General features: G+C 48.4%; 3 protein-coding genes across 18 annotated transcripts; all 3 read left to right on the top strand.

Moving 5' to 3' along the window:
• The first annotated feature begins 29,780 nt into the window (after window positions 1–29,780).
• On the top strand, window positions 29,781–164,759 carry LOC116947509 (uncharacterized). 15 transcript variants are annotated; one of them, XM_076070643.1, is made up of 32 exons: window positions 29,781–30,259; window positions 33,856–34,982; window positions 58,358–58,530; window positions 85,380–85,600; window positions 89,284–89,441; window positions 93,427–93,515; window positions 109,139–109,232; window positions 110,486–110,611; window positions 114,139–114,772; window positions 115,624–115,784; window positions 122,687–122,815; window positions 123,743–123,781; window positions 124,870–124,983; window positions 132,252–133,628; window positions 134,311–134,384; window positions 137,613–137,790; window positions 139,689–139,805; window positions 140,341–140,466; window positions 141,663–141,723; window positions 142,177–142,299; window positions 143,937–145,966; window positions 146,486–146,587; window positions 147,951–148,040; window positions 148,366–148,456; window positions 149,241–149,329; window positions 149,761–150,782; window positions 151,288–151,499; window positions 152,572–152,829; window positions 154,639–154,737; window positions 155,833–155,862; window positions 157,479–157,765; window positions 157,973–164,759. In XM_076070643.1, the coding sequence occupies exons 2-32, from the start codon at window positions 33,999–34,001 to the stop codon at window positions 158,489–158,491; spliced, it is 9,807 nt and encodes a 3,268-aa protein (XP_075926758.1). In that variant the 5' UTR covers window positions 29,781–30,259; window positions 33,856–33,998; the 3' UTR covers window positions 158,492–164,759. The 15 variants fall into 15 exon arrangements, with proteins under 15 accessions (XP_075926758.1, XP_075926756.1, XP_075926757.1 ...); XM_076070641.1 differs by having other exon boundaries at window positions 115,624–115,715; window positions 140,341–140,544; XM_076070642.1 differs by having other exon boundaries at window positions 115,627–115,715; window positions 140,341–140,544.
• Window positions 164,760–167,699: 2,940 nt separating this feature from the next.
• LOC116947510 (structural maintenance of chromosomes protein 1A-like) lies at window positions 167,700–201,307 on the top strand. The gene is made up of 25 exons (XM_032963330.2): window positions 167,700–168,140; window positions 173,634–173,822; window positions 174,622–174,734; window positions 175,148–175,351; window positions 176,343–176,581; window positions 177,451–177,703; window positions 178,138–178,278; window positions 179,008–179,090; window positions 179,570–179,777; window positions 183,121–183,306; window positions 184,762–184,941; window positions 186,373–186,519; window positions 186,852–186,986; window positions 187,772–187,888; window positions 188,415–188,521; window positions 189,081–189,222; window positions 190,070–190,215; window positions 190,777–190,927; window positions 192,094–192,207; window positions 192,634–192,790; window positions 193,949–194,103; window positions 194,805–194,956; window positions 195,158–195,227; window positions 196,747–196,857; window positions 198,787–201,307. The coding sequence occupies exons 1-25, from the start codon at window positions 168,032–168,034 to the stop codon at window positions 198,946–198,948; spliced, it is 3,771 nt and encodes a 1,256-aa protein (XP_032819221.2). The 5' UTR covers window positions 167,700–168,031; the 3' UTR covers window positions 198,949–201,307.
• A 107-nt stretch (window positions 201,308–201,414) lies between these two features.
• Window positions 201,415–238,182, top strand: LOC116947511 (fibulin-1-like). 2 transcript variants are annotated; one of them, XM_032963332.2, is made up of 17 exons: window positions 201,415–204,652; window positions 206,297–206,358; window positions 210,124–211,294; window positions 222,216–222,330; window positions 223,196–223,322; window positions 225,824–225,962; window positions 227,307–227,390; window positions 228,298–228,402; window positions 228,960–229,097; window positions 230,351–230,488; window positions 231,260–231,403; window positions 232,245–232,373; window positions 233,035–233,160; window positions 235,198–235,317; window positions 236,331–236,465; window positions 236,836–236,959; window positions 237,804–238,182. In XM_032963332.2, the coding sequence occupies exons 3-17, from the start codon at window positions 210,178–210,180 to the stop codon at window positions 238,159–238,161; spliced, it is 3,099 nt and encodes a 1,032-aa protein (XP_032819223.2). In that variant the 5' UTR covers window positions 201,415–204,652; window positions 206,297–206,358; window positions 210,124–210,177; the 3' UTR covers window positions 238,162–238,182. The 2 variants fall into 2 exon arrangements, with proteins under 2 accessions (XP_032819223.2, XP_032819222.2); XM_032963331.2 differs by having other exon boundaries at window positions 210,127–211,294.
• Window positions 238,183–288,358: the final 50,176 nt, after the last annotated feature.

Below are 288,358 nucleotides of genomic sequence, written 5' to 3' on the forward strand. Positions count from 1 at the left end.
GCGTCATGAGAACCGAAATTGACTCCGGTGGTGGAGACCGGATGGAGGGGTTAAAGAGAAGCAGAGCAGAGACAGCGGAAGAGACGGCAGCGACTAAACTAAACTACTTTAAACAACAACAAAAAAACCCCGAATTTTTTTTTACTAAACAATTGTTTTATTGACTTGTTTTTGTTATTTTACCCCAGGTAAGGCCCGTTGAGCTCTTTTCTTGCAGAAGCGACCTGGCCATCACGCACGACGGCTCTGCGAAGCGGCTTGACTGAACAGGAGCAACTTGGGGGGGGGGGGGAGGAATGGATGGAAGAAAATGTGGCAGGCCCTTTGTATGTATGTGCGGCATGCTGGAACCTATTGCGCATCTTGCGATGCCCAGCAGTTTCAAGTTAGAGACTGAGAGCACACAAGAGCAATGTAAGAATAGAGATAGAAACACATCATCTAAAGTATTTTTCCTACGGCTGAGCAGGTCTGTGGGATACTTTAGGGAAGTCATATTCTTGGTTCTTTCGGTAAAGTCACGTCGAAAGAAAATAAACACATATTTTTTTACAATATTTTTTTTTCTATCTACTTGACTTTGCCGAAAGAACCAATAATATGAATTCCTACAGTCACGAAAGTTTTAAGTCTAAATTTAACTTGAGGGAAGGTCAAAGTAACCACTGTTCCAGTGTAACGTTTCCAAGAGATGAGATCTCTATGGGGGTGGGGGGCTGATGATGACAAACTGGAAAGCCAGACAGGCACACACAGAACCACGTAGAAAGTCACCTTGGTTAAAGGCAGAGGAAACTTTTCGTTCCAAGATCGGTCGAATTTTGACAACGTGTTCAACTTGTTGCCAACAGCAGCAATGTCCCAAACGTGGCGTCTCGTCGCGAGACGAGAAATCTCGCAGAGCTCTGCCTAGCCACCGTACGTGCCGGAGAAACGATCGTGGAATTACAATTGCACCACTTTGGAAGGATCAAAAAACAACATCATCAGTGTAGCTATGTGCGTTGAACAATAAAGGTAAAACCAGCGATTCGCGAAGTGTACAAGGTGGTCCAGATGTCTGGTGACACCCATTTAATGATCTAAAAATACATTTTGTTAAAAGTAAAGTTTATTTAAAACATAAATAAATATGCAAATGTAAAAAAAATATGTTAGGAGTCAATTAATTGGGGGGGCGGGGGGCGGGTGTCACAAGACATCTGGACCACCCTGTACATCAGCGTTCTTTATTGCAAGGTCCGCGGGCCACTGACGGCCCCTGGTGGCCTTTTGTGCGGTCCCCGACAATGCACAGCGAGTGACAAAACACCCCCACATCATCATCATCATCGTCGTGGTGCTGCTGCTGCTGTCAAACCCCAATGGTTGCAAATGTGGCGGCCTCTCACGCTGACGATGTCTTATGGGAGAAAGTGCCCCTCCTCTGAAAAAAATATTGACCCACCCCTACTGGACAAGCTTTATGGCTCACCGGATTCCTCCAGTGTCCATAAATATTCTGATTCTGACAGCAAGTAACACTGCTGTACGTGGATACAATGTAGCGAATGCCCTTGTGGAGAAGGCTTTGCCACTGCACGTCAACATCCTGCAAGCAAACAACAACATCAACATGTCTCAAGGCCTCCGCAGAGACACTTCGTGACCCAGACCCTAAAGTTTCGACTGCGGCGGCCCCAGCAGCAGCTGCAGCTGCGTGCGAGGCGTTGTCCTTGCAGGCGCGCTGAGATGTCTCCTCTGGAACGCCGAGCCTCGACTGCTGCCCCCCCCCCGAGACGGACTGGAACGCCGTGCGGTCCGCGAGTCTCCTCCCTCCGCCCGGGCTCTGAACGTGGTGGGCTTCACGTGGCCAGCGGGGGTGGACAGGGGGTGGGGAGTGGGGCAGGGGGGAGGAGTTGGGGTGGAGGGGGGAGGAGTGGGGGTGGAGGGGTGGAGGGTGGGAATGGAGGGGTGGAGGGTGGGGGTGGAGGGGGGAGGAGTGGGGGTGGAGGGGTGGAGGGTGGGGGTGGAGGGGTGGAGGGTGGGGGTGGAGGGGGGAGGAGTGGTGGTGGAGGGGTGGAGGGTGGAGGTGTGGGGTGGGAGGAATGGGGTGAGGAGTGGGGGTGGAGGAGTGGGGTGGGGGTGAGGAGTGGGGGTGGAGGAGGAGTGGAGGGGGTGAGGAGTGGGGGTGGAGGGGTGGAGGGTGGGGGTGGAGGGGTGGGGGTGTGGGGTGGGAGGAATGGGGGGAGGAGTGGGGGTGGAGGAGGAGTGGAGGGGGTGAGGAGTGAGGGTGGAGGGGGGTTTGGTGACCGCCCCGGGTCGAGCCAGCAGGATCACGCAGTGCTTGTGGGTAGTGAGGTTTAAACTATGAAATATTTTTTTAACAAAACATATTTTAGCAGGTAAGGCCCACTTAGCTGTATTAGCTTGTTTAAAAAAAAAATGGCCAAAAATTAGGGCCTAATGAAGTGGGTTATCATGTGGAAATGTATAGCAGCCAAATATTCTAAACACGTTTCTAAATGTGGAGGGAAATACCGCAGGAACCGGAGGAAAATCTACGCGACCACGGGGAGAGAGAGAGACAAGCAAACGGTAAATATACAGCAGCAGCAGGCATCCGGGTCGGGATCGAACCCACGACCTCCTGCGTACCAATCGAGGTAGTTAACATCGACTTGGTTGGTGGCGCCTGGCCCCATTATTAGCTGGATTCAAGTCTTAAATTAGTACGGTACCTGGTGCGGGTGCGGGGTGTATAAACATTGCCACTAGAGAGACAAAGGCGGCCCGGCGTGAAGATGCCCCCCCTCGTGTGTGCCGGTGCCGTCCGTCAAAGGTACTACTCGCTGACTGCACTTCCCCCAACAGTCTATTGAGGCTATACGGGGGATCTTTGTCTTTTTTTCTCTTTCTGGCCCATGGAGGGGCCCAAAGCATGAAATTATTTGGGGCAGAGTGGGCGTGGGCCCCCCCTCCCCCTGCCTTTCTATGTACAATCTCCAGGTGATGTGAGAGGAGAGAGAGATGCCGTGCAATGCGACAGATGTCGACGAGAGATAGAGCTGGAGCAAGATGAGAGAGATGCGGGCCACAAACGAAAATGTAGTGAGATGATGGGAGAGCTGTACCGACGACATTCGTGTGATTTATCAGCGCTTAAGTTAATTGCCTTGCTATGCTTCTTCTGAATTTAATTCGATCTGATAATATGATTTAACCTCATGGCAGGATCCCGGGGTCCCATAAGCCCCCGGCTATTCGCATAAACATTGTAATAATGTAAACATTATATATAATGTAAACAAAAACTTTGCTCTTCACTAATGGGTTTGAAGGATGGTGGCAAGTGTTGTCTTGTTAAACTTTGCCTTTAAAACAGAAAACTACTTACCCTGCAGTACCTCTATTTAAACACACTATCTAAAAAAATATTTACACCCCTCTGTCAATCATCGTGTTTCTCAGTGTGGATTTGTAAACACACTTTGTAAACAGTACATAAAATAGTGCGCGTTTTCAATGCGCTGTTTATAATGTAACAAGCGTTTATACCAATGTTACTCTACAGAGTAGTGGGTCGCCGCTCCTCTTATCCGCATTGATACGAGCGGTATGTGGGGACTATGGCTTAACCGCAAAGATAAACCTATCTGCACAGATGCATACGGACAAGAGAAGTATTATCAAACAGGAGGAATTAACGGTGCAACGCATCTCATCTGTTAAATATCTGCAGGGAATAGGATTGTCATCGATTGAACCTGGCTGCAGACATTGGTAGGCCACAAATAATAATGAAGAGAAGAGAGCAGTTTCACTGTATTATTATGCATACCGTTATGACAAATAAAGGACTTGAGTCGTGTCGGCAGTTTGAGCAGCTTTGGATAAGACTTGTTATGATCCTGCCCATACCCGAGCATGGAGGGCATTCGCTTGTTGAGCTCTTCTGCGCATTCGTCCTCGCTGCGTTTGAACGACATGACAACAGAATGATCCGCGCCAGGTGGCGTTTGTGTGCGCTGTGGGACGGAGTCGCCAAAAATACATTAATTACGATTTTGACTTCCGTTCAGTTGATGTATCCCTATTCTTTTTATGAATCTGGCCCCCACCCCATCCCTCCCCCATATTCTTCTTGCTGAGTTCACTTTTGCTAGCGCCACCACTGCCTACAGTAGAAGGAAACATTGCCCGAAACGTCAACTATAACGAATGTTTTTTTCTCCTTTTCAGGCCACAGTGCTATTGACGAACGTGTTGAGGTGGTTGTGTGTCTCCAAGAAAGCAGGGGTCGCCTGCACAACAGCTGTCGAAAAACTATAAACAATTTTTTTTATTTACCAGGTAAGACCCACTGAGCTCTGTCGCTCTTTTTCAGAAGCGACCTGTCCACAAATTATAGCTCAACTAAGTGGCTTTTAACGTGGACGTTTATAGCAGCCAATTACCCTAAAAACGCAATTTGTTTTTTTTAATGCGGAGGGAAAATCCGGAGGACCCAGATAAAAATCCACGCGACTACAGAGAGAGAGACAAACTCCAAATATACAGCAGGCGTCTCGGTCCGGATCTAACCCACGAATTCCTGCATACCAAGTGAGGGAATTAACATTTCCCAACCACCACGGTGCTGTTAATAGTGCAAGCGGCCCAGTGCCAGTCCGCTGGGCTGGGTAAGGTCATGAATAGCACTGTACACGTACGGTAATTATCATAATTAATATTCCCACGCAACAACAAGTCAACAATGTGTATTTTAATGATAGCGGTGGTGCAGCGGTTAGCGCGCTGTGCTACAAACATGCCGAGCAGAGCTTGAATCCCGGCCAAGGGATAACATCAGTGGTGAGTTCAGAATATATTTACATATTTATACTGGAGTTGATATCTCTCGTAACCGATCCTGGATTCCTCCCCACCCCGGCCCCCCCAAGCGCCCCCCCCCACCGCACCCCCAAACCGCACCCCCCAACCGCACCCCTACCGCCCCCCCCCCTCACGTGAGCTCTTGGAACCACCCCACCCGATGCGATCAGCGGACTTTCGTCTCCAACTGGCAAAAAAATGTAAATGAATAAAAAAAACACCACAAATGTGCCCCAAAACAGATGTTATCTCTGCTGCAGAGGGGGGGAAGGAGAAGGATCGGTTCATGAGGCTGCCAAAAGGGGCGCTCGGAGCGGTGGCGCAGCGGTTAGCACGCTGCGCGCAATGCACCTGCCGACCCGAGTTCGATTCTCACGGCTAACGTTGAGCGGTGAGCGATACCCGAAGCGGTCCTGGCTGGACCTTTATTCCCATTTCATAAACCCGCAGTGAGCAGAGTGGAGAAGTTATTGCAAGGTACGGTGAGCTGCATATCATGCATGTCCATCTAGGTATATCTGCGTGTGTATGTGTGTGCCTATGTGTGGGTAGTGTAGCGGTTAGCGCGCTGCGCTATGAACCCGGCGACCCGGGTTCGATTCCCGCGCACGGCCAACACCAGCGACGATTATCTGAACCGGTCCTGGGCCTCCCCTAGATCGACTCAGCCTCAAACGAGCACCTGGTGCGATGCGTAAAGATCGCCGCTTGGGGAGACAAAGGCGGCCGCGCGTGATGCTGGCCAATTCACCTCCCTCGCGTGCTGTGCGCCAAAGCCCTCGAAACACGGCAACAGCAACGCGAAACGCATTGCGCACGCAAGGTCAACTGTATTGTGGGTTTTTTTTATTTGCTATATTATTATTTTTAAATGAGAACAGCTGCCACGTACTACAAATCCCCAGGCGGGGAAGGAAGTGCATGGGAAGCTGGCCTTGGGATGACCACGTGCTCTCGATGCTCTCTAAATAAGGGCTGGGTGCACTGTGTGTTTCTCGTGGCCCTCTATGCATTAAAGCCAGTGCTCTTCACGAAGTTTTCAAGAGGGGGCCCACTTTCGCCGATAAGACATCATCAGTGTGTGAGGGGGTGGGGGGGTCGCCACACACATTTGAAACCATTGGGGGTTTGACAGCACGATGATAATGATGGGGATGGTGGCGTTTTCACTCTTTGTCTATTGTCGCGGGACCTCACACGTCAGGGGGCAGCACTAAAGGCCACCAAGGACCCACAGTGGCCCGCGCCTTCTTGCAATGAAGAACGCTGCATGGGTGGATCCACGTGTTTATCTCCATAGGCTCTGCGCAGAAGCATTCGTTTGAACGCTGTGCAGTGTGTCGCAGATGTCGCGGGTGCAGCCTGTTCAACTGCACCGGAGCCGTGAGATGCGTGCACGTACGTATGTATGTTGAACTTCTTTCGCCCCGTACCTAAGCAATCATGGCAATCGGAGGTGCGGGGGATGGACGAAAAAATAAACACAAAAAGTGGTCGGAAAGAAATTAATTTTCAATCTAGAGGATCGGTGGGGGGGGGGGGGGCACAATTCCATTGGAGGAGGCCTCTTATGAGCAACGATTAGCAACAAGACAGCAAGCCCGTTATTGTAAGGTCGCACTCATTACACGCAAAGTGCTTGCCACCAATGAACCACAATACCTCGTGTGGAGGGGAGTGGAGTGAGGTGAGAGGGGTAGGGGAGTGCGTGGTGGGGAGTGGAGTGAGGTGAGAGGGGTAGGGGAGAGCGTGGAGGGGAGTGGAGTGAGGTGAGAGGGGTAGGAGAGTGCGTGGAAGGGGAGTGGGTTGAAAATGACAAAGAGATTGTCGTCGCTAATTGTAGCTATCCATTGCGTTCACACACGGATCTTGATAGCAAGATAAATGTCTACCCTACATTTTATGGGCTTGCAACTGGGCTCTTCATCGGCAGTGCCACACGTGAACGAACACATCCATTCAATCCCCGCGACCTTTAAAGGTTCTGATGCAACACCGCCTGCCGTGAGCTCACGGCGCGTGAGACTCCAGCAGACTTTGCCACGGCAATTGGCTGACGCGTTTGAAGCTTTCAAACGGACCATTAAAATATAATGGTGCAGGCCTGCAATTACCAGCTGCTACTACGACTACTACTACGACTACTTATTTTACCGGGTAAAGCCCACTGAGCAACACAGCTATTTTTCAGACGCGACCCGCCTACCACGAATGCTCACGCCGCTGTTGGCAGAAAGGCCTCCAGGACTGGAAGATCGATGAGAGCTCCGCCTCTTGACGGTATTTGGCCTATTCTTTCCACGCTGCCCAGCCAGCTGTCCTCGGAGGAGGTGGGGGTATACCCACGCTTTACCCCACCGCCCGCCACGATAGTGTCGACATTTAACACCGCAGGGTGGACAGAGGCGGTCGAGGAGGGATTTAAGAAACTTGCCCACATTGGTGCAGCGGGGGGGGGGCCTGCTCCCCTTCATTCCATCCCTTTCGTGTGGTTCCACCGCACCGGAATGGATGTTTTGCGGATGTATTTCCCGCATCGTGTTGTTGGCCACCTCTCGGTGTGGCTTTGTCGCTGGGGCCTCGCATGTTGTTGCAAAAAAAAGAAGAACTAAATATTGATTTAAAGCTTTCGTGACTGCAGGGATTCATATTATTGGTTCTTTCGGTAAAGTCACGTAGAAGGGAAACAATAAAATAATAAAAATATAAAACAATAAAATTCTCACGACAGCTTTCACACCTGATGGGAATTTTATTTTGATTTAAAGCTTTCGTGACTACAGGGATTCATATTCTTGGTTCTTTCGGTAAAGTCACGTAGAAGGGGAGAATTTTATTGTTTTATATTTTTATTATTTTATTGATCCCCTTCTACGTGACTTTACCGAAAGAACCAAGAATATGGGAATTTTATTGCTTATATTTTTATTATTTTATTGCTTCCCTTCCTACGTGACTTTACCGAAAGAACCAAGAATAAGAAATAAATAGTTTTTTTTTTTTTTAAACTATCTAAATATTTTTTTTCCTTTAACAAAAAAAAAAATTGCCCCATTGTTTCAAATGCCGCGCCGGGGAGATTGGAGTCGAAGCGGCGACCTCTGCGTTGCGAGTTGCCAGCCCGGTGCGCTGCCAGCCGTCACGCCAAGGGGGCCTCCTCCCAAGACGACCTCGGCAGCGTCGCAAAGCCAAACGGCGAAGCGGATTTGCAGGCCTCTGTCCGTGCAGTGGTGGATGAAGGCCTCGCCACTCCGTGTCACTCACGAGGGTTTTTCCACCATACTTCACCGCGCTGGTCAGTGCGGGTTGGGTCAAGTCGCAGAAGAAGTCAGTAATCGATTTCTGTTTAACGATCGGAGCTTATGCACATAAAGGATACCTTTAAACAGCTCGACTTTAATGTAGTTTATTGCGTTGTCAAGAGGACACTTATTTTCCATGTACACTGCACGTATGTGTGTCCACGCTTCTGATGTGTACGGCGGGATGTTGATCAGCAATGTTTCTAAGTATCATGTCCAGGTGTGCGGGTGAGCCAATGGAGGTCTTCGGTAGTCGCCTGGTGAATATCTCTGAAACGCTACCGGCGAATGTGTGTATGTTGAACTTCTTTCTCACCATAGGTAGCAAAACCGTGCGAATTGAATGATGGAAGTGAGCGGTGGCTTTGCTATGTGGCCTACGTTTTGAGATACAGACTCACATGGCGATGCATAGACTTACACAGAGGCCCATAGACTAACATAGACACGGGTTAGGGAGTAGCCTGGTGAACATCTGAAACACTGTCGGCGAATGGTCGATGCAGGGAGTGGCATTACTGTGTGAGCCACGGTTTGAGATGGGTGACCGTAGCGGCACCGTGTGCTCCTCTATTATTAATTGTACATTGGTGTAGGAGATAGAAGCTTCTGATTTGCCGTGTTATTAGCAACGAATTAATTAAGTAATTCGAATGATATCCGGTGAACGTCACCGTTAATTTGTATCGGCCGCTATAATTTTAAAAATTCACACGTGCGTCATATCGTCAGCTGGCTGGGATGACAAAGCTATGAATAGAAGCTTTCTCCATATGACACTGCATGCCTCCCCCGTGTTTAACTTCGCAGTGTTTCCGGTTGGGCCAAATCCACACACACACATCGATTAAGCACACTGCTTCATTGAAAAAAATATATAAACGGGTAATTATATCAACGCATATATTTATAATGATGTAACCTATATATTTTTTTCGTGAGCATGTCAACCAACAAACGAATACCATCGCAAAGGTATCTTTGAGGCTCAGTAAGGCTCTTGAAGATAAAGGAAGGGCGTTATCGTTATTATCGTGATTGGTCTGACTCCGAGCTGCTGTATGCGGGACACCACGCTGGTTTAAATACATATTTAAACATACAATCACTGCAGCTTCTTTGTCAACCTATGCGCATTGTTTGACCAGAATTTTTCACTGCGCTGCGCGGTGCGGTTTGGTGAGTGAAGGTGGAGGAGAAGGCACAGGGCTGGTTCAGATGTCACCGGTTTGCAGCAAGCAAGTAAACCAAACCACTGCACGACCACCGGCTGCACTTCATCCGATGAATTGAACTCAACTAAAACTATGGTTTATTTGATCAGGTAAAGCCCACTGAGCTACAGTGAGGGAAAGAAGTATTTGATCCCCTGCTGATTTTGTACGTTTGCCCACTGACAAAGAAATTATCAGTCTATCATTTTAATGGTAGGTTTATTTGAACAGTGAGAGACAGAATAACAACAAGAAAATCCAGAAAAACGCATGTCAAAAATGTTATAAATTGATTTGCACACTCATAAAGGGAGTGCTCCTAATCTCAGCTTGTTACCTGTATAAAAGACACCTGTCCACAGAAGCAATCAATCAGATTCCAAACTCTCCACCATGGCCAAGACCAAAGAGCTCTCCAAGGATGTCAGGGACAAGATTGTAGACCTACACAAGGCTGGAATGGGCTACAACACCATTGCCAAGCAGCTTGGTGAGAAGGTGACAACAGTTGGTGCGATTATTCGCAAATGGAAGAAACACAAAACAACTGTCAATCTCCCTCGGTCTGGGGCTCCATGCAAGATCTCACCTCGTGTAGTTGCAATGATCATGAGAACGGTGAGGAATCAGCCCAGAACTACACGGGAGGATCTTGTCAATGATCTCAAGGCAGCTTGGACCATAGTCACCAAGAAAACAATTGGTAACACACTATGCCGTAAAGGACTGAAATCCTGCAGCACCCGCAAGGTCCCCCTGCTCAAGAAAGCACATATACATGTCCGTATGAAGTTTGCCAATGAACATCTGAATTATTCAGAGGACAACTGGGTGAAAGTGTTGTGGTCAGATGAGAGCAAAATGGAGCTCTTTGGCATCAACTCAACTCGCCATGTTTGAAGGAGGAGGAATACTGCCTATGACCCAAGAACACCATCCCCACCGTCAAACATGGAGGTGGAAACATTATGCTTTGGGGGTGTTTTTCTGCTAAGGGGACAGGACAACTTCACCGCATCAAAGGGACGATGGACGGGGCCATGTACCGTCAAATCTTGGGTGAGAACCTCCTTCCCTCAGCCAGGGCATTGAAAATGGGTCGTGGATGGGTATTCCACCATGACAATGACCCAAAACACACGGCCAAGGCAACAAAGGAGTTGCTCAAGAAGAAGCACATTACGGTCCTGAGTGGCCTAGCCAGCCTCCAGACCTTAATCCCATATAAAATATGTCGAGGGAGCTGAAGGTTCGAGTTGCCAAACGTCAGCCTCGAAACCTTAATGACTTGGAGAAGATCTGCAAAGAGGAGTGGGACAAAATCCCTCCTGAGATGTGTGCAAACCTGGTGGCCAACTACAAGAAACGTCTGACCTCTGTGATTGCCAACAAGGGTTTTGCCACCAAGTACTGTCATGTTTTGCAGAGGGGTAAAATACTTATTTCCCTCATTAAAATGCAAATCAATTTATAACATTTTTGACATGCGTTTTTCTGGCTTTTGTTGTTATTCTGTCTCTTACTGTTCGAATAAATATTTGCTGTTTAGTTATGTCCGTACAACTGACAGCATGTCTGATATCAACGTCATAAATTGTGATGATTTGATAGGTGTACGGCTGGTAGAACTAAAAATTTCTAAATATATTTACGAAGTTACCGGAAACTGATATCACGGTGATTGTAATATACAATTTCCAGGTGGTTCTGAGGTTGAGCAAGTAGCTCGCAATTGTACGTTTGCGGGTTTAAAACCAGGTCCGGGTTATTAACTCAACTAGTCATCCCTCCGGGGTCGATACAGTTGGTACCGTATTCTTTGGGTACCATATTCTTTGGTGAAGCCAACAGTTGCCCCTGCCATAGAAATGTGAAATTTCCATCATGCTAATTTTTTTGTTAAACAAAGTTGAGAAATTCGATGATTTTCTCGTAAAACAAATGACCCTCAGGAAAACCCAACTCCCAAAGCCACCAAGCCGTCGGGGCTGTTATGACTCACGCTTTGGCAAGTGGCCAAGAGCCATAGCTCCCCACTCCTCGGCTCACCGTCTCGCCTCCCTGCAGTGATGGCGAAGGGTAGCTCCTGTGCAGCAGCCCGTGTGGCATCCCTCCGGTGGTCTCGATAATGATGGAAAGGAAGGGCAAGCTGTGACTTTGCGGTGTCACCCGGGTGCGTGGGTCCCAAGTGAGTCATGGGTGTGGGCAGAGCACAAATGAACGCCAGCGACCCTTTAGGGGCTACAGGCCACGACCTCGAATATTTAGGCTCTCCCCCCTCCCCCCCCCCCCAGTAAATATCATCATACTATTCAGTACAGTATAAAAAAAAATCTGACTCGATGACCTTGGTGGATTCCTGTCTGTCTGCGTGCGCGGTGGTAGCGTCACCGTGAGATGTTAACTCCCTCGCCTGGCGTGCAGGATGTCGTGGGTTACATCTCGACCCTGACGCCTCTACATTTGGAGCTGCATGTTCCCTCCGTGGTCGCGTGGTTTTTTTTTATTTCTGGTCCTCCGGGTTTTCCCTCCACGTTTAGAATCAACATGCGTTTAGGGTATTGGGCTGCTATACATTTTCACGAGATAGTCCTCTTCGTTGAGTTACCATCTGTGGCCAGGTCGCTTCTCGAAACGAGCTATATAGCTATCTTAGTGGGCTTTGCCTGGTAAAATAACAAAAAAATATATAGGTTTAGTTTATTCTATATTTGAAGCTTTCGTGACTGCAAGGATCCATACTCTTTGGTTCTATTCGGTAACGTCACGTAGGTAAAAAAATAACAAAAATCACGACGTTTCGGCCACAACACAAGCGGCCTTCATCAGGTGAAGGGACCAGACTGTCTCGAGGACAGCGCTGGAGTGAACACAGCCAAGCTCAGACCGCGACCTTTAGGCTGTGTGAGAGTAATTTAGTTTATCTTGCGTGAGAAAGAGTGAGGTGGGAAAAGAAGAGTGTGTTTGAGAGGTGAGAGAGAAAGAGATATTGGTGAGCGATAGAGGGAGCGAAGTGGGTGAGATGAAGTGGAGGGGAGGAGACGAGATGGAGGAATTGAGAAACAGAGACAAAGCGAGAAATCGAGATACATTGCGATGTACAGTAAAGAGAAGGCAAGACAAAGGTGGAGAGAGACGAGGCTCCATATAACAGTAAAAGTTTTGCTGGCTGTCTGGTGGATGAGCACAGGCGAGAAGCGCCAAGCGGCCAGCAACTAACAGCACCGTTGAATGGAAAATGAATAAGAGTCAACGCTTTGCTTGATTTGAGTAGGCTTATACGAACTCGGGAGAAGAGATGATGGGAGGGGATTGTAAAGGCGAGCAGTGCGAGGGAAAGAAGCGAGAACATGAGGAGTGTCTTGCGTAGATTTGAAGTTTTCGTGACTGCAAGGATCCGTACTCTTTGGTTCTTTCGGTAAAGTCACGTAGGTGAAAAAATAAAATAAAACTAAGAATAAAAATAAAAAATTGAAATAACCAAATTAATAATCAGAAATAATAAAAAATAATGAGATTTGTATTCTTAGTTTTATTTTATTTTTTCACCTACGTGACTTTACCGAAAGAGCCAAAGAGTATGCGTGTCTTGTCCTTCACTCCTCTGGAAGATCCCTTTATATATACAGGGACTCCTCTACTTACGAATGAGTTAGGTTCCAGAGGTCTGTTCGCATGTCGATTTGTTCATAAGTCCAACTTTACTCCTGTCGATTGAAAACATGTTGTACGCAATTTATACTAAACAAGGGGAGTGGCTTTAAAGTTATATAATCACCTGCAGATGATTGGTTCTTCATGTTCTGCAGATGTAGATGTCACTGGTTCTTTATGTGGCATCTACTTAACATACGGACAGGTTTGTTCGTATCTCTCAAAGTTCGTAAGTCGAATGTTCGTAGGTAGAGGAGTCCCTGTAATGGTTGAAACGCAATATATTTGCATCAATATTGTTATTCGCTCCAAGTCGTGTGCCAAAATGTAAAATAGTGTTGTTCGCCTTCACGGAATAACATACGTGTTGCTTTACAATTCGTGAATGTTTTTTTTTTGTTAAACCAGAACTGAAATAAGCGAGGTGAAAACGGGGAGAGTGAGAGAGAGAGTTTTGGCGCCAGGTATGAGGGGTTGGTATGAGGGGTTGGTATGAGGGGTTGGTATGAGGGTTTGGTATGAGGGGTTGGTATGATGGGTTGGTATGAGGGGTTGGTATGAGGGGTTGGTATGAGGGGTTGGTATGAGGGGTTGGTATGAGGGGTTGGTATGAGGGGTTGGTATGAGGGGTTGGTATGAGGGGTTAGTATGAGAGGTTGGTATGAGGGTTTGGCATGAGGGGTTGGCATGAGGGGTTGGTATGAGGGGTTGGTATGAGGGGTTGGTATGAGGGGTTGGTATGAGGGGTTGGTATGAGGGGTTGGTATGAGGGGTTGGTATGAGGGGTTGGTATCAGGGGTTGGTATGAGGGGTTGGTATGAGGGTTTGGTATGAGGGGTTGGTATCAGGGGTTGGTATGAGGGGTTGGTATGAGGGGTTGGTATGAGGGGTTGGTATCAAGGGTTGGTATGAGGGGTTGGTATGAGGGGTTGGTATGAGGGTTTGGTATGAGCACCGCTCTGACGTCTCTTTGGTCCCAGATTTTATGCTCACCACCTGCTCCACACACTCCTAATTGGACTCGCGCGGCGATTTCGCTTTTAATTAACTTATTAATGAATTACTTTACACGCCCCATTGCCTCGGTGTCGATTTAATGACGGTGACGTATTGCATCCTCGCGTGTTGTCCACAAACCCGTATGCGGCGTACGGGCGGGCGGGAGCGGTGGCGCAGCGGTTAGGTCACCGCGTTTTGAATTCGTTGACTCAGGTTTGATTCCTGGGGCATGGCTAACATCAGTGACGCGTGATATCTGAACCGGTCCTGGGTCCCCCGACTGTTGTAACTTGCTGACCCGCCCATACCGGACATCTGTGAAAAAAGAGCTTCATGGCTCATCGGATTCCTCCAGTATAAATAAAGATTCTGATTTTGACTAACCTACACTGACCAGCGAGGTGAAGTATGGCCAAACAATCACCATGACTGACAAGACGTGGATGGTCTTCATTTAACAGTGGATTGACAAAGGCCTGTACATTATTACGTATACAGTAGTCTGAGTGTTGTATACACAGGGTGGCCCAAAAGTCAGGACACACAGGGTTATTTCATTTATTTTAACACTGGCATTAAAAAACACATTTTAATTGTTTATTATTTCAGTTAATATTTATCTATTATCCTTAATATCTATTTGTATTTTTTCCTTTTCAGATGACGTTTAAAAATGGAAAATGTACTAAAGACAAACGAGTTAAATTATTTTTATGTATGCTATAGAAGGCAGCTCTTTAAAAAAAAAATTCGAAATTAATTTCAAAAGAGAATTCATGCGTGCATTCATCTTAATGGAAGTCAGTTTGAACATGCGTTAAAATGAATACAAAAATATCCTCTGTCATTTGTTAAAATAAATATAATAACCCTATGTGTCGTGACTTTTGGGCCACCCTGGACACTGCATACTGCGTCTGAATTTGTATACGGGAGTAGATTACAGTCCCGCCATATCTCAAGGTCATTGCGATATAACGACAAACCACCTAGCAGTGATCCCTGCAGACGGGCTGGTTTCTGAGAACCATATCCGTGGTTGAATGTCCTCTCAGACCTGCTCCCTCCTTTGACTGCCAGGCTGTGGTGAGTCTCCACTGCTGAAGGAAGGCCTCCCCACGACATGTCGGTCATGGAGGCTCTTTGACCATACTTCACCATGCTGCTTCGCGAGGCTTGGTAAAGGGGAAATGGTGGCAGGTTCCAAGACCAAGTTCATATATCGCTCGCTACTTGTGTTAGCCATGACCTGGAATTGTCGGTGGCGGTACGCAAGTAAACTTTTTTTTTTTATTTTGGCTAGCCATCGAACAAAGACGGTCACTGCATCGCGCGATTTCAGATGCGCTGCTGTGGTCGTCTGGAACGCTTTTCCTTCCGATATAAGGAAGCCACTGGACCTATGCACTTTTAAATCTAGATTGAAAACGAATTTCTTGAGAACTGCTTTTTGTGAAGTTCAACATACACACATACATACAAGTCTCTATACAATCTCACCGACTCATAACCGACTTTTACTTGGGCTATAAATAATGAAGGTCACCCACCTTACCAATACAATTGAGCTGAGGCAATTGTTATAACTTGTTTTATTAAAAAAAAATTAACATGTTAAGTCTTGTAAAATGTTTCCAAAGTCCCACGGCACGTGTTATGGTGGCGTTGCCATGGCTTTGTTCAACTGTTGCCATTGTGAGTTAGGTGAGGCGGGTGTCATTTGATGTAACCTCTTTTGGCACATTCCATTTCTCCCCCCACTCGTATAATCGCCCCTCCATGCATTCGCCTCGTCCGCCACAGGGAGGGGTCAATAACCATTTTAAAAACCACCAGCGGGTTTCCGCCACGCTCTGAATTTGGCGACAGAATCTGACTTTATTTATATATTCATGGAGGAATCCGATGAGCGATGAACCTTTCTCACTTTTTTTCAACAGACGTCTCTTTGGGCCCAAAATTGCCATTTGAAATGCAGTTCGTCTCGAAAATCCTGCGCAGTCCTCCCTCCCTTGAACGTTGGTGGCTCACACCTGTAATCCAGCAACAGGCGTGGGGTTGGTGGATTACAGAAACGTCGTCTAACTCCCTTGCCGTGGGCGTCAAGGAAGTGCCGTGCCCTCGTCTCGCCAGGAGAAGGTGGTCACGGCACGTGTGGACCTATCTCCATCTGTTCCATTTTTTATGGACTAAAGCGTTGCTGTGCTTTCATTGCCATGCGTATAAAGAAAGGCTCATTAATTGTCTCAAAACAAATTCACGTATGTGTGCCTCCGTGCGCTGTGGATTGCGCAGTATTAGGGGCCATCCATTTAGTACGGACGCATGGAGGGGGGGTTAACCCAAATGCGTACGCTTGCGTATGGGGTGGTCTACTGACAATGTAAAAATAGGAAACGGGGGGGGGGGGGTGAAGCCTCGATAATAATTTATCTACATTGGCCTTCAAAAGAGCCACAGTTCAGTTTCTTCAGCTGTCAGACAAGAAGTGTGACTGTGGGAGAGTTGTCACTTGTGTGCCACCGTGCCCCTGACTTCGAGCTATCACGCAGCTCAGAAAAATGAGTGGCCAAGTTACGCCACTTAATTATTTAATGCAGCCGGCGGTGGACTATCTGTTTGCTTAAACACGTTAATAGTATTAATCTTTGATCGTTTCTGCGTGGATTAAATATCGGCCTTTCTAAAGAATTCGGGGGGGGGGTCAAGCGTATGTACGCAGGTGGGGGGGGGGGCGTAAAAAGTACGTACAGGGAGGGGGATAGGGGTCAAGTTTTGACAGATTTTTGCGTACCTACTAAATGGATGGCCCCTTATGAGATGCACTTTGCACAAATTACGCTAAATATACAAATACTCATTGTTTATTAGTGTTATTCCACCATCAGTACCGATCTTCTATTCTTACTAATTGCCATATCGTTGCTACGTGCACTGTAATATGAATTGAAAGTTTGGATATACAGTATAGGGCGTCTCACTGCAACTGCATCTCGTGATGATTTGAATGTACCGTATATACCTCCCGCGGAAAAGGTAGGTAGTATATATACAGTTTTAACCCATAGTGAGTGATAACAATTATTCACCCATATTAGTTTTTGTCAAAGGTCCCGCATTGGGATGTTCGTCCAGTTCTACGAATGAGTGTTTGGCTTTGTGACTGAACGAAACTGGACAAGCCAGAGAAAAAAAAACCTGGAGAAAACCTAGCATCCGTACGAGGGGTGGGTGACGGTGGTGTGGGGGTGACACTCCACACTGCCAACTATGCTGGCCACACCAATGCCTGTAGCGCCCTGGCGAGCCTCGTTAGCGTGGCTTGACGATGCTTCATGGGGAATGATTGGAGAATATTGGTGCGCGTTGGGCGGGGGGGTGGTGAAACGCGGTTAAACGATGTAAAACGTTTGGAAAATCCGGTCCAGCCTTTGGAATGGCCATGTACGTGGACTGCCCCTCTTTGGCGATCCACTGATGAATGAATCGCCTCCCCGCGCCGTGGGTCACGGGGCTTATTTGGCCATACTTCGCCACGCTGGTCCTGTGCCGGTTGGTTGATGACGGGGAGCATAGAAGTCGATAGTGCAATACAACAGATTTTATTGCATCGTCCTTTGCTGGCTGCGTAGCCACACTGCAGCCTATAACACCTGTGATTTCTCTTTTGTACGCATGCTGGTCACCCTCGTAAGGGCTATCCAGGCTCAAAACCCATGCTTCGCTCATGCGAACTGACAAGATGCGGTGCACTGGTATAAGCCATACATCAAAATGCCGAGCGGTCCCAGCGTCTTTAAACATTTTTCACCGCTGGCCAATTCTTCCAGCGAAGTCATTCAGCCTCTCCTCGGCGCTTTGTTGTTGCAACAACAACAACAAAGCGTCAATCACCGTCCCCGCCTCGTGTCAGTCCGCAATTCACCCTCAAACGTTGTGCGCCGTGGCCCTCTTTAGACCTTGCCCCTTTAACAATGGGCTCTGTCTCTTTGACCAGAGATAAAGCCATTTAGCTCGTCGTTTCAAGCACACACACACGAATATCTTGACGCGTGCGGTACATGCTGGAAATCCCACCTTAGGTGTCACGTGAAAGGATTCACTACAAAGCCTGAACAGACTGTAGGGGTGGGTGGCCAGCACCACGCCCGGCCGCCTTTGTCTCCCCCCAGTGGCGATGTTTACACACCGCACCCAGGTACTCATTTTAGGCTGAGTCGACCTAGGGGAGGTTCAGATAATCGCCACTGGTGATGGCCGCGAGCGGGAATCGAACTCGGGTAGCCAGGTTCGTAGCGCAGCGCGCTAACCACTGCACTACCGCGCGCACACACACACCTACACACACAACTACACACACAGACACACAACTACACACACAGACACACAACTACACAGACACACACAACTACACACACATACACACAACTACACACTCAGACACACAACTACACACACACAACTACACAGACACACAAACACACAGAATTAAACAGACACACACAACACACACAGACACACACAACTGCACACACAGACACACACAACTACACAGACATACAACTACACACACAGACACACAACTACACACACAGACACACACAAATACACACACACACAACTACACAGACACACACAGACACACAACTACACAGACACACACAACTACACACACAGACACACACAACTACACACACAGACACACGAGCGTCGTCTTGGCACGACCACATCAACCCGGAATGCACCCTCCCACCTCCCCGTCTCCTCAATTCTCAGAAGCTGAGCATTGGGGATGTTAATCCTGAACAGTTGCGTGGATAATAAAGCGATCACCAGCCGTAAATGGAACAGGTGTGTAGTAGGCTGCTGCTGCTGCTAGGGGTACATTTGCGGAACGGCGGACAGGGAAAATGCAGCAGAAAACGAATTGTTGTTTCTGCTGGTTCGCCTTGTGGCGTCTGGGACTGGTTCGACAAGGCCATAAAGAAGACTGTCTCTTTGGTGTAGGTCAATCAGTTTAAAAGACAATGCGTATAATATAATCAGAGTTTTAATTGCGTGTTCACCACGAGTACGTGTGGTTAATGCAGACTTGATTCCTTGCAAAAGGAGTATTTATTTGGTGTTTGAAAACCTCAACACCTGTTTTATTGCTGGAAAGGGTAAAACCTATTATTTTTCATACTTTGATAATGGTAAACACGTCCCATAGATATTAATTGTTGTATTATACTGTTATGCTTCCACATCTATACCCCCCCCCACCTCTGCGTTCCCAATCTGCACTGACCAACGTGGTGCACTACAGCCGAATAACCACCCCACGACCTACACGAACTTTGAGAGGCCCTCACGCGGCAGCTGACTGACCAAAGGGCTTGCTGTGTACGCGTACATGATGTGGATGTACATGTACACGGTTAGAAACATTTAGGCTGGCCCTGCCTACGATCCATCCCGGGTTTAACCAGACTGGATTGTGTGAGGAGCTCACAAATCCTTGAAAGATCTGGACAAAGTCCCATCGGTGAGCTCCTCCGGCAGGCAAAGGCTGCGTTGGCTGGGCCATGTAGCCCGCATGCCCAGCCACCGCATGCCTAAACAGCTTTTGTTCGGCCGGATAGAGGGGGCTGAACGGGTGCGGCACAGGCTAGAGAAGAGATGGAGTGATGTGGTACAGGAGGACGTGGAGCAGAGTGGACTTGCCGATGACTGGTACCAGCGGTGTCAAGATCTGCCTCTGTGGAGGAGCCTCGTGAAGGACGCTGCTGCTGGGCAGTTGGAGGCAGTCGCCCTCCAACAACAACGGCGGGCGGAGGAGCGACGCTCACAACAACGAGCGGAGCGCCGGGTGGCTAAAACACGACAAGTTGGCACAGTAGGGGGCCACAGGTGGTGCATCGGCCAGTCATCTCGGTCAGTCGACTCATGGAACCTGCCCCGTGACCTCCCGCCGGCGGGCGTTCGACACCGCACGTGGCATTAACGTGCACATAGCCTGGCACAAGCGCCGTGGTGACGTCTCCCCCACTTAGTGGCGAATGGCGGTTGTTGTAGTGAAAGGTGCTGTCGGCGAGGGTAGGCGGTCGACTTTGAACGTCTGATAGAAACTTCAGAAATTGCTTGGCCAGTGCTGCTGTTGCACTTGTGGCCTGCCAGCGCTGCGCCAGTGACAGGCCACTGCTTTAGCCTGCAGTCATCATTTCCAGATGCTCAACAATGCAGCTATACTGTATATCTTGGATGCTGGCCAAATGCGAGAAAACGCCTGCGAGTTGACAATAATGTATGGATTTGGTAACACATTAATTGGAATAATATGCGTGCTTATAATAATCTGCGTGCTTATCTCCGCGAGGATTTTTTTTCTTTCTCATGAAGTCACTTCAAAGGTTGCGATTGTTAACGGCGGTGCTACATAACTTCATGGCACGTTGGTTGTGTAATTAAGTGAAACAGCATTGGTCCTTACTTGGAAAGAACCAAAGCTTTATTTTACTTAAAATAGGAATGATTGTTCACAGCTCATTTGTCAACTCACTGCTGCATTGAAAGCCTCTCGAAACCGTATCAAACTTTGGATCATTGGGTTGTTTGACCATACTTTGCAATGCTGGTCAGCGTGGGTGTGTGGACATGGAGTCGTCCCAGGTCCGGTTCAGAAATCACTTACCACTGCTGTCAACAGTGGCCAGGAATTGAACACAGGTCACCCGAGCTCATAGCGTGGTGCGCTCACTTACTATACTATTGAGGTGTATGCCTATCGTGCAATGGGTATTTGTTGTGTAACAACATGCAAAATACACGAGGGACTAGCAAAGAGAATTTAATGAGATTCTAAAAAAAAAAGGAAAACCACGAACTAATTTTACGTTCCTTTAAATTCCCAACGTCATTCAAGGATTGCGTGCGGACACTACATCAGGTTCATGCTGCTCATAGCATCACGTTTGTCGCAGATTACGTGAACCCGTGAGAATATGCAGCAATGAGATGTTATGAAAAATGATGAAGTGGAAATTAACGTGGGAGAACAATATTACATTGGGAGGCGTAGATGCAGTGACATGGAGACAGAGAAGCAGGCAGACAAAGACAGAGAGAGATGGAGAGGGATATCGAACTAGAGAAAGGCATGGAAAGACAGACACGAAAACACAAGTCATGGAAGGGAGAAGTACACTAACAAATATGTGAAGACAGACACACACAGATACACATGGAGAGACACATCGACAAGGAGAGGGGGAATCAAAGAGAATGCAAGAGACAAGAACTGTCATGATAACAGATTTAGTTGTGCTTACTGTCATCAATGTTATTGCCTGAGTTTTATGAGCGGCAGTACCAGGGCTAAAATATTTAAGGGGGGCGCTTGCCTCGGCATCAGTGTGGTCTTTGCCACACAAGGGTGTGAGAGTTCACGGACACAAATATTTTTTTTTATCTGGGGCTGTGGCCGTTGATGTTGACGTGAGACGGTGGGGCAAGATTAAGGTGCCGGGAGCCGAGTTGATCAAAGATTAAATTTGGGAAAGTCTCCTCGCATTCGAAGGCAGCTCGCCCTGAAATTTGGCAGAAGACGAAGTGCGGGGAAAATATATAACAAATGGTGCATTGGTGTTTTGGCGAGAAGCACAAACATAGTATACTACTGCACTAACTCTTTACTCTTCATTCTCCGAACAATTTGTATGCACGTATGTTGAGCTTCTTTCGCACCGTGCGTGGCCAACCGTGCTCATCGGAGGTGCGGGGGAAGGACAACAAACTAAACAAAAGCAGTTCTAAAAAAAAAAATGTGTTTTCAATCGAGATTATTTAAAAGTGCATAGCTCCTGTGACTTCCAAATATAGGAAGGAAGAGAGCCTTCCAGACGGCCGCAGAAGTGCACCAGAAAAGCGTGCGATGCAGTGACCGTCTTTGTTCGATGGCTTGCTAAAATAAATAAAAAAAAGTTTACCTGTGTGCCACCACCGACAATTCCAGGCCATGGCTAACATAAGTAGCGAGCGATATATGAACTTGGTCCTGGTACCTGCCACCAACTCCCCTTCACCAACCCTCGCGAAGCAGCACGGTGAAGTATGGTCCAAGAGCCTCCATAACCTAAATGTCGTGGGGAGGCCTTCATTCAGCAGAAGGTCGACAAAGGCCATTATTGTATCGCTGTATATGTATACAGTACAATATATGTTATTTAATTATGTATGCTGAAGTTGTTTTTTTTGTAAACCAGAAATACCAGATTGTTACTTCTAAACACCGCCGCACTACAAAGGAAAAGCTTCACAAAGGCTGCATTTACAAACTTAGTTCAACCTCCAGTACGCCTTTTAAATTATGCCAAAGGAAATTTGGAAATACAGCAGAACGCATTCAACACTTTACCTGATTGTGCCTGTTTGCTCAGAACAAAAACCTCTTTGAATGAAACAAGAGACAACAATTCTGGATTCATATTTCGGCAAGATTTTTGTTTGTGTTGGGGGGTGAGGGGCGCGTGTTGTCACATTCGAGATCCACCTTAGCGAATCAAAATGTTTCCAATGTCACCTTTCATTCTCAAATCGGAGAGTTTCCATGACATCCCAAAATGAAGAATGATGAACGGCTTTCTTGAATGCGTTGACCAGACACAACGTCAAGCGAGTTTGAGTGATGGCTGAACGAATCCTGCCTGCATGACTATGCTGGTCACCATACGTCAATGTAGATTACCTGTGAAGAGACAATAGCGGGTACTGATATTTTACTGCACACATACGACAGGAGGGTACAAGAACAATCAATGGGCATGCATAAAGTGCATGCATAATGTGTGTCGGTAGTGCATACCCATTTTAATTGTTATGCATTTATTAACCCCTCCCCTCCCTTCGCACGTGAAGGGCTTAGAAGAGACGTCATCTCGTTTATCCCTCTATTTAAGGAACGAAACAGAATATCTCCACAAATCTGGCTGTCCGCCTGATGATGCTAGTTGTAATTACTGGCGAAGCGCCGCACAATAATTGTAAATGTTGTGGATTTACTCTCCAACACACCGGCGTGCTGAACTAGTCACTAATTGGCATGTTTTGTTTATGTGACAGACCTTACTAATTGGCTGTGTTGAGTGGTGGCGGCTTTAACGGCATATTTATATTTACACGATCTAACCCCAAAAAACTGCATTATGGAATCCTGGCTCTTCCCCATTTTACCAACCCTCACTCATCAGTGTTTATGTGCTATTGAGAATGGTTAAATTGCCCCGAAACGACACCTTTAATCTTTTCCAATGTTAATGCAGTGTTTTTAACGAATATGTTGAGTTACTTTTAATAATTGTGCTTGTAGCATCACTGTCAACACGGCAGTACCGTATCACAAAATAATTAATAACAATACATAGCGTGGAAAGAGTCCACCCAGCAATGGATTAAAAAACGTCTGTAAATTATTACTACAAACACTGTGTACAGAGTATATAAATGTCTATATAATGCTTGCAGCTCTTTGTCAACCCACTGCTGTATTAATGTTTTCACATGCCTTTCCATCAAGGAACATTCAGGCCTGTTCCTCAATACAGTATAGTAATCACAATCCGATTATGTATATACACTGGAGGAATCCGATGAGCTATAAAGCTCTTTTTGACAGATGTCCAGTAGAGGCGGGTCAGAACGCTACAACAACAAACAATACATAAACACGACGGGAGTGCACAGTCTAGGAAAGGTAAACAAATCACTTTAAAATGTACACAAATAATACTTTACTTTTTTTGTATCTTACCAGGTAAAGCCCGCTGAGCTATTTTTAAAAATAATATTTTGCGTGAGGTCTACCCACATTTTAGCCTACCACCAACGGCTTTACGAATCGACTTACTTCGCCATGGTCAATTTTGTACGGGGCTCTATCGTTAAGACACTTTCCCCCCTGTATTTGACGGTAAAAACTGTAGATGCCTTATAAAGTGCCGAAATCCATTAACTGTGTCTGTGTATGGATTTGTATAAACATTTTTTTGTTGCAAGATTTGAATGCGTCTTACTTATGGTAAGACTCTGGTTTAACTTTTAAGGTTTTATTTCTTGTTTGTTTTCATGGTGACGAAATGTTTGTGGACATTTTATTAATACAAACAACATCTTTGTAACAAAGGCCCGGCTTTGCCAGGGACCGCTAGAGGGCATGTGCATCACACAGGGAATTATGTGGATTCGTCACGTTGCATTACGTCAACATTACTTTACAGTTGGCTCAGATTGCGACCACCATTCGGGTTTTTTTTTCCAGCAAGCCTTTTGTAATGCACACCTTTTTTGTCAGCGAGAAAGACCCCCCCCCGCCTTCCCATGGCTAGAGACAAGAAAAAAAGCCACATACAGGATCTAAGAGCCCCAGCCTATTTATACACTTTTTCTTTAGAGCCAGTGGAGGCATCGTATATTTATTTATTTTGTTTTAAAATGAATGGGAATTCACCCTCAAGGTCCTGGGAATAAAATAGGGGATTGGTGCCTGTTAACAAAACAGATTGGCAAGCCTTGCAGTTAAACCCCCACAAAACAGGCAGTTCCACAGATCCACAAGCCATTGTGGGGTGCCACGGTGGTGAGATGTTAACTCCCTTGCCTAGTACATAGCAGGGCATGGGTTCGATCCTGACCCTGACGCCCGTATATTTGGAGTTGGCGCGTCCGCCCCGTGGTCGTGTGGATTTTTCCGTCCGGTTTTTTTCCCTTTACATTTAGAAACGTGCATTTATAGTATTTGGTTGCTATACATTTCCACGTAATAGTTGAGCTATCATTTGTGGTCAGGTCCCTTCTGAAAAAGAGCTACATAGCTCAGTGGGGCTTACCTGGTAAAATACAAAAATAGTTTTAGTTTGTATGTACGTTGAACTTATGTTGCTAATTGGAGGTGCTGGGGGAAGGATAACAGTGATTGCCACAAATGAGCCACAATACATTGTGGAAACACTACAGTCTGGTCCATATTTCTTGTAATCCCTATTTAATTATCTAAAAACTAAATACAGTATGTTAAAGTGTGGTTTATATAACAAAGAAGAAATGAAGAAGCAAAGGGCACAAAAAAACCCGTTCGGGGTCATTTGGAGTCACAAAACAATGTTCACACTTTTGAACACGGAGAGAATATAATAACTCTACGGTATAAGCCTGTAACTCCCTACTGCTGGGAAATAACCTCCCACCCATGTTCTTCCATTAACTCAATGCATGTGTTTATGGTAGCCGAGTTAATGAAGGTAGTTAAACAAGAAGACGAATCACCGACGCATTTATTTTAAAACCCCAATGCATGACAGTTATGAAAGGTCACACGACTGTACGCTTCTCCTGGATAAGTAAATTATTAACGAGTTGTCGGGGTTTGCGGTGGCACTTTGCACGTACAAAAAAATGTCATTGAGGAGTTATTGATCACATTGATGGCAACCGAATCACAACATTTTGATGTTGCAATTAACTGCGTAATTTCCACGTATTTCCATGCATTTTCTTTGAAAGCTACTTTTTTTTCAAGTGCAGCCCTGCATTGTTAAATCTAATGTAAATATCACGAAAGGCCACGAAACAGGATATAATGTACAAGAGAACGTAACGAATGGAGTCATTAGTGGTTGCTGATGTACAGTCGAATAAAAATTGAATCAACCGGATGTCAGAATTTTAAGGGACACAAACTCCCATCAAAATGTTAGAATGGGAAAATGAATGTTGGTCACGTTAACAAAACGTGCCCGGTTAGTTGCTGCGTGTCGAATGGTGGCGGCGGTTTTTAACGACGCACATTTTACGCGAACTAACCCCCAGCCGCAAAAAAAACCCTTTTACTATGGATAATAATTGGTCGCGAAAGCCTTTATACTACGTGTTAAAGCAAAATGGAAAATGAATTCCTAGTTCGTATAAGCATAGGGGGTTTCAACGTTGTGGGTTGCCGTGGGGGGAGCCAATCGCGCGCGCGCGTTGCGAGTGGGGGGCGGTGCTTATTCGTTGTGGGAAATACAATCGCAGGGGGTGGGTCGCCATATTGCGTCGCCATATGCGACGGTTTTTTGCCGGTTGGCGTTTCAAATTTTTAAATTTAAAAAAATTATAATAACGTTTTATTGCCGGAAAATTTTAAACAACGATTAAATAATCCCACTTAAGCTTACACGCAGACACATACTTTTAAACTTGTTAAAATGTATTTAAGTGCAAACCACGAGCCGCGATCGATCCACCGCTGGATGAAGAGAAAAAAAACACAACCCAAGATAACTAAAAAGACATTGACAATAATTAAAATTACATTATTATAGTTCGGGTACTGAAATAGTGGTTCCAGAAAAATCTACAAAGAGGGTCGTGGAAAATCCCATCGGTCCGTATACGGGAGCGCTGAAAGATATGCAAATGAGGGCGGCCATGTTGGTCAGGGGATAAAGTCGCAGCGGCGAAGGGCAAGCGTGGTTCAACGTTGAGTCGCTTTTTATTTTTTTATTTAAAGCTTTCGTGACTGCAGGGATTCATATTGGTTCTTTCGGTAAAGTCAAATAGAAGGGAAACAATAAAATAATAAAAATATAAAACAATAAAATTCTCACGACGTTTCGACTGCAACACCATCACACCTGATGATGATTGCTTGTGTTGCAGTCGAAACGTCGTGATAATAAAATAAATAATCTTATTGTTTTATATTTTTATTATTTTATTGTTTCCCTTCTACGTGACTTTACCGAAAGAAACCAAGATTATGTGACAAACGTTACTTATTAGTGGTGGCGGGTTTAACGACACATTTATATTCACCCGGTCGAATAAAAAAAAACTCTTACAGTTTTAAATAATTAGCCGGTAGAGCGTGACAGACTTGGCTAAAATATGGAGAAAAAGAACCAAGAATATGAATCGCTGCAGTCACGAAAGCTTTAAATACAAATTTTAACGAGGTTAAGGTTAACATAAAGGGGGGGGGGGTGGTTACATTGTATGATAAGAGATGCTGGCGCGAGGTAATGGTATCACACATTGGACTGAAATTGTGTAATGGTGATTGAAATGTGACGATACAAATGACCGCAGTCTCGGAAGCCTAAGCAGATGATGAACAAAGAATGTGTCCCGCGTGTGACGTCACTCCATATGAGGCCCACCCCCCTCCGCGTGACGTCACACCACATGAGGCCCACCCCTCCGCGTGACGTGCCGCCACATAAGGCCCACCCCCCCACCCTCATTAATATTAATGAGTAGGTGGATTTTGACACTAATAATTTTTAATAATAGATTACGCAAAGTCGCTTCAAATATGACGACGTTTTTTTTACAGAAAGTGGTGGTCAAAAATATATCTACGCAGCACAGTGCTACATCTGTGTGTGACGTCACTGTAAGAAAGCCCCCCCCTCCCCACCATTAATATTCATGCACGCGTGGAAATTTACAGAACGCACAAGGTCGTGCACCCCACATGCCGCACTCCTCCCCTCATTAATAATCATGAGCGGGTGACGTCACTCCACATGCCGCACCCCTCCACAATAACCATTAGCGGGTGACGTCACTCCACATGGGGCACCCCCCCCCATCATTAATAATCATGATCTGAACAATATTTCTATTGAATATTTCAGATTTACTGCAATATACACCAGTCCATGGACGGACAAAAAAATAGCAAGTATAAGTTAACGGCTCAGTGGGCTTTACTTTGTAAGATAGAAAATAGTTTAGTGCTGTAACTTTCTGAGCCGCCTGTACTGGACATCTGTGAAAAAGAGCTTTTTAGCTCATCGGATTCCTCCAGTAAAAAAATACATATTCTGATCAGGTGTTATAGGCTGACTGCGGAGTCACTCGTTAGCAGAGGGCAGTGTAGCAAGATGCAATGTAATAATAGGGTTTTTCCCCCTTTGCAACAAAACTGAAACTTTTTTTTACAAGGATTCATGTCTGCATTAACCACTACCTGCAGTCAAAATGAAAACAAAAAAACTTTCAGTTTTGTTGCCAGAAAAAAGGAGAAACCCCCCTATTATTACATTGTGGCACTGGCAAAGGAGGTCTAATGATGAAGATGCATTGTACTTTACTCTAAGGGTCGAAGTCTTATGCACCCCTTCCATCAACACATTGAGGTCTCCATTACAAAAAAAAACATGTTACTCTCCATGGACTCTGGCTATAAGTAAAATGGGTTTGTGTTACTGCATTAGCTGGTGTCGTGTATTTATGTAAGTTATTTAAAATGCATATTTATGTTTTGTTTGTGGTTATATGAACATTCTCTTGAACATTCTCTTTAAAGTGCCTTGATATTACTTTTTTATTCAGACCGATATTATTTAATATAAAAATTATTTTACAAAAATCTCGAATTGAAGTTTTTTATTGTATTATTAATATTACTCCCACTTTATTTTATTTTCAAAGTAGCCATTGATGACTTACTGTCAAATAATGAGGTCAGTTTGTATGGAGTGGTCTGATCAATGACATCTGGTATTAAAGCAGGATTTGTTGAACAAGCCTCACTGCCGATGAGACGCAGTAAGATATAAACGTGTGCACAGTTTCCTTGCTTAAAACAAATGCTTGATAAAACAAAAATTGGTCTGGAAAGCGAATAGGTTGATGGACTAAGACGCGTTAATTGTATATTATGTCAAGAAACAAAGCTGATGTAAATCTATAATTTATGTTCTAGAATTTTCACTAAAGTATTGTTAAATATAATCTACTTCAAATGTAACGAAAGACTTTAAAACTTAACAAATCTAGACGATATTTCATCTGACGACACAGTCTAGATGTGTTCCATTTAAAATCCTCTCCTAAATTCCGAAGTAAAGGATATGCTTACAGAATGGTCCAGATGTCCTGTGACCACCCCATTTAATTCCCTAAAACTTTTTTAAAAGTAATATTTGTTTAAAACAGAAATGAATACCATCACAAGACAATCTGGACCACCCTGTACAGGTACTGTACTGTTATAGCATACATCTAAACTATTCATAAGAGGTGTTTGGGTTCGGTCGCGTAAATATAAATGTCGTTAAACCCGCCACAGCTAATTAGTAATGTTTGCCACGTAACGGGCCGTCCATATATGACGTCACGCACCTAGGGGGGGGGGGGGGTCAGACATTTGTGACGATGTGTGACGAGGGGGGGGGGGTGAGAAATCTGACGTCACATCAAAATACGCAACTTTAAATAAACATAGAATTGTTATAACACTATTGTTATAACAACACTCCTACATCAGAGTGCAGCGCCACATTAAATACGCACTACAATGACAATAGTTTAAAGCGATTTGAAGCATGTTTTATTTTCAAAATGGAAATATGGTATTGGAGGGGGGGGGGGGGGCAGAGCTTTGTGACGTCGTATTTGAGGGAGGGGGGGTCTGACTTTTTGTGACGCCGTGTGGCGAGGGGGGTGGGTCAAAAATCGTCCAAAATCGAGTGACGTCATTTATGGACGGCCCCTAAACAGAACGTGGCAATTCGTTACCAGTACAACACACACACACACCGGTGTGTTGGAGAATAAACCCACTACAAGATTTACACTCCGAGCGCACGACGTTTCGCCGGCAATTTAACAACAACATCAACCAGCATCATCAGGCGACAGCCAAGATCCCTTCTGACCACCGGCGCGGACGGTGTGACGCGCTTCCCCCCCCACCTAAGATGGCGGCGGTGATGTCACCGCGCTGTGACGTCACCACGTGGGCCGGCCCCCCCCCACCTCCACAACCACCACGGGGTTCGACGTTAAATGAGCAGCGAGGAGGCGGGCGGACCGAGACGCGAGCTCGGAAGGGAGAAAGCGAGAAGACGAAAACGAACGAACGAACAAAAACGCCAGTGGGACCAGTCGTGAACGCGTCGTGTAATTATTATTATTGTTGTCCTCGTCGTCATCGTCGTCGTTAGGCTAAGAAGGAACAAAATTTAAAAAAAAACCGAGGAGGAGGAGGAGCGCCTTGACTGAACGTTTGAGCGGCCGACACGGAATCCGCACAAGGGGGGTTGAGCAAAGGGGGAGGAGAGAGACGACCGCCACCGATCAACCCGAGCCACCACCACCACCAACCACCAACAACCACCAACAACAACAACCAACAACAACCACCACCATGCTGCGGGGAAGGCGATGATGACGGCCGCGGTCAACGGCAGAGGCGCATCGGCCCTGACTGACGTGAGAGCGCGACGTCGCCCGTTAACGTGGAACGAGATGTCGTGTGTATGTGTGGTGTGTGTGTGGTGTGTGTTAACAAGGCGGTAACATTACGACAAGGTGTTTGTGTGTGTTTTTTTTACGCGCGTGAATGTGAATCGTCGCGACGCGGGTCTGGTTTGTAATGGTGGTGTGTGTGGTGTTTCTCTTCGTTTCGGGCACCCAGTGAACGTTGGTGGTCAATACGGGGGATGGTTGGGATTGGTCGGTGGTGGTGGTGGCTGCGTTGGTATTGCATTCATGTAATTCGTAGAATGTCGACACGTATTGTTGTTATGTTGTGTGGATTCGTGTATGGCGTCCAAATGTCGACCTGTATGCAGCGCGCGTGTGTGGTGTGTGTGGTATGAGTGTGTGTGGTGTGTGTGTGGTATGAGTGTGTGTGTGGTATGAGTGTGTGTGTGTGTGGTATGAGTGTGTGGTATGAGTGTGTGTGAGTGTGTGGTATGAGTGTGTGTGTGAGTGTGTGGTATGAGTGTGTGTGAGTGTGTGGTGTGAGTGTGTGGTATGAGTGTGTGGTATGAGTGTGTGGTATGAGTGTGTGGTATGAGTGTGTGGTATGAGTGTGTGGTATGAGTGTGTGGTATGAGTGTGGTAGGAGTGTGTGTGGTAGGAGTGTGTGTGGTAGGAGTGTGTGTGGTGTAAGTGTGAGTGTGTGTGGTGTGAGTGTGTGTGTGTGGTGTGATATGAGTGTGATATGAGTGTGAGTGTGTATGTATGTGTGGTATGAGTGTGTTGTGGTATGAGTGTGTGTGTGATCGAGTCACCCTCACGCCTCGCACGGCGTGGGGAGGCCCTCATCCAGCAGTGGATTGACAGGGCCGTATGGTTATCAGACGTGAAGGATTTGTATGTTGGTGTCATTAAGGTACAGTCTGCATACGTGTGTATGTTTGTGTGTAATGTATTTGGTATGCATTGTAACGTGTGTCTCAGTAATTGTGCTGTGTCCGATATGTGTGTAATGTATGTACTATGTAGGCATACGCCGTGTGGGTATTGTGCAGTTGTTTGGTTGCAGTATATCTGTGTATGTGTATTACGTAGTTAGGAAACGTATGGGCTATCGATGTGATGCGTACAATGTTTCTGTAATGTGTGGGTGATGTGCGTGTACAACCTGAATGGCCCATGATATGTGCATGCAAAGGTATTTTTTTTTAGATATGTTCCACTGATGTGTCTAATATGGTGTGCGTATGTCAACTGTAGTGTACTTGATCTTATATGTACAGTATCACCTACATGTGTGCACTTTCTTAAACAGCCGTGATCTGCTCACTGCTGGATGTTGGGGTTGTAGGGGGGGACATTGCGATGCCATAGCAAGTCTCGCTCTCCTGCACATGAGCTGATCTCATCGGACATCTGGGAAGGGCTTTATAGCTCAGCGGATTCCTCCAGGAAAATGCATAATTCTGATCGCTCCATCAATGCTGTTTGTTGGCGTGATCCCTATTTTGGCTGCCACTATCGCCAGTACGGTCCATGACTGACTGACAACCCACCTTCCCAAGCCACCCCCCCCCCCCACTTACTTTTGATAGTGCCTATAAATTGTATTTGTTCTTTGATCCCACGTGTTTTATCTTAATTTTATTGTCATTCCCAGCGATGTGAATATCTCCTCGCTCCTACTTGTGCACTTTTCAGTTTTTTTGCGCAGTCTTTCTGGGTCTGTATCCCAGAAATGTCGCGGCAGGCAATTGCAAACTTTCCTAATCCTAAGCACAATTGTTCCGTGCATTGTTAACACATTAAAATCCTCCCGAAAAGAAAGACACTTCCAGCCTGCTCTCGCTAGCCTCTTTATTTCAACGTTAGTGATTCTTGTCCAGCTTTAAACAATATATGTTCACCGAACATTTGCATTTTCCAGTTGTCTCCCTCCAATTATTTTCCTTTTTTTGTGTGTGTGCGTGAAATAAATGTACGTGACATTTGTTTCACTCTGCTCTATATTTAACTCCATTTTTACAGCCGGCCTTTGTTTACTTCTGAAATCATTTCCTGAAGTTCGTGTGGGTAGGTACAGTACAGTTAAAACTAAACTATTCTGGCGGTATATGTACAGCAAAGTTACGTGTAATGCGGCGTAAATGTGTGCATGATGTATAACCGTGATGTATCATGTCGATGATGTTACACTCTCAATGCTTTTGTCTGTATACATCACATTCCGGCGTGATGATGTATGGTTGAATAAACCTGCAACCCTTAAAGTGCGGGGGAGCCCTCAACCAATCGTAGATTTGGCCAAGCGTTATACAGGGTGACCCAAAAGTGATGACACCTGGTTATTATATTTATTTGAACAAATGTTCAATCTGATTTCCATAAATAGTAATGCACGCGTGAATTTTAATTTTGTACAGATTACAGGTGTAATCTCTGAGCAGTCATCAATGACGTTTTTTCACAGTTCATTCAGAGTTAGTGGTGGATTTTTGGACATGACGGATGTGAGGTGACCCCACATGAAGAAATAACAAATATATATTAACGTTGATAATAGATAAATATTAACTTTAGGAATAAATAAACAAAAATTCATGCCAGTGTTAAAATAAATGAAATAACCCCATGTGCCTTGAATTTTGGGCCGGCCCTCGTATGTATACATGTATTATGTGCTTACTATGCATTTTTGTATGTGTGTATGTAATTATGTATTAATATGTTCACAGTGTGTGTTTGTATATTCGTGTACAATTTTATAATCCGCATGGATCATTGTGTTGCCGTGCATTTAAAATACTGTAACTTGTGAGTATTTGTGCACGTGTTTGCATGTATATATTATAACGTGCATATTTGGTGCGCATATAACTATTTGTGAATGTATATTCTCTGGGTCTTTCGGTAAAGCCACGTAGGTAGAAAAATGTCACGACGTTTCGATCGCAACACAAGCAATCGTCTTCACCTGAAGCAATCGTCTGAAGACGTCTGAAGATGATTGCTTGTGTTGCGATCGAAACGTCATAATATTTTTCTTTTCTTTATATCTACGTGGCTTTACCGAAGGATCCATAGAATATGTATTCCTGCAGTCACGAAAGCTTTAAGTGAATATTTATTTGTGAATGTATTTGTATGCGGCGCTGTATGCGAATTTCTATGCACCTTCTCAATTCCTTTGTGTGTGTGTGTGAACGGGTGGCATGTGTATTGTGGGCTGAGGCTACTACTGCATGTTTGATCTGAGGTGAACGCCATCAGGGCTATGCGCATGCTTGGCAGCCACACGAATACTGTACCTTCAGAGACACAGGATTATGCTGCGTATGTCATGTATTGTACACGGCGCCTATTGCTTTACACAGTCAAGGTATGTCGTGTGTGTATGTATGTTGTGTAGAAATAGTGGCTTGTTTATACAGGAGGTACTCAATGGCTGCGGCTGTGTGTGTAAATAATAAAGTCAGAAACGGGCTTCTGTTATTAATCATGGGGCTCACTGCATTTCTCTGTTCCGTGGTTTTCCTTTCACTCATTTTCACATCCCTTTTTGTTCACTGTTTGTTCACTGTTTTATTGTGTGTGTGTATCCGCAGCGTTCTCTCCACCTGACCACCGCTACGACTCTCGGGGCCCCACATCCGCTTCCCGAATCCAAGGGCAGGTGGACTTGTCGCTTTAATCTCTTCCTCCACCACCTCCTCCTCTTCATATCCCATCGCTTCTTCAATCTCGGGCTATGACCGTGGAGGGAAACGCACTGGGAAATGAGCTGAGAGGCATGTCGACAGCCGAAAGCAAGGCTGCTGGGGCGGCTGCGCCGGCGCGTTCCTCGTCCTCCCCGTCTTCGTCGTCCTCGTTGACTCGACCGGTGCCGGATGGCGATCTGGGCCGGGGTGCGGACGGCGGCGGCGACGTCGCCGGTGGCGAGAGGAGTGAGCCGAGCCCATCCTTGCCCACTCTCCTGCCGCCGATGAGAGGCCGCGCCTCTTCGGACGCCGTCATGAGGCCCAAGCTCAGGCCCAAGGCCGCCGGCCACGACGCCAACCGGGATTCGCTGACCGGTGGCAGCTATGCCCTCGCCAGCGGAGGTTTTGGCGCCGGCGGGGGCCGCTTCATCCGGCGGAGCGTGATCTGCGAGAGCACCAACATGACGCTGCCCGCTGAAGACCTGCGCTCTCTTGCCAGCCTGCCCAACGCCTTCGATGTGACGACCGCGGAGCCACAAGAAGGGGGCCTCGTTTGCGAACTCGGCGAGGAGCTGGCTGCCGGCCCCCACTTCAAGGACGTGTTGGATGCTGAGCTGATGGTGCTCGAAGGCAGGACTCCTCAGCTTCAGGCTGTGTGCATCCAGCTTCAGCAGCCACAGCCACAGCAGCAGCAGCAGCAGCAGCAAAGTCAACCGCAGCAACTGGAGGAGGTTGACTCGGTGGACGTGAACAAGGAAAAGCTGAGCGAAGGCGCTGCTGCTGCTGCTGTCGAAAAATTGGATGCGGCCACGGACGCCGAGCGGACAGAGAAAGAAGTGGGGCCAACTGCTGTGGCCTCTCCCAGTATCCCTGAGGAAGAGGAGGAGGAGGAAGACGGCATGAAAGCTGTGGCCACCTCGACGGATGGCCGGTTTCTGAAGTTTGACATAGAGTTGGGAAGGGGCTCCTTCAAGACTGTTTACAAAGGGCTGGATACAGAGACAGGAGTTGAAGTAGCTTGGTGTGAGCTCCAGGTAATATCCCCACCATCCTTTGGTGACATTTTTCCTATTATATTTATTAACTCTTGAGTCCTGAGTGTGCAGCCTTTATGCACACGTTGTGCAAATTTCCATTTATATCTTTAATAGTTTTCCCCACTTCATCTTTAGGCCATTTGAAAGTGGGGGGGTGTGGGGTGGGGGTATGGAAAAAGAGTGCACCAGCCCATTTGAGGCTAAAGTTTCATTCATGGATCGCTGGATGTAAAGATTTCATTGTGACTATAGAAAGGATACGTTTCACTCCTGCGTCGCAATGGATTAACCATCTCGGAAACTTGAGAGCTGGGGGTAATGGTTCAGTGTTTTATCATGTGGTTGCTGATACTTTGCCAGTATCTGGCACATTGCATGTGCACACCTATGTGTAATGCATTAAAAAAAGTAAGATCCAAAGTAATATTAAATACGTCTATGCACATCAATGTTTGTCAATGTTTGTGTTGAAAACAGAGGTAAGGATGCGTCTGTTTTGCATTATACTTTGGCATTTAAGTGCAAGTTAATAATAGCAGATTAAAGAATTTGCCAAACATTAATGTTTGCTGCTGTTTCCTGTAAATAAGTCTTAAAGCATAATATTTTTAACCTCCATGAATACTAGAGATGCTTTGTTTGGCCATGCCTTCGGCACATTTGCTAAATTCAAATAATCTTAAGAACGTTTAATAACCACAAACATTTTGCAAAGTAATTTGCAGATCCCTCATACCAACATTTAAATAACGTGCTTTATTCGCATTATGCCTACTTACATTTCTCAATGAACGAGGCACCTTTTTCGAAATGGGCAAGGGACAGGCACATTGATGTTAGTCATAACTTCACATTCTCACAGCCTGGGGATATGCGATTGTATCTACATGCTCGGAGGAAACTTCTCTTGTGAGGCCATTTTATAATCACAATGGGTGGTCTTTCCTGGTAGCCATCCTGAAAGATTAGTGGGGGGGGGGCAATGGAATGAGACAGAAAGGTTACATTCCTTGCTTAAAGAGGAGCCCACAGATTATGTCATGGTGTGCAAGGATATGCAATTCCTTAACTTAAACACACACTTGGTCGGTGCCTGAAATTCAAATAGGGGTAACAAAAAAATCCCTCCAATTCACACATACCTCCTAAAGGTGACGGCACACTAGTTGGCTTGGGCAGCTTTTGGGTATGATTAAGCACGATATGGGAAAATGTATTCCATTGTATGTATGACGGTTATGGGATGTGACAGGATGCCAATTGTCTGCAATAGCGCAGGCAGTATGCCGTTCAATTATGAACAAAATATGGAGCTGCCTCCTGCACTTGACTTCCCAATATGCAAGATTCCATTTGGAAAATCGCACATGTCCGCTCACACCTTTGCAGACATGTAGTCATGTCTGTTGTGTGAAAAAGAGACGTTTTTTTGTGATATGTTGTCAGAATGGCATGCATTTCTAAAACCCAAAGATCTGCTAATGTTAATTTCGTGCGGATTAAGTATACGACCGAGGAGCCAAAGTTGAATTGACAATTGGATTTCATCTTTGACAAAGGCTGGTCTACAAGGGCAAGGCGGCACAGTGTGTGCGAAGAAGGTAAAGAAAAAACAATCCGAAGGCTCTGGGTCTTAAATATTCCTTGTTAAGCGAGCGATTCTCACGTCGAGTTCGTGTTGACTGATCACATTCTATCGTGCCTATGGGGGTTGTCATCTGACGTGAATTATTGTGGAGTAGATAGTATTGGTGATTTTTTTCCAAATTTAGATTCCGGTCAAGATGAACTTGTAAGGCAAGTCTCTCTTCTAAAGTGGTGCTTCGTCTTGAAAATAATCGGGGGCATCATATACTTTATTGGTGCAGGAACAAAAAATATATGAACCAAAATAAATTGATAGCCTCTGGAACTTACCGAGGAATGCGCGTAATTTCCTGGCACTTTGCGAAATAAAAAAGCGAGTATCTTTAAAGGGAGCTTTTAAGAATAAATTAGTGCTGGAAAAATACAAGCGCCTATTTAACGACGGGGGGGGGGGACATCTAAAGAGGAGGATCCTTGTGTGCCGCAGTCCGTGGTACAGTAAATCGGCAGCGGCAAGGGGCCGATTTCACCAGGGAGGAAAAAGTTCTAAACCTGGCAGCGATCGGCGATCACAAATTTATATTTGCAGGCGATGCCATGGTAGCCCAGTCGTATTGACGCACTGGAAATTTCTGCCTCAGTTCCTGAGCACGCTTCATCCGTTTAAAATGCTTATTCGACTTGAAAGTGTTGATTATTTTTTTAGAATATATATTTGGCCAAAATTCTGGTTCTTGATCGAGGAGCGAGTTTGTGCTCCGTGTCGGCCCTGCCAGCCTGACCTCGTTTGAAATTATTTCACGTGCAAATTTCTGTTCTTATCGTTGTATTTCTGTGAAGGTTGAAGGTGAAAGTGTGCAAAGACAAGCTCTGTGGGTGTTCGGTGTGCTTGCAACCGCCCAAACCTCGCACTGAAAAGAGCGGGTGAAATTTGAATGCGCTATTAAACCGAGCGGTCCTCTCTTTTTTGGACAAAGATGATCTTCATTTCCAAGTGCATGGCGGTTTTGGGCCGTCGGTGCAAGGCCTCTATTGGCGAGCTGTAATAGATGAGATATTGTCGTGAGGAATTCCACGCACGCTGATTTGTGTATGTCCTCTTTTGATAATTCGAATTTCACAGTTGAACCATTTAGCCATGCTGAAAGGCGGTAATTGTCCAGGAATTAGGGTCTGGAATGTTAATGTGTCCAGTTGATGTTTATTAAGCTGGGCCCCTACCCACAATGCAAGAAGACTTGCATGGAATGGCGAGGCATTTTTTAAGACTTTATTTGAATCCAGACTTTAAAGAAATAAAGTCGGTCATTATTTCCAGTCGTAAAGCAGGCTTGGGGAAGTAAGCGAGCTGCTTAAAACATTTGCATGCGCGTGTAGCGATTTATGTTTACGCGTTTTGCCACGCGGCGTTGCTTAGTATATCCTTGGATACTCTGAATCAACAGTGGTGCTGAAGCTTAAAATAAATGTGTGCCAGGCTTGCTTGATTGGCAGAACGTCTGTTCCTCACAAGCAGTTTAGGCAAAGGATAGCCGGGGACTTTTAGACCCTGATGGTTTAAGTTGAGTGAATGTGAAATTGGTTTATAATTAGCCCATGCCTGTCAGCCGAGCGGCAGTGACATACGATACAGCGTCGTGCGGTGATGCAGTTATTGCCGAGATGTTGGAGGGCACGGGGAGAATGCTTCGGCTTACACTGTGCTAACTGTTAGAAATGTAGAACATTTTCGCAACATTCTCCCAGTTAACTCTAAAAGTGTGTCGTTGCCAATTTAACAATGATACGCTCCTTGGGTTATTTAATTGACACCCATTCTGAAAATGAAGTGCGTGTAGCTTGATATATTTTTCGTAATTCTGTCTCCAAATTTATTTTTCAATTGTTTTTATAAATATTTTTAGAATTTGATGTTATACTGGAAGTGTGAGTGTTCAGAGGCAATTGAAATATTAACCTGTTTGGCATATCCTGGATCCGTCTTGGAATAGAATGATTGCCTGGTTTGGTGTGTCAACATCAGTAATAGGGAGACAAAGGTGACCAGGCATGCGTGATGCTGGCCTTCTCAACCCACTCTTGCACTGTGCTTTCGAACAACAACAATTGCCCCGACAGTATACACAGGCAGTTTTACGCGGTCAGTATACACAGGTGGCTAAAAAAAAAGGAGGAGTGTGTCACATACATGCTCGTTTAGTGTTTTTGTGGTAATTAAGGAAATTGGAATGTCACAAATATTGTAATGCGCGTAATGTTGTCATTATCTTGGCATGTGTTAACGGAAATAGCTGGGAGTGTTGGGGATTATGCAGCTCGGATACCTGGTCTTAATTGTTGTAACTTGCGTTTGGTCTAAACGCGTAGCTGGTTGGCTCCGTTACCAACTGTGGAGCTTGTTAACTTTATAATTTAATATTCTTTTGCATCCTTTAACAACAACAACCCAAAAAAAGCCCTTTCAAACAAATATGGAAATGTTCATGCCGGGACTGCTAAATAATGTCGGAATATTTTCACGACCACATTACCCAACACCCGCCATTCGCCACTAAGTGACGGCGATGTCATCGCAGCGCCTGTGCCAGGCCACTACCACCACCACCACGTGCAAGATGTGATTATGCCAGTTAATACTCTGTTTCATAAAGTAATGAGCACGCTCATAAGAACGGCATTGGAATGTTTGACCCAAGTCCCGTCGGAGTATTTTGCGTTTTGTTTCTGTTCAGCGTGGCATTGTTGGTCCATTTGCAGGAATTTAAATGCGAGTGCATTTGTCCACAAATATGACAAATGCCTTCATAGTCAAAGCAGTCTCTAAACTTACCATGTAGCAGCATTAAACATTATGCCGTGGCTTTAAACGTCCGACAATCTTTGCAGTTGTTTAAAAGGGCAGCTGTAGAGAATAGTCAACACATGGAAAGGTATTTCCTCTGTCCCAGGAAGACTGGTCTCATTCCTTGCTCATATTTAGCACGCAGGCAGGATGTTGAATAATGTAGTAAACACATGCCCTTATCAAGTGTTGGCATTCACACGGTTATGGGCACTCCATTGTGCGCGGCTCTTTCGTAGGAATCCACATTGGTTGTATGGCCTAATTGTGCTTTCAAAACATCCGTGGCATGTCCTTGTGCAGCTGCTGCACATTTGTGGGAGATTTCCTTTATGCCTAGAAAATGAAAAATGTACAACGTGACACGTCCTGTTTCAGTACTATGCGGATTACTTCCCGTGCCGTTTGAAACGTGACCATTTTTCTACTTTCTGATACGTTTAAATAGGCAAAGGGCTCTCTTTGTGTCCTTCCACTCCTCCAAGTTAGCCCGTAGTTAAATACGAAGTGAGTTGTACAAAGTGTGTTTGTGTGTGCGCGCGATTTTATTAATGAGCAATAATTTACAGTACTCTTGTCTAAATCCGCTTCTGGATGAAGGCCTCCCCATGCCGTCTTGGTCATGTGGGGGGGGGGGTGGGGGTCGTTTTCCGGTACGTCAGCATGCTAGTTTGTACGAGTTTGGGAAAGATTGGATTTGAGGCCGGTTTGGATATTACGGTAATTGTCATTTACTGTTAGCTGCCGGTTGGGAATGGAATTCAGGTTTTGCACTGCGTCACCTCTTTCCCCCTCTTTTTTATGCTCACCAATTGTATGTGTTGGATGTAGTTTAAAAAAAATGATTTTTCACTTGGGGAAGAAAAACGTGCAACTGCAGAGAAGGTCGTACAGAATAACCCCTCAAGCCGCAGGTTAGAATGTTTTATACTCGAAGAAAAAAATACATTTTGGAGAGAGTTTTCATAGCAATTATACGTCTTGTCCTTGAGGACGTTGTGCGAGGAATAACTCTTCCAGGTGAAAGAAAAATGGTCGTACGCATGATTATGTACTGTTACCGGGAGAGAAACGGCAAAGTTTTGATCTCTCTAAACAGGATGTCACCAAACATCAATCATTTCTCGTTGTGCACGCTTGGGTATTACTGTATTGTCTCCGAAGTCTACAGTTATTATTTCAGCCACTTGGGCATGGGCTGGGCCCATTGAAGTGAGATGCGAGCGTTATTGTGTGTGTAAAGAATGTTTGCCGCCTGTTGTATTTCACATGGACTGCTATTGTCATTGGGCCCATTTCCTTCATTGTTTTACTGGCTTTGTTGGAAGTGCCTGAGGCTCGTAAGGGCCAGGCGGGAATCTGAAAACAAAACAAAAACAGGACACGTACTGCCGTTAACATGAAGCTGCACATTACAATAAGTCGGCTCAAGGTGTCGGTCCTGCAAAATTGTTTCTCGTAATTTGTTAGTTTACTTTTGGTTGGGTTTGAATGGCGGTAGATGGCACCATTTTCATCCTCTCAATTCTTTCCCTTGGACATTCTAACCTGTGGATTATATCGGGCTGTGTTAATGTTTAACTTTCGAGATTATTTAGACGTCCCCAAATTATGTGACCTCAAGTTTGGACCAGGATATTGGTCTCGTCGATCATGTATCATAAAGCCAGCTAGCCCCAGTCAATTTAGAACATCGACAAATCCGCTAGAAATGGCCTGTTAATACTTTACTGGAAAGAAGAAAAAAAACTCAAATGCGTTTAACCATGGTAGCTGCCAATTCAACCACTCTTCCAGATGCATGAACTGCCGTGGGTTCAATGGAGGAGAGGCAGAATGTGTGGCAAAGTTGACTCGTAATCAGTAGGTTGTGTCGCAAGAGTGACGTTTTGAAATGTTTTACACTGGGCATTTTCATGACGTGGACAGGGCTTACATGCTGCTGATAAACCCGTGCGCTTTGGAGGATTTTTTTTAAGAAAAGCGGTTTGTTGCCTAATACTATTTTTTTTACCACTTCCAGCTGCAGTCCATGAAATTAAATATTTGCACTGGAAGATGTTGGGCCAAGTTTTTCAGGTTCTCCAGCCGCGGAGGCTACTGATGTGTGTGCAAGCACGCGTTTGTGTGTCTGTGGCTGTGAGCCCCTGCTTTTGTCAACACACCCATGCCAATTGGGCCTCCATTCTTAACAGTCAACAGTCACTCGTTGGAGATCAAAAGGGGGTACAAAGTGCACAGGAAGCTGAAGTGGCAGACTCCGAAGCTGTGTTTGTGTGTCATGCTCTACTGCCTTGCCTTTTGCTTTTCGAGTCCAGGTGATTCCTGTAAAATTTATGAGAAGGCAGAAGTCAACACCCTGGATGATTGGGAATTAGGGGGCAGTTCCACAATTTACACTATCACCTGGTTACAAATTTAAAAAAAAACAATCCTAACGCAAATATGTATGTTGGACTTCTTTTGCAACGTACGTAGCCGACCATGCAAATCGGAGGGTGCGGGAAATAATAGATATTGATCTTGTCATCCACCACCGGTTGAAGGCCACCGTGCGAGTCGGGGGGGTTTCTTGACCAGACGTCAACATGCTCCGTTGTTCGTTTGTGCAGGTTGGTAAAAAGGTAGCGGGGGGGGGGGACATAAATACAATGCTGCTATGATGGATTTTGCAGGAGACTGCCATCTGCTGCCCCCACCACACCACAGTTTATGAAAATGCGGCCTGCTTAATGTACGAGTCAATGCTGTGACAAGTGCACAAAATGGCACCATCGCCATCCCAGTGTGAATGAAAAGTCAGTTTGTCTGGTTACATCTGCCATTGGTATCTTACGAGCATTTCTCCCCAGTTCAGAACGGTGGAGATTATTTCTATTAAAATGTCAGTCCTATTTGCTTGACATGCTATGCCAAGTTAAAAGCTGCTTCATGATTATAGTAATGATTACCCACACCTTCAAAGTGTCTCATGTGCATCCAAAATCATGGATCTGGCCTTATTTTTGTAGCAGCCGTTTTTATAAAGTTTGCAAGTAATTTTTTTAAAAAAATTTCTATCTACGCGACTTTACCGAAAGACCCAGAGAGTGCATTCCTGCAGTCACGAAAGCTTTAAGTCAAGATTTCATTAATAAAATCCGATTTTTTTTTTGCGAAAGCGCTACGGCGACGCAGCTCATTTAAGTTTACAGCCTGGCTATCGCGAGGTTGTGTGTTGCCGGCCACATGGATGCAGTAAATGAAATTCAAATGTTCTCTCTCCTCCCTCGTTGTGTTCCGTTCGCATTGTTTAACCACAAGCTGATGCAGATGCCGTAATCCGTTTCGGTGGAAACGGGTTCCTTAAGCCTCGGAGTTAATTTATTCCGGAAGAGAGTGGTGAAGTGAAGATTGAAGAGATGAAAATGGTCCGGTGGGTGGGTGGGGGGTTGAGATAAGAGTGGGGAAATACAAAAAAAAAGTCTTGGAATCTGCAGCGAAGAGCATGAGCCTTCATGCCTGCTGTTACGTGAAAGCAAATTATGGCTTGTGAGCCCTTCTCTGAAATGGCTGCGGCTCCTGAAGGACTGTTAATGGGTTTGCCTTTATTCACCCTGTAAATTTCCGGTGATAAGAGTGCGTTGAGATTGGCAACGTTTTCGGATCTAAGGGTTGGGTTATTCTTTCCAGTGTAGCTTTCTTAGGATTTTCCATTTGCTTCCAACCCGCACCGCTCTTAGAATGCAAATTACTGTGTGTGTTCTCCATGCAAAGTTGTTACGTATTTTTTTTTGACAACACCTTCCTTTTCCTGTGGTGTAGGGTTCTTGGAACAGGAAGCCTTGGGTCTTGATTTGTACATAATGTTTCGGAAGTATGCACAGGCGGTAAATTGTGCAACCTCTCTCGGCTAAAAGGATACGAGAAGTTTCTTGCAATCGTATTGTGCTCGGGCTTGGAAAAGAGAGCAAATATTCCTTATTTCAGCCTTTTCGGCGTACAATCGCCCGTTTGTTCGGAACCCCCCTTTGCAGTCGCCCGTTCATCTGCAGCAGGCAGCACAGGTGTGGATTCTGAACGAGCAAAGGCTGCCCTCTTGGACGCATCATGTGACTTTTAAGTAAATGGAGCTGTGACGTTTACCCGGGGGTGGTGGGGCAATAGGCGGGCGGGGGGGGGGGAGAAGGCGGGCAGGGGTGGAGAAGTTAACAGCGGCCACACATAGGTGCGAAGCGTGCACATGTGATGGCACTACTCGAGTCGGACTTCGTGGAACACACAAGTGGGGCTTCGCAGAGCAAACTTGAGAAACGTGTGATGTCATGGAATATTTCCTGCAGGTGCATGGATCCAGGAGTGTATGACCCCGAGCACTGAGGGCACTTGTCCCGTGTTAAATGCTTAAGTTGTGGTTTTTTGTTCTTTCTCTCGATGCCCGGCTTTAGTGTTATGGCATCATCGTCGTGGACGTAATTGGCCTGTTGTGCTCCGTGAAGTCCCTCCCAACTTGGTGCCGTTTTGTGGGCTCTTGGGCAGCAGTAGCAGCAGCGGCGATCCTTCTACGGATGGCCTGGTTTCCTCTTGCTCTTTTCTTTCTCATCACCCTGAGACTGAAAGGCTTTCCCAAGCTTTGCTACCTTTCCTTCCGCTATCGTGGGTGCAGTGCTGCCTTGATCTTGAAACGCCGTCCCCTTCGCAGTGTGTAAACCGCACTTTGGTACAGCAAGGAATGTAATTTATTATTTTTAATTGCATAATAGAGGGGGGGGGGGTACCCTGTTATCATAAGCATTGCGTCGCTTGTAGTGTTGTTTATTCAACCTGCATCCACCTCGTAAAATGTAGGTGCTGTTAAATATTTCGAGTCGTCTCCCTGCCCATTTCCAGGGAGGCCTTGGGATAGTTTAAGAAAAAGATAACGTTTGGTGTTTTTTTTCAATTTGGTAAGAAGAGAGATGGGTCATTCATTATTTTAAAGTACTCACACGCAGAGAAAGATGGTTTATCTGATCTGATTAAAAACAGGTAAATAATTGCCTGCATAAACATACAAACTGTGTCACACCATCAACCACAGCTATGACCAAACGTGAGAGTGGGGGGGGGGACATTTAGTGCGGGGTCGTCTGTGAAGAGTGGCTGTGTCCACGGGAGGTGGCATGCGTTATTTTTTCTCCAAGTGGAGTCTTTTTTTGTTTCAACGTGGTTTTTCCCAATTCGATCAGCCAGTTTGACGAATTTGAGAAAAATGAGAGAAACACACACAGGCGACATCCAGATATGGGGTGTAAGATATGCGCTTGCTTGTGTGGTTCGTCCCAATTCGATCAGCCTTTTGATGAATTTGAGAAAAAATTAGAGAGAAAAAACACAAGCGATGTCCGGATATAGGGACCGAATGATAGTTTTTTTATTTCCGTGAGTAATCCTCTCCCCCAGCCCACCCTTGTAAGACACGCGCTCGTATGCGTTTGGCCATTTTGCAGCCGGCACGTGTCTTTTTTTTAATTCGCGGTGAGGATCTAGACTCGATTTGGAGCTAAAGCCCCCTTAATCGAGTTTTTTGCTCATTACATATTTCTTCTCTGTTGCCTTGGGAAATACGATGTCTAGCTCTTATCGCCTTTGCCCCCCCCCCCCACGCAGATCGAGCCATCGGCACCCCCTTAATCGCGCCTATTTAGTGGCTGCATTTGGTAAATATTGACGGCGACTTGAGATGACAGTTACGTAACCTGAAATGTCCTATAAAATTGCTCGGGCAGGAAGCCACGATAAAAAACGTAAAAATACTGACACGGCAGGTCTTGCAGTGGTTTTATATATTTAGCAGTTTCGTGCCCTAAATTGCCACGCTGTATTCGCGAAAGGTTGGGTTGGTCCAGAATCTAAAATAAAGTCTCGTAAATGCTTATATTGAGCTCCTTTAAGTAATATCGCTGACCCCCCCCCCCCCCCCAATTTTTTAAGGAAGATTCGCGGTTCATGGGCTTGTTTTCTTGTAGTTTATAGCCATGCAGCGCTGAATCTTATGACCTCGTAACATCCCAACTATCTCGCATTCAAACTCCCGCTTTGCTTAGTTTTCTGCTACACCCACCAAAGAAACGTAATTCATTAGCGCAGCCCAGGACGTCCAGTTTGCCTGGGAGGGCAACCTTCCTTGGAAGCGTGTGCAAATATGACTGCTGTGCTGCAGGGTTCTGTGCAGTTAAAAGAGGATTTGGTTTTTCCTTTGGGTCAAATCTGCCCCACGAAGCCGAGAACATTTTAGGGGGCGCCCACTTACTGGCAGTAAAGGTCCGTTTAACGACCGTTGGAAGCCACAACAGGGTGTGCGGCAAAAACAATTATCTGTTTTGGCGCAGCGAACGCTTTTCTTGGTGGGTCAAACGGCTCTGCAGCGTGGTACTGCTTTCCTTCCTTCTCTTCTCAGCTTATTGTGCCGCTTTTAGGAAATGAGCACTGTGGCTTTGTGTGACTCTACGGCGAAGAGGATGACCAGTACAAGGAAATAAGATTTCTGCCGAAATGTCACCTTGCCCGCATGTTGGCCACTTGGGATGGAGGCAGGGCTATGGAGTACTTGCTGCCTTTTCCCGTTTGGTGCCGTTTTTGTTGAACCCTTAATGAAGAGTCAGGCTGTGGTGTCCCCTCCTCCCCCATCCGTCGCCCACGACTGGTCTAATGGCGAGGACATTGGGGTCACCGTGCTGGCAGCGTATGATCGTGATCTCCGTCCACCTTGACCAGCGCTCAAGGATTAGCTGTGGTTTAAGCCCGTCCCGTCTGCAATGTTATGAACCTACCAAGTCTTTTTTGGGTGCCCCCCTATGTCTTCACCACAATGGTGTCTTGTCGGATTATTTATTATTTGCTGAATTTAGTGATGCGTCAAAATAGCTGCACTTTTATTCATGCAGTAGTGGCTAGGAGTCATTCTTTATGCCCCAATTTGGTTGGTTTTGTGCTCCATACATATCGTTTGTGCATCACTCCACGTGATATTCGTTGTGACTTTCGAAGACAATTCGTTCCAAAACCCCAAATTTGTCTAGTTCGACAATCGTTTGAAATTGCTATAATAAAAAAAAGCCAATTTGTAATAAAGCTGCCATTTGTATAAGTTCCTCTATTGTTGGGTTCCCACAGCTGCTGTTTTTGGTGCCAGTTAACCGCTCTGCGTAAATATGGAAATGCTTTTAATAAATAAATAAAAACTCTTCTACACAGAGTGGAACACGTAATTTGACATTCTCATGTTTACACTGTAAAACCTATGTATGTATGTTGAACCTATTTCGCACCGAACGTAGCCAACCGTGCTAATCGGAGGTGCGGGGGAAGGACAATAAACCAAACACCAGGAAAGTTCTCAAGAAATGAGTTTTCAATCTAGAAATTAACCACAACTGTGAACCCCCCATAGCTGCATTGCGTGACAGACCTCAACGGAGCGTCCGAATTGCTCGTGCCTGGCTCACTCTTAAGTTCTGGCACCAATCTTCGTACCAGTTACTCTCGACTTTTGTTAAATCGCCAGTGCGTTGTCAACCAACCTCGGGATTTTGCGCAAAGCATTGTTTGGCGACTGGCGAAAGGGGCACGAGGGTTCAATAGCCGTTCCACCGTATCACTTCAGCAATCGGTCGCATATTTTCCAGGATCGTGCTTTGCGACGGTTAACCCTTTCCCGCTCTGAGACATCTGCAAGTTGCAGGGTGGGTGTCCCGTCCACCTCCGAATCTCGGAACGCGCAAGCGGCTCGGCGTTAATTTTATTTAGCGAGCCTTATCGCCATTGTTTTTAAAGACATCGTACTCACCGCAGAGAACTGTAGTGACACGACCACACTCTACGATAGCTGGCGCCAAACTGTACCATGCGCCCTCCCGCATGGCCTTGTGAGGAGCCTCGGGACCGGTAAAGTTATTTTATTTTAGTTTTTCCTTCCGGTTTTGATGATGCACACGTACGGGCTGGGAAATTGAATCGGAAGAAAAACTGATGTACACCTACGTACGTCATCGGAAGCGGGGGAAGGGTTATTTGATGGATTTGCAGGTTTGTCGCGAGGCACGTGCCCCGGGGCTGGTGGAACCGCCATAACCTGCCGCTGCTTCCTGTTGAGGCGGATGGATGCGGCTTGTATTGTCTTCCAAGCTGCCGGGTGAAAGTTTAAGCCCCTGTCCCGCAGGTGTGACGTTCGCGCTCTGGCGTCCGTCTGGATGGCAGAGGGCGGGCGGTGGGGGGGGGGGAAGACTCACACCGCCAGTCGGGGATGTTCCGTGACGGCAGTGCTGCTAAAGTGATTTGGCATTTGTGTGCGATTGTACCACCGCCGGTGTGCGCACGCATGCACTTAGCGCAAGTTATTTTTACAGCTGGACGTGTCGCTCGCGAACTCGCTAGACGCTCTGATGGAGCGAGCTGGCACAACGTAGAAAAACGAACAATTTTAGGTTTCTGTCCCGTCGAGTTTTAACGCACGCGGTGTAAGCGGAGGCTTATTGGTTTACTGGCGTTTTGTATTTTTTTATTTTTCCGGTTTTCAGTAGGTGTTAATTTTAGACGGTTGTAGCTTGAGTTTATGCGATATGGTAAATCCACCAATCGCGTTTGTCACAAAACAGTCGTATACGTTTGTAATACCGCTCCAACAAAACATTGCAGAGCCTCGCACAAGCACACCCAAAGTTATTGTCCGTTTTCTGAGGGCCGCCTAATTGTGTGCATATTGAGCCAACGTCTGCGGCAAATATTTAAATATGTTTTTTGGGATTATTGCGGTTTTTATTTTTTTGACAGTTGGGAGTTGAAAGTGTCTGTTTGGACCGCACGAGCGTACGCAGAGCATTTGCTAGTTTCCTTAAGCTGCTGTGCATCATGGGCACCAACCAGTCAATGAAGCCCCTCGTCTTAGACATTTAATTTTACCTGATAAACTACGCAGCATAGCTTTACCGTGCAGGTTTTCTCAGGCGTGCCATTTTCTGATTGTATAGCGGGTTGTTCGGCGTATCTGACTTTTCGCTACACTGCATGTAGCAGCTCGTGGTCTCTCTCGGTTATGCGAAGTTGCTAGATAGCACGCTTGATGACGTGCTTTATAACCCAGGAGCACATTGGAGAGCGACACCACAGAGTTTATCTTGGTAGAATAAGCTCCGAGGATGGGTTTGTGCAGACACAATGGTGACCCAAACCTAATAAGGGTTACACAATACTGCAGCTCAGTATCACTTGCATTGTTCTCTTAATACAAGTCTGAAAAAGCTCTGAATTGGGGTAGATAAATAATACATCAGTAAAGGTTATAGTTTGTCAATGTTTGTATTAGATAGGGCACTCCTGCAGTGGGACAACTACTGCTTATGTGACTGCCCGGTTGGCACCTATTAACCTTGTGTTTTAGCTGTCGCTTAGGAAATTCATGGAGCAGGAGGCGTCTGGGTGTCTGGGAGGGGTGGTCAGACATAGCAAGCTGGCAACGCTGACTGACATTCTGGGTTCGATTCTGCCTTTCAGTCACCAGTGATTTACCTGGTTTTTCAAGTGTCGCGACTCTATGGTCTCGGTGCAGCCCGTCAGTTACTGCACCCCAAAAGCCATCGCATTCAATTCAGTTTTTCACTGAATGGGAAAACTGAGTTAAACGTACAAAAGATGTGTGTTTTGCAGCAGGGCACATGGGGAAGTGTAACCGCCCCCCCTATTGTGCAGATAAAAAAGGCCACCTGAGATCTCGGATGTAGTTACGTGATGGCACAACTAAAATAAAATTGGGACCAACTACGAATTAGGATGAATTGTGCATAGTCAATGATTATGTAATGCTGTCCGACGTGTTTTTGTCCCTGCAAGTAGTTAATTTGCAGCCACGGAAGCCAATGGGTAGCTGTTGGGGAGAATTACAAAGTACCTTTGCATAGCTCCAAATGGCCCTTGCTTTAAACTGGGATTTATCTGCAAGTGTTGGGCAACCTTTTCAAAAGGGGCAAATCCCAAATAACAATAGGGTAAAGTCCCCTCCCTCATTCCATTACGCTACGTATGGACGGACAGAGCTAATGCGTAAACGCTTTGAAAACTTGGTTGTAGACGAATTGAGCGCAGTGAGATGGGCCGGTGCGCACGTCCGTTCGGGGGAGGTGGCTGGGGGGGGGGGGCAGCATTCACCCCATCGGGCGGTGATCGCTTGTCGGGCGATGGCGTTGGAACGCGCTGGCATTGCGTTGGAACGCGCTGGCATTGCTGTGGAGCTTGCTGTGCTCGGCGGTTCTTTGGGCAGAATCTGCATCCCATCTCTCGGGCACGCTGCAACCGCCCGGCGGTTGTGAAACCACTTGCAGTATTCATGCCTGGCGTGGATTATATTCGGTTTGTCGTTGGACCCCCCCCCCCCCCCCCGCCGCGATGTGAAAGATGCGTTTTTGACGCCGTAAATAGTTTGAGAGGTGTTTTTATTGTTATTTTTTTCTCTTCTGTCTAGGTTTTTAGCAGGATTGCGCACTTGGCGATATCTCATGATGACGAAGAGTCAAATCGGATCTCTCGTATAGCAGTGCAACCCTTTGTGTTCAAGAACGGCCCATGCAAGTGGATGCCACAGAGCTACTTCTGAGAAGTCTTTACGTGACCTCTGATCCACATAGTAGGGAAAAGATTTTTTTTTTTGACCCATTCCGCCACTGACAGTAGTGTTCATCACATGTCGGTCGAACCAATATTTGTACTTTCCAAACCTGTAATTTAGCCGAAATTAAGTGCAGAACCAAATGTAACATTACATTTTTTGTTGTGTGTCCGTGCGGTGATTGGTGACCTGGCCAGGACTATTAACTTGATAATCGTGGACGACTGCCTGGATTCGAATCCACGATCTCAGCGGTGCCGCCTCAACACTCTTGACCCCTTGAGCTAACATGCCACGTCTACAGTTGTAATGTTTCCCCCCCTTTATAGTTGCATTTCACATGTAGAAGTTAAAAAGTAACGTTGCTGTTACAGTCGGCACAGAGGTTAGTTATTTTAAATCTTTTTTTTGGCAGGGTGGCCTTTTGTGCTCATCCACAGGCCATCGCATTTCTTGAAATGAATGCCTTCTGCCGCTAATGAATGCCCTCTGCTCTTAATTAATGCTCTGCTCGCTCCTGAGTGGCACTCTCTCCTGCGCGTTCCACTCGACCATTCACACCAAATAATTAAATTGTAAATTTGATGTGTGCTTCGGCTGTCGGCTCTTGCGAATAACTGAGCTCAAAGTGTGTGTTTTCGTGTGAACAGTTGTGCAGGTAATGAGAAGCATCGCCTTCCTTCGTGGTTCAATGAGATGTCGTGATTTGGGGATCACGATTCAATTTCAAGAATCGATTAGTTTTTTTATGATGGGGGGGGGGGAATGTAGCCGCTTCCAGTGTTTGCAGACGTGACGTGAACCCTTTGTATACAGTTTGTAGTACCGTCATAATTTTCGCGTTTTGTCATTCAACTGCTTCCCACGCATGGTGTCGGTCTTTAGGGGTTTGACCATACTTGGGTGCCACGGTGATGATGTTAACTACCTAACCTGGTATACAGGAGGTCGTGGATTCTATCTTGACCCAGACTGATGCCTGTATATTTAGAGTATCCATGTCTCTCTCCCCGTGGTCGTGTGGATTTTTCTACGGGTCCTCCAGTTTTTCCCCCTTCACATTTAGAATCAATGTAGTATTTGGCTGATATAAATTTCCACGTGATAATCCGCTTCGTTGAGCCATCATTTGTAATAGCCGGGTCACTTCTGAAAAATAGATATACAGTATAGCTCATTGGGCCTTACCTGGTAAGATAAAAAAAAATAGTTTTTACAGTTTAGTTTACTTCACCATCCTGGTAAGGGGTTGGTTCTGCGGACAGCTTATACAAACTCAGACCTCCACCTTCATAACACAGCGCGCCAACCATGTGCCAGTGCCACAGCCTGGCAACGTGTATATATATACAAATAGAAAAAAAACATTTAGAATCTCGCCCGCACAATTTGACATGTCGTGATCTGACGATTCTGTTGTAAGTGAAGAATCGATGCTTTGTCGATGCCTACTAAACGTGGTGGTCGCCAAAGGCGGTAAGTCAGACATCTTCATGCCCGGTCCTGCTCCTAAGAAATTTCACTTGGCCATTTTTTTATCGAGCCGTTGGTCCTATGCATTCGCTTATCCTCGCCATCGGAATGTGGAATTGCTACTGCTCAGGGCTGAAAATGGGAGATGAGTAATGCCTCGATGCTCTTTTGAGGAAGACGTTATATTTTTACGTCACTTTTTGTACTTTCAGAGTGCTTCCCTGCGTCCTGTTTGAGCTCCACTCTGATCCATCCGAGGCCCCTCGCAGAGAAACCTTTTAAACATTTTAAATTCGTATTTTATTTTTATTCTCCCCTCACCCCTCCGCCGCCAGCCACCTTCTGTAACATTATTATTAATAGTTTCTCCCCCCCCCCCCCCCGATTTCACAAGAACAACAAAGAAGTTCTGTATTTTGTTTGCCCCCGAAGGCCCTGGGCTATTCGAACATGTGCAGTTTTTTTCAGCTGTGCCACATGTGGTTCATGCAGAGGGCCCTTTATTTTTATTTTTTCTCCCAGAGTGGAGAAAAACCGGCCTCTCCGAAGCATTTCTCCATTTTATTGGGAGGGGTAGCCTTGAACATTGAAATAATAAAACAAGCAAACAGTCTCTTTGTGGAAAAGCCGTAGCGTCATACTTGCCAACTGTCGGATACGAGAGCAGTATTTGCTGCTCTCATTACGTCAATGATTTTCGAAACATAGCCTTGTCTTATTTGTGGTGAGGTTTAGCAGAAATTGTTTGCTAAAGAGAAGACGTGTTAAACAGTTTTTAGTCTAGATTTGTTTCAGGCTTATCTTTTTGGTGTGTCTATATAACGTATTTAGTGTGTTTTATCTTATACCAATTTTTGTTGCTAAGTAATGCAAGCCAGGCTCCGCTCAGATCTCATACGCAATTATCATCCCCTTTTCAAACTGTATATCAAATGAATTAATCATTACAGTAATAACCTCCAGGTCTCCGTTACCCCAAAAAATAGAAAAACAATCTCGGTGCGCCATCGCCTCGTTCAATGAAGGACATTCGTCAATTATTCATAATGTAATAGCTATAGGTTTATTCATTTTTGGAAAAGACTCGGTTACCATTTTTAGTGTATTGGCACGTGTTTTGAAAAAAACAACTGCAGCCAAAACGGACTAGAAATGTGTGTGTATTTTTTGAGTCGACCAGAAATGCAATCCTGCTTTCCCTGCTTGCCCTGTTTCTACGGGAGGCTCGTGGAGGAAACAGAATTTGCATCGACGCCTCTCGTCCTGGCTGTCGGTGGCTCATGCCGCAAATGAGCCGCATGTCCCACGCGTCACGACCACGGTGCCGAGATGTTAACTACCTCGCCTGGTATGCAGGAGGTCGTGGGTTCGATCCCGACCCTGACGCCTGTACATTTTGAGTTTGCATGTTCTCCCCGTGGTCTTGTGGGCCTCTGTTTTTTTCCCTCGTTCAGAAACATGAGTTTAGAGTATTTGGCTGCTATAAATTTACGCGTGCTATATGCCACTTCGTTGAGCTATAATTTGTGGCCAAGTCACTTCTGAAAAAGAGCTCGAAAGCTCGATGGCCCCTACCTGGTGACACCTCCGGCGCTTGCCGTTCGGCGCGTAGCCAAACGTAAAAAAAAAAGCGGAACGTCTTATGCCAACACGAGTGTCACGTACGCGGGCACCTTTTATCCACAATCGTGCGGCTCGCGCGTGCCACCCCGCTCGAAACCAGATCCTTGGTTAGGGCCACACGAGGCTGCTGCTTTGTTCCACCGCCCTCGAAACACGGCGGCGCTGAGTAGCGGGCGTACAGCGCGGCGTTAGAAACGCCCCTTGCGAGATGCTCCGCAAAAGCGCACTTCATTTCTGCTCTGGCCGCATCAGCGTTTTCCCAGCGGCAGCAATGGATGGGACATTGTTGGGTTTGGGGAACCTTTTTTTGTTTTTACCGAGTGCCGCTTTTCAAATGGAATGTTCATGCGGCTTTGTGTTATTTGACGCAAAAAAAACTTTGGTCACGCGAGGAACCCCTACGCGTTTGACTCTGCGCTCGGAGCTAACCTGAAAGATCGGTCAATGAACGTGCACAGAGTTGCCAGGTCAAAAACATTCTCTTCGAGCGCCCTATTCAACGTGGCTAAGATGCGTGCACAGGTGGATTAATATCGTTTCGGGGCCATTTCAAAGCGATTTGGCCTCGCGGGCCCATATTTAATTGAAGTCGCGAACTGTAGCTTGCCCGTGGCTCCGTATGTCTGGATGAGAACGTCCATCTACTACCATAACCGTCGTTTCCGAGACTTTTTTGCATTTTGCGGGATCCTGTTTTTAAAAAAAACCGTATATATTCGACAGTTCCTTAGAAGCACTGTCGAATGCATGTTCAAAAACGGCATGATTTTTTTTTATTTGCCTTAGTTTACTTTTGAGGGTTCGAGTTTAATAATGCTTGCGTTTTTATGACCTATATTTTTACGGAAGGAATTTTTTTTTTATGTTAGTGGCATGCGCTGCCTGCATGCATTTGTCACTTTCCATGATAGAGTGAGACGGCCTGCCACAATTTTTTCGCCCTCGTGAAATTTGCCAATAATTAATTATCCCCCCCCCCCGCCGCCAGCGATTCGATGAACCGTAACGATTCGGGATCGCACTTTGATTTAAAAATCAAGTGTCTGGTGGGGTTTTTTTTTTCTTCTAAAAACGTGTTATTGGTATTCGGTTGTGCTGTCTGCACTGTGGTGCCGTGAGATAAGAGGTGTCCATTCGAGACCGGTCACAGGGTAGTGTGTTCTGTTTGTCAAACAACTGCAGAAGAGATGTTTCCGCTGGACTTAATCATTCAAGTGGCCTTGTTATCCTTTACACAGCGGTGCGGGCGGGGCGGGGGCACTTTCTTCCCACAAGCTCTGCTATGACCGAGTTTATCACGTGACTGTGGATTCCTTAATGTCTTTTTTACGTATCAAAGCTGATATTTTACCAAATCAAGTGCACAACTAAATGTTGTTTTGCGCAGTAATTGCTGACCGGGATGAGACCAATCGGCGCGTTACACTTGAGAACTATAAACTCTCAGTTTTTTCTTTTCACCCTAGTGGCAAATGAAGCCACCTCCAGTGGCTATATGGGCCTTGAGAAGCCGTTACGTGGAACGCCTTTCGAATCTTCTCTGCCGTGGTGCACGTATAGTGAGCTTCATAAAGACATTGTTCGATGGTTCGACGTGTCATTATACTCCTTCGTAATAGAGCGCGCAACAAGTGCGGTCACATCTTCACCAGGCTCTGGCTTATGTCACCAGGCACACTCCCATCCTCCTCGTTAGACACTCGTAGGTCAAGACGATAACATTGCGCCCATGGCATGCAAACTCGGGGGGTTTGGGGGGGGTATATACAGAGTGGGGTCGAAGGGGGGGGGCCCATTCAGTGACAAAATGTGGGCTTAGGTGTCCTGCCGTTGTCATAATTAGCACCACATTTACTGGGCCATGCCAATAAACATTTATGTTTCTCGTGGTCGCTTCCTCGGGCAGCGTGGTTTTATAGCCGCACCGACACCACGGGGCCTCCTCTGGACTCTAGTAAATGGTCTCCTTGGAAGGGCTGGGCCAAGCCCGCCCGCCAGCCCGCCCGCCAGCCCGCCCGCCAGCCGCAACATCGGAATGTGTCTGGTTGATAAGGTGTCTCCTGTTGCTCTCAAGACATCGGCCGCCGTTTGTCCCCCTGATTGTTAAACGCCCGGCCCCCTTCATTGTTAAACACCCACCCACCCAACCGGCCGTGGCAGGAAGTGCTTTGGGGGTTGGGGGAGGGGACTAAGAAAGTAAAAAAATGGGATTGGAAGATTATTCCACGAGGCTTTTTAAAGTGTTTAATACACTACAGTTTCTTCTTCTTGGTTCTTTCGGTAAAGTCACGTAGAAGGGAAATAATAAAATAAAACAAATTAAACACCACAGTTTGCTTTCAACGTGGCGCTCTTCTTGCTGCAGCAGTACCCGTGACGCTTTGCGATACAAAATGTGGGAGAAGGCTTTAGGTAAACAGCAACACATTGATTTATTTCACGCTTCCCCTTGGCTTAGTCTAAGAATTCATCATTGGATGTCTTAGTTTGGCAGCTAAATTGGCCATTACGTTGATGAAGGTTGACACCACTTCAGTGCAGTTCCAATGTGTGTTTTATGTATTTTTCTGTTGTCCCTATGTAATGTTCATGTTTTCTCAACCTGCTGGATGAATTCCTCTGGCACGCCTCGTCGGTGTTGTGGGTTGCTTGACCATACTTCACCACGCTGGTCAGTTGCCGTGTTTGGTGAAGTCTGGGTGGGGAGACTCGACCAATTCGGGAATCGAACGTAGGTCAAGGGGTTCATAGCGAAGTGTATTACTAACCATTGCACCCGCCGCTCTACCCTTTAACTTCTATGCACAGTGGTTGAATATTGCCGGTGATAACTGTAGACAGTAATAGGTTGTGAACATGTTCCTTTTAAGAATGTTATTCACATTGAGACGTCCTAATGTAAAAGCTTACCCCGGGCTCTCAATACTTCTGATGGTGCGTTGTTGTCTTTGAGTTGTACGCCTTTTGGCGTCATCTGGTCCAACACCATGTGAGACTGGGCTCTAAGAAAAGCTGTCCCGGGTGTGGACCAATGAATTTCAAGGACAGTGCACACATTATCAGTGTTGTCTTTTTGTTTGCATTTTGACCGAAAGTGTTGTGGTTAATGTTATTCACGTGAATTCAATGAAGACGTTGGCTCAGCTGTGGCCAAATCCTGGAACGTGCCCACAGGCGCAGAAAAATCATAACAAATCATGTATTATGAGCAGACAATTAAAACTTTAAGGTGGCTTTGGCATGGTGGTATTGGAAGGAAAGCACATGCTGTATAGAAAGAAAAACGAAATACCCCCTGGCTCATTTGCTCTTAGCCCCCAAACCACAATGGTAATAATAACGTGGAGCATTTGCAGTTTTGTAAAAAGCACGTCGAATTTGTAAGGATCGCATAGAGTCTCTTTGCGTGCTTTTTTAGTACGAATTGTCGAAAAATATAAGGAGAGTTATTCTCTCAGATCGTTTTGCTCCTTCCAGGGGCACGTTCCGGAGATTGCTGGTGAAGTCACTCGCAGCAGAAGGCGATTTGTGCACGTCCCTGTGAAATAATTCTGAATTGTTTTGAATTGCAGTGTTAGTCACGGTAGTTTGTTCTTTTCGTACCTTTATGTCAGGTTGAGCAATTCCTTCCTGTTGTAAGGTGTGCCGATGTGTCATTCCCACTAAACATTGTTGTTCAATGAGATTATTTAACCGAATAGGTAATCCCCCCCCCCCCCCCCCCCGTTTTGCTGAAGCCCCCATTGTTTGGAATTCTTCCACCCCTGACCATCTTCTCCCCACGTCCTTCCCCCTATTCAAGTCCAGACTCAAGACGTTTGTCTTTGCTTTTGGCTGACTGTCTTGTTTTCCACTCTAATGAAGCATCGTTCATCTAACCTTCACCAAACTGAATCTCAAGTTTCGCTCTGCCCTGCAGTATCATCATGCCCGACTTCCCCTCCCTTCCGTAAAAAAAAAACTATTTTTTGTTCTTCGTTTATCTCTGGGCACGTTCTTCATTTTGTAAAGCAACCTTGAGATGCGGTCACATGTAAACGTGATAAGCCGCTTCATTGAGCTGTCATTTATGGCCAGATTGTTTCTGAAAAAGAAGCTAGTAGCTCGGGACGATTTGGCTGGTAAAATAAAATAATTTTTTTTGGGTGATTTGCTTATGTTTCCTAAACTTTGTACTTCTATAGAGTTTTTGTATTGTTTCCTATTGTACCGTTCTGACCCCGTGCCCTGATCTGTGAAAAATATTTGATAGCTCATCGGATTCTTTCAGTTCATATAAATATTCTGATATGCTTAAAAATAATAATTATTTAATATTATTATTGCCCTCTTGTGCGTCCGCTCCTGGATGAAGGCCTCCCCCCCCCCCCCCACACTGTGTCGCTCACGGGAGTCGTTTGACCGCACCACAACGACGCTGCTTGGGGATACGGCTCCTGTGGCCAGCTGGTTTGCGGCACAGTTGCGCTGACCGCTGCTACGCCCCCGTGTCGAGTCGTCTTATTTCACAAATATACGGGGTGATCCGTGAATGGATACCCCCCCGCCCACGTCTCACGACCCTCTTTCGGATAGATAAATGTTATTTATTCCGAGTGATGGCTCTAATAAGTGTATTGTGATTGGTGGAGGACGTGCAGAGGCTGTGGATAATAAAGTGGATTATTGCAGAGGGGTATCTACAAATGGATCATTGCTCCGAAGCATTGGCTGGGGGTTGTAGCTGAAAGCTCTTCTAACTTCTCACAGTCGAGGCGTTCGATATACAAATTGTATGCGGGAGTTGGAGGAGTCTGGGAAAACGCAAATTTGTGCAAATAACTGATGTCCGTCACAGCCTTTCCTTGTATATATGGGGGGGGGGGTGGAAACGGAACAGAATGCATGATGGACAAAATCAGATCTTATCGGTACTGTTTACCTTTTCACATTTGTTTAAAGTTTGTTGTAATATTTACTGTGGTCGTCGTCATCCCACCACTGACCCCCCTCCCCTGAACTTTTGTTTGCTGCCTCCATCACACCAAGGTCACACTACGGGGCTGACGGACCGCCCGCTACTGTCACACGTCATCCCCACCGATCGGTCGTGGAGCAATGTCGCTCACCCTCGGTTTTGTGTCCCCGACCTTTCCCTCCTTCGTCCACCCCGCTTGTCCCCTCCTTGCTCGCCCTCTCTCCCTTCCTCTCCGCCGCCGCTCGTGATTGCTGCGGTGACGACGGCGACAGGACCGCAAGCTGACCAAGGCAGAGCGGCAGCGCTTCAAGGAGGAGGCCGAGATGCTCAAGGGCCTCCAGCACCCCAACATCGTGCGCTTCTACGACTCGTGGGAGGCGACCGTCAAGGGCAGGAAGTACATCGTGCTCGTCACGGAGCTCATGACGTCCGGCACCCTCAAGACGTGAGTCGCGAACCAAGGCCCGCAGGCCCAACAAGCCCGCCAGCGACGTTAGCCGTCGGCTGAGCAGGCGGTGCAATCGCACCGAGGCCCCCCTACGGGCTGGAGGGGGCACAGGTGGCAAGCCATGAAGAAGAGGAAGGAGAATTGGACTCGTGGGCTCATTTTTATTCCTTGCACCGATGCCCATGCTCTACCCACACTGCCACTGTTTAGGAGTTGGCTTGTGCTGGAAACTGGTTGGCTCGGTGGTTCGATCTAGATTTAGGTTCAGTGCTTGCTAGTGGCCGACAGGCTAGTGCGTTACAGAGTAGGGCTACTCATAGTGGCTGGTCGATAAATGTCAGGGGTAGGCCGAATGCTCAAAGATAGGTGAGTGTGTTATGGGTAGGACTTGTACCAGTGGCTGCTTGGCTAGTTGCTTAGCATTGGAGGCAGTGCCAAGTGTTTAAGAGTGCAGGTGGTGCGATGGCAGATGGGGTGGGGGCAGAAATTTGACTGGGGCCCACCACCATTTCATCGTTTGCACGAGGGATCCATGCCAACCATGCTGCTGCTACTGCTGCGGGCGTTGCCCGGCCCTCTCCTTTACGCCCAAGCAAATGCAGAGATCCTCTCGCTTTGTAGCCTCACGGACTTTTGTGGGAAATCTTTAGTCGGCGGGTGCCCCGTTGGGACCATTGCTTTTGCCGGCGTTGCGTCAGTCTAACCAATGCCGATGTTTTTACACCACCGCATTCAGGTGGTTATTTAAGGCTGAGTCAACCAAGGGGAGGGGGGGGGGTGGGCTGGGTGGGGGGGGACGCCTTGAACAGGTTCAGATACCGCATTCCGCTGACCCCGGTGCGGGCGGGCGGTGCGGTAATCGCACACGTTTGCCAATTGCACCGTAGTTTAGTAAGCACCGCCATCGCTGTCCCCCCTTCGCCCTCCACAGCACTCGCACGCATGCACGTGGTTTAAGGCGTGCGTACACGCATGCGCAGCTATTTTCCTTCACGCTAGCCTGCGACAGAAACACGCTGTCGGGACAAAAAAATATGTCAAGAAAAGTATTCTTGCGCAAGGGGCTGATTCATTTTGTTGAAATGTACGCTCACTAGGAACTTTGCGTTCTCTCTCACTCTCTTTTTTATTTATTTTACCATCAGGCAAGACCCACTGAGCTGTATAGCTCATGTTGAGAAGCGACCTGGCTATCGCCAATGATAGCTCAACAAAGTGGCTTATCACGTGGAAACTTATAGCAGGTAAATTCCTCAACGCGTGATGTTGATTCTAAATCTCGAGGGAAAACCGGAGGACCCGGAGGAAAATCCACGCAACCACGGGGGGGGAGAGAGAGACACGCAAACTCCAAATATATAGGCGTCGGGGTCAGGATCGAAGCCATGCCCTTCTGTATACCAGGAGAGATAGTTAACATCTCGCCACCGTGGCGCTCTGGGAATCGTGGTATCACGTAGAGCGTCGTGCGGAATGTGCTCCTGCGTACTTTACGCGTACTATTGCACGGGGCATTCGAAGCTTTGGTGTGCTCGAACAATTGTGCTTGCACGTATGAAGTGACCCGCGATTTGCAATAGCAGTCTCAACAGTGTGATTTGTGGTATTTTACACTGCCCGTGCCATGTGAAGAATGTATCCAGGAGTGGCACTTGTTGTATTCTGGGTAAAGGTGCAGCCCCGCAATCGCTTGCTTATTCCACTGCTGGGAGAAAGGCCACTGCTACTAAAAAGGAGCTCACGAGAACCCCTCCCAGAGGGTATTGGGCCTGCTCTTCCACGCTGTCCAGGCTTCTTGTTTGTCGAATTTAAATAAGCGATGCTTTGGCGGACATGTAGCAATATGCCAGTATCAAGGCATTGTGACCATTCCGAAGCGTATATGGATGCATAAGCACTGCACGGAGAGACGTTGAAACAATATCTGAATATTCCACTGGACGTTGTATTTCAAATGAAATCTTGTTTTTAGTTTAAAAAGAAAATGTTAAGTTTCCACTCGAGGGGGGGGGGAAGAAAAAAACCGTAAGAAATATTAAAACAAAGTTTCACTACTTTGTGTCATTGGCTGGCACAGAATTGACAATCGTATTGAAGTTATTCAACTACAAAAACAATGGGGTTTTTTCCCCGACTGGAATGGTATGCCCGTACCAATTTGGCCGTATCTCCATAATAATCAGAATCGGAGAATGTATTTATACTGGAGGAATCCGATGAGGTATGAAGTTATTTTTCACCGATGTCCAGTAGGGGTGGGTAAGAATAAGAAAGCTAAACGGAATGTATCTGTTTTGATTTAAAGCTTTCGTGACTGCAGTAATTCATATTCTTAGCTCTTTCGGTAATGTATCTGTGTCCAAAGAACTCCTAGGCTGCTCCACCAATTTAGACGAATTTCAAAAATGCAGTCCTTTGAAAGCTTATTAAAATGCAATTCATGCAGATGAGGTTGAAACTTAATATTTTCACTTCACGTTACCCAGTTATTTGGCTCATTGATCCTCTCTACCATTTACAATAACCCGGGGTGTAATTAGGCCCCGATTCAAAATTGTACAACAGATTAGCCGGGTTCCTCACCGAACACGTGCATTGGTTGCCCAATGGGTGTGTTGCCTGTGCCACAGTAAACACAGTGGCGTGTGACAACGTGCGCAGAACGGTCCGACCACCAGCGCTGTATAAAATAATTTGAGTGCAAAAGTCTTAAGGCGTGTAGGGAAACCAATTGGTGGGCAGTTAATTTTAAAGTGAAACATGCCCTGCGGGTGAACTCGGGCTGTGTTGCATTGTACAACAGGGGTGGCTGGGCAAAATTCAGGAACAGAATATATACTTAAACTGCAGAAGGAATCCGATGATATATGGAAGCTCTTTTTCCGCAGATGTCCAATCGGGGCGGGTCAGAAAGTTAACAACTACAAGCAATGCAAAAACACGATAGGAGAGGTTAGCAAATCACAATATTTTTTATTATTCTACCAGGTAAAGCCCACCGAGCTATTTGTCTCTTTTTCAGAAGCGACCTGGCCACATGATAGCTCGACGGGAGGCATTTATATTTCACTGGTTATTTGAACGTATTGTGGTTATTGCCATGGTTTGACATTGATGGAGTTCGATAGACGTGCAGGAAAAGCCATTCCAACTAACGATTTGGATTTTTCCACTTTTGGGTACTCCCCCACCCCACTCATCATGGTTTACGATCGTGTACTGGTTAGCACACTGGACTTGCAATCCAAAGGTCGCCAGTTCAATTCGGTCGCCCGACGCTGGCGGTTAAAACCATGGCGCGAGTTTCTGAAGTCCTGGGTACGTATTGGTGCACCCGCAGTTGGTGTGGGGCGGAAAAGTGTGGCAATCCCCCGTCACACCTTTCTGAGACGTTCGACCAACGTGGAAGAAGTAGGCTCGCTTGAACTTCCCCTTATGGAAGCCAGCTCTGCCAGCAATCGCACAAACGTTTACAGTGTTGAGGGAAAACAGCATTTGATCCCCTGCTGATTTTGTACGTTTGCCCACTGACAAAGAAATGATCAGTCTATAATTTTAATAGTAGGTTTATTTGGACAGTGAGAGACAGAATAACAACAAAAATCCAGAAAAACACATGTCAAAAATGTTATAAATTGATTTACATTTTAATGAGGGAAATAAGTATTTGACCCCCTCTCAATCAGAAAGATTTCTGGCTCCCGGGTGTCTTTTATACAGGTAATGAGCTGAGATTAGGAGCATACTCTTAAAGGGAGTGCTCCTAATCCCAGCTTCTTACCTGTATAAAAGACACCTGTCCACAGAAGCAATCAATCAATCAGATTCCAAACTCTCCACCATGGCTAAGACCAAAGAGCTCTCCAAGGATGTCAGGGACAAGATTGTAGACCTACACAATGCTGGAATGGGCTACAAGACCATTGCAAAGCAGGTTGGTGAGAAGGTGACAACAGTTGGTGCAATTTTTCGCAAATGGAAGAAACACAAAAGAACTCTCAATCTCCCTTGGCCTAGGGCTCCATGCAAGATCACACCTCGTGGAGTTGCAATGATCATGAGAACGGTGAGGAATCAGCCCAGAACTACACGGGAGGATCTTGTCAATGATCTCAAGGCAGCTGGGACCATAGTCACCAAGAAAAGAATTGGTAACACACTACACCATGAAGGACTGAAATCCTGCAGCGCCCGCAAGGTCCCCCTGCTCAAGAAAGCACATATACATGCCCGTCTGAAGTTTGCCAATTAACTTCTGAATGATTCGGAGGACAACTGGGTGAAAGTGTTGTAGTCAGATGAGACCAAAATGGAGCTCTTTGGCATCAACTCAACTCGCCGTGTTTAGAGGAGGAATGCTGCCTATGACCCCAAGAACACCATCCCCACCGTCAAACATGGAGGTGGAAACATTATGCTTTGGGGGTGTTTTTCTGCTAAGGGGACAGGACAACTTCACCGCATCAAAGGGACGATGGACGGGGCCATGTACCGTCAAATCTTGGGTGAGAACCTCCTTCCCTCAGCCAGGACATTGAAAAGTGGGTCGTGGATGGGTATTCCAGCATGACAATGACCCAAAACACACGGCCAAGGCAACAAAGGAGTGGCTCAAGAAGAAGCACAATAAGGTCCTGGAGTGGCCTAGCCAGTCTCCAGACCTTAATCCCATAGAAAATCTGTGGAGGGAGCTGAAGGTTCGAGTTGCCAAACGTCAGCCTCGAAACCTTAATGACTTGCAAAGAGGAGTGGGACAAAATCCCTCCTGAGATGTGTGCAAACCTGGTGGCCAACTACAAGAAACGTCTGACCTCTGTGATTGACAACAAGGGTTTTGCCACCAAGTACTAAGTCATGTTTGCAGAGGAGTCAAATACTTATTTCCCTCATTAAAATGCAAATCAATTTATAACATTTTTGACATGCGTTTTTATGGATTTTTGTTGTTGTTATTCTATCTCTCACTGTTCAAATAAACCTACCATTAAAATTATAGACTGATCATTTCTTTGTCAGTGGGAAAATGTACAAAATCAGCAGGGGATCAAAAACTTTTTTCCCTCGCTGTATGTCGTTTATTGTCTTGCCGTATCAGTTTGTTGGATGCTGGCTAGCTGGCTGGCTGTATTCACATTTCGACATCTGTTAGGGGGGGGGATGGGGCACATTGCTAACCCCGACCTCGTGCCCCCAAGCCAACGACCCCGGAGCCCGTCGGTTGAGTTTTGGCGCTGCAAAGTGTTGAGCTGCGAACAACTGTTGATGTTTAAATACGGCTTGCAGGCCACCGTTGCCCTGAAGCAGGCATTCCGACACCGTGGGGACCCGTCCGTCGTTACTCCCATCAACCCTGTATATTTGGAGTTTGCATGATCTTCCCGTGGTCGTGTGGATTTCTCTCCGGGTCCTCCGGTTTTTCCCTCCACATTTAGAAAACGTGCGCTTTTGAGGATTTGGCTGCTGTAAATTTCCACATCATAAGCCACTTCGTTGAGCTATCATCTGTGGCCAGGTCACTTCTGAAAAACAGTGGTGTAGCTCAGAGAAGGGGGCCTTACCTGGTCAAATTAAAAAAAAATTGTCTAGTTTAGTTTATTTCCGTGCACTTTACTTATTGATTCCTCCATCCCAGTATGAGACTGGCCCCTGTTGCTCGGTTACACTCCCTGGTGAATTGGCCGTAGGTTTTGTCGTAGTTTCTTCGCCTGCTAAATAATAAAATCGCGCTAATTTAAGGCCCCTTTGTCACTCAGATGCTGGAGGAAGGCGTTCCGACTCTGTTGATCGTGGGGTTTCGTTTGAGCATCTTTCACCGTGTTGTTCACAGTGGGTCGGCGAAGGGAATCTGTCTCAGTTTGCCGGGTTCACAGTGCAGTGCTCTAACCGCTGCACCACTGTTCCCAATACCCCCAACCCCCTCCCATCCAGCCTCCCGAGTCTTAGAACGTCACAACATTGGTATTCTGGACACTGTAGAGAGCTGGAAAGTATGTATTTTTTACATTTTCGTTTAAAGGGCGACTTGAGAGGGCTTTCTAAAGGGTAAATGCTCATGCTTTATGCAACCAATGTTTATTTTTTTTTTATCTTGTGATGTTTTGACCTACGTCATCAGCACACCAGTGAGAGCCGATTGAAATAATCTATTTTCCAAAGAAGGTGAATAGGTGTCTGTAATACAAGTGCTGGTTAAAAAAAAAGGACATATTTATTTGCGTGGGTAATTATCAAGCAGGGGATTTGGGCAGTCAGACCAGTGTTGCGGTGTCGTGGGGTCTCTCACACGTTCGCTCCGTAAGCGGGACCACGCGGGTGCCCTGGCCGTAATCCTTGCTGCGTCATTATTATTGGGCAGCTGGCACTAATTGATGTGACGGATGTTTGCGAAAAAATGACACATTTTTGATCGCCGCGATATTTCTGCCGGTCGGTTAGACCACCCAGCCGTCCCCCGATTTAACATCGTCAATTTCCATTTGACCCTGTGTGGAATGACTGCTTTCTGGTACGAATGACTGGTTGCATGAATGTCACGTTGTGGGCAATGTTGAGCGTTGGAGAAGTGTTTGGGTTTTTTTTTATTGTATTGAAAGGGTGGGCTTTATAAGGGGCTTCTTATAGGGCAATTGCTCAATTGGTCTATTGGTGCCTATGACCAAATCTCGTCGCATCTCGGAGACTTAAGAAGCTCTGAGCCCTGTGATAGTTTCGAGTTTCACGTTTTTTTTGTTTAACCGGGTGAGAACTCTTAGGAGACCAGCATCAGCCTTGTTTACGAGAGTGACCCAGAGCATTTGTCTGCCAGCAGGGGCAATGATTGTTGCTCTGTGCACAATTTTGTTTGCATAATTTTGCCTGCATGATTTTGCCGTGTAATTTTCTGTGTCATGTCGTGAGAAAGAGGTGCCTCTTAAGAATTATCACGGTCTCCGGAAGCGGATAAAACATAACTATTTGTGAGATCCATTCCAAGGGACCTCTGGTGGGCCAGCCATTTTTGTTTGCTGATAACGTTATCTTAATCTTTTTTAAGCGGCTTTTTAAAAGAACCCTTCTAAGGGCTGCAATGTGGCGGTAGCATTTAGAATGACTGCCACTAAAACATGCGATTTTAATGGCACATGTTGTGCGTTGCCGTAAACCATGCCACATGCCCTTCACTGTTGGATGTCGGTGTGGGTACGTTGGTACAGATTCACGTCCACGGTCAACAAAACAAGATGCCGTAGGTCCGGCGTAAATCAATGCAGCTTTGATAGTTTCGTTAACGTATTTTCTAAAGCCACCTGCATTGGCACAGGCTGTGCCATCGTTGTTGTCGTCGTCATCATTATCGTTGTTGTCATCAGCCATGATCTGTCCGCTGCCGACTGAAGGTCTCCCCAAGCCATTGCCAACTGTCACGGTTACAATCCGTCTGGCTCTCTCACACGAGCTCATTTGGGGGTGCCACGGTCGCGAGACGTCAACTACCTTTTCTGGTATACAGGAGGTCGTGGGTTCCATCCTGACCCTGACGCTTCAATATTTGGAGTTTGCATGTTCTCCCGGTGGTGGCAAAGATTTTTCTCCGGGTCCCCTCTGGTGTTTCTCTCCATTTTGAAACATGTGTTTCGAGTATTTGGTTGCTTTGAATTTCCACGCGATAAGCCACTTCGTTGAGCTATCATTTGTGGCCAGGTCACTTCTAAAAAAGAGCCATAATAGGTCATTGGGTCTTACCTGGTGAAATAAAAAAATAAATCAAAGCCTCATTTCTGCGCTGGACATCGAACGATGACATTGAGCGTGTTGCCTCCTCTGACTGCCGCTGTCGTTCGTCATGTCTACAAGCTTTGCACACGATGAACATTATATTTTCGCAATTATTTTCCACAGTCGTTCATTTTAAATGTAGATTTACTGCACAAGAGCCTGTGAATATTTTTTGTAAACTGTGCAACACACAAAGCTGGTGTCGAGAAGATGTGCAAAAAGTTGGACGTTGTGCGTGATGGGGATGCCATCAAACGTCAGCCATAGGCAGAAGAAGCGGTAGAGGTTTTGAACCTGGACTTAAAACCAGGGATAGGGAAACCGCAGAATGGTCCGGCCAGGGCTTATTGGCCAGCAATAATTGGCCAATGCTTATTGCACCGGGAAGTTCACAGTGTGGTTGTTTAAGTAAATAAAGCAGCTTACGTAAAAACTCATTTCAGATTGAAATAGATTTTATTTTCTATGTGACTTTACCGAAAGAACCAAAGAGTAATTCCTGCAGTCACGAAAGTTTTGAATCTAGTTTGACTGCTGCAATTAAGCTGCAAGGAATGCACCACTCGTGTGTTTGTGTGTGCGCGTGCGTGCGTGCGTGCATTCAGAATGTAAACTTGACTTGGCGCTGGTGCCCCGGTGTTTTGAAAATAAAACGGCACGGCGCGATTAGCATTTTTTAAAGGGAGTTTATTGTCCATTGACATCACCGAGGGGGCCTTTACCGGAAGGCTTTCTCCCTGTCCCGACACGCACGGCCACGGCTTCGTGAAGACCTAGCCCCCTCGACATCTTCGCTCTCTCTCTCGCAGCCAAAGTCTGGCTCGCTTGGCGCAACTTATTCGTCTTTTGGCGTGCTATTCATTTTTTGATTTAAAGCTTTTCGTGACTGCAGTGATTCATATTCTTGGTTCTTTCGGTAAAGTCACGTTGAAGGGAAACAATAAAATGATTAAATATATTTGATTGTTTTGTATATATTTTATTATTTTATTGTTTCCCTTCAACATGACTTTACCGAAAGAACCAAGAATATGTGCTATTCATTGTTGCCCGAGGATATGTAAAGTGCCCTAAATAGTTTGGGACGCCGCAGGCGTTCGGCATTCGTTGAGGCCTGAACGTCTCCGCAAACATTACATGAGTCACGTTTTTGCGGTTGGAGAAGAAGAATGAAGGTGGCCGCGGTAAAGAGGGGAGTAACTTTAAAAAAAATGTTGCGGTGCTGGCTTCTCTTGGTACCGTACCGGTTTATCTCCAAATCCGCGTCCGTCACCGCCTCTTCCATCGGCGTCGCGATCTGTGCTTTCGCACTACAAAGAGACGATTCTCAGAAACATTTATTCAAACGTCTCCGCCGCCATGCGCTGCGTTGCTTTGAGCTGCGCGGTGCGAAAATCGCCCCACCATGACCTTAAAACATCACCGCCCGATGGCCATCGCGCGAGATCGCTCGCAGCGCACAAGTGTACACGTGCAGCATCTTTGTCAGTCGACTGCTTAGACTAAACCATAAAGTATTTTTTATTTTTCCCTGGTAAGGTCCACCGAGCTAATGTAGCTCTTTTTCAGAAGCGACCTTGGCTATCGTCACAAATGATCGCTCAATGAAAGTGGTTCATCGCATGGAAATTTATAGCAGCCAAATAATCTGATTGCACGTTGCCAAATTTTGAGGGAAAAACCGGAGGACCCGGAGAAAAATCCACGTGACCATGGGGAGACAGAGACATGCAAACTCCAAATATACAGGAGTTGGGGTCGGGATCGAACCCATGACCTCCTGCATACCAGGCGAGGTAGTTAACATCTCGCCACTGTGCTTGATGGCGGCCTTCCCATGCCACGGAGGTCATCATGGGGCTTATTCCACTGCCTTTAACCACACGGGTTGAAGTTTGCGAACAAATACGTGGGTGCATAGAAGTAAAGTACAGCATAGAATATTGCTTCACTGCCTTCTCTCTCTCTGCTGTCAAACCACCTAGCCGTGCAGGCCAATGGCAACTTGCTTGGCAGTCTCCCATCCAAGCACTCACGCGTGCTCAAACCTGCTTGGCTTTCGTTTTCGACCGAGATCCGATGCTTTCCATAATGATATCACGGGCCAGAGACCATCGTCATCATCATCATTATCCTTGGCTATGATCAGTCCACTGTTGGATGAAGGCCTTCCATCACAGTACCGCCTCTCACGCTACTTTGAACTTCTATTCACCAATTATGGGGAGAGAGCGTTGGAGGCTTACTCCGCGAGGGAGCAGCTGATGTGCATTAAGTTGATTCTGGAACCCGTCCCGCGGCCCCAGTGATTAATCGACTCTAGCGGCGCACTCATGACCCCGGCATGTGACGAGTCATGTGTGTGTGTGGTGCAAGCCCTGGATTGCTACGGCCTGAAGTCAGATGTTATTTTGCCGCTGTGATTCATCATTCCTCTTCGCGCAACTCCAAGCCGCTGTCATCTCTGGCGCTGCGATGGGGCGGGGGGGGGGATTACGCGAGTGCAGCTTCGCATGCCGGCGGTGCAAATCCCACTCCCAAGGTTATTGTGGGGCATCGATGGCACCGCCTGGGGGTTCGTTTGCCCCCTACCCCCCCCCCCCCCGCACCATACGAGTGGCTGCGCCAAAGACGTTTGGTGCCAAATCATTGTCGGTTTTTTTTGTGCGCGTGGACAACGACGACGATGACGACGAATGGCAAGATTTTACGGGATGCAAAGAGCTACGGAGGATACCGCGGTGGGGGGGGGGGGGGGTGGGGGGTGTGAAATTCAGAGATACAGACTTGCAATGGAAAGTAATGGACTCATGTGGAGACCCATAGATTCCTAAATGAGGATGACGCAGTAGCAGTAACAGTTTTAAGCACGACTTTAAGTTTTAATGTTGAGTCAAGAACTTACGGAAGATGCGAAGTTAATTTTCAGAAATGCAGACATACGCAGGGAGAACCTCGGACAACCCACGTGCTAGCATCGTCTCGCGTGTGATGATGTCACAGAGGATTGGCAACATTTTAAGGCATGATGCTCGGTTTTGATATCCAGCCAAGAGCTTTGGGAGATGCGGAGTGAATCTGCTTGTGATACACCAACCCCTGCCTGCGAAGTGGCGCTTTACACGCGAGTGGGTGAATGCCACCGCCACTGTGGCTGTAGTTTCCAGAGACTAAAAATCCCAAATATGTTCTGCCTGGCGTTTTGGAACTCGGGAGTACTCTGCACATTGCAATGACCCCTGACCCCTGCCCCCCCCTGCCCCGCAGAAATGAGCGTCCCGGCCGAGCGAGCGACTTTTCCGATTGTCGAAGTTGTTGATTGTGCCGGGGCTCCTGGTAATTAACGAAGAGGGGTGGAAGGGGGGGTGACAGGGTGGTGAGGGGGGGAGGGGTGAACGGCAGCACTAATCAGTCAGGTCGCCTTAATGTACGTATGTATGTTCAACATACGTAGTACCCACGGGATCTTTTTTTGCCAGTGTCAAAAAATGATGAAAAATAAGGATGGGGTTTAACCCCTTTTTGGCACTATATACACGCACGTACGTACGGGCATGTGTGCGTAGTGTTGGGCATGTCGTCCCAAGCGCTGGGGGCTTTGTTCAGGAACTGATGAGGCATCGGAGGGAACTGGAACCGAGCGGTTGTGTGTATCCCGAGCCCCCGTTACATTATGTTCAGTGGATTCATTTACGCCCGATTTTACGCTCCCGAGTTATAAGTGTCGAGGCGTGGGGGCGCCGGGTAGCTCGGAGGTCAGAGACATCGAGTTGGCGCCACTTAGATCCTTGGTGTGAATCCAGATTTCGGGCGCTCGTAGTTAAAGAATCGCTGCTTTCTCGAGTGCGGTTGCCACGACTGTGCGGGTACACACACACACACATTGAGTTTTGCTTTCGCACTGCGTTTGCGTAAAACTCTGGGTTTGATGGAATTATTGCCGTGAATGCCACGGGAACAAACGTCAATCCCGGTGTGTATGTGTGGGAAAGTGTGCCCCCCACCCCCCACCTGTTGCATAAATATTAAAGCCCCCCCTGAATGGTTTATCATAAGGTCGTACCGCCCATGAGATTTCCATCGGGATTTTTTTATTCGGCGCAATGGCTCACCCCAGATGAACATTTGGGGAAAAAACCATATAGTAGAGATAAAAAATAAATACAAATCTTAATTGTCCCCGGGATGATTGCCGATGGTCAAGAATAATAATGGAATGACGGCGGCAAAGTCACGTTGAAGGGAAATAAAGTCACGTAGAAGGGAACTTTTATTATTGTTTTATTTTTATTATTGTATTATTTCCCTTCTACGTGACTTCACCGAAGGAACCAAGAATATGAATCCCTGCAGTCACGAAAGCTTTAAATCGAAATGGTGGAACGCTTCGGGCGAAGAGGGGAGCGGTGAAATCCGTTTGTGCGCAGGTGCTGGGCGGATTGTTACATCGCAAAAGCATAGGAGGTGGATGACGGTTTGGTGGGGGGGGAAGGCTTTCATCGCGCATGAGTGAACATGCCTGATTATGATGATGATAACAACATTTCCCCGTAAATGCACTTCTAAACACGCAAACGCCCACGAAGTTCAACTCTGGGTTCGTTCACCACCGTTGCTCGTCGTCTCGTCGGTTACGTTTCTTTATTCTTCTGCAGGAAGACTTAATCACGTTAGTGTATTTTTAAACGTCGTCGGCGTTGTTATTGTGACACTATCGCTTGGTGACGATAATTGCCGCCGGTGACTTCCGTGACATCCCATGACACTCGCCGGAGCCGCGGCAAAGGGGACATCGCATGCCGGAGCCGCCTACAAATTTATCGGCGGCACCAAATCGGCAGTTGTCCTCCCAAAACAAACCCGAGATAAATGTGGCGTACGTTGAGATAAATGTGCCATAGTTTGGCTGCGGGGTGGCCACAACAGACAACGACACTTAAGAGAATGCGCACGAGATGTACGCGCAAGCAAACCCTCGTACATGCAGATATACATTACAAAGCTATCCCATTTCGCCTAATGACTGTTGGGCCAAGAGCTATCAGCGAGCACCTATTTACGGCCGACAGGGAGCACGAGGAGGGCAGTGTGGCCAGTGCCACGCCGGCCACCTTTGCCTCCTCTGTTGGCGATGTTTACGGAGCGCGCTGATGCTGGGTTGGTTAACCTAGGGGGAGGCTCCGTGCCAGCTCCATTCGCTAACGATGTCCTCGGCGGCTGGGAATCGGAACCCAGGTGGCCGGGACCATAGCGATAGCGTGCGTGTGAACCACTGTGCCCCCATACGCAGCGCTCCGTCTCCGCGGTGCCGACTCCTTGACACGCATCGCGTCACACCATCTCACACGTCCTGTTTTAGCACAATTGGCTACGTACGGTGCGAAAAAAGTTCAGCAGACGTACATACATACATTTCGATGGAAATCCCTTTGTCAGTCCTCCGCCTTCCGCGTTATTTGACCATGCTTTTACAACGCTGGTTCGTGTGGGTCCTTTGATGTTGGGGAGCGTAGAGGCACAGTACAACAAAGTATTTTTTCTGCACTGCCTCGCGCTGCCCACAGTGCAGCCCTTAATTGAAGAGTTTGGCCACTTTCATTTACGAGTGTTTTGGCCAAAAATCAGGGTACCCTGTGGAATACCTATACATATGCGAGGATAACGTTGGCGAGCTCCGCACGTACGGATTGAAGAATCCGTTGCGCCGCTGAAGTTTGTTGGCGACCACGCGCCTCCATTGTCGGGCAGCGTTAGCGGCCCGCATCGGCTCGTGATTGGCAGCGCCTCTAGTGGCTGCAGGAACGAGGTCGGGCCCATCGCATAAAACGTGCGCAGATGGGAACGTCAGTCCTTGCACACGCGCGATTCGATGCGTGTGTGTCGCGTGCTCATGCATTGTTCTGCCCCCCCCCCCCCATCATTGCCGTCATCATGTTAATACTGTGTGTACATCGGGGGTACTGGTGCCCACGCACAAATAGCACGCGTACGACGGAGCGGAGTGCTGCGTGTACAGTTTGCAAATACAGTTTGCAAATACAGTCTGTTCTCGTATTGCTCGGTGGTAGTTGTGTTCCTGAAGGGCACCGCGTTATGGAACGCGTGAGGTGCGTACGCAGGCTGAACAAAGACTGAGGCACGTGGGTAGCATCTAGAAGCATCCAGCAGTATCCTGCGATGTGCGGATGCTACACTGAGGCAGCCGTACGCCCGCTTATTCCTACTTGCGCAACATAGTTGCACGCATCCGCTTTATAAAAAAAGTGTTCCCTGATATATTTCTCGCGTTATATCCAATTCGCGTTATGAAAGCAACACGCGGCGTTATAAGAGAACAGACTGCACAGGTACAAATGCGTAACCAGCAACTCGGCCTTTGTGCAATCACGAGCAGCAGTTGTTGAAGCAGTGCATTGTGGTTGCGCTTCGTGATCCGTGGTGCACAATCATCGAGAGCTCTTTGCACGTGTCTGTGTGTTGTTCAAAATTCACGACTCTCCGGCCTGCGCAATTCTACTGACGCGATAAACTTTTCCCGTCCTTCCAACGGATTTGTGACGCTTGCTACAATGCACCAAGGTGTACATTGTGCTCTCCTCTGCTGAATGCGGGCCTTGCTATGCTGTGCGCATCGCGAGGGCTATTCGGCCATACTTCACGCTGGTCAGTGCGAGTTGGTGAAAGTATGAAATGTAGACAAAGGAAACTTTTTTTAAACTGCTGCACGGCGATGGATATTTCCCGCCGCAACCTCGTGCTTATCATCCCAAGATGTGACAAGATTAGACTCCTTCCGGGTAATGTGCTCACGGGCACGATGTCTCAAGCTTTGCGTGAAATTTCAACATGTGGCCAAACAAGAAAACCAAAAAAATCCCACCCATTATTCCCCCCCCCACCTCCAAACTAAACAAAGACACACGTCCGAACCCAATTCCGCGTTCACACCGCGGAGAATTAAATACCGCGTTCCTCGCCATAGCTCATCTTGCGCGGATTATGCAGCGGCATTAAAAATAATGAGCTCTCGGACAAGAAGGGTCCAGCATCCCCCCCAACCCCCACCAACCAACCCCCGGCCCGGTCTCATCCCTCTCCACCCCCCCCACACCACCCCACACCACCGCCCCCAGTACGCGCATACTCTCTTTAAAGGGAAGCGGCTCTCGGAGATCAAAGGTCATGACGCGCCCGGGCTGCCTGGCGCCGCCGTGCGTGTGGGAGGGTGAGAGGGAGGCGCGTGCTGCCAAGTGGGCACCAGCGGGCAACTTGGGTGGATGGCAGCAGGTGTACCAAGACGAAGATAAAGAACCCCTCTGCATACGTAGCCTTTAACAGACTGTTGGTGGCAAATGCTGTTAGCGAGTAGCACCGATGAAGGCCAGCACCATGCCCGGCCACATTTGTCTCCCTAGTGATGATGTTTACACACCACACTAGGTAGTCATTTGAGGCCAAGTCAATCTAGGGGAGGCCCAGGACTGCTTGAAATATTCGCCACTGCTATGGGTCGCGAGTGGGAATTGAACTCGTGTTGCCGTAAATATAAAGACAAAGATTTCCCGTATAGCCTTAACAAACTGTTGGGTCAAGTGCTGTTAGTAGCACCTATGAAGGCTGGCACGGCACGCGAGGGGGTGGGTCGCAATCACCACACCCGGCCGCCTTTGTCTCCCTAGTTGAGGGCCCAGAGAGAGAGCCATGTGACCATGGTGAGAGAGACACGCAAACTCCAACTATACAGGCATCAGGTTCTGGGTCTAACCCACGACCTCCTGCATGCCCCTTCGAAAGGAGTTAACATCTCACCACCGCTACTCCTGATGCAGTTTTCTGGCTTGACCACCTGATTATGAAATTGTAGTTGTTGCTCTCTATCTACACCAGCCGGACAAAAGAACGAAAGAAGGATCAAATTGCCAACACTGTCGTGGTTGTCAAGGACTCCATGTGCCCCGCTCATTGGACGTCCGTGGCAAGCCCGACATACTCTGGAGCATCGGCCTGGCTGCATCGATTATCCGGTGTTTACACAACATCTGGCCTCAACGGCATCTCGGCACATCTCACCAAGATCCACATACACGAGAATTGCGTGATGGTGCCAGTTCTGCTGTACCGGCACCTAACAAAATGTGAAATCTCCCTCGGTGCGTCGGTGATGGCTGACTTGCCGTGAGAGCGATTCGCCTTTTTTCGCAACGAGGAGAGATTCAACGAGGACTGGTCCTTCCTTCTCGTCATTGACTTCATCTGCTCTCCAGACGTCTCGGTCTGTTCATTGCCATGTTGCAGGAATGGAAGACAACTCGCCCGAACAGCGTACCTGCCCACCGTACCATGCTGCTATCCATCCGCACCTTTGATTTATCACGGTTGGCTACGTACGACGCGAAAGAAATTCGACATGCACACAAAGTGCTTGCCAAAAATGAGCCACAATACCTCGCTGACATCGTCAATTAGCATAAACCATCACGCGAACTCCAGTCATCCTCGCTGCAGCGGCTTTTGACTTGCCATCACCGCATCACGCGCTTTCAGATACGCTTCTGCGGCCATCTGGACTGCTCTTCCTTCCGATATGAGGAAGCCACTGGAGCGATGCACTTTTAAATATAGATTGAAAACTCTTTTTTTTTAGAACTGCTTTTTGCGCTTGGTTTGTTGTCCTTCCCCCGCACCTCCGATTCGTGCGGTTGGCTACGTACGTGCATACAAGGAGTGGATCGTGACCATCATCGCGGCACCGTCCGGTCGGCCGTCCAAAGGACTCGTGGGTTCGTCAGATCTTGCGCGACACTGGCCTAACCTTGCCAGGAGGAGGCCTCCTTCTGGAACGCGGTGGCACGTGGACACTGGTCGGCATGGCTGGAGCACACTTACGTTGCCGAGTGTATGGCACTGAAGTATGTAACAGGAATATTTATATCCAGAGTGAATAAAAAAAACAGAGGCCTGATCCCCTCGAAGTGTGGCTGTGTGCCCGGATCGGGCGTGTAACAACAAAATATGAACAACATTTCCATACCTTCCTCTAGTGCTTATTACCTCCTCCGGCTGCCAGCCCAATACAATGCACAACGGCCAGCGAACCACCACCACCAACAGGATTTATTTGTCTGTGGTGCTGGAATTCCCGCTTTGTGCGCTTTCTTTGCTTTCCTCCGAAATATTCGGACTCATTCCAATCGTTGTTGGTTTCCAAACTTTGTTTTGGTTGCTGTTGCAAATGTGTGACCCCTTGATGTTGCTCGGCTTTATTTCTTATTTTACCAGGTAAGGCCCACTGAGCTGTGTAGCTGTCATTCAGAAGTGACCTGGCCGTCACAAATTATAGCTCAACAAAGTGGATTATCGCGTGAAAATTTATAGCAGCAGCCAATTACTCCGGAACGCATTTTTATTCTAAATGTGGAGGGAAAAACCAAAGGACCTGGAGAGAAATCCAGACGGCCACGGGGAGAGAGAAAACTTGCAAACTCCAAATATACATTCATCATGGTCAGGATTGAAACTATGACCTCCTGTATACCAGGCGAGGTCGTTAACATTTCGCCACCGCTGTGCCTGGCAGCGGTAAAGAAAAAAAACACCTTGAGAGGTGATCCGGGCGCAGAGCCGGCTCTGCTTAAAACCGGCGTTTAAATCGAGGGTGAAAGCCACCAGCGATTGTACTTGGGTTTCAAGCCAAAGCGGGGTGATAGTTTCAACTCCATAACCAACGACTTCGTAATGAATCATCTTTTTAAAAATCACATTTAGATTTGGTTCTGTATGTCGTTGGGACATATTCTACCCCCTGAGAATAAGACTTTTCTGTTTGATTGTCCAACCACAAATATTGTCCTTGGTGGCACGTCGGGTGGCGGGTGGGGAAGCAGCCACCTTATTGCATGCACCTTATTGTATGCACCAGCTATCACTGGCGATATCCTCGTGGTATCCTCTTGATCTGGCCATTCTCTTATTGTATGCACCTTATTGTTTGCACCAGCTATCACCTGAGATATCCTCGTGGTATCCTCTTGATCTGGCCATTCTCTTAACACGAAGGGTTAAAAATTAACTCTCGCCTATCATCTTTGTTCTGTCAGTACATAGGCTTTCCACTGGGCCTTCTTATCATCCCTAACTCTAATCCCCAACCTCAACCAGATTATGTTATAGACTTCCCCCATTACTCTCCCAACCCATTCCCCTCAACGCCAGAAAAAAAAAACCTCCCTCAAGAAACACATTGGTTCCAAGACCTGAGATGATTGCAGGGTCGGTCGAACTGTGGCCTCGGCTATATGGATCAAGCAGCCGTAGCCTTATCTCATGAGACTGACCCATCTGGACGGAGACGAGAGAGAGCAGAGGGGGCAGAGGGGGCGGAGGAGGGGCGGGGAGGGAATTGATGCCTGTGGTGGGCGGTGGGCACACGTGGGCCGCTAGCCCAGCGCGAACGGACATGTCCTCGCACGCCCGCCCATGAAACGTGAGCCCCAGCCAGATCGCTGTCACTGCCTGGAAATTTAAAAGTAAAAAAAACGAGCGAAAAGTGCCCTCCATCTGTCTATCCCACCCCCTGCCACCATCGCTCCCTTCACTCCTCGTCTCCTGTCTCCACCCGCCCAACGCTGTCTCCTTTCTCAAGTTTCGCTTGGGGCGCTGCTATTCACCCCCTTCCACCCATCCTCCATCCCCCCCCCCCGACTCAACCACAGGCACCCAAGTTCACCAGAAGGCCCTCATTGCTTATCGTAAGCGACACAATCTCTGGCTTGTCAGGGGAAGATGGAGTAACTTCCATTGCCTGGATTCCAAGAGGTCTCCGAAATTCAGAGATCTCTCGAACTGTCCTCTCTGCTGCAGATATTCATCTGCTTAATGCCAGGCTCAATTGGTCATGTGACGGCTTGGTTATTTTTGAGGAAACAAAAATAAAACACCAAAGCACGTGTCTGCGCAATGCGGAGAAGTCTTTAAATGCGTACATTCGATTTAATGTCATCGTTTTTTGGTGGTGCGGTCGTGAATTTTTGAGATGTTTGGGAGTTTTGCTATTTTTGGGAGTTCCGTGTAAAAAAAAACCGTAACCAGAGCTGTAGTTTCTGCTCGGCTTATACAGCAGCAGCTGATGTTTTAAACGCACGTCGGTAATGCTTTTAACGAGACAAAAGGGACATTTATTTGAAGTAACACCTTCATTGGGCAGGATAATATTTGTGTCTGATACTAAGCTAACAACTGCCACCAGAGTTGTTGTGACCTCACACGTTAACCAACTTTCCCTGCACATGGAACTATAACTCACTTTTCGTTTGATTCGTTATTTATTTTGAAGAGGTAGCTGGTTGGCTTCGGGTCAAGATAACTGAGAGGGTGCAGTGATGAGCTGCTGTGTTTGAAACAAGTTTTTGGCCGCACATGATCCAAACTCGACTTTTTGTAAATAAATATTGTGGCTTTACTCTGCAACACACCGGTGGGCTGAAGTCGTACCTAATTGGCACGTTGTTTACGTGACAAAAACTGCTGGCTGTGTCGGGTGGTGGAGCATTACAACACATTTATACTTCGCGATCAAATCCAAAAACCTTTATTATGAATAATGTTGGTCGCGAAAGCCTACGTGATAAATAGATGTTTAAGTTTAAGGAGTTGTTGGCCTCTGACAACTCGCTTTGAAGCGAGTTCTGTAATTAAATAAAAATCTAGCTAAATTCAACCTGAGAATATAAATACTGGTTTGACTGTCATGTGACAACACTAGTCGCACAGCATTGTTTGCAGGATAGTGCACTTGCTCATTGTGTAAATATGAAAAGGCCTCTTAAAGGGTTAACTGCTCTTGCCCTGTGATGTTTATGAATGGGTTCTTTGTTAAAATTTGGAAAGAGACCAAAAGTATTCCAGTAATATGAAATGGATTCTTATTCTTAAAATGAATGCATGAAATCCTGCATCTAGCGTATGAAAAATGGTTTCGGAGTAGCTCTTCGCTCCTTCGTTGAACATTTTACATTGCTATGGCAGAGGCAAGCATATCCATAGGACAACCACTGCTGACTTCCCCACGAAGCAGTATTTACTTTATCTTCCCTGGAGGGATGGTGGGCTGAGTCAACCGCCAACCTGAATTGAGGCTCGCAGCTTTTCCCATTGCACACTGAACCCCATCGCTGCACTTGCCCAGCTCTGATAACCATCTAAGAATGTATTATTTATTGTCTCGGCAAATTATATTCAAATACATTTTACGGGAAGAGAAACAAAACACACGGACTACGGGGCGACTCGCGCAGGTTGTGGACCTTGCGTTGGCCTGCAAGGAAAAATAACACGCTCGATAAGGGCATCCGCCACGGAGATGGTGTGATGAAATCGGCTCGTGTGGAGGAACAAGAGGTGGAATTGTGCGTCGCAAAGATTACGAGAGATGGCGACGGCTTGTGGGAAGGTCCTTCATCCGGCAGTCGATAGATCATGACGTGATGGTAATGATGATACAAATTATGTTATTGTGTACCTTTGAAGCAAGGCTGACCACGCAAGACTTGCGTGTATGAGACCGACAATGCCACTGAGACATAAATGCAACCAATGAGGATTTGCTTCTCGGGACCATCGAATCGGCAGGGCAATGGGCTGACGTTACATACTGAGTGGTACGGTTGGTGAGCTTTAACAGTTACCGTTGACTGGCTCAAATTGGGGGGGGAGGGGGGGGCATCATTCTTAGGTTTGCACAGCATCCTTGGGTTGTTGTAAGAGTCCAGAGTTGGTTGAGAGACGAGGCAAGGATAACTTTTGGACACGGGAGTTGATTACTCACACGGCCGTTCGTACCCATTCTGGTTACCTGCCCAGCCCCTGCCACCTCAACCCCCCCCCCCCCCCCACCTTGCGGCACCACTTTTCCATGTCTTTTGTCGACTTGAGTTTAAACATTCTACTTTTTATTTTACCAGGTAAGGCCCACTGAGCTGTATAGCTCAGAAGCAACCTGGCCACAAATAATTGCTAAAAGTGGCTTATCGTGTGGAAACTTAAAGCAGCCAAATGCTCTTAGGCACGTTTCTAAATGTGGAAGGGGAAATCCGGTGGACCTGGGAGAAAAAATGCACGTGACCACGGGGAGAACATGCAAACTTCAATATGCAGCAGGCATCAGGGTTGGTATCAAACCCATGTCCTTCTGCATACAGGCGAGGTAGTTAACATCTCACCACTATGGCTGCCATTTCAGACTGGAGTCCAAATTTTCTAGACCAATGTCGCTTAATGTGTTGGATTGAATTCCCCAGTGTCACCAATTTCCACCCGAGTGGAAATGTGTCACGTAAACTGTCGATCAAAAAAAGACGTTGCAGGCCACTTGAGCATTTTAATTGTTACATTTTTATTTTGACAGCAACAAGGTCTTGATGTTTTGACCCGCAAATATAGTTGGAAGTCTTCAGCCTCATCAGGCCGTGGTCAATTGGCCGTTGGACGAAGACCTCTCCGGTCCCGCCACCATCTCTTTTTGTTCCAGCGATGCGACATTCCGATGAGCACCGGCACGTGAGATGATTTGGGGAAAAGTCTCCCTTGTGTGGGCAGACCGGTATTGAGGTACATTACGCAGGCGATGGGAAGAGCCTGTGTATTTCCTCGTGCGTGGACGTCACAATTTACCTTTCGGCGTTTTCTTTGCCCCCTTTCCATCCATCGCTCTGCTAATCCTTAGGCAAACGCAGAGTGCTGAGCCGGCACCACCACCGAGATCCTGAGTTTGATCCGAGGCAGCTGCCCATCAATTAAACCAGGGCTCTCGAGTGCAGCGAGTTGATGGTCTCAGCCTGGTCACCGACGATCACGCAAAATAACCACCGTGTTGAACTCAATTTTGATAAGTTACAGTCCTTTGACAAACGTGAACGCCAGTGTTCGTGTGCGCGGAAAGTGATGCCTTCTATTGTGTCTAACAGAGGTCGCTTGATAGGGTCTCGGAGGTAGCTCCGTGATATCTGCTTCCGCAGGCCCCATTGTCTCACACGAAAGGCTTGCACTGCCCCGCGAAGCATGTGAATGGATTCTTCTCCTGATGTGCTCATAGCATGCTGAAAGCATGATTGGCATAAGATTTGGTGACAAATTATCTCGGAAGTAAATTACAAACGCGACGAAAGTAAACAAAGCAGGAAAACGGAGCATGCTCACAAATCCGTGAAAGTCAGCTGAGTGCGCGCTGCTGCTCGAAGTGCGTGAACCTCAGCGGGGGCTGCATTGCACAGAAGCAGCACCAACAGCAAACAGCAAAACAGTAGCGGTGTTGACCTTCTATTTGACGGACTGTCGGCGGAATGCAATGGGTCCCCCCCCCCCTCTCTCCCTCCCCCCCCCCCTTTTGTCGCCGCCGACAATGACTCAACGATCTTCTCCTAAAAGCCTCCGACGTGGCACAACAAAAGGGGCGCCGCTGTCGCCGCCGCCGCAGCAGCGCAGCATCCCGCGGTCAAATTGGCGAGCGGCCACATTTTGTCGTGCGAGCCCGCCCTCGGCCGGTCGCCGTGGCTCGACGGCGGAGGGAGTTGCAGTGGTCGCGCTTTTGCGGGGTTTTTTGGCGAACGAGCGGGGGTTGAGATCACCGCGAACGGTTTGCAGGTTGCGGCATTCCTGGGTTGTCTCGGCCTGCCATTTTCATGTTGTGCATACGCGCAGAAATAATTTGGTTGTGGTCGTGAGCTCAGAGATTGCGCCGTTTGTTGTTGGGGAGAGGTGTGGGGGTGGCTGCACGAACGAATGAACGCGAGCACGGGCCGGCGACCGTCACGTCCAAGGGCGATGAGTCGCGCACCGTTCGTTAGTCCGCCTCCTCTTGTTGACCCCTAGCAACAAAACCAAACTTCTGCTGGTGCTCTGCCTTAACGGCTGCCATCTCCTCCATCTTTCTCAGTTCTCTGCCCTCCACATTTCCACAAACGGCCCCCCCCCCTTCCTTCAACTCCTCCAACATCCCAATCCTCAGCCTTCCTTCCTTTATTTTCCCCTTCCATTGTTCCTTCTTTGACGTCCTTCAAACCATCTTCCCCAATCCGGGTGTTCTTCCTCCTTCTGATGATTCCGGGTATAATTCTTCTTCTTTCATCGAGTCCATTCAAGATGTCCTTAATCCGTCGTCTTTAAGTAGCAAACCGCTTGCCCAAACACCTGTGTACAGTTTTAGTTGGATTTTTTTCTGGAAGCCATTTTTTAAATGATTTTTCAAGAACCCAGAATACAAGTGGGAGAACCTCCGATTAGCATGATTCGCTACATGCAGTACGAACCATTAAATGTAACGCACGAACATACATACAACAAACAAGGAGAGCGAAACTTCGTGTAACAGGCCGCCCTCATAATTGGTGGAACGAATGAGGGCATCATGGTAGGGGTAACGATTAGGAACGATGTCTTTTAAGGGGGTGAGAGGAAAATGGTGGGGGGGAGGGGGTGTGGGGGGTAAGTGGAAGGGAACAATGGAACCAAACAGAACCCAACAGTTTTTATTGGGTTTTAAGTGGAAAGCCCTTTATGTACATGCCAGTGTGTGGAACGATGGTGTTGGTGATCTGAATTTTGGCGATCTATGAATTTGAAAGAAATAAAAATAAGTTTAACCATTCGGATAGCGAGCTACAGGCTTAGTTCTGCTTGGAAGCGAATCGTCAAATCACGCGCTGTTTAACTGCATGCCTATACAGGTCCCCATAACTGTGAGCAGACAACAATAGGTAGTTCGATTTTCGTGCACAAAAAACGGCAGGATGTACAAGCGCAATGTGCATGCATATTCTTGATTTACCCCATGAATAACCCAACCGGTAATGGATACCCATTGTTATTCATATGCATATATTAACCCACCCTCTGGCCTTCGAACTTGATTGGCCCACAAGTGACGACATCACATCTATCCCTCTATTTAAGAACTAAATAGGAGGATTTCTCCACAAAACTGGCTGTCGCCTGATGATGCAGTTTGTAATGGCTAGCGAAATGCCGTACTCGAATGGTAAATCTTGTGGATTTACTCTCCAACACACCAGTGCGCTGTACTAGTAACGAATTGGCATGTTCTGTTTACGTGACAAACCTTACTTATTGGCTGTGTCGAGTGGTGGCGGGTTTAGCGGCATATTTACGTGATCTAACCCAAAAAACCCTCTTGTGATCTATGAAATTAAAAGCAGTGTGCTCATTTGCCTGAAAAATAATTTTGAATTGGTGCACACTCTACCACTTTATCAATATTATTATGATTACGATGCTTGTGAAAAACTACTGGACATCTGTGAAAAAGAGTTTTACAGCTCATCGGATTCCTCCAGTATGAATACAAATTTTGATTCTGTTTACCTAGGAAAGCCTCCCAGAATCCCCAAGTCACTTTTTTTCAGGAGGGTCCTGTCAGGTTTTCGCTGTGCAGGGGGCGTGGATGCGGCGACGACGTATAGTCTCGCTGCGAGTAATTTTCAGTTAAATTTTTTAACGTCGAGATGTTTGGCCGGACACCAATTGGGGTTATTATTTCGTTTAGCTTGGTCGCATTGTCAGAAACGTGGACAGAGGAACCAAGACAATGGAACAAAAGGCCTAAAAGTAGACGGGTGCCTGGAATTCCTTTGTGTTTTTTTACATGAATATTGCATTTGCTTTGAAATCCAGGTCTCCCTTGAAAAGTAACATTTTAAGTCACAATGGTCTTCTCAACTGGGTTGTTAATAAACTTGGCAAGATGAATGGTAGAAGAGCGAGGTGAAGAGGTCGGAACGCTGTCGTCGTTACTTGCTTACGAAGCAGCGACCTCTTAAACTATTTGATTCATGTCGCTTTTGAATCGTCATTTTTTTAACAAAAAAAACATAAAGTAAAAGAACTGTACCTGGCACGAACCAGAATCGCGCCATTGTCTTTATATAGAAAGCTTTGAGTGGAAAATTACTCGACGGTAGAATGCGAGCTCGTCTTAATTGCCGGGTTGTTGCCAAGTCGCGTGTGGTTGCACCCCTGGAATCTTGGTAAGGGCTTTACTTGTTAACAGGTTCACGGGGAAAATATCGCCAGAGACCTGGATTAGGTGTTTGTGCACGGGCGTGTGTGTGTCGGGGGGGGGGGGGGCTTTACTCGCAGTTCAAAGTTTGCTGTGTGGACGTGGAGTGGGAATGTGCGCATTTTCATGCATTGATGTTTGCCGCGGATGCGTGTGTGCTTTGTGCATGTGTTGTGGAGAGAGGTAGTGTAGCAGTTGGCACACTCTACTACGGACCAACCCCACCTGAGTTCGATTCCCGCTCACGGCCAACACCGGTGACGATTATCTGAACCGGTCCTGGGCCTCCCCTAGGTCGATTCAGCTTCAAATGAGGATCTGGTGCGGTGTGTAAAAACATCGCCACTGGGGGAGACAAAGGCGGCTGGGCGTGGTGCTGGCCACCCACCCCCTCGTGCTCCGTGCCGGTTTTCATAGGTGCTACTCGCTAACAGTACTTGTCCCAACAGTCTGTTAAGGCTAAACGGGGATCTTTGTGTGTGCAACAGTCGCCAAAGTGCAGAAATTGCATTTTGTGGAATGTTTTATCGGGTCGGCAAACATCTAAAAAGAAGGCATAAACATTATGACCAAATCGCTCAGAATGGCCACCATCTGGTAAGATTTCAGAAGCTAACCAGATTTTGAGCCTGGATAGCGATCCCTGGGTAACCATCGTGAATAACAAACTGTTTTTACAGTGCGCTCATATGAAAGTTATTACTTTGATTGCTCTGCTTGCAATATTGACCAGCAGCGCATCACATTATTAACTCATTAGTTTAAGAATTAAAAGCCAGGTTTAAATAATCTTTGCAACCAGCGGATGTTAGCAGTTTTCCCAAATAAACGATACAAATTACCAGGTAAGGTCCTCGAAGCTACGTAGCTCTTTTTCAGAAGCGACCTGGCCACAAATGATAGCGCAAACGAAGTGGCTTATCACGTGGAAATTTATAGCAGCCAAATACTCTAAACGTGTAATTCTCAATGCGGAGGGAAAATCTGGAGGAGCCGGAGATAAACCCACGTGACCGTGGGGAGAACATGCAAACTTCAAATATACAGCAGGCGTCAGGGTTCAGATCGAACCCACGACCTCCTGTATACAAGGCGAGGTAGTGAACATCTAGCGCCCAGCGTGTGAGCGGGCTCGCTCCTCCCTAACTTTATTTTTAGTTTGCACGCTGCAGGGCTAAGTGGTGGGAAATGTGGCAAAATCCGTTGTTGTGCTGTACTCCCATGCTCCCCCGCCTTCACCCTCCCGAACTGACAAAAGTGGTGAAATATGGTCAAACAACCCCCAGGGAGGGTCGTGGGGGTTGTTTGAGTTGACCAAAGTGGTGTAGGGAGGTCCCTCGTCCAGTTGTAATCGATTGCTGCACACGTACACAAGTGCATTGATATCTATGACACTCGAGTGTTTCTAATCATTATCCAACAGCCAACATACCATATTGTTCCCATTGAAAGTGTCGTTGAAATGTTAGCAACGACAGTGCTGATGTCATTTATTTCACCGGGTAAGTTACACTGGGTGTCGAAATTCATTGGAAGAAGCATCCTTCAGTCAAGTAATAATCCCCACGATCCACACGATGTTGGGAGGCCGTCATCCAGCAGTGGATTGACAGATGTCTATACCTGTACACTTTTGTTCAATCCTTGGTGCCGATGGACTAAAACACATTTTGTATGCGTATATGGAGAGACGGAATGCTGTTCTGTTTGTTTTATACAGAAACGCTCCATTTATCGGAGTTAAGCGCCGGCGTTGCGAGTCTCGGGGATGGTTTTGCGACACTTATCCCCACCTCCCTCTGCAAATCTTTCGATTCCTCTTGTGACACGGTTTGCTTTTCCTCTGATTTCTGTGTACTTTATTGTTTGTGTTGCGTTTGTAATTTTCGTGTCGCCGATCACTCTTGCAATTGCGACCTATCCCCTGGTCAGCTGAGTTCTCACCTGGTCGAACAAAATTAACTTAACTTGACTCCACTGTTATCACACCCCCCCTCCCCATACCCACACCCTTCCCCCACAGCTACCTGAAGCGCTTCAAGCAGATGAAGATCAAGGTGATGCGCAGCTGGTGCCGACAGATCCTCAAGGGGCTGCACTTCCTGCACACACGCGACCCGCCCATCATTCACCGCGACCTCAAGTGCGACAACATCTTCATCACGGGTCCCACGGGCTCCGTCAAGGTCGGGGACCTGGGGTTGGCCACGCTCAAGAGGGCCTCCTTCGCCAAGAGTGTCATCGGTGAGTGCGGTCGACGAAGTTCATGTTTAATGTTTTTTGTCATTTTATTTTCCCCAGTATTTTCTCAGCTGTGCTAATGACATTATGTGACGAGACGAAGAATCCAATCGAAAACGCACAAGCACTGCACAACCCCCTTAGTGCTAGAGAACCTCTGATTAGCATGGTTGGCTACGTACGGTGCGAAAGAAGTCATTCGTACATACATACAGAAGCAGATATTACGGAGCTACTTCTGAGAACTATTCAAGCGGTCTGGGGTCCACACAGTGGAGGGCAGCACGTTCATAATCCCCTTCCTGCATGTGAGAGTAATGTTTGTCGCATGGCATTTGAACAAAATGTAATTCTGTGAGCTGGAATTTAGCCATTTTAAGTGCGGAGCCAACTTTAATGTGATTGTTTAATTGAACCGGGGTCCCGAATAAACGGAAGTCAAAATCGTAATTTATTTATTTTTGGCGACTCCGTCCCAATGCGCACATAAACGCCATGACCCACCTGGCGCGGATGATTCTGTTGTCATGTCGTTCAAACGCAGCGAGGACCAATGCGCAGAAGAGCTGAACAAGCGAATGCACTCCATGCTCGGGTATGGGCAGGATCATAGTAGGTCTTATCCAAAGCTGCTCAAACTGCCGACACGACTTAAGTCCTTTATTTGTCATAACGGTATGCCTAATACAGTGAAACTGCTCTCTTGTCTTCATTATTATTTGTGGCCTACCAATGTCTGCAGCCAGGTTCAATCGATGACAATCCTATTCCCTGCAGATATTTAACAGATGAGATGCGTTGCACCGTTAATTCCTCCTGTTTGATAATACTTCTCTTGTCCGTATGCATCTGTGCAGATAGGTTTTTTTTTTCCTGCGGTTAAGCCATAGTCCCAACATACCGCTCGCATCAATGCAGATTAGAGGAGCGGCGACCCACTACTCTGTAGAGTAACATTGGTATAAACACTTGTTACAATATGAACAGCGCATTGAAAATGCGTACTATTTTATGTACTGTTTACAAAGTGTGTTCACAAATCCACACTGAGAAACTCGATGGTTGACAGAGGGGTGTAAATGATTTTTTCGATAGTGTATTTAAATAGAGGTACTGCAGGTAAGTAGTTGTCAGTTTTATATGCATAGTTTAACAAGACAACACTTGCCACCATCCTTCAAACCCATTGGTGATAAAGAGCAAAGTTTTTGTTTACATTATAATATAATGTTTATGTGAGAGCCGGGGGCTTATGGGACCCCGGGGTCCCGCCATAAGGTTCAATTGTAAAATCATTGGTGACCGGGCTGAGACCAGCAACACACTGCAATTGACCCGGTTCTTATCACATACAGCTGCCTGGATTCAAACTCATTGTCTCGGCCATCCCAGCCCAGAACTGACGTCTGAGCCACCCAGCCACCTAGGATGGAATCCTTTTAAGGGAGATGGTTTTTCGAAACCAGGATTTAGCCGCCCGTGATTAAACCACGTTCTCAGCTGTAGTGAGATTCCTGTCTCAGCCCTTGTCACCAATGGCTACAAGCAAAACATTATTAAACAAAAATGTGTTGTGTAATTTGACTAGAGTTCCAGCTCTAGGAATTCGTTAAATTTGAATGATAATGCGTCGAATGTTGCTCTCTCGCTTTGACTGGCATGTGACAAACAAACTTTGGCAGGGATGTTTATTGAAGTAACCTCCAAAGGGGTTCTGCGATTTCGTCTTTCGGCGCCGCTCCCTGACACGAGGTGATGCGCTCCGTCCTGGCTGTGACAGTTCCTCCTGGGAATTTCTTAATCTCATGAAGTGACACCCATGGTACAACTGTAAAATAATTTGGGGCCAAAAAAAGCCACCGTCGACCCACACCAGGAAGTTTGGCTGTTTTGTCTGCTCTGTATTTTCTTGTAAGGCCAAGAGATACGACCGTGTAAGCTTTGCTGAACAAGTTCAAACAGAATTTTGCGAATGCAAATTACATAATCACCGCACTATCACTTGATACAAATTATGAAGCTGATTTGTCCTTGGTATGGGTAATGCAAAGTTGCCCATGTTATATCCCACTTAGCGCTATTTCGAATACATGCGTCGGCAACCAAAATAACAAGAAGAGCCATTATTTTCGAATTCGGTAACAAAAAAACCTCAGTATTTCAAGAGCCTGCAATGCACGTGGTGAATACCAGACGGTGGGTCCTGAATGAACAACGTCACAAAGCAGCAGTCCTTACAGAGCCGTGTCCGGCTCAGGAGCCACAGGTTTGCCGACCTCCTGCTCGAGTTCACCTGCAGGCTTTTTGTCAATCCATTGGTGGAAGGGGGCCTCCCCACGCCGCGCGGATTGCGGAAGTTGTTTGACCTTCGCGCTGATTGGTGCAGGTTGGTGAAGGCGGTGGTGCCCCAATAGTCTGTTAAGGCTATGCGGCGGGAGATCTTTATCTTTTGTGTTGAATTTGCAGTGTGTTACAGTACAACCGTGCATTATTACCACACTGACTTCGGATGACAATGTAGCCCTGTAGCAGTCTTTAAGAAACCTATTATTATGTGTGGCAGTTGCCCATCCAAAGCAATGTCCAGGCTCACTTCTGCTTCGTTACGGGGGAGATCTGGTGAGATCGGACGCATTCCGGGTGATTTTAGTCACTGGTCCGTAGTACCAGCAGTGGCTTGGCGTTTGTCTACTCTCTGGGGTCAGGTTTGGCGGCTGCTGCGTGCTCGTCTTTGTCGTGGTTGCAATGTAATATGATAACAACACCACATCGAGAACAAAATAAGAGGTTCCTTAAATGCAAGGCGCGCAACAGTGGGGGCTTATCACCTGTTGGCATCGCAATGAGAGAAATAATTTTGCTGCAGATTGCCTGTAGTTAACTTTAAAAAAATATATATTTTTTTCCCGTCTCATTGCTCACATACGTAATTGTAAGGTTGGGGAAATCATACCTTACGCTGTCCGTGCTGGATAATTGCGGGAATGGGATAACTGGCTGCTGAGCTTGACTGGTGCTAAATAACACACATCGCCATCTAATGAGACATGCGTAGAGGTGGGGGGGGGGGGACGGCACGCAGGAAACATTTATTTATTTTAATAACATTTTATTTTTCAGGATTTTGTGGCTCAATAAATGTGGGCGGCTTGAGCAATTTTCCCCAGCACGGTGACATGTGAATTTAAATGAACGATTAGGTGATACTGCATTGGCAGTCGTGCACAGACAAACGCAACATGTTTGTCAATAGCACTGTTGGTGTGAAAATGAAAATAAATATAATAATAATGTGACTTACATTTTCCATAAACGCGTTTAATGCCACTAGTGCAGAAGCAGTAAGTGAGCATTCGGGATAGTCACGTGATTAGGCTGCCTATTTTTGATGAAATCTCACTCTTCACAGACAGTGCCACAGGGAATCCTCATCAGCCATGATCTATTTATTAATACATATTTTTTTTCCAAACCATCACTGTCTGAGTTTTGCAATGTAACGTCCCAAGTAGCTCTTGCACATGGGCCAGTGTCATTGTTCTGTCTCCACGATAGCTGCCCTCGCCAGTGAATTCCCCTCCTTTGACTGCCCTTCTGTCATGAGTGGCGGATAATGATGACGACGACGACGACGACGACGAAGAAGAAGAGGAGACATTGACTTGTGTGCGACGTTTGCGTGGTAGGGACGCCCGAGTTCATGGCCCCGGAGATGTACGAGGAGCACTACGACGAGTCGGTGGACGTGTACGCGTTCGGCATGTGCATGCTGGAGATGGCCACGTCCGAGTACCCCTACTCCGAGTGCCAGAACGCCGCGCAGATCTACCGCCGCGTCACCAGCGTGAGTGCACAGCGCGCCAGCCACCCACCAAGCCACCCACCCACCAAGCCACCCAGCCAGCCACCCAGTCACCCACCCACCCAAACCACCCAGTCACCCACCCCACCCACCCACTAATGCCGGCACCCCCTCTCTATTTTGACTATAAACTATTTAAATTTTACCAGGTAAGGCCCACTGAGCGATATAGCTGTTTTTTTTTTAACGACTTTGCCATCACAAGTGGCTTATCACTTGGAAAAATGGATAGAAGCCAAATACTCTAAAACGCGTGTGGAGAAAAAAAACGGAGGACCCAGGGGAAAATCTATGCGACCACGGGGAGATGGAGACCTGCAAACTCCAAATGCATAGCAGATGTCGGACTCGGGATTGAACCCACGACCTCCTGTATACCAGGCAGGTAGTTAACATCTCCTAGCCACCGCAGCGCCCTGTGTACTGACCGACATCGCGGGCAGCCAACCCGTCCTGCCCCCTTGGCCCTGCTTGGCCCCCGAGCCAGATTCAACGTCTTGTGATGCTGGTGCAGGGGCAGTTTGGTTCCCGGTTTGACACGGGTATATATCCAGTGGAAATATCGCCGTGCCATGAGGCTCGGATGCATTGGCGTATAGAAGATATTTGTAAGTGTAAAGCTCTTTGTGTGGGCCTGCGGGTCTGTCGATAAGTCTGTGTAAGTCTCTGGGCTTTTGCATAAGGCTATGCAAGTCGTTTTCTTTCTCCTTTCTTATCCATCAACATCCCACTGCTGGACAAAAGCCTTCCCCATTGTCTTCCATTCTTCACAATCTATTGCCACTTCCATCCAGATTGCTCCTCCAAAATCTTCTCTTTTCATCCTGCGCATCTCATCATTCTGTCTCCCTCTCTTCCCCTCCCTTCCATCGTCTCCATTCCATTGCTAATGCTTGGCCCATCTCTCTCTTCTGTTGTCCCCAGCGAAATGTTATGCCCCCCCCCAACTGCGTTCAATTTTTGGTTTCACATTGTTCATGATGCCCGTTATTGTCTTGGTTTAATTCTCAAGTCAAGAATGTTTCTTTTCATTTTGTACCTCCATGTTACGTTTAAAATCCTCCTTGCCCTTTGGTTGACTCGTAACGTTCTCACTTGTTCTTTAGTTGGGGGAGGGGACATTGGTGCCCTTCAGTTCGTTCCTGGTGAAGTACAAGAATCCCGTTTCCAATCGATCGGTAATCTTCTTTGGTTCTTTCGGTAAAGTCACGTAGAATGAGAATAAAATAATAAATTAATAAAACGAAATAACACAATAAAATTCTCACGACGTTTCGGCCACAACGTCGTGAGAATATTATTGTGTTATTTTATTTGATCAATTTATTATTTTATTCTCATTCTACGTGACTTTACCGAAAGAACCAAAGAAGATGAATCCTTGCAGTCACGAAAGCTTTAAATCGAAATTTGATCGGTAATCGTCGGTCATCGTCCCTTTGTGAAACTTTTCATTGACCAAAAATAATTTCTCCCAGCACGAGTGATTCTCTCTTGCGTCTCTCTGTCCTGCCTATCGTTAGGATTGAACTATTTCTCCGAGTTCCTTAAATTATTACATTTGCGCACATTTCAATACGTTAACATTCAATCTTAGGCCTTTCCGTTGGTTATAACTTTAGTTTTCTTCATATTCATCTCAGATATGACTTCCTTCTTCTAACCTCTGCTTCACCCACAACCAAGTCTTTTCACCAACTAACCCCATCATGCACCGATCGCACCAAGTTTCTTAAAGGCCAAGCAGCTTTGCACCTGGTCGGTGCTTTGACGTGAGACTGCCTGGGAAAGCCAGGGTGGTGTTGGCGTGGGCTGCGAGGTAGATAGGAGATCGCAGCACAGCGATGGGGGTGGAGAGGCGGGGGGGGGGAGTGAAAATAATTGCATTGTAATCTGAGGTGCGATTCGAACCCACATCCGTCACGCATTTTAAAAATAGGCTGCTTCGTGTTAAATCCCCTCCTACAGCTGCTCTGTGTAGTAGATAGCGGTTATTACTTTGCCACTTAACATATGCGGTGTCACCTTGGTTTCTGCCCCGCCTCCCCCCCCGAGGGCCCTCCCCCCGCCCCCCCTATTGCCCAGCAGGGCATGCAGACAGACAGGTGGGGGCCATTCTGTCTCGGTTTACAGATTGTCCCAACAGGAATCCATAAACGCTTACTCCATCTTCAGCAGAAAATAGGTTTTTTTGGGGGTTCGGGGAGGGGGAAGTATAAAATCGCCTTGCGCACAATTTAATTTGTTTAATTCATTAAACGTATCTTGCTGACATTTCTTACTTTGGTTCCAAGAATTTCTCCAAAAATAACTAAATGTCATTTTTGTTCATGCGAGCAGGAGTGTGGTGTTTCTGCCGGGCCCATCCGGGGGAAATTGCCGACTGCCGTGGTCTGTAATTAGCCGTGTGTGGGTGATGTCAGATAGGCCGACTTTACTTTTTCTTGTTGGGGCGGGGGGGGTTGATTGCTTTTTCTCGAAATATTAACGTTACTAAAAAAGTGCTCGGGGGGGGAGGGGGTGGGAATAAGAAACTATGCAAGCGTCCTGCCTGCTCAAAAAAAGGAATTCCAGCATTTATCTTCCAATCAATCGAGCCGAAGATGAGTAAAAAAAAACTGTGCCTCTCGCTGTAAAATGGGGTGACCATCAAAAGGCCGTCGTTATCAGCTGTTTAAAGACCCCCCCCCCCCGGATGTGCTCGCTCACTCTTCTCTGTGCGTTTGCCAAGGTTTTTGAGTGGCTGTGTCGAGGCCCAATTTTGGTGAATTTTCTCCATTGCCCAAAAACAATAAATTATGAACACCCCCGTAATGCTAGACGCCCTGTGTCCTTTGTTGCGCTCACCAGCGCGGAAACCATCGCTAGCTCCGAACTCGGGGTTCATTCTTGGGCCAAAACTGCCAAATGGCCCGACGGATCGTATGTGTCTAAACACGTGCCTCTTAAAAAAATAAATGTATGTATTTACACATTTGAAATGCAGGACGATTCTATTGGTTTGTTTCCTGATTAAAAGACCGAATTGCCTGTATATAACTTCAAAGGTCACGTTAATATTACACGAGCGGCAGGTAATTACGTGACTTCACCCACAATGAGGCCGAAGCTTCGATGAAAGCATCGGGAAGTGGAGGGAATGATAGGGGTGACCAAAGTGACAGGCACAGACATAGACGCACACACACACACACACACGCACGTTCAGATACGTTTAAAGAGAAACACAGACGCTCAAATCCATTTCCATGCACACACAGACGCACACATACGCAAATAAACAGTCACACACGCAAAGACGTGCACACGCAGATTCATACCTGCCTGCACATCAATACACAGATACACGCCCACAAATATCCCCCGTATAGCCTTAGCAGACTTTTGGAGGCAATTGCTGTTAGCGAGCACCTATGAAGGTCTGCACGGCACTTGAGGGGGTGTGTTGTGCAACACCACGCCCGGGCTAGTTGCGATGTTTTCACGCAGCACGCACTCATTTAAGGCTGAGTCCTTTCATTTCATTTATTTCATTTATTTGGTATAGCCCTGTGAGCCATTCGGCTCTTGAATCGGGTGCAACCGCAATAAACAAAAAACATAAACATGAACAAGAAAACATCTTAAAGTGACTATGTGACTTTGTGCAAGCAGAAAATCCAAGAAAAAACAGCAAAATATTGCAGGAAAAGCACCGTACACCAACGCTGTGTGCAAAAATCCCAGTGGGATGCAAGTCAAACAACAGCAACCACAAGACAACTTAGATTAAGGCCATCAGTCTAACTCCGTACTTACAACAAAATAAAAACATGGCCAAACCCAAAAAAACGTTTTCGAAATCACCAAAATATAGCCTGCATTGGCCGTGAGCGCGAATCGAACTTGGGTCGCGCGCACAAACACGCGTGCAGTTAAATGATCTTGTATGTCCCCCGTCCCCCCCTCCTCCCCATGCCGCGTGCAGGGTGTGAAGCCGGCGAGCTTCAACAAGGTCGCTTTTCCTGAAGTGAAGGAAATCATCGAGGGCTGCATCCGGCAGAGCAAGCACGACCGGTGAGTGGATCGGCACGGGTGGTTTGTCGCGGGGGGCACAGCCCCCCAGCCCTTGCGCCACGCTCGCGCTACCGATGCGGAAACGTCGCGATGTGGGGGGGGGGGGGGATCCCTTGCAGCGGAGGCCCTGAATGCAGCCGCATCTCAAGACCCTGCTGTAGGGGGAACAGTGGGCATCTTCAATTTGTACGACATTGGTCTGGTACCGGAGTGTCAAAAACGTAGAGGTGTGTCAAAGGTCAAGTCAAGTTTATTTGTGTAAACCGGATAAGAACTCAAGAGACCAGTGTACGTCACTGCCGCCGTCCACAGCAGCAGCCTACTTGACATCTGTGAAAAAGAGCTTTATAGCTCATCGGATCCCTCCAGTATAAATAAATCTTCTGATACTGATATTATTGTTACATACGTGAACTACATACATCATAACAATTAGCAACTCGCGGTCAGGATATCCTCGCACGCGAGGGTGCCCCAGCGGCCTCGGAGAGTCGTGACGGGGCAGTGCGCAATGACTTGGGGTAAAATAAGTATGGGGTACAGCAACGACACAGCGCTTGGCACGCCCGAGTTCGATTTCTGAGGTCGATTTTCAGCCACATAAATCATCCATGGTGAGTGACCTCTACATCAGAACCGGGTCGTGAGATAACCCCCTCCTCGACCCCCCCCCCCTTCTTTACCATTCACCAACTCCACACATTGACGAGTGTGGCGACGCGAGATGAAAACATTGCTTCAACTGTTGTACAGAGCGCAACTCAAACGGAACTTTTTTTCCATGTTTTATTGCTCTTTTGTCGATTTGCCATCACAAAGCCTTCTCATTCATCCAGACAGTGGATTCAGACATATCCGTGAATTAATTAATGGTTTGACACGAGTAAACATCCTACGGGAGGATTAACAGAGGATTGTGCACGTCACGCTAGCATCATCCACGTCACCCACTCGTCATCCGAACCACACTTTGTATGTTTTGGCGAGGGCAGTTCCATGTGATGGCACAAGGCATCCCCACGTTGAACAGTGTGTGTCGCCGCGTCTGGTTTGAAGGGGATGGGCAATGGCTGGTTTGTCGTTGTTCTCTTGACTTTGGGATTAAACCCAAGGCAGCCGTGTAGGGTGGCTGACGACATTTTTCCCCACTACTCTCAGGATCATCTACGAGTTGCTGTGCTTTGGCCGTTGAAGCGCGTTTGGCGTTTACAGCGAATCTTAAGAGTTCTACAACGTGGTCAAAGTGGGACATGGGCTATTTCCAGTGACCCACATTTCTTAAATGCGCTACTTCTGCAAGCATTAATTTTCTTTGTGTTACTAAACAAAATGTTTATTTAACTAACTATTATTAGTTAAGCTAAATGAACCTTAAAAAAAACCTCTGTAATGTAACTGGTGTTGGCCAAACATCTCAATGGTAAAAACTATTCTGCAAATTACTCAATTGGGATTACACACAGCAGAAATGTCGCCCCCTACTGCTAAAACTTGGCAGGACCTTTCTGACAATCGTTTATGAGACTCGGTGAGGCTATACTGGGTAAGCAAGCAAACTAACCATGATTATTTCGTATGATTAGTAGGAGCAGTGCTATCACTCAGGTGTGCGTGCGTTCGTGTTTGCATGCACTGGTTTTCTGCTCAACGTGTGTTGCACAGACCGCTTCCTGTACAGCAGTACACGGTGCTGTTGGGGGCATCACGGTGGAGAAATATTAACTACCTCGCCTGGTATACAGGAGGTCGTGGGTTCGATCCCGACCCCGACGCCTGTATATCTGGAGTTTGCTTGTTCTCCCCGTGGTCGCCTGGATTTTTCTCTGGGTGCCCCTGGTTGGCTGCTATAATAGTCCGACCAACGTGATAAGCCACTTTGTTGAGCTATCATCTGTGGCCAAATCGCTTCTGACAAAGAGCTACATAGCTCAGTGGGCCTTACCTTGGTAAAATCAAAATAGTTGCGTTTTTAGTTTTGGTCGTTGAGCAAATCTCCCCAATTTCGCGACTTTGTAAAACTGCGTGTGCCAAGCTATAATAATGTACGCATATGCCACAGCTAGAGAGAGGTAAAGAGCTCCCATTCGATATGAACCTCACATGTCGCTTACGTGCCGATTAACCAGATCGGCATACGGATATATCCCGCACCTCCGATTTGGCACAGTTGGCTACGCACGGTACGAAAAGTTCTGCATACATACACATTTAAGATCATATCCCTCGCACCCCCCCCCCCCCCCTGGGGAGAATTTAAAATCGAGATTTGCATGGGCTTGTCAAAGGCAACTCACGCGGGGTTGGGTGGCAAGCGAGACGGAGTTGAGGTGCTGGCACGAGGGACGTGGCCTGACGCGACACATTTGTACGTGATCCGGCAGGTAGTTCTCTCCAAGTGAGCAGCTCGTGTTTCACAAGGGTCGTTGCATAAGCGGCTGCCAGCGTTGGTGACTCAGGAGGCGATCATCACTGACGAACAATATGCGAGCGAGTCGCCTTGACATCCAAGATGCGGTCATAATTGCTGTCGGTCTCATGGTGGTTGCATTTTACCATCTGGCATTGTGGTAAAAAGGGGCAAATAAACAGTTCGGGCCTCCATATTTACGTTTTGGCGAATGTCATTTTGGTTCAAACATTTGCCGATGCCTGCACAGTGGAACTCTCTCGCCACGGTGATGAGATGTTAACTACCTCGCCCGGGATGCGGGAGGTCGTGGGTTTAATCCTGACCGTGATGCCTGCTGTATATTTGGAGTTGGCCTGTCTCTCTCTGCCCGTGGTCACGTGGATTTTGCTCCGGGTCCTTCGGTTTATCCCTCCACATTTATGGTATCAACGTGCGTTTATTGTATTTGGCTGCTATAAATTTCCATGTGATAAGCCTATTTGTTAAGGTATCATTTGTGGCCAGGTCGCTTCTGAAAAGAGCTATATAGCTGTGTGTGGGCCTCACCTGGTTAAATAAGAAAAATTGTTTAATCTTTAGTGTAAATTGCCACAGTGATGTGTTTATGGTTGTTATAGCCCTTGTGGTTTTAGTCAGCCTTGTGATCTCAGAATGACACGATTGCGTATTTCTTGCTTAAATATATTTTCTGTTTTGTTATTCGATAGTTGGGGTGTGGAGCGGCGGTGGCACAGCAGGTTAGTGCACCGAACGATGATCCCGGCCACCTGAGTTGGATTCCCAGCCACGGGCTAACGTCGGTTGAGAGTTATGTCTGAACCGGTGCCCAAGCCTCCCCCCCACCCCTCCCTGCCAGTTCACCAATCCACACTGACCAGCATGGAGAGGTATAGCCACACAACCTCCACGGCCAGCACAGTGTGGTGAGACAGTCGTTCAGAGATGGATTGTACGTATGTATGTTGAACTTCTTTCGCACCGGGCGTAGCCAACTGTGCTAATCGGAGGTGCGACCCTGCTAATGGGAGGATTTACAGTAGTATGGAAAAATTGTCGCGATTCAATCCAAGAACCATTTTCGATAGATTGGATAGCACTTCTAAGTGGCTTCGGGAGAGTGATGTGAACTCATAACGTCCAACGTGTACACGGATATGAGAATGACGGTTCTCACCCTCGCGATTGCACGTACGTTCTCGCGAGCTTAAGAGTCTAAATCAGTCGATGCGTTGATATGCCCCTTCGTTGTCGGAAATTGATTTCTCACGTGCCGTGTACAGTAACGCGTGCGGTGACTAATGCGCCATTGGCAGCACATGCACTTGAGTGAGTCAGTTGTCCTTTGCTTCAACTAAACTTTCTTGGGGAAAACCACAATCGCATTATGTTCATTTATATAAAAAAATAAGAATGCATATTGTGAATAAATTGCAGCGATTAGTCACTGGATTGAAGGCCTCCCCAAAGCCGTGTCGGGTTGCAGAGACTGACCATGTTTCAACACGCTTACAAATACCATTCTGTTCCATCTCATTCATCTTCATTGTCAACTTGTGTCTTAGTAGGAAAATCATTGGCAATGACTAATGTCAACTTCTTTTGCGCCGTACGAAACCAACCGTGCGAAATCGGGAGTTGCGGGGAATGGACAACAAACTCTACATTTAACATTAAATAAAGCAACGAAAGTAGGCAACTCTATTGTGTGATTTGGAGGAATCATTTAAAAGTGCCTGGGTGCTGCACATACGGATGGCAGCGTATGAAACAGCGGGGGAGTGCGGTGCGCGATGAACCCTGACGACCTGAGGATTGATTCACAGCCGTAGCGAAACATTTCGCTGGCTGAGAGTGGTCGCCTCCGAGTGCCTCTATTGACTCGGCCTTTAGTGGGATTGACTCAAGGCTCGAATGAGAGTATTATACCTGGTGCAGCACACATTGGGATTTCGAGGCTGTGTGGTGCTTAAACCGCACAGCCGCCCTCGTGCCCCGTCTGTCCCACCCTCGAATGGTACTCATCAGCAGCACTTTCCCCCCCCGGTAGTTTAGGAGCCTACACGGGAATATTTGTACGTAGAGCGCGTGCAATTGCTCATTGGTTAAAGCGGCGAGTTTTTTCTGATTTACAAAGGACGGTTGGTGAAATTTCCGGGCCCCCACTGTTGTCTCATCGGTGCATTCGCTTCGTTGCCATCGTTGTCTACGCCATGAATTGGCCGTCATTCGGAGGCACAATCGGCGATGTAAATATCGTTGAATGGATGAACTGTACGATGTCTTTTTTTAAAGAAGAAATTGCATACCTGTCAACCCCTTATCAGTGCCCTACCTTATTACATCACAAGGGAAAAACACAACCAAATAGACACATTTATTTATTTAATTTTTGCCCATATTGAAATGGCTGTACGCCGTATGGACCTGAAAACTCAATTTCCCTGTACAGGAATACGGGCTAAACCGTATGGGTTGACAGCTTTGACTGTTTAGATTGCAGAAACGAAGTTGAAAAGCCAAGACTAACACTTAAACAAATATTTCTCAGGATAGCTGTGATCCTTAAGAAAAGAACCAGTAATACTGGTCACAACAACAACAACCGCCATTCGCCACTAAGTGGCAGTGACGTCACCACGACGCTTGTGCCAGGCCATGTGCACCTTGAGGCCACGTGAAGTGTCGAACGCCCGCTGGCAGGAGGTCACGGGGCAGACCCAAGTGCCACGGGTCGACTGACTAAGATGACTGAGATGACTGGCTGATGCACCACCTGTGCCCCCTACTGTGCCAACCTGCTGTGTTTTAGCCACCCGGCGCTCCGCTCGTTGTTGTGAGCGTCGCTCCTCCGCCCTCTGTTGTTGTTAGAGGGCGACTGCCTCCAACTGCCCAGTAGCATCCTTCACGAGCCTCCTCCACAGAGGCTGATCTTGACACCGCTGGTACCGGTCATCGGCAAGTCCACTCAGCTCCACGTCCTCCTGTACCACATCACTCCATCTCTTCTCTAGCCTGTGCCGCGCCCGTTTAGCCCCCTCGATCCGGCCGAACAAAAGCTGTTTCGGCATGCGGTGGCTGGGCATGCGGGCTACATGACACAGCCAACGCAGCCTTGCCTGCTGGAGGAGCTCACCGATTGGACCTTGCCCAGATCTTTCAAGGATTTGTGAGCTCCTCACTCAATCCAGCCTGGTTAAACCCAGGATGGATCGTAGGCAGGCTAGCCTAAATGTTTCTAACCGGCGAAGATCTTCCATTAGGGGGATCCACGTTTCGCAAGCGTAGAGAAGGGAGGGAATGACCATGGCCGAGAAGACCTGAAGCTTAGTGCCAGGTAGCTTCCACACAGCGTTACGCAACCGATGAAAAGATATTGCCGCTCGACTGATTCGGAGTGAGACCTCTGGTGTTAAACTGGAGCCGGTCATGAGCACACTTCCCAGGTATGGGAAACTCTCCACTCTCTCCACAACTGCCCCATCACCGATTGGGAGTTGTGGGGGTGGAGTGTCCGATGGTACGAAATACCCAGGCAGGTGCTTAGTTTTGGTGGGGCTGATGGTAAGGCCCCATCTCTTAGTGACACGCTCCAGTCTCAGCAGCAGCGTCTCCAACTCCTCCTCTGGTCACAGCGCACAAACACACACACACACACACGCCGTGCATGCATGCACTGTGCGCGTGTGTTGAGAGAAGGGGTTGTGGGTGTCAGCAAGTAGATAGGTATGTTGGCGGGTTGGGCAGGCGGGTTGGTCGAAAAGTTTTTTTTCCCCACCCCTTGGCTCGCAAGCCAGGGGGTCGCCGCCAAACTCGTTCCACGTGACGGACGATGCGTCGAGTTGTCGACGCCGGTGTCAATTCTTGCACGCTCGCGGTTAGCGCCGCCGCCGCCGCCGTGGATTCGTCCCGATGTGTGAAATCCTGGAGGATTCCCACGAGCTATGAAGCTCTTTTTCACAGATGTCCGGTAGGGGTGGGTAACGTTGGAGCGATCGAGGCCGTACGCACACGGGAGATGGAACAAACCAGAAGCTGCAAAAACGAGATGTGGGGAAAAAACCCGATTTTGAATCGCGACCGTAAATCGTAACGATCCGTTAGACCGTACAGGTGATGCACCTAGAATGCCACCACCACTTGGTGGTGGCGGTGGTGGTTGTTGTTGGTGGAGTTATTTACCGAAGGTGACACGACAGGGTGTGTATATATACACACACACATTAGGTCAGCTACGCACAATGCTGGCACGTTGTTTTAAATGCACTGTCGTTGTACATGGCCAAGCTATTGCGTTTAATACATACGCACGCACGTGGTGTTGCAACAGGGGTGGAGCGTTGCATCGATGCAATGATTAATGCCGATTCTCGAAGACCCGCGGAACGCGCATCGAATTGCGGCGCGCGTAAGAATTTACGTTTTCGTGTGCGCTTTGTGTCATCGGTTCGTGCGGCAACTCCAGTCACCGAAGACCGCTCCAGTCACCGCAGATGGTTATTAAAAATAAATAATTTATTCTTGCAATGCGTCGCGATGATGGTGGGGGTGAGGATGGTTGTGGGAGGTGAGTAAGTACATCATGGCATGCCGAGACTCCTGCACTGACGTCTGGATCAAAGTGAAGAGCCCCCCTGTAAGCCTGACGCACGTAGGGTTACTGTCTTGGCAGGCGGCGGTCGTGTGGTGACTGCAATAGCTGTGGGTGACTAGCAGAAGGAAGGAAGCGATGACCTGTACTACGGACGTGTACATATGCAAAGACAAAGATCCCACCCCGCCACGCCTCCATAGCTTGGACAGGCTGTTGAGGCAAGCAGTTTTAGCTAATACCTATTCAGGCCAGAAATGGCATTAGGAGGGGGTGGCGTGGCCAGTACCATGCCAAACCACCTTTGTCTCCCCGGTAGTCATTTAGGGAAAAGGGGCTCCCCACCTATGTTGTTATCTACTGTATTGTATAAGCAGCAGCAGCAGCCATGGTCTGTCCACTGCTGGATGAAGGCCCCTCCCCAAGCCGCCGCCGCCACCATAGTTTGTGGTTTTTCAACGTGGCCCGTGCGGAGGGGACCGCCCCGGGGGTGGGGGTGGGGGGGGGGGCTTGGCACGTCCTTCATCTGCCACCGTTGCTCGTCTCCATTACAAACCACCATCCGTTGCAGCGACTCGTCCTGCTCAAGCCGAATTCTCGCCTTTGTTTAACGGCCATTGGTTCGTCTCTGCGATGCGTGGTCTTCCTGTCTCCGTCTCTCTCGGTGTCATTCCTTCGCCTGCTACATACAGGGCTGTAATGCGTCCGGTGCCATATTAACCTTTTTTAAAATGCCCTGCTGTTGTGCAACACTTGTTTATGTATCACAGTAAACCAAAGTTATATCTGATCTCGGTGAGATTTATAAGGCGGGTTCGGGGTGTTGTACTCTGAGTGTCAACGCGACCTGTTTTTTTTTAGACAGGTTCAGGCTGCCGCTTATAGGGAAAAGTGTGAGAAAGGTGTAAATCGGTGGAAACGTGATTTCCATCCGGACCGCGAACCTTCCCCGTGATCCTAATCAGCTTTGTAAAGCCGTGCCCCTGCATGGCGAGATAAGCACGTTTTTCCTTTACCCCTCTCCCGCCCCGTAGAAGCACCGTAGTGGCAGTGGGGAAGTGCCCACGCTCAGCTAGCTTCGCATAAAAGGACGCCCGCTGCCCACGACCTGCCCTCGTTAGCTTTTTCTTTTGGAAGGTGCCCCCCGAAAAAGCCACCGCGCCCCCCCCCCCCCACGCACTTTCCACCCCCTACCAAATGCAGACGAAAGAGTGGTGGGCCAGCTGGCCATGGCTCGCCCTGTCACCGTGACTTTCCCGTTGCCGCGGTGGCAGTTCGTGCCAGCAGCGGCGGCGGCAGTGGTGGTGGCAGGAGGCTTCTTCTGCGCCTCCCAACTTCATTGCCGGCGATTTGGTCACGTGGCTGGGGATGCTACGCGTGTGTGCAGCCACCGGACGATTTTGGCAAATTCACTCGGGTGATGTGGATTTTCTAAACCGGATGTGGCTTTGGTCGTGTCCTGTGCAGTAGCCATTCGGGCGGCATAATTACTTATTTATATTCTTATTCATCCACGCATGAAAGCCACGCAAAGTCATTTTTATTTAAGATGTTTTCAGCCAGTTTGTTTGCTCAAGCGGGAGGAAATCGCCACTCCTGGAGACAACCCTCCATACTCGTGAGGGGGCAACGCTCTATCCCCCGTACAGATTGAAACAGTTGGTAATTAGTCCACTTGGTGGACTTCCTCCTTCTGGAGAGCCAAGGTTTGGCACCTCGATGACCAATCCTGATATCTGACTTGCTCTCTAGCAGCATGGGCAGGGAAGTACTGCCCCCCCCCCCACCCCCCTTCTGCGTGAGAAAGGAATCTCAGAAGTACTTCTGTGGTGTCCACTTCTGCGGGATATCCTCTAACACGGAGATTGCACTGCTATATTGTGATTTCCAAGTGGCAACTTTGATCAATGTGGTTTTTAGTCGTCATCCTCAGCCATGATCAATCCACTGCTGAATGAAGGCCTCCCCAGGCCGTCGCCCGCCATCTGTCGAAGTCTCGCTCTGCAGCAACCTGCGCGGTTCCTGCACCGGAATGTGATATAATCGCTCTGCCTCCCGCGGTCGACGTCCTCTCGGGTTTCTCCTCTCACCGTTGCAGCCGCAGCGCAGTGTCCCTGACCCAGGCCATTACGAGCCCCTACTGAGCCACCCCGAACCGCCTGTGTCTCGTGACTCGAGTGTTTGTTTGGAAACACGGTGCGGAACAGAAGCCTTTTTTTCGCGAAGCAAGCTGAGCACGTGGCTCCAGTTTGTCGCGCAAACTGGGAACGCGCGCGCGTGTGTGCGTGTGTGTGTGCGTGCGTACGCGAGTGTGTGCATGCGTTCGCAAGGGTACACCGTCCTATAGGTGTCACCGATAACAGGCCACGTGACCAGCGAGAGCAGCCGAGGTCAGTGGCGCGCAAGGGCTCGAGTTCCCGCGCCACTTTGGGGGAAAATCTTTTTTTTTTTACGAGCAGTGCACGCAGCGAAGTCCAGCGCTTTATTGTTGTTGTTGTTGTCATTGCGGCAACGGCTGGCTTTAGTTATTGGCCGTTTTTAAAGTAATCGGATCGAGGAGGGGGGCCGCGCACGCCTGTTCCTTGTTTGTGTTCAAGCCATTGGTAACCACCACCGCCTTCGCCATTGGAGCGGTGTTTGGATTGATTTTTGCAAAAATAACACGCTAATGGGGGTCGTGTATTTTGGTCTCGGCCTAATTATCTCATTGACGTGTCGTGTAATGGAATATATAAATAAACGGTCGCTCGTGCGCGCCCGCGTGCCCGCCTGCCACACCGCTGCCGGGGGACAGTGGTCCGTGGCAAGTTTTACGCTGAAAACCACCGAGTTTTGTTTGGCGTTTCGGTTAACGCCCGAGTGGCGCGCGCGACCTTCCTCTTATTTTTATTGCGGATTAAACGACGACGACGACGACGACGACGACGACGACAAAACACACATGCCATGCCGAACGTGACGTCGCCATTCGCTCCGCAAAACGACAACACGGCGCAGTGGATGCAGCACGACGTGCATTGGCGCATCGCCCCGAACGCGACCGGCATCCCCGCGTACGTCTCGTGTTGTGCGTGGGTTACGCGAGCCCGAGAGGCACTGATGTCCATCGCATCATTCCTCCTCCTTCATCCGCCTCCCCCATCTAGCTCCTATTCCTTCCTCCTCCGCCGTTCGCAGGCTTCCTCCAAACGCCCGCCCCCACTACCTCCTCTTCCTCCCGCTACCGGCTGTCATCTCAAGATATTGCTCTTTTGTTCACACGCGGTTGAGGGAGCGGTGGTAGTGGTTGGGGGGGGTGGTTGAGGAAGGTGACGCTCGGTGGGAAACATGAGTCACGGCGTTGGGCCACCGGCACCCCCCCCCCCACCTCCGCACAGGAGAGACTTAGAGAGCTGTGATTGGCTGTAAGGTTAGGGGAGAGGTGGTGGCAGGAAGGAGTGGGACCAGAACCCTGAAGCATTGATAGTGGAGCCCCGGGGGGCAGGTGGCGAGGGGGGGGGGGGGTCACAACCAGATTGGCGAAGAAACGTGAACGTGTTCGGGATTTGCCCGCGTGGCGATGTGTCGCAGTGACAGCCGGAAAGTGGTGAGAATTACCGTGGAGAGGTGCATGCTGGGGGAATTCAGAATTGGAATCTTTATGTAGACTGGAGGAGGAAATCTAAGGAGCTATGAATCTCTTTTTTTTCACAGAAGTCCACTTATGGGCAGGGGTCAGCGAGTTACGTCAATGAATAATACAAACAAACGATGTTATTAGACCAGATTGAGAAAAGGTAAGCAATTCGCATAAATCTAAAGTATAGAAGTGCGAATTGCACAAGTACATACATTCTTGCCGAGGGCAATCCCTGCCAAATTGCACCGAGACTGGAAGAGGAACGCATGGATGAGAGAACACGGGCAAGTTAGAGGCATTGCATTGACCTCGACAAAGAGTAAAATGGGCTTTTGCAGGGCATTTCCGCTGAAACGTATGCTAGCTGGTTGTTTACAATAACGGTAGTGACAGCCGGCGGAAGGGAGCATGCTCGAGAGAAAGTCTGTCGTGTGAGATGGAGTGCTTACATCGGCGTGTTTTTTTACAGGAACTAACTCTGGGTATTCTTAGTTTTTTCGGTAAAGTCACGTTGAAGAGAAACAACAAAATAACAAAATATATATAAAACAATAAAAAATTCTCACGACGTTTCGACCATAACTCAAACGGTCATCATCAGGTGTGTCGGTTTGCATAAATTTATTTTGAAAACGGCATATTTATTTATATATATATAAAAAAATTTTTATTGTTTTATATATATTTTGTTATTTTGTTGTTTCTCTTCAACGTGACTTTACCGAAAAAACTAAGAATATGAATTACTGCAGTCACGAAAGCTTTAAATCAAAATTTAACTCTGGGTAGTTGCATCACGGAACATGAAGTGTGCATACGCTTGTCTTGCACGTGGGGCACAATGCTGCTGCTTCTGCTGTTGCAGTCAGTTACCTGTCATGATCCCGGTGAGACAAATTCAATTTACACCACCAGGTGAACAGGGGAATGTGATAAATCTGGTCCAATGTTTCGGCTGCCGTGCTGGGAGATAGATCCGCACCGCCAGATTAGCGCAGGTTGGCTACGCACGGTGCGAAAGAAGTTCCACACACTCGCATACAGATCAAATCGAACCGGCGGTGACCCTCTGTGCTTGCGAATCGAGCGCGTCCCCGGGTCGACTCGACCAGTACGTCAGTTGCTACCTGGCGCGGCATGGTCAATGTCCCATCGAGCTTGGGGATCAGCACTTGAACAATTTATTTTTTATTTGACCAGTTAAGAAGGCCCACCGAGCTGTTTAGCTCTTTTTCAGACGTGACGTTGCTTGCGCAAACGATAGCTCAACGAAGTAGCTTATCACGTGGAAATGTATCGCAGCCAAATATTCTAAACGTGTGATGTTGACTCTCAGCGTGGAGGGAAAAACCGACCGGAGGATCCGGCGAAAGATTCACTCGACCACGGGGGGGGGGTGGGGTGGAGAGAGAGAACACGCAAACTCCAAATATGCAGGCATCAGGATTGGGATCGAACCCACGACCCCCTTTATACCAGGCGAGGTAATTAACATCCCGCCACCATAGCGCCCGGTGGCGAGTGTTGCTGGCCCCCGACAATAAAATTGGCATTTACATAGTGTTCCTATGCGACCGCATCTCAAGATAGAGACACTGTCCAAGGTGTATGTGCGAGTCTACAGATACTTGTACGAGACCGATGCTCTCCGAGTCTGCAATCAGTGCGAGTCTGGATCGCTGCGGTGTCTCTCGGCGAGTTGTATTCATGTACGTGAATGCATGTTGAACTTCTTTCGTACGTAGCTGACCATGCCAATCGGTGGTGCGGCGGAAAGACAACAGCCTAAACACATTTGTGTAAGCGGGCTAAAGTGTGAGCTCGCATCTCAGGACGCTTTGCGGACACGGCGAACATTTATTTGTTCGGTCCCGTTGGTCGTAGGCAAAATAGGAAGAGGAGGCTCTTGAGCTTGGAAATGATGAGCAGGGCTTCCAAGAAGGTCCACGACATTCGGGACTGCAAGGGAGTCGATATCGGGACCTTAATGGATGCTCACAAAATAGCGCAAACTAAATTTGGTTTCGTTTGCTGCAGCGTGCACCAGCACTGCCTACTTCCATTTGTCGCCAAATGCGTACAGCTATGAAACCAACATTCTCAGCTGTTATCCATAACAATGGCCATGCTTTATTTGGCAGCCGAGCCCTCATTGAATTCCAAATTTTCCACGATCAAGACCAGCGTCGTGTATTTGCGGTCTGGAAAAACGTGCTCGTGTGTGTATGTGCGCACGTTCGTGCACTCGAAGGCAAAAGTTGAGCGGTACGGCGCATATTTATTCGCACTGTATCCCTAATGGGATTTCGTGCCGCTTGAGTAATGGATTTTTTTGTGTGTGCGTGTGCATATTCTCTAATTGCTTAATTGGAACGCAATGAGAATTCATGTTGTGCCTATCTGGCTTTGTCTGGCTGCAATAGCTTGCTGCGAATTGATTTCTTTTCCTCGAGCATCGCAGGAGCTGGGTGTATATGCCGTACGCTGTTGCGTGCTGGGGAGAGGGGAATGCGCCTCTGTTTTTGAACATTTATTAAAATGAGATCGCGAATATTGTATGTCTACTATGGCTTCAGGGCCACTTTTTGAAAATATATCTTGCGTTTTAAGCCTTTAATGCAGTCTTTTTTTTATTATTATTAAAGCTGCTATATTTATACCCACCGGCAGGGTTTGGCCTGCCCAGTACTTGGATGGGCGAACACCAATGAAATCACATGTGTTATAGGCTGCTTTGCTGAAATTACGTTGGTCAGCGGAGAGCAGTGCAGTGAAACCCATCGTTGCGCTTCTAAGTTGCTCCAACATTTATGCTCGCCGCCTTCTGCAACTCGCACTGCCCCCCCCCGCTGATCCTTGCACAACCTAGCCCCGTAAACCTTATGGCACCTGCTGTAAGTGCATGGCCGATCGTTCGATCGAAAGCAACCGCTTGGCTTCCGAGGTCTAACGACGGGATCGGGCGATATTCAGAATCGGCGTCTTTGTTTAACCTAAAGCTATCAAAATTTTTTTTTATAAATTACCAGGTAAGGTCCGGTCCACTGAGCTGTATAGCTCTTTTTCAGAAGCGACCTGACTCCCGCAAATGATAGCTCAACGAAGTGGCTTATCGGGTGGAAATTTATAGCAGCCAAATACTCCAAATGCATGTTGATTCTAAACGTGGAGAGAGAAACCAGAGGACCCGGAGAAAAATCCACATGACAACAGGCGTCGGGGAACCTACGACCTCCCGTATACCAGGCAAGGTAGTTAACACTGTGGCGCGCCCCCTTACACTGGAGGAATGCGACGAGCTATCAAGCTCTATTTTCTCGCACAAATTTCAGAGTGGGGTACGATCGAACGCAAACTGACGGCCGGTTGGCGAGCAACCAAAGCAACTGGTGTTTACGGAAAAAGGTTCCCGGGCCGACCCGGGAGCGAGGTCACATTGGCGCAAAGGGGACATTTATGGATCCCCCCCCCCCCTCTCAGGGGGTGGGGGGGGGGGCTCAGAAATAGCGCCAAGCAGATGCGGAAAATTGGGTCAAGAGCGAGGCGGTGAACCGTGTGTGGGTCCATCTCCTTCCTGTGTTGGGAGCGGCGACGGAGCATCAAGTCGGTCACCACCACCCCCCCCCCCTCCCAATGACTACGGTTGTTGGAAAACACTTGCACCATTGTGCGCGCTTGTGCTCTTCGGAGTGTTATCGAGTTTCTGTAAAAAAAAGTACATTTTTTTTTTTTACACAGCCATCGTGTAACGATATTAGTCATCGATCGCAATCGAGATAATGAAACCAGCGGTCCGATACATCTGCCTCGTGGGCATTTTACACATTTAAACAATATTTATTCGTTTTATATATATGCAACTAGCGGTAATTACCCGGCGTTGCCCGGGTAAAAAATATATTTCAAAACTTCTCTTAAAAACATTACATATACATACACAGATACTAAGCTATTGTGAAAGCCCGGTGGGCCGTTTGTCCATTTCTCCACCAAAAAAATTATAGGAGGCTTGCAGAAGTCCAAAAAGTTATAGAAAGTGGACGGTAAATAGTTGATATAAAAGGTTTCTGAAAATTGTTGACCCTCCCCCCCCCACCCTCAAAAATATTTTTACCCCCGCGTAGGTATATAATACCTACACACCCTACATACAACAGAGTAAGTAGTATCCATTGAGGCTGGCAACATCGGGGTTTTTTCCATCGGGTTTTTCATTGTTTTAATTAAATAATTGCCATGATGAATCCACGGCTGGATGAAGGCTTCACCAAGCCCCCGTTATCTCTCGCATATCCGAAATGTAATTTTTGTACAATAAAACATTAAACTCTATGTGTTCACACACGTGTATGTGTGCGTATATGTATGTTGAACTTATTTTGTACCGTACGTAGCCAACCGTGCTCATCAGAGGTGCGGATACAATACAATATAATGGGGAGCGGTAGTGTTGTGGTTAGCGTGCTGCGCTGTGAACCCGGCAACCCCAGTTTTATTTCTATCGCGGCCAAAATCAGTGACGATTATCTGAACCGGTCGTGGGCCTCCCCGAGGTCGACTCGGCCTCAAATGAGTATCTGGTGCAATGTGTACACATCGCCACACACTGCCTTGTGTCCTGTACCAGCCCTCATCGGTGCTCGTTCACAGCACTTGCCCGAACAGTTGTTGAAGGTTCTATGGGGACTCTTTGTATACGTGCAGGGGTCAGGCATGCATGTATAATTTGCACTATCATTTGTGGCCAGGTCGCTTCTGAAAAAGATCTGTGTAGCTCAGTGGGGCTTACCTCGTAAAATAAATAAAAAAAAGTGAATTAATCCGTAAGCGATTTCTGCACGCGTAATTCGATGCGCGTGTCGCGTGCGCTTAAGAGACACCTTTTTGACGTCGACGATCAACGGATCCGTGGGATATCTTTTTTAACAACTAGTTGCTTTGTAAAATCCTACCGATGACACTCGGCCGTGCTGCGTGTTCCCCGCTGCCCCCCGTCCGCCCCACAGGTATTCCATCAAGGACCTCCTCAGCCACGCATTCTTCGCCGAAGACCCCGGCGTGCGGGTGGAGCTGGCAGAGGAAGACAACGGCATCAAGACGGTAACGGACCGCGCTTCAACGGAAACGCTGTTCGGAAATCGACGCTATGGTCGTTTTGCTCCCGTAGCTTCCCCGTCTTGGTTGGCGTTGCGGCCGTGGCCGTCCGGAATGCTCTTCCTTTCCAATGTTATTCTGAAGTCACCGGAGCTGTGTGCGCTTTTAAATCTAGATTGAAAACTAATTTCTTTAGAACGGCTTTTCGTGTTCTGTTTGTCCTTTCCCCGTACACCTCCGATGAGCACAGTTGGCATCGTATGGTGCGAAAGAAGTTCAACATACATACAAGGAAACATCTAAGAAACTAGGCTAGGCTACTTGCACCGCCACTGCCGCCAATGAATGCCTAATACTTGTTTGGTAATAGTAATTTGAATTAATAACGTATTGTTTGTATGAATGTAAGTGTTTTTAGTTCTGTCAGAAGACCCGCGTGTCGCACAATTGAATCTGGGCGGCGCACACTCCATATTTTAGCGATGACAATTAATCATTTTCAATTTACAAACTGTTCTTCATAGCGGCATAACAATGCTTTGAATCGTGGATTAGTAACGATTGTTAAGGTAATAATGCATGAATCTGAACGCACGTGTAAGAATATATGTACCACAAAATACGTCGTCACTTTATTATTAATAGCACTTCCTGATTTTGCGTCACATCAACCTGCATGTCGCCACATCGCTGACAGCATCGTCCATCCTTTCTCGTATCCGCCGCTTCTCAGCCTTCGCCACCTAACCCTGCAAATCGCTTCGATTGACGTTGCTTCGACATCCGTCGGGGTGTTGGTTGTACAGGCGACCCCCCCCCCCTCCTCGCACCTATCACATAATTGGTTCCTGGACGACGGTCAGCGAGTAGAGCCGTCGTAAATCGAATCCTTGTCTTCCATAGGGCGCAATGTTATACATTGGGGTTCCGTTCCTGGAAACCCGTTACGTACCATAAAAATACCAAAATTGACCACGAAAATAAATGAAAATAACCCTAACAAACATGTATTGTAACTAAATATAACTTTTACAAACATTTATATCAGTAAAAACAAGCACAATTGAAAATCCTTAAGTACTTTTCTGCATGTGCATCACATTTCCTCTTCCCATACTGATGATAATGAAGGTAAGTCAAAGCGTCGTAAGTCGGGTGTCACCTAAAAATAATAATCGCTCCCAATGTGCGAGTGACAATTTATTAACACCGCTTAACCCGAATGACAATTGGGAATGATTCTTCCCAATTGTGAGCAGGTGATGAATCTGTGGCTGCGAGTGGAGGACCCCAAGAAGCTGAAGGGGAAACACTTGGTGAACGAAGCCATCGAGTTCAGCTTCAACCTGGAGACGGACCTCCCGGAGCAAGTGGCACAGGAGATGGTGAGGGCGGAGAGCGGTCAGGAGAGAGAGAGCGGGGAAGAGAGAGAGAGAGAGAGCGGGGAAGAGAGAGAGAGAGAGCGGGGAAGAGAGAAAGAGAGCGGGGAAGAGAGAGAGAGAGCGGGGAAGAGAGAGAGAGAGAGAGCGGGGAAGAGAGAGAGCGGGGAAGAGAGAGCGGGGAAGAGAGAGAGAGAGCGGAGAAGAGAGAGAGAGCGGGGAAGAGAGAGGGAGAGCGGGGAAGAGAGAGAGAGAGCGGGGAAGAGAGAGAGAGAGCGGGGAAGAGAGAGAGAGAGAGCGCGGGGAAGAGAGAGAGAGCGGGGAAGAGAGAGAGAGCGGGGAAGAGAGAAAGAGAGCGGGGAAGAGAGAGAGAGCGGGGAAGAGAGAGAGAGAGCGGGGAAGAGAGAGAGAGCGGTCAGGAGAGAGAGCGGTCAGGAGAGAGAGCGGGGAAGAGAGAGAGAGAGCGGGGAAGAGAGAGAAAGCGGGGAAGAGAGAGAGAAAGCGGGGAAGAGAGAGAGAAAGCGGGGAAGAGAGAGAGAGAGAGCGGGGAAGAGAGAGAGAGAGAGCGGTCAGGAGAGAGAGAGAGAGAGCGGGGAAGAGAGAGAGTGCGCGAGAGAGAAAGAGAGATTACGGGAGAGAGAGTATGCGGGAGAGAGAGTGGTGGAGAGAGATAGAGCGGGAGAGAGAGGGGGGAGAGAGCGGGGGGGGGGGAAAGAGGCCCTTTGTTCAACACACGGCCGGTCGCTCACTGCTTCGCGGCACATTGCCTGGGTTCCGTGGGGCGGGGGGGGGGTACGCCTTAAAGTGGTTATGAAGACAGCGGGCGGTCTGTCCCACTGTTTTGGACGCCATGAGCGATTGACTTTACAGCTCAATCATACAGGAGGGAAAGAATAATGAAAAATAATTTCTTGTGATTTCTTTTTTGTCTCTCTCGGACTATAATTTGGCACAAATTTGCAAGAAGCTATTTTTTTGGCTTTTTAGCTCTTGCTGAGCTGCTTTTCTTAGCAGCCAGTGCTGGTTTTCCTTCTTGTTGTTGTAGCTACGAGTAACATTTATTTTCTCTGGAATATGAGCAAGAAATAACAAGGCCATTTGACCCAATGCAAATTATTGTCGATTTGATGAATAGCGAACAATAATTTTCAGCCCTTTGTCAAAGCCACTGCTGCATGAAGGCCTCTCCATGTCACGTCACTCGTGGGGGTCGTTGGACCGTACTCCACTGCCGCCGGTCAGTGCCGGTTGTCCGGAATTGGTTCAAGTATCGCTCGCCACGGTCGGGAGTTGAACACAGGTCGTCCATGTTCATGGTGTAGCGTGCCAACCGGTCATTCCACCACTGTGCCGTTTAACCGCCGGTAGTGCAGTGTAACCCTATAATTGTTTTTCCCCGTATCAGTTACTTTTTTTTGTAAATTTATGATAAAAAAAGTTTACTGCCGTTAAAAACATGTAATTACCACCACCACCAACTGAGAGGTAGGCCGTAGATATTAGATATAAGGAAATGGAAGTTGTAATTAGGTTGGAAAGCAGAGGTTTAGCAGTGCAGTGTATGAAGCGTGCTATTTGAACTCGAGCGCCAAAAATAATAAACCGCACAATATGCACGTACATTTGTTGAACTTCTTTCACATCGCATCACCATCCCAGAGGGATTCCGAAATGGGTCGCGGCATTCCATTACCAGAGCAAGGTTGTCACGAATAATAATTTAATAAATACAAGCGTTAAAACTCTTTTTATGTTATTCCAATTCTGCTCTTGGCATTGTCATCAGGCATTGTCCTTTTTGGCTTTTTTATCCCACCCCCCCCAAACCTTATTGCAGTCGTGCTGCTGTTGTGACACCATTGGTCACGACACTGCAGTGTCAGTTTGGAGCTCTGGCAGAGACGTGCAACCTCGTGTTGGAGAAGGGCCCGCAGAAGTGGCTTTCAAAGAGTTTGTTCTGAGACCATGTCCCATGACCTCTTTTATCCACCTTCGTGGTGGGGGAGCGGGGGTGGGGGTCGGCAGCGGCTACACTTTATCCACTCACCCTGCCTAACATTAAATTCAAACTAATAATTATTTGTATTCTCTCGCAGGCGGATTTCACTCAATGGAAGTGAATGCGTACATTTTGACGTGACAATATTTATTCGCTGCACGTGTCGGTGTGTGCTGGGGCCCATCAACTCGCCAAGCTTGAAGCACGGCTTTTAATCACAAGGTGGCTGAGACCTGGAATCGTATCCAGGGTCTGCGTGGTGCTGCTGGCTCTGTTCTCTGAGACACGAACCCCCTCCCCCCCCCCTGGTTCTCGCTTTAATTGCCCACCAGATTTACCAGCGCCGTGGGGGAAGGAAGATGAAATATTTGGCCGTACTGACGTTTCCGCGTGTGTTCGTGTCATCAAGCAATCGCTCGTACTTTGTTTGACTTTAATAATGATGAGTAGCAAATTAATTATATTTAGTTATTCATGAGCAAAACTACAACTATCAACTCAGTCGTGAGACAGCTTGTTTGGTAATTTTAGTTCAATGCAAATCAATAAATTACTGAACCATTAATTTATTGATTTATGAACGTATTTATGGCTTAAGAAACACATACACACTACTGTGCATGCATTCATCATATTTCGCCATGGCCCATCGACTGCTGGATGAAGTGGTCGTCATACCTGTCACGATCCAACAATACATCCAACTCGTGTGCGTGAGCCGATTTCATCGTCGGCTCCACGCTCCAGGGTGGACGGTGTTCTCGAGCGCGGTTCCCTCCTTTGGCTGGCGCTCTCTCTCAACCACCGGCCCGTCGTCTCTCCTGGCGACAGCGTCCTGAACGGGGGGTGGGCAGTCGCTGTGCTCCGCAGTCAAAGTGAAGCGACGTCTCCAACCCGCCCCTTGCTACGTTCGCTCAAACACGCCGCCCCCGCCCCTCCTCTCTCTGTCTCTCGATGCGAATTCCTCGCGTGCACCTTTCCAATCTTCCTTGTGCACCCGTCATTCACTTTTCGTTCCCGTTTTCTTCATTGGCAACTGCTTTTTGTGTTTACAGTAGAAGTCCTCCTCTTAACGACGGTTATTGGTTCCACGAATCCGGTCATTCATTTATTTGGTCTTTTAGCGAATATTGGCAATACATGTTAAAGGATGAATTCGTTCAGATACCATCGAAAGTTACCCTTTTTCACCCAATAAACGTACCTTATAATATTTAAACAATGGATATGATTACATAAGGATACTACCAACATTATAAACACATGTTAAAAGAAACGTGGTTAATCAATGCATTGATTCATATTTACTGTCATTGCCAGGGGAATGGTCGGTAAGTGAACACATTGGGCTCTATGGAGGCCCGTCGTTAAGCGATTAGTCATGAACAGGGGGTGGTCGTTACGAGGGGTTCGACTGGAGTTGTCCTTCCCCCGCACCTCCGATTAGTACGTTCGGTCTACGTACGGTGTGAAAGAAGTTCAACACACATGCACACATCAGCCTCTCTCCTTTTTCTCTCTCTCACACACGTAGGTGAACCTGAGCTTCATCCACGAGAGCGACGTGAAGATCATCGCCAAGTCGATCCGCGATCGCGTCGTGCTCATCACGCGCCGGCGTGAGCAGCTGGGCGGCCGTGCCGACGAGACGATCCCGCAAACGTCCGAGGACGCCCAGCGCTTGGCATCGATGGCGGCCGCCGCTGCCGCTGCATCCTTCACCGTCGGACAGCAAGTGCCGTCCACCTCGCAGCAGCAGCAGCAACAGCAGCAGCAGCAACAGCAGCAGCAGCAGCAACAGCAGCAGCCAACGCAGTCGTTTGGCCAGCCCAGCTCCGCGGCCCAGCCGCAGATGCAGTCGGCGGGCCAACCTCAAATGCAGATCCAGCCGAGCTCTCAGATGCAGCAGCCGCAGCCGCCGCAGCTTCAACTCCACCTCCAGCAAGCGCAGAACCAAGGTCAGGCGGCGCAGAGCCACGCGCAGGCCCTGCCGGCCGGCGTGACGGCGTCGCAGGCGCCGGTCGGCATGATGCAGGGCGAGTTGGGCGCGCAAGCGCAGGTACAGCCTCCCGGGTCGCAGGTTGCCACCGCGATGATGGCTCAGCAGCAGCAGCAGCAGCACCTGGAGGGGGAGCAGCAGCAGAAGGAGGCAGGCACGATGGCAGCCGGTAAGGTTTTGCGATTTTTGTCGCTCGTTAGCAGTGCAGGTGTAATGGGGCCCGTTGGTTAGGCGTGTCACTGATCTGTCGATTGAAATATATTTTTTCGCACTCACGATGCACGGCATTGAATTGTGTGCACGCGCCAAGCGAATGTGCTTTTTTTTAGGCAAACGGCGCCGACGAAATTCCACGAAGCAGGTGGAAACGGCGAGAAATAATACAAACGAGAGGGGTCAAACGAGACGAAAAAATAACATTCTTGATTCCCATAGTGACCAACCCCCGCCCCCCTGCCCAAAATCGCGATAATTGCTCGCGATGCTGGGCAGTTTAAAACGTTGCTCGCCCGGTCGGAGCGCTCGTGAGTGGCGTTTGCCTGAAACGAGTAAAGGCATAGAGCGCATCGAGCGGCTAAAGAATCGGGATATGCGGCGAAAGCGCACGCAGCTTGGCAATCCGTCGGACGTTTGCACCGGCAGGCGGTGTGCGACACAGCGAGCTCGCCGTCGTCGCTACGCGCTTGCCCGTGGGCCTGTCCTTGGGTTCCATCGCGACCCTGACGCCTGCTGTATATTTGGAGTTTGTGGTGTCTCTCTCCCTGTGGTCGTGTGGATTTTTCTCCGGGTCCCTCCAGGTTTTTCTCTCCACGTTTAGAATCGACATCACGCGTTTGGTGTATGTATTTGGCTGCTGTATATTTCCATGTGATAAGCCTGTTGGTTGAGCTGTCATTTATGACAGCCAGGGACGCTTCTGAAAAAGAGCTACACAGCTCAGTGGGCCTTTCCTGGTAAAATAAAATGAAAGGTTTCTAGTTTAGTTTGTGATCGTCGGGACTGACCGTGCGTTTTTTTTAGCAGATGCGGAGGGGGTGGTGGCGGCTGCGGCGGCGGCGGCTGCGGCAGGAGCGGCGTTGGCGACGATGCCCATTCCGACATACGCAGAGGTGGTGAGCGGAGGTGTTCTCTTGCCCACGACAAATGCACAAACGCAGCAGCAGCAGGGGCATCCATCAGAGGTACAGACAGCTCCCCCCTTCTTACCGCTAAGCCCACAGCCAAAGTGGATTTGCATCGCGTTCTTGAGTCGAAGCGTATAAATATATACGCACTAAAAGACAATCGATTGAATCGAATGAATGGAAATATTGACTTGAAGCTTTCGTGACTGCAGGAATTCATATCCTTTGGGTCTTTCGGTAAAGTCACGTAGATAGGTTCAAAGAAAATAACAAAAAAACTACAACTTTTCGATCACAACACAAGCGGTCGTCTACAGGACGATGGGGGGAAAGAAGACGACCGCTTGTGTTGCGATCGAAATGTCGTCGTTTTTTTGTTCTTTTCTTTGACCCAAAGAATATGAACGGAAATGTGTTGAGATAATCGTCCCGGCTCGTCCTATTGTCTGGCTGTGCGTGCCTTTGTCATCTGCTTCCTTTTAACACTCGCACAGTTTAAAAAAAAAAAATGTATTTCTTAATGTTTCCCCACTCTCTCTAAATCACTCTTCAAAATCTAGAGGCAACACTGGCCTGTTCTTTTTGTGTTTGGATTTCCACCCCTCTCTCCACACCACCTCCCCCACACCCACCATTTCACAGAATGTCATGGTGGTGTCTGGTAAATATTTTACATAACGTCTAAAGCAGCCTGGCTGGAAAATACTTTACTCCTGCAGCCATCATTATCATCATCAACAAACACTACTGCTGTTTTGTAAAATTGAAAAATCTACAATCACATAACGTTTTGGAGCACTGAAATTGGCCCTCCTTCAGAGTAGGGAAATCGGTGAAGAGGTTTCAACACTGCTGTCAGTGCAACGTCTGAAATTTATCTCACGTTATCTCCGTTACACACGCAAAACATTCTTTATACCAGACACAAGCATCGTTGTATATATTTTTTGAAGCGTGAGCTTTATTTAATTACAAATTTCGTCAAAGTCAACCTACAAGTTTGACCATTCGAAAAAGTTTTAGACGGTTGGAATGTTTCACATATGCAACGCATTACACACGCAAAGTAGTAGTAGTTGTAAAAATTATAATAAAAAATAATAATACAATGATGCATGACGTTAATGTCAGAATGATGATATCCGTGTCCTGTGAATGCCTGCGTGGGAATTGAGTACGGTGTTTTGGGCGCTGTTGTTCCAATCGCTCTAGCAACCCCCCCGGCTGTACAGTGGGCAATGCCATGGATAACGACCAACTGAATGCCACGTTCCTAACAAGTTCAAATGCGAGGGAGAGCATAGCCAAGGGCAGCCTATGAAAGCGTTTAGCCACCTCATACGAGAACAGGGTCTGACACTGCTGATGAGACGCTGTCATGTCAAAAACCGGTCCAGAGTTTGCTTGCACTGCTGAAATAATTCGCTCCCAGAAGGCTGTGGAGGGTCCGATGGATTGTGTAGTAGAAAGATACATGTATGAAAAAGTACATTGGCTACTCATCTGCTTTGTTACTTAAATTCTCCACATCAACGCGATTGAATTATTGAGTTTTTTTATCACATAAATAAACATAGAATGGGGGTTTGCACAAAACGCCTCTTCGGACGAACGTACGTAAATGAATCAGCTGCCCCCCCCTTCCCCCGGGATGAAACAGGCATAGAACAATGTGTATTTGGAGGAGGCCGCCGCCCGCATTCCATGGGTGCTGATCAATCGGAATTTTGTTCAGCCGAGTCAGCAGGTTGCTGCAAGGCGGGCAGGCAGGCAGGCGGGTGAGTGAGTGCTGCGACGGTTCGGCGAGTTGAAGAAATCCCGCAGCGGCGCGTGCGGAGAGAGAGAAGTCCAGAGAAGGAGAAACGCTTTGGCGCAAACCCGGAAAACCGCACTCGGCTGTGAAAAGCTGGCGCGTTCAAGCCATCCAGCAGCGCTCCCATGGTTCTTTTTTTTGTTGTTGCTGCCGCAGTACGAGAAAGAAAGGCTACATTTTAGTTTATCGTTTCGAAGTCTCTGGATTACATTATAGCCCTGGCGTCCGGCCACCGCCACCGGCCCCTTTTTCTGGAAAGAGATTTGAGGACCGCCGTTTGTTGTGCAATCGCGTTGGCTCCGTGTGGTGCGAAATAAGTTAAACGTACATAAGAACAGCACGGTTGCACAATGTCCAGCACAGTAATGCTCTCTAGTTTCATGCGACGAAGATAATGGTAAAAAAATATAGATGGTATTATGCTTATTAATTGTATATTTTTTAAATAGATTTTGCATTGCCCCATTCTTTTGTAAATAGTGTAGCAGATAAGCATGGCAATTGCTCAGCTGTGTTATTGGGCGGATGACAATTTACTTTTTAAACATCGACCTTGCCCGCAAAAGCTCCAATTCATAAATTGAAACTAGGTGCAGCTGTTTGGACTTCCCTGGACAAAACATACATACGTGCAGATTAGCCGCTTGTATAACACACGTGTGTGTTATGCAAGCGGCTGCAGTGAGAGTGGTGCCAAGAATCTTCAAGCATTTGGTTCGAAACGTCCCGTCAACTTGCCCCCTATGTCGCGGCACACCGTGAACTGTCAAAGCCCAGCAAAAAAAAAACATCATCACACCAGCGCTCCCAGTCCATTGGCTCTCAGTCCCAATACCACATCGACTCCAAAATAGATGGGGGAGGGGGGGGGGGGAGTTATTTTGGGTTAGATCGCGTAAATATAAATCTGTCGTTAAACCCGCCACCACCCGACGCAGCCAATTAGTGTGTTTGTCACGTAGGCAAAATGTGAGAAGTAAGTTACTAGTTCAGCACACCGGTGCGTTGGGGAGTAAACCCATAGCATTTATAAATCGAGTGCTGTGACATTTCGCCAGTAATTACAGCCAGCCTCATCAGGAGACAGCAAAAATTGACATCCTCCTGTTTCGGTCTTAAATAGACGGGGGATAAATGTGATGTCACTGTGAGCCAATCAGTTGCGAACTAACCCAACAAAAACACCTTATGGATATAATATTGGTTGTGAAAGCCTACGTGTTAAACAGACCACATGGACTGTGACATCTGCCTCACTTGTCTTAAAGATCTGCCATGGATTCACCCTTGCCTACTTCGTCCCTTCTCATCTCACTGTGCTCCTCTCCGTACACTCACCTCCTTGTTCCCAACCCATCTCACTCTGCTGCCCATCATGCAGCCCTGCTACATTTCCCCCCTCGTCTCTCTCTACTCCCCACTTGCATGCTCTCCACTCCAGCAACCAAGGCATTCTGTAAGAATTCTCAGTTAATTTTAATGGAAGGTCACCCTCTCTCTGTCACTGGTCCCACGGAATTCCTGCTTCCAGTCATCCACGTTGCTTATGGCTCTTCTGCATCTGAGTGTGTGTTGCTTTCGCTCTCTCTCTCTATTAAGTATCTTTATACACACCACCACCACCACCGTATATTTTTTCCGAACTCAATTTAGTTTACTTGGGAAGCTCCCAGCTGATGGAGCGAAATTACGATGTTCGTCTTTGTGTGCGTTTATACGGGTCTGCACGCCCGTGCGTCAGACCTTGACGCTCGCCTTGGCGGCACGGGGCGCGGGGGGGGGGGTCAAACGTGGCACCGTTAATGGAAATGTTTGCGTGGTGCAAGCAGCAGAAAAGCCATTCAAGTTTAATTTAGTGGAAAATAGTAATGGACGGATGGTTAGTTAAGGTGGTCGGGGTGGCTGCGTGGGGTTTAAAAGGATGAAGCTCTCTTGACAGATGTCCCGAGTCTCCGAACGGCCCTTCCCACTGCTCGAGCAGATGAGGTTTTTGATAAGTGCGGTAATTACATTCCGTGGACGGTACCAAATTTGGGTGTCTTTACCCGCACACTAGAAATGGGGTCTCGCTTCTTCATGGTTCACCAACTCTCTGTGAAAGATCCGCCCGAACTCATTGGTTTTTTCGGTAAAGTCACGTATGTAGAAATACAATAAAATTATATTAAAACAAAAAAATCACGACGTTTCGATCACAACGCAAGCGATCTTCATCAGGTGTCAAGAACAAATCACGGCGGTAAATACAACAAAAAGAAGAGTGACGACAATTCAACAAACCTGAATAAACATTACGTGAAGCACATCCAGTCAGGCCAACAACACAGTTAGACACTTCCTGGCGGACCACGAATTTCAGAAAAGTGTTAAATTTCGTGTTCAACCTTTGGATTGCACATACCAGCATAGATAGAATGAAAAATACGAGGTACACGGTCGGTAGAAATACATATACAAGTCCACCAAGAGGTAAGGAGGGAGGAAAGACGGACAGGGAGGCAGAGAGAGAGAGGTGGGGGGGGGCGGAGGGATGAACAGAAGCTTAAATAGGAAATACGGTTGGGGGGGGGGCCAGAGCGAGAGCGGCAGCTCAAACACGCACATCTTACACATACAAAACGGCAGCTCAAAAAAGGACCACCTCTTGTAAATACAAAACGGCAGCTTAAAAAATGACCACCTCTTGTAAATACAAAACGGCAGCTCAAAAAGGGCACATCTTACACATAATTACAACGGTAACTTCCCCGTAGAAGTGTGATAATAAAGTATTAAAGCTTTCGTGACTGCATAAAATTACTCATTGGTTTTTTCGGTAAAGTCACGAATGTAGAAATACAATAAAATTATATTAAAACAAAAAACAATCACGACGTTTCGATCACAACGCAAGCGATCTTCATCAGGTGTCAAGAACAAATCACGGAGGTAAATACAACAAAAAAGATGAGAGACGAGAATTCAACAAACCTGAAAAAACATTATGTGAAGCACATCCAGTCAGGCCAACAACACAGTTAGACACTTCCTGGCGGAACACGAATTCTCGTCTCTCATCTTTTTGTTGTATTTACCTCCGTGATTTGTTCTTGACACCTGATGAAGATCGCTTGCGTTGTGATCGAAACGTCGTGATTGGTTTTTTTGTTTTAATATAATTTTATTGTATTTCTACATACGTGACTTTACCGAAAAAACCAATGAGTAATTTTATGCAGTCACGAAAGCTTTAATACTTTATTATCCGACCGAACGTTTGAAACATTTCGCTTATAATTTTACGAGGCCTGTGAAATAATGGAATGACTTGGAGAGGGGACCTATGAATGTTGGTCTGGCAGGGGAATTCTAACCCGTCCAGGTATTGATGACCTTTTCACGAGGTGCCTCTCAGAGTTGGGAGCGCTCAGCTAGCACACGAATCCAGATTTCGGCCACCTGTGAGTTAAAACCGGATTCTCAGATGTGGTGAGAAGATGGTGTCGGTCCATTCACCGATGACTGCTTGCACCAATCGCATTATGGTGGGGGGGCGGGGGGTTCTGCACTTTTTTTTGGCTAAATTCCAGCTTTGGGAATGAAAGCACCGGTTGGACTGTCATTAAATCGGCGAGCGTCACTTTGTGGAGGCGCGGGTGGATTAATGCTGCCCCGACCCGCCCCCTACTCTGCAGAACAGAGGTCACTTGAAAGCGTCTCGAACATATCCTCTTCCATTGGCCACACTCTATGTATGTGTATGTACGTTTCAACTTCTTTCGCACCGTGCGTAGCCAAACGCGCTAATTGGAGGTGCACCTGCTCTTCTTGTGAGGCATCTGAATGGACGAACGCTCGATCTCGCGCTGTGACGGTGACGGCGAGATCAGCATAAAAATTGGGGGGGGGGGGGGCGCATCTGTTTTTTTCAGTACAAATAAATATATCATAGTGTCTGCCTGTCTAATTATCGCAAAAGCAGAACAGTCTGCTCTCCTACAACGCGTGTTTTAACGCGATTTGGATACGAGGTTATGAATGCATTAGGGAACATTTTTTTTTGTAACGCTGGATGCAATGTGGATAGGACGCGATTGAGTGAACGGAGCTCCGTCGCGCGAGGTAGGATTAAGCATTCTACGGCTGCCTCGGCATAGCATCACACAAGGCGGGATGCATCTAGATGCTACCTCAGTCTTTGTTCGGCCTGTGTACGCATCTCGCCTGTTATCGCGACCTGTGCTTTACCCTACATTATATATTATTTATCATAACACGGTGTTCAGGAACGCAACTACCATCGCGTTATAGGAGGACAGACAGTGCTTGTTTTGTAAAGCCGAGGCGTGCCGTGGAAATACAAGGTCCCTCTGATTTAAAGCTTTAGTGACTGCAATGATTCATCGTCTTTGGTTCTTTCGGTAAAGTCACGTAGAATGAGAATAAAATAATAAAATAAAACAATAAAATTCTCACGACGTTTCGGCCACAACACAAGTGGCCTTCTTCAGGTGAAAGGAACAGACCTGTCGGGACGACAGAGCTACAATGAACGCTGCTAAGATTCGCAGCGTCTAAAAGACGTCTTGAGAACTTTATTGTTTTATTTTATTATTTTATTCTCATTCTACGTGACTTTACCGAAAGAACCAAAGAAGAAGGTCACTCTGGTTGTGCACGAGCGATCCGAGTACCTGTCGCAGGAAGCGGCTGTTGAGATTAAAGTTTATACAATTGCAAGGAAACGGTCTCTCTCCATTTAAAATGTGGGCACTGGGAATTGGCAGAGGGTGAGGATGTCTGAACGGCATTAATAACCAGTTGCTCGTGGAGGTGACTGTAGCACATTTAAAAATAAATACAGCTATTAGATATTTATTTACTTTTTTTATAGCTGCGTGACACCAGCTTTTTTGGCATGTCGTGTTGTGTTATCTTGACATTTTTGCGACGGTGCATACTGAAATTCTACACCGGCGCCTCTCGAGCCTGTACAAAGTATCATCATGCCAATATTTTATTGCATCATGTGTGTTTTATTTTAATGAAGAAATAACCCCCCTTCCCCCTCCACGGAGATTGTACAGCGCATCTAAACGTGTAGGCAAACCTATTTTAGCCATGGCTGTTTTATTAAGATGTGGCATGTTTTGTTTTAATCTATCAGATTGCTGGAGTGCTGCCACCCACCTCCACTTCCCAGCAGCCTTTGCAGCAACAACCGCAACATTATCAAATGCCACCTGCTGGCCCGACGGCTCAGCCAAGCCAACTACCCCCAGGCTCGTCCCAACAGGTGAGCGGTTGGCATTCGAACCAAATGCAACATTTTTTGTGCGTTGGCGTGGCTGATAAAACAATGCGTGCGCGCGCGGTTGCATTGTGAAAATCCTTCCGGATACGTTGTGTGTGGTGTGCCACCGCTTGGCTCGACACTTGGACGGGGGTCGACTCGGGCTGTAAAATAAAACGTGTTCACGGGTCGAAAGGAAAAGCCTCGGTTGACGGACGCAATCGTGTTGGCTCAAGGAATTCTGCCCATCACCCTAACCGTGTATCCTGGAGGAATAATCATGACCTACAGTCTTTTGTCAATCTACTGCCTAATGAAGGCCTCCCCCCCACCCTCCCCACACCACACACTGTGGCGGTCATCGGGGTTGGGTGACAATGCTTGGTACCACACTGGTCGATGCACTTTGGTGAACGAAGCCACCACCCCCACCACTGATCTCGAGTTGTGGCCAGGGAATCGAGCTTGGGTCATCGGGTTCATGGCACGGTGCGCAATACCGCTGTACCACCGCGGCATCCGCCTCCCAAAGTGCCCAAGTCTTTGTCGAGTCTCCGGTAATGCCGATTAATCCGCACGTGCAAATTACAAATTGCCCACCGCTCTGCAGAATGGTACACATTCTGTCCGTGCCCTACCCAACCGGCACGAATAACAAATAGAGCTGCCGTCTAATCCAATCCCGTTGGCTCGAATTGAGCGACGTTTATTTATTATTCCCCTTTTTCACGGCATCTTGTCGGCCTGAGATTGGTGTGTCGAGCTGTTGGCGGTGACGAGAGAGAGGGGTTTCTATTGTTTCTGTCTTCTGTCCATGGGCTGCTGCTGGTTTTGGCTGCTTATTTTCTGGCCGCTGGTTCTCCTGTTAATTTGCCGGCGCCGGTCTGTCTCGTCTGATGGGTTGGTTTGATTCTCGTTTGTTCCTCGTAGTTTGGCGGTTATTACTACACTCCTCCGTACCCTGTGCAGGTACAACATTTTAATTCCTCTTCGCATTTTGTTTCCTTACGCTCGCGATTTGAGTTTGTCTTTTTCGGTTTGGGTTTGCGTTGCTTTTCTTTGTTTGTTAAAATCGCGGAGTAGCTTTTGCTTTTCGGTAGCGTTGACTTGAACAACAAAGTAATAATTGGGCTGTCGCCCGGTTTTGTTTATTCTTCAGTTCTCCTGCGGCACGTTGTATCGCGCCCCAAAAACGTCTACACAAGAAGCCACAGAGGCCCGTTTTATTTTCACAGTCTTATCGCTTTCTATTCTGGAATCGATTCGCTTCCACTTAATTTTAGTAAGCATCGGTAAATATTAGAATTGAGATGCACTGTAATTACAAATATACGTGACCGCCCTGGATTTTTTTTTACTTTTTTTATCTAACACGTATTGTTAATCATTTATCATCGTGAAAACCTCGCGTTCTAGATTACCCAAGTCACGCGTGTATATTTGCTCACACGTAATTGGTTTCTGAATTCGTTTGGCATTCAGACCCAATCTCGTGTTGTGTTTTACGATTAGGGTTAAAAATAGGAAATGCAAAAAAAAATCAAGCACTCGGGTAAGTGCCTGTTTGTGAATACTCACGAGAAGATAAAACATACGCAACAACAATGCACAATGCTGTTATGTTCCCTTAACGCAGCTGAGAGATTTGAAAGAATCGCTCATACGTACACCCTCACACACACACACACGTGCCCATTAGCTACACACACACACACATGCCTTGGCATCATTCAAAAGCACGGTGGTGTTAGGTGAATACATTTTACAACCACAACCGTTCATAATATAGGTTTTTTTTGGGGTTAGATCGCGCAAATATAAATGTCTCGTTAAACCCGCCATCACCCGACACAGCCAATTTTAGCAAGGTTTGTCAGGTAAACAGAACATGCCAATTCATTACGGGTACAGCGCACCGTTCCTTGAAACATGTTTTTTTTAACGCGAGTAGCAAACTAAGACAAAGCAGCGGGCTCGCTGAGAAGCGTCCGCGCGCTTTGGGGTTGCTCCCCGTGAGTCTCGGTCTCTAACGGCGCCGCGCCGGTGCTCTCTCGCAGGCCACTGTCCCCGCCACCAGCAGCCACGCGCCCACCGTCCCCACGTCCGCGCAAGCGCCGCTGCCACCGCCGTCGTCCAGCCAGGCCCCCACACAGCCGGCTCCACCCCAGCAGGTGCAGGCCCGTGTCTGTGTGTGTGTGTCTTTGTTGTGGGGAGCGGTAGTGTAGCGGTTAGCGCGCTGCGCTATGAACCTGGCGACCCGGGTTCGATTCCCGCTCACGGCCAACACCAGTGACGATTATCTGAACCGTTCCCGGGCCTCCCCTAGGTCGACTCAGCCTCAAATGAGTACCTGGTGCGATGTGTAAACATCGCCACTAGGGAGACAAAGGCGGTCGGGCGTGGTGCTGGCCACACACCCCCTCGTGTACCGTTCCGGCCTTCATAGGTGCTCGCTAACAGCACTTGCCCCTACAGTCTGTTACAGGCTATATGGGGGATCTTTGTCTTTGTGTGTCTTTGTGACTCGCGTGCCTGTGCGCGCCGACCCTGCCGTGAGCGGAGGTTCGCGCATTCGGCACCTGCTCTGTCTGCTTGTCTGTGTCGCTTTCCACGTCCGCACCTTCACTGTGACTGTCTTCTGAGCATCCATCCCTCCTCATCTAGAAATCCATCCACCCTCATCTGAACATCCATCTTCTCTCATCTGAACATCTACCCACCCTCATCTGAACATCCATCCCCCCCTCATCTGAACATCCATCCCTCATCTGAACATCCAACCCTCCTCATCTAAAAATCCATCCACCCTCATCTGAACATCCATCTTCTCTCATCTCAACATCCATCCCTCCTCATCTGAACATCCATCTTCTCTCATCTGAACATCTACCCACCCTCATCTGACCATCCATCCCTCCTCATCTGAACATCCATCCCTCCTCATCTGAACATCCATCCCTCCTCATCTGAACATCTATCCCTCCTCATCTGAACATCCATCCCTCCTCATCTGAACATCCATCCCTCCTCATCTGAACATCCATCCCTCCTCATCTGAACATCCATCCCTCAATCCTCATTTGTAACTCCCCCATTCCTCCCACCTTATATCTGACTTCTCCATCTCTCCCCCATTTCTGAATCTCCATCTCTGTTGCTGTATTTGCACTTCCGCCCCTCCCCCCCCTCCCTCCACAGCCCCCTTGCTTCAATGCCCCCTCTTCACGGCTGACGAGCACCTGCCTGTCGAGTTGCGTTAACCGCTGATTGTCACCGGCATTTTTTATTTATGAGCGCCGCCACGCCTGCATGACAGCACCGGATGTCGCTGCTTCTACCTTCTCTCTCATGGCTTATGTCGAGAAACTATCAGAGATGTAGCCACGAATTTGTTGGATGTCGCCGTTTACGGCCCCGTCACATCTCCCAATCGCTCCCCCAGCTGTTAAAGCAGTACTCACTTTATTGTATTGACGCTCTTATTAATAGTGTCTTACAAAAGCCAGTTGTTTCCGTGACCGCCTGCCCTGCCGCTGTGTAAGCATTGCGGATCAACGCGAGCGATAGTCGGTGGGACGGTGGGAAGACGCGTTTAGGCCCCCCTCCCGAATAATTTTTTTTGCGAGATTTACCGAGAATGCCCGGCGACTTGAATTTCAGCTTAGCCGCGGTGAACCCGCTTGGCCTGTGCCAACACGCTCACGCGACAGCTGTCGCCGCGACGGGGTGTGTGACACCGCATGCCAGCGCCGACTGCAGAAAGGGCTGCGACCAATCCCGTGCGCGCGGACACGACTGCGATGCTTTACCGTGTCGGCACAGACGCAGCGGTAGCAGTCGTAACATAAAAAGGCGACGATGCAGCCGTGCAATCGCTTGCTCACGCCGCTGCTGGCAGGAGGGAGGCCCTTCACTGGAGCGAACTGTTGGAAGGTGTTGAGTCTACCCTTTCACGTTCATGAGATTGTGCGTGGGAAGAGGCGGGCGTACGCGCAGTTTAGCCGACCGACTCGCCCGGTGTGCCCATCCATACTGCCGGGTGTTGTAACGGTCACCGCGCTGGTTCGATTCCACCTTCCGGGAGCGGCAGTTGAAACGATGAGCGGTAGCCGGAGTTGTAGCCTTTTAATTATGACTGGGCCCAAGTGCTCATTGAGATGTCGCCATCATCAACAGCCGCGATCGGTTCCACCGCCGCTGGATGAATGCTTCCCCAGCCGTCGGCACTGCTCGTGTTCCTGTGCTGTAGCAATCGGTCAATCTGTTGTCGCTCCATCTCTGCCAATAGAAGCCTCACCCTCGGGCACATTTCATCCTTTGGGCAGCCACTCCATCGTTCGTCTCGACCAGCGGCCATTGTCCCTTCGAACGACGGGTCTGGCCCCCAATCAATCGCCTGGGGCAAAGGACACTTGCACATTCAGTGCAAGAGCCTTTGTCCTCCTTCGAATTGTTCTTGACCACAGCTATTGCACTGAAAATTATTAAAAGCAAAGGTTCACGTTCAACGTGAGTTGTCATCGATCTCGGTCGGGATTTAATTCGACAATTGATTCATTATTTGTTGTGCGTTACCTTACGTCTTATTTGTTCTGGTTCGCTTGTTCCATGAGTGTGTCAGAATACAGTTTAATAGAGGAGTCGTTCAGTGCTCCCTGCCTAGCCAGAATGTCACTTGCATGAAATGCACACACGTTTGAACATTTTATCTCATGATAATTTAAAGTTGAACGTGTCAAAATGGGAAGAATATTGAAATAAAATATAAACACACGGGCCATCAGCTGCTGATACTGTACAGGGTGATTCCCCTACCTTTCTTGACTTGCCTCTTCAATATATTTTCATCGGAGCAACCTCGAGCCAATCTTGGTCTCCTGCTCAGAACATAAAGCCCTTCCCCCCACAATGCATATGTCGAACCCGATCACAGTTCTCAAGTGTAGAGGGTTTCATGTTGTTTAGGGAGGGAGGGAGGGAGGGGGGTCATGTTTGCAGACTCCCCAAAGTGAATCCTCTCGACCCAGACAGAAAAAACTGGTCTAGCCAGTGCGCAGGAAAATGACCCCTCACCCCTACTCGTGGCCCATTAACCTTTTTTTTAAATCCACGAAGAGTTAGCGTTGTCGATCGATCCATCAATCTTCATTTTACTGGCAAATATCGCCCTCAATAAAGTGGTGCATCGGTGCACATTTACAGCGGAATGGTACCGGGGGACATAGTGCGGAAGGAACAAAAGAAACCCGTCACGACTCCAGCGGCTTACGCCGACCTGAGCAGAGTAGATTGCAAACCGCGCGCGAAATGAAGTGCCATCGGGCTCAACGAATATCATAAGGAAAGGTGAGTATTAAATAAAGTTATGAATATATAACAAGCAAAGAAATAACTACATTTTCCCCCCTTTATTTTTTTATATTTTAGGGAAAGGCGAGTCTGTATTAATGTGATGTGTCTTGGACAGACCACGGAGTTGAATTGTGTCCCGAATGGCAGCGCCATGGGCGACGGCACACTGTCTCCATGGAACTTGAAACAGCCCTCAAAGAAACCAGTAATTGTAACACCTCTTTTATTTTATTGTTTTATATTTTTATTATTTTATTGTTTCCCTTCTACGTGACTTTACCGAAAGAACCAAGAATATGAATCCCTGCAGTCACGAAAGTTTTTAAAACCAAAATTTTAAACCTCCTTTGCTTTCGCGACCGGCATTATAAATCGCAAATGATTTGATTTTTGGGTAAGATCGTCGTATCAGTAACATGCCGATGTGTGGGGCCCGCATTAATGGGAATGTTGATGACATCACCAGAGGACATATTCACAATTCTGGCGACCGCCTGGTGATGCTGGTTGTAATCAGCAGTTAAACGTCCGCACCCAGTGCTTTAAATCTGCGTGGAGTGCTCTAACACCAGTGTGCCGAAACTATAGCAACTTGGCGCGTTTGTTAATTCCGTGACAACTTCATTTATTTGGCTGTCAGTCGGTCGGGTGGAGGAGGCTGTACGACACGACGTTCAAATTTTACTCGCGCGGCGATCGGACCCAACATTCGATCGTAATCCTTCTCTCATCGTCGTTTTCGTAGGAGCTTTTTTTCATCTCGTCTAAAAGCGCGTGTGCAAATAAAAGAGTCCGCTTTTAAGTATTTGTTGAATCTGTTTGGCAAGGGCTATCGGTTGTAGGAGGAAACAAAACAAATAAAATACGTTCCGCAAACAAGTGACGTGCACCACGAAGATGGAGTGATGAAATCGGCTCGTGCGCAGAAGCCGGATCGATTTCTTGCCATTCCATGGTCCCCCGAGAGATGTCGAGGGCTTGGGGAAGAGGCCTTTAGCCAGCAGTGGATAGAGAATGGTTGATGGTAAAAGTGATGTACGGTAACCGCCGGCAAGAGCGTCGCAATGCTCCACAAATTGAATCGTAAAATATGAAATCGCTAATTGTTGAGTACAAATGTTTTGCGGAACAGGTATCATCACGTTCAATATCCTGCTCAGGGCGAACACAACACCTAAAACGAAAAGCTCTTACCTTGAAGATGCTGAACCTGTAACGGTGCATCGATTTATCAAATTAAATCAATTGCTACTCTGTCCGTATGCACGATGAGTTGTGCGCATGAGAAATTTATTCTTATTGCGACGTTTGCCCGTTGCATGCGACGGGTTTCGCGTGACCCCTTGCTCGCGCTCGCGGCCGCTACATTCGACGCGACGGGGAGAAAATTGTGCAATCTGACCCCCACCCCCAAATCGTGGCAATTTATCGGAGCATCCTGGAAGAAAAAAAAACATTTATGACCCATCGTATGGTTTTAAAAGAGGTAACTGGACCATGAGTAAGTTCAGGAACCTTTTTCTGCACACCGGCTAAACCAGTTTTTCTGTCTCGGCTTAGTAGAAGGGGAGTATTCAAACATTGGCTCCTTCTAAACATAAAAAACCCACCCTTGACGCTCAAGAATTGTGATCGTTTTCTAAAACGCCTTGGGGGGGGGGGGGGTGGGTGGGAGGGGTGGGAGGGTGCGGCTTGCGAGTTCCGCGACACTGGCCGCTTGTGCCCAGGTTTCGCGTCTGCGATGAAGCGACCTGACAATCTCGGCCGTCTCTCCTCCGGCGAAGGGAAAGCCGTCGCTGTCGTCGTCCCTACCGCCGCCCCCCCCCCCCCCCCCCCCGTCGGTGTTTGCTCGCTGTCACGCTTTATTTAGCTCTCGCATCAACTCGCGCGAGTAATGGAATCGGAAGCGTTTCAGCAAAGCCACTGCCGCCCCCCCCCCCCGCCGTAATGAATGCTCTTTAAAATGTAAAAAAAAAAATACAACTTGACCGCTTGACGTCACGGCTTGCGGAACCGGCCACAAACCTGTGTGTTTGTGGAGACTGGGTAAGGACAATTTGGGCGGGTGCCTTGCTTCCATCGGTCGTCGGTTCCGCCGTGAATGAGTTATCCTGGTTTCTAAATGTTGCCGTTGCTTTGCCAAGCGCATCAAGGCAGTTTACCGAGCCCATAGACACGCACCGCCACGTGTTTATTTTAAGCACTGTATTTCCCGCTTGCCAGCCAGTTACGTACTTAGCTGGCGAGCGTTCAAAGGTACGTACGACACTTGCAATGGTGCGCATGCAAAGAAAGTTAGAGATACCGTTTTGACCCTTGGGAAAAGTTAGTGGTCTTTGGGGGGGGGGGGGGGGTACGGCATGTCGCGAGAAGGGATGATGGCCGGCTAAAGGAGGTCATGCGTCCAAGAGGATGTCCTCCGTGGAAATGTAGAGGTGAAATCAACTCGATGTTTATCGCTCCATCACAGAGCTCTGAGAGGTTGTGACAGCTTTGGGGGGTGCAGGCCTTTACCCATCGGTGGATTGATCACGGCTCACAATGATTTGCCGAAGAGAGAGTTCTGAGGGTACCTTGCCGTGAAGGGCGCTCTATCATATATAAATGATGATGATGATGGTGATAAACGATGCACGCCCCGGTGAGCAGAAGAAAAGAGAACTAATACACATGAGACGGTAACAAGCTAGGCAAAAAAATACGTATTCTGTGATTTTATCACGACCACAATCGGTATAATTTATAGACTCGCTGATGGCGGAGAATCATTACATACGTTAAGTATTCTTAATGGGCCTATGACTAAATGGCCCAGAATGTGACTGGTCTCGTCAGTTCTCGGAAGCTAAGCAGAGTTGAGCCTTGATGTCGCTTGGATGTGCGACCACCACGGACGGGATGATCGGCAACCAAAATAACGAGAAGTGCCATTATTTCTGGAATGCGATAAAGAAAACCTCTTTCAAGAGCCGCCCAATGCACACGAATACGAGACGGCCGTCACGACGCGGTCCCTTAGAGCCGCATGCGGCTCTGGCAGCCGCAGGTTGCCCGACCCCTGTGACCGTGCACAAGCGGGATGTCCTATGCGTCAGCGGGACTGCGGCGCGCTGACGCCGGCAAAAGGGGCGGTGCAGCACAATCCACTGCTGCTGTGCTGCAAATCTATGCCCCCCCCCTCCTCCCCTTCCCACCACGTCCTTACCAACGCGCGCCGACCAGCGTGGCATCGAAGTACCGTCGGGGTAAGGCCCGTGACTCCCGCGTGGCGTTTAAGGAAAGGCCCTCGTCCAGCAGCGGGAGAACAAACAGGGCCGTACGCGTGCACGCTTGCAGTGGACGGCGGCTACTTGCGTCCCCAGCGTCCACGGGCGAATGGGTGGTCCTCGCTCGCGGCGTTGTGCGTCTTCAGCCCAGGGCGTCAGCCGTTTCTGATGATGCAGCGGAGTCAAAAGGCTCACCCACGGGACTCTTTCCCTTCCAGACTTTCAGTGCCACATGGATACCGTGTGGGAGAATTATTTTTAATGCGTGCGTAGGGGACGTTGTTGCCACGTTAGCGATGACACAACACGCTAATTTACCAAGTAATGCCTTAACTGGTAGCTCTCTCGCCTACTTGAGCATTTTCTTGCTGTGGTTGTTCCACCTGATGAAGATTGCTTGTGTTGCGATCGAAACGTCGTGATTTGTTTTATTTTTACCTCCGTGACTTTACCGAAATAACCAAAGAGTGCGTTAATTTACAGCAGGAAACGATTGGCTTACAAACACTGCATTGACGAACGCTCGTGGACATGCGTTCTCCCTGTATTGTGGCCTCGGTAACCTTTCTCGTGCTTTTGGTGGCAGGCAAAGGCAGCGGTGGGGGGAACCAGCGGTCTTGATTATAACTCCTTTACACCTTCAAGCTTGAACAACTTACAAATAAATTTAACTCAAATAAATAATCACCATGCAATTGCTTTTCTTTGCACGAATTTGCCGTTCGCTCTCCACTTGCTCACTTGAGCTCCATTCTCTGCGCCCCCCCCGCCCACTCTCTTCCGCTACCGAATCTTCCCTCTGTGGCTCCCCCACCCCCCAGCTCCCTGCACCGATTGCCCCCTGCGCTGGCGATGCTCTGCCCGCGATGCCTGCAACCGCCGGCGTCTTGCAAGGCGCCGTCGATGCGCTCGGCGTGCCGTACCTTCTTGCCGGCATGCCGATGGCTCAGGGTGCCGTGCCGCCAGCAGGAGCCGTCGGCCAGCCCTACGCCGCCGCTACCGCCGCTTTGCCTTCGCTGCCCTGTCCGCCGATGCAGGCCTTCCCGCGCCTGGTCGCAGAACCCGGCCTAAACACCTCTGTGCCACCGCTTGCCTTGCAGGCGGAATACGCGGCAGCGACGCAAGCGCCGCTGCAGCCAAACACGATGCCCTTGCCCGGCGCCACGTTTTACCAGGCTGGCATGCAGCAGCAGCCGCAGCAGCCGCAGCAGCAGCAGCAGCAGCAGCCGCAGCAGCCACAGCAACAGCAGCAGCACACAGTACCGACAGCAGGACAGCTGTATTCCGTCGCGCCGGGCCAGCTCTCGTATACCACCACAGTGCAGCAAGCACCAGCGCAATATTCGTCACAGCAGCAGCAGCAGCAGTCGCTAGCACCCGCTGTGCAGATGCAGATGCCTGTGCCGCAGATCCCGTCTGGATTTAACACGATGTCCCCCATGTCGGCGCAATCACAGCAGCCTCAGCCACCCTCGGCCGCCGTCCAGCAGGCAATGACGGGGACTCAGCAGCAGCAGCAGCAGCAACCACTAACGCAGCCTGGTGTCTATGTGCAGCAGCAACTGCAGCAGCAGCAACTGCAGCCACAGCAGCAGCAGCAGCAACTGCAGCCGCAGCAGCAGCAACTGCAGCCGCAGCAGCAGCAACTGCAGCTGCAACCACAGCAGCAGCTGCAGCAACTGCAACCGCAGCAGCAGCAGCAACTGCAGCAACTGCAGCCGCAGCAGCAGCCACAGCAGCCGCAGCAGCAGCAACTGCAGCCACAGCCGCAGCAGCAACCACCGCAGCAGCAGCAACCGCAGCAGCAACCGCAGCAACTGCACGCAACGCAGAATGGCATCGGCCACATCCCGGAGGCCGTGCCCCTGCCGCGGCAGGAGCCGGCGCAGACGCTTCCGCAGAACTTCGGCACGCAAGCGCCCTTCTCGCAGCAGCAGCCACTGCCGCCGGCGTCAACACCGCAGCAACCGGTGGCTCAGCAGCCGGCTCAGCAGCAGCCGGCGCAAGCGAACGGCGCCGTTCACGCGGCCGCTGCCAACGCCGCCGCCGCCACCAACGCGGCCGCCGTCGTCACCACCTCCACCGTGCCGCCTCCCGGCACCGAGCGGATGGCGGTGCCGGTTCAGCCGCAGGCCTCGTTCACCACGACGGTGATGGCCCAGGCTCAATCGCAGTTGGTCAATCAGGGGTCGCTGGAGGTACGTGGAAGCTGGGTTGTCTCTGTTGTCGTCGTCATTGTTGTGCTGATGATGATGACTCGATTGTAAAGCTCAAGTTTTTTTAATCTGTACTTTTCAATTGCCGCGCGGATAGCCTTGTTAAACGCCGCGGCTTTGTTGCTCGCGTTGTGCGACAACGGGAGTTCTACGTGAATGATCGATAATGAACAGCTCAATCTACTGCTGGATGAAGGGTCCCTCTTGAGGCCGTGATGGTCGTGGGGGGTAGATTGGCCTTACACTTTCACCGTGTCGGTGAACGGAGGGAACGGGAAGAGTTTGGATATCATTCGCCACTGATATAAATCGTGGCCAGAAATTAAACTCGGCTCGTTGGTTTCATCGCACAATGGGCTAATCACTGTGCTGCCACTCCCCCCCTTCCTATTGCACATTGCAGAGCAATGAAACCCAATCGTGGTCCATGCTTTGATAACAACATTGGGAGGCTTAACCCCCACCCTCTACATAAGGGGAGTTCTGCCGATCGCGTTTTCCCGTCAAAAACAACGTCCATTGGATGGGGGCACCTTTGATGTCACGCGGTGGTTTGAACCGTGCGTGCGGTTTCGTCTGCTCCATGCGTGCGTGGTCACGGGCTAAGAGTTCGGTGCACCTCGCCCCTATGTGTTTAACGCTTGAATGGACGCTTTCTCCGCAGTACGTTGGCGGCGCGAGCACACATTCCGACTACGTCGCCCATCAGACTCCGTACATGTTCTCATCGGTGGAGGGGTAAGAGGCCTTCGTGAAAAGTGACGGGTTTTTTTTTTATTTTTTACCCGAACTGAATGAAAGAAAGCAAGCCCTTATTTTCAGGGTGTCACACAGCGGCCACCGCTCTGAACCCAGGAATGCATTGCTGCCCTGTCCCAGCACTGCCCCCCCCCCGGCCGTCTTGCCAGACAGCCTTGAAATTCCTTTTTAAAAAAGAATTGCAGTTTGCCACCCCCCCCGCCCCTTTGGCAGTGCTACCGCTGCCAGGCTGCTGTGCAGAAAAGGAGGATGGCATGGGGGGGGGGGGGGGGGGGGCACCAGGCATTCGGCGGTACGCACGTGCGCATGGTGCCGCCCGTCTACCGCGTGCTTTGTTGCGCTCTCGCCGACACCGGCGGCCTTGGCAAACTCGGTTAATTTGTCGCGAAAAATAATATTAAAGCGGTGTTACTGCCGCCCATTAGGGAAAGTGGTTACGGGTAATTGAGCAACCCGCAGAGATGTTGCCAGCAGTGCGAACCGCTCGAAAGGCTGTGCTTGTTTGATTTTGCATCACGGTTGCCAAGCGTAGGCCCAAGGTCCCAGTTGGCCACCAACAAACAAGAGTGCTGTTAAAGTTGTAATGTATCTGAGAAGGTTATAAGATATATTCTTAGTTCTTTCGGTAAAGTCACGTTGAAGGGAAACAATAAAATAATAAAATATATATATAAAACAATAAAAATTCTCACGACGTTTCGGCCATTATTATTTTATTGTTTCCCTTCAACGTGACTTTACCGAAAGAACTAAGAATATGAATTACTGCAGTCACGAAAGCTTTAAATCAAAATTTAAGGTTATAAGAACTTGGGGAAAAATAGACGATTGGAAAGGAGTAACAAAGTCGAGCAATTTGCGGGAAAAAGCAGAGAGAGAGAGGTGTTGTGAACGAGTGGGTGAGTGTGTAGTTGTGACGTGCATGTGCGGTGGTGAACGAGTGGGTGAGTGGATGTAGTTGTGACGTGCAAGTGCGGTGGTGAACGAGTGGGTGAGTGTGTAGTTGTGACGTGCATGTGCGGTGGTGAACGAGTGGGTGAGTGGATGTAGTTGTGACGTGCAAGTGCGATGATGGTTGAACACAGCGTGGATGAGACAAAAGCGGTAAGCCTGGTAGACCAAGTCGTCATCATCGGTGGATGAATCGGTGAGCGAAGTTCATATGAACAGTCACCATGACAGTAACAATAGGAGAGTGATGAGGAGGAGGCGACTGACTGACCGCAAGTGAGCGAGTGACTTGACTGGTGACATGGGGGGGGGGGGGGGGTGCCAATTGCCCGCGTCGCTCGTAATCCTGGCGAGATTTTTATCCCTGGATGTGGGAGCACGTGGGTCATTTCAGGACTGCTGCCACATGCCGCGGTCATGCGGTGTCGTTTTCAGACACAGCGGGAACATTTGATCTTCGAATGAGAATTTAAGCCTGTGCGTGTGTGTGGAGAGCAGTAGTGTAGCAGTTAGCGCGCTTCGATACGAACCTGGTAACCCAAGTTCAATTCCCGCTCAAGGCTAACACCAGTGACGATTATCTGAACCGGACCTGGGCCTCCCCTAGGTCGACTCAGCCTCACATGATTACCGGTGTGTAAAACATGAGTTCTGCGGAGACAAAGGCGGCCGGGCGTGGTGCTGGCCACCCACCTCCTCGTGTACCGTGCCGGCCTTTCATAAGGTGCTCGCTAACAGCACTTGCCCCAAGCTTATGTTAAGGCTATACGGGGGATCTTTGTTTTTGTGTGGACGTGGGGGGGAGCGGCAGCACGGTGGCTCAAGCGCCCTCGCCGTGAATTTGGCAACCCGAGCTTCGCTTTCGATCCGTGCTACTGTGAGTGACATCTGATCCTATCCTGCCGCCCTCCATCCCCCGCTCCAATGGGTCGACTCGGCCAATTAGCAAATTAATTTGTCCAAAAATATTATGTACGATGTACGTTTGATGACATTAACTATTTGGTGTTGGATATTCTGGCAGTGTGGGTTGCCTCCTCCTCAAGGCATTGATGATAGTAAGGGCAATTTTACCGCAATCATCATTGCTTGTGCGCTTGTCACCAGCAATGCATTTACTTTGTGCAACTATGACGGGTTTTTTTTCGATTTAAAGCTTTCGTGACTGCAGGGATTCATTGTCTTTCCGACAGCTTTGTTTCTTCACCTGCGGACGGCTGCTTGTGTTGTGGCCGAAACGTCGTGAGAATTTTATGTTATTATGGTTTTTTGTTTATTATTTTATTATTTCCCTTCTACGTAACTTTACCGAAAGAACCAAGAAGATATGACGGCTTGGTATGGCAATGGCATTTTCACAGTTCTGTCTGGCCCATGAAGACAGAATTTGTCTTGGAACGTGTCTCAACTCGTAACCTCCCCCGCTCACCACGTCTTCGTGACCATCAGTTTCTTTCTGCAATTTTTTGTATTCATAAGCAAATTAAGCCACAGCACACCGCATGCATGCGATGGTTGTTAATCCCTCATAAATCTGTGCCGTGTGGAGCCCCGAGGACTAGAAATTGAGAAACACTGGTCAACAGAACACGCAACCTGGTCATGTGATCTCTCTGTGTGTCATCTGATTGGAAGTTGCCATCCAAGTTGCACATTAAAGCTGAGCACCGGTCAGATTTGTCCAGATAGAGGGCAACTAAATTTGTATTAGTTAGGGCGCCACGGTGGCAAGATGTTAACTACCTCGCCTGGTACGCAGGAGGGCGTGGGTTCGATCCCGACCCCTGACGCCTGCTGTATATTTGGAGTTTGCGTGTCTCTGTCCCCGTGGTCACCTGGATTTTTTCTCCAGGTCCTCCGGTTTTTTTCCCTCCACATTTAGAATCAACATCACGCGTTTAGAGTGTTTGGCTGCTATACATTTGTACACGACAAGCCGACTTCGTTGAGCTGTTATTTGTGGCCAGGTCACTTCTGAAAAAAGAGCTGTATAGCTCAGTGTGCCTTACCTGGTGAAATAAAAAAAAAAGTTTCGTTTCGTCTTAAACTAATGCCAGCCAACGATTTGCTTAAATTCGCAGTGAGCGCATCATTGCTTTTGTCAATGACGCCCTCCTGCCCTTGCGTTCCTTCCCCTCTCCATCCCTCTCAATCACTCCCCATCCCGCCCTCATCCCTCTCCATCTCTCCCCATCCCTCCCTCATCCCTCTCAATCCCTCCCCATCCCTCCGACGCTGCGCCGGTGACATCGGCAGCACTCTGTCGGACCCGCAGTCGGGCAAGGAGATGAGCGACGGCAACGAGGGCCCGGCCACGGCGACGGCGACGACGGCGCGGGGCCACAAGGGGCGGCCCACGCAGCGGCAGTCGCGCAAGAACGTGCGCAGCAACTCGCGCCACGAGAAGGGCAGGCCCAAGCTGCAGATCCTCAACGTACGTACGACGCGCGGCGGTGAATGCAACGACAAGATGGGAATTGCGCCTCTAACGGGCAAGAGTAACGGGCGGTGGTTTTTAAGGTGTGTTCCAACGCCTGTTGTTGCAAGGGAGCAAGTGTGCGTGAACCGCGCACATCATGCTTGTGGTTAAACGTGCAATTTCTACATCGTCTTTAACACTGATTGGCCTACACCAGACGGAGCCTCCTTTGATGGCCTTGTCTCTGCCAAAAGGCGAACGGCGCAAAGGCAAGGAGGTATTAATAGCTCGGGTCATGCAGTTGTATGGACAGGATACATCTCAACACCTCCTGTATTTTTGCCGGAAAGGGTAAAGCCGATTATTTTTTCATAATTTTGATACCGGAAAAATGGGTCCCATAGGTACGTCACCACCGCTTGTTGTTCAGCATCATCATCCAACTCTCCCCCTCCATCCGATAGCCCTCTCTCTCTCCACATAATAAATCAAAGTAAAGGTTTTACACAACCCATTGTCCCCACGGCCTGCTGGGAAGTTGCCCCAAGGCCTTCAGTACAAGCAAACCCTGGCCCTGGGCCCGTTTTGACACACATTGTCTCTTCAGAAGAGTCAGATTACCGTCTGTTCTCCTATAACGCGTCTTGTTTTCATAACGCAAATTGGCTATAACGCGATCGAGTGAACGGAACGACGTCGCGCAAGTATCAATAAGCGATTGTACGGCTGCCTCGGCGTAGCATCACACAAGGCGGTAGGATGCTGCTGGATGCTTTTAGATGCTACCCACGCTCCTCAGTCTTTGTTCAGTCTGCGTACACACCTCACGTGTTATCGCGGATTGTGCTTTACCCTCCATTGTGTATTATTCATTATAACGCGATATTTCCATCACATGGTGCTCTTCAGGAACGCAACTGCCGCGTTATACAACAAACTGTACCTATCAATGATCCTACATTGGCCAAGCCCCCATTCATTAAAATAGTGTCTCTGCCCTGCGTAGAAGCGACTTTGGTGCAGGAAAATTGCAGCGTTGAATTTGAAACTTTTATCTTTTTTTTTCGCAGCTTCTTCGGGGCAAAATGTAAGAGAGGGAGGTAGCCGTGGTGGCCATTGATTGGTTGAGTGGAATCCATTTGAGGGATTCTTGTTATTGCGTGTTAAGGTGGTGCTGGTGCTTTTTCCTTGGCTCGCTCTTATACTGTTGGAATTTCTTTCCGTAGTAATGTCTGCCACCTTCTGGCAAAAATATAACATGCCTCTCGTGCAATGCAGTACCTCGCAAAACAAGTCGGGAGTAACATCTATGGCACAAATAGGTCGTTACCGCCGTTTTTGAAGACCGTAACAAAGCAGACGAGAAGACATTACATCTCCTTCATATGTCCGTCTCTGCACGTAAAAAAAGTTAAATAAAATGAAGTCTACGTTATATAAGCTAGCGATTGAGGGAGACACCGCCCGACTTGATGCGCAAACTCCAGCAAATTGCGCACTTTGGTTCGCGGCCGACGTTCAAAGTGGACTGCAACCATCAAAGGAATGGCGCTGCCCCCGGTGGTTGTCCCCACCCACCCCCACTCCCCCCTCCCCCCGTAATAATCATTGCAACAAACAAATCACTCGAGACTGCCGGTGTATGGCAGCCAAGAGCAGTTTGTGCGAATGCTTTCGCAAGAGGTCACATGTTTGGCACAACGGTCTTTCGCTGACTACGTGCGATGAATGTATGAATCTGCCCCCCACGCCTAAAGACGTATTACGTCTTGGACAAATGTGTGATTGCAACGCGAGTCGAAATTGGTTTGGACGTTGATATACGGTCGCGGTGCGTCACGACGAATTCCACTTCACAGGGTGGTGGTTGTTGTTGCTGGTTTTTTTGGTGGGCGCCGTGTGTTGACTGGCAGGTGTCCAGGCGAGGCGACAAGGAGGTGGAGTGTCAGCTGGAGACGCACAACAAGAAGAAGGTCACCTTCAAGTTCTGCCTGGACGCAGACAACCCCGAGGACATCGCCAAGTACATGGTGAGTCTGCGTTCGTGCGCGTGCGTGGCAAGCGGGGGGTGTGGAAGGTTGGGGAAAAAAATTCCGCCGTTGGGGGTCACCAATGATGGCTTAACGAGAAGCGGCTTATCGTGTGGAAATCTACAGCAGCCAATTAACTCTAAACGCGTGATGTTGATTCTAAATGTGGAAGGAAAAAAACAGAGGAGGACCCAGAGAAAAATCCACGTGACCACGCGGAACGAGAACATGCAAACGCCAACTATACAGGCGTCGGGGTCGGGATCGAACCTACGACCTCCTGTAGACGAGGCGAGGTCGTTAACATCTCGCCAACGCGGCGCTATTCTGGGTTGCGCCGCGTGCCGAGCGTTTCTCCTCTCAGGCTTTCGCCAGCCGCTGCAACGGGCAACTTCTTTGGGAGCTGTGGGCAAACATTACAGGCGGCCGCCGAATGAAAGACAAAAGACGAAAAAAAAAGGAAACCGAAAGCGGCGGGCCAGAACGTGGGCGACGAATCGTGAACGCATTTAAATGAAATGTTCTCTGTCGTCAGGTGGAGAACGACTTCATCCTGGTGTCGGAGCAGCGCACGTTCGTGGAGCAGATGCGCGACGTGTGCGACAAGGCGGAGGAGCTGCTGAGCGAGGAGGGAGAGGAGATGGGCCCCGAAGACGCCGGGGTAACGGCCCGAGACGACGCATTGCGAGCCGCTGGCGCCATCGCCGCCGCTTCTGATGGCGCCGCTGGCTCCGTGCAGGTGTCGCAACGCCTTTCTCACTCGCTCCCCCCCGCCCCCCACTCCGCCAGCCCCGCGCGAGACCCCCCTTCTCCTGCCGGTAGCAGCGTGCCCTGAGAGTGTTGGATGGCTGCAGACGCACATGGAATGGTGCGCGAATTAATCGATTTCGAATCGATTCGTGCGTGCGTTTTGTAGGGGGGGGGGGGGGCACGACGATTGTAGACCGATGCAAATTTGCAAGTAAATGATGTGCTGAAAGAAAGTCGTACGTATGTTACGTATGTTGAACTTTTCTTTCGCACCGTACGTAGCCAACCGTGCCAATCGGTTGTGCGTGGGAAGGTAGATTCGAATGGCTAGGGTCACGTCTGAATATTGGCAGTGGACAATCCAAGCAGAAGCAGATGCTGTGCCTGTCAGAAATGAGGATGCCAAGATAGATGTATAATCGGAGGTGAATCGCAAAGCTGGACTGGGTCAGAAATGAAGAGATGGGCAAGAAGGCAGGGAGTGGTTGGGGTGCTCGTTTCAGACAAAATGAAAGTTAAGTAAACTCGCATGACTAGCATGTGCCGTGAAAAGAGAGACACTCCACATCGAAAGGAGGATGATGGGAGGCACCAGGCGAGGGAGTCGTGGATAAGCCTAGACAGAGGTGTGGTTTAAATGGGTAAACGAGGGTGTGAAGGACTACGGAGTGGATGTGGAGGTGACACAGGACAGGGATGTGGTGGAGAAAGGGGACCGGCAAAGCGGCACCACTGCCACCCCCCCCCCCACCCCCCCACGAGTGGGGAACTGTGCCACAAAGAAGAAGCTGTGAAAAACGCTACGCTCGTACTTTCGAGATATCATGGAGCGAACAAACACGTGCAGCTGGTAGATGGGAAAAAAGCAACAGTACAAATTAGATGGTAAAATAATTAAAACAAAAGACGGTTTTAATTTTTAAGCATATCTAATCGCAACCTGGAATCGCTATTATTCATGGAATCGCCAGTGTGAACATGGGGCGGAGGAGGGTAATTTGTTACACCCCTTGTGACGTGAAAATGAAAGAATGAATGGGTGAAGAAAATAGCGAATACATGGATGAGTGGGTGTATTAACACGTGCCGTTGCTTTGTGTCCCGCAGGGGCCGACGGTGCAGTCTAACGAGCAGCAGGATACGAACTCCTCTGCCACCCCGACAAGCAGTGAGTGCCGCTTGGACACAGCCACGAGTTAGCACTCATCACAGTTCCAGAGTTAGCACTCACCATCGATAGTTCCAGCATTAACGCTCAGCATCGGTTAACACTCACCATCGATAGTTCCAGAGTAAACACTCACCATCAGTAAACACTCGCCATCGATAGTTCCAGAGTTAACACTCACCATCGGTTAACACTCACCATCGATAGTTCCAGAGTAAACACTCACCATCAGTAAACACTCGCCATCGATAGTTCCACAGTTAACACTCACCATCGGTTAACACTCACCATCGATAGTTCCAGAGTAAACACTCGCCATCGATAGTTCCACAGTTAACACTCCCCATCGGTTAACACTCACCATCGATAGTTTCAGCATTTATCCGAACACAGAGAGCGCCAGGCTACTAACGTGCACAACGATGATTTATTTTCTCTCTCTTTCCGTCCCAGGTCCAGAGTCGGACGGTGCTCCACCGGCCGTCACGATGGTGCAGTCCGGCAGGATGCGCTTCTTCGTGAGCCCCGTGGTGGACACGGAGCCCCTGGACAAGGGGGCGTCACCGCCATCGCAAGGTAGAGAGGAGGCCGTGCTGCCCCCTCGCCCTCGCGCCATAAATTCACGCCATAAATCGTCATACTCTTCCACAAGCCAAAGAGAAAAATGTGTTCGCTCCTCTCTTGTGGACGTGCGCCGAGGGTGAATGCCCAGGGCTGTCCGGCGTGTATGTACGTCTGTGGAACTTATTGCGCACCGTACGTAGTCAAGCGTGTTCATCGGAGGTGCGGGGTAAGGGCAGCAAACTACAAACACAAAAAGCAGTTCTAAAGGAGTGTTCAATCTAGATCATTTAAAAGTGCACATCGCTCCCAGTGGCTTCCTAATATCAAAAGGAAGAGCGTTCCAGACGGCCGCAGAAGTGTATCTGAAAAGGCGCGGTGCAGTGACCCACCGTCTTTGTTCGATGGTTAGCCACGAAATAGTTTTCTCAATTTATAGATTTAAAAGTTTGAAGGTTTGTAATTTGCGCTGCAGAAGGACTTGAAATTGACATTCTTGCGTATTCTGGTAATGTCACTGCAGCATGTCCTACAGGACATAAAAGAGCTTCATAGCTCATGGTATTCCTGCAGTCTGAATAAAGATTACATGTTCTTGGTTCTTTCGGTAAAGTCACCACGTATAAGGGAAACAATAAAATAATAAAAATATGAAACAATAAAATTCTCACGACGTTTCGACTGCAACACAAGCAATCATCATCAGGTGTGAAAACCACAGCAAGAAAATTTGGAAACAGTGGCGGTTATTTTTAACGTTTGAAAAAAGTGGCGGTTATTTTTAACGTTAAAAATAACCGCCACTTTTTTCAAAAATTTCTTGCTGTGGGATTTCACACCTGATGATGATTGCTTGTGTTGCAGTCGAAAGGTCGTGAGAATTGTATTGTTTTATATTTTTATTATTTTGTTGTTTCCCTTATACGTGACTTTACCGAAAGAACCAAGAATATGAATCCCTGCAGTCACGAAAGCTTTAAATCAAAAGATTACATGATTCTCTTCACCCCATTAAATGCAGGACACACGGTTTATCCGCTCGCGATCTTTTGGCTACTCACTGTGGAACAGTGGTTCTCAACCGGGGGTACGTGGACCCCTGGGAGGTACGTGGCAATGGTCCCAGGGGGTACATGTAGGTGATTTGTAAATATGTGAAATTATATCATATATGAGAGTCATTGTTGAATAATCATGTATGAATCTGCCAATATAAAATAACTACGATAAAATTCTAATCCACATGGTAACCTAGAACGATATAGAACACCTTTCTAAACTCATTGATTGTAAACAACGCGGTTTCCAAGCGTAACCAGCGAGCGCGAACAAATGACGTCACGCGCACAGACCGTGCAGTTACTCGCTAGCTAGGATACCTTACAAAATTAACAATTGGTTAAAATATTGATGTTCATTATTCATACGTTTATTTCTCAGAACCATGTTGGGTCAGGCAAGGGGGTGGGGGGGGGTAACTCTGTTGAAACAAAATTTAACAATCGTAGCCAAAACAGGTTGAGAACCACTGCTGTAGAAGAAAAATGCCACTTGAGTCTTTCTTTTGAGATGAGAGATGGCAACATCTTTTTTTCGAGTCTCCCTGATGTTGACGACCTTCCTTTGGCGTGCGTTTGACCGCGCCGCGGCAGACGTGGACTTGGAGCAGCCCAGCGGCCTTTCCTACTCCACCTCGGCCATCGACCTCAAGCTGGCGTTCGACAACATGCGCCAGATGTCGCAGAGCCTGTCCGAGATCCGCGACGGCGTCAGCACGGCGCCGCCCTCCTACGTGCAGCCCGTGCCGCCCCTCCCCTCCGCGCCACCGGACGTGCCGGGCAGCGCCGCCGCCGCCGGCGGCCTGGGCGTGCCGGAGACCATGCCCGTCACTACCCCCGTGCCCGCTGCCCCGGAACCTTGGCCGGATCTGTCGCGTTCGCCGGTTGTCGTCTCGTCGTCGGAGCCGTCGGTTGTTCCGCCGGTGCCGCCTTTGCCGATTCTCGTCCCGGCTTCTGGCGCGCCTCTGCCGACAGGCGGCCTCGACGTTCCACCGCCGTTGTCCACGGCCCCTCTGCCGACGTCCACCGTGATGTTCCACGCTATCACCGGCCCCATTACGGTCGCCCCATTGCCCGTTCCGGGCGTTTCCTTCCCGCCGGCCGCAGCTGCGATCGCTCCCCCCGCTGCCGTCGTCCCCGCATCCTCAGAATCCACGGCTCTCCCGGTCCCTCTGCCCGCACCTGCGATCATCGCTGCCCCGCCGATCGTGGTGCCGTCCGCGGAAGCCGCTTACCTCCCTGACCTGGTCGCCGTTCCCGCCGAGGCGACGCCGCCTCCGCTCGTGCCAGATTTTCCGGTCGCGCCGCTCGACCCATCGTCGGCGGCGGCTACCGTCGCCCAGGTCGTTGTTTCGCTGCCGGCGGTCGTTCCGGACGCGCAGCTGGGCAACTTCGGCACCACCACGCCTCCTGTAGTGATGCCGCACCCTGAACCGACGGTCAACGAAGCCCTTCAGGCGCAGGCCGCGCCCGTAACGGTTTCCGCTCCCGCGCCCGTGCCCGCACAAGCACCCGTAACCGGCACGGCCATCCCATACGAGCAGTTGCCCCAGGCTTATGCCGGTGCCCAGCCAGAGGTGGTGCAGCAACAGCCACCTCTTCCAGCAGTGCAGCCCAGCCTGCCGATGCCCACCGCCCCAGCCGTGTCTCTGCAGCAGCCCGCCAGCGCGCAACCATCGGCGGGCCTTCCTTCCATGCAGCCCTTTCAACCGCAACAGCAGCAGCAACAGCAGCCCTTACCGCCAACTTCCATCGCCGCTAATGTACAGGTGTCGCTCGGTCAGCAGCAGCAGCAGCAGCAACAACTGCCACAGCAGCAACAGCTGCCGCAGCAGCAGCAACAACTGCCACAGCAGCAACAGCAACAGCTGCCACAGCAGCAGCAGACGGTTGCCCCTGTCGGCACACAGGCCCAAGCGCCCGTCCCCATGCCAGCGGGACAATCTCCCCAGGTCGCCCCCACAGGCGCCGCCGTCCCGACTCCAACGGCTGCGGCGCCAACGCAGCCGGCGCCGCCCACGGCCGGCCCCACGGCGGCCGGGCTGCCAACTCCGCAGGGCACGCTCCCTCACTCGCACGAGTCCGACACGGAGGTGACGCACCGGCTAACCGGCGCCGAGGACCTCAAGGCGCTGTCGGAGAAGCTGCGCAGCCTTTTCCACGATGCCAGCTCCACTTTGCCGGCGGCAGGAGACGCCACCGCGGCGCCGGCGGCGGCGGCGCCGGCGGGGACGCTGTTGAAAGAGCAGGCGCCAGCGGGCGTAACGGGCGTCGGTGCGGCCGCGGACCCAGCGCACGTGCTGTCCCCGAGCAAGTCGGTGCAGGGCTACGCGCCCGCGCAGGCCGGTCCCGCTGTCTCCCACCCGACGAGCCTGGCGCTGTACCCGGCTGCTGCGGCGGCGGCGGCGGCAGCGGTGGGAGTGGCGAGCCAGAGCGTTGTGTTGCCCACGACCACACCCGGGGCGGTGGCGCCGGCTCTGCCCTCGCAGGGCGTGGCGGGGGGGGCGGCGCCAGCGCAGATGGCCAGCGCGTTCGTGAGCTGTGGCGGTGGTGGCGGCACCACCACCAGCAGCAGCAGCAGCGGCACCACCCCGCCGAAGCCCTTGCCTCCAACCTGGCTCCCCGTAAGTGGCTTAGGCTACGTGCGCGTTCGTAATTTAACGATTCGCCGTGGACTAATTACCTTTACGATTGCGTTTCTAAACCTGCGCGCGCCGTTTGTGACATTTGCGGGTAAAAAAAAAACATAGCCCGTTTGTTCATCCCATGATCGGTCTACTTAGCGTTTCATTCTTCACTCGCTTTGCACGTTCGCGCAGCCCGCACTCGTCCACAGCACGCTCGTGTTGGGGTGTCGCGGCAGTTCGCGGCTCGCCCGCTGCGACCGTAAACGCCGCGGCTCTCTCGGCGTGCGTGTAATTGGCTGAGCTCGTCGGGGAGCTCGCGTCGCACCGCCCCAGGGGATTTTCACCGGCACAGAACCCGCGGGCACGACCCCACGGGCGCCGCGCGTCCCCCGCACCGTCGCGTGCGCCGTTGCGGGGCCTGCCGTCATGGGTGGCGCCGCTAAAACGAAACCGCCGCCGTGCGCGTGTGCGATCATGGCTGCTGGCTTCTCCCCCCCCCCCCCCCCCCGCTTGTAGGTACAGCCGCAGGCCACTGATCCACTTCAGCAGCGGTTAATTAAGACGCTCACTCCCACTGGCGAGCATGTTCCACCGTTCCCAGGCCCGCCCCAGAACCAGGTGCTTGCGTGGAATGCGGCGATCCACCGGCGCTGTCTCTCTCGCGCTGCCCTCCTGTTGTCGTGTTTTTGTTTTTTCCCCCCGCTGCCGAGCTTCGTTTGCGTCAAGGTGGAGACGCAGCGAGCTGTTGTGATCCATCATCCACCTCCCCCCCCCCTTGCCTCACTTCTAGTTCTGTTTGTCACACTTCGGCCCACGCATGCTTTTTCTTTCTGCTGACGAGACGTTCAGCACCCCCCCCACCCCCGCCCTCACCCATTATGATTCCTCGGGATGTTTTGATGGCGTTTGTGCTCATTGAGCGACTCAGCTCGGCGGGCATGCTTGTCCTCACTGGCAAACTTGCTCGGAGCCTTTTAGGTCATTAGGTATATGTTTTTGGCATGTTAGGGTGCACCGATTTATCGATTGAAATACTCGTACCCGCAGGATGCGTGTATCGAATCTTGCTTGTGAAAATCATTGATATTCATAAATGTTGAATGTGATTGGTTCCTACTGCCACTAGAGACGCTAAATTCACCGCAATGTAAAAAAAAAACATTATTGACGTTTCATTGAATCGCCAATGGGAGATTCGAGAAATGATTGCTCTTTAATTGGTAAGGTTACATCCCTAGCTGTGGCGTTTTTTGCTGTCATTTCCTGACATACAGCGAATTCAATGCAATGTGGATCTATATAGCATCCGAATGCAACCACATCCCAAGACACTGAGCAATGAGACATGGGCATCCTGTGCCTACCTTTGTATGTTGAACATCTCTCACACCTTACGTAGCTAACCATGCTAATCGGAGGTGCGGGGGAAGGACAACAAACTAAACACAAAAAAACTGCTTTTTTAAGAAATGAGTTTTCGAACTTGATTTAAAAGTGCATAACTCCAGTCGCCTCCTAAAGACAAAGAGACGGTAATAGGAAGAGAAGAGGAATGGCTTGAGCCTAGCCTTGAACAGGACCCGCCGACAGCACAGATGGCCGGAATAAGGAGAACGGAGTCTGTAATTCTGGCGGCAGGAGAGGAGATAGGGCGACCTTCAAATTAGTGAACGTTGCAAGCGGGGCTTCGACGATTTAACCTGTTGCTTTTAAGAGGTGGTGTATATATCCACTATTTGTCCTTGTACTGATTCACAGCTGAACTGGAACGATCGTTATGAGATGTGGTGTCGGGCACTTTGAGATGCTGGGCCATATAAGCACCTCCATAAATAAAAAAAAATCCGGATCCTGGTTATTAGGGTGGCTTTAAAACGTTGTGACTGTGACCTCGCCAAATTTGTGGAACTGCCCAGCAACGTCGACGCTCCTGCTTCCGCTTTTAACCGTTGCCGCCCCTGCCGCTGCTGCCGCTGCGCAGGCCCCGTTGGAGAGCCTCGAGGCGAGCCTGAAGCGGACACTGAGTCCGGAAACGGTGCAACACGGGTCGCCCCTGACGGCCGTCACCCAGGTGAGGAGCCGGCGGAAAGCCCTGACCTCAGACACTGAAGGCGTAATGCCCCCCCAACACGTTCACTGAAACAATTTCTCGCAACCGACTTAAAACACAAATAAAAACCCGTTCTTCCTATGACTTCACCCGGTCTCTCTGTCCCCCTTGGTTACCGAGACGAGAGCGTAAATTTGACGTGAGCCCATTGAAATGTGCGGGACAGTTCGTTACGCTTCGAATGTCCTCTGGGATCGAATCTCTTCGAGGGCTGCGTTGTTGATGGGTGTGGGGTTGGTTGTTTGCCCACGCGCGCGTAACCAAGGTACCCGTCGTGTCTCCACAGCCTGGCGGTGCCGAGCCGTTTCCCCTGTCAACCCAGGAGGGTGGTGCCCCCTCGTGGGAGACGCTAACCACCCCCATGCACCCGGCTGAAGGTCGGTTTCCTCTGAATGCATTTGATCCGCGACGGATATTTTTAGAATCCAAATGGAAGCGTTTTGGGAACATTAAGTGGAAGGGCGGATCAAGCCACCCATTTTCATATCTTTCTTTAGGAAGTAATTAACACAAAAAAATTGCCACCATCACTTAAGCCACCACCTATGTCAGGCCAATTTTATGCTTAATGATATTTTACAGGGTTGTTTTTTATTTAAACCTCGTGGCACATTAAAAAATATATATATTTATATTTTGGGAGAGCGGTGATGCAGCGGTTATCGCTGTGCACTACGAACATCGCTTTTCAATTCGCAGTTAAGGGAAAAAAATATCCAATATACTTCCAAAGGTGGCTTTTATGGAACCTTTGAAAGATCATTCATTATTTTTTTCTTAGTGAGAATGTCAAATTAAAGCCATGTTCCATCCAGACTAAAAATCGGAATATATATTTTTTTCACGTGCTGACATCCATATTATTCGAAAGTCGAATAATATGGATGTCAGCAGGCCGGCCCGTTGAAAAAAGCAATAAAATTGTGACAACCGTACGATTTTCTTACGCTTTGTAAGAGAGCAGATCTGTGCGGAATTGGACATTGGTGCGTACACCCACATCGATCAATCTTCACACTCCACAATGCCACCTTACCGCCTCCAGTGTGTCCCCGCCCCCGCCGCCGCTCGTGACGACGACGTTGTCTTGCGTGTACGTATGCTGAACTTCTTTCGCACCGCACGTAGCCATCCGTGCTAATCGGTCTCGTGTTGCCGCAGGCGTTCTGCCCGCCGAGCCGGGTCAGGGGGCCGGCCCATGTGCCACCGCAGCCGCCGGCGTCCAACAGCGAGCGGAGTTCGACACCCAGGTGAGTGCTGCCGTCAATGGCGGGGTGGGCGGGAAGTGTCCTCTATACCCCATGTCTTATAGAGCGGTCATTGACGCGTGGAGTTGGAGAGGGGGGGGGTATAGGGGACTTCCCGTCCAGCTGGTAGAGTTGGCCACTTAATGTTGTCTCTCTTGCACAGCAGATGTGAAATATCAGTGAGCTCTCAAAAATGGTTACTGGCCTGCCTACCCACCTACCTAACTACCCCCACCTACTTACCCACCTACCTGCCTACCTACTTAGCTATCTACTTGCCAACCCACCCACCTATTTACTTAACTATCTTCCTTCCTCCCTACTATTTTCTCGTTCAGCAGGTCTCTCTTGCCGACAGTAACACCGCAGCCCGTTTTACTTTTAACCACGGCCAAGCTTCAGGGTAATGTTTTGTCAAAATGTGTCTTCTGCAGACGGGCTCTCCGCTCCCTGGTCCTCCAGTCCCGTCCGCCTCGGAGTCACCCAGACCCCCCGCCGCGGGCACCAACGCCGGAGCGACTACTGCGACCCAGCCCTCGCTGGCGCCACCACAGCTGCCTACCCCTGCCCCCGTCCCAGCGGCGACTACCGTGCGGGGCCGGTTCCAGGTCACCACGACGCGCGACGTAGTCAGCACCGACCCGGCCACAACCACCTCCTCTCCCTCCTCGCTGTCCTCGTCGTCATCTGATCGCCACGCGGATGCCGTCACCACCACCACCACCACTGCCGCCGCCGCCGCTTTTGCTCCCGCTGAGCAAAGAACGCAGGACCCGGCCGGCGTCGCAAAAGCTACGAACGCTGCCGCGGCTCACCCGGGGGGCCGTGACGACGGGAAATGCTTCCGGTCCGACACGTTGAACGGCACAGACAAGAGCTGTTCGGACACCGGCGAGAAAACGCGCGGCTCGACTACACCGTTGCCGGGCATTCCCCCTGGAAGCACCGGTCCGGCTGCAGAGATTCTGCAAGCGCAACCGCTACCGGCAGCGGGGACGGCAGGGCGCGCGGGCGAGCTGCGGGCAGACTCGGAGGTGCCCTTCGGCGAGGGCTACGCGCAGACGCCCGGCGCGAGAACGGCCGACCTCTTCCCCGACGGCAGCGAGGCGACGGAGCAGTACTACAGCGCGACGGAGAACGGGCGCGACATGACGTCGGACGATTTCGCGGGGCCCTTGTCCGCTCGCGGAGGCGTCGACGGTGGCAGCTACGCCGGCGGCGGCAGCATCATGCGCAAGCAGCCAAGCACGGACAGCGAGCTGTCCGCGTTCGGCAGCCTGGCGGCGCGGGAGCGGATGGGCAGCTTGGAGAGGACGGAGTCTGTGGGGCGCTTCGAGCTGAAGGACGGCCTCGTGCCCAATGTCCGCTCGGCGTCGTCGTTCGTGAGCAGCGACAACGACTCGGAGGACGTGGAAGAGGACGACCTGAAGAAGCAGCTGCACAAGCTGCGGGAGAAGTGAGTGCCACCATTGCTCGCTTCGTCTGGGGTGCCACGGTGGTGAGATGTTATCTACCTCGCCTGGCATGCAAGAGTACCTGGGTTCGATCCCGACCCCTGACACCTGTACATTTAGAGTTTGCATGTTTTCCCCGTGGTCGTGTGGATTTTTCTCCGGGTCCTCCGGTTTTTGTATAGCTCAGTGGGCCTTGCCCAGTAAAATAAAAAGGGTTTAAGGGTTTAGTCTGTCGCGTGGCACCGCGCTGCCGCTCTCCGCGCAGGGGCAACACGAGCGGCGCCAATGAGTGCCCAATTCGTGCTTTGGTGGAAATGGTGGCTTTTGTTCCAGACTTGTTTAAACCTCGTTGTGAAGATATCCGTACGTAACTGGCTTTCTTGCCAACGCAATAAAAAAGAAACTTGCGCGCATGTGTAGCTTGCTTAACGCTTTGCAGCGCGGGGCCAACTCGCTCGCACACTCGCGTAACCTCCCGTGGCCGCGTTCTTCACTCGCGCCTCCCAGGCACATGGAGGAGGTCACCAACCTGCAGGTGCGCCAGCGGAAGGAGATGGAGGAGCTGTACCGCCGCATGGGCAAGGAGCCACCCGCCTGCCTGCAGCAGTCGGCGCCGCCCTCGATACGCCGACGACGCATCAGCAAGAGCCGCAAGACGAGCACCGGCGGCAAGCCCAGCAGCATGCAGCCGCTGAAGCCCACGGCGCTCTTCCTCCCCTGTGAGTGTCCGGGGGGAACGCCGGAGGTTGGAGGGGGGGGGGGAGGTGATGGATTAGGTGTGAGAGAGTCCCCCCCCCCCCCCCATAAACCACACGTGCGACGGGAGCACAGTTCAGGTGTTGAGCGCCACAGTGGCGAGATGTTAGCTACCTCGCCTGGTGTGCTGGAGGTCGTGGTTTTTTTATCCCAGTTCTGTAAGTATGTTGAACTTCTTTTAAACCGTACGTAGCGAACTGTGCTAATCGGAGGTGGGGAGGAAGGACAACAAACTCAATACAAAAAGCAAAACCTGACACCTGTATATTTGGAGTTTGCGTGTTCTCTCTCCCCGTGGTCGCGTGGATTTTATCTGGGTCCTCCGATTTGTCCCTCCACATTTAGAAAGAATACGCGTTTTAGAGTATTTGGCTGCTTAAAATTTCCACGTGATAAGCCAATTTGTTGTTGAGCTATCATTTATGGCCAGATCACTTCTGTAAAAGAGCTATATAGCTCAGTGGGCCTTAGGTGATATTATTACAAAAAAATTGTATAAATAATAAAAAGAATAGTTTTACGGAAACAGCTTTCCGTGGAGTTTTTGGTGAGAATGTGCCGCAGAGGGTCTGCGTTTTTACTGATGCAGGAATTAGGCCCTCGATACTCTGGTTCTTGAGTAAATTGATTGAATGAAACGGATATGTCTCCCAAAATCCAAGGAGAGATCTTGGGGCGCATTCGGCCGATGTGAGTAAAAAAACTCGCTCGAAATGAACCAAATTAGATTTTGATTTAAAGCTTTTGTGACTGCAGTGATTCATATTCTTGGTTCTTTCGGTAAAGTCACGTAGAAGGGAAACAATAAACTATATAAAACAATAAAATTCTCATGACGTTTCGACTGCAACACAAAGCAATCATCATCAGGTGTGAAAACCACAGCAACAAAATGTCTTGCTTTTATATATTTTTTTTATTTTATTGTTTCTCTTCTACGTGACTTTACCGAAAGAACCAAGAATGTGAACCAAATCAGCTTGAGAAACAAACGGAAACGACTCGAGTTGACTTGGAACGGAACTGTTGCCACAGCCTCACAGCAAGCACCGGCGGCGTGGCCCGCCAGCGGTCCGGCTCCAACAGAACTACAACAACAACAACAACAGCAGCAGCAGCAGCAGCAGCCAGCGCCGCCACAACCGCCGCCGCCACAACTCGCCACTGCGCCGCAACCCAGATGCCCTCAGCCGGCGCCCATCCCCAAGACCCACATGCTCAAACCCTCCTTCTCCACAGAGAGCTTCTACTCAGGCTTCATCAGTGACGGAGCCATTCACCAGTTTGGCAACGGTGAGTGGCCGAGCTCGCTCGCTTGCTAATTTTTTGTGTTTTTGTCCGTGGACGGTTTGTTACCTCCAAGCGAGCAGATTGACCGAATGAAATTTTGAAATTGTTTTATTTGTTCAGTTTCCGTCCAGATCGCCGCAGGCGTTTTGGAAGCTTGGCAAGGATAAACAGGGACGACATCGTGGATATGGAAAAATCCAAATAATTACCGTCAACATTGTCTTCATTATCACGATCATCTCCATCATTGTCATTGTTTTCGTCCTTATCATCATAGGCATTGTCATTAATTATAATGCACAACTCACAACACTATTATGTGGTAACATCCATGTCATTATTTAGCTTCTCTAAGTGATTGAACCTGTTGTATAGAGTTAATGGAAAAAAACAACAACCTCCTGGCCTGTCTCTTTTGATGTCATCTATATTGTTCTCATTTATAATCCGATTTCGCTTCGCGTTTATAATGAGGTGAAACTTGAATTGCATCAGTCTGTGATCGCATCCTGTGTTGAATTTGTTGAGGTCAGAGATAATCTGGGATTTGTCTGTTACAATCAAGTGAATTAAATTTATAATTTCACCATTTGGACCCCTTCATATACCCATTTCCTAGATTACTCCTTAACCTGCACGAGACATTGAAGACACTAACAAACCTTCATGCAGTAGTGGGTAGATCATAACTCTGGTGATACATGATAATGTCACAACACCAGTCTGAACATGCAAGCTCCAGAAACACGCTCGCAGGCATGTCAGGAGACGGTAACATGTTTTCAATAAAAAATATATATACATGTAAAATTGCATTGAATATGAACTAAATTTCACGGTCAAAATATTTCATAAATTGACATTTAGAAGACCTGTGAATAAATAATTTTACGGCTTGCAGAAATAATCCAAAATATGTTCATACCCAAGTAATTTGCATGTAAAATCTTGATAAATACAAATGTTCAATGCACAGCAAAGCACTCGTCAAAATCACTGGACTCTAAAGCCCGGAGTCACGGGTTTATGCCCTATGAAATTTTATAAAAGAGCTTTTATATGAAAATATAAATATATAGTTGACGTTGCTTGGTCAGCGGTCCCCCAGTACCTCGTCACTGCAATTCTGTGCCGCTTTTAAGTGCAGTGTGATTGCCGGGGTCTGACCAGAGGTCGTCCAACCCCCGCTCGTGTTGCCAAAGACACGGCACGTACAGTGGTCCAAGGGAACTCACAGCGTGTTGTCAATGTCCACCACTCGAGGCCCTTTGAACCACCCACACATGTGCCTGTTGTAGTGGCAATTAATTCCCCAAGTGCAGCCCGCCATCCCTCTATGCCCGTGGAACCCCTAGTCTAAGCAACACGACGTCGGCGTGGATAATATGTACAGACGGGATTTGATTGCATCACCAACATGTAATTCGTGATAACCGTGGTTGTAAAGAGTTGCGCGTGTATACATGAGTATTCATGTACCTTTTTGGCTTCTGAAACACTGCAAAGATTTGACCGTGTGGTCTCTTTGACTCGTTATGCGGTCACTTTGTTTCTGTTAATTTTTAACGCACAGTCATGGAACAAAAGTGTGCCTGTGCATTTTGAATACTAACTACTTTTGCTCACGTGTACACACACAAAGGACACAGCACTTCCGAATCAGAACATTTATTTATGCTGGAGGAATCCGATGAGCTATGAAGCTCTTTTTCACAGATGGTCCAGTAAGCACTTCCTGCCGCCTCTGACTCTCTCACCACTTTGTTTCATATTTGTCTTTCCGGTTTCCTTTTCTGTGACTCTCTCCTCTAGGCTGGACGGTTTTTCACCAAACTGCCGACCGAGTGACGTACAAAACTAACAGCAAACCGCGCTCCCGATTCCTCAGTGGGCCCGCCACCTTGTCTGTCTGTTCGTACCCAGTTTGTAATTTTGTTTTTAATCCACAAGGCATCCCTGTATGGCGTTGCTCCTGGCCTTAGGGGGGAGGAAAGGGAAAAAAAAACGTTTCCAGGCAGGGAGAAACGACCGCTCAGGGAGCCAACGGATATTGCAACACGGCTTTGCTTTTAAAATAAAATACAATTCGTATGCAAGTCTCGCGTGTCACATAAAACGTGCGCGCGTGGCTTTTTCCGCTGCACGTGCTGGTAAAGCCGCGCGGCTGGAATCCAGACGTCTTGGCCACGAACAGTCGCGAGTGGCAAATATTTTTTTTTTAAGTCACGGCCATCTCTGCAGCCGGGTCTTTCATCCTTCCTGCGAGCAATTGTGTGCCGCCATCCTTGGAACACTTCCGTCGCATGCCTCCTGTCTCCGGGTGCTAGTCCCATGTTGATTTCTCCCTCGTCCTCAGTCTCACGCTCGCGAGGGGCCTTGGCTTGTCTGTGTTGGGGCGTGACACTAGCCCCAATACCTACACTGCTTTGTGACGTTTATTTTGTCTTTATATTTATTTTCAAACCTTTTTCGTCTTTTTCACTTCCGTTGCGCTCGATTCAGATGCACATCCTGCATGTTTTTTTTAGCGTTTCGCTGCATTCCCGCCAAAGTAGGGTTGGAACGCCACATCAGAAACAATATCACTTGTTGATTCGTCCAGACCGTAGGTAATTGGTTCAGGTAACCACTGCGGCCGCTTTGGGGGCACTGCTAATCCAGCGCTTTGCTGTAAGAATGGTCAATCCTTAAGTTAACTTGCTTACCCCTGAGTTGTGACAATTCATCAAATGGTTGCTGGAGGTGAATCGTTCCACCCCTTCGGCGCATGAACACATTTTAAGTTGCGTGTGTTCGACGAGAGTCATCCACCGCGATGAATTTCTCAAGACGTTTGCAGCACTTGGAGACTGCGTTGAGCCCCCTACCCCCGCCGTGCGCGTCACCCGTCATTGAGACAGAGAAGTAAAAGAATGGCGCTCTTCCTTCCCGACGTGCACTTCCCCGCAAGCCGTGCAGTAACTTTGTCGTTGTTTTTTGTTTTGTTTCCATTTCTCTTTTCCCCAGCAGGCAGTGCGATGAGACGAAAGAGCAGCGGTAAATAACAAAATAACAAATCGTTTGCTCCATGCCACCTGCCCGATCGGATTCTTTTTTTCCCCCGTTTGCAGCTGGAACTTTGCTTTTTTTTTGGTTTGCAGTCGGTGGGATGCTGAGCACTCGCTTTTTATTTTATTTTGTATTTTTTTTTGTTTTTGCACTTTGAACTCTCCCGAGTTCCCCTCTGCGCAACAGCTCGGCTCTGGCAATGTTTGGCAAGCTGCGTTTTTTCTCTCTCCCCTTTAAAACATATTTTACGTTATATGTGAGCACTCCATATTGACTGATCCTGACTGACGTCACCCACTGACGTTACCGTTTGGTCCCGAGTGACGTGCTCTAGGGGATTTCGATTGATTTGTTTTAGTTGGACATCTGCCTCAAGTAATATTTCATCGGCAGATACAATTATGGACGGTTCTACGGTAATGAAATTACAAGACCAGTAACGGGCTTACAATGCGGCCTATGACTGCGATAAAAGTCTCGTATTTCACATTCATTCTTAAGCCACCAATACATGCATCAAATTGCATGTACAAGAATAAGAATTTTAAATATATACACTGTTTTTAATCATGGTTGCTGAGCAGAGGCCCTGAGGCCCTTACTGCCGATCATCCAACAACAGACATCGCTAATGAAATTGTAATAGATGAGAGTGGGTGGATGTCTATAATTCCCTTGCCGTGGAATTGACCGTATGGATTGTAGACAATCGGATTTTAAAATGTGGCCTGTCAAATGTCCGGGCACGTGCTCGGTGGGGGGGGGGGCTTGCTGGCTAGCGCCGAGGAAAAACGCACAACTGCTGGAATCGCGATTATAATTTTTTTTATTGAATGGGAAAAAAAACATTCCCGAGCACGGATGTGATATGTTTTACTCTTGCTTTCTTCTCTTCTGCGAAATAACATGTTCCCCGGGTGAGCGTCTGCTAACATTACACGCTTACGCAAAGCTGAATCGCGGACTTAATCTGCACTGCAGCTGGCTACGAGCAAATTGCGAAATTTATTTTTGCTCTTTAGTATTTTTACAGGTACTCTTTAATTAGTTTTTTGTTTGTTACATAACTGTTTATAATTAGTTATTCTCAATGTTCTGCCCTAAAATTATTTACTTGTTACTGGCTTTTTTTACGTGCCTATGAGATACGATATTTATATTAAAAACAGTGAGCATCTGTCGTACTTTTGAAAGTTAATGACCCGAATGATACAATCGGGCCTCTGTATACATTATTTTCTTTTAAAATTGAGCCATCTCTGACCCACATTCAAATATACCTACAAGTAAATTGATCATCATGATGCAGAGTCTTAAAAGTGTCTGAAAGATACGAGCACATTTAGATGCTTCATAAACACAAATTGGATGGTATTGTTCAATGACCATCATGGATAAACGCGATCATTATTGTCGTCGTAATTTGTTTAAATTATTTTTGCTTACTCGAGTGGAATTTGTTCAACAACTTGCCAAACATATGTTTTTTTTGTACCTTGCCTAACTCTGCGTCCAGCACTCATCTCGGTTCCGACGCAGTCAAAAGACATCAAATTTCTTTTTTTCTTCTTCTTTTCTCGCCTCCCTCCCCATCGCACAAACAGTCCCAATGACCAGCGGCCTGGGCGCCTTCATTGGTGGTGGCAATGATGGCAGAGTTGGCGGAGGCGGCGGAGAGACGCCGTGCTCCGGCACGGTAACGATAGGCACCGGGGGGCCTTCAGCATCCCAGGGTGGCAGCACCAAGAAGGGTACCTTCACCGACGACCTGCACAAGCTCGTGGACAACTGGGCGCGCGATGCCACCTGCCTGCTGCCGCAGAAGCCGAGTCTCAATCAGATCCGGCAGTTCATGCAGCGGCAGGACCTGGAGGTGCAGAGGCAGTGCGACGTGAGTGGCCGCTACCACCACAACAACCACCACCACCACCACCACGATGCATCGCACGCCGTAATGCTCTCGCTGCGTATCCAAGCGTGAACACAGGGTGGTCGCCTATTAATGGTCAAATCTTTCATCACGTTTGCATCAGATTGGCTTTTGTGGGTTAACGTCGGAACCGTCCGATCTCGGGTGTCTCCCCGGGGGCACATGCAGGTGCAGCCCGGGCTCAGGATGTACGCGCCAGCTCAGCCGCCACCCCCGGCCACTTCGTGCTTGGGCAGCTGCGCCGGCAGCGGCGCCTCCATCGCCAACGCCTTGCCGACCGCCACTGTGGTGCCGCCATACATCCTGCCGGGGGCGATGTGCGCGGGCCAGTTCCCCTGCGGCGTCGCCGTCCCGCCGGGCTTCCAGGGCCCGGCCCGCGTGCCCGTCAACCCCAGCGCGCCGGGGCCACCGCTGCCCTCCTCCGCCACCACCCCGGTAGTGGCCGCCGCCGTCCTCTCCGCCGTCGCCTCCGCGAGCCTCCCTCCCACGGCTCTGACCACTCCGTACCCAGGCATCGTTCCCTTTCCCGTGCCGGGTTTGGCGGCCAAGCCCGGGTGCGGCATAGGCAGCGGTATTGGCGGTGTCGGCGGTGGCGTCGGCGGTGGCGTCGGCACCGCCGGCGGTGGTGGCAACGGTGGTGGAGTTGGCACGGTTCAACCGCCCGGGCCGAACCTCAGAACCACCTAAGAGGGGGAGGCAGAGGGCGCCGCGCGTTTACCGCTGCGGTTGACTCCGCGGTTGACTCCGCGGGTGGGAAAGCGTGCCGTTGATTTTGTGTTGGGAGTTGTGGGGGTCGTCGGGGAAGGTCGTTCGCGGAAGGAAATAAGGTGAAATGTAGATCACGTGGGTGGCCTGCTTTGGAAGCGAGTTGCTGGGGCTGCAGAAAGCGTAACCTGGCTCTGTGTTCCGTTTAGTTTAACAAAAAAAAATAGATTACGCAAGACCTCGAAATGACAAAAAACGTGACTACCTTACCAAGTGTCCAAAAATTTCTATTTTTTGAGAATTTGGCAACCACTCCGTGGGGGAAAGTGAAATGCGATGAAAAGAAAAGAAGGGGGAATTAAATAACAGAAAAGGGTCAATTTGATTGGCAAATTGTTGAATGTAATTGGGTCGAACAGAGAGATGTGAATTTGAAAAGTTAATGTCCTTGCACCGAAGGCACTTCTTAGCATCGCGATTGTTTTTTTTTTCTTCTGCTAAAGTGGAACGTCTGCGGGATGTTAGAGATGGTTTTTGTTTTGTGGGTGCTGGTTTGGTATAACACTAGGGACGTGGATTTGGGGGGGAGTAGAGTTGACAATGCATGGGGGGGGGGGGCGGGTGTAAGGGTTCATTCGAGACAGCATTTGTGAGCACAATGTAAAATAATCGCGGACTTCGTCACAAGTGATTGGCCGAGTTTGCGCGAGTAGCCTTTTTTTTGTTGCTGTAAATGTCTGTTGGTTATCGAGGGCCACGCGATGAAACCTACAAAACAAAAATATCTAACAGATGGAGAGCGTTAATTGAGGTCGCACAGACGATTACAAAATGGCGTGTGTGGGGTGAAAGAAATGGCAACGCCTGCTGGCAAAAGTAACTAGACACATTGAAAAATGCAAACTTTAAAACAATTTATAGCCAATTTTGGGTATAGATCAGTAAAAACAGCTGCTATGTAAAAAGTCTTTGGCTTTGTAACTTGTCACTTTAAAGAATTTGATGTGCTTGTCTGTGTTTATTGAGCTTTGGGTTTATTTGTAAATGTGAATATTAATACTGGTCCTTAAGGTTACTTGAAATGTGTTGGTTTTTTTATGATACGAGAAAAGCTTGCATAGAAAGAGTGCCTTGTAAAAAACGGAGAGAAAACCACGTTAAAAAAAATAGCTTTCCTTCTCGGGTTAGTTGTGCTCGAAAACTGACAGCTCTGCGCAGCAAGGCGCGACGACGTACAGTAGGTGACAAAAGAAGCTCCTCTTCAACAGCCACGCGTACAACGTCTGTGCTGTAGACCAGCAAGTTTAAGCCATTTGTTACATTCTAAGTTAAACAAAAACAACAAAAAATAGCAAGCCGTGGCTGCGTGCTTACATTGTACAGATTTTCTTCTTTTAACTTTCAGTGACGCGTGACGGTGCAGGGTTAATACCGACAAATAGGAGCAGGTGTCGGCGACGGATGCCGTGCATCATCGGTGAATCCGCATAGAGATGATGCAAGGTAATCCGGTGAACTGCAGGGTATGCATGCTCCGTGAAAGGCTGGGTATTGGCGTTCAACTCTTTGCTGGCGTGGGTCGCGTGTGAACGGCTGCGGGGTCCGGGTGTCGAGTCAAAATGCCCCCTCTTGAGAGTCCCGTAGTAGTGCCACAGTTTAGATCGTGGGTCCGAAACAAGCCGATCTTCGAGCATGAGAGGAAGTCCTGAACAACTCGTGGGCATTATGGGATTGGCCTGATGGATATCGGCAGCGTTGTAAGCCACTGGGACGATTAACAAAATGGGCGCGAGTCGGCATTTCACGAACGAGCAAAAACACCAACCCAAAATAAAATTAGGAGTACAGAGGAGGGGGGGGGGTCAAGTTTACAGATTTGTATCAAAATACAGATGGCAGTTGAACACCCTGGAAGTAATGCTCAATATTGGTATGTCTAAGAAAGGCATGCTTGTCTCGCGTGAGGCAGAATATTTACCTATTTACCCCCCCCCGCTCGCCGAAATCCACGGCGATTGGTTCATCCGTCCCTGTCATTTCCGCTTCGCACCAAGGCCAGCCAAACTTGTGCGGTGGCTAAGGCAGACGGGTTGGGTGAAACGGCTGCTTGCATAGGCTTGCTCAAGCATTCACCGCCAATAGTCCACAGTTACGTTGAAATCAACGCTCCGCACAAAGCTTATCGCAGGTTGCGTTACATCACGGATAACCACTCTGGTTCTTATATTCCATCGTAACCTTTTTGTATTTGCTAGATTTTGCACGAAGGGGGAACGTGCGACTCGACAACATTGCCTAACTCGGGCAAACGTGCTCGTGGCGATGGTAACTCTCAAATACCGCCGTTTCACCCAAACCAAACCACCCGGTGATGCTCGCTCTCTTGGCGCACGCCAACCCCCCCGTCACAAGTGAGAGGTTCTGCTCATTTGTGGCAATGATGGGGCACCTGGATAAAATAAATTGTCACAAACCGCTGTTATTGAACGAAGCGCACAAGACTGCCTTGTGGTTTGTGTGTTGGTGTGCCGCCACCTGTGATTGGTGGTGGGGGGGGGGGTACGTCACTGGGCGCGTACGAGGTGCGCGTGCGCGTTGCTGCCGCTTGGCTTGCGTTCATATTTTGCAAGCCCTGTCGGCAATTGGCGCCTTGGCGGCTGCCGCGGGACACCCAAACACGGGCGAGCGTGCACCCGCTATCCTCTTTAGGCATCGTGACCCCCATCTCCCACCCTCCCTTCCCGTGCGTAGGTTTTTACAGTTGTCTGCGCTGTGACGAGGGGAAATCTTTCAAAACCGTCCTCTTTGACCGATGGACGTTCGCGTTCGAAAAGATTATATTAAAGTGGCCCCAGCATTCACGTTTTTCGAGGTTTGTTTCGAGCGACCTCTATCGGAATCTGTTGCATTTTTTTTACTGCAAAAACCTTGACTCTAAACTTAACATCGATTTAGGGTTGCGGCGATATTCACATCTTGCCTGAATTGCGTTGGCAAACCCCCACCCCCTGTTATTGACGGTGAATATTTTTTTCCTCCGGTTTTGCCAACACCCGGATAAGGGAGTAACATTCACCCGTGTGAATCGTGGACCCGTCATGTTATTATTACATAAAATAAAAATGCAATCGATTGCCATCTGGGACAACTTTAAACGATCCGAGAGAGTGAATACAGTTGAGCCGACGCAGACTTTGCTTGTGCAGATTTTCACCTTCATACAGTGCCAGTGATGAATAAAAACAATGCTTTGTCCGTCCCCGCATTTTGTATAGCAAATTATATCAGTATTATTATATCACTAACGCTTCAAGCTGTGAAAAGTGTACTTTACTGATTGCCGCATTGATTTATCGCAACTGTATTATCCTTATGTATGTACGTTCTGTATTAAGACCTGTATTATCTTTCTTTTTTTGTTTGGGTTTGGATCAGTACCCGTGCAGACTTTGCTCGAGGGCTGTCAGGCAGGGTTTGGTGGGGTTGGCTTAGGCCGGGTGTCAATCCAGCTCTGTGAACCCTGCGTTTTGTCTGATATTAAAGGTTAAGAGATGGAGGTAAGGTGAGCAGAGGCGGTTGTGGGTGGTAGGTGTTAGGCACGCGATGATCGCAGTTAATTTTGCGGATTACTTGTAGATACCGGCACTCGTGGCGACGCGTGTCGAATTGTGAGCCTATGAATTGATTATTTTTATGATTTGTACGAATGCATGCTATTGTTATGTTTACGATAAGTGCGAAAAATTGCTTATAAACCTGGCAAAAAAAATCTTCATAAACAATACAAAAGAAGGGTTATATGATAGAACAAAGAAAATAAAATTTTCTCAATGGCACCATCCTGAATCTTTACAATTCATAGGTTTGCTGTGCAGGGTGAATTGTTACTAGCCACGTATTTCAAGGTGGTGGCTACTCGCAGTGGGTCAAGATGACGGGTTCACGTGAGAACGGGTACCGTTAGGTTAGTTGTGTGCAAAGTTGTCCGTTTCCAGCTGCAAAGAGAATTTGTCATCGATTTGACAGCTCTAAAAGTGGGTATATTAATCAAGTTCAGTCCAACCCATCTACGAACATGCCTGAACTCCTCCCCACTCGCACGTCTATCTTTTTCTCCAGCCGCAGAGGGCATTTGTTGTCACAGGGACAGAGCTCTATGAAGGGATACAGAATTCCAACTTGGTTTGGTTGAACCCTGCCTGACCTCCCATTCCCACACCCATGCTCTGCACGGCTCAAGAGGAGTAATGTACAATGTATACCTTTGTGCCATTTTTTTTGCATGCTGGTTAATGTTTCGTTCAGATGTTTTTGTTTACTCTATAAAGGTATGGTATTGAAATGCATTCAACTTTGCAATGTAAAGCAACCGTGGCATCCGCGTACACACAACGGTACAAAAAAAGGAATTAGTTTTCTTACTCTGCATGTATGTATTAAGATGCGGGGGGGGGGAACATGTTCGTGCACAAAATGGTCACAATTCTGAAACGGTATATCTGCATTCATTATCCCTGGTTTTTTTGTTCACTATCGTTTTATTTTATTTCCTTATAATGAATCTGTCCGTTCGCTATAAGTGGTTGTTAACGTGGTTAATGTTTGTGGCACAGCTGTTGGTCGCGTGCAGAGGAGCTGGGTAACGTGGCATATTGGCGCGAGTCCTTTAATCGTGGGGAACTTGGGAGAAGTACGTATGCTACCGCATCGGCTGGCGTTCTTTCATTCATTGTCCACCAAACTCGACTGGCGCTTGTGCTCAAGTGTATAAATAAACGGCGGCTTCCCCATCATTTGGGAGCTGTTGTCAAAATCTGTGATGATGCATCAGCTGGAAAACCGCCTTTTTGGTGGCAGTGAAGCTCACTTAATGTCACCTTCCTATGTATAACTGTTAGCCGCACATCGTTGATGAGCGGAGAGGGCTTGCAACTCGTGGCTATGTTGATTCGCTGCCTCCTTGGCAGATAAGCAATTGGCCGATTTTTTTTGCTATTTTTTATTTAAAGGAATGAGAGTCCCCTTAATGCTGCCACGATGTAGTGGTGAGCAGCACTCTACTGGACTCGCAATCCAGGTCACCAGTTCAATTCGATCTCTCGGCAGAGCAGTTGAAACGACCGGCGAGTCTTTTTTTTATTCTCCCCATCTCTGTCTGTACCACATTTGATGAGCAGCAGCAGGTCGTGTGTGTGGTGGGCGAAAGCGTGGATAACTCCCACCCCTTCCAAGGACGCCTGGTCAGTGGGGAAGAGTAGGAAAACTCCTGTCTTGGGGCCCTTCTGCCAGCAGCAGCGTGAGCGAGGAATTTCGGTGCTTCCCATTCACGTGACAGAGCTCGTCAGCGAAATATGCCACCGTTCAACCGTTCGTTGCCGTGCAGCAGCGTGTGCGAGGCTACACATCGCCATGTAGTCTTAATAGCAAACCCTGTGGACGTTCAGAATGGCAGAGCTGAATATATTACATGTCACACATGTGTAAATGTTTGGGAGCGAGGGTAAGGGTCGCGGGTGCATTTGCTTTCCCAGCAAGCTTGTGTTTGCTTCGAAAGCAAAAAAATATATATTATATCGATGAGAAAAAAATGTATTTTCATGTCCATTAGCGATTAATCATGTGACACCAAAGTTGTCCAACTGATTGGAGTCGGTGTTGATGATAAAATCTAGATATTCCACCGCAAAGGTGCTCGGGTTCGCCCGCACAACTGTAAAAGACCGACCTACGTGGAATTTCGCAAGAGGTAATACCACTCGCGACAATGCGCCTCCTTTCGTCCCTGCGGGGGGGAGAAGGCGAATCGATGCAATTCTGTCGGACCATTTTGGTGGCACTGAATCATTGCTGATGTGTGTTCACTGTATTGCAGACTACGTATATAGTTTCACCATCACTTACCACTGGGTAGGCTGGGATTGGTCGTCTCGTAGTGTGTAGTAATTCACTGTTCTCAACAGCAGTGCGTGCAGTGTCAAGATTTGTAGAAACAGTGGTTTAGATGTAAACTATTGCTCTATTTATTCATGTTGGATGGGGAAGTCACGACATGAGGCTAAACATCCACTGCATTAAGAGAAAATAAAAGCCTGTGTTTGCACTAAGGAGTAATGGATGGGTGTTAGGTGTTTTCGTCTTTTATTTTTTAATTACATAATACTGCTTGTGTCTTCGATCTCATCATCGTTTTACGTGTTCCTTTGCTGGGGAAGAAACTTGCAAGCTGAAATAAATACAAATCTATCTTCTACTGCTCGTCCCTGTGTGGTTTGTCACTGTTGAAATTCGTTTTGTGATTGCGAAGTACAACATGCAGTGGCGTCTGACAGGTGGCTGCTGTATCTGCGAGAGATTGCTGGGCCTCACAAGAATCTGGCAAGGGACCAAGCAGGCCAAGAACGGGTCGGATCACGTTTTCATTGCACGATGTCCGTTTGTCAGTGTACTTATGACCAGCAAAACCCCCCTACCTCATTGGTACCGGACAGTAACGCTGTGGTGAGCAGTGCCAAGGGGGGAGGGCCAATTTTTTATTGGCCATTCCCCCCATGGCATTTGTGGCCACCAGCGGCCAAAGGGGGCTCTGGATGGGTGTGATGGGCTGGTAACCCCTCCATCTTCAATTACCACTATACCACGAAAACAAATATCCAACTAAGCTTGTACCGGAGACCCCGGGGGTGGGGGGGGGATAGGCGTCGATGACGTCTCCTGGCCAAACCCCATTTTGTGGAGCCAGGAGATTGAATCCTTACCCTCGGGGTTCCTCCAAAAACAGCAAAAAAGCCACTGCGGGTGGCCACGTGGAACGCTCACTGATTTGGAGAGACTGCTACTCTGGACCGGTACCGCCTGGATCGCTGGTATTCAGGAGGTCCAGTGGACCGGCTCTTGCTCCTGCCACAATGAGGGGTGGACAGTCCTCTACTCGGGGCAGGAGACTGCCAAACAACAGGGAGTGGCTCTTCTGAACAAAATAATGAAGGGAGCGTGGTGGTGAGGTGTGGGAAGCTGCAAGCCCCAGGATACTTTGTGCTCGTCTTGCCATCAACCAGAGGCGAGGAGTGGTGATCGTGGTTACTTATGCCCCCACTGAAGATGAACATCAGTGGAGGGATGCAGGCAAGACCAATGAGTCAGATGCCTTCTATGACCTGTCACAGGTGCTAGCTAAAGTGGCTAGAGAAGAGATGGCGTGATGTGGTACAAGAGGATGTGGGGCTGGTTGGACTTGCAGATGACTGGTACCAGCGATGTCAAAATTGGCCTCTGTGGAGGAAGCTCGTGAAGGATGCTGCTGGGCAGTTGTAGGCAGTTGCCCTCCAACGACAACGGAGGGCAGAGGAGCGCCGGGTAGCTAAAACAGCAAGTTGGCACAGGTGGGGCATTGGTCAGAACATCTCGGTCAACCCATGGCACCTGGGTCTGCCCTGTGACCTGCCTAATGCGTTCGATATTTCACATGGCCTGAACGTGCACATAGCCTGGCACAAGCGCTGTGGTGACGTCACCGCCACTTTTTGGTGAATGCCGGTTGTTATGATCAGCTCCAGTTTGGCAGCCGAGGCCTCACTGAATCAGTCTAGTGGTATGTTTTCATCAGCTGCGTAACGCTTTGTGGAAGCTACCTGGCCTGTCTCCAGGTCTTTTTGGCCACAGTTGTTGGCCACTCACGTATGTATGCTTGCGAAACGTCGAGCCCTTTAAAGGAAAATCTGTGCCGTTTGAAACATTCAGCATAGCCAGCCTACTATGATCTTTCGTGAGATTATCCACTGGATTGTGCGAGTTCAAAACTCCTTTAAAGCTCTAGACACTGCCATCAGCGTTGGCTGGGTCATGTCGCCCGCATGCTCAGCCACTGCATTCCCAAGCAAATTCTGTTTGGCCGGACAAATGGTGCTAAACAGGTGTGGCACGGGCTAGATAAGAGATTGATGTGGTACAGAAGGATGTGGAGCTGAGTGGACTTGCCCATGACTGGTACCAGCAGTCAAGAAGATCAGACTGGAGGAGACTCGTTCAGAACGCTACTGGGGAATTGGAGGCAGTCGTCCAGCAACAACGGAGGGCAGTGGAGCGACGTTGGTAACGAGCAGAGCGTCGGGAGGCTAAAATGCAGAACGTTGGCACAGTGGGGAGCACAGTTGGTGCATTTGCCAGTAATCGGTCAACCCATGACACCTGGGTCTGTTCCGTGACCACCAACAAAGCAAGCCCTCAACACTTCACCTGGCCTTAAAGTGCAGCTAGCATGGCATAAGCGTCGTGGTGACAGCCCCACCACTTAATGGTGAACGGTGGTTGTTGTATTCATATATTTGTTATCATATTCTTTTTCCGTTAAAAACGATAGTCGCACATGAGTATGAATCTTTTTTTTTAAGCACCCTGTGTACATCTGACACTGGGACGTCGAAGCGTGGGGCCCAGGGCGGTCGCCTCGATTCGCCGTACCCTTGGGGCGGCTCTGTATTTTGCAATGGAAAACACAACCAGCACCACCCGAACCGCCATGGCTTTGCTCAGCATGGCCCCGGCGCGGCTCGATTATGCCACTGGAAAATTGATATTGCTGTCCAGTTAGTGCTTCATACTATGGGGGCTAAGGGGTGGTCTGGTTCACAAATAATAAGAGCAAGTACGAGTCATTGCTCGTTTAATGGGATAGATGCGTTCCTGAAAAGTGCCACAGTTAGCGAGAATTGACCTACAGTGTATATAGGGGCCGTCTATAAATGACGTCACGCACGTGGGGGGGGGGGGGGTCAGACATGTGACGATGTGTGACGAGAGGGGGGGGGGTGAGAAATGTGACGTCACATCAAAATGCGCAACTTTAAATAAATATAGACAACACGTTCTACTTAACTAAATAGACTTGTTAATAAATGTTTCTCCTACAACATCAGAGTGCAGCGCCACATTAAATACGCACTACAATGACAATAGTTTAAAGCGATTTGAAGTATGTTTTCTTTTGGGGGGGGTGGCGTGGCAGAGCTTTGCGACGTCATATTTGAGGGAGTTTCTGACATTGTGATGCCGTGTGACGAGGGGGGGGGGGTCAAAAATCGTCCAAAATCGCGTGACGTCATTTATGGACGGCTCCACATTACAGGGCGTAAATACTGTAAATAAAAACAAAAGCTAGTTTGAGTAATGAGGGTACTCTGCCGCTTTGCTGTATAATTCCGCGTTACTGTATCGCACCGCCCAGCCGCGCAGCAAAACAAATAGTTCCTCGTCAAACGCTCAGAGACTGCGTTATAACGAGCGTGTTCCGCGCTGTGTCAAAAGTGTTCCCCCGTGGCAGAACCGCGTTATAGCTAAAAGGCCTTGCATGGACATGCGTTAAGCGAGGAGTTACCGTAACTCTAGTGGTGACGTCACGCGCGGGCCACGTGGTCGTTAGCCCCCCACCCCTTCAGTTTTGGCGCCAAAGTCAGGCCACGTTTCGAGCTAACTCGCTTGAGGTAAATTTACCTCACGAATCGACAAAAACATTTAATCGGCGTGAAAATGGGCTACCTTCAACTTATAGAAGTAGAAAACTTCAAATCTTACCAAGGGAAGCAGACAATTGGCCCCTTCACGCGATTCAGCGCAGTCATCGGCCCAAATGGCTCAGGTAATTCTTGTAAACGGATTAAAGTTATATATTTTTTAACGCACTACATTCGTTTGTTATGTAAATTGTAGTTCTAATTTGGTACGATAGTTCGAAAAGTCCATCGGTGTAATTGTGTATTTTTAAAATTTAGAATAAAGGTGTTGACTTTTGAATGGACTTGCCCTCGGCCACGTTAATGTGGAGTTACCACTGGCTTACGGGGGGTGGTAAATAGATGAACATTCAGTCCGGGAAACTTTCATTGCATTATTCATCGAGAAGATGCGTCACCTTCATTGTCGATCATCACAAATAAACGGGGGCGTGTTAATTTGTATGCAAAGTGTTAAGCGATGTAAAAACAATCGTCTCGTTATTACGTTATACATGTACAGCTCTTGTCAATCCACTGCTGGATAAGGTTCCTCATATCTTTACGTTTCGTGAAGGGGGTGGAGGTTACTTGGCCATGCTTCACATACCGTGTGTCAACCCCCATACGGCTTAGCCCGTATTCTTGTACAGGGAAATTAAATGTTGAGGTCCGCACGGCGTGCAGCCGTTTCAATACGAGCAAAACATTGTGTGTGTGTGTGTTATTTGGTTTTTCGGCAGTCACGAAAGCTTCAAATCTAGAATAATTATTTTGTGTTTGTGTTTCTCCCATTGCGATGGGACTTTGTAGGGTGAACGTTGAGATTTTTTAAGGGGCACGGAGTTGCGACCAGCAAGGTCTTGAGTTGGTCTGTAATAAGTTAGGGCATTGTTTTGGCCTTGCAGTGACAGTGCAGCTAGAAACACATTGTTGTATTGAGTTGGTCTGTAATAAGTTAGGGCACTGTTTTGGCCTTGCAGTGACAGTGCAGCTAGAACCACATTGTTGTATTGAGTTTGTCTGTAATAAGTTAGGGCATTGTTTTGGCCTTGCAGTGACAGTGCAGCTAGAACCACATTGTTGTATTGAGTTGGTCTGTAATAAGTTAGGGCATTGTTTTGGCCTTGCAGTGACAGTGCAGCTAGAACCACATTGTTGTATTGAGTTGGTCTGTAATAAGTTAGGGCATTGTTTTGGCCTTGCAGTGACAGTGCAGCTAGAAACACATTGTTGTATTGAGTTGGTCTGTAATAAGTTAGGGCATTGTTTTGGCCTTGCAGTGACAGTGCAGCTAGAAACACATTGTTGTATTGAAATATAACACATAACCCCAGATGTATATACATCTGAGAGAGAGGAAACATAACACATGTGTTTCCTCTCGTAAATTTAGCTCTTCTGTACCTGATGATGGCTGCTTGTGTTGCAACCGAAACGTCGTACGCTATTATGTTATTTTATTATTTCTTATTTATACGTGACTTTACCGAAAAAAACAAAGATAAACTGCACTGCCCCATCGTTGAAGGCTGGTCAAATAATCCAGAATACCCGCACCTGCTGCAACAACAAAGTTGTTGAAGCCCTTATCAACAAAGTATAGACAGTACGTACGGTCGTTGCCTGTTCTACTATACGCATGTACAACGTCGTCCGGTTGTATTGTGAGCCTCCAATTAATTTACCACCCTGACATTTTTCTCTTGGAAAACTTTTAGTTTTCGAGATTGAAATGGAAGAGGGGGTTGGGGGTGTGTGTGTGTCACAAGACATTGGGACCACACTGTACAGTAAAACCCTATGCATTCGCTTGATTTTTCTTTCGCGAAATTCGATTATTCGAGATTTTATATTTGTATACCAGTTCAACTTTCGCGCCTTCCCCTCCCCGTTTGCCCGCTCGCTCGTTCGTAAACTTTTATTTTCGCGATTTGGCGACATGACATCAATGGCGTGAGTGGTTAAGTCAACAAGGCCAGTGGTGGTGGATCGTGGTGGGCGTTGTTTTGTGTGCACCGAGCCCGCTGTATATGTAACGCCGCGCAAATTGTGCACGCACATTGCCGCATGGTCCGCTCGTCGTCGACGTGTCATACGGGACGCCGAGATGGCATGCGGTTGACGCAACCCCATCATATTTGCCGCGTTCACGCACGGCGCTCATGTGCAGCAGTGTACGTAACCGAACGCGTCTAGCCGTGTGCACTCGTTCGGAACGTTGCCCCATACACACACACACCACGGACGCCGAGATGGCGGGTCACACTGGTAGGAACCTCCTGGTTACTACACCAGCCCACAGGGGATTATTGTGTCCGTCCGTCGTGCACCCAAAAATGGGAGGGGTTGGGTGGGGAGGGAGGGGTGGGGCTGGGTGGGGAGGGAGGGGTGGGGCTGGGTGGGGAGGGAGGGGTGGGGCTGGGTGGGGAGGGAGGGGTGGGGCTGGGTGGGGAGGGAGGGGTGGGGCTGGGTGGGGAGGGGCTGGGTGGGGAGGGTTGGGGCTGGGTGGGGAGGGAGGGAGGGGCTGGGTAGGGAGGGAGGGGCTGGGTGGGGAGGGGTGGGGAGGGGTGGGGCTGAGTGGAGAGGGGCTGGGTGGGGAGGGAGGGGAGGGGCTGGGTGGGGAGGGAGGGGTGGGGCTGGGTGGGGAGGGGTGGGGAGAGAAGGATGGGGCTGGGTGGGGAGGGAGGGGCTGGGTGGGGAGGGAGGGGCTGGGTGGGGGGGAGAGGGGCTCGGTGGGGAGGGTGGGGCTGGGTGGGGAGGGGCTGGTCACCCCGTGGTGCCCTTATTAAACTCAACGTTTAACCTACTCACGCCGGCTTGTGCCCACCCTCACAGTCGGGCATATTTGCAGAATACACCACGCCGCCGTTGACCCTGGCCATTTACCGAGCAACCCAACGTTCCTACCAGCTCCCTCCGCAGGATTGTGTTAAAAGTTCAAGTGACACGGACGTTTTGTGCCGAGGTCAATAAAACTTCCAAATGTACAGTATCATCTATGATAATTTGTGTTATCTATTTGTATCTTGTACAATTTAATTCAGTTTATGGATGTTATTTATGTGTACAGTGCAGGATTAGTGTTATACATTTCCTCTCATATGTTCAGTCGGACTCGAGAACCTCATTCCCTTCCATTTCACCACATAAAACAGTCAGTTCAACACGTAGGCTATCGCGACCAATATCCATAATAGAGGTTTTTAATTTAGATCGCGTAAATATATAAATGTATCGTTAAAACCCGCCACCACCCGACACGGTCACGTAAATAGAACATGCCAATTCGTCACTAGTACAGCACACCGGTGTGTTGGAGAGCCAAGCCACAACATTTACAAACTGAGTACGACGTTTCGCCAGTAATGATAACTAGCTTCATCAGGGGACAGCCAGATTTGTGGAGAAGTCTTACTGTTTCGTTCCTGAATGCAGTCGCACCATCACCCCGCACAGAAATCTGCTCTTATCAAGACGCTCATTCATCGAGCTAAGAAAGTGTTAGGTGGTGACAATCTGAGACGTGAAATTCAACATGTTAAATAAGTGCTGCAAATGAACGGTTATAATGATGCACAAATCAACAGGGCATTGAATACAAAAACCAAATCAAATAACAAGAGCATTGAAACTGCCTAAGTAATTAAAAACGATCAAAATACCGTACATTGCGGGAGTAACTGATAAACTAGCCAGATGTTTGGAAAAACAAAACATCCGAGTCAGATTTGGCACGGTACATAAAGTACAGAATTTAATATCTGGGGCAAAAGATGTATTACCGAAACTCTGAGCAGAAGGTGTGTACAGGATTAACTGCACGTGTGGTAAATGTTATGTTGGGCAAACAGGACGAATGATCAGCACGATACTAAAAGAACATCAGAAAAATATTAAATTATCCCAAATGCCAATGTCAGCAGTAGCAGAACACGCAGGCCAACAAGGACACTCAATTGATTTTTATAATGCAAAACTAGCTACTACTGGTCAAGACTAATTAGATAATCTATCGAAATTGAAATTAATCAAAAGAACTTTAACCGTTCGGATAGCTACCGTCTGAGTGCTGCGTGGAAGCGAATAATCGAATACAGTGAAACCTTGTATTGCGAGCATAATTAGGCCAACAGGTCCCATCAGCGCCGCGAACACGACAGCGCCTCTGTGCACTCCGCTTTATCAGAGAATACGTTCGCTCCGAATTCCTCTCTTGCGTAGTGTTCCTCCACTACTCGCTGCCTATGGCCACGTCTGTCTGCAGTCCTTAAAGCAGAGGTGGGGAACTTACTAACTTTATTTGCAGGTAAGGCCCACTGAGCTATGTAGCCCTTTTTCAGAAACGACCTGGCCACGTGTGATAGCCTAATGAAGTGGCTTTTCATGTGGAAATTTATAGCAGCCAAATACAGTAAAACCTTGGATTGCAAGCATAATTTGTTCCGAAAACGTTTGTAATCCAAAGCACTCGTATATCAAAGCGAATTTCCAATAAGAAATACTGGAAACTCAGATGATTCGTTCCACAACCCAAAAATACTGTATTCATATAAAAATGATTAATACAAATACATTTTTATTTAAATTTAATATAAAGTAATCACATTTATTAATTACATTTAATCGTCGCTGGTGTGAGGGAGACGAGAGAGAGGAGGAGGAGGGTTATTGTGTAGGACGACTTTCATTTGCAGTACAGTTACTAAAGAACAGTCACTACACTTGGACACAAAATAAAAAAATGCTTTACGCACACACACGTGGTCACTACACTATAGTAAGCAGTATACGCTCGCACGGATGTTGACTATACGAGTGAGGCACGCCGACTGAGACCGAGCATGGGAGATGATTACCCACAATCCCGCAGAGAGAGAGAAGAACCATTGGCTCAGTTGTGATCACGTGACGCTCGGCAGACAGCGTATACTGTACGTACTGCTCGTATTGCAAGACATTGCTCGTTTATCAAATTATTATTTATTTAAAAATGTTGTTCGTCTTGCAAAACACTCGCAGACCAAGTTACTCACAATCCGAGGTTTCACTGTAATACATTATTTAAATGCATGCCTACAAAGGACAGCGTACTTCAATAGGGATTACCGTTGGTAGGGCTATTTTAATCAACACCATAGACAGGAAGGACAAGTTCAAATAATGTACGTTGCCTCAGTAATCCCCCCCCATCATTGTGCAAGAGCGCAGAAGGGTGGTCAACACATCTATGTCTCTATATAAGGAACTAAACAGTAAGACTTCTGAACAAATCTGGCTGTTGCTAGTTGTAATTACTGACGAAACATCGTACTCGGTTTGTAAATGTTGTGGCTTGGCTCTCCAACACACTGGTGTGCTGTACTAATGACGAATTGGCATGTTCTGTTCACGTGACAACCCTTACTAGTTGGCTGTGTCAGGTGGTGGTGGGTTTTAACGATACATTTTACGCGATCTAACCCAAAAACCTCTATTATGGGCACGTTAACAGTGTCAAAATTTGCAAGTTCTACATTCGCGCAGATGTTCAAAAACAAAACCGTCGGGAATACCGAGGCCTTTATCGTATTGCCGCTTCACCAATTGCTTTTAATTGGACAAATTGCAACATGTCCGTTCGTCTTTCCCTCGTGAAGGAAAGTCCAACCTGATGGACGCCATCAGTTTCGTGCTGGGCGAACAGAAAAGGAACCTGCGCGTTCGATCGCTGCGCGACCTGGTCTACGGCGCGCCCGTCGGGCGGCCCGTGGCGACCCGCGCCCACGTCAGCATGATGTACGCCGAGGAGGGCGGCTCCCACACCGTCTTCACGCGCACCATCATCGGTCCGTCTGGATGTCTCTTCATCGCCTCCTCCTCCTTCGTCTGGAAGTTGTGGTGGTTTTCAGTCGGGGAGGGTGGTACCAGTGTGTGAAAGAAATTTAGCGCTAGCTTTTTTTGCTTCGGCTATTGATACCTTGTGTCTTCTGTGGAATTGGTTGAAGTATTATTGGGTCATTTTGGACAGTTTTTTTTATAGTTCTCTTATTTTGTCATTGTATTGTTTTGAGCTCAGATTCTATATCAGTTTTCATCTCTAGCTTGGTGGGGATTTAAACAATATGTAATTTAAAGGGGTATGTTCTTTTGTAAAGTAGGCATTTGATTGTTGCACCCACTCCTTACTTGAATAATTGTCATGACTCACAATTACATTCGAGAATCAATATTTTGCCATTGTGAATATTTATAGTATTTCAGTCACTAAAAATGCTGCATGGAACATCAGTTATAACAGTTCGATGCAAATACAATGAGATTCATTAATCCCAATGACAAATGGGGAAACGTATTATTTCCTGTATCCGAGCAATTCCTTGTTCATTATATGTTTACTGAAATTGTCTTAAATAAAAAAAACATGGGATTATGGGTACAACACCAGATCGAGAGCTTTTTACTTTTATTGTCCAAAATTGCAAACCAAGTACATTGTGCAAAGCTGATATTACAATTTCTTACTTATTACACAGCGTGTCCACAACTCCTGTTCTGGCGCATGATGAATTTCATTTAGAAACGATACATTACAATTGTATGACATTGTACATGACAGGTTAATTTATATATTTTTTTATTACGCAGGTTCTACATCGGAATATCGTGTTGACAAACGGGTCTTGAATTTCAGTGAATATAGTGCACAGCTTGCCAAACGTGGAATCCTAACGAAAGCGAGGAACTTCTTAGTGTTCCAGGTGACAGCACGACACCCACTTTATCTGCGCATCTCCTCTTGATCTCCGGCCATTACAGCCACATATACTTGTAGATCTGGCCTATCCATTTTATTAAATGATCGCTTACTCTCCCATTTATCAGTTCCAATGTGCAAGTAATCATATAACATAAAAATTGTTCAGGGGGGAAAAGTCACGTGTTTTCAAATGTGCCAATGGATGGGAGGCCATATGCAGGGTTTGGTGACTTCATCGGGATCATAAGGCTCATTGCGTGGGGTGTTGCATGTGGGGAATTTCTGGCCCCCCAAAAATTAGTCGATTACAATTTTTAGTTGATTTAGTGTCCAACTCTACTTGTAAGTTTGCTCTCTGTACGTTTGACATTGTGTGAAAATTAACGTGTAGGTGTTGCTGACCGCGTGTCCTAGGGCGCGGTGGAGTCTATCGCGATGAAGACCCCGAAGGAGCGCACCTGGCTTTTTGAGCAGATCAGCCAGTCGGGGGAGTTGGCTGCGGAGTATGAGCAGTGCAAGACCGCTATGCTCAAGGCCAACGAGGACACGCAGTTCAACTACCACTGCAAGCGCAACATCACGGCCGAGCGCAAGGAGGCACGGCTAGAAAAAGAGGAGGTAACATACAATTTGGATTCATAAAGTATTTAAAAGTAAATATTTTTAGTGCTTGCTGTGCCATGAATCAGACACATGGCCATTACAAGAGAAAATAGAACAGACACTGAAAAGTTGACAAAAGAGCATGGATATACACATGCTTAGGAGACAGAAAGAGGAATTAAAGTATGGATCAGACAGAAAGTGACCTTTCGCAGGACACATTGAAAAATGATTTATTTACAACTGCTTTTTTTTCGTTTGTTGTCCTTCCCTGCACCTCCGATTAGCACGGTTGTCTACGTACGGTGTGAAAGCAGTTCAACATACATAGATACAAGGGATGATGGCTGCTGGTCGAGCCTAAGATAGTGGCAGCCCCAGTAGGGAACTCACCTGCAGAGGTGGAGCGATGACACCAGCTCGTATGCAGGTGCTAGAAGGAATTATTTGATCAGAGGAAAAATAAAGGAAGTCGGCACGTTGGGGAGCCCTTCATGATGACCTACACTGGCTACCTATTAAATACAGGATCACGTATAAATTATGCCTACTCGTCTTCAAGAGTCTCCATCAATCTGCTCCATCCTATCTCGCCAATCAGTGTGTACCAGCTTCAACAGACCCAAATCGACTTCGACTACGATCCGCGGCTCGCGGCGACCTGCTGTATCCACACGTAAACCTTGTGCGATACGGCCAGCGCAGTTTCAGGCTCTCCGGCCCAAAGTCCTAGAACACGCTACCAGCTCATGTTCGGGATCCATCCCTGAGTCTGAGCCGGTTCCGCAACAGACTCAAAACAGTGTTGTTTCAGAGAGCCTACTTCAACGTGTGATCAATGCGCATTCGTGATGGACTGGACTCATAAGAGTGTGCAATATCAAATTTTCTTACTTCATCTGGCAGTGGATAGGTCATGGCCGGTGATGGTTATGGTAAAAGCGTGTATATGCAACTATAATATTTATTTTACCTAATGTTCAGCACCCCTTTGTGTTCCGCACAGGCAGAGAATTACCGTCATCTGCGCGATGAGCTGGCCTCGGCTCACACGCAACTGAACCTCTTCCTCCTCTACCACAACGAGCAGCAAATGAAAGTTCTGGAAAACGAACTCGCCGGTGTCGGTGACCAGCTTGACCAGCAGCGTGCGCTTATGTCTACCACGGATGATGAGCTGCGCGTGCGCAAGCAGGAGATAGGCCGCCTGGGTCGTGAGCTACAGCAAGTGGAGAAGGCTATCAAGTGGGTGGCCGTCACCAATGCCGCATACTAACTTTCCTTACCCTGTGACGTCGTTGGTTTTGTGTTGTTTTACAGTTTTTCCCTCCGGTGGTTGAAAAGATATATTTGCTGACACATAGTCATCGCTGTGTTAATGTTCACAGGTTTATATGAGTGCATGAGCTAATACAGAACTTTCATGTGAATTGATTTATTTGGTGTGTCATTGGCAAACTGCTCTTGCCCACCTGTAATACTTATCACAGTTTGGGAAGCATTTTTGGGGTTTAATCCTCCAGTGGTTGTCAAGTAGAAAAAAATATAGTTTACGGCATGTATCAAAGTTAACACGTAGTTGAACATCACCATCTGATACCAAATGGTCCACATCAAAACGAATTTCCACATCCCATGGCAGATCAGCCAACTTGCTATATAAGTGGAAATTCAAAGAAAGCCCAGCGTGCAATGGCGGAATTACCGACCACACCAACAACATAGCGAATCAATGTGAACTCCGAAAATTATACAGAAGCATCGAAGAAGTCCCATTGCATGTAAACTGAAGAAATTTCTTATCGACACAGACTTTTAAGTTTCTATTCACCTACTTTATTTCTTGGCCATGCCTAACAACTGTGGCAAGTGCGATATCAGCTCTTAGTCAACCATTACCTTTTGAGACGTAATTTGGTTCACCCCCAAAACCAAAGAGGGTGGAGAAGCCTTTGTTCAGATTGACATGACTAACAAAATTATACAATATTTACTTGCATTTTTAGTGCGCCTGTAACTTAAAACAATTCATAGCGCAGCTGTGTTTAAACCGAGCGGGGACCCCACAATGGCAGCTTGTCCCTGTGTTTGCACGCAATGCGTTTATTTCACAGAGCAAAAGAGATGGATCTCGGGCAGTCGAAGCCACAGTACATCAAGGTGAAGGAGAACATCAGTCACCGGTTGCGCAGGATGGAGTCGACCCGCCAGTCGCTGCAGAATGCACGCGCTGAGTGGATACGACGCAAAAAGGACATCGATGAGCTGGAGCGGGAGCTGGTGGCCGTGGAGAGAGCTCGACAGGAATTTGAGCAGCTCGTGGGCACTCAGAGCCAGAGCGAGGACTTCGAAATAGACGAGAGCCAGGTAGGTGCCGTGGCCTAGCGCCAACAACAATGAGCCACACATTGAGACAGGGCAGCCAGGGACAGCACCAATGAGTCTCAAGGCATCTTTGGGGGACCAGGGGAACTTGTCAACATGTTCCAAGGCAGTCTTTTTTGGTCTGGGTGGCGACAATTTTATTGGATTATAGAGGCAAGTTAATTATTTGTAAAATTGTGATTGAAGAGTACGTGACAATGTCTCCTGGAGTTGGTTATTGCCTATTGATGTCATAGCACGTATTTTGAAACCCACACAAACTGTTGACAGGAACAATATTTTCAATATTCACTTTCCAGTCATAAATCGCCGTCTTTCTTTGAAAGGTTCCTGCTTGGCCAGACTGCTACGAGACCAAAGTTTGGGTAGTTGACAAACTAATTCCTCAACGCTCCCTCATGTTAACGTCACGACAGGTGCTGGAGTACTACCGTCTGAAGGAGGAGGTTGGCAGGAGAGCAGGAGGAATGACACAAGAGCTGGAGACTTTCAAGAGGGCACAGAAGGCCGACCAAGAACATCTGGAGCTTGAGACTCGTAAGATGAAGGAAACACAGGTCAGTGAGGGCACGACTTTGTGAGGCATGATATAATAATTTAAATTTATGAAGTGCTCTCAAACAGTCGTTCTCAGGGCACAAGAGCATGGTACAGTGATGGAAAACATACAGTATTGCCTTCTTAGAGCAGAACAGGATTTCCAAGGAGCTTAGGAGGAACCACACATTAACGTACCTGTTTCTGGAATAGGCCTTTGCATTGACAAAAAGTGACCGAGTGCACTAAAAGTTGCCAGGTGGAAAATATTCCGCTCTAGTTCCAGAGTACTCTGGCTAAGATACGTGTATTACGGTAGGGCCTCACACGGCCAAGAGCCGTATGAAATGAAGTCATGGGCTGTAGGTTAATTGCTGTTGGCTGTAGATTTAATTCACTCATTACCTATGCAGAACATGAACAACTGAAAGAGATGGTTATGAAATGGACTCATTTTATTCATCTGAGCTATTAGTTGCACGTATTACAGATTCCTTCACAAGCAACGGGACTACCTTGTTGATTTGGATTCTTGTTCGCGTCATACAGACGTGAAACTTTTTCCTTGTCTGATAAGCCATACATGAAATTATGGCTCTAACTTAATTTGCATATCTGATTATGCACAGGGCTGATCATATCTTGAACACATACTTTGGGTATACATTTGAATAAATATGGGACTATACATTTTTATTAGACTGTGGGAATGTGCATGCCAGTGTTGTGTGTGCTTGTGTTATTTTTAGAGCAAAGTGAAGCAAAAACAGCAAGAGTATGAAGACCAACAGAACAGAATTGAAAAAATTAAACAATATATTGAAAAAACGAGGTGTGTGTATCTCGCGTGAAAGCCAAATGGCTGAAATATACATTGTATCTCAATAATATATGCATTCCTACATCACATGCAAGCTATAAGCTAATATTACATTTAGGCTAATGACATGAATGGAACTGAGAGTCGTTGAAGGCCCCTGTCTCCCCTAATGATGCCCGCAAAATTATTGGTGCTGCCCTGGTTTGCCTGACTGTATGTGAGGCTTGTTAGTGTTTGACCCCAATTGCTTTATGTCGAGCTGTTTTGTCGTGTTCCTCTTTCTCTTCTCTGCCATATTTTACTGCCCTTGACCCACTCTCTAACCTTATGTAGTGTGTTGTTTTTTTGTCGTTTTGTGAAACTTATTGAGATGCGCTTGCATTTAGACGCTACGTACATTTAAGTTATCGAATCGCGACCCCCGAATTGTGAAATGTCCATTGAATCACCCGAGGGAAGATGTAGTTGACATGCCTGCCACGTGTATGTAGATCGGCGATAGAGGAGCTGGACGTCGAGCAGGTGAGTCTGACGGAGCAGGTGGAGGGCGCGCGGCGTCGTGCCCTGGAGATTAACGACGAGGTGGTGGCGCTCACGGCCCAGCTGGGCGACGCGCGCACCGAGCAACACGAGAACAAACGCTTCAAGCGCCGCGCTGAGGCCCTCGACAGCCTCTTGCGGCTTTTCCCCGGCGCCATCGTGAGTGCTCCATGATGCGATGTAACGGTGCTTAAATTAGCCTTTATAATGTATGTATTATGGGTTTATACTCGAGTTAATTGTATTATTAGGCATGTAACTAATTGATCGATTAGAATTTAAGGAAAGTTTTTTTCCCCCTATAATTTACCAAGATTGTGCTGTCAGCGTCATGCCATTAGACCAGTGGTTCTTAACCTTGTTGGAGGTACCGAACCCCACCAGTTTCATATGCGCATTCACCGAACCCCTCTTTAATGAAAAATAAAATGTGATTTTTTTCAAATTCAAGACATAGATATGTTTTTTACTGGTACACAAAATGAGCCGTGCATGAACATTACCTTGTTCAAAGAATAAAACCAACACAATGCATAAACTCACAACAAATTACATACCTGGAAATCAATGTGACTTCTGCTGTTGCCTTTGAGAGATCAGTTCAGATATGCGTGGCTTCACCTTGGCAAGTGCCACTCTCATGTCATTTTCACAGCAAAGTCTGTTCCTTTTCTTTGTTTTTATGTCCAGCATCCTCGAAAAGGATTGCTCACAAAGATATGTTGTAACAAATGGTATAAAAAAATCCAGGGCTTTCTTAGCAATAACTGGATACTTGTTCATTTGTCGACACCAAAACGTTGAGAGCGTTGTTGTTCTGAAGAGTTGCTGTTGAACCTGGCTCTGCTGAATTTCAATGATTTCGTCGAGGAATTCATCATTGACATCTGCTGTTTCAACAGCAAACGTGAACGGCTGTCTCACCCATGCTGGATATGACTCTCTTGTAGGGAAATATCCGTCGAGAGACTTTGCAAGCTCATCTAAGTGCGTGGCAATTGTTTGCTTCAGTTCCGTGGATACAGAAATATCTCCGATTCCAGACACATCTTCGATCTTACTTGCACAGTCGTCCAGAAGCGGGAAGTTTGCGAAGTTATTGTTCTCTGTTCGTCGTTTCCATAACGGTAGCTTTTTTTGAAAAGCCTTCAGGTGTTCTTCCGCTTCCATGATATTGACTCCACCACCCTGCATCTGCTGATTGAGATGATTGAGAGCTGCGAATATATCAGCCATGTACGCTAAAATGAGAATGAACTCAGGATTTTTGAAGCAATCTGCATGGCAGTGTTGGTGCTCTTGCAAAAACAGGGCTAATTCCACACGCATGGCAAAAACACGATTCAGCACCTGTCCCCGGGATAACCACCGAATATTAGAATGGAGCAGAAGTACCTCAAATTCAGAGCCCATTTCTTTACACAGCTCACTGAAGATGCGGTGCCTCAGAGCACTTTTTCGCACATAGTTCACACATTCCACCACAGTTTTTAATACTTCTGCCATTTTTGGAGGTAAGGTTTTTGTTGCCAACGCATGCCTGTGCAGAATACAATGCGTCACAATGATGTGTGGTGCATCGGCCTTTACTAGCGCACCAAAACCAGACTTTCTTCCCAGCATGACTGGAGCTCCGTCCGTACAAACTGCAGAAACCATATCCCATGAAAGATTGTTGTCTCTGAAGAAGTCATCCACAAGCTTCTTCACATCGGCTGCCTTCGTTGTTGTTGTAAGAGGCTTACAAAATAAAAACTCTTCTTTTATCATGTCGTCTTTCACATAGCGTACAAAAACAGCAAGCTGGCTTAGATCAGAAACGTCTGTGGTTTCATCGAGTTGAAGGCTGAATTTTGGCGGGCTTGAAATCAGATCCGCGACTACTTGAGCCAAGATGTCTTTACTCATGTCTTCTATTCTGTCACTGACGGTGTCATTTGAAAGGGGAATTTGGGATAATTTACCTTCGGCCGCTGTTCCGAGTATCAGATTCGCCATCTTTAATGCAGCTGGTTTCACAAGTGTTTCACCAATGGTGTGTGGCTTGCCCTGCTTTGCGATCAGGTAAGCAACTTCGTACGATGCTGTCAGGATCGGTTTGTTAACAGGTACAAATCCAAGAGCAGGCAGAGTGGCCCTTTCATCGAATCTGGCTCTCTTCACCCTGAATTCAGCAAGTGTTGTGTTCTTGTATTCCCCGTCTCCATGCAGCTTCATGAAGTGTTCCTTTAGTTTTGCCGGTGCAAGACTAGAGTTGCTCAACTTGGCGTTGCAAATCATGCAGATAGGACGCTCACTCCCATCACGTTCCGTGATACATGAGAATCCATGTTGTACATATTCGTCCGACCACTTTCTTCTTTTGCCCGACATAGTTAGTATGGATAAAATATTAAAGAAATCACACGACGTACGACAACAACAGTCACACGTTGACTACTGAGTACGCACTAAATTCCCCGCAGCGCTGATTGGCCAAGCAGTGTAGCATGATCATCTGCAGCCAGTGATGGCCAAGCGGGCCGTGTGTGTCATCACAAATTTACACAATAATTCAAGTGTGTCCGGACCTCCGTGGCGGGGGCTCTGCCGAACCCCTGAGATCGACTCGCCGAACCCCTGGGGTTCGATCGAACCCAGGTTAAGAACCACTGCATTAGACGAAGTATGCGTTCATATCTCTCGCAGACCAATGCAACCAACAGTGTTAGAGAACGACCCGCAGAAGCTAACATCACAACTAAATATGAGGTCCCATCTCTTAAAATTAACTCTGGTTCACATAGTTGGAGATTGCACTTTCCCACCTACCTAAGAGCTTGAATTTAGCCGCTTTAACTACAGAACCAAATTTAATGTTCAGTCATTGGTGACTGGGCTGTGGGCTCAAACTATTAACTTGCTAGCTTGACACCCCAGTTTTAATGTAGGTGGCTACCTGGATTCAAACGCAGGTTATTAGTGGTGCCGGCTCAGCATTTCTAACGTCACAATACATGCATACAATTCCACGTAATCCATTCGAACGTTTTTTTTTACCACCAGTCGTTAAAATAAACAAGACAGGACAACTGAGACAGCAGCTGATAGAGGACAAATGAGACGTAACAAAGGAGACTACAAATTAAACAGTGCAAATGACATTGAAGTAACTTGTCAGCAGCATCCATTTGGCATTGAGGGATATCCTGGAAAAACCTAGTAACCCAGATATATCCACTTTTTGAAGCTAACCTATGCTCCCTTCATTTGAAAATTTTACACTTGAGAGTATAATTTCGCTGTATGTTGGCACATGAACTTAATCACTATGTCATCCACTTCATCCACCTCAAACCAAAAGCCCGCTTCCAACTCTCAACATAATCCTGTTTTTTCTGTACATTGACATTTCATGGCTTATCACGTTTTTTACAGGACACTGCAACCTGGCCCACAAAATGTGCGCAACTGACGACGGGGCGCTCTCTCTCCCCATTTGTGCCCCTGTCGTCACGTGCAGTTTGGGCGACTGGTGAACCTGTGCCAACCCACGCACAGGAAGTACCAGCTGGCCGTCACCAAGGTGCTAGGCCGCAACATGGAGGCCATAATTGTGGACACGGACAGCACGGCACGAGACTGCATCCGCTACCTCAAGGAGCAGCGCTGTGAGGCCGAGATGTTCCTCCCTCTCGACTACCTGCAGGTGACCCTTGACCCGCTTTTGTTCTTTTTTTGAGCATACAAGAGATTGTGTGCCTGCACACTAGTTGCCGAGGATGTAACAATTCTCTCCGTGATTAACTTAATTGTCGCAATGCAGAGCCACTAGCCGATTCAGACCCTGTAACCAAATCACCCATAGAATTGTCGGTGAATGGCTTTAATGCTGTAGTTATTTTACAAAAGTATACTCTAAAAATTGCAGTGCCCAATCCTGTCAGATCTCTGAAGCTAATAAAAAGAAAGCAATTTAAGTGCTTGGTTGGGCAACCACCATGCATAAAACAGGTGTTATTTGGCTGATGGGTGGCTACATTGTGTGTAACAAAGGGCAGTATAACAATAATCCATAGTTGCGATGTACTTATGTAGTGACTGACTGGGAGATGCAAGTTCTTGGAGGCAATTCTTTCATTAAATCGAGCACCCTTTGCACCATACACACCCTACACTGGCACACACTCTTTTCCCGCTCGTTTATACACAACTCTACGCAAGTTGCGAGCCTATTCACAACACTAGCTGTCTGACACTGATGGCGCTGAACCGAGACGGCCAACTACCATCTAGCAGCACAATATCAGGTAAAGACGAAGGCGACGAGACAAAAGCGACGATGGTGACGATCTTCAATTGCAATGACGGGGATCCCACTCCAAACGATAGCCCCGAGGTCCTCTCCCGGGGGCCCCTCTTATACTGTCAGCGTGGCCTAGGTCCGCCCTGGCCACACCCCCCTTCTGGAACCTACTAGCGAGTTCTCGACGTGTCCCTTACGTAACCTTTCCCCTACATCCCTCTCTGGTATATCATGTGCCCTGCTATTAGTCAGGGCTGCTGCAAGCTGCAGATCCCCTTCCCTGCCAGCAGCCAACGCTATGCTGCTACGTGACCAATTCTATGTCACTACACTTGTATACGTGCAGGCCAATTCCCTTCAGTCATTCCTCTTCGCATTCTTAACTGCCAGGTTCATCCCTATTTGCAGGTCGGTGCTGTGTATACCTAGTGTCACTAGTGGTCCCCTTTGCTTGGCTGCAGCAGGGCACTGGAATGACTGAGATGAGATGTGATTGCTGAGGAATTTTAAGTTCAGCCCTTCAATTGCTTGTTCACACCACTGCTGGCAGAAATGCCTTCACAGTCGGGAGTTCTAGAGAGCCCCTCTTAAGAATATTTTGTCTTACTCTTTCACGTTGCCCAGACATCTTGGAAGATATTGGAGTATCTGTAAATTACCCCACCACACATGGACCAACCAACTGACTGGTCTACCTGTTAATACTGCTGGATGGACAGGCGGGTGAATTGAAGAAATCCTTCACATTGTTTCAACTGCCGTGCCAGGAAATAATATCAAACTGGCGACCGCTGGAAGTCGTATGCTAGCCATTACACCGTCCTGACTCATTAATCCACCATTTTTGGTCCTCTGCAGGTGAGACCGATCAACGAGCGCCTGCGGGAGCTGAGGGGCGCCAAGCTCCTGATGGACGTCATCAAGTTTGACCCGCCGCAGGTGTCACGCGCGCTGCAGTTTGCCTGCAGCAACGCTCTCGTGTGCGAGACTCTGGAGGACGCACGTCACATCGCCTTCGGTAGCCACGTCCGCCAGAAGGTGCGATCCGTAGCACCCAACCTGCTTCAAGAGACCGAACTTATCGGCAAATGGTGTGCTTTTTGTTAACTTGTTTGTGATTAAACTTGATTTGATCCTTTTGTGACTGCAGGAATTACTCTTTGGTTCTTTCGATAAAATCACGTAGACAGAGTGTCTCTGTGTTGTTTCTCTCTCTGCTTGTGTGTCTGTCTGTGTGTCTCCGTGTCTGTGTTTTGTCTCTCTCACAAATTTGGCAATCTTTGGAAGAACGTAATCAACCAGGTAGGGTGTTGACTGTTGTGTTAGCCGACTCTGTGTTGTATTGCATTGTATTTATAAGTTTACTAGGTTTGTTTTCTACCTGATGACGTTTTGCTTGTGTTGCAATCTAAACGTCGTATTCTATTATTTAATTGTTTGTGATTACGGTGCAGCCACATCATCATCAAGTGCCATCCTCATAACTGCGGGTTGATGTGCATGACAGATGCCGACCACCATGGACCATCTTTATAGTATTTCAGGCATAGTCCTGTCCAATTGCTCGCATTATTCGATCTACTGATTAATTTTCTTCCTGTTCTCCCTTGAGTTTTTCTTGCAGGATCACCTCCTTTTGAAACGATGATAATGTGTCCCGCATATTCTGCCTCTGTTTTCATGATATTCCTCAGTTTTTTTATTATTTTCTATTAATACATCTGTCTTTTTGTTTCTATTCTTCTGTAACACCATCTTAAATGCATTCAGTCTTTTCATCTCATCCTTGCCCATTGTCCTTGTTTCACTTGCATATGAGTATTTTCTATATTTTCGTACTATTCTGTTCATTGATTGTCTTAAATGCTGCTTTAACCATCCCCATTGCTAATAGGACCCATGAATGAAACATTAATATGCGTTTTGTCTTAACCTACTTAAGCATTGTGCGTAGGTAAAGAATACATGTAATCTGCAACCAACAGCATTTAGTGTTCCATGGACTAGGTTAGCCTGTGGCCATATTCGTGAAGATAAATCATGTCCCAAATGTGTACATGTACAGCCCTTTTGTTAATCCACTATCCTCGATGCTGCCATGGTGTAATAGTTAGAACACTTTATTGTAGTCACGAGTTCGCCAGTTAGATCTCCTGATGTAGTATTTGAAACGAGAGCATGTTTAAAAAATTATGCCACAGTATGAATATGTATGCCACGGTTAATCAATCGGGATTTTGGTACGTTGGAATAAAGAATAGCCGCTCCAACGTCTTTCAAGGCGTATTGGCAATAGGCCAATATCCTCTACAAGGACGTTATAGAGCTCCTTCTATTGGAAGCTTTTCCCCAAGCAGCGGCATGAGAAAGTAAGTGCAGGGATGCACCTTTACCTTTTGCTAGTCTTCCGCCTGGTTGTAAATAACGGCTTCTGTTGTCGCAATCCCATTTTGGGTGTGGCCCCGGCAGTGTGTGTCGCTGGACGGCACCCTCTTCTCCAAGTCTGGTGTGGTCTCAGGTGGCTCTAGCGACCTGAGAGCCAAGGCTCAGCGCTGGGATGACAAGTTGGTGGACAAGCTCAGGGAGAAGAAGGAGCAGCTTTTGGAGGAGCTTCGCGTGCGTTTTACTTGGCGATGATTTATACAGGCAGAATGTGACACTGGAGAGCTGGCCTCGTTTTAAAATTTGAAAAACACTCATATTATACTGTCTTGACATTTCTTCTTGTGGCCGAATAAAACTCAACAACACACGAACCGTTAAGTTGTTTCAAGAATTAGTTCAACCCTCAGTCTTTCCTTATTTTTTGGTTAGAAAAAACGATTAATGTTTTTGTAAAATACAACTCGTCAAACATGTTTTTCGTTATGTTTCAACAGGAAGGTTGTAAAAACTGTTCGCATTTATTCATAAAGGGTATTTTCCTGTTTCCCCACCAACATGTGCAGGTAAATTTAAGCATAAGACGCAAGGAAGCCGATCTGCGGCAGGTGCAGTCGCAGCTACACGGCATGCAGACCAGGCTCAAGTACTCTCGGAGCGACATGGAGCAAACACGCGTCAAGCTGCAAGCAAGTCTGCAGGTGAGCAGTTGTTCTGTGGTTGGTAAAGCGAGGATGAGAGGTTAAATGACAAAGAGCAGCAGCCGGGCAAAAAATATGTTCCTGTAGGTGGCCGGGTGGCTCGAACGCCTAATACAATGCAATTTGGATGAATATTCAATGTTTTTTCTCTTAACTCAACTTAATCTAGCTCTGATAATTAAAAGTATGTTTTGGCATGTGACAAACGTTCTTTGCAGAACATGTAAAAATTTTCCCCAAGTGTTGACAATGAAGCTATTGCTCTCTGACATAGTCTTTTGAAGCTGTTCTCTGACAGTTGCAAGAGCTCCAAATTAGAAACCTTTGGACCTAGCACATTTTAAAATTTGATTTAAATGAAAGGATTATATATCATCTTCATGTCACTGCATCTTAAGACGCTGTTTAGAATAATTTTATCTTATAGAGAGAGGCACTCAGTTATAGGCAGAGGAAAAAGGATAAAAGGTGGGTCTTGAGCCTTTGCGCCTGGACTTGAACAGGGGCATGGAGCTGACAGCATGGATGGCTGAGGGAAATTAGTTACAAGCTAGAGGAGCATCAGAGGAGAATGAGTGACCTCCCACTAAGGGTTGGTCCACTGGGGCTTGTATAATGACTTGGTTGCTATAGTGGAGACTTTTGGGGTTTCTAGAGGAGATGAGAGTAAAATGCATGGAGGGGGAGTAGAATGAGGGGATAGGTAGATGGTGATGAGTCCAAGGAGAATCTGAGAGATGTGACTAATGTATCTTGACTTGTATTTTGTGCGTTGTCCCATCCAGGAAAAGTCAAAACTGGAGTCTCAGCTCGCAAACTTTGAGCCGCATATGGATGAAGTGCGAGAGGGCATGGCCGCACGAGACAATGAAGCCGAGGAAGTCACCGAAAAAATGAACAAGGTATTTTGTTCAAATTTATAGTTAAGACAGGTCATTGAGCCAGGTCAGAAAGGTGAACTTTAACAAAGTAAATAGAAAAGTAACTTGTTTTGGAGAAACAATGCATTACAAGGATGATAGGGATTTCATGAAAGGAATAGGCTAAGAAACTTGACAGTTTATTAGAGAATGTATAAATGAATTTATATGTATACAGAAAAACGTTACAATAAGTGGAGACAATATTCAAGATAGGAGGAGGGAAGGTTACCAAGACAAGCATTTGGGTGGCATTCAGAGGTCAAAAACCAAGACAAGTATTTTGAAGTTAGATGGTTGGATATTTTAAGAACATACCTTGCATGTCAGGTGTATACTTGGCAACCATGAGGAACCTCGGAAATAGCAATGTTTATTTATAAAGCAGAGTTATTAGAAGGCTGTTAGCAGGACCAGGCTGATTTTAGTACTGAAAAAGGTGTTCTTTTGTTTATGTTACATTTCTCAGTGTAAGTTTAATGCCATGGACTTGCTTCCTGACCTTTAGTTGGAGGATGAGGTGTTTAAGGATTTCTGCGTTGAAGCTGGAGTCGCCAATACCAGAGAGTTTGAAGAGGTAAAGCTCAAGTGGCGTGAGGAAGTCACAAAGAAGGGGTGAGTTCCGACAACCTGTCCATCACAAGTCATCGGACCCACTCAATCCACTGCGAAAAATTATGTTGGCACTTGTTGACACCATCTCATGTTTTCCTTATCAGCTGTCCACATACAGATGCATCCACTGCTTCAGTTTTATATTTAAAACACAGACACTGGTTTTATGATAGCCGTGGCCAGGAATCACTCAGGTTGCCAGATTCATAGCACATTGTCCTAGTTACTGTTTCCACCATTCTACCCAAGCTTATGAATGTACGTACGTATGTTGAACTTGAACTTCTTTCGTGCTGTATGTAGCCTACCGTGCTCATCGGAGGTGCGGAGGGTAGGACAACAAACTAAGCTCAAAAAGCAGTTTTAAAGAAATTATTTTTGAATCTTGATTTAAAAGTCCATAGCTCCAGTGGCTTCCTAATATCATAAAGTAGAGCGTTCCAGACGGCCGCACATGCACCTCTGAAAGCGCGCGATGCAGTGACCATCTTTGTTCGATGGCTTACCAAAAGTCGCTATAACTGAGATACATATATTTTTTTCTGGATACCCATCTCAGTTCGGAGTTTGACAACCAGAAGACGCGACTGGGCATACAGCTGGATTACGAGAGAATGCAGCTGAAGCAGGAGCAGAGCAAAGTGAAGATGTGGGACGCGGCAATTGCCAAGGACGAGGCCGAGATAGATTGTGTGAAAAAGGTAACGCTGCGCTCACCGCTTCAGTCTCAGGTGGCCTGTGAGTCAGATGTTGCATCATTTGCATGTCTTGGAATATGTTGGTAATTTTTTGGTTTGTTCAATTTCAACACTTGTACAATCATCCAAACAGTTATTGTGCGAAGTCTTACATGCTGTCATGGTGGATTGTGGGTTAAGTTAAAGAAGCGCATTGGCCCGTTTTACCAACTTAGATTAAAATAGACTTTGGTCTATAAACCTATGGTCCTTTGAAATTAATACTTAGCAGCATTTGTGTAAGGTGCGTTAACTTGGTTTTATTACTTAATTAAACTTTTACGTGGTAAAACAATCCCTTGTATGTTCTTGGTTCTTTCGTGACTTTACCGAAAGAACCAAGAGTATGAATCTCTGCAGTCACGAAAGCTTTAAATCCAAAACCCTTGTATGTTTATTATATTCGGTATTGAACTTATTTGTAGTTTCGATTTAAAGCTTTCATGACTGCAGGGATTCATCTTCTTGGTTCTTTCGGTAAGTCATGTAGAAGAGAAATAAATAATAAAGCAATAGCAAATTGTATTCTATTAATAGAAAATTTTATTCTGTTATGTTTTATTTTTATTATTTCCCTTCTACGTGACTTTACCGAAAGAACCAAGAAGATTATTTGTAGTTGTCGTTATTTCCATTTAAAACAACCCTTTTTATCTGTAAATTGTGGAACATAATATCGCATACACTTACACAAAAAAAATTTCAGATTTATTTCCAAATATCTCTCTCTCTGTGTATTATCAGTCGCTATGTTTCCTTTGGTCAAAACATAAATTTGCACCGCCTGCTCGCACCGTGGCATTTTTTACAGGATGAGCAGAGGTATCGGGATAGGGTCGAGCACCTTTTGTCCGAGATGCACAGCTTGAAGAATCAACTTTTGGCCAAACAAGGCGAGGTCACCAATAAAGCACAGGCGACCGAGGAGGTTCGGAGGAAGCTGTTAGCCTTCAGCAGGTTGGTGTCTTGTCGGCAGGAAGGCCCCAAACCAATTTGTTCCGTCTTTGTTCACCTTTTTTCCATGGAGGCAGCTTAGAGGCCAGTGCTGAGCTGGCACCACTGAGACCCTGGGTTCAAACCCAACCGGCTGCCTTTGTTGAACTGTGTTCTCAAGTGTAGCGAGTTGGTTGATCTCAGCCCGGTTACAAATGACAGCACACAAAAAAACTATCGCAATAAATTGGATTTTGTGCTTAATATGGATAAATTCCACCTCTTAGAATTTAATATCTTTGTGATTTTCATGTATAGACATTCCTCAGTGGTAGTGGGTGGGAAAGTGCAACCCTCTACTGTGTGGAACATAGGTAACTTTGAAAGGATCTGAGAAGTTATTGGATAGCTGCTGCCCAGAACAATTCAATAACATGTAGAATGCACTGCCCTGGGAGAGATCTCAATATATACTTTTCATGAGCCTAATAATCACTTTAAACAATCTTTTAAATCAATGACTCAGCACTGCCTTCACATTATCCTGGTCATCTTTATTTTTCACCTGTGCCCTGTCCACCCCAGACAAGCAGTGCAGCTGCAGAACGAAGTGACAGCGCTGGAGACAAAGCTGGAACAGCAGCGCAACGCACGGCACAACCTGCTGCTGACGTGCAAGTTGCAGGATATCAAGCTGCCTCTGCGCAACGGCAACTTGGACTCCATCAGCCAGGAGGCCCGTACACACACACCATATGGCTGCAGATGACATTTATGAAAAGTTGGAACTCGTGTTATCTTGGTTAAAGGAAAATGCAACCCAAAGAGAAATGAGGTTGTATGTTTAATTTGCTATAAAAACATAATTGGCAATAACAATACTGATACGTTTGACCTTTGGTGGGTCATTGCGACCTCTACAACAGCCTATCAAGCACAGCACCCTATGCGACCTAGAGCTTAAGACCAAGTCGGTCCTGAATGTCACAGCCAAGTGGTACCTCGGACAACCATGAGGCTTCTTGTTTGTGGTTTGTTTGGCCTCATTCCTTGGTACATTTGAATAGTAAACCAAAGGACCAGGTGTAGCTGTACCAAGTCATTCATCCATAGTACATGTCCCCACATCAACATTGCAGTATAAATCGGTGACATTTAAAATAAAAAATGCTCGTGAAATCGTGTCCTCTTGGCACTTGCATTGAGCGTTGCTATCACGGGTATGACATTTTCCTAGTGCACAACCCACCTTCGTTGGCTTAATATAGCCAGTTTCCACCATGCGTAGCATGTCGTGACAAAGTTAAATTAAAAAAATGAAGCAGTCATTCTGCCGTGACAATATTAGGGCATGCTATTGCGCCTCTACAAAAAGTTACCATGACTTTGTATTATTTGTTTTAACCATCAAGTCTTCAATCTCATGTCAGTCAGCCACACATCCTAGGCATATACCTATAAAATACGTGGTCTTGTCTTGGGTTGCTTTTCGTTAAACCTCAAGAACATACGGCCCTTTATTTCATGCAGCCCCCAGCCACATGATACCTACACTGCAAAATGGCCCACATGATATTTGTCTGTTACTGCTTGCATCTTGGCCATACTAATACGGTAGTACTAGGGAATAATTTAGATCTGGCAACACTTTCTAATTTTATCATTCACAGTAATTTCTGTCACGAGGGGTCTTTTGCAGTGATATGTATATATGGTATGGCAACATGTTTAGCATATTCAATCACTACGGTCTTTGCACGGGCCTCTAGTAGTGTGTATTAAGGTGTGTGGCACTCCACCAAAAATATTTGATAATTCCTATTCCACCCTCAGGAAAGTTGCCTTGACCACTGCTGTAGGTGAATGAATGGATGTTGTTCATGTGGCTCTGTGTCCTGGCAGCTGGGGGGTACACAGCCAGAAAGTACAACAGAGAGCTCGGAGCACACCAACTCGGTTTACGCGCGTGAAGCCGCCATCGAGGTGGACTACCGCAAGCTCAGCCGCCAGTATAAGGTATGTGCCCTGTACTGGAAAAATTGCCGTTGGCAGCACCAACCATCGTCTGCTTTGTTTTTTCCCCAGTGCTATATCTATATTTACAATTAAACCTTAAAAAATAGAGCTAAATCAGATATACGCCATCCAAAATGTTCAGGATTTGATTTGAGCTACGTACATCTAATTAGAGGAACGGTGGTTGTGTTCTCTCATAGTTCAGGTGTATACCCAGTCGAGCCGTCTGGTTGAGGCAAATATCCGTGATTGCTGATTCCATTAGCCGTTTACTAGCCTGAAGGGTTGCATTGCCCTGCTAGTTGATCTCATGTGACGGCACAATTTGAATGAAGTTGGGGGGGGGGGACAGTAGAATTATAGGAATATTTAAGACCACTTAATCCTTGCTTTCGCTTAAACTCGGGTGTACGTCTCCTTGCGTAGGAAATTAACAGGGAGGATGAAATCAATCGTGCCACAGATGAGCTGAATACGCAGGTGACAAACCTGCAAACTGGTATGCAGCACATCGTTGCTCCCAACATGAAAGCCACAGAGAAGTTTGAAAATGTGCGTGGCAAGTTCCTGGAGACTACCGAAGGTATTGTAATGGTTTGGTCTGTGGCTTTGCTTTGCTGTACTATCGTGTGATGTCACATGCTCTCTTGAGATCTAGCTCCCCAATCGACTACAGCAGTTGAAAATGTTGCTATGCTTTGAGTTTTGCTGTAAAATTGTCATCTTAAACATATATGATCAGTCCACTGCTGGATGAAGGCCTGCCCAAGCAGTTTCTTTCTCTCACAGTCCTGGGCTTTCACAATGCAACTCGTAGCTGCACACAAGCTGATTTCATAACTCTAGACATTCTGTAGGCTGTGTTCTCGCCTTTGCTTCCCATTCCATCATGAGCCTTGACCACCAGCTATTATTTCTTCTCGTGACGTGTCCCACATGATACCACTTGTATTTCTTAATATGAAATCAATAACTTGTGTATATACTCTGATCAATGTGTTCTTCTTTCCATCTCTTGGTATAAATTCCAAGCACGCGTCACTTCGTGCTTCTTTGCACACGTTTACGTTTTTTTCTTTGTTAGTGTCCATTCCTGATCCATATTTAATAGCAGGTAATATACAATTATTAAAAGCGTTTTTTTAGGCAGGCACATTGGTATTTTGCGTTTCATGATTAACTTTAGTTGTAGAAAATGCTTTCAATATGCTTCTCTGTCTTTTATTTAATCAATGTGATATTGGTTTATCTTCAGTGACTGTCCCAGGTATATGTACTCTGCTCTGTCCCTTCAGTAGATCCAATAATACCCTGATACACGTCTCGCCCTTTTACGTTGTTTCGCACAAACGTTGTTTATTAATACCACTACCTGATTTGCGTCGCCTCAACCCACATGCCGCTTACAGCATCATTCGTCCTTTCTCGAATCCGTTGCCTACTCATTCGCCTCTACCTTCCGTGTAATTTGCTTTGATATACGTCGTTTCGATATTTGTCACACTTTTCAGGAACACATCCCCGACGTAAACCGGAGTATTGCTGTATCTCCATTTGTTTATTGAACTCTCCGCTGAGTTCTTGTGTACTACCCCTTGTTCAGCATCACGCCCCAATGTTTCGCTCTGCATGCTTGGGAGCTTCTTCAGGATTACATTTAACTTGTTGGACATGCATGCAAAAGAGTAAATGAAGATTGAAATCGGGCAATGATTCGAAAAATGGATAATATTGTGTACAGCGCTTGAAGAGAGCAGGAAAAGATCAAAGCAAGCGCAAATGGCATTCAACAAGGTGCAACGGCTGAGATTCGACCGTTTTAATGGGTGCCTGGAGCACCTGTCCATCGCAATCGATGACATCTATAAGAAGCTGGCGCAAAACAATAGTGCACAGGTAGGAACCTTTAAGATTTATATACATTTTATCAAATAAAATTGCAAAGGTATGCAGATTGAATAATTGCATGCCTAGTAAATGCAGTATACATCAGTGTACATCTTTGTAGTAAAGAGTTCAAGACAACACAATTTTGAAATATATTGCATGTAAATGCATGTTAAGATGCTGTATGTAAATAATTGGCATGCTTATTTTATAGAGGCAGTCGGTTATATGCTCCCCTGCCTTCACGAACCCGCACTGCCAGCACGATAACATGGTCAAATAAGCGGTGTATTGACAAAAGGGCTGTACATATACATCTTAGCATTGACATTAATCCCGTAAGCATAAACCATCTGGTAAGGTATCATTCAAAATGACTGCTTTCAAAAGCATATACAACATCAGCATTAACTCTCTTTCAAAAAGTATAGATTTATATTCATGCCCATCATCCCTTTGCATACAGTTGGTACATGTACAGCCATAATGGTCAATCCCCTGCTGAACGAGGGCCCCTCCGGGTACCTGGGGGTTATTCGACCATACTTTTATCGTGCCTGATCGAGGCGGGTTTGGTGAAGTCTGGCACTGTTGACACATAGGAGCATCAGATAATACATTGGATTTTGCTGCACTGCCATCTGCTGCCAACAGTGTATACAGCACAGCATGAGGCATCTATAATAACCCTTGCTAACGTTTTATTGTAGGCATTCCTGGGACCGGAGAATGCGGAGGAGCCGTACTTGGACGGCATCAACTATAACTGCGTGGCACCTGGGAAGCGCTACCAACCCATGGACAACCTGTCTGGTGGGGAGAAAACCGTGGCTGCTCTCGCTCTGCTCTTCGCCATTCACAGGTTTGTCAGGAGGAATTGATTGTGTCCTCGCCAAGCTTTAATTGGATGTGTCCACAGTCAGGCATGGGGTGGCCCTCATCCATTAGTGGATTGACAAAAGAGCTCTGCATTGCAAACCATTTACAGTGTTTGTTCGGGATGTTGTATGCATGTCGGTCTACTCATTAATTCGTGTCCTCCCACAATATGTTTTAATTTCAGCTACAGACCTTCACCTTTTTTCGTCCTGGATGAAATTGACGCAGCCCTGGATAACACAAACATTGGAAAGGTAAGTGTTTAATGACCTTTACGCTCGCTATTTCATAAAAAAAAATTAAGCAAAAATTGAAAGACGATGCATTTTTTTTTAAACCTTCTGGAACCCACTTTTGAACCATCTTTTTTCCCAGCAGATATATTCAGTCAATTTTACACCAAGGTCCAGCCTTTGCATTTCCAGCTGATGATGCTGGTTATAGAAATGTAATACAACTCCTTGTGATTGATTTACAAGATTATGTTTCTGAACTTGACAAACCTTCAACACAGTATTGAGCTATGAATTTGACTACCCGAGTTTAAGTACCAGCCACAGCTGGCATCGGTGCCAAGTGATATCTGAACAGGACCTGGGCTCTTCCTCCCACTTCACCAACCCCGCACTGACCGGCATGGTGAATTATCGTCAAATAATCTCCACGGTCGGCATGTCAAGGCCTTCATCTGGCATTTGCTCAACAGAGGGCTCTTGAGTTTTTTTTCTTGATCTCGGGAAATGGGGCCTTGATGTCCATCCACCTTGTGCAGTTGACAGGCCGATTATCGCCAAACTTTTAGCGTGACCCAAGTCTCCTGTGTACTGCCCGGCGGGGCAACACTTACACAAGTGGGGTCAACGTTTAGTCTTGCAATCATGTTGCATTAACCCCACGTGAGATGGTGGGGAGACCATTTTCCTCCCAGTTTACCAAACAAAGGGTTTGTTTCGTGTGCAAGAGCCTTACAACGCATTGTTACTGACTTGGTCTGATCTCCTGAAAGAGGGAGACACAAACATGTATGTATATGGAGCCCCCTTTTGTGTCAGAAGCCCTTTTGTGCGTCAGTGGTCGTCCCAGGGCACCAGAGTTTACCTTCACTGTCGAACACATGCGAATTCAATTATGCGTTGATTGTGTGTGACGTCTGTAACTGGTTCACTTTCCAATGCACGCTGGCCCTCGAGGGGAGACTGGAGTGAAATTGGCAAGTCACTGCGTTAATCATTTACAGCGACGTCAGCTTGGGCTGTGTATTGAGCTATACTGGCGCTGGCTCTGAATCTCGTGCCACTGCACTGGCTTGCAAACGTATCAGCCCCGAGCGCACATGACGAGGTTTTAGTGCCCATTGCATATAGTTTTTTTTTCTTATTTGTCAGCAGTTGGCATTTACATGAAAACATTTTCATGCAGTTCTTTTATTTTTCATTTCAACTTTTAGCAGTGTTGTGAAGTGTTGTAAGTAAAACAAATACAGATGAATATGGGTATAAGCACACCTTGTATAAGCACAGTTTTGATGTAAGCAACACATCCTTGCATTATACTGATGGACGGAGGCAAAATGCAATTTCTGATAAAAGCATGCAACTTCAGATGTAAGTATACCTGGCATTGTTCTTGTGGGGTGTGCTTATGTCCAGCTTCAACTGTAACGAGCAGGTGTATGATTTTCAACAACATTCCCCATTTAATTTGTTTTACCCATCAACTGTGAACCGTTAAAAGGGCCAACGTGACTTTAAAACAATTTCTCTCTTTTCTAAGGTGGCAAACTACATCAAAGAGCAGTCTGTGGAGAACTTCCAGGTTATAGTCATCTCCCTCAAAGAAGAATTGTTTGCTCGTGCCGACGCACTCATTGGTGTATACCCCGAGGTATTTTGTTAACCACTTCTTGGATTTTTTTGGAAACATTCCAATTTCCTGGGCCAAATAAATTATGTCAACTACCGTTGTAGTATGAAGCAAACAGTGGATAGCAATAGGTAGAGAGGGCAACTGAAATATAGTTGTTTCAATCTTAAACATAGCAATCGTGAGATGTGGTCCGGGTGGCTGAATGATCAGGGCTCCCCTGAAGTCATAGGTAAAAATCTGGGTTTCTGTTGCCCATAGTTAAGCCAGGTTCTCAATTGCAGTGAGTTCATGGTTTGAGCCTGGTCATCAGAGACTGCAAACAAAATATTGCGTAGCATTTTTTATGGAATTAATTTGGGTACAATCCAGCTCTGAATATAAAAAAAACGTTGGTTTGACTGCAACGGGATGAACATTTCTAGCAGGGTGTGAAGGCTAAAGAATATGCACATGAATGGTGCTTCAAAGAAGCTTTTCCACAGGCCGTGTGCTCTAGCAAGGGGTTATTCGCTGCTCTGCTATAGTTCAAAATATATTTTTTTCGTCTCAATACTTGATGCGAATAAATACATTTAATTGAAATTGTGGATAAAACCAGAGAAATTCTAAAATGAAAAACGTACTGCTCGTGCAATTTGCTTGTAAGGACAATGCAAAATGACACATTTTTAGATTCACCAGATGCCTTTGTGATTGTTAGAATGTTACATCCCCAACTGCTCTATTTAATTATTGCAAAGTATTAATACAACATTTTTTATTGTATAAGTTCCTGCATAGGCAGAAGCATTAGATTAAAACAGGATATATTGAAATAAAAATTGTATCACTAGAATCTTGACTTAAAGCTTTCGTGACTGCAGGAATTCATACTCTTTGGGTCTTTCGGTAAAGTCACGTAGATAGAAAAATAATTTTAAAAAATCACGACGTTTCGATCGGAACACAAGCAATCGTCTTCAGGTGAAAAAATACAGCAGGAGAACTGCTGAGGCAATCGAAAACGTCGTGATTTTTAAAAAAAAAAATTTCTGTCTGCGTGACTTTACCAAAAGACCCAAAGAGTATGTATCACGAGATTTGAGCAGATTGTGTGTAATATAGAGCCAGGTGTATTTTCATATTGGCAAAAGTTATTGTCTAATGTGCAGTCTGCTGTTAAAAGGTTACTTTATACTTTTCCTGTAACAGTATATCATTACAAATCAATTCAAATCATTCAGTTCATCTACACATCTCTTATATTACATTTCCATGCTGCATCAGCATTATTAAAAAAAAATATGGACTGTTTCCTGATTTAGACTGGAAGAGTGTAGGGGCAAGTGCTGTTTGCGAGAACATATTAATGCCAGTACCAAGACTCACTATTTTTCCTCATGCTAATGTTTGAATACCCTACTAAATTATGGGTGAGACGACCTGAGAAGGTCTAGGAAACGTTTAGATGCCACTTACCGCTCATAATAATTTTAATTTACACAGTTATCACTCTGGGAATAGAACCCAGGTTGCCAGGATCGTAGAGCGGTGTACTAACCATTGAAGCCCTACTTCCGGCAATAAATACAAATGTATGTGGAGAAACAGAATTGCTTTTTAACACATTACAAAAAAATAGAATCTCTGCTGCCCTTGTAAAATCCAACCCCCTCCCCCCCCTGCCTTCCATCATGTCGACCTCCCGCCCCTCTTCAATTCCAAGCTTAAGACGTTTACTTTTTCCTTTGCCTGTGGATTTTGCTGCACTGCTCTCTGCTACTCACCACAGTCCTGCCTGAGCCTGCATCATCTGCCTATGACTGCCTCTCTACAAAATAACTTCCCACAGTTTCTGTGCATGATCTTGAGGGGAAGTCAGATTTAGATGCTATACGAATCCATTTTGCATTGTATTGTTGTCAACAAATGTTTTCCCATTCTTTGTGTGTGTGTGTGCATTTGCAGCAAGGGGACTGCTTGATCAGTCACGTGGTGACGATGGATCTGTCGCGCTTCCCCGACGAACTGTCGGCCGACAGGTCCCATCAGCGCCGCGAACACGACAGCGCCTCTGTGCACTCCGCTTTATCAGAGAATACGTTCACTCCGAATTCCTCTCTTGCGTAGTGTTCCTTCCACTATTCCTCGCTGCCTATGGCCACGTCTGTCTGCAGTCCCTAAAGCAGAGGTGGGGAACTTACTAACTAATTAACTTTAGTTGCAGGTAAGGCCCACTGAGCTATGTAGCCCTTTTTCAGAAACGACCTGGCCACGTGTGATAGCCTAATGAAGTGGCTTTTCATGTGGAAATTTATAGCAGCCAAATACAGTAAAACCTTGGATTGCGAGCATAATTTGTTCCGGAAACGTGTTTGTAAGCCAAAGCACTCGTATATCAAAGCTAATTTCCCCATAAGAAATCATGGAAACTCAGATGATTCGTTCCACAACCCAAAAATATTAATATAAAAATGATTAATACAAAATACCTTTTTATATTTTTATTTAATATAAAGTAATACAATTTATTAATTAAATGTAATCGTGGCTGGTGTGAGGGAGACGAGAGAGAGGAGAGGAGGAGGGGCCATTGTTGCAGTACAGTTACTAAAGAACAGTCACTACACTTGGACACAAAATAAAAAAAAATGCTTTACGCACACACACGTGGTCACAACACTATAGTAAACAGTATACGTTTGCACGGATGTTGACTATACGAGTGAGGCATGCCGACTGAGACCGAGCATGGGAGACGATTACCCACAATCCCGCAGTGAGAGAGAAAGAAGAACCATTGGCTCAGTTGTGATCACGTGACGCTCGGCAGACAAAGCGTATACGTACTACTCGTATTACAAGACCTCGCTCGTTTATCAAGTTAAAATTCATTTAAAATTTTTGCTCGTCTTGCAAAACACACCAAGTTACTCGCAATCCAAGGTTTTACTGTACTCGAAATGCACATTTCTAAAAAGTGGAGTAAAATAAACTTGGGAACCTGGATAAAAATCCACTTGACCAGAGGGAGAACACGGAAACTCCAAATATAAAGGCGACAGGATCGGGATCGAACCCACGACCTCCTGTATACCAGGTGAGGTAGTTAACATCTTGGCACCAGCCCCTTAATTTAATGTGGCCCATAGCTTTGAAACGGCCCGCAAATAATAATTATGCATTACTGCAAGCAGCTTCGCCGTAGTGGTCGAATACTAAAGGGGGTTTTTTTTCCACCAGGCAACAACACTGTTTGAAATGCTAGCATATTCAGACTTTTATCAGTGCAAAGGTTTATTTCAGTGACAGAAGTGATTGAGGTGTGTATTGTGTCATTACCCGCCAAAGATATTTGAAATTCTTACTCGCCGCTCGAGAAAAAAGATTCCCCACTGCTGCCTTAAATGAAGGCGTCTCTAACCAATGACCAGACAGCTCTTGTAAATATGCATCAAGGCAGTGTGTCCTGGGCTGTCCTTCGTGAATTTGAAGCTTTGTTAAAGTAAAAAAAAGGTTTTTTCATAGTGCTCTGGTGATGTCGAGGCACTGATATATTGAAACGATTAGAATTATACACTGAACAAGGTACACAGAACAGTGATCGTCGGTGAATGTGTACATGTACAGCCCTCAATTAATCCACTGCTGCATGAGGGCCTCCACAAGCCAATTTCTAGTATTTACACAACAGTAATTAGAAATGTACAGTCACGTGATACTTTTTGCAGAGTGTAACATAAATGCAATATTATTTCGTAACTAAATTACATTAACGCATTTTATGTTCATACGTTTTTCATGTGTATTCGCCTCTCTGGGTTGTTAATAACAGATAAGATATTCTATTTCTGTATCCTCTCACTATGTAAATAAGCGATGATTATTGCATCTAAATCCTAATTTACATACGTTTGGCATTTATTTTATTTTATCCAGGCCACCCCTTCATCCATTACCCCAAATAATCGAGAGTTGACTCGTTAATTCGGTAGGACATTGAGATCATACCAATTGCAACTAAACATAGATTTTAGGGGGGTGAAACGCCGTTTAGTTTTTGTTCCAATAGTCGGCTCCAAATGCATTGGTTCTGCCGTTGATTATTTCCACATTGAGAAACCCAGAAATCATCTGTTTGATCTTTCTGTAAATCTTAGCCTCGTCTCGAAGCTACATCTGCAGGGCGTGTTGCGGAGCCTGAGAACAGCATTTAGGCCGCCACATGGCTTTGCATTTAATTGCATATTCCATTCATGTCGCACTCTAGACGTTTAACTTGTTGGTGTTACCTTCAGTGGGCTGTTTGATGAAACTTCTGCCATTTGCAGTTAATACCAACCCAACATGTGGTTGAGAATGTTATTTGAAAAAAATTGTTTGTTAAATGGGGGGTGAGGAAGTTTACTAATTATTGTTACAGATTTAATGTTTAAAAGTGTTCACTGCTAATTTTATAAAGCGGAATAAACGTTTTGAAGTTCGTGTATTGTATTTGTGGACTGACAAATGCTTTGTTTAACAATTATAATATTGGTACAAAATGTACATCCCTTTATCAATCCAATGCTTGGTGAAGTCCTTCCCATGCCTTTCAATCAAGAGGATATTTCGCCATGCTGATCAGTGCAGACTGGGTAGGTGAATCACCACGATCAGTTCACTCGCTGTTGATGTTAACCATAGCCATGAATTGAACTTGTCGTGGCGTTCACAGCACGTTGTACTTTATGCACCACCGCTCTTCTGTTTAAAGTGGGTGTGAAATGATATTTTACATCCCCTACTCTGCAAGTGTTTTTTTTTTTCCCGGTCGGGCTACGTGTTGAGCGTTCCCCCTCAAGCTTTGCGTCATGCGCTGCTGTGAGCATCTTCAGGACCGTTGCATGCCCGCAGCAGGACGTGGCAAAAGCGTTATGAGAATAAATGCCCGACACTCATCCCTAGCTTGGATTACAAGCGACGGTGAAAACTTTCGGAATCTTACATCATTAACCGGTGTGTACAATTCGTCCGAGTCGGGTACACGTAGCTAACACTGGGAGATGGCAACAGGACTATTTAGGGTATCACTTAAGCATATTTACCCCTTTCTAAATAACATTTGTTTTTAATTTCAAATTTGATATTGTTGGTACCGTCATTAAGAGAACCGTTGTTGCATGATATATGAACTGGACAGTTGAAAATGTTGAGCCTCGGGTGACTTTTGTTAATCAGAGTTTATAATTGAAGGGGTCTGCAGCTCAATTATATGGCTTAATTTACTGTGCCTATGGCACCTGGGCCCCTTACATTGATTTTACAAGGAAATCTGCTTGTCACTTATAACTATTCTATACAGTAAATGCTGCAGCACAAGATGACGTGCGCAGCTGTATGCCAGTGAACACCAACAGTTTAAAATTAATGGTATACATTTGTGAGGTGCTATCAAAAGTTTTGAGAGCACTGCCAATTGTTTCCATCAATGTTTGCTAAATGTAAAGCTTTATACATGCAATGTGTTTACCCTATGAGTCTAACAATGCATTGATTAATGTCGGTTTGTAATCTTAAAATAGTTTAATTGTGCTCTTTTAAACATTAATCTCTTTTTTGCATGTGTTGTATATAATGGTTCACATGACTCGTACAACCACTGCCTGATGCTGCATTCACCACACTGTTAAAAAGAATAGGTTACTGACTCAAATCGTGATCCTGAATTGTAATAATTAGCCCTTGTGTCATTTTGAGAGGCGTTTGGATTGACACGCTCATGGTTTAATGTATTACAAAAAAATGTGGTCGCTGGTAAACTGAAATAGGTGGCACGTGACTCGTAGCCACGTCCATAGTGAGATATATACTTGATTTGGTATGCCGGATGTGGAAATTCTGGGTTGCTGCATCTAGAGACGTGCAGCTTAAATTCAGCTCTGGTTACGTCTCCAAAGCACACTATGAATATACCTTTGTAGATTGGTAACTTTGTGAATTCGGTTTGCTATTACAAAACCTGAATCAGATTAACACAATTCACTTCAGCTTTTCCATCCTCTGGTGACACAGTGTGGTTGACACGTGCCCTGGTGCACGGAATTAAATGTGGGAGGGCGGGCCCTGTCAGATTTCCCCCTCCTCGGCACCTGGGCCCTTTCGGCCCACTGGCCCTGGTGTAGTTGCACCGCCTACATACACACTTCCATGGCTATGCCACTGCTCTGGATGGACTAACAGAGGTGTAATTTGGATAATTTTTTGTCCACAGTGGTATAGCTGTTAGACTGTTCTAACTTAACATTCCTACCTCCGTCTCCACCTTGTAATTAGGCTTGGCTGCGTATGGCTCACCCCTGCAGGGCGTTGTTAATGGGGCCCACAGAGGAGTTTGGGATGAAAAGGGGCGCATTGTACATTGTACCAATGCAGCATTGAGGAAATGACAGGAGAATTGGCTTTTATTTGTAATTGTGTGGGTCCCTGTGTGTTTTTTATGAGCTTATACTGTAATGCTTTTCAGGAATGTCCTATTTACAGACTTGGCCCCTTTGTCAATCCACTGCCGCGTCAGTCATGGGGTTTGTTTTGCTGAATGTCACCACGTTCAGTGGTGGTTGGTGAAGTGACAGGGGGGGGGACTCACCGCTGATATTAACCATGACTGGAAATCAAACCCGAGCCGCTGTGTTTATCGTGAAATGTGCTAACTATTACAGAGCTGAAGTATAGCCACAGTAAGTGCAGAACCAAATTTAAGATAAGGGGAGGTGGGTTTACACGGTCATTAGTGACCAGGCTAAGACTATCAACTCGCCACTTGAGAACCCAGCTTGATTACAGGCGGCTGCCTGGATTTAAAACCAGAATCTCACTGTGGTACCAGCTTGGCACTTTTGTCTTCTGAGCCACTTGGCCACATCAAGTAAATAATCTAGTTAATGTGCACTGATTACACGCTCGCATCACGTGTGATGACCACGTTTGGAGAGGGCTCGTGAATGGAGTTATGTTGATGGCATTGGTGTCACTGCCCATCACTGTCAACTAAAATAACCACGAGTGCATTGCATTAGCTGCTCATTTTGAAAAATGTCCACGACTTTGTTCATGTATTATACGCAGTGATTTAACTTGCAGTGATGAAGTGTTCACATCGTATGCTAATTACTGAAAAAAATCTCCTTTTTCATAACTATCCCCTGAAGCCCATGTAAACATGTTACGTATATTCTGGTCAAGATATGTCAATTCACCACTCATGTATTGCAAAGCACCATTGTTAAAATGTCATACTGAGCTGGAATACATTTTTACGTTCATGCTAAAAAGCGCATAGAGCTTTCATCACTTTTGGCAATCCAACCGCAAAGTTGGCAGTGTGATCCACAGAAGACATTTTTTTCTATAGCTGTAGGAAGTGTGACTGCTGCACATTGGCACAAAGACGTTACTGTATGCGGATCCTGGAGCAATGGGGAAACGGGGTCCCCCCCTCCTCCTCCTCCCTTCTCTCCTCCCCTTCCCGCCCCTCTTCCCAACTTTCTCCCAATCGGTTTTCCGCCCCTGACCCTCCCGATTCACACACACATGTGGCCACGGGCAGAGCAAACAAAGGGAGGCAACCGCTGCACGGTTTGGACTGGGACCGCCCGCCCGCCTGCCTGCCTGCCTTGCCAGCATTGCCGTTAAGCACTACGTGTAGTGTGCCATGCACGCTGCTCATCTGGATCTGTAAGCGATTAATATTGCACACAAGCATTTCTTGTTTATGATCTTTTTTTTTTTTAAACTTTGTTTTATTTAAATCAGGCGAGCCGTGAGTTGTTTTTTTACCGTTGGGATTCCACAGGTAAGAGCGCGTACGGAAACAAGACGGAATACGTTGGTGCTGTAAATTTGTGTGAATTAATGCGCATAAGGTGGGATGGTAATCTGAACGCCATGCCAGCAAGTTTGGGCAAAACCAGCCTTTCTATTTAACATTAACTGTTTCACCTAAGAGCAAGTTAACAAATTGGTGATGAGAAATATAGTGAAAGGCAAAGTAAGATCTACTCGATGACACTACTGGATTTAGGCACTATAATCTATTTTTAATCAAAATGTCCAGTTGCCCCAACTTTTCGCAATAATTTTTTTACGAAACGGTAACGTGCTTTTTCATTGAATAAGTACCGTAAATATAGTTTGAAATGTTATACTTTGGGCTTTTTTAGTATTTTTTATTTAAATGCAATGTAGGGTTGCGACTATTTGCACCGCTGCAAGCTGTACTGCATGGAATGTTGAACGCTGTAATTTTCTTTGCGGCCCATGTGTTATCTACTTATCTGACGCAGTTAACCTTTTGGCCGAGCGGCCAAAAGGGATTTGCTTAGTTCACGTGGTTTGGCTTCAAACGACCGAACGTTCAAATTGCCCCCACCTCTGCCCCCCCACGATGAGATTAGCTAAATAGAAGAGTGCTGAATGGCAGATGTCAAAGTTACTTTCATGTGATAATGATTACCCAGGAAATTGTACTTTGGCAAGGTGACCCACATTTCAAGCAAATTACAAGACTGAAAATATATATTACAGTGATTTGATACAGCCCTGAACTGGTGGTGGAAATTCCGCATTCCTATGGCAGTAGGAGCAAGTCTATTTTAGACCAACCGCTGTTGACTTCCCCACAAAGTGCTACTTTATCGATCCGGAGTGATGATGGACCGAGTCAACCCCAAACATGGATTACAAGCCTCTCGCCTGCCCAATGAGTTATCTGGCCAGACGGATTTATATTGAAATTTTTAAAAATGCCATCTTGGACAATATAAATCTGCAGGCCATGTAAATGGTAAGCACAACCATATTGAAGCCATAATTCCATTGACCTTGTTAAGCGGTGCTAACTGAAGTCTGGCAGACTTTTGAGGAAGCAGCATTTTTAATTGCCTAAGCAATGTAAACATCCAAATAACTGACGTGGGTTTCGGCTGACAACGTGATGGGACCAAAGACTGATTGTAATAGAACCGCATAGACTTGTAAGTTACCAGACAGCCCCTTTTTTATCAATCCATTGCTGGATGGGGGGGGGGGGGGGCCTCCCCCAGGCTGTGCGAGTCGTGAGGGTTATTTGACCATACTTCAGGCTGGTCGTGTCCCGTTTGGTGAAGGCGGGGGGGGGGGGGCGTTGACATGGGAGTTTAGAAATGCGGTACAGTAATATCCCGGTTTGCGTTGGGGATGTGTTCCTGAAAGGTGCGACGACAATTATCGAGACGACGTAAATCGGAGCGATTTACGGGGGGGGGGGGGGGCGGGTAGCTGGAGGCGAATGCTGAGAGGCGACGCTGTCGGCGACGTGTTGGGTGGGTTGAGGCGATGCAAATCAGGTAGTGCTAATAATAAAGTGACGACGTGTGTTGCGAAACGATGTAAAATGAGATGTAAATTGGAGTGTTACTGTACAACAAATCTGTGTATAAATATCTTAATTTCCTTGCAGGTCCTAGAGAAGCGAGCTGTCTTAGTGGGTGAGCAGGCTTCTCGCTCATCTGGAGGAAAGGGGTGAGTGGCCACTGTCTCCTGGTCATCGCTGCTTTTACACCCTTTTGGACAGCACTGTTAATTTCGCTCGAGAAAATTAGTTAAAATATATTGTCAACAAACCTTTTTTTTAAGTCAACCATTCATATGACCGGACGAAAGCCATCCAGCGTGATGGGTACTGGCGACCTGCCAAAGGCCAAACGATAACTGACGATGAAAATTAACACGTGAATGAAGACGCAGACTAAGGTTATTTAGTTACGGTATTAGAGGCAGCAACATTAAAAATATCAAAAAATTGAATTGGCCTATTCATATAAATACAGAGATCACTGATTGGCTGACCTGATAATATAGGGGAACTGAAAGATGCCCCTCATACATTTAACAACTAAGCATGGACAACATTTTGACTTCATTGGTTGATTAGACTAAGAGAATGACAATTACATCCACAAACAGACTTTAACATTCCACAGATTGCCATTGAATAATTTAAGACTGTGCCAAATTCTAAACATTCTGACAACACTGGCTTGGGATCATCTGCAACACTGGGCATTCACTTCTAGCTGAGCTGACCTAAAGGTGGCACGCGTGGGGCACTGTTTAACGACAGTCTATTGCCGCGTTCCTGTGAGCCACGGCTACACGGCTTGGGAACTTACAGGAGTCGTTCGATTTTTCCAACTCTAATTGGTTGACAATTCGGGCAGAGACCAATTCTCTGGGCAAATTTTGCTTTACTTGTGTTTGTCCTGAATTCTCAATGTCCGAATTGGAGCCGAGTATAAATACGTCACCAAACATGTTACGATCGAAGCTGCTGTTGGTGGTGGGAATTATTTAACTTGCCATTGGACATTAAATGCATAATTTTGTCAGCAATTGCGGCCTTGACCTTTTACTCGCAAGCTTTTCGGAGAAAGCTTTTCTTGGAAGTGTTTCTGGGAAAGACCAACCCAAGCCGGTTGTGGTGGCTCGACTTGACACATCATGGAAACGCCACTTTGTGTTTACCAACCCGATCTATCCTCCATCCCGAGTTGAGGCCACGCATTTTAAGTTAACACATTTCTATATATATTTTTAAAAAACTAGATTGAAAACTCATTTAGAACGGCTTTTTGTGTTTCGTTATCGTTCCCTCGCACCTCCGATTTGCATGGTTGGCTACTTATGGTGCGAAAGAAGTTCCACATACGTTACAGTGACTCTTCGGTCTGGGCAATTTGTCAGCCCTAACCCACGTGAGCACGTTTTTCGGATGTTTCCTTTTGTTTGGCATTCGCAAATGCTTCTTTGAAAAAGCAATAATCTAAAAAGTTTCATAGTAGCAATCGGTGATACACAAGTGCTGGTATACGACGTTATGTCTTACCGGCACTTCTCAGAACACCAAGTGTTTGTGTCGGCACTATTCACAACGGTTTCTATCCCTATGCTACGATGTTTCTGCAGAGGGTTAATGCCAGTTAACATGGTGCTGCAGGACTATGCCGACACTTATGACGTTCCATTTTGTCCACTGGTTATCGTCGTTTGCCAAAAATGATATCTGAAGCTCAGGACAACTCAAATGCACTAGCCGACTTGAGTTGTCTGCCCAAGGACACTAAGTATATTTTAAGGATTCAGATGGGCGGCTGTGTGTGAATCTTAGTTGGTGTGGGGAGATCCCTCTACACTAAATGAGCGATCCTAAAGACGGACAGAGAAAATGGGGAGAGACGGCGGGACACGGAGACATTGATGCCGAGAGCAACAGGCAGAAAGGGGCATGAGAGACAGACACGGGCGTGGAGAAAAACTACACGGAGTCATGGAGAGTCACTAAGGGACATAGGGACACAGAGAGATAGCTACAGATGTGACGATAGGCAAATAGAGATAGGGACACCAGAGAGATGGACACTGGCATTGAAAAAGAATCGTGGAGGGAGACAAAAAGAGACATACTGAGAGATGAACAAACACGTGAAGAGACACAGATACACCCCAGAGACTGACACTTTGGTGTCTAAGCAGTGGGGTGGCGCGATTGGTGTGGCCCCTGGTGTGCAATGAATGGAATTGGGGCCTCGCCGTTCAATAGCCCCTGCTCTTCGTTGCCCTGCTCTTGGGCCCCGCGTGTCTTGTGTGTGTTGCACATGCAAAGATGGCATTGGATGTGGATGCAGGACACACTGACAGCCGTGTGACCCCTGTGTCCAAGTCGTGGACGTGAATATCGATCGATATTTCTGCAGTATGGAGTACTGTTGACTTTTTCTTTATTACTGCAGCGTAGTCACAATTCTGTATGAACTTGTAAACAGGGCAGGCTACGTTGCCTAACGGCCTGAAGACCCTCGCACAAATGCCTTTGGGTCACGCACTGGACTGGTGCCTTGCGCGCATGCGCTAAATAAATCGAATGCCTTTTCTTAAGAATACATTCAATCCGTGGCTGCTGAACGGCACTTATTGAACACGTTTTCTTGAGCGTCGATACGTTTTTTTCCTGCGGTCCTACTGTCCTATGGAACAAACCACACTCAATTGTACGTATACGAATGTCAAAGATTCCCCGTATAGCCTTTAACAGACAGTTGGGGCAAGTGCTGTTAGCGAGCACCTATGAAGGCCGGCACGGCACACGAGGGGGTGGGTGGCCAACAACCACGCCCGACCGCCTTTGTCTGCCCAGTGGCGATGTTTACGCACAGCACCAGGTACTCATTTGAGGCCGAGTCGATCTAGGGGTGGCCCAACACCGGTTCAGATAATCGTCACTGGTGTTGGCCATGAGCGGGAATGGAATTCGGGTCGCCAGGTTCTAAGCACAGCGCGCTAACCGCTGCACTACCACACCCCTAAATTGTACACACACACACACGGTATATGTATATATGCCACTGCTGTAAGCTGCAAAACTTCCGCAAGGATCAAGGAACGCTGTCCGACATGTGACGGCTGTTTTCACTTAGCGTCGATTCACATCCGTCTGTATAATTAATAGCACGGCCGTGGGGTCTTTGTAGTTTTACTGCTCTCCCGGATGACACAGTTCTTTTTTTAAATATATATTTATAAACTGCAAAGAGCTTCAAACGTTTACATCGATGCGCGTTGGTGTGTGATATTACCGCGTGAGGGGGGAGTTTAAAAGAAAGAAAAAAACGACGAACTCTACGGGAAGAGGTGTGGCTGACCTGACCGAGTGGAATAAATACAAAAAAATGCCCCCTCAATTTATTGACACGTTCGTATTTTTTTTTACATATTTGTTTTTTTGTCTCGTTTCCGGCCACATGGCTCAGCGCTAGGAGTGAGCGGAAAGGTTTGAGAATTGAAATCCTGGTTGTGGGCTGACTCGGCCTGTCTTCCATCTGGGGTCGAAAAAAACGAGCACTATTTTTTTGGGAAAGTCTACAGTGGTTGTCCTAATATTAGACTAACCCCCGCCATAGGAATATGGAGTTTCCACCTCTGGCTCAGGGCTGTAAAACATTTCGAGCATGAGATCACCGACTGTCTTGTTCAAATTGTTTATTCCTTTAACCTCATTTGCCAAAAAATTAGTCGGCTCCCCGCCAAATATGTTGCGACATTTGTTTATAATTTACATGAATTGTAAGCATTCGATTCTCACACCCGCATCTCAACTCGTGTATCATCAGCATCTCCAATTAGCACGTTTGACTACGTACGGTGCAAAAGAAGTTCAACATACATGCATACATGAGAATCGACTTTAACCAAATGTAACCGTTTCATTGTGACTCGCCCACTGTTTTCCAGCAGGTGCCTGATCCACACTTCAGAAACAACAACCCCACAACTTCTCTCGACACCATGACCGCTGACAATTCCAGCGCAAGCTCGTCCCACCTTTTGCGCAGAACGGCGCTGGCGCTGCTGCTGCCGCCGCTGCTGCTGCTGTGCCTGTCGCTGCCCTCGCTCCCGTCCCTCGCTCAGCCGACCTCCGACTGCTCGGGGGTCGCCTGCCCTGAGCTCGCCAACTGCCTGAAGGACGTGCTGGAGCACGGCCAGTGCTGCCCGACGTGCCTCCTCCGCGGCTGCCCCTGCGAGGGCCACCGGCGCCGGCGGTGCATCGACGCCGGCTACAGCGCCGGCTCCGTCCCCGAGGGCGTCTCGGTCTTCATCAGCGGCGTCCCCGGCGGTGCGGGCGGCGGCGCCGACGTCATCGCACCGGCGGGCGAGGAGTGCCTGTGCCCGCTTGGCGGCGGCGTGCTGGGCTGCGTGGCGCTGTCGGCGCCCTGCCCCGAGCTGCCGCCCCACTGCGTGGAGACGGTGCAGGGCGCCGACGGCTGCCCGCAGTGCCTGCACCTGGGCTGCCTGGGTGACGGGCGCGCCTACGCCGCCGGACACACGGTGCAAGCACCCGGGTGCCGCCTGTGCCACTGTCCCGCGTCGGGCGGGGAGCTACTGTGCTACCCGCTGCTGCCCGACTGCGAGCCGGCGCTGTGGGACACTGCCGGCGCCACGTCGTCCGCCGGCGCCACCGGTGCCAGCTTGTCAGAGCAACAGCAGCAGCAGCAGCAGCAACAGCGGAGAGCAACCGGGAATGGAGACGGAGACGGGGATGGAGGCGATGACGCCAGCAAGCGCGGTGACGTCAGGCAACTGCAGTACGAGGTACGACCGTCGCAGTGGAACGGTGCGCCGGAGGAGGTGGTGCCGGGACCGGTGGAGAGCACCGGCGAATCCGACGAGGTGGCGGAGGCTGCCATAAATGAGACTGCGGCGGTGACGGCGACGACGGCGATGCATGGAGAGGGGCGGCCGGCAGGGGCGGCCATGGGAAAGGCCGTCGAGAGAGACGGGCTGCAGCAGGCGGGTGAGGAGGCGGTGGGGCGAACGGGGCCGCCACGGGCTGGTGCAGGAGGAGAGGCTGGTGGTGTTGGAAATGGCTCTGAACCGGTTCCTCTCACCAGCCTGACCAACGCAGGTAAAGGCCACTTTGTTGATTTTTGTCTGCTGGGTGGTGTAACTCGGTTTGCATGGGGCCCTGGTTTTAGGAATGAAACTGGGGTGGAGACCCTGTTCATTTTCCACACCACCTCTTTGTAGCCCAAAACCCGTTCGCCTGCGGCCCATGTGCGGTTGCACCGCCTGCACACTTCATGGCTGTACCACTCTCTGCCGCGGTGGTACATTTTTCTGAACTGTCTTTGTGAAGTTTGAGTGCTCGCCTCATTGGCGTAGGGTTTCTCTGGGCATTCTGGTTTCCTTTCTCGAGCGAAATCGGTTTTATTCAAACCATTATCAATTGACGAGTCACATGACCTGCGAAGCATAACAGATTTTTTGACTTGGGAAAATAACGGAGACATCTTATGAAGGTGTAAAGGCATATGGTTTCAGTCTTGTTTATTATGTGCACACGTTTGAAATAAATAAAACGTCAATCTTATCCTGAGAACACATAAAATGATATTTCCACCCACCTAGTCTCCCACCCTCTATCCTCATTTTACGAGACGGGGCAGAGGTTCAGAATGCTGAGCTGACACCACTAAAACGTTGGGTGCAAATCCAGGCAGCTGCCTGTGATTCAATTGGGATCTAAAGTGTAGGGAGTTGATGGTCTCAGCCTGGCCACCAATTGGTTGCACAACAAACCCCCCTCATATCTTAAATGTGGTTCTGCATTGACTTTGGCTACATTCATAGTTCTGTAGTAGCACACTGCACTATAAACCCAGCGCCTCGAGATCAGATATGCTTCTGCACTTAATTTGGCAAATTTTCCAGCTCTAAAAAAATGTTAATGTCAGATTCGCTGTCATGCAAGAAACGTTACTGTCAGTGATAGAGTGCTGCCACCAACTCTGCGTACCAGAGGTCACTTGTAGGGATCTCAGAGGTAGCTCATTAGCATCCGCTTCTGTGGGTCATTCTCTAGCGTGAAGGGTTACAATGCTATACCTTCCCCCCGCACCTGTTGTCCTTCCCCCCTCCCCCCCCACACCTACGATTTGCACGGTTGGCTACGTACGGTGCGAAAGAAGTTCAACGCACGTGCATGCCGAGGGTTGCGAATGGATTCCTCGTCTCGTGAATTGACGCCGATCGCATATTCAGTAACGACGATCGTGAGAACGTTTCTTCCTTGAGGTTATTTTGTTGCGCAACGCGCACCAGCGCCATCTGACCGTCCTGCCGGTGTCTTCCTTCAAAAGCCCCTCCGATTGCCTTCGGGGGGATTTCATGAACGACCGCTTTGTGGATTAAAAACGGGGGGGGGGGGGGGGGGGTGGGGGGAGTTCGCCGGGTTCCACGGGCGGTGGTAAAAATATAAATAAACTAAAGAGCACTCGGACAGGTGTTGCGTTGCTTCGGTTTTAAGAGTGCCTTTGAAATGCCGGTGGCTATCGCCCCACAATCTCACCTTGCGAGCAGATGTTGCTGTGATGTGTTTTAAGTGGCGAACACGTTTGTTTGCCCGTCGGGTTTCCATGCCCGTTGCCCGAGCTCAAAGGAGACGGAGTGGTGAGGACTCGTCATGTATCAATACGCGTAAACCGATGAGGCGTTGGTTGTTAGCCAGTCGTCTGCATTTACCCCCATTGTATGCTTCAAAGTAACGAAAACAAGCTGAAGTGATTTTCTGTTCTATAAACTGAAACTAAACTATTTTTATTTTGCCACGGAAGGCCCACTGAGCTATATAGCTATTTTGCAGAAGCGACCTGGCTATCACAAGTGATAGCCCAATGAAGTGGCTTATCATCATGTGGAAATGTTTATCAGCCAAATACTCTTAAACGCATGTTTCTAAATGTGGAGGGAAAAACCGGAGGACCTGAAGAACAATCCACGCCACCACGGGGGAAAGAGACGTGCAAACTCCAAATATACAACAGGCATCATGGTCGAGATTGAACCCACGACCTCCTGTATAGCAGGCGAGGTAGTTAACATCTCGCCACTGCGGTGGCACCAAATGAGCGTTGAGGCCTTGGCGCTCATTTCCCGTTTACAGCCACGAATCGGTGGTGAAAATTCCACATTCCTGTGACGGGGGACGATTCTCTTCACATAACAACCACTGTTGATTTTACATGGATGAATTTTTGCCGTGGCACAATTGCCCCGAGGCATGTCTTGTGGTAGAGCTATTACAACAAAAACACTCATGGACTTAACAAACAAACTCGAACTTGTTTATACGTGAACTTTGAGTAGATCGCATGGAAATTAAAACGCGTGGGCTGGGTTCATTTAGAAATTAGTTTAATCTGCAGCGATCAAGACCCCTTCCAGTGAAATATCCCGGCCGGAAAGCAGCGCGGTTCGGCTTGAAATCGACACAAAGGCGTTTTGTTTACGGTTTTGCGTTCATGGGCAGCCTGCAGATTGCCATCTCGCAGCGCGCACATTATAAATGTGTCGTCGTGAATGCAATGCAATTCGCACAGATTCGTGTCGCTCCTGGGGAACGCGACTGCACGGAAAACAGCGGGGCACGTCTCGTTCTATATATGATTGAGAAATAATGTAGGCGATCACAGTAGTATCCGGAGGGGAAAAGGGAAGAGTCCTTGAGCCTTCTCGGCTTGCGTAGGCTTCATATGGTGACGCAAGACTCGCATATAAAAACCCATACCCTGGCGTAGGGAGACCACATTCAATTTGGATTTATATTTCGTGAAAAGCCAACCGCGTTTCCAGATTGCTGCACTGAAACGGTGAGTAATAGTTAATTTACATAGGGGGTAAAGGATCAAAGAAGGACTTGAACTTGGGGCCGGCGGTGGGGGCTGTCCAAGTGACCTGTAATCCAGCACTGCGGTGGTGAGAGATGGTGGATTGCACACAAACCTGTTGAAATTTCCTTTCCATGGGCATCGAGATGGTACCATACCATGGCTGACTGGAAAAAGGCAGTACAGCAAACAGCGCCGCGGTGGCAAGATGTGTACGACCTCTCCTTGTATACAGGAGGTCTTGGGTTCAATCCTAACCCTGACACCTGTATATTTTGAGTTTGCATGGTCTCCCCGTGGTCGCGTGGATTTTCTCCTGGGTGTTCCGGTCTCCTCCCACATGAAAAATACTCTTCCAAAAGGAATTGGTCAAACATCCCAGTGCAGGACCCTCTTGAAAGAGTGTCTTAATACACAGTGAGGCTTTCCTGTAACAATGAAGGTCAGTAATCGCAATTAAAGCTAATGTATGCAGACATATTCTTCAATAATTATCATCGTTATAATTATTTAGAAGGGGAGGCCAAGGAAATTATTTTGTCGAACTGATGACATCGCTGATTTTAGATTGGCAGGTGGGTAGCAGATCTTTAGGTAGGTATGCATGTTGAACTTCTTTCATGCAGTACGTAGCCGGCAGTGTTAATCGCAATGTAAACGCAGTTGTGCCTTTTCTTTATTTTTCCAGGATTTCCACTTATTTCTGGATTATGCAAAAGAACGTAATCTCGTGACCGACGAGGAAATAATTAATTCTTTTTTCTTTCATTGTTTACTTGAATTTATCTTGCCTGTTTAAGGATATTTGCGTTTGGATGAGAGCCCTGATTAAATGTCTTGGCTCTGCAGGCCGATCGGGGTGACCAGTGATAGGTCATGAGTTCAAATCCCGGTCACAGCTTGACTCAGTCCTTCATCCCCCCAGGGCCAATAAAATAAATACCACTGTTGGGGCATTGTATAAACTATTTTTATTTTACCAGGTAAGGCCCGCTATGTAACTCTTTTTCAGAAGCGACCTAGCTATCACAAATAATAGCACAACGAAGTGGCTTATCATCATATGGAAATTTATAGCAGCCAAATTCTCATAAACGCATGTTGATTCGAAGTGTGGAGGAAAAAACCAGAGGACCCGGATGAAAATCCACGCGACCACCAGGAGAGAGATATGCGAACTCTACATATAGGCATCGTTAGAGTTGGGATCGAACCCACGACCTCCTGCATACCAGACGAGGTAGATAACATCTTGCCACTACGGCACCCTGCAGTGGTTGTCCTCCGAACAGACTCACACCTGCCATAGAAATGTGGAATGTCCATCACTGGCTCAGGGCTGTAAATTGGACGTGAGCGCCAAGTTGTTTGATCATACCTCACACCCTACGCTGGACAGTATGTATGTGTGTATGTTGAACTTCTTTCGCACCATGCGTGGCTAACCATACTAATCGGAGGTGCAGTGTGGGTTGGTGAAGAGGGGTTCGCAAGAACCGATTCAGATATCGCTCCCCACTGATGTACGCCGTGGCAGGTAACTCAACTCGTCTGGACGGGTTCGTAGCTCAATGTGCCAACCGCTCTTTCACTACTCTCCACATTATAATGATTACAGTAATGCAATGTATAACGCGCGTGATAGTTAGCAGGCAAAAATAAGGCGTGGAGCTCAGTGTTGCTTGAAAGCCAGGGAAAAAGAGTTGGGGCCTTTAATTGTCGGTGTAGATTGAACGATACTGATGCTGCGAATGTGCAGAGAGATTATCAGAATCTTTATATATCCTGGAGAAATCTGATAAGCTATGAAGCTCTTTTTTTCACACATTTCCAGTAGGGTCGGGTCAGAAAGTTACAACAACAAACAATAAAAATAACGACAGCAGTACAAAGCACAAAAAATATATCCGTAAAATAGATCAAGTATATAAGTTCAAATTGCATAAGTACACTGTGATGACGATGATGGTCACGTTCCAGACGGCAGAGGCTGCCACAGAGAAGCGACGCCCAGTGGTGGCCATGGTCCTGCTCGTCGGTGTAGAGAGGAGGAAGTTGTGAGTTGCGCTGCTGCTGCTGAGAGTTCCACCGTCAGCTGTAGAGCAGGGTGACAGCAGGTTGTAGTGCAGGGTGACAGGAGCTGTGGAGGCAGGGAGACAGCAGTTGTAGTCCCACAGATCCACATTCGCATGCCCTCCAAACTGTTTCTCAAGATGAATTTTCAGTTGAAGCGCCTTTTCTCAATTTTTTGTTTCCTCCCGACGAAAGATGCACGTTTATTATTTGTCAGCTTAACGAAGGGAAAGAAAGAGACGAGGAATAACCATGGCAGTTTTTTTTTGCGTGGCATTCGAGCCGTCCGTGTGGTTGGTCAGCGCGTCCCCGTCACAGTTGGTGTAACGCGTACGCTACAGACTCTCGAACAATGAAACCCCGTGTGTCTTTGCCCCCTCCCACTGAGACCACAGTCCTGCCTTACTCAAAAACACTCCTTTAAAGAAAGTAACACACGAGGTGGTAACCCAGTTGGCTCAGCTGGCATCGCGTAGATCAGGGGGCCGGCAAACCTGCAGCTGCGGAGCCACACGTGGCTCTTTAAGGACTGCAGTGCGGCTCTTACGTTTTTTTTGTACCGAATTCGCAAAAAAGGGCTCTTCTTGTTAATTTGATTGTCTAGTTCACCATTGAAGTCCAATTTACCATGGGAGTTCAGTTTACCATGGGAGTCCAGTTTACCGTGGGGGAGTCCATTTTACCATGGGCAGGAATCGCCAACCTGCAACTCCAGAACAGCACGCGGCTCTTTCAGGACTGTTTCGTGACGTTACTTATTAAGGCCCACTGTCTCGTATCCATGTGCGTTGCGGCTCTTGAAATATAGAGGGGTTTTTTTACCGACTTAGAAAAAGATAGCTCTTGTTATTTTGGTTGTCAACCTCTGGCATAGACCCTGGGTTCGAGTCTAGGCAGCTGCCTGTGATGAAACCGAATTGTCAAGTGGTCGTGAGTTGACGGTCTCAGCCCAGTAACCCCTGACAGCACACACAAAAAACACACATTAAAGTCGGCTCTGCAATTAAGTGATTTCCATGAGACAAACATTACTCTGTAGTAGGGCAGGTGAAAAATGCTGTCCCCTGCTCTGTCGATCAGAGGTCACACGAAGGATATCCCTGCTATACCGAGAGATCCAAATGGATTCCTTTTCTCATGGCGCAACGCTGATAGTAAAATCGGGATAACATTGTGAAAAAAGACAAATGGACGTATTGGCGGTACACTGGTGCAGCACTACACACCAGTCCTCAAAACAGTCTTAAGATCTCAATTTTAACTGGCATTCGTTTTCGACCGCTTCGACATCACGAGAACTGATTTTGACGCACCCCACAATATTTTCTGACCGGGGGTGCGAATCGTGGGAAAAAATAAAATAATTCCGAAAAATTAGATTTATTTTTTTTATACCGCGCACCAGTGTACCGCCAATACGTTCAAATACATTCACAAACATATATATAACATTTAGCCTGGCTTGGCCCGACGGTGTCATGAGCCCCACTATACGAAGCGGAGACACGACCGGCGTGTTTACCATCGCGTCAACAAAGTGGCTCTGTGAGAGCCGAAGCACGATGATGCTTCGAGAACATTTTTCTTGCCTCCTCCTCCCCCCCCTGCTCCCTTCTCCTCCCCTCTCAAATTCGTTTTCTGCTCGGAAAGAAAATCCCCTCCGGCCAATAAACAGAAACCCAAGAGCAGCGTTTCTCGTGGCGCTTGCGCTGGCTCGGCACAGTCGCGGGCGACGGCGACGACGCGTTTCCAATCCGGCAGCGAAATTGGGGCGGAGTGCCCTCCCATTTTAACCGCGCTCAAAAAAAGAACAGGTCAACAAAAACAAGACAAACAAAACAAACCGTGACCCAACCAAAAATTATCCAGCCGAGAATAATTACAACCCTCCCACCCCCCCCCCCCATCCAATCTCTCCAATCTATTGTGACCGCAATAGATAAATTTGTGTTTTTCAGAAAATATCACTAGGGGGGGTGAGATTTTTTCCCCCTTTGTATTTGTCTTATTTTTGTTTGTTTTGCTTCGTGTGGGGGAGGAACGCCGTGTGTATTTGATTTAGAAGCCGCAGTGCGACTCTGGCGTGTGATTGGAAAGCTCCTTGGCGGGGGGGGGGGGGGCCTTGTGCATTTACGATCGCCCGCTCGTTATTGGCCGTCGCCGCTCGCCCCCTACATAAGGGTGACACCCCACCGGTGCCGCCCGCACCTCGCAGCGCCTCGGGGTGACACCGGGCTTGGTTTTGGTGTGTTCTGACCATTTTTTGTGGCTCTTCATTTCCTTCCACCGGGCAATCGAAGCCAGCGTCGGGGGCTCGCGTAGGCGACAATGCGGAGTCTCGTTAATGCCTGGCTGATCGTGCGCACTTCTCTTCTAATCTCTCCGCTAACAGGTAAATGGTCGCTGAAGTTTTTTGGCAAAATATTTCGCGTCTTATTTTCTTACACTCGCCCAGCTGCTATAACGGGTCTCATATTATGCGTGCACTGTGTTCAACTCACGTGTGTTTAGTTTATGACCATTATATACTTTGTTTGTTGAGCAATATTCCTCAAGGATCCTGTACTCACTCTCTGCAACGTTAACATTGTTGTTCTTGCTGCTGTGCTCACGCAGCACCACGTATCTCCCGTGTAAAATAGCCGGGCAGTCGGCTACATGGGATCATCTTCCGTGTAATAGATCAAGTAAACTCAAACTCTACACTTACATTTACTTGATGGCGTGCTTGCCAAAGTTTTAGAATCTGTGCTTCTGCAAGGTCCCCGTTTTTAAATGACCTAGGCTTGAATACTATATTGTGTCTGAATACTTGGTAACGGTTAGGGCACTACACTGCAATCCTTGCCACCTGAATTCGATGCCCAGCCATGGCGCTAACATCAGTGGCGAGTGACATCCGAACCCGGTCCTAGGTCACTGCTCAGAGGTTGACTCATCTTCCAATGAGAAATGCCACTAAGTTGTGACTTGCATTTAGATGACTTTGCTATCAATTTCCACATAATGACCAATGTTTATTTTTTGCTATTGTGTGTGGCCACGTCGCTTCTAAAAATAAGCTAATAGCTCAGTGGTGTTTTCCTGCTAAGATAAAAATAGTTGAGCTTTATTTGTATACTTTTTTTAAAGTGATTTGTTTACCTTTCCTATACGTTGCACTCCTTTCGTGTTTGTGTATTGTTTGTTGTTGTACCGTTCTTACCCGCCCCTACTGGACATCTGCGGAAAAGAGCTTTATAGCTCATCGGATTCCTCCAGTATAAATAAATATTGTGATTCTGATTCGGTGCGTGACCCTCGACACTGGAAAGACAAAGGTGGCCGTGCGTGGTGCTGACCATACCACACCCACCTCGCACCGTGCCCACCTTAATAGGTGCTCACTCACAGTTCTCTTCCTATAACAGTGTACATTTCGCTACGCGGGGGGATCTTTGTCATGTTGTTCTTCACAGTGAGCCGTCATAACATGATTGTTGATGCGCGCGCAGTAGGTGGGCCTGTAAGCCTCCGGTGGAACAACGTAGGCACTTGTCGGGTGCAAGTCACCCCCGTCCGTGCCTCGGCTTATCGGAGACATCACAGCGCCGCCCCGTGCCACCCCGTAAAGGGGGACGTTAAGCCAGCTTCTCTTGGGGAATTCTGGGGGGCGGCGGCGGGGGGGGGCGGGGTGTTCCGTGGTCATGCTTGGGAAGAACGAGAGATATCAACACTCTGTGCGTAAATCCAAACGGACGAGACAGAAGCAAAACAACTGCAGCGATGTCAAAGCCCACGCTGGCGTTCAATACGTTACTCAGTGCCGACTCGAAGCCACTTTGTCAAATCCACTGCTTGGTTGAAACGGCGTGGGGGGAGCCCCACGCCGTTTCGGTCATCGGGGGTTGGCTTGGCTGAATTCCATTTAAATATTTTAATGGCTTATTCTTTAAGTGAATATTTTATCTGTTAGCATTATTGATAGAGGTTTTTTTCTACTTTCTGTTTAGTTTGTTGTCCTTCCCCCACACCTGCCGATTAGTACGGTTGGCTACGTACGGTGCGAAAGCAGTTCAACATACACACATGCTGATGACGTTTACAGACAGAAAGAAGATTGAAAAAAGACAAGCAAGTTACATTGGTTTTTTTATTGTATGGTAAATAAGTCAGCTGTAATCCTTAAAAAGTTCTAAATTAATTTGCGAAGAGAATGCATGCATGCATTAATGTTAATGGGAGTCGGTTTGAACATTTGTAAAAATAAATTAAATAACCCTATGTGATTTGTTAAAATAAACATAATAACCGTGTATGTCCTGACATTTGGGCCACCCTGCATGTAAAGCTTTGGATTTATTTTAATTTGAATGTGCATTTGACTTGAAACATGTTTGGCCCACTGCAGTCTAATGAGATTCAAGATTGAATCTTGCTTCTCTCCCGAGCGGTGCATTTAATGAAATGGAGCGTTGGGTGGATTGTTGCAACTGCACGCACCGCAATTACTGCAAATTAAAATCACACACACTCACCCACGCGCACATACCTGGCTCCCCACAGACATTCGTGTAACTATTTCTGCGTTTCTCTCATGCGTTTTAAAAAAACAAAACTGACAGCTGAACAAAGCAAGCAAGCGAGATGTTAAAGTTACTTTTAGTTTTGTTTAAAATCTTTCCTCGTGATGCTTGCAGAAAGGCTGGCCATCATTGTCATCGCCAACAACATGATCAAAGACAAAGATCCCCCCTATAGCCTTAAAACACCGTTGGGGCAATTGCTGTTAGCGAACACCATTGAAACCTGGCAGAGCGCACGAGGGGGTGGGTGGTCAACCCCACGCCCGGCCGCCTTTGTCTCCCCAGTGGTGGTGTTTACACACTGCACCAGGCACTCATTTGAGGCTGAGTCAACCTAGGGGAGGCCCAGGACCTGTTCAGATAATTGTCACTGGTGTTTGCCGAGAGCAGAAATCGTACTTGAGTTTCTGGGTTTGTAGCGCAGCTCGCTCACTATTGCACCACCGCTCAACGACATCACCACCGCTCAACGACATCACCACCATCATAACCATTATCAACAACAGCTACAGTACCACTACAACCATCATCACCATCAACAACATCATCACTACAAGAAACATTATCGTCAGTGGTAACAGCGGCAGAGAAGGAGTCACCTCCCATCAAATGAAGGGAGACTGAGCAGAGAGTTACGTGGCGAGGAGCGGAGAGAGATGACAGGGGAGAGGTAGACAAAGGGCGACTCCACGGAGGAGCTTGCAGACTGTGAGTGCGATCCGCACATTGGGAGCCAGTGGAGGGATCGGAGTACTGGGATGATGTGATCTCATTTATGGACGCGGGTGAGAAGTATGATAGTGGCATTCTAGGTTATTTGGAGCTTTAATGGTGAAGAATGTGTTGGGGGGGGGGGGGGAGTGTAGGGTCTTTCCGGCAGCTGGGGTGAGAAAACAGCGGATGTGGGAAACGTCACGCAGCTGGAGATGGGAGCTGAAAGAATCGGAATATTTTTTTTTATCCTGGAGAAATCCGATGAGCTATGAAACTCTCTTTCACAGATTTCCAGTAGATGTGGGGAGGCAAACGAGAGCTCGAGTTCCACGATAACCCCAGCTTTTATTTTTATGCAGCGCGATGCCGGGAATGTTCGCTGAGCCCGCATGCGCACACCTTTTCACTAAATTAACCACAATACCTTGCTGGGCCATATACCATCATCACATGGTTTATGCCGCATCGCTCGGTTTCAGGTGTGCTTCTGCGGCTGTCTGGAGCACTCTTCCTTCCGATATTCGGAAGTCACTGGAGCTATGCTATTTCAAATCATCTCGATTGAAATCTCATTTATTGAGAACTGCTTTTTGTGTTTAGTTCAACATACGCTGCATTACGAATCCTTCCCCCGAACCTCTGATTAGCTAGATTGGCTACGCACGGCACAAAAGAAGACAAACATACACACACACACACACGTGCGCACACAATCGCAATTTACGAATCTAAAATCGCAGCGAGCGCCCCCTGGTCTCTGTCCTGTCTGTGCGTCTCACTGCGACGATCGGTTGGCGGGGGTCCCCAGCGCTGCCGAGGGCGGACCCGCTGCAGGAATGCTGCACGAGCGGCCAGCGCTGGGCCGCCAAGCGCCAGCAGTGCTCCGACCTACCCCGACCCGCCAACGACTTGGAGGCGTGCAGGTACCGGCGCTTTGCCCCATCACGGCCGCGAGTTCTAGCGAGGCCGGTTTCCTCCCCCCCCCACACCCCTCTTCATTCATTCGACCGTGCGAATTTGCTCGTCGTTGGTTTTACCGAGCGCTTCGTTTCTCGCTGAATGTTTTTTCGGGCGCGCTTGGTAAAACCCGGGGTTAGGCGCTGTCCTCGCGGAGGGGAGGTTCATATGGTGGATTTGGTGTGTGCCAGGTGTGGAGACATTGTCCCGGGTCACTGAGCCAGACACACCTGGCCGAAATTAAGCCCTGGGGTTTTGTCGTGCGTAGAATCGTAATGTGTCGAGTTTTAATAATGCATATTATTCGTCCAGGGCCCAGGGGTCGGCAACCAAAATAACAAGGAGATAAAAATTTTTTACGAATTCTGTAAAAAAAAAATTACGAACCGCAATGCGCTGTGGTGAATACGAGACGGTGGTCCTTCATATATAAAGTCACGAAAGCAGCCCTTAAAGAGCCGCGTGCTGCTCAGGAGCCGCAGGTTGCCGACTCCTGCTCATGGCGAACTGGACTCCCATGGTGAACTGGATTCCCATGGGCAATGGTAAACTGGACTCCCCATGGTCAGGGGTCAGCAACCAAAATATCAAGAAGAGCCATTTTTTTCAACTGTCAAGGCTATATTTCGATTTAAAGCTTTCGTGACTGCAATGATTCATCTTCTTTGGTTCTTTTGGTAAAGTCACGTAGAATGAGAATAAAATAATAAATTGATAAAATAAAATAACACAATAATATTCTCATTTTATTTTATCAATTTATTATTTTATTCTCATTCTACGTGTCAAGGCTATGTGGGGGATCTTTGTCACTGGGGTTGGTGTGCTCAGGATGGCACAGAAGCGATGCTGCCTGGCCTCGCTGGAGGATGCCTCGTGCCAGGCCGGCATGACGACCGCACGGCAGGTGTCAGGGTGTGGATCTCACATCGACAGCTGCTCCGGCAGCATGTACCAGGTACACACACTCACACTCCATATACCAAGTACACACACACCTCATGTACAAGGTACACACACCCTCATGTACCAGGTACACACACACACACACCCCATGTGCCAGGTACACACACCCCCCATATACCAGGTATACACACACTAACACCATGTACCAGGTACACACCCCCCATATACCAGGTATACACACACTCACACCATGTACCAGGTACACACCCCCCATATACCAGGTGTACACACTCACACACATTTATACTTACACGATCTAACCCCAAAAACGTTTATTATGAATCATATACACCCCATGTACTAGGTACAGACACTCATACGCACCCCATGTACCAGGTAGACACACACACCCCATGTACGAGGTACACACACACACACCCCATGTACCAGGTACACACACACCCCATGTACCAGGTAGACACACACACACCCCATGTACCAAGTATACACACACACACCCCATGTACCAGGTAGACACTCACCCACACACCCCATGTACCAGGTACACACACACACACCCCATGTACCAGGTAGACACTCACACACACCCCATGTACCAGGTAGACACTCACACACACCCCATGTACCAGGTACACACACACACCCCATGTACCAGGAAGACACTCACACACACCCCATGTACCAGGTACACACACACACACCACATGTACCAGGTACACACACACACACCCCATGTACCAGGAAGACACTCACACACACCCCATGTACCAGGTACACACACACACACCACATGTACCAGGAAGACACTCACACACACCCCATGTACCAGGTAGACACTCACACACACCCCATGTACCAGGAAGACACTCACACACACCCCATGTACCAGGTAGACACACACACACACCCCATGTACCAGGTAGACACTCACACCCCATGTACCAGGTAGACACACACACCCCATGTACCAGGTAGACACTCACACACACCCCATGTACCAGGTACACACACACACACACCCCATGTACCAGGAAGACACACACACACCCCATGTACCAGGTAGACACACACACACCATGTACCAGGTAGACACACACTAAGGAAATAACTTCTAAACCCTCCATGACCTAGCGTGTAGTGGTGGTGTCAGAAATAAGGAGTGAGGATAGAATGAGGTGACGTGCCAGACTTGAGGAAAGCGCAGAGAGGGCGGAGATGGCTCCTTGAAGATTGTGACTTTGTTCTGCAGCTACAAATGGAGTTGTCCCTTATCGCCCGCTCGAGTCGGGGGTTCGCTGCGTGTGAGTTGGACTGGACGTGTACCAGACCGAATCTACTTGTGGGCTTTGTTCGTTTCTCGCCGATGGACTTTTATTTTGTTTTTCTGCTGTTGTGCCAACTGATGGAATCGAGATAAGCTGCGCCGATTCATAAAGCCAGCGGAAATGTTGGCGGGCAGGTTTTATGTATTTTATTTATTTTTTAAAAATCAATCTTTTTACATATTTTCTTGCGAGTCCGATTTTAGGTCAGAATTTGTGTGTTTTTTTAGTGACTCATTTGGACTGTCAAAGGGCAGTTCCACAAAGTGTTTGTGTTACATTATATACTAGGCACCCGTGTAAAAGACGAGGTAAAGGTGCCGCCCTGCAATGCCTTCGCTCGTGCCACTGCTGGCTGAAGGGGCCTCCATTCGAGGAAGCTGTAGAGAGCCCCTATCTTGTCGAGGAGGGATTACCTGGCCTACTTTTTCCACGCCGGCCAGACGTCGTGGAAGAAGTTGGAGTAACGGACACTTTACCCAACTGCACGCTTTGTAATTACCGGGGAAATGTCGAGGTACTAGAATTGTAAATGTTGTGGGTTTACTCTCCAACATATCGGTGTGCTGAACTGGTAACTAATTGGCACGTTTTGTTTATTTGACAAACATTTCTAAATTGGCTGTATCGGGTGGTGGTGGGTTTAACGACACATTTATATTTACGCGATCTAACCCAAAAAAAACCTCTGTCGTGGATAATATTGGTCGTGAAAGCCTGATACGTGTTAAACTGAACAACGCATTGTTGCTCAGACAGTGTCTATGAAAGCTTTTACCCGAGTCCGCCGTGGCAGTTTCTTTGGCACAGTGGCGATAACGATTGTGCAGTTGACAACTTGATTGTGGTTGGGTTTATTTGGTGCGTGTGTGTGTGCATGGAGCGGTAGTGTAGCAGTTAACGAGCTGCACTACAGACCTGGCGACCTGGGCTCGATTCCCGCTCACGGCCAACACCGGTGACAATTATCTGAACCGGTCCTGAGCCTTCCTTGGGGTCGACTCAGCCTCAAATGAGTAGCTGGTGCGGTGTGTAAAAACATCGCCACTGGGGAGACAAAGGCGGCCAGACGTGGTGCTGGACACCCACCCCCTCATGTGCCGTACCAGCCTTCATAGGTTCTCGCTTTAACAGCACTTGCCTCAACAGTTTGTTAAGGCTATACTAGGGCAATCTTTGTCTTTGTGCTCACCTCTCTGTACACAAACAGCCGTGCTGCGACTGCTGCCTGCTGGGCTTGAAGACCCAGAGCCAGGGCCTCGCCTGTACAGATCTGCAGGGCCTGGGTCAGCTGTGCAGCCTCGTGTACCGCACCTGCTGCGCCAGCGGACAGAACAGCACGGCGGAACGTGCGTGACCAATAGCTCCACGATTGCAATCTCACAATTCACACTTGCAACGAAAATGAACTCGGCACATTCGGCAATAACACTGTGGCTTTGGGCAATGGCGCTGCTTCATCCTGGTAGGATGGGAATGGTTTAGTTTTATTTTAATGTGTTTGGGTTATTTGTAACGTTCTTACCCGCCCCTACTGAACATCTGTGAAAAAGAGCTTTATAGCTCATCGGATTCCTCCAGTATAGATACATATTCTGATTCCGATTCATTCACAATGCGCTATATGAAAAAGGACCATTGCGTCAAACTTGCTGAACCCGTTCCGATGGCATACTTGTACGTCATCAGTTATTCCGATTCCTAACTGGATCAAATCGAATCTCAGAACGGGAAACGTTTAACTTCAGAGATCTGAGTGTCGGGTGCCGACCGTTGTGCGATTGTATTCCACGATGTGTGTGTATAGATTGAAAACTCATTCTAGATTGAAAACTCATTTCTTTAGAACTGCTTTATGTGTTTAGCTTGTTGTTCTTTCCCCGAACCTCCGATTAGCGTGGTTGGCTATGTCCAGTGCGAAAGAAGTTCAACATATATTGATTTTTTTCTTTATAAAGTCTCGTGATTGGTGTGAGCTGAGGTCCATGTCCCGCAAGACCCTGTCAGGAAATTGACGACCGCACGCAAATCCGTACTCATGATGGGTTTACAAATCCTCAGTCGCACTTGGCGTCAAATCCTCAGTCGCACTTGGCGTCTATTCTAACGCACAGGAATCTCACCTCCCAATCGACACCATAATCAACTCCGACTCGCAACAATCATAGATGAGAATTTGCATTTATTATTATTGTGATTATGAAGTTGGGGTTGTCTGTGGTGTGGTCCTGTTGTTTGCTAAGGGAGCAGTAGTGTAGTGGTTAGCGCACTGCATTATGAACCCGGCGACACGAGTTAGGTTCCTGCTTCACGGTCAATGCCAGTGACGGTTATTTGAACCGGTCCTGGGCCTCCCTTAGGTCGACTCAGCCTCAAAACGAGTACCTGTTGCGGGTGTGTAAAACATCGCCACTGGGGAGACAAAGGCGGCCAGGCATGGTGCTGGCTACTCCGCTCCCTTGTGTGCTGTTTCGGCCTCCATAGGTGCTCACTAACAGCACTTTCCCCAACAGCCTGCGTTGGCTATACGGTGTGGGGGGGGGGGTTAATCTTTGCCTTTGTTGTCTGCTGTGGTGTCACCCTGTCCTGGTGTCTGTTTACGTACGTATGTTGAACTTCTTTCGCACCGTACGTCGCCAACTGTACCTAATTGGAGGTGCGATGATTATGAAACCCTTTGTTTTTTTTTTAAGGAGGAGATCAGTTCCAGAAGCAGAACGAATGGAGGGATGACCCCGACGTGCCGGCCAGCCAACAGCAATTGGACAAGTGTCACGGTGCGTGCGAGCACCCCCACCCCAGACTTTCATAGATGTTTTCCCATCATCATTACGGGAAGCCACAACACGAAAGTTAAACTACCAATCTCGCCGCCGCGTACCCAGGCTGATGTGTGTCCTCAGGGCACACATCAGTCAATATTGTGAGTAAAATGGACTTTAAAAAAATCGCTCAAATTAAAAAGCGACGTATACCGGCGTGCCTCGACGATGAAAGGGTTTAATGAGTGCACACTCTCTGCGATGATATATGGATCCGAAACTTAGACGTTGACACAAAAATACAACGGCTAACGCTGTCTGCATCACATGGAACACGTGCACATACAAGGACAAAGATCAACGATCCTCTGTATAGCCTTAACAGACTGTTGGGGCAAGTGCTGTTAGTGAGCACCTATGAAGCCCGGCACGGCACACAAGGGGGGTGGGTGGCCAGCACCACGCCTGCCCGCCTTTGTCTCCCTAGCGGCGATGTTTACACACAAGCACGAGGTGCTAATTTGAGGCCGAGTCGACCTCGGGTAGACCCAGGAACCTGTTCAGATAATCATCATTGGTGTTGGTGGCCGTGAGCGGGAATCGAACTCGTGTCGCCGGGTTGATAACGCAGCGCGCTAACCCCCGCGCACACTGTCGTACACACGCACACTGAGATCTTCACATGAATCGGCTCTATTAACGCAGACGGCGCCAATTGCTCAGTGCGTCACGTTAGGACGTCTTCAACAATCATCAGGCGCATGCAGCATGGAACGAGTTAACTTGTATTTTAATATCAGGATTGAATCCGTCGCGAAGATTGTCATTTGGGGAAACCCTTGCCTTCATCCAGCAGTGCATAGACCGTTACTGACAATGATGATGATACAGGTGAATGTCTCTCTCTCTCTCTTTCTTTCAGCGTTGGGAAAAACGTGTGCCCACAAGTGCGTTGAAGCCAGCACGGGGGCACAGTGCGCGTGTCACATCGGCTACCGGCTCCGGAGTGACGCAGTGAGCTGTGAAGGTGGGCGGCTTGGGCGCATCACAGCATTGCAGTACTTTTGTGCCCCCCGCGTCTACGCTTCCCTCCTTCAGCAACTTCTCACCGAGATATCTATATATAAGAAGGGAGGCATCATCACAGCGATTACAGCACTCATGGCAATCAAGATTCCCCACATCTCCGATTAGCACGGTTGGCTACGTACGGTGCAAAACAAGTTCAACATACGTACAATTCGCACAGACCCCGTACAGCACAGGGTTTTGTTTCGCACTGCCCTGTGCTGTCTGCATCATAGTCCCACATGCTGTTATTGCTGGTGGTCACCCATGCAAGCACTCGCCAGGTTTATCAGGGAACGAAATAAAAACATATATATTAAACGTATAACACCATGGCCAGTCTATTGGTGGATGGGTGCCTGTTAGGTTTGCCACCTCCTACGGGTTTGACCCTTGACTTATGTGAAAAAGAGCTTCATAGCTTATCAGAGGCGTGGAATGCAAATGGATTTTTACTGCGAGGTTGAAATAATTTCCGTTCCATCCCCCCCCCCCGCTCCGACGGGCGGAGCACAGACGTGAACGAGTGCCTGACGGACGAGCACCACTGCCAGGAGGGACAGCGCTGCATCAACACGGCCGGGTCTTTCCGCTGCCAGCGCGAGATCAGCTGTGGCACGGGCTACGAGCTCACCGAGCTCAACCACTGCCAGGGCAAGTTACCCCTGCCCCCACCCTCCGCGCAGGCAGCCGCCACCGACGACGTCCGCTGATGTCCCCTTGTGCGTGTGGGGGTTTTCTTCAGGCATCGTCGTCATCGTCATCGTTGTCGTCATTGCCATTGTCGTCGTCGTTGTTGTTGTCACCATTGTCATTGGTTCGACGCAACTGGTTGAGGATGTCAGATTGCACATCGGCGCCCCCCCCGAGTCAGAGATCGGTCTACCTGGAGATTGGTGTGAACGGCCTTCGAACGACAGTGGGGCAGCTCAAGCACGAGCTTCGCTCCATCTCCGCGGGGGACGTGATCTCGAACCGCGTTCTCGAACCGCGTTCCCACTCCGTCGTTAGTCTCGACCACCGGTCGTCGCCGTCGTCCCCTCCAGCGAAACGTCACGCCCAAGCCCGCTGATGTTTCTTGACAGTCATCGTGATGTCTCTGACTTGCTTATGTTCGCAAATCCTCCATGTGTTCCTCTTCCGGCCTCGGTGTAGTTCCAAACGTGCATCCTTCCGTGCTTTTTTGTACACCTATCAGCTTTGAATTCCGTTTTCTTTGTCAATGTCCATGTTTCTGATCCGTATGTCATAGCAGGGGACATTCACTGATTAAAAACAAAAACATCTTCTTTACACAATTCTGGTATATTATAATTATAAATCGTTATTATGATTATTATTAGTTTTGGATGCCCTCGTGGCGTAACGGTGAGCAGCGCACTGAACTTGCAATCCAGAGGTCGTCGGTTCGTTTCCTCTCCTGGCATGCCAGTTGAAATGATGGTGCATGATTCTTAAATTGCAGCTCCATCTCTCCCCACCCAGCATTTTAAACGGATACACCACACTTAGTCGACGGTCAGGTCGCGTGCAGTTGGGTCAAGTGTGGGCACCCCGATATCTTGCTGAAACGTAGCCAACCGCGCTAATCACACCTCTGATTAGCACGGTTGGCTACGTATGGACGCTACAAAAGTTGAATATACATACATATAAACCCGCCCCTCGTGGACATCTCTGAAAAGAGCTTCAAAGCTCATCGGATTACTCCAGTGTAAGCAAAGACTCTGATTCTGCTCATCCAAGCCAATTGCCCTCTAGAGGGGGGCTCTCTACAGCCTCCTCTGGTGGAGGCCCCTTCCGCCAGCAGTGGCGCGAGCAAAGCAATCGCGGTGCTGTGCCAATGACTGCGCGTTGTCACGATCGCCGTCATTGCCCTCGTTGTCGTTACGCGCGGGCGCCTGCAGACATCGATGAGTGCGAGACGGGCACACACAACTGCGGCGAGGAGCTGAAGTGCCAGAACACGCTGGGCTCGTTCCGTTGCCGCCCGCGCGAGGAGTGCGGCGCCGGCTTCCTGCAGGATGCGCTGGGCAGCTGCATCGGTGAGACGCGGCGCCTAACCCCCCCCCCCCCCCCCCTCCTGCCCACGCCCCGCTAGCACCCCCCCGCCCCCCCCGCCACACTCTCTGCACCTCTGATGAGCACGGTTGGCTACGTACGGTGCAAAAGAAGTTCGGCGTTCTCATAGAGTAAATTGCAAAAAATGACGTTCCACAATTTATCCCCGGTTACGGTGTAAAGCGCCTCGCGACGAGGGATCTGTTTCGGATCGCGCGCAGAGCAGCGCAGGTCTTGTGTCTTGGAGGAACGGCCCACGGAAGCGGATACTGCAGAGCTACCTCTGAGATCCATTTAAGTGACCACTAGTTGACAAAGTAGAGGGAACAACTTTCCCACCCACTGTGTCACTGAGAGTAATGTGTTCCTTGTTTGACAGTCAAATCGATATTTCATTCTTCAAAGCTGGAATCGGTGCAATTGTTGTGCGGAACCAAATTTAACGTGAGGGATTTTTTTTGTACACTCATTGGTGACTGAGCTGAGACCATCAACTCACTGCACCTGTGAACCCGATTCAATCGCCGACAGCTGCCTGGATTCAAACCCATGATTTCAGCGGTGATCTCTGCGCAACTCGGCCATCTCGAACAAGTGAAAGCTCTGCATCTCCACGACCATTGGAGAGCAATCCCAGACCGTGTTGCTAACAGCACTTGGCTCAATAGTCCAGTAAAGGCTATACGGGGGATCTTTGTCTTGAATTTTTTGTTAGGTAAAAACACTTTTTTTTAACGACCTTTCACTCCCGGCAGACATCAACGAGTGCACGACGCAGTTGGACATCTGCCAGCTGGGCTATAATTGCATCAACACTGTGGGGTCCTTCACCTGCCAAAGGAACATCATCAACTGCGGGCGAGGGTACCACGCCAGCCCTGACGGAGGCCGCTGTGTCGGTGAGTACCCCGGTCGGCGTGATCCGGTGCGGAAAGATCCTCTTTTGTTCGGCTGCTGATGGAGATGCAGAGGAACGACTACGATTTCACATCCAGGTGGTCAAGCCAGAATAACCGCGTCAGGAGCAGCGGAGTGCATCGCCGTGATGTCTCCTTCGTATTTGTGGATCGGGTATTGCGTCCTTATATTTTGCACGGTCTGTTCTGGTTGACCAATCGCACACTGGAGAGTTTGTATGTTTCCATTTGTGCATCAGGTATCAGTATCTGCCATGGTTTGTGCGGATGCGGTTAAGGGTGGACCATGAGCTTCGTTTAAGATCAAACCCGGGGATCGTCTGCGTGGAGTCTTTCTCAAAGTGTTTGTTTGCGAGTTCTTTTGAACTCCATTCAGCTCTGCACACTTCATCGGGATTGATCTCGCATTGTGTGGAATGGTGATCTTCCCCGAGTTGACTCATGACGGCTACACGGAACTAATAATTTAACATTGCTTTATGTTTTTACATGCAATATTTCCGATTTCTCCTATGGCGCAGTTGTTTTTGCCCTGATTTCTATTTGATTGTGTTCTTGCTTTTGTAAATTTGTATTGACCCGGGGCACTCACTCTTGCAAATTAGACTCTCTCCCGGTCTCTTTGAGTTCTCACCTGGTTAAAAAAAAATACACTTGAAACTCGAGCTCCCCTAGGTCGACTTAGCCTCAAATAAGAATGTGCCGTGGCGGCCTGCATAGGTTGCTGCTCGCTAACAGCACTTGCCCCCAACAGTCTGTTAAGACTACACGGGGGATCTTTGTCACAGGGGGATTTTTGTCGTTGTGTGCGCGTGCGTAACAGACGTGGACGAGTGCCAAACGGGTGCGCACCAGTGTGGCGATGGCCAGCAGTGCCAAAACACTCCGGGCAGCTACCGCTGCAACTGCGCCAGCGGCTACTACTACGACACTCTGGGACGCACCTGCGTGGGTACGTTGCGCTCCTCGCCATCGCTGTGATATTCAACATCGGGGTGGGGCACCTCTACCCGGTGCGGGGCAGGTCGAGACGACGGGGCCCGGCTATTTACATCGCGCCGCCCGTGTCCACGCAGCAGCAGCAGCAGCCGCCCACGTGGTGGGCCCCCCTTATTAATATGGGAGGTAGGCCCCCCTCCACCCCCCCCCGTCTCCACCCCTCCCCCGCGCCCCCCATTATTAACATATGGCTTTGGCGAGATGTTAACTACCTCGCATGGTATGCAGGAGGTCGTGGGTTCGATCTCAACCTTGACGTCTGCTGTATATTTGGAGTTTACATGTCTCTCTCCCCGTGGCGCGTGGATTTTTCTCCAGAGTCCTCCGGCTTTTTCCCTCCACATTTAGAAACGTGCGTTTGAAGTATTTGGCTGCTTTAAAGTTCCACGTGATAAGCCACTTCGTTGCGCTATCATTTGTGGCCAGGTAGCTTCTCAAAAATAGCAACATAGCTCAGTGGGCCTTACCTGGTAAAATAAAAATTCGTTTAATAGCTCATTAATTTTGACCTTTCCTGGGAGACAACGATTATTCTCGCACGTGAGGGTCAGTCCATCCGTACAGTCGTGGCGATCGACGAGGCCTCTCCTCTGCCCCCTCTCGCCTCTGCGCAGACATCAACGAGTGCAGGCAGTACCCAGGGCGGCTATGCAGCCACACGTGCGAGAATGTGCCGGGCTCCTACCACTGCAGCTGCAGCAGGGGGTTCCAGCTGGGCACCGACGGCAAGACCTGCGAAGGTGAGAGAGAGAGAGAGATTCCCACTGCCGGGAGGCACGGCCGCACGCGACGATGATTCTGTGGCACGCCGTCCTATACACGTACACGTGTGTGTGTGTGCGCGTGTGTATGCGTGTGTGGGTCTGTGTGTGTGCGTGCGTTTGTGTGTGAGGGGAGCGGTAGTGTAGCGGTTAGCGCGCTGCGCTATGAACCCGGCGACCCGGGTTCGATTCCCGCTCACGGCCAACACCAGTGACGATTATCTGAACCGGTCCCGGGCCTCCCCTAGGTCGACTCAGCCTCAAATGAGTACCTGGTGCGGTGTGTAAACATTGCCACTAGGGAGACAAAGGCGGTCGGGCGTGGTGCTGGCCACCCACCCTTTCGTGTACCGTTCCGGCCTTCATAGGTGCTCGCTAACAGCACTTGCCCCTACAGTCTGTTAAGGCTATTTGGGGGATCTTTGTGCGTTTGTGTGAGTGGAGCAGTAGCGTAGCGGTTAGTGCACTGCGTTACGAACCTGGCGGCCTGAGTTCGATTCCTGCTCATGACTAACACCGGTAACGGTTATTTGAACCGGTCCTGGGCCTCCCTCCCCTAGGTCGACTCGGCCTCAAATGAGAACCTGGTGTGATGTGTAAACATCGCCACTAGGGAGACAAATGCGGCTGGGCGTGATGCTGGCCAACCACCCCCTCGTGTGCCGTGCCGGCCTTCATAGGTGCTCGCTAACAGCACTTGCCCAAACAATCTGTTAAGTCTATACGAGGGATTTGTGTGTGTGTGAGTGTTCATCTTGAGGGGCGATGGTATTGAGGTAAGCGCAATTTGCTGCGAAACCAGCTAGCCATGTTCGATTCACGGTCACGGCTAACGTGAGTGGTGAGTGATATCATTACCGGATCCGGGCCTCCCCAAGTTCGACGCCGCTCTAAATAAGTACCTGGTGTATGGTGTGTGAACATCAGCACTAGGGAGACAAAGGCTGACAGTTGTGGTGCTCAGCTTATTACCACATGGCATGCCATACCAGTGTCAGAGCCGATATGTTTCCCCACTTAACATTTTTTCACCCGAGGAAGCAATATTCCGAATTGATGTCGCACAGAATGCTAAACCATAGCCCTAACCCTTAACCCTAAACATTGACCCTAGCCCCCTAATCTCTAAACCCTAACCTTTGCCCAGATACAACAATAAATGGTGGCGAACTAATGTTCACTGGTAGGAACAAGTATTAATTCAACCCCTAGCTGAATATTTGTGGAATACTTATTTACACTAGACTTGACTGCACCCGCCTGTCACAGCAGCCTGTGTGGCAGCAGGGGGGGGAATGTTGTCCATGCTACTGGGGAGAACTCTATGACAGTAACTTCGCTGGCAATTGCATTTGACATATATCCTTGTTTATTTACATATTAGTGCAATAGTCACCCCATATATGTTTGATGTTTAACGTTTGTGCAGCCTAGTTCTGTAATTCGTGCTGCGTTCAATCCGGAGGCAATCTGCCCCGAGCCAATTTACGCTGCGGGGAATTGTGTTTGTGTAATATCGATATACGGTAACATCCTAGTTCACGTCAGGGATGCATTCCTGATCGGTGCAACGACGAATCTCGGAACGACGTCAATCAAAGCGATTTAGAGGGTAGGTGGAGGCGACCGATACGACAAAGGACGGATGACCCTGTCAGCGACGTAAGTGTGGATTGAGGCGCTGCAAATCAGGTTGCGGTGTTAATAATAAAGTGACCGCGTATTTGCAGAACGACGTAAAAGGGGAGAACGTAAATTGGGGCATCACTGCACCTTCTATTCCTCGTGTGATGCAGTTTGTGTTTTATGTCCTGATATCCTTTTCTTTGTTTTCCTTTCGTCAACATTTCGACAGCCCCCTGGGGGGTTGGGGGGGGGGGTCACTCTTGTGAACGAGAGTCTCACCCCGTTCCTCTCGACCTCTCTCACTTGGCCACGAACAAAAGAAACCTTGAAGCTTTAACTCTGTCCTCGATGTCGCTGCCGTCATCGCGATTCTGCCACTCTCGCTCGCAGACACAAACGAGTGCGAGTCGAGCCCCTGCAGCCAGGAGTGCGCCAACGTCATCGGCTCCTATCAGTGCTACTGCCGCCGCGGCTTCCAGCCCAGCGAGGTCGATGGGGTCACCTGCGAAGGTCAGCGCCGGCCCACCCGGCCCGCCGGCCCCCTGGCCCCCCCATGGGAGAGGCGACGCGCGGTCCCGTCGTGTACGGTGCGACGACGTGGATGAGCCGCTCGTCACGGGAGATCGCGGCGCTGCCGCCTGCCCTGATTGATGCCAGGATGGAGAGATGTTAACTACCTCGCCTGGTATTCAGGAGGTTGTGGGTTCGATCCAGACCCTGACGTCTGCTTTATGTTTCGAGTTTGCGTGTCTCTATTCCCATGGTCACATGGAATTTTCTTGTTAGGTGGCAGTTATGCAACATTTTTGTAAAGTTGTAGCGCCACGGTGGCGAGATGTTAACTACCTCGCCTGGTATGTACGAGGTCCTGGGTTTGACCCTGACTTAGACGCCTGTATATTTGCATGTTCTTTCCGTGATCGCGTAGATTTTTCTCCGGGTCCTCCAGTTTTTCCATCAACATTTAGAATGAACACGTGTTTAGAGTATCTGGTTGCCATACATTTCCACATGATAAGCCACTTCATTGGGCTATCATTTGTGGCCTGGTCGCTTCTGAAAAGAGCTGTATAGCTCAGTGGGCCTTGCCTGGTAAAATAAAAAAATAGTTTAGTTTATATAGCGCCATAATCCGACGCGCTTTACGACACAATTGTATTTAAGATGACAGTGGTTGCAATCAAGAGAAGGGTTATTAAAAGTGTTTGTGTGTTAGTTATGGTGATGGTTAGGAGGACGGGTTGGAGTAGTTGAAGAGGGGTCGCGATAAGGGTAGTGATAGGGGTTGGGGTAGGGTTATGGGTAGTGGTAGGGGTAGTGAAAAGGTGGTAGTTACAGTGGTTTGGCGTCAGTCTGGTCATAGCTGTGGGGCAGGAGCAGGGAGTAGCAGTAGCAACGTGCGGGCATGTGAATGCTCTCACAAATATGCACCGTGTATGTACGCGCTGTCATTACTCACACAATCGTTGCACGTGCGTGTACCGTCCTGTGCACGCGTGCGTGCACGTGCCTGTTTCCCGCAGACGTTGACGAGTGCTCGCTGCCCGGGAGTAATGGCGGGCTCTGCGCGTACCGCTGTGCCAATGTGCCGGGCAGCTTCGAGTGCTACTGCCCCGCGTATGGCTACACCATGTCGCCCAACGGGCGCTCCTGCCTGGGTGAGCATGCACGCGCACACACGCGCACACACGCGCACACACGCAAGACAAATATCCCTCGTATAGCCTTTAACAGGCTTTTGGGACAAAACACTTTTTGCGAGTAGCAGCTATGAACTGTGGCCCACGAGGGGAGTGGGTGGCCAGCACCGCGCCCAGCCGTCTTTGTCTCACCAGTGACGATGTTTACACACCGCAGCAGGTACTCATTTGAAGCTGAGTCGACTTGGAGGAGGCCCAGGACCGGCTCAGATGATCTTCACTGGTGTTGACGGCCATAAGCGGGAATCGAACTCGGGTCGCCGGGTTCGTAGCACAACGCGCTGACCGTTTCGCCACCACTCTTTTCTTCGTGCGCGTGCGTGTGCAGACCTGGACGAGTGTGGCACCGGCACTCACAACTGCTCGTCATCTGAAAACTGCTTCAACATGCAGGGCGGATTCCGCTGCCTCTCCTACCATTGTCCGTCCAACTACCGCCGCTCCGCAGAGAAGTAGGCGATCCGACGTCCGTCCGACTTTGCCCACGTGACATTTGCCTCCGCCCGTCGGCACAGACCTCGTATTCCGCTTGTGTCCGTTTTAAGGCGGGTGTGTCAAGTATTTTTTTTTATTTGTTTGTTGACCTTTCGCTTGCACCTGCGTGCGCATGCATACGGCATCTTGTAAAGCCCCTGGCGGATGAGGACTGTCCCCCTCCACCTGTGCCGCGCAGGCAGTGAGGGTTATTTGAACCATATTTCACCACGCCGGTCAGCGTGGGGTTGGTGAAGTTGTGATAGCAAAGATGTGGGAGCATGGAAGCACGGGATACAAATGGATTTTGTTGTCCTGCCCTCTGCTGCCCACTGTAGCCGCAAAGTCTATAGCGCCTGTAATGCATGGTGGTTGCCCAATACAAGCGTTATCCAGGTTCATCCCTCCTTAGTGTCCGAGATTTTAAAGAGAATGGGTACATTCCGGGTTTATTTAGTCATAGGCTTAATTGTTCATAATCATAAGAAAGATGATGGAACAAGTAATCATTTACAGCTGTTTGTAAATCCACTGCTGCATGAAGGCCTCATGTTGGTTAAATGACCATACTTCACTCTCCTCCTGCCACCAACACTGCTGTCTCTGACATAATTCTCCTCCGAGTTAATCCACTGCTGGATGACGGCCTCCATACACTACGTTGGTCATGGGTGGAGGGAGGGGGGATGTTATTCAGCCATACTTCACCATCCACTGCTCTCGGTGATGTCACTCCATTGCCCCCGTCCATGACCGTCTGTCTCTCCCGTGTCATCTCTCCCGTGTCATCTCTCCCGTGTCCCTCCCACGTCCCTCTGCCAGTCGCTGTGAACGAATGTCGTGCGCCGACCCGCAGGACTGTGCCAGCTCGCCCGTTCGCATCACCTACTACCAGTTGAGCTTCCCGCGCACCGTGCCGCTGCCCGCCAACATCTTCCGCATCGGCCCGTCGCCCGCCTACGCGGGCGACACCATCACGCTGGGCCTCACGGCGGGCAACCACGAGGGGCTGTTCGCCACGCGCAAGATGAACGCGTACACGGGCGTCGTGTACATGCAGCGCGCGCCCGACAGCCCCCGGGACCTGCTGCTCAACGTGGAGATGCGGCTCTTCCGCCAGGGCACGTTCACGACGTTCCTCGCCAAGATCTATGCCTTCATCACTTCCGAGGACTTCTGAGAGAGCGGGGGGCGGGGGGGGGGGGGGCAGCACATGTGCGTGCGGGCAGGACTTAGGACTTGTGTGGGCGGGTGGCGGTGATGGTGGTGGGGGAGGAAAGGGATGGTTGGTACCACGGCAAGCGTTTCAGATTGTGCTGTTTTGGTTCTGGCTTGTCTGGTCTGTTGCCCGGCAAACCGTGGAGGAATTATCTAAGGCCGTTTTTCTTTTTTCCATTACCGAGTGTTCATCCAATACGTTTGGCCGGATAAACGGGACTAAAAGTGTGACGAGTGCGATGGGAATGACCGCTGTTCACCAACTTTCTGCTATTGTGGGAATCTCAAAGTACATCGTAGATGCCATTGTGTTTTGGAAACTTTTGGTTCGATACCCAGTGACGATGTCTGAAAGGAAACGGGTTCCCTCAAGTAAGAATGCATAACCATTGCAATTTTTATGGACAGCCTGTAGATGGACTCGTGTGGTAGCAGCTGGGTGAGTTGTTGCATCTCAAGCCCGGCGAGAGATTGTGACGGCTCGTGTAAGCCTTCGTGGATAGATCCTGGCTGATGATAGTGATGAGCAGCTCCTAAGATACGTCATTGCTGGCATAAGCCTACGACATCAAATTATCTCTGGCACTCCATAAACTATTTTGTTATTTACCAGGTAAGGCCCACTGAGCTATGTAGCTATTTTTCAGAAGTGACATGGCCACAAATTATAGCTCAACGAAGTGGCTTATCACGTGGAAATTTATAGCAGTCAAATACTCTAAATGCATGTTTCTACATGTGGAGGGAAAAACTGAAAGACCCGGAGAAAAAAAATCAGGCGACTACTGGGAGATAGAACATGCAAACTCTAAATATACAACAGGCGGCAAGGTCGGGATCGAACCCGCGACCGCGACCTCCTGCATACCAAGCGAGGGAGTTAACATCTCGTCACCAAGCGGACTAGTGCCGTTGGCGGCGATGCACGCAGAAGCAGGCAGCACACACACTTAAGTTTGTTTCTGTGTTACCGTGCCGCTCGTTTGTCCGTGGTTGCTAAGAGGGGAAAAACACGCGAGCGCCGAGGAATCGAAGTCTCCTTCGTTCGTTACCCCACTGCCCTACACCAGGTGTATGTTAAAAAGTCCTGCGAGTGATGGCGAGATTCCAAAGCTCACGCTTCATGTCTGCGCCGCGTGTGGCCTTGCAAGGTCAATTAATAATTTTGCGGCTGGGATCGCGGTTTGTATTTTCGAGGCAGCTAGGAAACGTTCACCGCTGCCTCCAACAGGAGTCACAAATCACCCCCGGTTGCCACTCGCTGCGTAATTCGCGGAATATTTCTTTTTTACATATATACACACAGTATATAGTTTCCATGTCAGTTCGAAACGAGGATTAATTTCGCACGTATTTTTAGGGTCGCCCCGTAGAACTGGAGTTGGTGGTACGTGGCGAATGGCCACAGCCGAAGCGAGAGGTGGTGGTACCGATCGCGAGAGAATATATTCTGCGTCAGACAGACCCGGCTAAAATTAATCCCTGATTTCGAAGCTTTTCAAACTTCCAACAAATAAGTGCTGAATTAGTTTGGGGGGGGGGGGTTGGTGATGCGTTTCAGAACAAACGTGATAAGGAATAATTCTGTGAAATGGTAAACATTTAGCAAATAGTAGCACGATCGCTGAACTTTTTAAAACACCACTACGGCATATCATACATTGTGTGTGTATTAAGGTATCGTATATATTTTATATTTGTATATCATAACAGGTGGTTTGAGTTTGGAGTCCTGAAGGAAAACGTATTTAATCAGCATACATCATCTGCTAGAACATGAATCAGACAAACAGACATTGATAATAATACATTGATTTGATATAGCAGCATTCATGCTAACAGCAGCCCACAACGCTGTACATTAATTATATATAAGGACCAAATCCAATATAAGCGGCTGCCTAAGTACAGCGCGAAAGAAGCCTAACACATACATGCCAAGAAAATAAAACTCGTCCTACGAAGCATTTTTTTTTCCATAAATTAACAAATTAAGAAATGGCACCAAAACGAAAAAAGCACAAAAAAGTTTTCTCGTAGAAGCTGGAACAAAGGCTGAAAAGTGCGCAACTAAGCGTGCAGCGGTGCATAGATCGAGTTCCGCTGAGACACGGGAAGAGTTCCGCTGAGACACGGGAAGAGTTCCGCTGAGACACGGGAAGAGTTCCGCTGAGACACGGGAAGAGTTCCGCTGAGACACGGGAAGAGTTCCGCTGAGACACGGGAAGAGTTCCGCTGAGACACGGGAAGAGTTCCGCTGAGACACGGGAAGAGTTCCGCTGAGACACGGGAAGAGTGGACAACGCGCGTTTGGGGAACGAGTTCGCAAGAGGCCAAATCTCCTTTTTGGCCGCTTAGGTAATTCGAGTGGTTCCTGGGCAAGACGCCGTCGTTTGGAGGGGAGGGTTGGTGGCCGGAGGTCGAGATCAACGGGGGGGGGGGGGGGGGGGCGGCAGTCAAAGGGAGGGAACGCGACCCGAGAGGACGTCTGCCGTGGGCAGGGCAGCGGCAATGAAATCGGGTCATGTGCAGGCGGCCAGATGGACGTAACTGTTAAACCAAACGATGTCTTATTTTACGAGACAAGGCCCACTGAGCTATATATCTCTTTTTTTACAGAAGCGACCTGTTCACAAAGGATAGCTCAGCCAAGCGGCTCATCACGTGGAGATTTATAGCAGCCAAATACTGTAAATTAGTGTTTCTAACTGTGGAGAGGAAAAACCGGAAGATCCTGAGAAAAATCCATTCGACCACGGGGAGAACATGCAAACTCCAAATATACAGCAGGCAGTCGGGGTCGGAATCGAACCTACGGTCTCCTGTACATTAGGCGGGGAAGTTAACATCTCGCCAGCGTTGCATCGCGAAATTGTGAGAGATAGTAGCGGGGGTGGAAGCGGAGCGGCCTTCATCCAGCAGTGGATAGATCATGGCTGATTGTATGTTGAACTTTCGCACCGTACGTAGCCAACCGTGCTAATTGGACGTGCGGGGAAAGTTCAACAAACTAAACGCAAAAAGCAGTTCTAAAGAAATTAATTTTCAGTCTAGATGATTTCAATGTGCTTGGCTTCCTAATATCGGAAGGAAGAGCGTTCCAGATGGCCGCAGAAGTGCATCTGAAAGCACGTGATGCAGCGGTCATCTTTGTTCGATGGTCCGTAAAAAGCCACTGCGAGGATGACCGGAGTTTGCGTGATTGATAATTATGCGCCTTGATTGTGATAATATAACACGTTTTTTTTCATGGTCTCTCCATGAAATCCACATTGGCGCTCTTCTGTTGTGTCTGCCATGCGACGATCACTGTGCAAGGCATTGTGGGAAGGCCCACCGATTGTGGAAAAGGAGGCAATTGAAGGGACCTCGGATGTAGTTCTCTGATGCCATTTGCCAGAGGCCACTCTCTGACAGGGTAGACCACTACTGTATGTGAAAATTACAAACTGAAAATGTATTTGTCTTGTGACACGATGCAGGACTATGCAAAATCCAATTGCTGTATTGTACTTCTATCCTCCCACATATCTCCTCCCCAGCTTCACTTAACCCTCACTGACCAGCGTGATGCAGTACGGTTAGATAACTCGCACTACCTGCTTGTTGTGGGGAGGCCCTCATCCAGCAGTGGATATACAAATCCCCCCTCTCCCTTGCCAGTTGACCACAAACAGGTGAGCGAAACCCCTACATTGAGTTGTGGGGTGTGGTTGGTGGTAGTTGTGGTGGTTAGGATGGGTGGTTTGCTATGGCGGGGGGGGGGGATAACGTCACTGAGAGTGTGGCTGTACATATACATTATAATGCCAATAGCACATTTTGAATGACTTTATTTTTGTTTAAACGCTGTTAATTAGGTACCCCCCCTCCCTTCGACTGCGTATTTTATCTCCGCGATGTTTCTGCTCTTAGCCAAGGGCTGGCATGTAAGGGTTCATGCAACGCCCTTCGGAAATTGCGCGATGACCACATTCAAATGCCAGCCTGGGGCGTGAGATTGAAAAGGAGGACCAAGCCAAGGCTCAGAATTTATTTTGGCTTTGGCCACCGGCGGCGTCGCGCTGGATTTTTACTTTCCACGCCTTCAAAAAAAGGGGCTTCTGTTCCTAGTCCCGAGTACACAAGACTGACAGATCGGGGAGCAGTGGAAAACTTAAAACTCTTTGGCAAAAATATCGAGTAATGTCCATGTCTGCGCTGGTACAAGTTGTATTTAAACAACCGACTCTCTGTTTACTTTTTTCCATAAGGGGCTTGATAAACATTTGATGTTTTGGGGGATTTTCTTTTTATTCCATCCTACACAAAATGTAAAATGTTCTGGGGCCTAGGATTTGGCATTTGGGGCCATCCATTGAGTACGTACGCACGCATGGAGGGGGAGGGGGGGTTAACCCAAATACGTACGCTTGTGTATGGTGGGGGGAGGTCTACTGACAATGTACGTACGCATAGGAAACGGGGGGGGGGGTGAAGCCTCGATAATAATTTGTCTACATTGGCCATCAAAAGAGCCACAGTTCAGTTTCTTCAGCTGTCAGACAAGAAGTGTGACTGTGAGAGAGGTGTCACTTGTGTGCCACCGTGCCCCTGACTTCGAGCTATCACGCAGCTCAGAAAAATGAGTGGCCAAGTTACGCCACTTAATTATTTAATGCAGCCGGCGGTGGACTGTTTGCTTAAACACGTTAATATTATTAATCCTTGATCGTTTCTGCGTGGATTAAATATCGGCCGTTCTTTCGGATGGGGAGGGGTTGGGTGCGTCAAGCGAACGTACGCAGGTGGGGGGGGGGGGGGTTAAAAAGTACGTACAGGGAGGGGGATAGGGGTCAAGTTTTGACAGATTTTTGCGTACCCACTAAATGGATGGCCCCTTTTTGAGTTGGATATGGCTGAATAGGGCACAGCGTTGAGCCCGGTACCCCTGAGAACCCGGTTTGAAATCCAGGCTTCGACCACTCTTTATTAAATTGGGTTCCCAAGTGTAAGCGAATTGATGGTCTTGGCTCAGTGAATAATTAACCCACGACCTCTTGGATACCAGGCGAGGTAGTTAACATCTGGTCCCCCGTGACACCCCGAATCACTGCATACACAACAACAACAAAACCAACTTGTCGAAATGTTGCAGCTCCGAGATTAAAATATATATTGTGTATTGCTTTGACTGGCATGTGTTGAACAAAGTGTGGATGAAGGCAATTCAGAAGCAGTTCTGTGATGTCTCCTTCACGGGCCGTTCTTTTCCACACGGGCGGGGGGGGGGGGGGGTGAGATGCACTGCTTTGGGAGCTCCGCACGGGCGGTTCGCCTCGTCAAATGGCACCGCACCGATAGCACAAACTGGGTAGAACATTGAGGATTAGACGAATGGCAGGTATGGTTATTTTATAATAGTACAGTGGTGTTGAGTTAAAGTTATCTATTTACAATAAGAATATACGAATACAATAATTAGCATTACTACAGGACTTTCCGTTATGACTGTTAGAGGATGTATAACACTTTGTTTATATCTTACAATAGAATAAACTCGTATCATGCCTATTATTAGCAGTGCGCCACCACTACGGTACTTTAATTACGACTTATTATTTTATGCCAAAGTTATATTATTTTCGTTGCGCATGTGTGTGTGGTATAAATAAATGTAAGCCTGCTTACTGTGGTATAAATAAATGTAAGCTTGCTTAACTGAATATTTAGTGGCCAGGTCAGAAGTAGCATGGCTTTTAAAGCCACTTCGTAGTAAGTGTGTGTTCACGGTTGCGCTGTACGGCGCTCCGATGGGGTCTTCGGGGGTCTGTCCGCCATGATGTCCGACGTTCCGGTCCACGTGCCGGAGGTTTCTTCGGGAAGTTAATTCAGTTCTTTCATCAGTAACTAAATGTAGTGTTTTAAAGCTGCCTGTCTTTGTGCAGCTAATCGACATAGGTTCAGCCGATGTCTCTTGTAGTCTGTGTGTACATTTATGCTGTCCCGCCGCTTACTTGATTCGTGCGCTTGTGTTTTGCAGGGTGGCCCAAAAGTCAGGACACACATAGGGCTATTTAATTTATCTGAACACTGACATTAAAACATTTTCATTGTTCATTAAGTTAATATTGTCTTCGTATATTACAATTATTAATATATTATTAATATATTATTATTCCTTTTCAGATGACATTTAAAATGGAAGGAAAATTGACTCAAGACGAACGAGTTCAATTCGTTGTTTTTTTGTTACGCTAAAAAAAGGCAGCAGCTATCTTTTTAAAGTCCCACATTAATTTCAACTGAGAATTCGTGCGTGCATTAAAGGCAAGGGGAAGACAGCTTGGACATTTAATTAAATAAATTAAATAACCCTGTGTGATGTATTAAAATAAGTATTGTAATAATAACCCGTACATGTTCTGACCTTTGGGCCAACCCGTATATACGTACGGTATTTTATTGGAATATGTATTTAAACGCCTAAGGCGTAGCCGAATACTCGACCTTACAGCGGCCACAACATTCTGTGGGCTCAGGGGCGGTGGGCAACTTCCTGGCTGAGCCCGCGGGCCGGATCGGACCCGGGACTTAATTTTATGCGCGGTCACGCGACGCCCACCCATCCACTCATCCACCCACCACGACATTTGTCCGTGACTTGCGAGCAAATTGGTACTAGAGGAGGGGGGGGGGATATTTTGGTGCTGGAAACAACACATCTTTTTTTAAATAATTTTAACGCACCGAGTCGCTGCTTTCACTCGCTGTTGGCAGCGATAGCAGTGATCTAGGTGTTATGTGACCCCTACCTTACCTTAGTGAACGGCAATGTAAGCGGTTTCCCAGGCTATACGGGGGGGGGGGGGGTCTTTATCTTTGGAGTAGTTGCGTAGCGGTTAGCGCGCTACGCTACGAACCTGGCGACCCCCCCTCCCCCGGTTCACGGCGGCCAACACCAGTGACGATTATCTGAACCGGTCTTCAATGGGTACCTGGTGCGGTGTGTAAACGTCGTCACTGGTGAGGCAAAGGAGGCCACGCGTGGTGCTGGCCACCCACCCACCCACCCCCTCGTGCGCCGTGCCGGTCTGCATAGGTGCATCGCTCACAGCACTTGCCCCAACAGTTTGTTGATGCTGTGCGGGGGAGGAGGGGGGGGGGGGTCGTTGTCTTTGCCTACGCCCCATCTCTCTCCCACCAGTTAGTCCTATTGGTCCCTCAGTAATGACATGGTTCTCCCTTTCCTATTAAAGTCGGTGCGCCTGAGGTGTCGGCATATATTGGTGATGTACAAGTGCACGTGTGATGCTACTTAGTAAGTGTATTCATAATCAACACCCTGTTTCAATTTACCGTATTTAGTCGATTGAAGCCATTCCATGTAATGTGATTTGTACAATGGCGTCAAATAAACGTATAGTAATCGTCGTTTTACCAAGTGGGAAATCGGACCGTGCATTGACCAACTTAAGACACGTTCGTGTACACCCGGGTTAAGCAGGGGGTTGAGCGTTAGCACATGAATGGGCGATCACCATGCATCGAAGGTGTTACAGGTGGCTGCGCGGGGCTATATTGTGGCCAGCAGAGGGGCAGGGCAGCAAAATGCATTGCTGCAATGTGCAGTCCTTTCGTTGGCTATGCTCCCCGCCTTGACCAATCCGCACTGACAAGCGTGGTGAAGTATGGTCAAAGAACGGTCGTAACGGCGTGGGGAGTCCCCAACCAAGCATTTAGCTATGTATGTTTGGATTTCTTTCACACCGTACGTAGCCAACAGTAGTATTCGGAGGTGCAAGCAGAATGACAACAAACTAAACAAAAAGCGGTTATAAAGAAATTAGTTTTCAATCTAGATGACAGCTCCAGTGGCTTCCTAATATCGGAAGGAAGAGCGTTCCAGACGGCCACAGAAGCGCATCTGAAATTGCGCGATGCGGTGACCGCCTTTGTTCGATGGGTTAGCCAAAAGCTGCTGCGAGGATGACTAAAGGGTTTTGACAGGGGCACACACACACACCATACAGAAATTCCCCCCAACAGCCCGTTAAAGGCTATATGGGTGAACGTTGTCTTTGTTTTCCGAGTGCGGCAGAGTATCCGGTGTACAGCATAATACGCCACCCGCTCAACGTTTGCTTATAATCCGGAGAAATATGTGACGTGGTTTAAAGGTTCGATACTGTGGGAGTTCGTTAATTATAACATAACTCTGCACGCATTTGTTGATGATTTTTACTTCTATATTTTTGGTCAAAAATGTGGCTCAAAACACACAATCTGTCAACCCCCGGGTACTTTTCCGACACTCGCACGAAGTGAATCAATCGATCTGAGTCTCGATGGAGCAACGTATCATTGGAAGCCAGACGAGTTGTCGCAGACGCCCTTCGCCTTATATATCCACAGTGTAGAGCACGCGCGAGCTCTGCTTCGACGTGGATGTCGTTCGAAGGAGTCGGAAGGCCGTTGCGTGCCGACCATCGTGGTTCAAAAATGTTGACGCTTGAAAATGTTTTTGCTTTGGCAAACTTCTCTCGGTGGGCGAAATACGCACGCAGAATCGTCACACCCCCACCTCTTTCAACAGCGAAGACGTTGCAGGACTCTCCTAAAATAAGATTCTTACGACTCGGTGATACTTTCCTCGCTAAAACAGGTGATATATTAGTAGTGGCAGTACAACATTATTTGGCGATACCGCGTTAGCAAGTAGTGTCCGATGACAAATAACCAAAACCTCAACACATTTGCCAATAACTAACATTTTATTTTACCAGGGAAGGCCCACTGAGCTATACAGGGTGTTTGAAAAAGATAGACCCGATGTGAAATCGCTATATCTCTGCAACCACGAACCGCCCATGAATGAAACTCTTACCACTTGAGAGGGTGGGGCATAGAGAGGGCGGGGCATAGAGTTTCGAATGTTGACCGCTAGATGCCTCTCCCAGCGCACAAACAGCCCCTAGCCTCAGTCATTGGCAAGACGGTGACCCCACCGCAACACAAGGGACGTTTTGCGTTCTGCAGTTCAGCAAGGCTGAATCCGTAATTGCGGTGCAGCGTGCGTTTCAACGGCGTTTTGGCATTGATCCGCCAATGTCAAAGAGAGTTCGTCGTTGGTGCCGGCGATTTGTGGAAACAAGTTGTTGATGTAAGGGGAAGAGCACAGGGCGACCACGCATCTCAGAGGAAAACGTGAGAAGAGAGGCGTTTGGGACGAATTCAGCTCTCCTCTCGATGTTGTCCTTACAGCAGATGGAGGGCACGTAGAGCATTTATAAAATGGTTAGTAAAACTTGATCACTCATTAAAACGTTTGTAACTTTTCGTGTAATTGTAACAAGTTGCCATCGTGAAATATACTGCTTTGAAATTGGGTCCATCCTTTTGAAACACCCTCTGTTTCAGAAGTGACCTGGCCACAAATGATAATCCAGTGAAGCGGCTTATCGTTTGGAATGTATAGCAGGCGGAACCTCTGAATGCCCGACGAATCTAGATGTGGAAGGAAAAAAGCAGACACGGAGAAAAATCCACGCGACCACGGGGAGAGGGACACGCAAACTCCAAATATACAGCAGCAGAAGCAGGCGTCAGGGTCGGCATCGAACCTACGACCTCCTGTACACCAGGCGAGGTAGTTAACATCTCCTAGCCACCGCGTCGTCACGTCGCCTGCAATTCAGCACTTGGTGAATCACACAAATGTGAAACTTCCCGTAGTAGGCTTCGAAGAGGTACAATCATACCCTGACGTGCCAGGAGAATTCGGTACAGCAAATGTGGACTCCATCTGTTCCAACATCTGTATGGGACAGGGCAATGGTTCTCAATGGGGGGGGGGGGGGGTTACTCTGACCCCCTGGGGGGGTAAGTTGAGGTGATTTATAAATGTGTGTGTGTGTGAAATGATAGCATACACGAGAGTCATTGGTGAATAAGCATGTTTGAATCTGCCAATATAAAATAACTACGATAACATTGTAATCCACCTGGTACATTAGAACGATATAAGAAACCTTTAGAAACTCACTGATCGTTAACAATGTTGGTTGCCAAGAGTAACCAACGAGCGCGAACAAATGACGTCACGCGTGCAGAGCGTGACGTAGAAGTTGTTTTAATCTTATTGCGGGTACCGGCTAAGTTGGGATGTACCTCACGAAATGGACAGTTGGTTAAAATATTGACGTTCATTATTCGTACATTTATTTCTCAGAATCATGGTTGTGCCAGGCAAGGAGGTTGAGAACCACTGGGATAGAGCGTTGCTCCCTCACGCGCGTGGGGTTTTTTTTGCCGGGCGCTGCGGTTTTCCTACCACATGTAAAAAAAAAAAGACTCATTAATTGACTGAAAACATCTGAACATTATATATACTGTTGCTAATTATGCAACGTTGTGAGGTGTAGTTTACATTAATGCCGCTATATATATTTTTTATGAACTGGTCAGTATTATTAAGAATGCTGCTTGCCTTTTAATCCAGTAGAGGGCAGCCAGCGACCGTATAAATTTAGCCAAGCAATGAGACTTTGCAAAAGATACCTGGGGAACATCATGTTGCCTTAGCTGACGACAAATTTACACTTGAGAAGTTTTATACGGCAAGCCACTTATTCGGAATGTGGCTAAGCAGGTTTGAGCCTGGTAAGTACATGGTTGGGAGATTGCCTCGGAACGACAGTAAAGTCGTTTGCGTCATTGTGGAGAATATTTTTCACAGTGACGTTGATGGTTATTTTGAGTTGTGTATTATAAAAAAAAAATAGCATCGAACTGGGTCCTATAAAGAAAATAGAGAGTCCTTGTCTGTATAATAATACACAACTCAAAATAATGATCAGGGCGCCACAGTGGTGTGATGTTAACTACCTCGCCTGGTATGCAGGAGGTCGTGTTTTCGATCCCGACACTGGCTCCTGCTGCTGTATATTTGGAGTTTGCGTGTCTCTCTCTTTCTCTCTCCGTGGTCGCGTGGATTTTTCTCCGTCTGCTTTTTCCCTCCACATTTAGAGTCAACATACAGGTCGAGGTTTTGGCTGCTATACATTTCCACATGACAAGCCACTTCGTTGAGCTATCACATGGGGCCAGGTCGCTTCTGAAAGATAGCTATACAGCATAGTGGGCCTTACCTGGTAAAATACTAGTCTTACGAATCGGGCAGTCCACTAGCATTGATTCAAGCAAAGCCTGACCGCTGATGAGACACTGCATCCCGGCTGTAAACCGGGGTTTGCAAAACGAGGGAGAGACGTAATTCGCGTTATTGTTGTATCTAGATTGCAAACTAAAGCTGGATTGCAAACTAAAGCTGGATTGAAAACTAATTTCTTTAGAACGTATTTGTGTCTTTAGTTTGATGTCCTTCCCCCGCACCTTTGATTAGCACGGTTGGCTACGTGTGTAGGTTCATACATAAGCATCAAGATACAGATGTGGTTATGGTCAAAGCCATTGACGCAGGCTCCCAAGCTCCACGCTGCGTCTTTCCGCGTTTTACAATGTACTCCCCATTCGAATACAAATTAACTCGTTCCACGCTGCACGCGCCCGATAATTGCTAAACACGTCCCCACGTGATGAGCTAAGCAATTAACCCTGCCTGCTTAAATAACCGATTCAAGTTAAGATTGAGATCTCAGTGTGCATGTGTGCGCGCACTTGTTCCATGTGACGCAGACAGCGTGAATTTCTTGGCGCAGCACGTGGAACGTGTTTAGCAATCATCGGGCGCGTGCGGCGTGGAACGAGTTCATTGGTATTTGAATCGTGAATTAATATTGTAAACGCGGACAGTTACAAGGCGATGAAACGAAGGCCTTGCTTCGTGTTCACACGCGGGGTAAGCGTCAAGGTGTGTCTGTGAACATGTCAGGGGAGCGGTAATGTAGTGGTTATTAGCGCACTAACTGTGCTACGAACTTCGCGCCCCGAGTTCCATTCTCGCTCACGGCCATCATCAGTGACGGATTATCTGAACCGGTCGCGGGCCTCCCTTACGTCGAATCGGCCACAAATGAGTACCTGGGTGTAGAGTGTTAACCTTCGCCATTGGGGAGACAAAGGCGGTCGGGTGAGATGGTAGCCACCTACCGCGCCCCATCGTGTACCGTGCCGGTCTTCACAGGTGTTCGCTAACAGCACTTGCCCCAAAAGTCTGTTAAGGCTATGGGAGGGGAGAAGGAGGGGGGGAAGGGGGGGGGTCTTGTCTTGTAAAAATGTAAAGGAGCAGCCTTGCTCCACGAAGGGCCTCTTCCTCGAGGGAGGAGTTCAAGAGCCCCCCCCCCCCTACGGAGTGTTATTTAGACTACATGTCAAACACCGGATGTTAAGGTACGTCGTTTCAAAAAGAGGTCTGATTACCCACACTGTCCCCCACCACGGGCGCCCTGCCGATCGACCGCGAACGGACTGCGGTTGTAACCCCGCATATGCTGCTGGGTGGAGATAGGGTGGCGGGCTTATTTTGAGACGCGTCGCCCCGTTGTTTCAACTGCCGCGCCAGAAGATCGAACTGAGAGTGCAAGTCCAGTCCGCTAACAGGAGCACCAACGTCAGCGTGTAACCCCTGGCTTCATTAACCACCGCATATTTACAAGGGTCGCTTCGTAGCCTGCGGCATAGAGAGAGAGAGGTATGTTTTATACCGGTGAGAAAATGTTGTCCGGGTTGGGCGACAACGGACAAGCCGGGCTGACATGAATCCGTGGCGATGTTAGGTGGCAGTCGTGCAACATGTGCGGAAAGTTGTGGCACCACGGTGGCGAGATGCTGACTAACCTCGCCTCGTATGCACGAGGTCCTGGGTTTGATCCGGACTCCGACGCCTGTATATTTGCGTGTCTCCTCCCCCCCCCCCTCCGTGGTCGCGTGGATTTGTCTCCGCGTCCTCCGTTTCCCCCCCCCCCCCCTCCACATTTAGAATCAACATCACGCGTTTACAGTGCTGTATTTTGGCTGCTATGCATTTCCACGCGATGAGCCACTCCGTTGAGCTGTCATTTGTGACAGACAAATCGCTTTTGAAAAAGCCCTCTATAGCTTGGTGGGTCTATACCTCGTCAAATAAAAAAATAAAAAAAGTTTATTCAGCCACTGCACGCGTGAAGGACAAGTGCAGGACGCGTTGACTGTCCTCCATGGAGGAGATCACGCCTTGGTGCCGACTCATCAGCAACCCGCGCGCGCGCGTGTGCCTGGCGTATGGGAATGTGCGTGTGCCACTGTTTACGAGTGGAGCGGTGGCGCAGTGGTTAGCGCGCCGCGTTCCCATGAGCTACACCCCTGAGTTCGATGTCCCGGGCCAACGACGGCTAACGTCAGTGGCGAGCGGTATCTGAACAGGGTCCTGGGAGCATCTGCGATGTAGCCAACGCCCCAAGTGAGTGGTGTGCCTGGTGCGGCGTGTATACATAGGCATTGGGGGGGAGAGAGACAAAGGTGGCCGGGTGTTTTGCTGGCCAAACCCACCCCCCCCCCTCTCTCGCCGTAATAGGTGCTCGCTAACAACACTTGACCTACATCGTTTGTTAAAAGTCATTGCAAGGGGGGGGGGGGGTATCGTTGTCTTTGTATCATAAGGCACTGTGGGTGTGACCGCTGTTAATACATATGGCGGTGGCGCGGGCGTTGCCACACTTCGTTACCATCTCGGCTACACCCCCCCCGCCCACCCTTCTGAGTTCGACGTCCCGGCTAACGGCGGCTAACATCGGTGGCGAGTGGTATCTGAACAGGTCCCGGGGGCGTCTGCTACGTCGACAAAGCCGTACACTAGTGCAGTCGTCGGCGGTGTCGCCGGGTGTGATGCTGACCACCAGCTGAATATTCCCACGTTCAGCCAACGTTGGCACGTGGTGAGAAAGCGTTCGCGCGTGTTCACTGTGCGCACACTCACCGCTGTCAACCCCCATGCGCCTCGCCCCGTATTCTTGTACGGGGAAATGTCATTTTCAGGTCCATACGGCCAACAGCCGTTTCAATACGGGCAAAACATTGAGTTTGTCTATTTGTTTGTGTTTCTCCCTTGTGATGGGACTTTGTAGGATGAACTTTGAGATTTATAAGGGCACGGGTGACCAATATGGTCTGAATTGGTGTGTAATCAGTTAGGGCACTGGTAAGGTGTTGACAGGTATGAACACTCCTCCCACCCCTTCTGGCACCGTACCGGCTTTAATAAGTACTCGCGATCAACACTTGCCCCAACAGTCTGTTAAGGCCCTTTGGCTTTGCTGTTGATAGTCTGAAAGCGTGCATTGCAACACGTTTTGCCAAATCTGAGTTCGATATCCGGTGACGGCTAACATTAGTAGGCAATGATATCTGAATGAGTCGCCCTTTCACAGACCCGCATCGACCAGCGTGGTGAAGTATGGTCATATAACCAACCACGACCGTCACGGCGTAGGGGTGGCCTTCATCGAGCAGTGGGATTGACAAAGCACCCACCCCCATCAATCCTCCCCATTGACCACAAACTCTTGAGCGAAACCCCCTTCGTTGAGTTGCGTGGTTGCGGATGGTGGTGGCGGCTGTGGTTGGTTGTGGCGGTTTGTGGGGGGGGGGGGGTGGATTGTTGTGGGGAGGTAACGTGTCACTGAGAGTCGGTGTGTCACTGAGAGTCTGTGTGTGTGTGTCACTGAGAGTCTGTGTGCCACTGAGAGTCTGTGTGTGTGTGTCACTGAGAGTCTGTGTGCCACTGAGAGTCTGTGTCACTGACAGACTGTGTCACTGAGAGTCTCTGTGTGTGTATCACTGATAGTCTGTGTGTGCGTCGCTCAGAGCCTGTGTGTGTGTCACTCAGAGCCTGTGTGTCACTGAGAGCCTGTGTGTGTGTATCACTGAGTGTCTGTGTGTCACTGCGAGTCTGTGTGTGTGTAACTGAGAGTCTGTGTGTCACTGAGAGCCTGTGTGTGTGTCACTGAGAGTCTGTGTGTGTGTGTCACTGAGAGCCTGTGTGTGTGTCACTCAGAGTCTGTGTGTCACTGAGAGTCTGGGGTCTCTGCGCTGCGAGTTGTCAAAATACCAGCATCCATCTCCCGCTCCTCCTTCCTCCCTCTTCTCAGTCCTGGCCATCACATAAACACACGATACGCACACACCCCCAATGTACTTCATGCACACACTGAATACACATACACACGACACACGCACTCCAATGTACTTCATACACACTGAATACACACTGAATACACACGACACACACACTACAATGTACTTCATACACACACTGAATACACGCACACCCCCAATGTACTTCACACACACAATAAACACACCTGATACACGCGTGAGCTACCTGAATTGCTCCATTTACGTAATTACTCGTACTGCAAAATCAATCCACACGCACAGCAATCCGTTGCATCCCCCGTATAGCCTTAACAGACTGTTGGGGCAAGTGCTGTTAGCGAGCACCTATTAAGGCCAGAACGGTACACGAGGGGATTGGTGGCCAGCACCACGCCCGACCGCATTTGTCTCCCCAGTGGCGTTGTTTACACACCGCATCAGGTACTCATTTTAGGCTGAGTCGACCTATGGGAGGCCCAGGACCGGTTCAAATAATAATCACTGGTGTTGGCCGTGAGTGGGAATCGAACCCGGGTTACCGGGTTTATAGCGCAGCGCACTAACCGCTACACTACCGCTCCCCACACACGCATCAACACACACACACTCGCGCGCACACAACACATCAACACACACACTCGCGCGCACACAACACACACACACACTCGCGCGCACAGACACTCTCACACACACACTCGCTCACATAAACGATTAGGAGAGCGGGGCGAGATGGGGAGAAAAAAAAGTTGATTTAGAACCGTTTCGAATAACAAACGTGGCGCGTGAGAACGCGCACGTGCGTGCGGGTGGACGGACGGACGGACGGGCTGAGTGCGAGGGGGCCCAGCAGCAGCAGCAGCACCAAGCCAGGGGAGGGACGAGCAAGCCTCCTGCTACGGCACCTTTAGCACCACGCCGAGCAGCAGCGCAGCGGGGCTGTGCGTGCAAACTGCGTCTCATTGTCCCTACCCCCCCACCCACAGTGCCTTTAGGAGGAGGAGGCTTAGGGCTGGGGGCTCCGCGTTGTTTAACCGCGGCTTATGAGCTTTTGTGCTGTAATCCTGACCCTGGCAATTAGGCCGTGGTTGGGGGTTATGGATGGAGGTGGGATTTTACCCCCCCCCCCCCATCATCTCAAGCTGCCCCCCCCCCGACACACACCCCAAAGCATCCGCCCTTGTCGCCAGTCCCGCCTGACCGTGACTCGCTGGGTGTGAGAGCCTTGTGTGTGTGTGTGTGAGAGAGTATGGGTGTGGGTATGGGTGGGAGCAAGCTCTTCCGTTTATACAAGGATTTGGGAGAATTGACTCTGAGATAGTGGATTCATTGGCTTGTGGGAATTTTTTTGTTCTTTGTCAAACCTCACGTGGTCGTCCGATGTTTTTTTTTTGGTGCTCGTTGTTGGACATCAAGTCCGACGTTTCGCTCCACGTGCTTCAGAGTTTATTCAGTAACTAAAAGGAAGCTTCAGAAGAAGGGGAGGGAGGAAACAATACTTAAAGCTCCACACGCATGGATTCAAGAATCCCATTGGCTGTCTTGCCATCCGTCTCGCAGGCTAAGCCTACATTGCTTGGAAATCCCAGGCAGCTTCCTATCCACCCTATAATATGTTTACGTACCCGGCACCCCATATCCTGTATACATCTGGCGATGACTGTGGCTAGCACTAGTCACGTGCCACCTACTTAAACTGAAGCTAAACTTTGTAATTTACCAGGTAAGGCCCACTCAGCTATGTAGCTCTATTTTCAGAAGCCACCTGGCCACAAATGATGGCTCAACGAAGTGGCTTATCACGTGGAAATGTAAAGCAGCCAAATTCTCTAAACGCGTGTTGATTCTAAATGTTGAGGGAAAAACCGGAGGACCCGGAGAAAAATCGACACCACCATGGGGAGAGAGAGATGGAAACTTCAAATATAGAGCAGCAGGCGTCAGGGTCGGGGTCGAACCCACGACCTCCTGCATACCAGGCGAGGTAGTTAACATCTCCTCGCCACCATGGCGTATTTCGTGCCTAGGAGCGACCCGGAAAAAAATCTTCGGTGCGAAACTCATTCCAAATCAACATTTATTTAACAAACACTCTACGTATTTCACAATTATAGTGTACAATATAGAATGAGGTAACGTGTGTTATTTTTAAATCGATGACCCTGCACAAGAGGAGGGGGGAGGGAGAGGAAGTTACGAGTGTGACTTGTGTGCGTGAGACACATTTTGCAATGTTGTGACTCAGACTGGGAAGTCTAGGAGAGAGAGAGATAAAAGGTAAACACGCTCTCACACTCACGTCTAGGTCATTGACTGTGGCTTATCTAAGCCACATAAATGATAGTGCCGGTATGGGTAACTCGTGTCCATGAGACTAATGGTGTTCTAGAAGGGTCGGAGACCTGGATATTGGTACGGATGGAGGCTAAGAACTTTAACCATCACGCTAGCTCCGATCATCCTCGCAGCAGCAGCGGCAGCAGCGGCTTTTGGCCGCTGGCCATCGAACAAAGACGGCAGTGACCGCATCGAGCGCTTGCACATGCGCTTCTGTGGCCGTCTGGAACGTTCTTCTTTCCGATATTAGGAAGCAACTAGGAGCTACGCACTCTTGAAACCTAAATTGAAAACTCATTTCGTTAAAAATGTTTTTTTGTGTTCCGTTTGTTTGTTTGTCCATGCCCCGCACATCCCGATTAGCGCGATTGGCTACGTGCAGCGCGAGAGAGAAGTTCAATGAACAGATGGAATCGGGTACATTCCTCTAATTTGGGACAATTTAAATAAATATTTATTTTTGTTCTAATTTGGGTGTGCCAAATATTTTACCGGTGGAGGCAGATCCACGTATCCTGATTGGGCACAATTGTGCCGAAACGCACGCATTGCGTCCACTCTCGTGGTGACCTCTCTTTACAAACATTTGACTTTGGCGAATCTGCTCATTTGCCTGCCACATGAGTGCGACGATAATGTCAACAGAAAGCACCTCAAGCTCGTTACAAATGTTTGAAAATGACCCGTGACTAAGTGATCAGCTTAACAGGACTTCGGAGAGGAACGACCTCACGGTCTTATGCGGTTTTTTTTTATAGAATGTATGTTGAACTTCTTTCGCACCGTTACGTAGCCAACCGTGCTAATCGGAGGGTGATCCATGTATAGATACCCCGCTGATTGCTAATTACCCTCTTGGATAATAACAACCTCTGCGCATGCATTATCATAATCATTTATCAATCTAAGCAAATATTAGAAGAAGTGATCGTTACGGGTGTACTGTGTAGCTTCGTCATGAGCCAAGGGTCAGTGCCCAAAACGTTGGCTGTTATGCATTTTATTTTTTACTTTTAAGGGCCACGGTCCTGTTGACCGATGTGTTTTGTTGTTGTTGTTGTCCTTGTGCACCAATTTCAACGCAACAGCATCACCAAACCAATGTGCTTAACACTACATTAAGTGACGGGTGAATTGCACGCAAATACAAAGATGCCCCGTATAGCCTTTAACGGGCTGATTGGGTCAAGTGCTGTTGGCGAGCACCTTAATGAAGGCCGGACCGGCACACGAGCAGGTGTTTAGCCAGCAACCACGCCCCGGCCGCCTTTGTCTCCCTCGTGGCGATGTTTACTACACACACTCACTGGGTACTCCGTTGAGGCTGAGTCTTCCTAGGGGAGGTCCAGTACCCGTTCAGAATAATCGTCACTGGTGTTGGCCGTGAGCGGGAACCGAACTGGGGAACGGCCAGGTTCGTAGCGCAGCGCACACGCACAGAGACGAAACGAAGATCAGTCAACGCCTTCCCCTTCGCTTCTTTTGAAAACAGCGCCTCCGCAAACCCCACAGAGCCCCCCACGATTCCTTAAAGATAAAACATCACAAGGTGGGTGTATTGGGTAGGATTGGGGGGCATTAAAATCGGTCCGGTTCGAATCAATTAAAATAAAAGTGCACGCCACGAAATTTGGGCAACTTTTTTTTTTTACAGAATGACCTCACGGGGGGGGGGGGGTGAAGGGGGGACAGAGGGGGGGGGTGAAGGGGGGAGAGAGAGAGGGGGTGAAGGGGGGAGAGAGAGGGGGGGCGGCGGTTTGTGTCCCCAGGTGCGCGCGGGCCGTGCCCTTTGTCACCACCGCCGCCGCCGCCGCCACCACCCCACGCGTTCCACGGCTCCCCTTCTCCCGTTTGATCGCTTCTCCAGCAGCACAAAGGCGCAGTGCGATATCTCACTGCGCCTTATCGAGCGTGGCCGCGCGGGGAAGGGGTGGGGTGAGGTGTGGGGGGTGTGGGGGGTGTGGGAGGGGGGGTGTGGGAGGGGGGGTGTGGGGAGGTATGGGGGGGGGAGGTCCGACGCGCCGATTGCGCCAAAAGGTTCCGCGAGTGTCCGCGTCGCTCAGCCTCGACGTTCTCTGCCCCCGCGAGACACGGTGGGGGGGGGGGGGGCGTTGGGGGGGTGTCCAAAGGTGCTCCGCGTGATTTGTGGGGAGTTTTTTTCTGGTATCTAATGGGACATTTTTTAGTGAGCGTCTAAGCATAGAAAACAGTCAGAATGGGGTTTCTTTACCCTTTCTGGCAATAAACCAGGAGGTGTTGAGATGTTCAGACACCAAATAGAAACCTTTTTTTGCAAGGGATCCCTTCCGAAATACCCACACTTACTTTGTGTGGCAAAACCATGCAAACAAACACACGCCCTGATCATATAATATATGCGTTGTCTTTGAAACTGATTGATTGCTTAAAAAAGGTATCTAATTTGGTGTTTGAACATCTTAGCACCGTCTGTTTTATTGCCAGAGAGGGTAAATCCTATTATTTTTCATGTTTTTTTTTTGTTTTAGTTGTGCGGAACGATTTTGTGTTGAGATCAGAGTCTCTGGCAGGAGTCGGTGTGTCAGGGCAGGACCTCCCCTACCTGTTAAACTAAAATAAAACTATTGCATTTTATTTTACCAAGTAAGACCCACTGAGCTATGTAGCTATTTTTCACGAAGCGAGCTGGCCATCACAAATGATAGCCCAACGAAGTGGCTTATCATCATCACGTGGACATTCATAGTAGCCAATACTCTGAACGCGTGGATGTTGATTCGAACTGTGGAGGGGGAAAACCGATGGACCCTGAGAAAAAAAATCCGCGCGACGACGTGGATAGAGAGGACCATGCAAACTCAAAATATACAACAGGTGTCAGGGTCTGGGATCGACCCCCCCCCCGACTTCGTGTACACCTGGCGAGGTAGTTAACATCTCGCCACCGCAGCGCCACTACCGACCTTGAGAGAGTTTTGCTCAAACTAATCTGAATCCTCGGAATATTTATTGTTAGATTGGAGGAATCCGATGAGCTATAACGTCCTTTTTTTTACAGATGTCCAGTAGGGGCGGGTCAGAAAGTTACAACAACAAACAAAACACGATAGGGGCGAAAAGTAATAGGAAAGTTAAGGAAATCACACAACAACAACAACAGCAATGTTTATTTTAGATTTGAAGCTTTCGTGACTTCAAGAATTCATACTCTTTGGTTTTATTCGGTAAAGTCAGGTAGGTAAAAAACAAATTAAAATTGTTTCTTTTATTTAAATTTGTTTTTTTACCTACGTGACTTTACTGAATAAAACCGAAGAGAATGTTTATTTTCACCAGGTAAAGCCCACTGAGCGATTCGATTTTTCGACGTAACGCCTCCTCGATGCAGTACCCTCCTGAGAAGATAGCTCGGGACTCGCTCGGGCGTTCCCCTGTATGCATTGAACCGAGATGGAGCGGTGGCGCGAGTGGTTTGCGCACGTTGAACCCAGAGCTCGCCCCCCCTCCTCCTCCTCTCCACCACCCACTCACCCACCAGGGTTTGATTCCCAGCCATGGCCAACTTGACTGCACCTTCAGCGGGTTCGGTCAAGTATGTTCAAACAACCAGCCACCACCTTCATCCAGCAGCGGATCTACCAAGGCCCGTACCGCGTTGACACGTGCTCGCATATGAGATCACCACGTGGTTATCCGTGCAACGAGTGTGTTTCGTGGACTCTCACGGAGCGGTACGCATTCCTGCCGTATTTATTTTCATTGGTAATCCCGCCGGTATTCCTGATGCACGCAAATGGGTTTTTTTTACTCTTTCGCCCCCCATCCCACGCCCCCCCCCCCCCGCCAACCCCCCACCCACGACACCCACGACACCCACTCAGCCCCGCTCCCTCCGAGCGCAGACCGAACGGGGAGGGGACAGACAAAAGTGGACTGTTGACGCGTCCGAAAAGTGGGATTGAGCAAAGGAAACTGCCTCTAAAGCCCTGCTCGGGGGGGGGGGGGGGGGGGAGTTGGTGGTGAACGAAAGGGATCGCTTGCCCACGGATTTTGTAAAAACCATTTAGAGAGGTGGGTGGGCAATGGCATTCATCGCAGATGAATGAATCACGCGTTAGCACACAGACACACACACACCACGGACACATCCCCCGTGTAGCCTCAACACACACACACTCACAAAGATCCCCCGTGTAGCCTTAACAGACTGTAGGAGCAAGTGCTCTTAGCGAGCACCTCATAAAGGCCGGCACGGCGCACGATGGGAGTGGGTGGCTAGTACCACGCCCGGCCGCCTTTGTCTCCCCAGTGGCGATGTTTACACAGCGCACCAGGTACTCATTTGAGGCTGAGTCGACATAGGGGAGGCCCAGGACCTGTTCAAGTAATCGTCACCGGTGTTGGCCGTGAGCGGGAATTTAACTCCGGTCGCCGGGTTCGTAGCGCAGCGCGCTAACCGCTACACTGCCGCTCCCTAAACGCACACACAGAGAGACAGTCACGCACACACACACAGACACAGGCACGCACACACACGCCCACGGACTGCGCAAAACGTGTGCTCCCGTTCGTTGACCTGGTAGATGGAGTGGACGCATTCTATCACGGACGTCAACGTGAACCCCACGTGGATCAAAAGGTCACAACGCTAACCCTGCATCGATACGATTCTGAATCTCGATAGTCACCCGTAATTTTAAACCGGGGCTCTCGAGTGAATTAAGTTGATGCTCTTATCCCAGTTAGCAATCAGCGCACACAAACTTTGTTAGATTAGCTTTTGCCTTTTACTTTGCTGAATCCCAGCTTTGAGAATTTAAAAAAAAATCCGTTTAAGTGTCGTACGATGGACGTTACTTTCGGTGGCACAGTGGGTGTAGGTATGTTGAACTTCTTTCGCACCATACGTAGCCAACCGTGGAGTTGCGGGTGGTACAGCACTGTGGTAACTTGAGCATATCTCCCAGAAGTCGTTCCCAGGCATCCGCTTCCGTGGGGCCTTCTACTCTGCGGTGGATCCAAATGGACTTTCCGGCTCGCGACGTGACACCGATGGCACATTCGGGATAACATTGGGGGGGGGGGTAGAGACAAATCGGTCAATCGAACGGCCAAGCATTGTGGGCCTGAAGATTCACTCTTCGCTAAGTCTGTCGTTTCTGATTTTCTTCTGGCGAACACGTTCCCACATCCCTGATGGCAAACAACGGGACAAAGAGTGACGGAAAATGTTGTTATTTGTGTTGTTGTACCGGCAATCTGCCGATACTAATTTTCATCGCGAGGGCCAATTAAACCTGCTGATGGGAGGCGGGGGAGGGGAGCACATTATAATTAAACAACCTTTTTGGGCTAATTTCACCTTCCACGTCTTGGCACTCATAGAGTGACAACGGTGATCTTCCGTTGACCTCCCGTGACCTCATTTGCGTTCCCCACTTCCAGGTTAAGTGACGCGCCCGGAGCGCGCCGGCGCGCGGACCCCACGCGCGCGCACACCCCGCAACATTCGCGCGATCCACCAACAACCCTCGCTGGATTGCAGGCGTGTGTAGCGTGCACAACCGCCGCCGCCCGGCTATTCTATAAGCTATAAACTATTTTTTTTTTATTTTTACCAGGTAAGGCCCACTGAGTTATAAAGCTCCTTTTTCAGAAGCGACCTGGCCACAAAAGATGGCTCAAACGAAGTGGCTTATCACGTGGTAATGTGTATCGGTCAAATTACACTCTAAACGCGTGATTGTTGATTCTAAATGTGTAGGGGAAAAACCGGAGGACCCGGAGAAAAATCCACGCGACCACGGGGAGAGACACCTGCAAACTCCAAATATACAGCAGGTGTCAGGGTCGGGGTCGAACCCACGACCTCCTGCATACCAGGCGAGGTAGTTGACATCTCCTAGCCACCGCGGCGCCCGCTATATTCGGGCAGCAGACCACCGCATGTTTTGCTACGTGCGGTGCGAAAGAGGTTCAACATACACGCAGTACATACAGGGCAGCGAAAGGTAGCGGAGGAGAGAGCAATACCACGGCAGCAGCAGCAGCAGCGGCACGCGAGCCCCGGGGGCAATGCTGGGGCTGTCCAGGCCGCTCCAACGTCCCCCAGGGCATCCTCAAGGGAGTCCCCAGAGACCTTCATCAACACGGGAAATATTTTAACGCTGGAATTAAAACGTTTTTAAAAGAGTTATTTTTTTTTCTTTTAAAGTTCATATTTCACCTCCTTACCATTTATATTAATATATTATGTTGCTTTTTTTTTTCAAATTACAAATTCAATAGAATGAATGGAGACAAACGTAATTGACGATGTTCAAAGATTACAACTGCAATCTTAACTAAATGTCCGAAATTAATTTCAAAAGAGAATTGGTGCATGAATGTTAATGGGAGTCGGTTTGAAACATTCATTACATTCAATTAAACAACCCTAATGTGATCAATTCAAATAATAACATAACCCGATGCGTTCTGACTTTTGGGGCCACCCTGTACAGTATATGCCTACAGTTTGCTGAGCCCACTGGCAAAGAGTCACCTGGCCATGCGGCCAGCAACAAACTGCACCGCCAAAGCTGTCACTGAAATACAATGACAGTTCCCGGTTCGGCTCAAGACGAGTGAAGCACATGAAACGGAAGGGAAGAGATGGAGCTACAGGGTTACACGGTCAGAAGTTCCACGTCTATATGTTTTATATATATGTGTAGCGCCACTTTTGTGACAATTCTTTCGCGATGACCGATATGTTCGTTGCGGTAAAAGCTGCGGGCAATTTTTTTACTTTCCAAAAACAAAAATCTCATAACTCCTCGTGGCTTTTTCTACAAACAACAAAAAAACCCACACCCGCCCTCCCGCCTCGCCGCTTCGGGCGAGTTGGATGGAGGTAGAGGGGGTGCCGGCGTCGAAGTAAAACTCACTCCGCCAGTCGGGGCCTATCGAGCCCCCAACCACTCCCCTCCCCCCCCCCTCGGCTTGCCGGAGGTGTCCCAGGTGGGACCTTCGCTCTCATCCACCTTGGCCCTCTCCTCCGGTGTGGGGATTTTTTGACAGCGGAGTAATAATAACAATAATGCCTTACCCGCTACAGTCGTGTCGTGTCGTCTGTTGACTTAAGGAAGGACCAAAAAACCAACGCAGAAGACCTCCTTCTTTGTCCGGGAGGGGTTCCTGCTCCACACGTGCGGTTTTGGCTTGGCCAGTCCGCGTGCGCGTTGAATGCGTGAACCGTCCTTGGGCTTCCCCTCCCCTCCCTCCTCCCCGGGTCGTCTCAGCCTTCAATGCACTGTGTATATATAAGTATCGGCGAGACGACTCCCATCCTGATCTCTTGAGCTCTCACCTGGTTTAAAACACAATTTGAAACTGTGTGCATGTACACACACACACACGGCACTCGCACCAAAAAAATCTAAGGGGCTACAAGGGAGAATCTGTGTCCGTGTTTATGTTCCTGTATTGTGCCACCCTTACGACCAACGCAAGTGCCGAGGGGACGTCTCGTTTACTCACCCACTCATTCATGCACCCACTCATTCACTCACCCACTCATTCACTCACCCACTCATTCATGCACGCACTCATTCACTCACCCACTCATTCACTCACCCACTCGATCACTCACCCACTCGATCACTCAACCCACGCGTTCTCCAATTCAGTCACCCACTCGCTCGGTCACTTAACCACTCCCTCTCTTACTCGCCTACTTACCCACTCGTTCACTCGCCCACTTACCCACTCGTTCACTCGCCCACTTACCCACTCGTTCACTCACCCACTTACCCACTCGTTCACTCGCCCACTTACCCACTCAATCGCTCACGCACCCGCCCACGCACTCACCCACTCGTTCACTAATTCATTCACCCGCTCGGTCGCTTACCCACTCGCTCACCAATTCACTCACTCACTCACGCACCCACCCACCCACTCGCCCTGTCCCCTAGCCCCGGGGCGCAGTCTGCGCGTCGTCTGACAGTCGCGGCACATAAATCGCAGGCAGGCTACAAGGGCCGCATAGCTGCGCGTGCCAGCGTGCGCGCGCCTGTGTGCGTATCGCTAACACGAGGCGAGCTGTGGCGGAGTGGTTAGCGCACAGCGCAACGGACCCCGTGACCCGAGTTTTGATTTACCGCTCCCAGTCACGAATATCTAACTCGGTCCAGCATTGGGGAGACAAAGGCGACCGGGCGTGGTGCTGTCCACCCTTACCCCCTCATGTGCCGTATCGGGCTTAATAGGCATCTTTGAAAAAATAGCTTTATAGCTCATCGGATTCTTACAATATGAATACGTAATTTTGATTCTGAGGTGCTCGCTAGCAGCACTTGCCCCCACCGTGTGCTAGAGGCTATTTTTGAGGAGGGGACCTTTTTGTTCGGGTGGAGGAGTGAGTGTACGCGTGTTCACGCGTTCTTTCTCGTGTGTGCACACGCGTGTACCGCGCTTTGCGCACGTGAGTGCATCTGTGCGTGTTCGCGCTTCTGTGTGTACGCGCGCGTGCACATGGGTAATGGGATCCCTCGATAGCCGCTCGGCGTCGAAACGTGGGACAGCTTCCCCCTTGCGAATGTGGTGACAGTGCCAGTCCGAGGTAAGCGCCCGATGGCAAAGCGGAGCGGGGGGAATGGTGACGTCTGTAGGGGATGGTGAGATCTGTAGGGGATGGTGAGATCTGTAGGGGGATGGTGAGATCCGTAGGGGAATGGTGACGTCTGTAGGGGATGGTGAGATCTGTAGGGGAATGGTGACGTCTGTAGGTGATGGTGAGATCTGTAGGGGATGGTGAGATCTGTAGGGGAATGGTGACGTCTGTAGGGGATGGTGAGATCTGTAGGGGAATGGTGACGTCTGTAGGGGATGGTGAGATCTGTAGGGGAATGGTGACGTCTGTAGGGGATGGTGAGATCTGTAGGGGAATGGTGACGTCTGTAGGGGGTGGTGAGATCTGTAGGGGAATGGTGACGTCTGTAGGTGATGGTGAGATCTGTAGGGGATGGTGAGATCTGTAGGGGAATGGTGACGTCTGTAGGGGATGGTGAGATCTGTAGGGGAATGGTGACGTTTGTAGGGGATGGTGAGATCTGTAGGGGAATGGTGACGTCTGTAGGGGATGGTGAGATCTGTAGGGGAATGGTGACGTCTGTAGGGGATGGTGAGATCTTTAGGGGAATGGTGACGTCTGTAGGTGATGGTGAGATCTGTAGGGGATGGTGAGATCTGTAGGGGAATGGTGACGTCTGTAGGGGGTGGTGAGATCTGTAGGGGAATGGTGACGTCTGTAGGGGATGGTGAGATCTGTAGGGGAATGGTGACGTCTGTAGGGGATGGTGAGATCTGTAGGGGAATGGTGACGTCTGTAGGTGATGGTGAGATCTGTAGGGGATGGTGAGATCTGTAGGGGAATGGTGACGTCTGTAGGTGATGGTGAGATCTGTAGGGGATGGTGAGATCTGTAGGGGAATGGTGACGTCTGTAGGGGATGGTGAGATCTGTAGGGGAATGGTGACGTCTGTAGGGGATGGTGAGATCTGTAGGAGAATGGTGACGTCTGTAGGGGATGGTGAGATCTGTAGGGGATGGTGAGATCTGTAGGGGATGGTGAGATATGTAGGGGGATGGTGAGATCTGTAGGGGATGGTGAGATCTGTAGGGGAATGGTGACGTCTGTAGGTGATGGTGAGATCTGTAGGGGGATGCTGAGATCTGTAGGAGAATGGTGAGATCTGTAGGGGATGGTGAGAACTGTAGAGGAATGGTGAGATCTGTAGGGGGATGGTGAGATCTGTAGGGGATGGTGAGATCTGTAGGGGAATGGTGAGATCTGTAGGGGATGGTGAGATCTGTAGGGGATGGTGAGATCTGTAGGGGATGGTGAGATCTGTAGGGGATGGTGACGTCTGTAGGTGATGGTGAGATCTGTAGGGGATGGTGAGATCGGTAGGGGAATGGTGACGTCTGTAGGTGATGGTGAGATCTGTAGGGGATGGTGAGATCTGTAGGGGAATGGTGACGTCTGTAGGTGATGGTGAGATCTGTAGGGGATGGTGAGATCTGTAGGGGATGGTGAGATCTGTAGGGGAATGGTGAGATCTGTAGGGGATGGTGACATCTGTAGGGGGATGGTGACGTCTGTAGGTGATGGTGAGATCTGTAGGGGGATGGTGAGATCTGTAGGGGAATGGTGAGATCTGTAGGGGATGGTGACGTCTGTAGGTGATGGTGAGATCTGTAGGGGATGGTGAGATCTGTATGGGAATGGTGGCGTCTGTAGGGGATGGTGAGATCTGTAGGGGATGGTGAGATCTGTAGGCGATGGTGAGATCTGTAGGGGAATGGTGACGTCTGTAGGTGATGGTGAGATCTGTAGGGGATGGTGAGATCTGTAGGGGAATGGTGACGTCTGTAGGTGATGGTGAGATCTGTAGGGGATGGTGAGATCTGTAGGGGATGGTGAGATCTGTAGGGGGATGGTGAGATCTGTAGGGGAATGGTGACGTCTGTAGGGGATGGTGAGATCTGTAGGGGAATGGTGACGTCTGTAGGTGATGGTGAGATCTGTAGGGGATGGTGAGATCTGTAGGGGAATGGTGACGTCTGTAGGGGATGGTGAGATCTGTAGGGGAATCGTGACGTCTGTAGGGGATGGTGAGATCTGTAGGGGAATGGTGACGTCTGTAGGGGATGGTGAGATCTGTAGGGGAATGGTGACGTCTGTAGGGGATGGTGAGATCTGTAGGGGAATGGTGACGTCTGTAGGTGATGGTGAGATCTGTAGGGGATGGTGAGATCTGTAGGGGAATGGTGACGTCTGTAGGGGATGGTGAGATCTGTAGGGGAATGGTGACGTCTGTAGGGGATGGTGAGATCTGTAGGGGAATGGTGACGTCTGTAGGGGATGGTGAGATCTGTAGGGGAATGGTGACGTCTGTAGGGGATGGTGAGATCTGTAGGGGAATGGTGACGTCTGTAGGTGATGGTGAGATCTGTAGGGGATGGTGAGATCTGTAGGGGAATGGTGAGATCTGTAGGGAAATGGTGACGTCTGTAGGGGATGGTGAGATCTGTAGGGGAATGGTGACGTCTGTAGGGGATGGTGAGATCTGTAGGGGAATGGTGACGTCTGTAGGTGATGGTGAGATCTGTAGGGGATGGTGAGATCTGTAGGGGAATGGTGACGTCTGTAGGTGATGGAGAGATCTGTAGGGGATGGTGAGATCTGTAGGGGAATGGTGACGTCTGTAGGGGATGGTGACATCTGTAGGGGAATGGTGACGTCTGTAGGGGATGGTGAGATCTGTAGGGGAATGGTGACGTCTGTAGGGGATGGTGAGATCTGTAGGGGATGGTGAGATCTGTAGGAGATGGTGAGATCTGTAGGGGGATGGTGAGATCTGTAGGGGATGGTGAGATCTGTAGGGGAATGGTGACATCTGTAGGTGATGGTGAGATCTGTAGGGGGATGGTGAGATCTGTAGGAGAATGGTGAGATCTGTAGGGGATGGTGAGAACTGTAGAGGAATGGTGAGATCTGTAGGGGGATGGTGAGATCTGTAGGGGATGGTGAGATCTGTAGGGGAATGGTGAGATCTGTAGGGGATGGTGAGATCTGTAGGGGATGGTGAGATCTGTAGGGGATGGTGAGATCTGTAGGGGAATGGTGACGTCTGTAGGAGATGGTGAGATCTGTAGGGGATGGTGAGATCTGTAGGGGATGGTGAGATCTGTAGGGGATGGTGAGATCTGTAGGGGATGGTGAGATCTGTAGGGGAATGGTGACGTCTGTAGGTGATGGTGAGATCTGTAGGGGATGGTGAGATCTGTAGGGGAATGGTGACGTCTGTAGGTGATGGTGAGATCTGTAGGGGATGGTGAGATCTGTAGGGGATGGTGAGATATGTAGGGGAATGGTGAGATCTGTAGGGGATGGTGAGATCTGTAGGGGGATGGTGACGTCTGTAGGTGATGGTGAGATCTGTAGGGGGATGGTGAGATATGTAGGGGAATGGTGAGATCTGTAGGGGATGGTGACGTCTGTAGGTGATGGTGAGATCTGTAGGGGATGGTGAGATCTGTAGGGGAATGGTGACGTCTGTAGGTGATGGTGAGATCTGTAGGGGATGGTGAGATCTGTAGGGGAATGGTGACGTCTGTAGGTGATGGTGAGATCTGTAGGGGATGGTGAGATCTGTAGGGGATGGTGAGATCTGTAGGGGAATGGTGAGATCTGTAGGGGATGGTGACATCTGTAGGGGGATGGTGACGTCTGTAGGTGATGGTGAGATCTGTAGGGGGATGGTGAGATCTGTAGGGGAATGGTGAGATCTGTAGGGGATGGTGACGTCTGTAGGTGATGGTGAGATCTGTAGGGGATGGTGAGATCTGTAGGGGAATGGTGGCGTCTGTAGGGGATGGTGAGATCTGTAGGGGATGGTGAGATCTGTAGGGGATGGTGAGATATGTAGGGGAATGGTGACGTCTGTAGGTGATGGTGAGATCTGTAGGGGATGGTGAGATCTGTAGGGGATGGTGAGATCTGTAGGGGAATGGTGACGTCTGTAGGTGATGGTGAGATCTGTAGGGGGATGCTGAGATCTGTAGGAGAATGGTGAGATCTGTAGGGGATGGTGAGAACTGTAGAGGAATGGTGAGATCTGTAGGGGGATGGTGAGATCTGTAGGGGATGGTGAGATCTGTAGGGGAATGGTGAGATCTGTAGGGGATGGTGAGATCTGTAGGGGATGGTGAGATCTGTAGGGGATGGTGAGATCTGTAGGGGATGGTGACGTCTGTAGGTGATGGTGAGATCTGTAGGGGATGGTGAGATCGGTAGGGGAATGGTGACGTCTGTAGGTGATGGTGAGATCTGTAGGGGATGGTGAGATCTGTAGGGGAATGGTGACGTCTGTAGGTGATGGTGAGATCTGTAGGGGATGGTGAGATCTGTAGGGGATGGTGAGATCTGTAGGGGAATGGTGAGATCTGTAGGGGATGGTGACATCTGTAGGGGGATGGTGACGTCTGTAGGTGATGGTGAGATCTGTAGGGGGATGGTGAGATCTGTAGGGGAATGGTGAGATCTGTAGGGGATGGTGACGTCTGTAGGTGATGTGAGATCTGTAGGGGATGGTGAGATCTGTAGGGGAATGGTGGCGTCTGTAGGGGATGGTGAGATCTGTAGGGGATGGTGAGATCTGTAGGCGATGGTGAGATCTGGTGGGGAATGGTGACGTCTGTAGGTGATGGTGAGATCTGTAGGGGATGGTGAGATCTGTAGGGGAATGGTGACGTCTGTAGGTGATGGTGAGATCTGTAGGGGATGGTGAGATCTGTAGGGGATGGTGAGATCTGTAGGGGGATGGTGAGATCTGTAGGGGAATGGTGACGTCTGTAGGGGATGGTGAGATCTGTAGGGGAATGGTGACGTCTGTAGGTGATGGTGAGATCTGTAGGGGATGGTGAGATCTGTAGGGGAATGGTGACGTCTGTAGGGGATGGTGAGATCTGTAGGGGAATCGTGACGTCTGTAGGGGATGGTGAGATCTGTAGGGGAATGGTGACGTCTGTAGGGGATGGTGAGATCTGTAGGGGAATGGTGACGTCTGTAGGGGATGGTGAGATCTGTAGGGGAATAGTGACGTCTGTAGGTGATGGTGAGATCTGTAGGGGATGGTGAGATCTGTAGGGGAATGGTGACGTCTGTAGGGGATGGTGAGATCTGTAGGGGAATGGTGACGTCTGTAGGGGATGGTGAGATCTGTAGGGGAATGGTGACGTCTGTAGGGGATGGTGAGATCTGTAGGGGAATGGTGACGTCTGTAGGGGATGGTGAGATCTGTAGGGGAATGGTGACGTCTGTAGGTGATGGTGAGATCTGTAGGGGATGGTGAGATCTGTAGGGGAATGGTGAGATCTGTAGGGAAATGGTGACGTCTGTAGGGGATGGTGAGATCTGTAGGGGAATGGTGACGTCTGTAGGGGATGGTGAGATCTGTAGGGGAATGGTGACGTCTGTAGGTGATGGTGAGATCTGTAGGGGATGGTGAGATCTGTAGGGGAATGGTGACGTCTGTAGGTGATGGAGAGATCTGTAGGGGATGGTGAGATCTGTAGGGGAATGGTGACGTCTGTAGGGGATGGTGACATCTGTAGGGGAATGGTGACGTCTGTAGGGGATGGTGAGATCTGTAGGGGAATGGTGACGTCTGTAGGGGATGGTGAGATCTGTAGGGGATGGTGAGATCTGTAGGAGATGGTGAGATCTGTAGGGGGATGGTGAGATCTGTAGGGGATGGTGAGATCTGTAGGGGAATGGTGACATCTGTAGGTGATGGTGAGATCTGTAGGGGGATGGTGAGATCTGTAGGAGAATGGTGAGATCTGTAGGGGATGGTGAGAACTGTAGAGGAATGGTGAGATCTGTAGGGGGATGGTGAGATCTGTAGGGGATGGTGAGATCTGTAGGGGAATGGTGAGATCTGTAGGGGATGGTGAGATCTGTAGGGGATGGTGAGATCTGTAGGGGATGGTGAGATCTGTAGGGGAATGGTGACGTCTGTAGGAGATGGTGAGATCTGTAGGGGATGGTGAGATCTGTAGGGGATGGTGAGATCTGTAGGGGATGGTGAGATCTGTAGGGGATGGTGAGATCTGTAGGGGAATGGTGACGTCTGTAGGTGATGGTGAGATCTGTAGGGGATGGTGAGATCTGTAGGGGAATGGTGACGTCTGTAGGTGATGGTGAGATCTGTAGGGGATGGTGAGATCTGTAGGGGATGGTGAGATATGTAGGGGAATGGTGAGATCTGTAGGGGATGGTGAGATCTGTAGGGGGATGGTGACGTCTGTAGGTGATGGTGAGATCTGTAGGGGGATGGTGAGATATGTAGGGGAATGGTGAGATCTGTAGGGGATGGTGACGTCTGTAGGTGATGGTGAGATCTGTAGGGGATGGTGAGATCTGTAGGGGAATGGTGACGTCTGTAGGTGATGGTGAGATCTGTAGGGGATGGTGAGATCTGTAGGGGAATGGTGACGTCTGTAGGTGATGGTGAGATCTGTAGGGGATGGTGAGATCTGTAGGGGATGGTGAGATCTGTAGGGGAATGGTGAGATCTGTAGGGGATGGTGACATCTGTAGGGGGATGGTGACGTCTGTAGGTGATGGTGAGATCTGTAGGGGGATGGTGAGATCTGTAGGGGAATGGTGAGATCTGTAGGGGATGGTGACGTCTGTAGGTGATGGTGAGATCTGTAGGGGATGGTGAGATCTGTAGGGGAATGGTGGCGTCTGTAGGGGATGGTGAGATCTGTAGGGGATGGTGAGATCTGTAGGGGATGGTGAGATATGTAGGGGAATGGTGACGTCTGTAGGTGATGGTGAGATCTGTAGGGGATGGTGAGATCTGTAGGGGATGGTGAGATCTGTAGGGGAATGGTGACGTCTGTAGGTGATGGTGAGATCTGTAGGGGATGGTGAGATCTGTAGGGGAATGGTGACGTCTGTAGGTGATGGTGAGATCTGTAAGGGATGGTGAGATCTGTAGGGGATGGTGAGATCTGTAGGGGAATGGTGAGATCTGTAGGGGATGGTGAGATCTGTAGGGGGATGGTGACGTATGTAGGTGATGGTGAGATCTGTAGGGGGATGGTGAGATCTGTAGGGGAATGGTGAGCTCTGTAGGGGATGGTGACGTCTGTAGGTGATGGTGAGATCTGTAGGGGATGGTGAGATCTGTAGGGGAATGGTGACGTCTGTAGGTGATGGTGAGATCTGTAGGGGATGGTGAGATCTGTAGGGGAATGGTGACGTCTGTAGGTGATGGTGAGATCTGTAGGGGATGGTGAGATCTGTAGGGGATGGTGAGATCTGTAGGGGAATGGTGAGATCTGTAGGGGATGGTGAGATCTGTAGGGGGATGGTGACGTATGTAGGTGATGGTGAGATCTGTAGGGGGATGGTGAGATCTGTAGGGGAATGGTGAGATCTGTAGGGGATGGTGACATCTGTAGGTGATGGTGAGATCTGTAGGGGATGGTGAGATCTGTAGGGGATGGTGAGATATGTAGGGGAATGGTGACGTCTGTAGGGGATTGTGAGATCTGTAGGGGATGGTGAGATCTGTAGGGGATGGTGAGATCTGTAGGGGAATGGTGACGTCTGTAGGTGATGGTGAGATCTGTAGGGGATGGTGAGATCTGTAGGGGAATGGTGACATCTGTAGGTGATGGTGAGATCTGTAGGGGATGGTGAGATCTGTAGGGGATGGTGAGATCTGTAGGGGAATGGTGAGATCTGTAGGGGATGGTGAGATCTGTAGGGGGATGGTGACGTCTGTAGGTGATGGTGAGATCTGTAGGGGGATGGTGAGATCTGTAGGGGAATGGTGAGATCTGTAGGGGATGGTGACGTCTGTAGGTGATGGTGAGATCTGTAGGGGATGGTGAGATCTGTAGGGGAATGGTGACGTCTGTAGGGGATGGTGAGATCTGTAGGGGAATCGTGAGATCTTTAGGAGGAGTTGTGAGATCTGTAGGAGAATGGTGAGATCTGTAGGTGGAGTGGTGAGTACTGTAGGGGATGGTGAGATCTGTAGGGGATGGTGAGATCTGTAGGCGATGGTGAGATCTGTAGGGGGATGGTGAGATCAGTAGGAGAATGGTGAGATCTGTAGGAGGAGTTGTGAGATCTGTAGGGGATGGTGAGATCTGTAGGGGATGGTGAGATCTGTAGGGGAATGGTGAGATCTGTAGGAGGAGTTGTGAGATCTGTAGGGAATGGTGAGATCTGTATGGGGATGGAGAGATCTGTAGGGGAATGGTGAGATCTGTAGGGGATGGTGAGATCTGTAGGGGATGGTGAGATCTGTAGGGGGATGGTGAGATCTGTAGGGGAATGGTGAGATCTGTAGGAGGAGTTGTGAGATCTGTAGGAGAATGGTGAGATCTGTAGGGGGATGGTGAGATCTGTAGGGGGATGGTGAGATCTGTAGGAGAATGGTCAGATCTGTAGAGGAATGGTGAGATCTGTATGGGGATGGAGAGATCTGTAGGGGAATGGTGAGATATGTAGGGGATGGTGAGATCTGTAGGGGATGGTGAGATCTGTAGCGGGATGGTGAGATCTGTAGGGGGATGGTGAGATCTGTAGGGGATGGTGAGATCTGTAGGGGATGGTGAGATCTTTAGGGGAATGGTGAGATCTGTAGGAGGAGTTGTGAGACCTGTAGGTGATGGTGAGATCTGTAGGGGATGGTGAGATCTGTAGGGGATGGTGAGATCTGTAGGGGAATGGTGACGTCTGTAGGTGATGGTGAGATCTGTAGGGGGATGGTGAGATCTGTAGGGGAATGGTGACGTCTGTAGGTGATGGTGAGATCTGTAGGGGATGATGAGATCTGTAGGGGATGGTGAGATCTGTAGGGGAATGGTGAGATCTGTAGGGGATGGTGAGATCTGTAGGGGGATGGTGACGTCTGTAGGTGATGGTGAGATCTGTAGGGGGATGGTGAGATCTGTAGGGGAATGGTGAGATCTGTAGGGGATGGTGACGTCTGTAGGTGATGGTGAGATCTGTAGGGGATGGTGAGATCTGTAGGGGAATGGTGACATCTGTAGGGGATGGTGAGATCTGTAGGGGAATGGTGAGATCTGTAGGAGGAGTTGTGAGATCTGTAGGAGAATGGTGAGATCTGTAGGTGGAGTGGTGAGTAGTGTAGGGGATGGTGAGATCTGTAGGGGATGGTGAGATCTGTAGGGGATTGTGAGATCTGTAGGGGGATGGTGAGATCTGTAGGGGGATGGTGAGATTTGTAGGAGAATGGTGAGATCTGTAGGAGGAGTTGTGAGATCTGTAGGGGATGGTCAGATCTGTAGGGGATGGTGAGATCTGTAGGGGAAGGTGAGATCTGTAGGGGAATGGTGACGTCTGTAGGTGATGGTGAGATCTGTAGGGGGATGGTGAGATCTGTAGGGGAATGGTGACGTCTGTAGGTGGTGGTGAGATCTGTAGGGGATGGTGAGATCTGTAGGGGATGGTGAGATCTGTAGGGGAATGGTGAGATCTGTAGGGGATGGTGAGATCTGTAGGGGGATGGTGACGTCTGTAGGTGATGGTGAGATCTGTAGGGGGATGGTGAGATCTGTAGGGGAATGGTGAGATCTGTAGGGGATGGTGACGTCTGTAGGTGATGGTGAGATCTGTAGGGGATGGTGAGATCTGTAGGGGAATGGTGACGTCTGTAGGGGATGGTGAGATCTGTAGGGGAATGGTGAGATCTGTAGGAGGAGTTGTGAGATCTGTAGGAGAATGGTGAGATCTGTAGGTGGAGTGGTGAGTACTGTAGGGGATGGTGAGATCTGTAGGGGATGGTGAGATCTGTAGGGGATGGTGAGATCTTTAGGGGGATGGTGAGATCTGTAGGGGGATGGTGAGATCTGTAGGGGGATGGTGAGATCTGTAGGGGGATGGTGAGATCTGTAGGAGAATGGTGAGATCTGTAGGAGGAGTTGTGAGATCTGTAGGGGATGGTGAGATCTGTAGGGGATGGTGAGATCTGTAGGGGAATGGTGAGATCTGTAGGAGGAGTTGTGAGATCTGTAGGGGATGGTGAGATCTGTAGGGGATGGTGAGATCTGTAGGGGAATGGTGAGATCTGTAGGAGGAGTTGTGAGATCTGTAGGGGATGGTGAGATCTGTAGGGGAATGGTGAGATCTGTAGGGGATGGAGAGATCTGTAGGGGAATGGTGAGATCTGTAGGGGATGGTGAGATCTGTAGGGGATGGTGAGATCTGTAGGGGGATGGTGAGATCTGTAGGGGGATGGTGAGATCTGTAGGAGATGGTGAGACCGGTAGGGGATGGTGAGATCTGTAGGGGAATGGTGAGATCTGTAGGAGGAGTTGTGAGATCTGTAGGGGATGGTGAGATCTGTAGGGGATGGTGAGATCTGTAGGGGAATGGTGAGATCTGTAGGAGGAGTTGTGAGATCTGTAGGGGATGGTGAGATCTGTAGGGGATGGTGAGATCTGTAGGGGAATGGTGAGATCTGTAGGAGTAGTTGTGAGATCTGTAGGAGAATGGTGAGATCTGTAGGGGGATGGTGAGATCTGTAGGGGGATGGTGAGATCTGTAGGAGAATGGTGAGATCTGTAGAGGAATGGTGAGATCTGTATGGGGATGGAGAGATCTGTAGGGGAATGGTGAGATCTGTAGGGGATGGTGAGATCTGTAGGGGATGGTGAGATCTGTAGGGGGATGGTGAGATCTGTAGGGGGATGGTGAGATCTGTAGGGGATGGTGAGATCTGTAGGGGATGGTGAGATCTGTAGTGGAATGGTGAGATCTGTAGGAGGAGTTGTGAGATCTGTAGGGGATTGTGAGATCTGTAGGGGATGGTGAGATCTGTAGGGGAATGGTGAGATCTGTAGGAGGAGTTGTGAGATCTGTAGGGGATGGTGAGATCTGTAGGGGATCGTGAGATCTGTAGGGGAATGGTGAGATCTGTAGGAGGAGTTGTGAGATCTGTAGGAGAATGGTGAGATCTGTAGGGGGATGGTGAGATCTGTAGGGTGGATGGTGAGATCTGTAGGGGGATGGTGAGATCTGTTGGGGATGGTGAGATCTGTATGGGGATGGAGAGATCTGTAGGGGAATGGTGAGATCTGTAGGGGATGGTGAGATCTGTAGGGGATGGTGAGATCTGTAGGGGGATGGTGAGATCTGAAGGGGGATGGTGAGATCTGTAGGGGATGGTGAGATCTGTAGGGGATGGTGAGATCTGTAGTGGAATGGTGAGATCTGTAGGAGGAGTTGTGAGATCTGTAGGGGATGGTGAGATCTGTAGGGGATGGTGAGCTCTGTAGGGGAATGGTGAGATCTGTAGGAGGAGTTGTGAGATCTGTAGGGGATGGTGAGATCTGTAGGGGATGGTGAGATCTGTAGGGGAATGGTGAGATCTGTAGGAGGAGTTGTGAGATCTGTAGGAGAATGGTGAGATCTGTAGGGGGATGGTGAGATCTGTAGGGGGATGGTGAGATCTGTAGGGGGATGGTGAGATCTGTTGGGGATGGTGAGATCTGTAGGAGGAGTGGTGAGATCTGTAGGGGGATGGTGAGATCTGTAGGGGGATGGTGAGATCTGTACGGGGAAGAATTGTGAGATCTGTAGGAGAATGGTGAGATCTGTAGGGGGATGGTGAGATCTGTAGGGGGATGGTGAGATCTGTACGGGGAAGAATTGTGAGATCTGTAGGAGATGGTGAGATCTGTAGGAGAATGGTGAGATCTGTAGCGGGATGGTGAGATCTGTAGGGGGATGGTGAGATCTGTAGGGGGATGGTGAGATCTGTACGGGGAAGAATTGTGAGATCTGTACGAGGAATGGTGAGATCTGTAGGGGGATAGTGAGATCTGTAGGGGATGGTGAGGTCTGTAGGAGGAGTGGTGAGATCTGTAGGGGGATGGTGAGATCTGTAGGGGATGGTGAGATCTGTAGGGGATGGTGACGTCTGTAGGAGATGGTGAGATCTGTAGGGGATGGTGAGATCTGTAGGAGAATGGTGAGATCTGTAGGGGGATGGTGAGATCTGTAGGGGGATGGTGAGATCTGTTGTAGGAGTGGTGAGATCTGTAGGAGGAGTGGTGAGATCTGTAGGAGTGGTGAGATCTGTAGGGGATGGTGAGATCTGTAGGGGGAGTGGTGAGATCTTTAGGGGATGGTGAAATCTGTAGGGGATGTGAGATCTATAGATGGTGAAATCTGTAGGAAATGGTGAGATCTGTAGGGGATGGGAGATTTTGTACGTGGAAGAATGGTGAGATCTGTAGGAGGAGTGGTGAGATCTGTAGGGGGAGTGGTGAGATCTGTAGGAGGAGTGGTGAGATCTGTAGGGGATGGTGAGATCTGTAGGAGCAGTGGTGAGATCTGTAGGGGATGGTGAGATCTGTAGGAGGAGTGGTGAGATCTGTAGGAGGAGTGGTGAGATCTGTAGGGGGAGTGGTGAGATCTGTAGGAGGTGTGGTGAGATCTGTAGGAGGAGTGGTGAGATCTGTAGGGGGAGTGGTGAGATCTGTAGGGGGAGTGGTGAGATCTGTAGGGGGAGTGGTGAGATCTGTAGGGGGAGTGGTTAGATCTGTAGGGGATGGTGAGATCTGTAGGGGATGGTGATAAGGCAGGGCACCAGACCTGGGCGCGTGTCTCCACGTGACTCCTGACGGGGCGAGTCATTATGTAAGACTGGAGGAATCCGAAGAGCTATGAAGCTCTTTAGTGTCTCCCACGCCACCGCGACCGCTTTGTTCATGCTGCAGCTCTTGCGGCCCGGTGGTTCAGCGGTTGAGTGGCTCGCAGTGAGAATGTTGCGAATTAACTTCCTGTTTGTGGCGGGTAGCGGGTGGCGGGGGGTGGGGGCGGGGAGTTGACTCGGCCCATCATCCCTCCGGTGTCGATAAAATCAGCACCACTTTCTGAAGAAGTCGCCACCCAATGGAGAGACTCGAGATAATCGCTGCCTCATTTCTCATTTGAAAAGGGAAATCACTTTGATGTTTTAAAACTCTTTTACCGACAATTATTAAATAGCCACCGCTCGCTCACACACACTCCCCTCTGCCTCTCCTTCCAAGCGATGAAAACCTCGACTAATAATATTCATGATAAGTGGGATCATTTGTAGCCATTTGACAAAATTAATTCCCGGTGGAACAGATGTTCATTGGGAAACGTATACAGGTTTCCCTCGCTTTATGCGGTAGTAGTAGACTCGTTACAAAAAATGGCGCATAAAGCGAAACTGCAAGAGACAGCTGCCTGCCGAGTAGCGCACACAGTTCACATAGTACACACACAGCACACACAGAGCACACACAGAGTACACACACAGTACACACACAGGACACACGGTACACCCACACGGCACACACGCAGAGTACACGCACACACACAGAGTACACACACAGCACACACACAGAGTACACACACACCGTACACACACACAGCACACACACAGTACACACGGTACACACACAGTATACCCACACGGTACACACAGTACACACACAGAGTACACACGGTACACCCACACGGCACACACACAGTACACACACAGTACACCCACACGGTACCCACAATGTTGTTCCACGTCCAACCGCATAGCCGCATACGAGTGAATTAAAACCACATATAGCGAATAATGTTAGCCGCATATACAGCGCGAAATCGCACGAACCGAACCCGCATAAAGCGAAGGGGGGGGGGGTGATCCTGTGTTTTATTCTTATTCTTCCCACGAGGTATCCCCCGGGTTTTCTATACCTCGGCAGGGTGCTGGCAGATTGACGGCGGAGGCATGCGAGTCGGCGCGGCTACACAGAGAGGCTCCCGGCGGCAAAGACGAAGATGAAACAAAAGCCCCGACAGGTCACATAAAACGAAACTTTAACTTGTTTTTATTGAGCCAGGTAAGGCCCACAGAAGCGACCAGGCCACACGTGATAGCTCAACGAAGTGGGCTCATTGTCGTGTTGGAAATGTCTCGCGGGCAAAATACTCGAAACGCGCGTTTCTAAATGTGGAGGGGTAAAACGAGGAGGGCCTGGAGAAACATCCATACAGCAGGCGTCAGGGCCGAGATTGAGCCCACGATCTCCTACATACCAAGCGAGGTAGTTAACATCTCCTAGCCACCGTGATCATGATGATAGAGACACGCATACTCCAAATATACAGCAGCAGGCGTCAGGGTCGGGATCGAGCCCACAAACTCCTGTACACCATGCGAGGTAGTTAACATCTCCTAGCCACCGTGATGATGATGATGAGAGAGAGAGAGACACGCGAACTCCAAGTATACAGCAGCAGGCATCAGGGTCGGGATCGAACCACACGACCTCCTGCATACCAGGCGAGGTAGTTAACATCTCCTAGCCATCGAGAGAGACGTGGCTGACGATCAAAGCCTCCAAGGGAACATTCCTACGCGGGCCGTTTTAAGCTTTCGTGGTTCTCAATCGGGGGGGTACTCGGACCCCCTGGGCGGTACGTGAGGTGCTTTATAACGTGTGCGTGTGTGTGAAATAATATCATACACGAGAGTCATTTGGTGAGTAATCACGTATGAATCTGGCAATATGAAATAACGACGATAACATTGTAATCCACATGGTACATTAGACCGATATAAAATACCTTTTATAAACTCACTGATCGTTCACAATGTTGGTTGCCATGAGTAACCAAGGGGCCGTCCATAAATGACGTCACGCGATTTTGGACGATTTTGACCCCCCCCCCACGTCACACGGCGTCACAAAAAGTCAGACCCCCCCCCCCTAAACCATATTTCTATTTTGAAAATAAAACATGCTTCAAATCGCTTTAAACTATTGTCATTGTAGTGCGTATTTAATGTGGCGCTGCACTCTGATGTTGTTGGAGTGTTGTAGTGCTGTTATAACAATTCTATATTTTTCGATTTAAAGCTTTCGTGACTGCTGGGATTCATCTTCCTGGTTCTTTCGGTAAAGTCACCACGTAGAATGGATTATTATTTTTTATTTTATTTAATTTTATTATGTTTTATTTTTATTACTTTGTTTCCATTCTACGTGACTTTACCGAAAGAACCAAGAAGATGAATTCTATATTTATTTAAAGTTGCGCATTTTTACGTGACGTCACATTTCTCACCCCCCCCCCCCTCGTCACACATCGTCACAAATATCTGACCCCCCACCCCCCCAGGTGCGTGACGTAATTTATGGACGGCCCCCAATGAGCGCGAACAAACGACGTCACGCGTGCAGAGCGTGACGTCGATTTTGTTTTTATTTGCTTTGCAAGTTACCAGCGAAGTTAGGATGAGCCTACGTGTTTAAAGTAAGTTAGGATACCTCACACAATGGATAATTAAATGTTGATTTAAAGCTTTCGTGACTGCAGTGATTCATATTCTTGGTTCTTTCGGTAAAGTCACGTTGAAGGGAAACAATAAAATAATAATATATATGTTTCCCTTCAACGTGACTTTACCGAAAGAACCAAGACTATACATGGATAATTAGTTATAATATTGACGTTCATTATTCGTGCATATATCAAAACCATGTTGCGGGGGGGGGGGGGGTGATCAATTGAAACAATTCAACAAGGAGGCAGGGTAGCCAACGAAAGGGTGAGAACCACTCATTATATAACGCTGCTTTCATTACGGGGGGGGGGGGGGGCGGTTACGTTTCCTGGAAAGTTTCCGCGAAAGCCCAAACACCGCAATATTCAAATACTTAAGCCTGATACACGGCAACCAAAAATAAGCCATCGCAATAAAAACACACACAATCTAAATTTGAAGTTGTTGTGACTGCTGGGATCCATATTCTTTGGTTCTTTCGGTGACTTTACCGAAATAATAAAAAAACAAACAAATGCACAAGCCCTGTACAGGGTGGGTGTCCACATGTCGTTGCACTCCGGTTGAAACGAAGTTCAACAGAGGCCAAAGCAGGCAGGGAGGGAGAGGCGGCGCCTGTCGCGAGCTCCGAGTTGTGGTGCCCGGCCTCGCCCGCTCGCTCGGCGTTAAGAGCCTTGTTGTATATATGTGTGTGTAATATATAGAGATTCGATAACGCTATAAGGTCAATCGAATATATATACCTCGCCAGTTGGTACATTTAAGAGATGTTAACTACCTCGCTTGGTATGCAGGAGGTCGTGGGTTCGATTATAGACCCAGACGCCTGTTGCATATTTGGAGTTTGCACGTGTCTCTCTCATCATCATCATCACGGTGGCTAGGAGATGTTAACTACCTCGCCTGGTATGCAGGAGGTCGTGGGTTCGATACAGACCCTGACGGCTGTGTATTTTTGAGTTTGCGTGTCCCTCTCCTCTCGTGGTCGTGTGGATTTTTTCTCTCTCCGGATCTTCCGACGTTTGCCTCCACATTCTAGAAATCGACGCGATTAAGCCGCTTCGTGTGAGCTATCACTTGTGGCCAGCTCGCTTCTGAGAAAGAGCTGTACCGAGCTCGGTGTGTGTGGGCCTTACCTGGCACAACGCAAAATAGTTAATAGTTGGTTTCGTTTCGTCGAGTTGGCCACCCTGCCGATGCCTGGCCACGTTGGTGATGCGGACCGGTTCCTCTCGGGGAGACAAAGGCGGACGTGTGTCCCGCTAAATTCCCACCCCCCCCCCCTAATGCGCAGTGGTTTGGACCATCGAAGGTGCTCGCGAACGGCACTTGCCCGCCCGCCCTCCCCCCCCCCAATAGACCGTTAAAGGCTATATGGGAGATCTTTGTCTTGTGTGTGTGTGTAAGTGCTGGTATCCACGTGCATGCATCTGCGCGCGTGTGTAACTGTGCAAAGTTTGTGTGCGCGAGATTACTTTGCGCGTGTGTGTGCGTGCGTGTGTAAGTTTGTACGTGCTTTTGTGTACGTGCGTGTGTTTGCATGGCTGAAGGGGGAGGAGGGTGGTGGAAGGGCGCGAGAGAGATTAGCGATGAAAGGACCTTCGGGAGCTTGCGCCGATTCATTAAAAGAAGGGCGGTCGCCGTTTATCAGCTTTGCGAGGCTTTGGGGCTAAGTTGTGCGGCGGCGGCTGCGCTCCGTGACGCCTCTTCTGCTCTGCTCGTCGGTAGCGCAGGCAACGGCCCCGGGAAATGTTGGAGCGAGAGGGCCCCCACGACGATTCGCGGAATTGTACCCATGGCAAAGGTGGACAACTCCACAATATCTGGCTGTCGCCTGATGAAGCCGGTTGTTATTGCTGGCGAAACGTCGTACTCGGATTGTAAATGTTGTGGCTTGGCTCTCCAACACATCGGTGCGCTGTACTAGTGACGAATTGGCCACGTTCTGTTTACGTGACCAACCCTTACTAGTTGGCTGTGTCGGGTGGTGGTGGGTTTGACGACACATTGATATATTTATGCGATCTAACCCAAAAAAAAACTGTATTATGAACAAAGGTTTTGTTCTTGTTGGGTTAGATCGCCTAAATATAAATGTATGTCGTTAAACCCGCCGCTACCACCACCCGACACGGCCAATTAGTAAAGGTTTGTCGCGTAAACAAAACGTGCCAATTCGTTACTAGTTCAGCACACCAGTTGTGTGTTGCAGAGTGAACACACACGCGTTACAATTCGTTACTAGTTCAGCACACCGGTTGTGTGTTGGAGAGTGAACACACACGCGTTACAATTCGTTACTTGTTCAGCACACCGGTTGTGTGTTGGAGAGTGAACACACACGCGTTACAATTCGTTACTAGTTCAGCACACCGGTTGTGTGTTGGAAAGTGAACACACACGCGTTACAATTCGTTACTTGTTCAGCACACCGGTTGTGTGTTGGAGAGTGAACACACACGCGTTACAATTCGTTACTTGTTCAGCACACCGGTTGTGTGTTGGAGAGTGAACACACACTCGTTACAATTCGTTACTAGTTCAACACACCGGTTGTGTGTTGGAGAGTGAACACACACGCGTTACAATTCGTTACTAGTTCAGCACACCGGTTGTGTGTTGGAGAGTGAACACACACTCGTTACAATTCGTTACTAGTTCAACACACCGGTTGTGTGTTGGAGAGTGAACACACACGCGTTACAATTCGTTACTTGTTCAGCACACCGGTTGTGTGTTGGAGAGTGAACACACACTCGTTACAATTCGTTACTAGTTCAACACACCGGTTGTGTGTTGGAGAGTGAACACACACGCGTTACAATTCGTTACTAGTTCAGCACACCGGTTGTGTGTTGGAGAGTGAACACACACTCGTTACAATTCGAGCACCGTGATGTTTCGCTGGCTGTGTCGGGTGGTGGCGGGTTTAACGACACATTAATATTTTACCCGATCTATCCCCCCCAAAATAACCTTTTTTTATTATTGATAACATTGGTCGCGAAAGCCTACTACTAGCTACTACTACTAGGTGTTTAAACTCGCGGAAATGTAACAGATTCTCGCCACATGCGATCTCGGCATGAGTGGGCGGAGTGCGAAACGAAACTGATGCGGCTGACCGAGGGTCGGCCGCACCAGAGGTGGACTGCACGGTCCACGGGAGGTGGCGCGACCCTTTTCGTTCACGAAAATCGTGATCGGCATCGGCCATGGTCAATTCACTGCTGGATGAAGTGCCCCCTCCCCACGCCGCCGCCACTGCTGCCACCTCTCACGATTACGGTGGTGTAGTAATAATAATAATGGTAACTTAGTTTCATAATCGTAACTTAGTTTATATTTATGGAGCGCCGTAGCTCAAGGCGTGCACCTGTAACAGTAAAAAAAAAGTGTTAACAAAATTAGTGTTTTTTTTTTAATGGCAGGGGCGTAGGGATGAGTGGTCGCAATAGAGGGGTACTTGGTGGTGGTGGGGGGGGGGGGGGTTACGAAAGGGCTACAGGGGAGGGACGGGAAGAAGTGGAGAGGCGAGGGGGAGGAAGAGTCAGGGATTGGGGCAATGAGGAAGAGATTGATGCCCTTTGAGAGAGGAACGGAAGGATGTTAACACTGTGAATGACGTCGTTGTTAGCCGGCGTATGTTCTCTAATCTAGGGGAGCGGGGGAAGACGTGGGCGAGAAATTATATAAATGAAAAATATACATATATAAAATTACAAACACTAATAATCAATGAAATAATATCGGACCAATGCGGGATGTTGTCAAGCGATTTCGCGGTGCGGTCTGCTGTTGCCCTGGGGCACTTCCACCGAGACGCAGGCGCGCGAGGAATGCTCAACACGGGGCTTTGCCGCGACAAACTAATGGCACGATTCACTCCAATACACCAGGCGTGGCATCATACACCAGGCATGGCACCATACACCACGCGTGGCACCATACACCACGCGTGGCACCATACACCACGCGTGGCACCATACACCACGTGTGGCACCATACACCAGGTGTGGGACCATACACCACGCGTGCCACCATACACCACGCGTGGCATCATACACCAGACGTGCCACCATACACCACGCGTGGCACCATACACCACGCGTGGCACCATACACCAGGCGTGCCACCATACACCACGCGTGGCACCATACACCACGCGTGGCACCATACACCACGCGTGGCACCATACACCACGCGTGCCACCATACACCACGCGTGCCACCATACACCACGCGTGCCACCATACACCACGCGTGGCACCATACACGAGGCACGTTATGATTAATTGAGTTATGTATTCAAATGTACTCATGCTTATAATATTTAGAAGCAGAATGTACAGTGCTTTGTGACGTCCACTGCTGGATGACGGCGTCTGCACGCAATGGTGGTGGTGGCGACTCGGCGGTTAGCGCACTGCACGATGAACCCGGCGACTCGGGTTCGAGTCCCGCAACGTCGAACATCAGTGGCGAGTGACATCTGAAGCGGTCCTGCCCTGTGCCTCCTGCCCCGCACTGGCCAGTGTGGTGAAGTATGTTCAAACAACACCCAGGACTTGCACAGATGTGCGATTCCTTCACGTAGAAATTGGCATCTTTATAGCGTTTGTATGTTATTACGTATGTATGGCGAACTTCTTTAGCACCGTACGTAGTCGACCGTGCTAATCTGAGGTGTGGGGGAAGGATAACAAATTAAACACAAAACGCAGCTCGAAAGCAATGGGTTTTCGATCTGGATGTAAACGTGCTGCATGGCTCCCATGCCTTCAATACTGCACGATGTCACACGTCACTGGAGTCACGTGTGACACTCAACACCATCAGCCCCACGCGTCAATCCAGAATCGAAATGTTTATTTTAGACTGGAGGAATCGCATGAGCTATAAAGCTCTCTACTGGACATCCGTGGGAAAAAAAGAGCTTCATAGCTCACGGGATTCCTCCAGTCTAAATAGAGATTCTGCTTCTCTCTACTTTTTACAGATGTTCAGGAGGGGGGCGGGCAGGTCAGCCAGTTACGATCCACTGCTGGATGAAGGTCGCCCCGAAGTCACCGGCCAGCTCTCTCAGTATCCTGCGATTCCATCGTATAACGTGACACACTCGGGCACCGTTGTTGTTATGCCACACACATGAACCCGTGTATCGCAGCGGCTTTTGTTGGCTAAGCCATCGAACAAGAACGGTGGTCACCGCATCGCGCGCTTTCGGATGCGCTTCTGCGGCCGTCTGGAACGCTCTTCTTTCCGATATTAGGAAGCCACTGGGCGCTATGGCGCTTTTAAATCATCTGGATTGAAGACGCATTTAGAACGCATGTTTGTGTTTAATGTGTTTTCCTTCTCCCGCACCTCCAATAAAGACGGTTGGTGGCTACGTACGGTGCGAAAGAAGTTCAACATACATACATAGATCTCGGCTGTATTTATAAAAGGAAACTGTTGCCTTATTAACCGTGGCTGCTTTAAAGAATTCAAAGCGATTTCAGCAACCAGGTGCAGATAAGGGCTTGCAATGGTGGGTGGGGGACAGGGCGGGCGGTGGGGGCGAGGGGGGTAAGGGAGGGAGGGGTCAGGGATGGGGTCAGGGGGGGGGGGCTCTGGGCCGTGTGTGCCCAGCGAGGCTTTGAGTGAGGGCGAGATATTTCTCAACAAGTCGCCTAACAATTTCTGTTGCCCGCCCGCTATTCAAGTGCCCGCCATCAAATGGGCGAGCGAGATAGTGGCGTTTCTTGTCGCTGCTGCTGTAATCCCCCCCCTCGCCAAACCCTTCCCCGACCGAACGTTTAAAACCAAATTCTTTTTTTTATCTCCCAAACAAACTCGCGCTGATAACGCTCCATAACGCCCCAGCGCGCGTGTATTTGTTTTTGCACCACCACCGCCCCAAACCTTAGAGGTTACAAAAAAAATAAAGCCCCCAATGAGTAATTCTGAGTTGGGTTTTTTTTTTGCGGTTGCGCGGCGTGGCTGTTTTTGTTGTTGGGTTGTTACCGCGCGTTTGTTTGTTCGGTGTGTGTTGTCCGACGTTTCGCTCCACGTGCCGGCAGCCTCTCGTGGAAGACGCTAGACCAGCACGTGGCTCGAACCGTCCGAAAAATCGTGCCGGAACAACGCGCGGGTGACAACCCAATAAGAAACACATCGGCGAGCCAGTCCTGAATTTAAAAAAAAAATAATTACAGACCCAATTTCTTAAAAACAAAACAGTTCAGTTTTTAAAAAGATATAGTTGCAAATTGATTTGTTGCTTGGGGACGTGGGAGACCTGTCGTATGCGTTTAATTATTTATTTTGTAGCGAGTCAAGAAGCGTTTAAAGTGATGCCAGCACACTTGAAGGACCTGCTCGCGATTTGCCGCGAAATCTCGAGCCAGGAAGAGGAACAAACTTAGAGCCGGGGACTAGGGTGAGGGAGCGTGAGACGCGGCGGGGTGGAGCAGTGGAGCCGAGGCCCTGGGCCCACAGAGTGGCGCCCCGCTGTGACCGAACGCGAGCAGCGGCAGAGCCAGCGGCAGCAGACTCAGCAGTAGCAGACTCAGCAGTAGTAGCAGACTCAGCAGTAGTAGACTCAGCAGTAGTAGCAGACTCAGCAGTAGTAGCAGACTCAGCAGTAGTAGCAGACTCAGCAGTAGTAGCAGACTCAGCAGTAGTAGCAGACTCAGCAGTAGCAGACTCAGCAGTAGTAGCAGACTCAGCAGTAGCAGACTCAGCAGTAGTAGCAGACTCAGCAGTAGTAGCAGACTCAGCAGTAGCAGCAGACTCGGCAGTAGTAGCAGACTCAGCAGTAGCAGACTCAGCAGTAGCAGCAGACTCAGCAGTAGTAGCAGACTCAGCAGTAGCAGCAGACTCAGCAGTAGTAGCAGACTCAGCAGTAGTAGCAGACTCAGCAGTAGTAGCAGACTCAGCAGTAGTAGCAGACTCAGCAGTAGCAGCAGACTCAGCAGTAGTAGCAGACTCAGCAGTAGCAGACTCAGCAGTAGCAGCAGACTCAGCAGTAGTAGCAGACTCAGCAGTAGCAGCAGACTCAGCAGTAGTAGCAGACTCAGCAGTAGTAGCAGACTCAGCAGTAGCAGACTCAGCAGTAGTAGCAGACTCGGCAGTAGTAGCAGACTCAGCAGTAGCAGACTCAGCAGTAGCAGCAGACTCAGCAGTAGTAGCAGACTCAGCAGTAGCAGCAGACTCAGCAGTAGTAGCAGACTCAGCAGTAGTAGCAGACTCAGCAGTAGTAGCAGACTCAGCAGTAGTAGCAGACTCAGCAGTAGCAGCAGACTCAGCAGTAGTAGCAGACTCAGCAGTAGCAGACTCAGCAGTAGCAGCAGACTCAGCAGTAGTAGCAGACTCAGCAGTAGCAGCAGACTCAGCAGTAGTAGCAGACTCAGCAGTAGCAGACTCAGCAGTAGTAGCAGACTCAGCAGTAGTAGCAGACTCAGCAGTAGTAGCAGACTCAGCAGTAGTAGCAGACTCAGCAGTAGTAGCAGACTCAGCAGTAGCAGCAGACTCAGCAGTAGTAGCAGACTCAGCAGTAGCAGACTCAGCAGTAGCAGCAGACTCAGCAGTAGTAGCAGACTCAGCAGTAGCAGCAGACTCAGCAGTAGTAGCAGACTCAGCAGTAGCAGACTCAGCAGTAGTAGCAGACTCAGCAGTAGTAGCAGACTCAGCAGTAGTAGCAGACTCAGCAGTAGCAGCAGACTCAGCAGTAGTAGCAGACTCAGCAGTAGCAGACTCAGCAGTAGCAGCAGACTCAGCAGTAGTAGCAGACTCAGCAGTAGCAGACTCAGCAGTAGCAGCAGACTCAGCAGTAGTAGCAGACTCAGCAGTAGTAGCAGACTCAGCAGTAGCAGACTCAGCAGTAGTAGCAGACTCAGCAGTAGTAGCAGACTCAGCAGTAGCAGACTCAGCAGTAGCAGACTCAGCAGTAGCAGACTCAGCAGTAGTAGCAGACTCAGCAGTAGCAGACTCAGCAGTAGCAGCAGACTCAGCAGTAGTAGCAGACTCAGCAGTAGCAGCAGACTCAGCAGTAGTAGCAGACTCAGCAGTAGTAGCAGACTCAGCAGTAGCAGACTCAGCAGTAGTAGCAGACTCAGCAGTAGTAGCAGACTCAGCAGCAGTAGCAGACTCAGCAGTAGCAGACTCAGCAGTAGTAGCAGACTCAGCAGTAGCAGACTCAGCAGTAGTAGCAGACTCAGCAGTAGCAGACTCAGCAGTAGTAGCAGACTCAGCAGTAGTAGCAGACTCAGCAGTAGTAGCAGACTCAGCAGTAGCAGACTCAGCAGTAGTAGCAGACTCAGCAGTAGCAGACTCAGCAGTAGTAGCAGACTCAGCAGTAGCAGACTCAGCAGTAGTAGCAGACTCAGCAGTAGTAGCAGACTCAGCAGTAGTAGCAGACTCGGCAACAGCAGACTCAGCAGTAGCAGACTCAGCAGTAGTAGCAGACTCAGCAGTAGCAGACTCAGCAGTAGTAGCAGACTCAGCAGTAGCAGACTCAGCAGTAGTAGCAGACTCAGCAGTAGCAGACTCAGCAGTAGTAGCAGACTCAGCAGTAGTAGCAGACTCAGCAGTAGTAGCAGACTCAGCAGTAGTAGCAGACTCAGCAGTAGCAGACTCAGCAGTAGTAGCAGACTCAGCAGTAGTAGCAGACTCAGCAGTAGTAGCAGACTCGGCAACAGCAGACTCAGCAGTAGCAGATTCAGCAGTAGTAGCAGACTCAGCAGTAGTAGCAGACTCAGCAGTAGTAGCAGACTCAGCAGTAGCAGACTCAGCAGTAGCAGCAGACTCAGCAGTAGTAGCAGACTCAGCAGTAGTAGCAGACTCGGCAGTAGTAGCAGACTCGGCAGTAGCA

This window comes from Petromyzon marinus, chromosome 30 (assembly GCF_048934315.1).
Source record: "Petromyzon marinus isolate PM22_M1 ecotype Great Lakes invasive population chromosome 30, UKy_Petmar_22M1.pri1.0, whole genome shotgun sequence".
Classification (NCBI taxonomy): Eukaryota; Metazoa; Chordata; class Hyperoartia; order Petromyzontiformes; family Petromyzontidae; genus Petromyzon; species Petromyzon marinus.

What these genes read in the sequence shown, in the direction of transcription:
- LOC116947511 (XM_032963332.2), top strand. Translation starts at nt 210,178, where the DNA reads ATGACCGCTGACAATTCCAGCGCAAGCTCGTCCCACCTTTTGCGCAGA. An exon ending in ACAGAACAGCACGGCGGAAC is followed by an intron (nt 225,963 to 227,306) that starts GTGCGTGACCAA and finishes TTTTTTTTTAAG; the next exon opens with GAGGAGATCAGTTCCAGAAG. An exon ending in CGAGCTCAACCACTGCCAGG is followed by an intron (nt 229,098 to 230,350) that starts GCAAGTTACCCC and finishes GGGCGCCTGCAG; the next exon opens with ACATCGATGAGTGCGAGACG.
- LOC116947510 (XM_032963330.2), top strand. Translation starts at nt 168,032, where the DNA reads ATGGGCTACCTTCAACTTATAGAAGTAGAAAACTTCAAATCTTACCAA. An exon ending in GTAAGATGAAGGAAACACAG is followed by an intron (nt 178,279 to 179,007) that starts GTCAGTGAGGGC and finishes TGTTATTTTTAG; the next exon opens with AGCAAAGTGAAGCAAAAACA. An exon ending in GGCTTTTCCCCGGCGCCATC is followed by an intron (nt 179,778 to 183,120) that starts GTGAGTGCTCCA and finishes CGTCACGTGCAG; the next exon opens with TTTGGGCGACTGGTGAACCT.
- LOC116947509 (XM_076070638.1), top strand. Translation starts at nt 33,999, where the DNA reads ATGACCGTGGAGGGAAACGCACTGGGAAATGAGCTGAGAGGCATGTCG. An exon ending in AGCAGGGGCATCCATCAGAG is followed by an intron (nt 115,785 to 122,686) that starts GTACAGACAGCT and finishes TTAATCTATCAG; the next exon opens with ATTGCTGGAGTGCTGCCACC. An exon ending in GCCCGCCACCTTGTCTGTCT is followed by an intron (nt 154,738 to 155,832) that starts GTTCGTACCCAG and finishes TCTTTTCCCCAG; the next exon opens with CAGGCAGTGCGATGAGACGA.